This window comes from Carcharhinus amblyrhynchos, chromosome 15 (genome assembly GCF_965287045.1).
Source record: "Carcharhinus amblyrhynchos chromosome 15, sCarAmb.v2.hapA, whole genome shotgun sequence".
Classification (NCBI taxonomy): Eukaryota; Metazoa; Chordata; class Chondrichthyes; order Carcharhiniformes; family Carcharhinidae; genus Carcharhinus; species Carcharhinus amblyrhynchos.
This window is the reverse complement of record NC_137338.1, coordinates 9,092,132-9,358,369: the sequence shown is the minus strand read 5'-3', so window position 1 is coordinate 9,358,369 and position 266,238 is coordinate 9,092,132. Positions and strand designations below refer to the sequence as shown.

Genomic DNA, 266,238 nt, shown 5'->3' with positions numbered 1-266,238 from the left:
AATAATGTGCCCAGTGAGTCCTCGGTCAGCATCTTACTGCGGGACAGATCCTGCTTTATCTTTCACATCTGAGGGAGTCCGTGTGATGTTCGATTGCTTCCTGTCTGACATTTGCTTTATCTGAGCAAGAGAGAAGTAAAAAGTGTAAGCACAGTGATTAGTCAGAGTGCGCCCACCTCTCATTCACCAATTTCATTCACTAAGGGCACAGTGGTTAGCACTGCTATTTCACAGCTCCAGGGTCCTGCGTTCAATTCTTGGCTGGAGTCACTGTCTGTGTGGAGTTTGCATGTTCTCCTCGTGTCTGCGTGGGTTTCCTCCGGGTGCTCCGGGTGCTCCGGTTTCCTCTCACAGTCCAAAGATGTGCGGTTTAGGTTGATTGGCCATGCTAAGAAATTGCCCCTTAGTGTCCAGGGTAGCAGAGGTTAGAGGGATTAGTGGGTATAATATGTAGGGATATGGGGTTAGGGCCTGGGTGGGATTGTGTTCGGTGCAGACTCGATGGGCCAAAGGGCCTCTTTCTGCATTGTAGGGTTCTATGGTTCTAATTTCCAGATTTAAACACTGGCGGCTGACGTTTCGAGATCAAAGTGCTGTCTCGCGCACTCTTCAGCACACATAACCTCGGAGAACTGACTGCCCCGGTGCTGGGAGGCATTTTCCTCTGACTTACTCTCTCCCCCGGTGGCACCCTTACATACACATCAGCAAGTAACTGCTGCTTCACACCGCCCCATTCCCCCCTAACCCTTACATCTGTCTCATAGCAAGAAGCAGCACAGAGAAGGCCAGTCAGACCATCTTGACTGTGCTAGAATAGAACATAGAACATTACAGCGCAGTACAGGCCCTTCGGCCCTCGATGTTGCGCCGACCAGTGGAACCAATCTAATGACCCTCTAAACTAAACTATTCCTATGTTATCCATATGCCTATCCACTGACCATTTGAATGCCCTTAAAGTTGGCGAGTCCACAACTGCTGCAGGCAGGGCATTCCACGCCCTTACTACCCTCTGAGTAAAGAACCTACCTCTGACATCTGTCCTATAATTACCACCCCTTAATTTAAAGATATGTCCCCTTGTGTTAGCCATCACCATCCGAGGTAAAAGGCTCTCACTGTCCACCCTATCCAATCCTCTGATCATTTTGTATGCCTCAATCAGGTCACCTCGTAACCTTCTTCTCTCCAATGAAAATAACCTCAAGTCCCTCAGCCTTTCCTCATTAGACCTTCGCACCATACCAGGCAACATCCTGCTAAACCTCCTCTGCACCCTTTCCAATGCCTCCACATCCTTCTTATAATGCGGCGACCAGAACTGTACGCAATACTCCAAGTGCAGCCGCACCAGAGTTTTGTACAGCTGCAACATGACCTCACAGCTCCGAAATTCAATCCCTCTACCAATAAAAGCTAACACACCGTACGCCTTCTTAACAACCTTATCAACCTGGGTGCCAACTTTCAGGGATCTATGCACATGTACCCCAGATCTCTCTGCTCGTCAACACTACTAAGAGTCCTTCCATTAGCCCTATATTCTGTACTCCTGTCACTCTTACCAAAGTGAATCACCTCACACTTTTCCGTATTAAACTCCATCTGCCACCTCTCGGCCCAGCTCTGCAGCTTATTTATGTCCCTCTGCAAACTGTAACATCCATCCTCACTGTCTACAACTCCTCCAACTTTGGTGTCATCATCAAATTTACTAATCCATCCTTCTACACCCTCATCTAGGTCATTTATAAAAATGACAAACAGCAGTGGCCCCAAAACAGATCCTTGAGGTACACCACTTGTAACTGATCATTCAGAAGATCCTGGGCACCAAGCATTGTCAATGATGTTTAAGGTAGATGGATTTTTGGAATCAAGGGTTAACATAAGCAATAGTAGTTGGGGGGGAGCAATCACACGAACATATGAACCAGCAGCAAGAGTAGACCATTCGCTCCTTCAAGCTTGCTCCGCCATTTAATAAGATCATGGTTGATCTAATGGCTATAACCTCACACAAATCCCTGGTAATCTTTCACCATCTTGTTGATCAAGAATTTATCTAGCACCGCACTGAAAATATTCAAAGACTTTTCTTCCACTGTCTTTTGAGGAAAAGAGTTCCAAAAACTCAACTGTCTGTGAAAAAAAAACTGATTTCCGTATCAAATGGGTGACCCTTTATTTTTAACCTGACCCCGAGGAAACATCCTCTCCTCATCCATTCTGTCATGACCCCTCAGGATCTTTCAATCAAGTCATCCCCTTACTCTTCTAAACTCCAGTGACTACAAGCCTAGCCCCTCCAACCTTTCCTCAGAATACAACCTGCCTATTCTTGTTATTGTTTTATTCATATGTGGGACATGGGTGTCGCTGGCTGGCAGCATTTACTGCCCATCCCTACTTGCCCTTGAGAAGGTGGTGGTGAGCTGCCTTCTTGAATTGCTGCAGTCCCTGGCGTTGACCCACAATGCCAGTAGGGAGGATTTTGACCCAGCGACTGCGAAGGAACGGCGATATATTCCCAAGTCAGGATGGTGAATGACTTGGAGAGGAATTTGCAGATGGTGGTGTTCCCATGTATCTGCTGCCCTTGTCCTTCTAGATGGAAGTGGTGGTGGGTTTGGAAGGTGCTGTCTAAGGATCTTTGGTGAATTGCTGCAGTGCATCTTGTAGATAGTACACACTGCTGCTACTGAGCATCAGTTGTGGAGGGATTGAGTGTTTGCAGATCATCACCAATAAGAGACACTCTAACTACTGCCTCTTAATATTCAGTGGTGTAACCATCACTGAATCCCCCACAGTGAACCATCACTGACTCCCCAAAGCCTATCCACCATCTACAAGGCATAAGTCAGGAGTGTAATGGAATACTCCCCACTTACCTGGATGAATACATCTCCAACAACACTCAAACAGCTTGACAGCATCCAGGACAATCAGCCTGCTTAATTGGCACCACATCTACAAACATCCACTCCCTCCACCACCGATGCTCACCTACAAGATGCAGTAATTTTCCAAAGATCCTTAGACAGCACCTTCCAAACCATGGCCACTTCCAACTAGAAGGACAAGGGCAGCTGATAGATTGGAACAACACCACCTGCAAATTCCCCTACAAGCCACTCACCATCTCAAATCGGAAATATACTGCATTCCTTCGCAGTCGCTCGGTCAAAATCCTGGAAGTCCCTCCCTAATGGCATTGTGGGTCAACCATATCATGTGGACTGCAGCGATTCAAGGAGGCAGCTCACCACCACCTTCTCAAAGGCAACTAGGGGATGGGCAATAAATGCTGGCCAGCCAGCGACGCCCATGCCCGAAGAATGACTAGAAAGAAATGTCCTTAAGTTAGGTTGAAACTCGGGAAGGAGAGTCACTGCAGCAATTAGGGAGGAATCCTGCCTACCATGGGAATGGTAGCCGGCTGGGGTGGGGTGGGGTGGGGGGGTGGGGAGGTGGGGGAAGGGGATGGGGTGGATGCACCATGCGAAGGTCTGTTGACCTCAGGTGGGAGTTTCAGGTTTTGAGTCAAGCGTGACCGGAGATCCTGCCCGAGGATTGTGCACTCTGAAATGAATGTAGTAACAGCCGAGCATTGAAAGGCTGAGAGCCATCGAATGAACCTTCTCCTATCCTCATAATCACATGAGACAATGATAATGGAGCTGTCAGCTAATCAGAGCAATCAATCTCTATCAATTAGTCAGCAAGAGCCTCAGGGCTCTTGTGCTGACGAGGACTCAGGACTCCTAGTGCTGATGAGCTTGGAGAATCAGGAGTCGAAGCTCCTCTGTCCCTCAGGTGTAATACTACACTCGCCAAACTGTGCGTCAGATTATCTTATACTTCATAAGTTGTTTGTCTTCCTTTGGTAAAAATAGGAGCAGGAACTGAAGGCCATACTGTTGCTCCTTGCCCCACACCCCCACCAGATTGAGATAGGCAAACTAAATACAGACTAGCAAATCTTAATGTGCCTGTTTTTGCTCAGCGAAGCCTGTCAGCAGCTAGACTCTGTTCACAATATCTGTGTGTACGTTCATTATTAGTTCCATTTTCACACATTTGAAGCAACAGTTTGGGAGGCTGTAATAGCCCCTCTAATGATGCTCATCACATCCTCCTCCGCCATTACTTAGTGCTTGGCTATCTTCATGATTGGGTGCAGTGAGGGGTGGATGACGGCACCACATAAAGATAAGCCTCGTCCTTCCTGTGTTACCGTGGTTCTGTTGCTAACCCTCTTGTTGTCCCTGAGGCAGAAGGACATTAAGACCCACTTAAGAATTTTGAGCATCTAATTCAGCCTGACACACCCAGTGCAGTGCTGCCGGAGTGCTGCGTGGCCAGAGATGCTGTCTTTTGATGAGCCATTAAACAGAGACCCTGCCGCCCGGTGATGGATCCCACAGACCCTATTCAGAAGAAGAGCGAGAGAAATCTGACTGATGTTTACCCTTCATTCAACCTTTGCTTATTATTACAGGGATGTTTGTGGGATCTTGCTGTGTGCAAATTGGTTGCCAAGTTTCCTGCATTATAACAGTGGCTGCACTTCAGAAGTACTTGATTCACTGCGACAACCTGAGGTTGTGAATGGTGCTATATAAATGAACACTTTCCCCATAACTGGGTGTCACTGGACAGCACTGAACTTTGGGTTGGTCTCCAGGTCGATCGCTGGTCTGTGCTGAGCTGGCTGATCTCATCCAGGGCATCAGAGAAATAGTGCTGCGGTCACCCTCAGTGCCTGGGCTGGGGAAAGGTCAGCCAATTAATCTGCTGTTCCCACTCCGCTTTGTAATCCAGCCGTTCCTGCGGGAAATGAGGATAGGATCAAACTGACCCTGACTGTGAGCATTGTGAAGTTGAATAGCCCGCCCACAATAATAATAACGCGGTCATTCCAAGTACTTTGTAACAGGCGTGTGTGCATAAGATGCACTGCAGCAACTCAGCAAACCTCACCTCCTCCACCTCTACTATCTAGAAGGACCAGGGCAACAAACACCGTTGGGAACACCATTCCTCCATGTCACACACTGACTTGGACCTATATAGAAAAATACATAGAAAATAGAAGCAGGAGTAGGCCATTCGGCCCTTTGAGCCTGTCCTGCCATTCATTTTGATTATGGCTGACAGTCAAAGTCAGTACCCTGATCCCTGTTCCTCCCACATTCCTTGATCCTTTTACCCCCCCCCAAGTACTATATTGAATTGCTTCACTGTGGCTGGGCCCTAAGGTTCATTCACCAACAGCACTAAGGCTGTACCTACACCAGATAGTTTAAGAAGGTGGCTCAGCACCACTTTAAAGTTAAAGTTTATTTATTAGGCTTACATTAACACTGCAATAATGCTACTGTGTGAAAATCCCCCAGTCGCCACACTCCGGCACCTGTTCGGGTACAACTGAGAGGGAATTTACCATGGCCAATGTACCTAATCAGCATGTTTTTTCAGACTGCGGGAGGAAACCGGAGAAACACCACGCAGACACGGGGAGAACATGCAAACTCCATGCAGACAGTGAGCCAAACCGGGTCCCCAGCGCTGTGAGGCAGCAGTACCAACCCCTGTGCCATCGCGCCACCTCCTCAAGGGTGGCCAGGGATAGACAATAAATATCAATTTTCCACTGACACCCCAATGCCAAGACTTAAGGAACAGCTTTCTCATGACAAATCGCCTGATAGATTAGAGGAGGATTGGCAATCTCAGAGCCGCGCCCAGGAAAAGTCAACTCCTTTTGCAAGCACAAGGGAGGATTTTTATTAGATATCATTGAAACATCCCAGCGGCAGTACAGGGAGGGTTCTAAATATAGCTGAGAGACTGAGGCTGCGGGCCAAGGCTTTGGTTTAATATGTTTCAGGCAAGTGACACCCAGCTGTAACCGGAGACAACTTGAAGCAGAACAAGCCTCACCAAATGGACTTCATTCCCTTCTGTCATTCCAGGCCCCCAGGCCCATTATTACTGTCCCTCCCTTCACTCAATCATTAATGGTGCCATTGTCAACATACACACCTCAAAAGCAACTAGGAGAATTAACTGGAGACAGAAGATTACTTTATATTTCTTATCCACTAGATAGTGCATTAGAGAGCACAGACACAGATAGGAACATTCACGGACACAGATAGATACACACACAGACACAGAGATACACACACAGACATAGAAACACACGCAGACACAGATAGAAACACTCACAGACACAGATAGATACACACAGAGACACAGAGAGAAACACACACAGACACAGAAACACACACACAGACACACACGGATACACAGACACAGATAGATACATAGATACACAGACACAGACCACAGATAGACACACACAGAGACACAGAGAGAAACACACACAGACACACAAGGACACAGACACAGATAGATACATAGATACACAGACACAGATACAGATAGACACACAGAGACAAAAAAACACAGATAGATACACAGACACAGATGGATACACAGACACACACGGATGCAGACACAGATGCAGATAGATATACAGAATCACACACAGACATTCAGAAACAGATAGATATACAGCCACAGATGGATACACAAACACAGACACAGATAGATACGCAGACATACAGACATCGATAGATACACTGATACACGGACACAGATAGATACACAAAATCACATACAACACACAGATAGATCTCAGAAGCACACAGACACTGACAGAGGCATCGTTAGATACACACACATGGGCAAAGACATGCAAATACACATAGTTACACAGACACACAAACACAAATAGATACAGAGACACACATGACTTTACATACAGATTGATGCAAATAATCTCATACACACAGATAGAACACATTGGCACATGCAGACACATACAGTTAGACATACACAGAGTGGATCTTTTGCCCCACCAAATAATCATTGTAAAAATCTTCAAATTCTAGAAAGAGCATAGAAAATGCTGGAAGCTCAGTGCTGCAGGCCTGTCAGATTGTGAAACATGCAAAGACCTACAAACATTTCAGGAGGAATCCTTCATCAAATATCCTCATTCCCTCCCGGATCTACATAAGCTGCACCAGCAATAGAATTTCCAGCAGGTACATTTCCAGAGGGATTGCCATTTCTGTCCATTTTGTGAAGTGGTTTAAGTAAAAGTCAATATAGTGTGACTGCCTGGAAAAGCGATTGCAGGGAAGATGTAGAATGCAGTGCTCTCATCAGCGGGTTGTGGCTTGTTACACTACAGCTCCTGGCTATGACAGACACAGCGCTGGCTTTTTGCATCTTGCTTTTCAACACTTCCTCCCACTTGGTGTTGCTAATACTCATCCTGAATGGCTCCAGAATAGCTTTCTTCATGTGTGAGAATAGACAGAGAGTGTCAATATGAGCTGACAGAGAAGCAGGCCATTTAGCCCACTGATTCCATGCTGGCTCTCTGTCACATTCCTCTGCTCTATCGCTGTATCCCTAGCTGAGCTCCATCCATACTCACACATGCAGGCAATCACAGAGCAGCAGTGAGTAGCCGGAACCCTGGCTAGTTTCTAACTTCACCTCCCAGACAATTGCCCTTGAGAAAGTGGTGGTGAGCTGCCTTCTTAAACTGCTGCAGTCCCTGTGGGTGTAGGTACACCCACAGTGCTGTTAGGGAGGTGTAATAGCACGGCACCTTCTTTGGCAAAACATTTCAAATTTTGTTTGGAACAGAAGACTTTTGATAAAGAGAAATCAAGTGCCGGTGTTTGTGGCCTTGGGCTGTCTTGGAATCTCCTGGCTGCTTCAGTTCTTACATGCTTACTGCATGGCTTCAAGATGTTCTGCCCAGGAGAGGACTCCACCCTCTGGGGTAATTCTGAGTGCAGAAGGAGGCCATTTGGCCCATCGAGCTTGCACCGACAACAATCCCACCCAGGTCCTATCTCTGTAACATTACGTATTTATCCTCGTAATCCCCCTGACTGTAAGGGACAATCTAAAATGGCCAATCAACCTAACCCGTACATCTTTGGACTGAGAGAGAAAATTGGAGCACCCAGAGACAGTGACCCGAGGCGAGAATTGAACCCGGGTCCCTGGCACTCAGAGACAGCAGTGCTAACCACTGTGACACCTTGCCGCGCTCACTCCGTCACTTGCTCTCGGCTCCCCATTGGTGCTCAAGCCAGGTGACCCTCTTCAGCTGTGTTGTCTGAAAGAGAAACCACAATCACTACGAGGAAGGAATTCCAGAGTTTGTACCTAGCGACAGAGAAGGAAGGGCAATATATTTCCTAGTTAGGATGGTGAGTGGCTTGGAAGAGAACTCGCCGATGCCGGTGTTCCCATGTGCCTGCTGCCCCTTGTCCTTTTAGATGGACTTACCAGCCATCTCTGAAGTCTTTGAACTGGAGTGGAATTCCAAAGGGCAGTCTAAGAAGGAAGAAGGTGATGACAGAGACCAAGAGTTTGGAAGGGGGCTGTCAAAGGAATCTTGGTGAGTTTCTGAGTGCAACTTGTAGATGGTACATGCTGCTGCCACAGGCATCCTTGGTAGACGGAATGACTTTCTAAGGTGGTGATGGATTGCCAAACACGTGGGCTGTTTTTGTTGGATGGAGTCAAGATTCTTGAGTGTTGTTCTAGCATCCAAACAAGTGGAGAGTGTTCCTGACACTGTGGACGTTTGCCTCGCCCCTCGCACCAAGTTCCATTCATCCTCCATGTCTTGTGCTTGCTGTCCTCGGTCTTGCAAGGCCTGAGCTTTAAAATCACACCCCTTGGTCAGCCTGGTGCTCCCGGTCTCTGGAAACCCCTTTAGCCCTGGAGTACTCCTCCAATATCCCTGATTTTCATCGCATTGCCAGCTGCCTCTGTTTTCAACTCAGGAATTCCTTCCCTAGGCCTCTCCATGACTCAATTCTCTTCCGGCCCCTCCTGGTGTTTTGGGGCTGTATTTTTTGTCTTGTAGTGTCTCAGTGATGCACCTTGGGACGTTGTATGGTCGAAAGGTCAGGTGCCCCAGCTGCTGGGAGGGGCAAACTCACCAAGAACCAGAGAGAAAACCTGAAAAACCCTTGCTCTATTTGGCCAATCTTAATTGCTGTGATCTTGAAGGGATCATTTTAATCTAACTTGCCAAGTTAGACAATAGGTAGTTTTTAAAAACCACCCTCTAGCCACCATTTCCGGGCTGGTTTGGTTTGTTTACTATTCCGCCCGGAAGCTTTGTTTATTAAACCTTATTCTCGGTTTGACCTTCTCTCCCTTCCTGAATGACTATTTACTAAGCTGGCCTGTGACAGACTGTGAGCCGCTCTGTCAGGCTGAAGCTCTGCTGTGCTTGCCTTTTTTTTCCAGTGTAATGAATCCGAGGATGCGAGAGACATGTGTGGAGAGAAAGCTTCCGGTTGAGATCTGATCCTGACATCAGGCTGCCCCCGTCGGCACATCACAGGCATTTGTGGAACTGGGCATGAACCCAGTGCAGTAAGACGCTGTGAGCTAAGGGAATGAGAAAGAGAATCATGCTCTTCTTATGGATAATTTAGAATATTTCATCCACATTTTCCCCTTGGATTTTACCTCATCCACTTTTCATGGGAATAGATCCTTCTCGCTTACAGAGATAACAGTCATGCTCGCTGCTGTGGCAGTATCAGTATTTCAGGCCTCACTCAATCCCCAGCCTGTGCTGAGTGAGTGGATTTGAGCGAGATTATAATATAGGGCAGTGACAAGTATCTTCCTCGCCCCTCGGTACCCCACTCCGGGACTGGGAGAGGGCAAGGAAATGGCCAAGGTCTTGCTTTCTCTCACCGGATCCGGTGACCCAGGGTGAAATGTATCCACACATCGATATCTGATCAGGATGGGGTCCGATTCTAAAGCGATGATTCCTGCAGCCTGGCAGCCACCACTCACCACAACCCATGAGTAAGCAGTCGGGCCAGCGGGCTGGTGAACAAGGCAAGATGCCCCTGTGGAACCATTCCAGCAAGCAGCCAATGCTGCCGGAGAGAGGAGATAAACACAGCCAGGCGGGGGTAAAAACCAGCACGGGGAAGGAGTCAGTACCATCGGGGGAGAGGGGAGCGGGGAGGGAGTCAATACTGTCAGGGGGAGGGGGGAGGAAATGTCGGGGCAGGGGAGAAAACATCAGGGGGAAGGAATGTCAGGGGAAGAGGGAGGGTATGTCAGGGGAAGGGAGAAGGGAATGTCAGAGGGAGGGGGGAGGGAATGTCAGGGGAGAGGGGGGAAGGGAATGTTCGGGAGAGGGGGAAGGGTATTCCAGGGGAAGGAGGGGAGGGTATTCCAGGGGAAGGAGGGGAGGGTATTCCAGGGGAAGGAGGGGAGGGTATTCCAGGGGAAGGAGGGGAGGGTATTCCAGGGGAAGGAGGGGAGGGTATCCCAGGGAGAGGGGCGGAGGGAATGTCAGTGGGACAGAGTCAGTACTGTCGGCGGGGGTGGGAGAAGGAAATATGAAGGGGAGGAGGGAATGTCAGGGAGAGGGTGTCAGTACTGTGTGTGTGTGTGGGGGTGGGGGGGAAAGGAGGGAATGTTAAGGGGAGGTGGGAATGTCGGGGAGAGGGGAGGAGGGGGGAGAGCATTCCGGGGGAGGGGATGTCAGGGGGTGTAGGGGACAGAATGTGTCCAGAAGTGATTATTTGCAGGACTTGCAAGCGGCACAGTTTTGGTAAATGTGTCGTCTCTCCCCTCATCTCCCATATCAAATTACTGAAACTGCGTAGCTCATAACCCATTCTCAAAATTAGACAAGGGGTTTGGGAAAACTGCCACAGACTGGGAATTATTTTTGTGAAACATCAGCTGTCAGCTGTTTCTATCAACGTTCCTTACAAAGCCTAATGTTAATAAGTACGGTTGACAATAAAGAGATGAATAAATAGATTAATTGCAGCATGGCTTCTTATATATACTTCAGTCCATCTAACAATATTGTTACTGTAAGACATTAAATAAACCAGTGTAACTCTGTATGCATTGGATTAAGGGCTGCGGAGGGGGAGGTGCTGGCTATGCATCTAGCACACACAGGGTTAATGTGAGATTATATGGAACCACCCACACACACAGTGGTGTAAGGAGGCACATGACACAGACCCAGGGTCTGTGTGCTGTTGAGCAAAGACTGGTTAAGATCCAAGCATGGAGACTGTCCTTGGCCTGTACATTTTTTTCATTCGCTTGCAGGATGTGGGCATCGTTGGCTAGGCCAGCATTGATTGCCCACCCCTAGTTGTCCTTGAGTACGTGGTGGTGAACTGCCTTCTCGAACCACTGCAGTCCCTGAGATGTTGGTACGCTCACAATGCTGTTGGGGAGGGAATTCCAGGATTTTGACCCAGCAACAGCGAAGGAACAGCGATATATTTCCAAGAACGGCGAGTGATTTGGAGAAGAATTTGCAGGTGATGGTTTTCCCAGGTATCTGCTGCTCTTGCCCCGGATGCGTTTGGAAGGTGCTCCGTAAGGAACCTTGGTGGGTTCCTGCAGTGCATCTTGTAGATGGGACACACTGTCTCCACTCTTCGTTGGGATGGAGGGATTCAATATTTGTGGAAGGCGTAGCAATCAAGCGGGTTGTTTAGTCCAGAATGGTGTTGAACTTCTTGAATATTGTTGGAGCTGCACTCATCCAGGCGAGTGGTGAGTATTCCATGACACTCCTGAGCTGTGCCTTGTAGATTTTTGGGCAGGCATTTCTGGGGGGCGGGTGGGTCCTGGATATTGTCCAGGTCTTGCTGCATTTGGATATGGATTACTTCAGTATCTGAGGAGTCACGAATGGTGCTGAACATTGTGCAATCACCAGTGAACATCTCCACTTCTGACCTTGTGATGGAAGGAGGGTCACTGATGAGCCGGCTGAAGCAGATTGGGCCTAGGACGCTATCCTGAGGGACTCCTGCAGAGATGTCCTGGAACTGAACTGATTGATTTCCAACCATCCTCTTTTGTGCCAGGTGTGACTCCAACCAGCAGTGTGTTTTCCCCCTGATTCCCATTAACTCCAGTCTAGTTAGGGCTCCTTGATGCCACCACATTCTGTCAAATGCTGCCTTGATGTCAAGGGCCGTCGGTCTTACCTCACCTCTGGCACTCAGTGTAACACCTGTAAATAATTCTACTTGTTAATAATGTCTTACAGACACCTACTGAAAACCACAAAGATCACTTCAAAAGACATCATTGTGACACAAACACCTTCCCAACAATGATCAATCGTGATTGGATGGAATGATGCAGTAGACACGGGAGGCTGTGTTGTCTATTCCTGCTCCTATCGCGTAAATGCAATCTTTACCTCATGTTTACAACCGCCCATGTGTTTGGAATAGTTTACCAGAGTCCCCAAGAGATCTCACACCCTCCTTACACTGGACTCTCACTCATTATCTATTCTCCTGACTCTAAATCAGAATCTGATATCTGCACTCCAGGCTGTAATTAAAACTTTTCTTTTTTCGGCACTATTGAGAAAGACATATGAGAACAAGTCAGGGAAAAACACTATCATAAGATAGTGTTTAAATAAATCCTTTGTTCATTACAAGAATGTAAGAACTAGGAGCAGGAGCAGACCATCTGGCCCCTCGAGCCTGCTCCACCATTCAATAAGATCGTGGCTGATCTTTTCATGGACTCAGCTCCACCTACCCACCCACTCGCCAAAACCCTTAATTCTTTTGTCGATCAAAAATCTATCTTTCTTTGCCTTAAAAACATTCAATGAGGTAGCCTCAACTGCTTCAGGGAGGGAATTCCACAGATTCACAACCCTTTGTGTGAAGAAGTTCCTCCTCATCTTAGTCCTAAATCTGCTCCCCCTTATTTAGGGGCCATGCCCCCTAGTTCTAGTTTCACCCGTCAGTGGAAACAACCTTCTCTGCTTCTATCTTATCTATTCCCTTCATAATCTTATATGTTTCTATAAGATTCCCCTCATTCTTCTGAATTCCAATGAGCATAGTCCCAGCCTACTCAGTCTCTCCTCATAAGCCAACCCGCTCAATTCTGGAGTTTTGTCCCTATTTAAAATAATGTAAATATGTATCCTTATTCTTTCAAACACTCCACACCTCAGCCCATCTGCTGCCAACACTCACACCCATCTTTCTGTCACCTTTCAATTATTCAAACTATTCTAATGTCTCCTCTTTACCATCCTCATACACACACACATACATACTCACTCACTCGCCTCCCAAATCTCTGCTGACAGTATCCTAGAATGCAGATACAGGGAGAATATGCAAACTCCATACAGACAGTGTCCCAACCCAGGAATTGAACCAATGTCCCTGGCATTGTGAGGTAGCAGTGCTAACCACTGTGCTGCCCCAAGAATACAGTGAATGTAGGCACTTAGTAGTATTGCTGAAAGGACTTTTTTTGTTTATTAGTGTCACAAGTAGGCTTACATTGACACTGCAATGAAGTTACTGTGAAAATCCCCTAGTTGCCTCACTCCGGTACTTTGTATAGTATTGGTTCCACTGTGTACATTATTCGTTCCTTATCTGAGGAAGGATGTATTAGAAGCAGTCCAGAGAAGGTTTACTAGACTAATACCAGGAATGGGCAGGTTGTCTTGTGAGGAAAGACAGGACAAGTTAGGTTTGCATCGAATAGTGTTTAGATGAGTGAGAGGTAACATCATCAAAAATTTGAGATCCTGAGGGTAGATGTTGAGAGGATGTTTCCTCTTGTGGCAAAATTAAGAACTCGAGGTCACTGTTTAAAAATAAGGGGTCAGCCATTTAAGACAGTGATGTCTGTCGATATAAAACAAATCCTGTTCCACTATTAATTACCCTTCTGCTCGCTGACCTCCATTGCAAGGAGACATGGAGACGTTAAGTGGATGGAGAAAGATCTGATAAATGGAGTATAATGTGGGCAAATGTGAAACTGACCAGTTTGGCAGGAAGAATAAAAATGAAACCTATTGTCTAAATGGTGAGAGTGCAGAACTCTGAGATGCAGAGGGATCTGGGTGTCATAGTGTATGAATCTCAAAAGGCCTACATCTCCCAGTTAAGCAATACCTTGATTTTAAAACTCTCACCCTTGTGTTCTTGCTTCTCCCACACTCGGCAATCTTCTCCAGTCCCATAACCTTCTGAAATTACTGCGCTAATCTAATTCTGACCTCTTGAGCATCACTGATTATAATAGCTCTATTGTCAGTGGCTTTAAAGACTATATCTTCATGGGACGCATCTTGGCCAGAATTCATTGCCCATCCCTAATTGCCCTTGGTGGTGAGCTGCCTTCTTGAACCACAGTGCTGTGAGGGAGGGAATTCCAGGATTTTGACCCAGCATCAGTGAAGGAAGAGCGGTATCTTTCCAAGTCAGGGATAGTGAGGGATTTGAAGGGAAACTTCCAGCTGGTGGTGTTTCCAGGTATCTGCTGCCCCTGTCCGACGTTACACCTCCAATTGCCAACGCTCTAAGCTGTGAAATTTTCTCCCTCATTCCTTTTACCAACACCTTCTTGAAAGCCAGATCTTTGGGCCAAGATTTTGCTCCTCTGTCCGAATATCTCCTTGGCTTTGACATCATTGATAGTGTTCCTGTGAAGAGCCTGGGAACATAAAAGGCGCTATATAAATGTAAATTCCTGTTGTTGTTCTATTGTGTTCCGAGCAGCACGGAGATCAATCATTTTCATTATAACCAGCATGGCAAAGTGCTCTTCGCTTTCCAATTGATTTCTTTAATGTTAACTGCAAGTTTTGACGTCCTGACTACTTGTCCTTTGCAGTAGAAGGGCAGCTCTCGGTGGCTGAATGAAAAATGATTTACATTTTTAAACTAACTTCCACGACATTCCCAAATTCCAGCCAGTGAGGGATTTTTGAAATGCCATCACTGTTGTAAAATAGAAATAGTGCAGCCAGTTTGAGGCCTCACAATAACCTATTTTTAGTAGTGTTGATTTTGGAGTCACCAGCGGCCACCTCCCCGCTCTTGTTCAAATTATTACGGAGAATCTTTCGTATCCGCCCCCATGAAGGTGGATAGGGTCTCAGCCTCACATCTGAGGTGAGAGAAGGAGCACCTCTGATACTCACTCAGTGCTGCATTCCATTGGCAGTCTGTAATTCTGCACACAGAGGGATTTGAACCCACAACATGCTGACTCAGAGAGTGAGAGTGCTACCCACTGAGCCACAGCTTGGGCAAGATGCTGCCCTCACAACAATTATGCTTGGGTGATTCTGCAAGAGGCGCTGAGGCATAACCAACATGTCAACAACGACAGGTTAACAACAACAATAACACGTAAACTTAACGGCCAATGAATTCCTGTCCTCTGCAATCAGAGATGAGAACAAACCGAAGGAAATGGCAAGAGAAAGCAGAATGATAAGACTGAAGGACAGGGTTCTTAAAAAAAAGGTAGTTAATTCAGCCACTGTCATGTAAGTCTATTTATTAGTGTCACAAGTAAGCTTACGTTAACACTGCAATGAAGATACTGTGAAAATCCCCTAGTGTCACACTCCTAGCGCCTGTTTGAGGGAGTATAGTATAGTACAGCATACTATACCATGGCCAATCCACCTAACCAGCAGGTCTTTCAGACTGTGGGAGGAAACCGAAGCACCCGGAGGAAACCCAGGCACACACAGAGAGAATGTGCAAACTCCACACAGACAGTGACCCAAACCGGGAATCAAACAAAGAACAAAGAACAGTACAGCACAGGAAACAGGCCCTTCGGCCCGCCAAGCCTGCGCCGCTCGTTGGTCCAACTAGACCATTTGTTTGTATCCCTCCATTCCCAGGCTGCTCACGTGACTATCCAGGTTAAGTCTTAAATGATGCCGGCGTGTCCGCCTCCACCACCCTACTTGGCAGTGCAAAGTACAGCCAATGAGGAACCCATACCCCTGCTGCCACTGTGCCACCCACCCTGTCTTAATGCAACAGCAACATGTTGGGTTGAAGTAATTATGCTATCTGCTTAATGTCACAAAATGCAGCACAAATTGGGACTTAGATATTTATGGGCGGGTTTTAAACTGCTGAGCACAGAGCTCATTCTGCAGTAGAATCATCTTGTTTGAGATGAAATCTGGAATCTCAGTCACTCCTTGCTCAGGATCACCTGATTAACCAATGTGGAAGCTGGGTCTGGCTGGGGTAACGCTCCCTCACACCACAAGCAGATTTCCCTTTGCAGCTCCTTCCCCATGTTTAATCATCGTGCTCTCTGAAACTGTCCATAAATCAGTAACCTTTCTCTCCCTCCAAGCTGATTCCCTGAATTCTCGAGCAAACCCACGCTCCGTGGATATAAACAACTGGGACTAGACTTGCTGCTGCCCATTTATTGCCTGCCTCACCTAGGGCTTGGCACGCATGTGTGATTGTCCCTTTAAGGGCAACACAGCAGGTTAAGGGTCTGGGGGCCAATTAGGACTCAGAGTGGGGAACTACCCCAGGGGGTTAGCACAGACAACTGTTATTCATTAATAACACTGGTGTTCACTAATGAAGTCTGAAAGTGTCATCTTTACAACATGTTATCCAGAACTGTACTGACACACTGCTGGGCAAAGCAATACATTGAGGGGCAAAGGGGGGACACTGAGTGGGCAAAGGGGGACACTGAGTGGATGAAGGGGGACACTGAGGGGCAAAGGGGGACACTGAGTGGATGAAGGGGTCACTGAGGGGCAAAGGGGGACACTGAGGGCCAAAGGGGGACACTGAGTGGACAAAGGGGGGACACTGAGTGGATGAAGGGGTCACTGAGGGGCAAAGGGGGACACTGAGGGGCAAAGGGAGGACACTGAGGGCCAAAGGGGGACACTGAGTGGACAAAGGGGGGACACTGAGTGGATGAAGGGGTCACTGAGGGGCAAAGGGGGACACTGAGGGGCAAAGGGGGGACACTAAGGGCCAAAGGGGGACACTGAGTGGACAAAGGGGGGACACTGAGTGGATGAAGGGGTCACTGAGGGGCAAAGGGGGACACTGAGGGGCAAAGGGGGGACACTAAGGGCCAAAGGGGGACACTGAGTGGACAAAGGGGGGACACTGAGTGGATGAAGGGGTCACTGAGGGGCAAAGGGGGACACTGAGGGGCAAAGGGGGGACACTAAGGGCCAAAGGGGGACACTGAGTGGACAAAGGGGGGACACTGAGTGGATGAAGGGGTCACTGAGGGGCAAAGGGGGACACTGAGGGGCAAAGGGAGGACACTGAGGGCCAAAGGGGGACACTGAGGGGCAAAGGGGGACACTGAGGGGCAAAGGGGGACACTGAGTGGACGAAGGGGGGACACTGAGGGGCAAAGGGGGGACACTGAGTGGGTGAAGGGGGACACTGAGCCATAAAGTGGTACACTGCACTGACAGAGGGGCAAAGGGGAACAGATCTGGGACGCATTGAATGTCATTCTGCTCTTGCAGAATAAATGGGGAAGGTTGAAAACTAGGACATCTGAACCGGTTTGAGGAAATTGTTCTGAAACCAGGACATTTGGCGATAATCTGGGACTGCCCTTGCAGATCCTCTCCACTTGGATCCGGCAGTTTGCAGTGTCGATAGTAGTCATGATGTGGGTATGCCGGCGTTGGACTGGCGTAAACACAGTAAAAAGTCTGACAACACCACCTGACGAAGGGGCTAACCCCGAAAGCTTGTGAGTCTATTATCAAATAAATCGGTTGGACTAAAACCTGGTGTTGTCAGACTTTTTACTGCCCTTGCATTGCCAGGGTGTCTCACTCCTTGGCCTGCTGCTTTGGTCCAACACCACCTTGTACTGTCAAATCCCTTCAGAGGCTCAGACCGAGAATCAGGGGGGATTGACGCATCTGCAAAATGTGCAAAATGTAAGCAGGGTGTAGAGACATCCTACACACTGGGTTCAATCTCCCAGTGAAAGGAAGGCCCTTTGTTCCCCTGACTCAGAAAATGTAAGATTTGGCACCACCTTGTGGTGGGGTTAGCTGACTGCACTGAACGGCCAGGGTGCAAAACAAAGAAATTCAATAATGTCTGGATAAGAAGGCAGACGCTGAAGGCCCAGTTGACAGCTTTCACCTTGTGGATCCCGTGCGATTTTCCCAAAGCTCTATGTCCTGGGAAACGTCCTTCTCTGACTAGCGCAGCGCCTAAACCAGTTTAACTGGGGGACGAGGGAGAGGGAGGGGGCTGAATTATTTCTGTCCAGTCACATCACGTTGAGTACGACCCACGAGTGGTGTGTGCGCGCGCTCTTATTTCGAGACAAAGAGCTTTTTTTAATGTTTAAATCACCTACTCTGCTCATCTTAGGCAATCCGAGGGTGCTAACATTTTTAAATGGCTGGCTGCACCGGACCTCCTGTGGAGAAATCCGGGCTGCCAAAGATGGATAGTTGCATTTAATTAGCTCTCTTGACAAGATTTACATCGGCTGGAAACATTCAGCGATTACAGCCGGCCAGCCAAGCTTCCAAAGTAGGCAGAGACCAGAGGCCTCTGGAACATGCCTCGGATGTGGAGAGCCGGCCGTTTGCAGTGTCAGTGGTAGCCATGGTGTGGAGATGTGGCCATGATGTGGCTTTTGTTACCAGATAAGCCTGTTGGACTATAACCTGCTGTTTGAGACTTTTTACTGTGTCAACATGCCTCAGAGCCAGGGATACGTGATAGATGTTATCCCAGTTCACCTACCTGTGGGAGGGGAGGAATTCATATTTGCCCCTCCACCACATCATCTAACTCCCTCCAGGTTTACAAGGGGACATTAAATCATAGTGAGGCTCTTCAAGACTGGTGTCAGAAAGAACTTCTTCAGGCAAAGGACAATAGAAGGTAGTTGATCGGTTAGAATCACAGGATACCTAGAGTGCAGAAGGAGGCCATTCAGCCCACCAAACATGCACCAACAACAATCCCACCCAGTCCCTAACCCCATAACCCCTCCTATTTACACTTGCTAATTCCCCTGACACTAAGGGTCAATTTATCATGGCCAATCCACCCAACATACAGATCTTTGGACTGTGGGAGGAAACTGGAGAACCCAGAGGAAACCCACACAGACACGGGGAGAACATGCAAACTCCGCACAGTCAACCAAGGCCAGAATTGAACCTGGGTCTCCGACACCATGAGGCAGCAGTGGTAACCACCATGCTGCCCTAGCACAGATGGTTGGAGCGTGATGCTAAAGAAGCCAAGATAGCTTCTCTGCCTTTTGAGTAAGATCGAGTGTCAGGCCAAGCCCAAGATGGGGTGCAATGCCTTATCTTATCAGCTTGGATATCGTTTGTCTTTCTTATAGTGACCTTGAATTGGATTTTGAATTTGGTTTTTGGGGCATTTAAGGAATGGATTGCCCCATCCACTCCGAGCATTGGCTTTGTAACTTTAAGGATGGAGTAAAAAAAATGCCAAAGGTAGTGACTTTGATCCCTGCACTGGCCAAATGCCATTACCTGTTGGGCGGCATGGTGGCAGTGGTTAGCACTGCTACCGCAGAGCGCCAAGGACCGGATTCAATTCCCAGCTTGGGTCACTGCCTGTGTGGAGCTTGCACATTCTCCCCGTGTCTGCGGAGTTTCCTCCAGGTGCACTGGTTTCCTCTCATTGTCCAAAGATGTATGGGTTAGGTTGATTGGCTATGCTAAATTGACCCTTAGTGTTGGGGGATTATGTGTGGTCATGGGGATAGGGACTGGGCGGGATTGTGGTCAGTGCAGACGAAATCGGCCAAACGGCTTCCTTCTGCACTGTAGGGATTCTATGAATTCAGCAAATCGCACGCCCTCACCCAGTACAAAAATGGTTTTTGAGGGAAAGGGGCAAATATCAAAACTGACATTGATAGATTTTCACTGGGTAACAAACGGTTACAGGACCAAGACAAAGAGATAAGTGCCAGGGATGATTGAAATTGATGGCAGGAAAGGCTCGAGGGGATAAATGGGCTAGTCCTGTCCCTATGTTCTATGTGGATGAGCTAGAACTACCAGTGCCTTCTCCTGCTCTCTGGTTAGCTTGCAATGGAGGGATCATTCATATGCCTCAGCTATTGGAGATTATTTGAGTAAAATTGAGGACATCCAGTCAATACAGACCCCATTTTAGTCCTGCCTTATAACTCAATCTTCAACTCAGTTGGGAATCCTTAATTGGGTTGGGGTGTCACAGAAAGGCTTTCTGCAAAGAAATAAACCTAGAAATGATATTTAATATTTAGTATGAGCAGTAATGTTTATCTTAGTGATATAATGCCAAGTTTAATTGCTATTTTGCAGCAATTGTGATGTAATCACAACTTACATCTATACCAGACCAAATAGGGTGATAGTGAAGGTTTACTATTTTGACAGGAGGCCTTGTGGCTCAGTAAGTAGGGCCTTGTCTCTGAGTCAGAAGTTCCAAGTTCAAGCGCCACTCTCCAGGATTTGTTGACCATAAAAGGAGCATTCATGGTGTGCTCCAAACAGGTTGATAACTAGCCTACTAATCCTTCTGCTGTTGCCAAAGGAGAAGTGTACATGATGATACAAACTACTTTGATGTTCTGCCTGGTTTATGAACTCTTTTTGCTTGAAGGACCCCTATTCAAACAGATTATTAGTAGCAGATTTCCAAATTCTCATCATTTAAATACTCAACTGTTTTAAAAACTATTTTAATCACGTCATCTGTGGCTTAGTTAGTAGCAGCTCTGCCTCTTTGTCAACTTGGACAACAAGATGATGTAGCAAATGTTGAAAACGGATTCCAAACCTATTCACTCTTATCTGTGTTTAGATTACCAAAATAAATAAACACAGTACTCAGTCAACGCGGCAAAATGCACAACAAACTATCACTGTCTTTGCACAAACTCGGTCAGTGATAGAAACATATCAGAAACTTTGTTGCTCAGTCTAGTTTTCCAAATCTCAAATTTCTTTCTTCTGTGTTGTACTATTGTCATTAATTTTGGTTGAATATACCCCTTTGTATAGGTAGATATTTAACCGATTTAGAGAGTCAGTGAGGCTTGCAAATTTTGCAATTCACGATTAGTCTGAGAATTTTTCAGCTGTGGAAGGATTAAAGTTTATTTATTAGTATCGCAAGGCAACTTACAGCAACACTGCAATGAAGTCACTGTGAAATTCCCCAGTCGCCACACTCCGGTGCCTGTTCGGGTACACTGCGGGAGAATGGCAGTGCATCTAACCAGTACGTCTTTCTGACTGTGGGAGGAAACCGGAGCACCTGGAGGAAACCCACGCAGACACAGGGAGATTGTGCAAACTCTGCACAAGACAGTGACCAAAATGGGAATTGAACCCGGGTTCCTGGCACTGCGAGGTAGCAGTGCTATCCACTGTGCCAGCATGGATCATGTGCAGGCAACATTTCCTTATGAAGCTCAAGAACACTTTCTAGGAGGTTGCCAGGAGATAGCCAACTTTTAGGTCAATGGGAAACAGTTTTTCATGTCCTGTACCCTCTGCTAAACAGTTTTATAAACCAGATGCAATTTCGACTTGGGCTTCACAAAATGCACATCTGTCACATCTGCATTGGACTGTGTATAGCTCAGCTACCTGAAGCAAGTGGTGGCAAATGCAACATACAATATTCCATGGTTGCCTCTGGGCTAAACACAGTAAAAAGTCTGAACTCTCCATTCACCTGACGAAGGGACTAACCCGAAAGCTTGTGCGTTTACTATCAAATAAATCGGTTGGACTAAAACCAAGTGTTGTCAGATTTTTTACTGTGTTTACCCCAGTCCAACGCCGGCACATCCACATCATGCCTCTGGGCTTACAGGTCTTACTTTTGCATCAGTGCCTTCCATATTGGTTGTTGTAGCAGCACCATTTGTGCAAACAGCAACAGTATTCTCCATGACAAAACCTAATTTCTGGTAACTTTTCAGTGACAGCCATAGAAATACTGTGGTTAGAAACTCTGCCGAAAGTTAACTCACCGCCTGACTCCCCACAGCCTGTCCACCATCTACACACACAAGTCAGGAGTGTGATGTAATACTCCCCACTTGCCTGGACAGGTGCAGCTCCAACAACATTCAAGAAACTTGACACCATCCAGGACTAAGCAGTCGGCTTGATTGGCACCCATCTACAGCAGTCACTCCACCATCAATGCACATGGGCAGCAGTGTGTACTATCTGCAAGTTGCACCGCAGGAACTCCCCAAGGCTTCTCAGGCAGCATTGTCCAAACCCACAATCACTACCATCTACAAGGGCCAAGTTAGCAGACACGTGGGAACACCAGCACAAGGAAGCTTAGCTCCAAGTCATTCATCATCCTGACTTGCAACGATAACGTGTTTCTTTGTTGGCACTGGACATGGTGGGACAATGTTAGCACTGCTGTGTCACAGCGCCAGGGACCCAGGTTTGATTCCTGGCTTGGGTCACTATCTGTGTGGAGTTTGCACGTTCTTACTGTGTCTGCATGCGTTTCCTCTTATAGTCTGAAAGATGTGCTAGTTAGGTGCATTGGCCCTGCTAAATTCTCCCAGTGTACGTGAACAGGCACCGGGGTGTGACCACTAGTGGATTTTCACAGCAACTTCATTGCAGTGTTAATGCAAACCCACTGGTGACTAATAAATAAAGTTTTAAAATCCTGGAAACCCCTCCCTAACAGCACTGTGGGTGTGTCTACACCTCACAGACTGCAGTGTTTTGAGGCAGCAGCTCACCATCACCTCAAGGGCAATAAATGTTGGCCCAGCCAGAATCACCCATCCTGAAATGAATTTCTAAAAAGTTGACTATTCCATTCTGTAACATCTCACAAAAGAAGGAAAAGCTTCCGAAATGGTTCCCGTCTATAATAGGGCACATTAATTAATTAGTTGTGCTGCACAGTCAATGTCAGGTGTCTCATCGAGCTGAATTGCAAACTGCTGACATTGGTGAAATGTTTCGGGCAATGGTCATTTCACATCTCTCGAAAGTTTGATGCTTCATTAAAAAGTGACTTTCAACGTTTGTGCTGTTTCTTCACTCACCGTCACTTTGCCCACTTAGACGGCAGCTGGAAGAATAATTTCCTCTCCAATTGTAGGAGCTCCAATGCTGTTGCTTGAGAAGAATGCTTTCAGGACCATTCCAGAACAGACATCATATTTGTCATTTGAGTTTTCTGATAATGATATTGTTCACCGTTTCCAATAAATCTCTGGATTATTCTTTGCACTTGGGATGAACTGGGGTGAGGTGTCCTTAGAAACCAATTCTTTAACCATGTGATATTTTTCCTATGTGAAATTAAGTTGTTTTCATCTGAAGTTTGGATCTTCCATGGTGCAGTCAGGGCCTTATTTGTTGATAGGATGTGGGTGTTGCTGGCAAGGCCACCATTTGTTGTCCATCCCTAACTGAATAGCTCACTGGTCACATATTGGCCAGACCAGGTAAAGTTGACAGATTTCCTTCCCTAAAGAGCATTAGTGAACTAGATGGGTTTTAGACCATTAGACATGACAACGGTTGTCATTACACTTCTAACTTGAAATCTTTTTCTTTAACAGAATTCAAATTTCAAAATCTGCTATGGTGGGATTCGAACCCACCAGAGAATCACCCTGGGTCTCTGGATTTGTAGTCCAGTGATAATACCACAGTGCCATTGCCTCTCTTGCCCAAGTCATGTTCTCCAGTCCTGCAGTGGGGGGTTGAACCTACAATCTTCTGACCCAATGAGAGAATATTTACTCAAAGTTCTTTAAAACCAAAATCTGATACCTGCCTTCAAGTGACTGAGAAAACATTCGACTGGTGAGGATAGGGGTAACCTTTCAGAATACCCAATAATAGCATTTATAACTGCATGGACATGAATCACACCTGGAGAATGGAGTATACCTTTTTTATTCAAAATTCACATAAGGGTAAAAATATCTGCAAAAATAACTCAAAAAATTTGATAGAATAAGGTGAAGCAGGTACACTTTTTTTTAATATACCATGAAGTCTGCTGCTAATGCTTGCTCCATTCTGACACCGCTGACGCAGTGCGCACAGATAGTGGGACAGAGAGTCCCTGCCTCGGCCTCCCTCTGAGGCAGCTCATTACGTTTACACTGTACAGTCCCAGAAGCTGAAGGAGGAAGAAGCCACTCGACCCAACCGGGATACCAGAGGACAGGCGCTGTTCAAAGTTGGGGGAGAAGAGCAGCTCACAACACGCCAAGCTTCAGCTCTCAGGCGGGGGTCTTCAACTGTCTTTCTCACTCTGCAGGGAGGCTGCAGCCAGCGTTACTGTGGTCACCGACTGTCCCCCCATACCGTGAATTTGCATCTTGGCCAGTTTCTTCTGCTCGCACTCTGTGACCAAGCGGTTGAGTTCTGCTGCGCTGTAGCCAATCAACGTCTTCAAGTCACACACAAACTTGTAGACGAACCTCTTCCCTTGGACCTTGCATATCATGTCTCCATCATAATAGTATCTGGACAAGAAAGAGGACCAGAAATTAAACAGTGCAGAAAAACTAAACTATCTGCTTAGCCCTTTCTCCCTTTGACCAACTATAAGCTTTACAAACCAAAGCCTGAAATCACCTGTTGGCTATTTCTCCCTTTTATCGCCAGCTTGTTTCTGAACCATAGCCTTTACATGTCATTTCTTGAGCTAGAAGAAACTCAATGCATTACTTCCTGGGCAAAGCAATCACCAAATCGCCACCACTGCCACTATGAACAGATTGTCAAGGGAACACAAAGAGTTCGCAAAGGGATATGGATGGGTTAAATGAGTGGGCAAAAATCTGGTAGATGGAATATAATGTGGGAACACATGAACTTGAAGAATAGAATCCCTACAGTACAGAAGGCGGCCACTCGGTCCAGAGTCTGCACCGACTCTCCAATAGAGCATTTGACCCAGACACTTTCCCCATAACCCCACATATTTACCCCGCTAATCTCCCTATCCTCCACATCAGGGAGAATGTGCAAACTTCACACAGATAGTCAATCAAGGCAGAATGGAACCTGCATCCCTGGAGCTGTGAGGCAGCAGTGCTAATCATTGTGCCACCTGTGAAGAATAGTAAAGTAGTATATTATTTACATGGAGAGAGATTGCAGAATTCTACAGTAAAGAGGGATCTGGGTACTCTGATACATGAAGCATATAAAAGTTAGTATGCAGATACAGCAAGTGATTAGGTCAGGCAAATGGAATGTATATGTTTAATGCAAGGGGGATTGAGTATGAAAGTATAGAAGTGTGCCCACTATTAGGGCCTTTTTGAGACTGCATGCAGGTCTCAAATTTAGGTCTCCTTAGTTCGAGGATATAATTGCACTGGAAGCAGTTTAGAGGAGGTTCATTCAACTGATTCCTGGGATAAAGGGGGTTAGTTTATGAGGAAAGAGTAAGCAGGATGGATCTTTGCCATTAGACTTTTGAAGATTGAGGTGATATTATTGAAAAATTGAACATTCTGAATGGCCTGCTTCTACTTTTTTAGCTTTGAGTTTCGGAATAGTTGGGAGATTAGAACAGGGGTGATAACTGTCTTAAATCAGACCACACAACATTAAGCCCCTAGTCTCTCCTTTATCATCACTCCCCTCTTTAGAGTCATAGAGGTTTACAGCATGGAAACAGGCCCTTTAGCCCAACTTGCCCATGCCACTCTTTTTTTTAACCCCTAAACTAGTCCCAATTGCCTGCATATCTGTCGATACCCATTTTATTGTCTGAACACTTATAAAAAGACAAAATTGTAGTAGTAGGGGTAGTAACCTCTACTACTACCTCTGGCAGCTTGCTCCAAACATTCACCAGTGTTGATTTGTATGTATTCCCAACACCTCTCCTTCACCTACCACAGGGCCAGACCGTAACTTGTTTTTATGGTTTTCTTTCAGTATATTGACCTTTGCTCTTTACCGACAACACGTTCTGCTATCTAATCTTCACGCCAGTGTGGAGTTTGCACGTTCACAGAATCCCTACAGTGCAGAAGGAGGCTATCCAGGCCACTGAGTCTGCAATCCCACCCAGACCCTATCTCCTCTTAGTTACCCTGCTAATCCCTCGAACCTATCACATCCCAGGGAACTAAAGGTTAATTTAACATGTCCAATCAACCCAACCCACACATCCTTGACTGTGGGAGGAAACCGGAGCACCCAGAGGAAACACACGAAAACACAAGGAGAATGTGTAAACTCCACACAGACCAAAATTGGGAATCAAACCCAGGCCCTGGATCTGTGAGGCAGCAATGCTAAACACTATGCCATTGCAGTGCTCTCCCCAAGTTTGCGTGACCTTCCTCTGGGTGGTCCAGTCCCCTCCCACAGCCCAAAGACGCTTTCTCCGTGTACGGAGAATGACTTGGTGGGTGACCCAGTGGCAGTGTCAGCGTTCTAAACCAAAGTTACAGACCTTGGATAAACAAGGGTTTGACTGTTGATTCAGTGAGTCAGATTATGTGTGATAGGAAGACTGTGGTGGCCTGGGAGTGGGCCAATGAGCTGAAAGGCACTGTTCATTGGAACTGCTGGCACTCGGTGTCACAGTCATACCTCTTCTTCCTGAAAACAGAGACTCCAGGCAAGCTCATCGGAGACTTGATGACTTTTCCCCATTCTCTGACCTGAAACGCTATGTCAAATTACAATCCCTTCTCCTCTACTTCCATCTAACCACCCACCCTTGGCTCTCTGTTCATTCCAAAAGAGATCCCTGACCCTCCCACCCTTCATACGTAAAGCATGCTTTTCATGTAGCTAAGTGGGGCAAAAAGCTTGGATATAATCTTAGCTGAAATTTTTGATTTGATTTATTGTCACACGTATTGTGATACAGTGTAAAGTATTGTTTCTTGAGATGAGAGGAGGATTTCTACCAACCCTTTTCCTTTCCATCTAATGTTAACAAATTTGGGGGAAGAAAACGGGAAATGGGATATAGAAAACAGAAAATTTGACAAACTTCCATATATAAGCTTCTGGGTCATTCTAGATTCTCTCTTTGACATTGTGCCAGAAATTCACACAAACTTCCACCATGAAAACTTGCTACATCAGATAGCCATTATCTTCTAAACGTAGGCAATGTTATTTACAGGAATTAGACTTGTGGCCCAGAAGAGGTCACGGCTGCAGGAGGCAGCTGACTGTGCTCTGATCCAATAAGGTGGGATGAAGAATATGTTGCAAGTGTGACAAAATAATGTAAAAACTATTTTCTGTTGGTAGGAAGTATGTATGCTGGAAACGATCTTTTCATCTCAGATTCAATTCCTTACTTGTCCACTGACTCGGAAATCTGCTCGTCTGACAGCAGAAGAGTAACTGCAACCTCTTAAAACCTACTTAATGAATCAAGCTGCATATTTATAAACTAGAACTCACTGGAGCATTAAAGGTTACAATTGAATACCAGATGGAAGAACACGAGACTACATTCAAGCAAAAGCTGAAGGCAGCAAACAGCACAAAGTGCTGCAGAAAAAGGTAATTGTAGAAAATAACATAAATCAGACAGTATAGGACAAAAGGGTCATGCGCAAAACGGCATATTTCACTTAATGCTCTGAGTATAAAAGATTGTCAAGTGGATCAGACAACTGTATAGCATACTGCATTAATTAACAGTTGGAAGCTATAACTGGAGGAGGCAGATGAGCAGAGTGATGTTTGTTATTTGTTTTTTTTATCTGGTGAAGCAGGAGCAAATACCAATGGGCACGGTCAAGATTTAAAAGGCAAAAGAAGGCTCCGAGTTTCAGGAATAAACCAACCAGTGGGGTAAGGAGACGGTAAGCTAGCCTGCACATGAGACAGTGAGCCAGCCTGCCCGCCCATGAGGGAGCGAGCAAGGCAGTGCGCAAGCCAACCAGCCAGCCTGTGAGGGAGCGAGCCCACATGCGAGAGAGTGAGCCAGCCTCCTCCGCCCCTCCCCCCATGAGGGAGCACGCAAGGCCGCATGTGAGGGAATGAGCGAGTGAACGATACCGCGTGTAAGGAAGCTTCTGATGGCAAAGCAACTTCAGCTGTATTCCTGGTCTAGATTGGGGGGTGCTGTTATCAGTTGTTATAAGTGACCTCAACATACTTTCCTGAGGTGGGACCGGGCAGTGGCGGACAGTGGGTGGTGGTGGGTTGGATGAAGAGGAGAAAAATAAAAAGGTCGCAACTTTCCTATTCCAAATCTAATAATCACCGATGTAGTAAAAACAAAGTTTTGGAGAAACTCATCATGTCTGGCAGCATCTGTGGAGATAGAAACAGGTTTTGCCTCCTATGTGACCCCTCTTTGGAAGAGGTCATATTGGACTTGGAACATTTAGTATGTTTCTCTCTTCACAGATGCTGACAAACTTTCTGATTTTATTTCAGATTTCCGGCATCCATAGATGTAAAGTCTGTGTGGACGAGTGTGTGGGTCCACTTGCCTGGATATCAGCCAAGAACAGAATTATGCTAAGCTATAAAACCTCCCATGACCAGATAGCTTGCTGTCATTAACTGTTTAGGGTCAAATGTAAATAATGCTCAAGCAAGGCACCGGATGACAAAGGTGAAACAGCAAATCAGCAGAGAGAAGAAAACGTACATTTAATATATGGCCATCCTTTGGATCGCACTTGTGCTGGCCTAAGTCACACCGTAAGAAGTCTGACAACACCAGGTTTAAGTCCAACCGATTTATTTGATAGTAAACTCACAAGCTTGAGGTTCCCCTCTTCGTCAGGTGAATGGAGAGTTGCTGAGGCCAGAACTCTCCATTCACCTGACGAAGAGGGGAACCTCGAAAGCTTGTGAGTTTACTATCAAATAAATCAGTTGGACTTAAACCTGGTGTTGTCAGGCTTCTTACTGAGTTTACCCCAGTCCAACACCAGCATCTCCACATCATGACTGAGTCACACCGCCAGAAACAATGGCATATCAATCAATAGTATGCTGTGCCATACAGCTGTTAAGCCATCTGAAAACACACAATCCCACTGGGCCAAATGGCCTGTATTAACTAGATTAGAGGTGAAGAATTTACCTGAGTGCCCGGCTCAATTTCTCATAGTTCATGGTGGGCTTGTTTTTACGTTGACCCCACTTCTGGGCTACCAACTCTGGCTGGTTCAGCTTGAACTCCCCTTCGTCCCCAACCCATGAAATGCAGTCTCGTGCATCCTTGTCTGTCAGAAGCTCCAGCAGGAACTGCCAGAGCTGGATCTGCCCATTGTTACCTGAAGGCAAATACAGCAAACAACTCATTATCAAAGACATTTCTGCATTACTATATACAGGATATCAATCATCTTAGCATTTTTGGATGTATATCTAGTAGCTCTTCAAACATGGGCAGCACGATGGTATGGTGGTTAGCCATAGTGACTGTAGGAGTTTGCATGTTCTTGTGTCTGCGTGGGTTTCCTCTGGGTGCTCCTGGCCCCTCCCACAGTCCAAAGATGTGTAGGCTAGGTGGATTGCCCATGCTAAGTTGCCCCCTGGTGTCCCAAGATGTGTAGGTTAGATGATTAGCCATGCTAAGTGTGTGGGGTTATGGGGATAGGGTGGGAAGATGGACGTGGATAATATGTTCTTTTAAAGGAGTTGCTGCTGACTCGAAGAACCAAATAGTCTTTTCTGCACTGTACGGATTCTGTGATTCTATGGACAATTAAGATCCAGAGGGCACTAACAGCCAACTGTGTAATGTGGATTTGAGCTACATGTACTTCAAATTCCCTTCCCCTCTGGATTTTAATCAAGTGGCTTTGTGTGGACATTTCTTCGGTGTTTGCCTGCCAATTGCCAAATTTGTTGATTTTAATTTCATAAATTGCTATAGGAGTTGAACTCGTTATCTCTGGGCTGTTCGCCAGATGGGTATTTACTTCATTCATTTACAGAATGTGGGAGTTATGGGTTAGGCCAGCATTTACTGCCTAACCTAATTAGCCTTCAGAAGGGGGTGCTAAGCTGCAGCCTTGAATTGCTGCAGTCTGTGTGGACTCAGTATTATATATCCAGTGCTGTCAAGGAGCGAATTCCAGAATGATGGCTTCCCCTCGGTGGCTTTAAGTTAATATAGACTGTAAGGAGTGGAGACTTAGTACCAATCCAACGTAGCACTCCATTGGTTACTGCCTGCAAACTTTTATCCCATTTATCCCAACTTACTATTTCTTGTCTGCTAACACGTTCTCCATCATGCTGATATATTACCTCAACTCCAAAGCCCTTATATAGTCTATTAGCCTTTGAGGGGCACAGGGGGCAGCGATTCAGCTCATCATGCTTTTCTGGGCTCTTTATTTTACAGGATACAGAAATGTGTAGCTTGCATTAATATGCCATCTTCAACATAGAAAACATCCAGGAAGAAGAGGGGGAAATTAATGGCATAAAAGGACAGATGCCAAGCCACAACAGAAGAGGTAGGAAAAGTGCACAAAAGTCTATTCAAAAAGATGAACCCCAAAAATATCTTTAAAGATAAAGACAGAAGTGAAGAGGATAAGGAGTTGAGGCATCTGAAGGTTCTGCCATTAATTGGAGAGGGGGAATGCATTCAATGAACAAAAGACCAGAGTTTGAGGATCAGTGGTGACAGTAGAAAATGGGAAGCAGTTGCCTAGAGACTCTGCCATTAAAAGCGTGACAATGAAACAGTGGCGAGAGGAAATGCTACTGTTGGAGGTGCCAAGTTAAGACCGAGACGAAGGAGGATCTCTTTCCTCAGGAGTTTGAGTGCCTTTGGAACTCCTTAGCCACAGAGATCTTTGGGGGTAGAATCTTTGTGCATGTATATTTAAGGCTGAGGGTAGATTCTTGATCATTAAGGGAGTCAAGGATTACTGGGAAAGAACAGAAAAGTAGATGTGAGGAATGTCGGATCAGCCATGATCCTACTGAATGGTGCAGCAAGCTTGAGGGGCCGAATGGCCTACTCCTGTTCCTATTTATAAGAACATAAGAAATAGGAGCAGGAGTAGGCCAACTAGCCCTTCGAGCCTGCCCCATCATTCAATAAGATCATGGCTGACCTGTCGTGGCTCAGTTCCACATTCCCGCCCTCTCCCCATAACCCTTAATCCCCTCTCTTATCAAAAACCCATCAACCCGCGTCTTAAAAATATTTAGCGAGGTAGCCTCCGCCACTTCAACAGGCAGAGAATTCCAGAGATTCACCACCCTTTGAGTGAAGAAGTTCCTCCTCAACTCCGTTCTAAACCGCCCCTTTATCTTGAGGCTGTGCCCCCTAGTCCTACTGTCCTTTCTGAGCGGGAAGAGTCTCTCCACCTCTATCCTATCCATCCCATTCATCATCTTATACGTCTCAATGAGATCTCCCCTCATTCTTCTAAACTCTAACGAGTACAAGCCTAATTTATTCAGCCTCTCCTCATAGCTCAACCCCCTCAACTCTGGCATCAGCCTAGTAAACCTCCTCTGCACTCCCTCCAAGGCCAAAATATCCTTGCGTAAGTACAGCGCCCAAAACTGCACACAGTACTCCAGCTGCGGCCTCACCAATGCCCTATACAGCCGCAGCAAGACCTCCCTACTTTTATATTCAATCCCCCTCGCTATGAAGGCCAGCATCCCATTCGCCTTCCTGACCACCTGCTGCACCTGCAAGCTGGGTTTTTGCGACTCATGCACAAGGACCCCGAGGTCCCTCTGCACCGTCGCCTGCTGCAGTTTTTCTCCACGTAAGTAATAATCCTTCCTACCATTATTGTTATGGAGCACCAGTAGATACAGGCAGGAAAGAAAAGGGAAACTTGTGTAAGTTGAGTCATGAGCTAGCTAAATGGCAGCGAAGCATGCACGAGGGGCTGAACGGATGACTACTGCGACGATTAACATTGTAGTATTCTGATATTGCTCTAGGATCATCACTTTATCACCAAAACCCATTTGCTGCAATAATATCTCCTTACCCGTTCTATTCCCAGGTGAGCTTCTGTCTTCCCCAGAGATCCTTGGAGCACGTGGGACTTTGGCAGACTTGGGTGTTCCAGCGAAGACTTTGATGGTGGTGGGAGTTGATGACTGCACGGTTGCAGGAATTATTTGGACAGCTGAAAAGAAAGCATCACGTTTAAATGAGCTGCAGCAGGCAGATGGTGCACAGAGCCTCACTTCTACTGTTCCTGGCAATGTTCAGCTCACAAAATGAAATCTATAATTTACAGAACAGTGTTTGTACACTACATGGACAATTGATAAAGGTGCTTAAATTACAATAGCTCTTTCCCTTTCAGCAGCGGTCTCTTAAAATCAACAATGTCTGTCACTCTTGTAAAGAATGAAAAAGCATTTCTGTGACCTGGAGCTAAAAATTTACAACCACCTTCCAATCGTTTTTTTCACTAAAGAGCAATCAAAGTCTGACTGACCTCAGGCTTTACTTACTTACATAAAGTAGACTAGGCATTAAAGGCACAAGATACATTAAACACAGGTTCACTAACAGAATACCATATTGTATGGCTATACAGTAAAACACTCCTTTTATAAATTGTACATCACACTCCGAGTATTGCTGCACAGTATTTTTGCCTTTCATTTCAGTTGCTCTGTATCGGTGTTTATTTACGAGTTGCCTCCTTTCCTCCTTCAACTCATCCCAACAACATACCTTTTTAATCCTTTTCGACTCACACACTTTCATCCAGCTTCCACTTAAATGGCACACTTTGCTACCCCACACAACATACAGCATAGAAACAGGCCGTTTAGCCCTGTTGGTCCATGCTGGTGCCTTTTAGCATCTTTCTTCATTTCACTGTTAGTATAAGGTTTTATTTCCTTCCATCTTGTGCTTATCTTGCTTCCCCTTAAATACATCTATATTATTCACCTCAACTGCTCCCCGAGGTATCAAGTTATGCATTCTCACCATGCTCTGTATAAAGAAATGTCTTCTGAATTCCCCAAGTGATTTCTTGGTGGCTATCTTATTCTGATGGGCACTAGTTCTGCTCTTCATCACAAATGTAAATACTCTCCGTAGCTAATGGATTTACTTAACCTTATATGAGAACATTCGTTTAACTTTTTAAACAGCAAAATTTAAGACTAGGCTGCAATTTATCAAAAGAAAAACAGCACTACTCCTCAAGTGTCCATTACTCATTGTAAAAGGTTCACTTGGAAGCATCCCACAAGGGGAGGTTCCTGGCGCTTTGAAACTTGCTGACTGCAACAATATCCAAAAGCAACAACAGCTTGAATCCAGGCCAGACTGATGGATTGAAAGTCTCCTCCCATGAAACTAGTCTCAACTCCTTTTCAGTGGACATAAATAACCATCTCAAGAGATCACTGAGGCACGACATCCTGACCTTTTTCACCTATATAGCACAGCTGCAACTGGGTGCAAATACCTTGCTTGAGCAATAACCCAAGCCTAGATTTCTGGTTTTCATGAGAAAGGGAAAGGACAAATTTAACGTGTTCCTCACAAACACTAGAAATACCGTAATCGTGTGCAACACAGATGAGGCCCTTGTCACCACTTACACAAAGGGCTAAACAATGGTTAGCACTGCTGCCTCACAGCACCATGGACCCGGGTTTGGTTCCAGCCTTGAGTGACTATGTAGAGTTTCTATGTCCCAGTGTCCGGTTTCCTCCCACATTCCAAAGATGTATAGGTTATGTTGATTGGCCATGCTAAATTGACCCTTAATGTCCCAAGATATATAGGTTAGGGGGATTAGCAGGGTAAATAGGTGGGGTTATGGGGATAGGGCCATTGCTGCTTTTATTTCATCTCTCCTTTTGGACATGGACTCAAGCCCCTGGATGTGGAGTTCATGAAGGCTATACACAATAAAGGTAAGAGTCAGTGCAGACTTGATGGGCTGAATGGTCATCTTCTGCACTGTAGGGATTCTATGAAATGCATAATGTATCAAACGTACCCAAAATACTTCACAAGCCTGACTACAACAAAAACACAATACAGACTTAAAAGTGCGAACCAGATATGAACAAATCACCTGCTCATCAATAACATAGCAAATTTAAAAGCCTTATGCAGACAGTCATTTATGCAGCTGATAACAGTTGAAAGGTTGTGAAAATCAATACAGAACCATTGTAAAACATAGCTGTGCACTGGCCAAGTGAGCAGGGGAGGGGGGGCTAAACAGGAGTTACAGCAACAGATACACAATGTATATTCTCATCCTCATATGGAAGGCCGTACTTTGAGTTAAGTACTCACGTTGGTCAATGGTAACGGTTGCTATTTCACCGGTGTGCTCCTGGCTTGCTAACACGTCTGTAAGGCAGAAACAGGTTTCATTCATCCATTCATTCACTTACCAAAGCATTTGAATCCTATTCTCTAGAAACATCTGCCAAAGTATTTCACTATACCCCATATATAGACTTTATGTTATGGATACAAGATTTTATTCAATCAATTTAAGTGTTAGCCTCAATCATAGCTCTGTGCTGACAAGATCCTCAACAAGGATGACTGAGATGCTGGAATTAGGCTCCATAACCCCAATGGGCAGGGTTGGTTTTAGGGGACAGCAGGATGTTGGAGATGAAGAACCTATCAGGGCCACTGCAGAGGGAGATGCACATTTTTTGGGGCACTCGCATCTGTTTGACAGGTTTTTATTCCAATTCAATCAAATCAAGTCCAATTCAGAGTCTCAACAATTTGAGATATTCCCGATCCAAGCTGACAAGACAGGGCTCTCACCTCCTGTCTTGGGCTTGATCTACATGGTCCAAGCTGATTGGAGTAGGTATAGCTCCTCCTCCAAGGCTTGACCGGTGTCCCAAACCTGTGACCTCCATCACCAAGATGGACAAGGGCAGCAGGCATCTTGGAACACCATTGCTTCAAGGACCCTTTAAGTAACAATACCTGACTTGGACAAACATCATTCCTTTTTCATTGTCATTGGCTCAAACTCCTGGAGCTGTCTAATGAGTCATGAGTATGGGAGGAACTTCACCACACTGACTGCAGTGGCTCATCACAACCTTCTCAAGAGCAATTAGGGATGGATATAAATGTTGACCTTGCCAGCCACAACCAATCTGCAAGGGTGAATTCAAAACCTATATATAGCGCATGTATGTCCGACACGACAGCGCAGGGTCGTTGAGCAGAGACTGATAGCCAAGTTCTTCACAAATGAGGGTGGCCTCAACCGGGATCTTGTGTTCATGCCACACTATCTGTAACCCCCATGACTTGCAAAATCTCACTAACTGTCCTGTCTGAAGACAATACACATCTCTTTAACCTATGCTCAACACTCTCTGCACTCACATTGTCTGTATCTTTAAGACTTGATTTGCTGTACCAGTCCAATGCCAGCATCTCCACAGCAGGACTGGGATTAGCAGTGGTGTTAGCCACACACAATGGTCAGTCCTCAAAATGTTGCTAGGGGTTTGGTAGGGAGAACACCAAAATCCAATCATTAAGTGTGTGTGGCTACTGAGCTGGGACAGGCTTTGTTGCAACACCTGGATATATCATGGACTCTCAGGAAACTATAGGTGGTCCGGTTTCCTCCCATAGCCCAAAGATGTGCAGGTTAGGTTGATTGGCCATGCTAAAATTGCCCTTAGTATCCTGATATGTGTAGGTTAGAGGGATTAGTGGGTAAAATATGTAGGGATGTGGGGGTGGAACCTGGGTGGGATTGTGGTCAGTGCAGACTCGATGGGCCAAACGGCCTCTCTCTGTACTGTGGGGTTTCTATGATTTCTATGTCTGTGTGGGTTTCCTCCGGGTGCTCCGATTTCCCCTCAGTCTGAAAGACATGCTGGTTAGGTGTATTGACCCAAACAGGTGCCAGAGTGTGGCGACTAGGGGAATTTCACAGTAACTTCATCACAATGTTTTTAATCGGGAGAAGGCAGGAAGGTAAGGTTGAAGTTAAGATGGGCGGAGCAGGCTTGTGGGGCTGAGTGGCCTACTCCTGCTCTTAATTTGTCTATTTGTATGCAAGAGAGAGGAAAAACCAATCATTGAAAACTAATTGTTCAACGGTGGGCAAGAGAGCAAGGAAAAAATAAACAGGACAAAACTGACAGTGAACAAAATTCTAAGCATAATGGAAACAAACCAGAGACAAAAGTACAGATAAACCATGTTTGTGGCTAAAAGTCATGACGTGGGTACCTGACGAAGGGGCTAACCCGAAAGCTTGCGAGTATATTATCAAATAAATAGGTTGGACTAAAACCTGGTGTTGTCAGACTTTTTACTGTGGCTAAAAGGACAGATTTAGTTAACTTGGGGTTTGTGTCAGTTTTATTATGAGTGACATAATGTCACTCTCTTTCAAAACAAGTTCAATGATCAAAATTCTAATCTTCAGTCATCTGGCAAATGCATTCATTACACTTTAAGATTTATTTGTTACACAGATTTACTCACACTTCCTCAGCAATTCCAAATGGCTCCACAGAATTTCTCCTTTTGGTACTCTCTGCAGGAATTCATCCTGGCTGAGGGCACACAGGTCCTTTCCCAGGATGTTCAGATCCTTCACATCCACATCAACCATGGCAAACTCCTTCATTACCCACACTGCCCAATGCAACACCTGGTCCACTGACCACTGAATTGGATCTAGAGCAAAAAAAGGGAAACAACCAGGTGAAATGCATGCAAAGGATGTAAATTCTCAGACATCCTATTTAAAGGTGGAATTAATTCACACATAACCTCTGCAACTGTCTCATAGCTCAGAGAATAGAAACATCGATTTCAAAAAGCAAAAGCTTTTTTATGAGTGGAAAGTTTTTGATGAAATCAAAAGGAAAGTTTTAGCAGTAACACTAGATATATTCCACATTAAAAGTCAGACTGTCAGAAGTGATCTTTACCTAAAACTGAAGATAGATTCATGAAGGATTTCACTCCACCCCCATGCAAGTGACCTTCTGTCTCCAGCTTCAGAATAAATTCACCACTATGCATGGTCAGTAATCCTTCTGCAATAACACTGAGTGGAATTTAATAGGGTCTCAATCATTGGTGGGAGCTGACAGTTACGCACTCACCAGAAGCTTTGGATCGACAAGGGTCTCCTGGCCAAAAATGAGCAAGGACAAGATGGGCGTTGTGAGGGCAGGGAGGGTGAGAAGAAAAGGCAGGAACACAGCTCTCAACAGGGACCACGCTTTTCAATATTGCGTCCCTCAATCACAGTGTCTTTGACCAAAGTCCCACACCCTTCCTTAAGGACCAGTTTAGGGTCATTATGTGGGCATTAAAGGGCTTAACAAGATGTGGAGACTGCACATGAATCTTCTCATCCTGGGTTCAACTGGGGCAGAGGTAGAAAGGTGACAGCCCCTCTCTCACCTCCTGACTTGCAGCAGGGGAGGGCATTAACTTCTATCTTGTCAGTGTATCCGCACCAAACGAACTGCAGCAGTTCAAGATGGCTTACTACTACCACCGTCTAAAGGACAGTCAGGGATGGGCGCTAAATGCTGGTCTTGCCAGTAGGAATAAAAATAATAAATAAATCTAAGAGCATTTTGAATTTTTTTATGACTTTTTAGCCAACAGATGGAGTACCTGCTGTGACACTGGAAAGCAAGACAGGAAGTCATTTAGCAAGTTTTTATTTATTTATTCATTTTAAGGGATGTGGGCATTGCTGGCTGGGCCAGCATTTATTGCCATTCTTAACTGCCTCGAGTTCAGAGGGCATTTATTGTCAACCACATTGATGCAGATCTGGAGTCATAAGTAGGCCAGAACAGGTAAAGACGGCAGATTTCCTTCCCTAAAGGGCATCTGTGAACCAGATTGTTCTCAATGGTTTTATGGTCATCATTAGGCCTGTGACTGCAATTTTTTATTGAATTCAAATTTCACCATCTGCTGTGGTGGGATTTGAACCCGAGTCCCTACAGCAGTGCCCTCAGTCTTTGGATTACTAGTCCAGTGACAATATAATTAGGCCGCTGCCTCTCCCTAAACTCTGAGTGGGAACATTGTATTCTGGCCTGGACTGTTATCAAGTTGTGTCTTTATTTGAGTCTTAACAATATTTGGATAAAAAATACATGCATGGTCAGAGACTGGAAACAAAACTGGCTAAATTTCCATCATTACAGACCAGACACAGACACTGTTACACTTGGAGAGGTAGGTCATGTTATAGAGGTCTAGGACATGCAACCGATGTTGATGAGTCATTGTGAGAATAAATTACTGAAACCTCCTACACGGCTTTTAGAAAGAGAAGTGGACCAAAACAAGCATTTTCCAAATTGATGGTTTGGCTTGAATCCCCTGCCAAGTGGTTGACTCACTGACACCCAGGGAGCCAATGCCAGCAGTCATTTCATACCACACTCAACTAGCCATTGTGTGCGCGCCTCAGCTCAGAGTGTTAAGAGGCCATTTGACTAGGAGAGGCTGCACAGCAGAGCTTGATCATATCCTCAAATGCAATTTCAGTGGTAGTAGCTTGCTTGTGAGTGAAAGCGAGACCCTTGCACGTTTTCTGGTCTGGATAACGAGAGCAAAGGAAGCATTTCAACCCTGTTTAATGGCTAGCCAGATCAGTTAAAAAAAACTTGAGGGGTGTGCAGAAAAGATTTCGACACTAATGCACTCGGCTGGAGTTCCAGGATATGGATTAATGCCGCATTTCCCACCAGACTGTGAGTTCCTGACCTCAACCAGGATGTCGTGATACAGCTGGAAGTGAAAGGCGGCTAAAACTGGGAGTCAGTTCGATTCATTGTCCGTCAATCACCACTTGGGGCAGTGGCAAGAGAACAGATTTCTAATGAATTCCCTCGGCTAAGGAAACGCCATGAATTTAGCAAGAGGAAGAAACGAGGACAAAGAGAAATATACAAAAAAAATTATAATGGTGATCATTAATGACTAGCTATCAGCTGACATATGAATTGCCTCTTGTAAAATGTTTGTCGTCAGTTAGTAATCAAGATTTTACTACATTAAAGGCAGTATTTATATATAAGTTGTTGCTGCTCTGATATTTTATTCAAAGTTTCTAAATACTGCCAAGAACATGTCAAAGTGAAAAACAGTATCTGTTAGTTGTAAGGTTCTGTTCTAAAGGACAATGGAGGGGTTCAGGCCTGCTTCACAGCATGAAATTACCTCCGAATTATCAGTTTTATTCAGAAAACCCCTGCACATCTGATACTGGAAACAGAACATTGCTAAACTAGTATACTGGAGGAGTTTTCACACCATGGGAACAATGCTCACATTATAAAGGTAAAGGCAGCTCTTTTTTTGTTTATTCTTAGATGCTGGTATTGTGGACTAGGTCACCACATGTTGTCCATCCCTAATTGCCTTCGAGAAGCTGGCAATGGAGAGCTGCCTCATTGAATCACTGCGGTGTAGGAATATTCATAGTACTGTCTGGGAGGGAGTTCAAGGATTTTGACCCAGCGATAGTGAAGGAACGACAATGTAGTTCCAAGTTAGGATGATATGTGGCTTGGAGAGGAACTTACAGGTTCTAGATGCCCCTTGCATCTGCTGTCCTGTCCTTCTAGGTTGCAGATGTGGAAGGTGAGGTTGAAGGAGGCTTGGCAAGTTGCTGCAGTGCCTATTGATGCCACTGTGTCTCGTTAATGAAGGTTTAAAATGGTGAAATGGGTGTTGGTCAAATGGACTATTTTGTCCTGAATGGTGTTAAGCTTCTTGATTGGTATTGGAACCTCACTCATTCAGGCAAGTGAAGAGCATGCCATCACACTCCTGACTTGTGCCTTGTAGATGGTGGACAGGCTTTGGGGAGATGAATTACTTGTCACAGAATTCCCAGTCTCTGTTCTGCTCTTTCAGCCATCGTATTTATATGGCCAGTCCAGTTCAGTTTCTGGGTGTTGACACTGGGGGATTAAGTGACAGTGGTGCCATGGATGTAAATGGGATACAAAACTTACACATCTCAGGAATAACGGAGTAGTTGAGGATGATAGCACTAATGGGAAGCTGTAGAAGTATTGAGGGAGAAATAGGAGGATAGGTTAATAGGGTGAACTGAACTATGGTGGAAGACGACCCATGTGCAACATAATTATTGGATAAATCAAACAGACCGAGAGTCCTGATTCTGTGCTGTACATTCTGATTACATGGAAAGTAAAGTCAGTTCAGTACCATATGGTATTCCAAGATGCTCCTGCTCTTTCCGATAACCCTCGAGGGCTGCAGCCCATCGCGTCACTTGCTCAGATGTCTCATCTGGTATTGCTGTCAGTTGTTTTGATCCATCCAACGTTATCACCTGTGCTTCCTCCACAAGCTGGGCCTCGGCACCCGCCTGATGTGCTGCATCTGGGTCAATTACGACTTCAACCGTTTCAACCGGCTTAACAATCTCTAGGATGTTCAACTTTGGTTCCACTCCTGCTAAAAATAACAATGCTTAAACAAAAGTAATTGCGGAAGACACGCGTCCATCCCCAGTAACAAGGTAGTCAAGCAAACTACAGGACGATATTAATCAATTTGCAGAATGAACATGTAACTGGGGTCAAACTTTAACCCAGAAAAGTCTGTGGTGATGCCGTTTAGCAGGAAGACTAAATAGCTTCTGTGCTCTTTGGAAAATAAGAATCTAAATGGGATAGGGAAGTTATACAAAACATTAGTAAGGCCACACTTGGAATACTGTGTACAGTTCTGGTCACCCTATTATAGAAAGGATATTACAAAACTAGAAAGAGTACAGAAATGATTTACTAGGATGCTGCCGGAACTTGATGGCTTGAGTTATAAGGAAAAGCTGGACAGACTGGGATTTTTCTTCCCTGGAGCACAGGAAGCTTAGGGGCGATCTTATAGAGGTCTATAAAATAATGAGGGGCATAGATCAGCTAGATAGTCAACATCTTTTCCCACAGGTAGGCAGTCTAAAGCTAGGGGGCATAGGTTTATGGTGAGAGGGGACAGATACAGAAGGATACCAAGGGATAATGTTTCCCCACACAGAGGGTAGTGAGTGTCTGGAACAAGCTGCCAGAGGTAGCAGCAGAGGGAGGTACAATTTCGTCTTTTACATAGCATTTAGACAGTTACATGGATAAGTTGGCTATAGAGGGATATGGGCCAAATGCGGGCAATTGGAACAAGCCTGGCGGTTAAAAAAAGGGCGGCATGTACAAGTTGATCCAAAGGGCCTGTTACCATTCTGTAAATCTCTATTTATGAAAGAAATCTGGGAGCATAGAAGGACAAATCATTAAAGATAGTGACATGAGTTAATAAGGCCATAAAATAACAAAGGATCATTTCTGGAGCGATGGATTAGACTTGTAAAGAACCTCAGCTAGAACTCACTTTGAATGGTCTTACAGTTCTAGTTTTTATATTAAACAAATGAAAGAGAAGGACTGGAGAAAGCTCAAGAAAGATTTACAAAGTTGATACCAGTCCTGAGTGGTTTCATATGCATTAGGAAAAGCTGAATAACTGGGGGCTCTTTTCCCATTCAGAAGACAGATGGTATCCCCACATATTTACCCCACTAATCCCTCTAACTGATCACATCTCGGCACACTAAGGGTTAATTTAGCATGTCCAATCAACCTAACCAGCACGTCTTTTGGACTGTGGGAGGAAACCGGAGCACCCAGGGGAAACGCACGCAGACACAGGGAGAAGGTGCAGACTTCGCACAGATAATGACCCAAGTCGGGAATTGAACCCGGGTCCTTGGAGCTGTGAGGCAGCAGTGTTAACCATTGTGCCGCTTTATCCCAGGAAAGCGGCGAGCTCAGTTTCCTATCTAGGCCAAACTAACTGATCTCATCCAGGGCTCCTGTCAGAGAGTTGCTATTGTTTCAATGCTCCTGGGCTAAGCAATGGGAGACTAAACAAATGGTGATTGTAAAACAAATTTATAGCCTACAGGGAAAAGTCTGGAAAGCTGCTTTTACATCTGTTGTTAGTGCCGTCATGTTTTTTTTGGGTCTTACTGGCGACCAGCCTTGGCAAACCCAGCAAGTTTAACTTGGGGCTGTCACCAGCAGTGGCACTAGTGTCCTATTTATATAGGATTATAGGCAAATTAGGATGCAATTCTGATCACGCTCCTTATACAGGTCCAGTAATGCTCCTGACAGCTGGAGGGAGGTGGATGACGAGGAGGTGGAGAGCAAAAAACTAAAAGAAGAAAAAAAAATCTGGGAACATGCCAATAAATTTCTGATTAGGCTTCCTTCAATCAGTCTGGTTAGGTCATGCTTCCTGAATAGGAAAAATATGTCTGTTTTTAGGCCTTGAACACAGCACGTAATGCAAGGTCAAGCTGTTCTAAGATTTAGACCAAACGTACCTTGTCTGGAAATGACTTCCACACTGAGTTGAACAGAGCCATCAGTTTTTACTCCTTGGTCAAATAGACTGCGGTTAGGATCCAGCTATAACAGATGATAGGCAAAGCAAGAAACCTTATTAGATTCAAAGGGCATTCCAAATCCAATTCATTAGATATAATTCTACGTCAGAAAGAAAAGCTGATAGTTATACGAGTAGATGTTGGCAATAGAGGCAGAGAACTACTATCCACAGCGCAAAATCAATTGGAGGAGCTAAGATAGGGTTGTAGGACTAGAGTAGGAAGCAAGCAGGCAGCATAGTAGCACAGTGGCTAGCACTGCAGCTTCACAGCACCAGGGACACGGTTCAATGCCCGGCTTGGGTCACTATCTGTGTGGAGTTTGCACGTTCTCCCCGTGTCTGCATGGGTTTCCTCCAGGTGCTCTGGTTTCCTCCCACAGTTTGAAAGATGTGCTGGTTAAGTGCATTGACCTGAACAGGTGCCAGAGTGTGGCGACTAGGGGAATTTCACAATAACTTCACTGCAGTGTTAATGTAAGCCTTACTTGTGACTAATAAAGAAAGTATCCTTTAAGGTAGAATTTAAGGGAGGTAACAAAAGTCAATCAAAGAATCAAGTTTTGAGGAATTGCTGAAGGAGATTCCAAGAGATACAGGCAGAGTATAGGGATTTTTAAAAATAATATTCTTTCATGGGACGGGAGCATCACTGGCAAGGCCAACATTTTGATGGTCATCCTTAATTGCTTTTTAACTGAGTGGCTTGCTAGGCTACTTCAGGGGGCATTTTAGAGATAACTACATTGCTGTGGATTTGGAATCACATATAGACCACGACCAGATAAAAATGGCGATTTCCATCCCTAAATGACATTCGTGAACCAAAAGGGCTTGACAACAATCGTGATGATGATAGTCACCTTTACTGAGGCTAGCTTTCAATTCCATATTTATTAAATGAATTTACATTCCACCACCTGCCATGATGGGATTTGAATCCCTGTCCCCACAGCATTAGCCTGCATCTCTGGATTACTAATCCAGTGACATTTCTATTAAGCCATCATTCCCCCTATAATGTTATGGCGGAAGTCTCAAGCTCCAATACTGGAGCAGAGGGAAAGCATAGTTCGGGTCATTCCGGAAGTGAAAGGAACTTTTAAAGGGGCTTGATAGGAATGATGATGTTGATGATTCAGGAATAGATGTGCTGGAAGAGAAGGAGTCAGTGGAAGACCGTGAAGATAGGGCGTTTGGAATTTAAAACTTAGTAAGGGACATGCTTTGGCAGCATAGGTGGCAGCACACTGGCACAGTGGTTAGCACTGCTGCTTCGCAGCACCAGGGACCTGGGTTCAATGTGTATGTAGTCTGTGTGGAGTTGCACGTTCTCCCTGTGTTTGCACAGGTTGCCATGGTTTCCTCCCACAATCCAAAGATGTGCGAGTTAGGTGGATTGGCTATGTTAAATTGCGCCTCATATCAGAGGATTAGCAGGGTAAATTGCCCTTTAGTATCAGGAGAACCGGGCCCAGGTGGGATTGTAGTTGGTGCAGACTAGATGGGCCGAACGGCCTCCTCATTCACTGTAGAATTCTATGGTGTGGGGTTACGGGAATAGGGTCTGGGTGGGATTGTGGTTGATGCACACCTGATGGGCCAAATGGCCTCCTTCTGCACTGTAGGGACTCTGATTCTATAACAGGATCTGTGAGCATCAGATTCCCATACTGGTCAAGCCTGTAACATTTCCCACATGACATTCTATTTAAAACTAGATTCCTTTCATTTTCCTTTTGGTTGTCCTAGGTTCTGTGCCAACAGTGGCAAGGGGGGGGGTGGGGTGGCTGTGACTGTCAACATCTATCCAGTTTTAACTTTAAGTTTATTTATTATTGTCACGAGTAGGTTTATATTAACACTCCAGTGAAGTTGACGTGAAAATCCCCTAATTGCCACGCTCAAGACGTATGAAGCACTGGGTAAATAGAATTAAGAAACAGATCTACTGCGATCTATTTGAATGGTGGGGCATGGCCAGTGCACCTAACCAGCACATCTTTCGGACTGTGGGAGGAAACTGGAGCACCTGGAGGAAACCCATGCAGACAAGGGGAGAATGTGCAAACTCTGCTCAGAATATGACCCAAGCCAGGACCTGACGGATAGGTCTCTGGAGCTGTAAGAAACAGTGCTAATCATCGTGCTTCCAAAATCCCTGGAAGCAAAATATCAGGAAAGTACCAAGAATAACTCAATTGGAAGCACTAGCTGAAAAGCACCAAACATACCAAATGCCGCAGGATGAACTAGGAGCCCATCAATATAGGAAATTGGACAGCCATATCCTGCCCACAGTCACAGCATGCAATACTCAAAAAATAATGTTGCACTCTTGAGAAAACTTTAATCAAATCTTCTTATTCTTTACCAGAATATCTTGGAGACAAATCTCGTGTGCTTCTAAAGAACACTGAAGGCGTGGCTCTAAGAGCTTCTTGAGGTTGCCAATGGGCTCATTGATGTCTATGGACTGGCTCACAAACTCTGCTGTGGTGATGGTTGTCTGCTCTGCAATGCTGAAAAGCAAATAAAAATGGAATAAGAAGCTTTTTAAAAAGCTTTTCCTAGTCCGTCATTTGAATTGTTCTCTAAAGAACAACTGAGATTGGACTTTTTTCATTTTACATTGCATGCAATCCACATAATAGATGGAAAACACTCATTTCTGCCCTCACCTGTTTAAAGTAGGCCATTCAGCTGCTTGATTTGTTGTACCATTCAAGCTGATCACAGTAGGTCTGTTTTTTAATTCCATTTACCCGCTGTTGCTACATATCGCTCGAGATCCTTAACTGACAAAAATCTATTGATCGCAGTTTTGTAAATTCCAACTACTGCTCCAATCTGCTCTAACCTCCACCTACCCCTTGACCACGCCCTTCCTCACATTCACAGACTCTGGGGAAAGAGAATTCCAGATTTAAAATTTTCTGTAGTATGAGACAGTGCTTCTTGGTTGCACTTCTGAGCAGTTGAGATGTTACTTTATTATGATCTCTTGTTCTTGACTTTCCCCATGGGTGGGGGTGGGGCAGCAGCAGCATGGGGACGAGCGTGGGCACTTCCTTGCACCTTCCCCCTATTGAATACTTGTACATTTTTAACCTCTAGATGAACCCTCAATCTTCGATATGCAAGGGAACACACATCAAGGTTTCAGATATGGGAACAGGTAAGTGAAGGAATATTGCTTGCACCATAAGAGGAGTCATGACATGAAGATATTGGACTGAATTTAAAAGGACCATCATTAAAAAGGTGTATTTGAATTTATGGTCAGTGTTCACAGTGTAAAATAGTCTCCAACCCGCACACTGAGATAGTATTTGAAATCAAGAGACTAGAAATAAAAACATAAAAACTCCTAACCTGACTGGAGGCACACTTTTGAAATTATAGTAAAGGGCCATTGTTGGAAGCAGAGAAGGAGCTTCATTCTTCACCTAACTGTACCTGCTCTGTCCTTGCTGTTACCCCATTGATAAAAGTACCCCATTTCCCAACAGCAGATGATTCCTCTCCATGCAACGAAAAAGATCATTCATTAAAAAAAACACAAATTAAACAAAATCACTGAGCAAGAAGAACCCATACAACATTCAATCAATTGCACTAATCGATACACTTATTGAGAGTGCAGAGTCTGTAGAAACATTTTCCAGTGTACCTCTCTTCTGTGCAATGCCGTTTCTCCTCGCCATCTATTTCTATTTCTATTTCTGCTGATCTCTTTGTCATGGTTGTGGGCTCTGGAACTCACAATCTGCATTTAAAGTAAAGTAAGACATTTTTTAGTAAAGAACGTTCCACGTAATTGATCTGAAAAATGAAACACATATGACATGGTTGGGAAGCTGCAGAATGAAATGTACTATCTGTCAAAATGATCAACTTACAGCTTCCTTATCACAATATCATTTCAAAGTCTTTCCCCTCCCCAATTCTATTCTCATCTTGAAGATGCTGACTGATGTTCAGTTTAGGCTGAACTCTGTGGTGTCTATTTTTCATGCACGACTATTCACGTACACCTTTCAGATGAGATTGAGGCTTGCTTAAGTGAATGCAAAGGATCCTATTGTGAAGCAGGGCCGGGGGAGGTCACCCCAGTGTCCTGGCCAATATTTATCCCTCAATCAACATCGCAAAAACAGGTCACCTGGCCATCATCACATCGCTGCACATCAAAGCCTTGCTGAGTGCAAATTAGCTGCTGTGTTTCCCATTTTAATCACCGTGACTACACCTTAAAAATACTTCATTGGGTCATCCAGAGGTCATGGAAGGTGCTACATAAATGCAAGCAAGTCTTTCTTTTCGACTTGGAAAAACTATGGTCTTTTTAAGGGTTGTATTATTTAGCACTGGATCACTTTGTGTGTTCGTGCACTGACTTATTCACAGGAGTGGGAGTTATGCGGAGGTGAGAGAAAACAGAAGCTCAAAGATATTTTCAGACAAAGGCAACTGTTTACATTTCCACAAATTTGAACAAAGTATTGCTATAATCAGTGCCCTAAACTTTGGGGGGGGTGGGGGTGGTACTGGTGTGCAGAGAGGTGCTTGAGGCATTTCAAAGTGGTCACATTATTTGCTGTTGTACATATTTTCGGATCTACTTTAAACAAAACATTCTCTTTTACATGCTAAATTGGTGATTAATAAGGCAGTTTACCAAAATGTTAAAATCATCAGCAACTGGTTTGCCACAAAGGGTTTAAATAAAATTGTTACAGGATCTACCAACACCTCACTGTCTAAAAACTCCAGCGCTGAATCACACAGATCAAATAGGTGCATCTAGGTCCATGGCAAGTTGCACAACTTTAACTAGGCCAGCAGTTGAGGACACTTCAGCTGGATTAATTTCTCTGGAATTAGGGAAGGAAAAGTGAATTGTATTAAATTTGCCCCAGTTGCAAAGTAGACATTCTTAACTCTCAAGTGTTAACTTTCTGAAAGTACACACAAATGTGGCCATCTTAAGCCTATTTCAAAACAAGTCAAACTTCAAAGGGTTTGCACACTGCAGAGTGTAAACTGAAAGGTTACTGTAAACTCGGATTTTATCAATTTGGTCTGCTACAACTAAAAAATCTAAATACATTGAGAACACCCCAAACATCCACTGTCAAATCATCATCATTGGAAAAAAATCCATCTTGGAGGTGTTGGCAACTCTAATAAGGTATTACATATTACCTATTTAATTGTCCAAAGGATAATAACATGAGACTGCAGTCAGGGGGCAGATCAGGTAGAGGTAATTAGTGAATGGTTTTTTTTAAAATAGCAATCCAGCAGCCATCACAACTTTTTATCTGATGCCAGCTCAGAATTCAGTTTCATCACTTGATGCGGGTAGGCAAGTGGAAATTTAAGTATTCAAGCACTTGGCTTGTTATTTCAGTACTGTAACTGCTAGGTTATCATAACTTTTAGCTTTACAGGTTTAAAAACATGACCACTCAAGTATGGTGACATGCAAATATTCCCAGCACAAAGAAATGGGGCGAAGAGAAAGGGAGACATAAATATGTGAAAACTTCACATCTCCAATCCTTTGATATGAACAAAAAAGCTGCCTTGCTATTTAATAAAAGAAATAGATACTGAGTATCCATACATCTAACTTCTCCATTAATGACTGCAAAGACCTTTCACTGATTACCAACAACCTGCATCTTCAACACCAATCTCATAATCTTGTTCTGCAAATTGCATAACCATGACTGAAAAAAATCCACCTCATTGCCAGTTTGGTTTCACATCTACAAGTTAATAACTTTTATGCGTCCTCTTACAAATTAGATACCTCCAGGTCTCTAATCAGCAGCAATGTTCAATTCTGGTGCAGAAAACAGTTTTGAATCATTATGCACTTGATTAGGGAAAAAAAAAATCACTCCAGGCTTCTTGATGCCACATTTAGTTTATCCAGTGTTTAGCTTAGTAACGCATCAGAAAGGCACAGGTTTGGTCTCTACACTACAATACTAGCACATTTTGACAGCACAAGCACTATAATTAACCACAACATAGCTGGCTTATTGGAGGAGAGTTGGTCAGGGTGGAGAAAGTAGATAGGATTCTAAATTCCGATTGCTATTTTTTGATCTCAAAGAGAAAGTGCACAGGATCAATACTGCTCAAATGAATAGGACGCAAGGTTAAGCACCTGTACTGATTCCAGGGATGAAAGAGTTGATGTATGAGGAAAGATTATACAGTCCGGGCTTATACTTGCTGGAGTTTAGAAGGATGAGGGGGATCTGAACGAGATATATAAAATTTTAAATGGGATTGATAAAGTAAATATAGACCAATTGTTTCCCCTTATGGGGTAATCTAGAACCAGAGGTCACAGAAATAGGTTGAGGCATGGTAGATTTAAAACTGAGATGAGGACATACTACTTCTCACAGAGAGTGGTGAATGTGTGGGACTCGCTGCCCTATAGCGCAGTGGAGTCTGAACCATCGAATAGTTTCAAGAAGGAGATAGATATATTTCTAATAAAAAAAGGAATAAGGGGATATGGGGAATAGATGGAGAGCTAGATTTGAGACCAGGGAGAAATTAGCCATGATCTGATTAAATGACTGAGCAGGTTCAAAGGGCTGAATTGCGTACTTCTGCTCCTAATTCCTATGTTCTGATATACCTGTGGCCAGCTACCCATAACAGTCCTAATTTCCTTAGAGAAATTTACACCCTCTTTGGCAAACCTCAACAAAGGGTCTCCTAAGAGTGCGTCAGATGAATGAACGGGTTGCACTTCACAGTTTACAATTTCCCTACGGGAGACATCAGCATTTAGCAGCACAAGTTAATCACCATAGCTGGGCACACACAATTCAATTAGGGTAACGGGGAGAACAGGGGCTGCATGATCTCCATGCCCAATCTAATCATTTCATGCACATCTTTTCAATAGTCACAAATTGTGTGGTGGCACAGTGATTAGCACTGCTGCTTCACAGTGCCAGGGGCCCAAGTTCGATTCATGGTTTGGGTCACTGTCTGTGAGGAATCATCACATTTTCCCAGTGTCTGTGTGGGTTTCCTCCCTGAAAGATGTGCTAGTTAGGTGGATTGGCCATGCCAAATTCTCCCTCAGTGTACCTGAACAGGTGCCAGAGTGTGATGACTGGGGGAATTTTCACAGTAACTTCATTGCATTGTTATTGTAAGCCTATTTGTGACATTAATAGAAATAAACTTAAAAAAAAACTGTTTATCTAAATTTGGAGCAACTTTCTTCCATTTACAAGCCAAATTTAGGCATCCTTACACGCATGCTGATTTAAACCCTCAGAAATAACCCCAATCTAGTGGGGACCTGAGGTCACTGCAGCAACCTCAGCTGATAAATGGCATTGATTTTTTTTAAAATTAAAGTCAATTGGTTCCACTGTAATTTTCCCTCTCTAGCTTTGAGGCCATTTGAAGCTAATTCACCTGCATTGCAGAGATAATTTACTTTTGGGAGAAAGAGGGAAAAATAAAGAGCATTCTGTAATGTTCACTTGCAAAGCTTAAAGTCAGCAGACACCAACATTAAGTAAATAGCACATAAAGATTCAACAGGGAATGCAGAATGTGGATGTTGCTATCACACAGGGCAGTTGAGGCGAATAGTAAAGATCCATTTTAGGTCACTGTGCGCTGGATTCTACGTGAATGTAAAATAAGTGAATTATCTAGGCCAATATTCCAACAAAGCAGCAGGAGTACTTTGTTATTGGAGGTGCCATCCTTTGGGCAACATATTAAATTGAGACACTATCTGCCTGAACCGGTGGCTGTTAAAGATGCTTGACCTTATTTGAAGAGCAGGGCGTTCTCAAGTTTCCTGGCCAACAATTGCTCCCTCAAGCATCAACAGATTAACCACTTGCTCAACACTCAGCTGCTTACAGGGCACCAGCCTTCACAACAGTCAGTGTGTTCCTTAAATAATCAATTTCACGATCAGACATTTCAGTCCAAAGCATGCATTATTACAAATGCATGTACTGCAGCACTAGCTTGGGCAGAGGTGTAGCAACTCTGCAGCGTTGTACTTAAAAAGAAATCTGAGCACAAATCATGACAATAAAAAAGCGAGGCAAGGAAAAAGTGCAGGAAAAAAAGTGGGAGATGTCCCAAGCGCAGGGTAGGGCAATTTGTTTTGGAACAAGAAAGGGAGGTTAATGATTCCGGTGAAGACACTTTGATAGAATTTCTGATGGCAAATTTGGACAGTGCCTGGAGACATTATTCTGATCTACATAACCAATGACAAACGACTTGGTGTTAAGACGATGGTATGAGTGATTGAAGTAATGAATTTAAATGTCACACTGGAGACATGCTGCACAATAACAGCTGAAGTGCAAGGTTTCCTCTAATGGATTCGAGCGGTTCACATAAGAACATAAGAACATAAGAAATAGGAGCAGGAGTAGGCCATCTGGCCCTTCGAGCCTGCCCCGCCATTCAATAAGATCATGGCTGATCTGTCGTGGCTCAGTTCCACTTTCCCGCCCTCTCCCCATAACCCTTAATCCCCTCTCTTATCAAAAACCCATCAACCCGCTTCTTAAAAATATTTAGCGAGGCAGCCTCCACCACTTCAACGGGCAGAGAATTCCAGAGATTCACCACCCTTTGAGTGAAGAAGTTCCTCCTCAACTCCGTTCTGAACCGCCCCCCCTTTATCTTGAGGCTGTGCCCCCTAGTCCTACTGTCTTTTTTGAGCGGGAAGAGTCTTTCCACCTCTATCCTATCCATCCCATTCATCATCTTATACGTCTCAATGAGATCTCCCCTCATTCTTCTAAACTCTAACGAGTACAAGCCTAGTTTATTCAGCCTCTCCTCATAGCTCAACCCCCTCAACTCCGGTATCAGCCTAGTAAACCTCCTCTGCACTCCCTCCAAGGCCAAAATATCCTTGCGCAGGTGCGGCGCCCAAAACTGCACACAGTACTCCAGCTGCGGCCTCACCAATGCCCTATACAGCTGCAGCAAGACCTCCCTACTTTTATATTCAATCCCCCTCGCTATGAAGGCCAGCATCCCATTCGCCTTCCTGACCACCTGCTGCACCTGCAGGCTGGGTTTTTGCGACTCATGCACAAGGACCCCGAGGTCCCTCTGCACCGTCGCCTGCTGCAGTTTTTCGCCCCGTAAGTAACAGTCCTTCCTACCATTCTTCCTACCAAAGTGGACCACCTCACACTTGCCAACATTAAATTCCATTTGCCATTTCCTGGCCCATTCGCCCAGCCTATCTAGATCCTTCTGCAGACTCTCCACACCCTCCGCACAATTTGCCTTTCCCCCAATCTTGGTGTCATCAGCAAATTTCGACACCCTACACTCGGTTCCCTCCTCCAGATCATCAGTATAAATGGTAAATAGCTGAGGCCCCAGCACCGACCCCTGGGGCACCCCACTAGTCACCAACCGCCAATCCGAATAGCACCCATTGACCCCCACTCTCTGCCTCCTATTTGACAACCAATCCTCTATCCACGCTAACACCCTACCCCCAACTCCATGTCCTCTGACCTTCTGCAGTAACCTCTTGTGAGGTACCTTATCAAACGCCTTCTGAAAATCCAGAAAGACCACATCCACCGGCTCTCCTCTATCCACCGCCCTAGACACATCCTCATAGAACTCCAGTAAATTTGTCAGACACGACTTCCCTTTAATGAAACCGTGTTGCGTCTGCCCTATCAAGCAATTCCCTTCAAGATGCCTCGCAATTTCCTCCTTAATGACGGATTCTAACATTTTACCTACCACAGACGTTAAACTAACCGGCCTGTAATTCCCCGCCTTTTGCCTGGCACCCTTCTTAAACAACGGCGTAACATTAGCCGTTTTCCAATCCTCCGGCACTTCCCCGGAATCCAGCGACGTCTGGAAAATAACCACCAAGGCATCCACTATCACCTCCGCCATTTCTTTCAGAACCCTCGGATGCATTCCATCCGGTCCTGGGGACTTGTCCACAATCAGCCCCTCCAGTCTGTCGCGCACCACCTCTCTAGTAACAGTAATGTCATTAAGACCCTCCAGTCCTACCACCTTTCCATCGCTAACACCCGGCAAATTATTCACGTCCTCCTCCGTGAAGACAGAAACAAAAAAGTTATTCAAGACCTTAGCCATATCCCCATCCCCTACCACTAGCTCCCCTTTCTCATCCGCTAAGGGACCAACGTTCACCCTAGCCAGCCTCTTCCTTTTTATATATTTATAAAAACTCTTGCTATCCTTTTTTATATTAAGCGCTAGCCCAGCTTCATAGCTTCTTCTACCCTCCTTTATCAACTTTTTTGTCAATCTTTGTTGACATTTAAACCTTTCCCAATCCTCTTCTCGCCCACTGCTCTTAGCTACTCTAAATTCCTCCGCTTTTAATTTAACACTTTCCTTCACCTCCTTCGTTATCCACGGCTTATTACCTCTCTTCCTACTGTCCTTTTTAACCATCGGAATAAATTTCTGCTGAGCACCAAGAAAGATCTCCTTAAAGATCCTCCACTGCTCCTCAGCAGACCTACCTTCCAACGCGCTCCCCCAGTCCACATTCGCCAATTCTTCTCTCATCCTACCATACTCCCCTCTATTCAAACAAAGGACGCGTGTCCGGGAACCCACTTTCTCCTCCTCCATCTGCAACAGAAACTCCACCATACAATGATCACTCTCTCCAAGAGGATCCTTCACCTCAAGGTCCCTAATTCTACCCGCCTCATTACATAGCACCAGATCCAAGATAGCTCGCTCCCTCATCGGCTCCAACACACACTGTTCCAGGAAACTATCCCGGCAGCATTCCAAGAACTCCTCCTCGAGCCCACCTCGTCCAACATGGGTCGACCAATCAATATGCAGATTGAAATCCCCCATAACTACTGCCGTCCCATTCCTGCACGCCGCACTTATTTGCGCGTTAACAGCCCGCCCCACCTCCAGATCATTATTCGGGGGCCTATAGACGACACCCACCAGCGTCTTCCTCCCTTTGCTGTTCCTAATCTCCACCCACAACGATTCCACTTTCTGCTCTTTGGCTCCGATATCATCCCTTGCTACCACCTTGATGCTGTCCTTAATCAGCAGAGCTACGCCACCCCCTCTTTCCTCCTGCCTATCCTTCCTAAACACTTGATAGCCCTGTACATTCATCTCCCAGTCCCTGTCACCTTGCAGCCACGTCTCTGTAATGGCCACCAGATCGTATCCATTTGTGTCGATCTGCGCCACCAGCTCACGTTCCAGTAAAACCTGTAACTGGAAAACTGTAGAAGTAAGGATTCTTTTTAGGTCCTTTGCATTACCCAAGCAAGAAAGTAAAGCACATCCTTTGCTCTTTATATGTTGCGCACACAGACTAAACAGTACAAAGATTACCTGACCCTTTACAACCTAACCCGCGAGACTGCATTCAACCAAATATGCTTTAACACCAAAAAAAAGGGCTCTGTGGGCCAAAGGGCATTGCATGCTCAAGGCTGAAAGGATAAAACAGAGAAGCGGCATCAGGATCTAGTGATTAGGCGATGCCAATATTAAAAGTGAATAAAAGCAGAAAATGCGGAATAAACTCTGAAGAGGAGTCATACAGACTTTAAACTTTAGCCCCTGGGTTTATTCAGCATTTTCTGTTTTTATTTCAGGTTTCCAGCAGTTAAGCATTTTGTTTTTATGGAAGACTGGAACTGGGAAAATGCTTCCAATATTTGGAACTCCCAGTGAAAGAAACAAGTTTAGATTCCTCATTGGAATCATTAAACTCCTTTTCTCGTTCCAAAACTGATTGCCCTACTGTGCGATTTGGATATCTTCCACTTTTTACCTACACTTTTTCCTTGCTTGCCTCGCTTTTTAATTGTCATGATTTGTGCTCAAATTTCTTTTTAAGTACAACGATGCACAGTTGCTACACCTCTGCCCAAGCTAGTGCTGCAGTACATGCATTTATAACGATGCATGCTTTGGACTGAAATGTCTGATTGTGAAATTGATTATTTAAGAAACACACTGACTGTTGTGAAGGCTGGTGCCCTGTAAGCAGCTGTGTGATGAGCAAGTAGTTAATCTGTTGATGCTTGAGGGAGCAATTACTGGCCAGGAAACTGAAGAACTCCCTGCTCTTCAAATAAGGTCAAGGATCTTTAACAGCCACTGGTTCAGGCAGATAGTGTCTCAATTCAATATGTTGCCCAAAGGATGGCACCTCCAATAACAAAGTACTCCTGCTGCTTTGTTGGAATATTGGCCTAGATAATGCACTTGTTTTATATTCACGTAGAATTCACCACATGAATCATGTTTTCAACAGTGAAGATGCAAGGAGGAGATTTTTACAAAGGATGTTGCGTTTATGCCTCAGGTGAACTTCAGAGGACCATTAACCACAACACACTGGTTATGTCAGAAAAATCAGGAGCCAAGATTTGTCCATCAGATGACTGTAATTTTTTTGAACTCAGCACTTTCCTCATTAAATATGCTTTCCTGCACACAAGATCATGAATATAAAATAATATAATTTGTTCAACAGTTTGGAATCTCAGATATGCAACTTTTACATCAGTTATCATTGTATTTTTAATAATAATTTTATATCACTGTATTACTAATATCAGGCTTGACTTGGGCAACAATATGGCAATATCAATGAGCTGCTGCTGTCCCAGGGTGATATCCAAATGCTCCTCCAAAACTTGAGGGGACAGTGTTGGTACAAGTTGACACCGTATCAGGCTATATCTTCAGCCCACTTCTGCGAATACTCCTTTTGGTGCCTGCGCTCAAGTCATCGAGAAAAGATCACCAGAAACATGAAAAAGTAAGAGGAAGTGAGAGAGTCGACCTGTTTAAGCTTGTTGCAAATGTCCTAAAGTCAACATCAAGCGAAAACTCAACAGAAGTCAGAATACCCAAGAAAATATGTATTACAGAACTACTTAACTACAGATAATTCTGTAAAATAAAGGGGCCAAAAGGTTGATCCTGTTTTGCAATTAGTGCAAACTGGAAGAGCTATTGAAGCCAGGACTGCCATCTAGACCCGAGGAGGCGGAATAACAAGAGCAAGTGATTTATTAGCACTTAGCAAAATCGGATTTTAGCTGTAGCATGGGCGTTTTGATGCAATACCACAACACTGGGAAGAAAATCAAGCTACACAAATTAAATGCAGAAATTTATAGGATTTGATACTCTCATAAATCACCTGCTCCAGTAATAAGATGTCTATAATCACATTCATGAAACATAAACAAATTTCACAAATGCCATTATAAAGACAAAGGTTATACAACAGAATTCTGTTTGAGAGACTTACATGTCAAGCTGGGACTTTGATCTGTCCAGTTCGGAAAAGCCTTCGAAAATGGCTCCAGTAATATTTCTGGAAACTAAAGTCATACAAATTTAAGCATCAGATCAACAACTTTCATTCATGCAGTGTTTTTAATGCAATAAAATAATTCCATCATCCAGGGAAGCTTCATAGAATCATAGCATCCCTACAGTGCAGAAGGCCATTCAGCCAATCAAGCCTGCACCAAGAGAATCCCACCGAGGCCCCATCCCACATATTTACCTTAGCTAGTCCCCCTGACACTTAGCGGCAATTTAGCATGGCCAATCAACCTAGCCTGCACATCTCTGGACAGTGGGAGGAAACTGGAGCACCTGGAGGAAACCCACGCAGGCAAAGGGAGAATGTGCAAACTCCACATGAACAGTGACCCAAGGTCGGGATTGAACCCAGGTCCCTGGCACTGTGAGCAGCAATGCTAATCAAACGTGATTAAATTATTTAATTTAAAAATCAACATCCAAATTTAAATAAATTGTAAACTTGTCATACAAGTTGTTATTTTCTTCACTTAAAACATTCTTGAAATCTAACCCACAAAATTTTTTTATGTCACTCGAACCATTTCTTGCTCATATGTTTGCTGCGTGTCTATGACAACTTTTGGTGCATGGCTGCTTCTTTGGTTAATTCATCACAGACGAACTAAATAGCACAGGACAAGCTGTAGAGCCAAAAGTCAGCTTAGTAACCAACTGCATTAGGACATAAACTGCAACTGCAAAGTTTAAAAGTAGATCAGCAAATGAAGACTGGAAACTATTACCTGAAGTACAGGACCGCGGCTACCTGAAAATACTGCATCATGAACAGAACTACACAATATCAAATTTCACAGCCAAGATCATATTCAGACGTGATGCCGGAGGGCTACTGGCAATGGCGCAATGAAAAGCAAATTTTAAAGATCTTTAAACCAGAAAAAGCTTTTCTCCCAGCAGCACTGTCACCCAGTAGACTGCAAGCTCCACCTCGCTTTAAAAGTTAAAAACCACTTCAAAAGAGGGAAATAGCTGCAAGTTGGACACTGGCTGCAAATTGCTTCCACATTGGGTTTAAAACTCCCTGGATAACCACAGATACCACTTCCTTCACAATCAACATGCAGAAATCTAGCCAGCACAGAGTCATTCCTATAATTTATTACTGGGGATGTAGTCTTGCCCAGTCCTTGTTGCTGTGAGGGAGTGGCGCAAGGCTGCTTCAGAGCGCAATTAAAATCATATTGGTGTGAGGCTGGGTGACAAAGTCAAGACTATATAAATACATAGGGGAAGCATTTATAGAACCACAGAAAAGTTGCAGCACAGAAGGAGGTCATTTAGCCCACCTTGTCCATGCCAGCCTGTGGATACCCAAGTGCCCTTTCTAAACCCATCTTCCTGCATCCGGCTATTAGCCCTGTAGATTACAGCACTTGAGGTACTGATCCAAATGAGTTTAGGGTCTCTGTTTTACCAACAACTCAGGCAGGAAATTCCAGATACCCACCATCCTGTGTAAAAAGAAGTTCTTCCTTGTGTCCACTCTACACCTACTGCCTCTTACCTTGAGTCTATGTCCCATGGTTCTAGAATTCTTCACTAGGGAAAAAAAAACACTATCCTGTTCCCTTTATCTTTTCTTCTTTTAATTTTGTACACCTCTATCAAATCACTCCTCAGCCTTCTTTGTTCCAAGGAAAATAACCCCAACCTATCCAATTCCTCCTAATAGCTATATTTTCCTAACTCTGGCAACATTCTTGTAAACCTTCTCTGTGCCTCCACGGCAATTACGCTCTTCCTGAAATATGGTGACCAGAACGGCATGCAATACTTCACCTGAGTTTTATACAATTCAAACATTATATCCTTATTTTTATAATCTATACCTCTGTTCAATGGAGAGAGCATTCCATATGCCTTCTTTACAACTTTGTCTGCTTGAATTGCTGCCTTTAGGGACCTGTGTACTTGTATGCCAAGATCCTGACTTCATCTACCCCACTTGTAAATTCCCATTTATTGTGTATTCCCTATAAGGGTTTGACATCCCTAAATGCATTACCTCACACTTCTCAATGTTAAAATCCATCTGCCACTTCACCAGCCACTCCAACAATCCATCATTATCATTTTGCAGATTATAGCTATTCTCCACACTATCTGCTTCTTGGCTAACTTTTGCGTCATTGCAAATTTTCCAATTGTGCTCCCAAATCATTAATACATGAACACAAACAGTAAGGGTCGCTACACCGAGCTTCGTGGAACATCAGTTGAAACAACTTTCCATTCGCAAGGGTATCCATCGAACCTGACCTTTTGTTTCCTGTTACTAAGCCAACTTTTTAATCAAGTTTACAATATTATCCTGTAAACCATGGGTTTTTACTTTTTTGACCAATCTGCCACACAGCACTTTGTCAAATGCTTTGTTAAAGTCCATCTTCACAACATCCACTGCACTACCTTCATCAAACCTTGTTACTTCCTCAAAAAAATTCGATCCCTTGACTCTGTGTACACTTCCCACTGCTTCGGAAAAGTAGCCAGCATAATTAAGGACCCATTCAACCTGGACATTCTTTCTTCTGCCTTCTTTCGTCAGGAAAAAGATACAAAAGTTTGAGGACATGTACCAACCAACTCAAGAACAGCTTCTTCCCTGCTGCCAACAGACTTTTGAGTGGACCTACCTTGCACGAAGTTGATCTTTCTCTACACCGTAGCTATGCCTGAAACACAACATTCTGTACCTCACCATTCCTTCTCCCCTATGTATTCTATAAATGATATGCTTTGCAAGAAACAATACTTTCCACTGTATCCCAATACATGTGACAATAATAAAATCAAAATCAAGTTTATGAGGCAAGACCTTCCTTTAATGAATCTACGTTGACCATCCCTGACAAGTCCATGTCTTTCTATGTGACAGTTAATACTATATGCTGCTCTGTGGCCATATTCCACCTCTCTTCCTGATCTTACACGCAACCCAGCAGCTGTTTCCAGTCTTTAGTTGCTGGCTTAAATGACAGGATATAGCCAATGTTTTGATTTCAATTTCCAGTATCCACACTGTTTTGCTTTGGTACTACACGGATAGTGACAACTCACAATAACATGCTGTGCTGCAAACATTCAAAACACATCCAGCAAAAACACAGACACAAATCCCTGTGCCACATCGAAATGCAGTGCTACAGTACATTAGCACAAGATGCAACATCCACATCTAAATAACAAATCATTGCAGAACTGCATTTTAATTACTGTGCACAAGAACCCATGTTAACAAATGGAGGTGTTAACCATCTTTATAATCGGGCAAGTTCAAATGATCAAACTAATCCTGGTACAGTCCTGTTTTGACAAACATTTTCTTGTCACAGTTAGTTCTAATTCAATGTAACAGGCTCCCACTACATGGAGACTGGAACATTATTAAAGCACTGACTCAGATTGTGTGACTGCTGCAATTGGTGCCTTTCAGTGACAAAGCCTCCAACTCAAGCGCACCACTCCCACACACAGGAAACATGTTGGGCAAGGTGGTCAAAATGTGCCTCACACATCACAGTGCTACCGCAAAGCATGCTTCTGGCTTCTGTTACAAAGCAGGGACTTTTCTGTCGCTGACTCGCTGTTGTGACTAACTAAAAAGAATGACATCATTTTAAATATAGGGCTTGCTGCTTTATTTAATTTCGCTCTCCAGTGAAGAGAAAAGCAAATGGCTGTACTGAGGCCTCTGCTGGAGCTGTTTTTGAACTGATCATTTTTTCATGCCTTGCTGAATCTTGCAGCATAAGAAAGCTACAAACGCAAAGCCGATTCTCCCCTCTTTAGAGCTTGAGGAAATGGGAAAAAAAGGGACTTTTCACTAAGGAAGGTAATCACTGTCACAAACAGAGGAAACAGTGTAAAATTCGAATAATGTCTAACACCGGAACATTCAAAGCACACCCAAATATCTGGCTGAAATGGGAAAATGGTAGTGTCTTTCAGGACCATGTTTGATTTCAAAGTGTTACACATCCAATGATGTACTTAGAACCATAGTCACATTGTAATGCAAGAAACACAAGTCAGTTTGGGCAGAACTCCCACAAACAACATGAAAACGAACAGATAATCAGCTTTAATAATATTAAGGATAACTAATAGCCAGGACTTTGGGAGAACTCTTTTTTTTCCAAAATAGTGCACCATTTTTTCACATCCACCCAAGGGACAATCTCTGTATTATGCCTCATCTGAAACAATGCATTCTTGAGATTGCTGCACTTCCTCAGTATGGAACGGGGGTGTCAATTTAGATTTGTGTGTTCCATGTCCATGGAGTTGGACTTGAACCCAAAACACACAGAGTCAGATAATAGTGCTACCCACTGAGTCACGGCTGACACTTACGGGGGGATGGGAATTGCTACAGATACCTCATGGCATCATAATCCCTTGGGAGAGGAGTTGGGAGTTCTTGCAGATCCTGTTCTCTCACCCTGGCCAGTTTAGAAAGATGAGGGGGGATGGGGATGGATTTGCGGAAGACTGACAAGAAATTGGTAGTACTCCAGGAGAGAAAGTCACGTCCAAGATACCCTGAATTCTTCCCTCCTCTCCCCTGCAATGTTCAGCCCTATGACTCCAGGTATTGAGGCCTTGATCAAAAAGGAGGCATATGGCATGGAGAGGCAGCTAGGATCAAGTAGATCCCTTGAAGGGTATAGCGGTTGTCAGAGTAGAGTTAGGAGAAGTCAGGAAGGCAAAAAGGTCATGAGATTGCTTTGGCAGATAAGGCAAAGGAGAATTCAAAGAGCTTCTACAAATACATAAAGGGCAAAAGAGCAACTAGGGAGAAAGTAGGGCCTCTAAGGAATCAACAGTCATCTATGTGTGGATCCTCAAGGGATGGGTGGGATTCTAAATGAATACTTCTCATCAGTATTTACTGTTGAGAAAAGCATGGATGCTAGGGAACTTGGGGAAATAAACAGCGATGTCTTGAGAAATGTAACTATTACAGCGGAGGTGGTGCTCGGAGTCTTAAAGTACATCAAGGTAGATAAACCCCCAGAACCTGACAAAATCCATCCCAGGCTGTTGTGGGAGGATAAGGAGGAAATTGTGTGTTCTGTGGAGAGATACTTGAATCATCGACAGGTGAGGTGTCTAAAGATTGGAGGGTAGCAAATGTTGTGCCTTTGTTTAAGAAGGGCTGCAGAGAAAAGTCTGGGAACTATAGACCGGTGAGACTAATGTCTAGCAGATAATTTAGAAGGAATTCTGAGAGACAGAATCTACAGGCATTTAGAGAGGCAAGGGCTGATTAGGGACTGTTAGCATGGCTTTCTGAGTGGAAAATCATATCTCACAAATTTGATTGAGTTTTTGAAGAGGTAACCAAGAAGGTAGAATTCAGCAGTGCAGTTGATGTTGTCAGCATGGGCTTTGACAAGGTACTGCATGGTAGGTTGTAGCATAAAGTTAAATTTCACAGGACCCAGGGTGAGGTAGCCAATTGAATACAAAATTGGCTCAACGACATAAGCCAGAGGGTGGTTGCGGTAGGTTGTTTTTCAAACTGGAAGCCTGTGACAGCAGTGTGCCTCAAGGATTGGTGCTGAGTCCACTGTTATTTGTCATTTATATTAATGATTTGGTTGAGAATTTATGGTGCAGTAAGCCAGTAAGTTTGAAGACGACACTAGGATTGCTGGGGTAGTAGACAGTGAAAAAGGTTATCTAGCATTGCAAAGTGATCTTGATCAATTGGGCTAGTGGGCCGATGAATGGCAGATGGAGTTTAATTTAGATAAATGTGAGGTGTTGTATTTTGATAGATCGAATTGGGGCAGGATCTACTGACTTAACAGTAGGGCTTTGGGGAGAGTTACACAACAAAAAAATCTAGGAGTACAGGTTCATAGCTCCTTGAAAGTAGAGTCACAGGTGGACATGGTGATGAAGAAGGCATGCTTGGTTTCACTGATCAGAACATTGAATATGAGCTGGGATGTCTTGTTAAAGTTATACAGACATTAGTAAGGCCATACTTGGAACATTGTGTACAGTTCTGGTCACCCTATTATAGAAAGAATATTAAACTAGAAAGAGTGCAGAAAAGATTTACTAGAATGCTACTGGGACTTGATAGTTTGAGTTATAAGGAGAGGCTGGATAGAGGTCTATAAAATAATGTGGGGCATAGATAAGGTAGATAGTCAACATCTTTTCCCAAAGTTAGCTGAGTCTAAAACTAGAGGGTATAGGTTTAAGGTGAGAGAGGAGAGATACAAAATAGTCCCAAGGGGCAACTTTTTCCACTCAAGAAGGTGGTGAATGTCTGGAACAGACTGCCAGAGGCAGTGGTAGGGGCGGATATAATTTTGTCTTTTAGAAAGTGTTTAGACAGTTACATGGGTGAGATGGGTATACAGGGATGTGGGCCAAATGCAAACAATTGGTACCAGCATAGCAGTAAAAACTGGGTGGTATGAACACGTTGGGCCAGAGGGCCTGTTTCCTTGCTGTAAACCTCCAAACCTAAATGTCATGTATTCTTAGTACTTCATGAAACATGGACAACTTAAGTTCAATGACTTCCAACTTTGCTTTTGCTGCGTATTCTGGGCATCTCATGGTGAAAAAAAAATCAGAAAAGCAACTGTACTCTCAAAGGCAAATCTCGTAAAGATATTGCTGCTCCTTGAGCAGAGGTAACTTTGCTGGCTTGCATATGTTCGCAGGATGGAAAATGGCCACATAACCAAAGATTTTCTGCATGGAGAGGTAGCCAGAAACATAAGACCAGTAAGGATGCCCAAAGCTCCACTTCCAGGATGCTTGCAAGTATGATGTAAAGGCCCTAAACAGTGACTTGCATACCTAGGAGCTAACAATAGAGAAAAATGTTGACTTCATGCGTGGGCCATTGGCTACAGTGGTATGGCAATAGTGCCAACACCAAGCAATCCATAATAACACCTGATAACCACTTCATATGCAGCATGAGGCAGAACCTGCATCTCTTGGATTGGTCTGTCCAGCCACCAGCAATAGTACACCACATGAAGCTACCCCATCTTCACTGGGTTTTCTACATGTCCATTATCTTCAATAGGTGGATGAGGCACAGAACAGTGCAGCAATACGGCTGCACAAGTTTCAAAGCCCACCTTCTCAGTGATACCATCCAAAGTCCAGTCAACATGACCTTCAAGTGAAGGTAACAAAAATCTGAAGAGCAAACTTTGACTGGGACTCTTCTCATCCAAAGGAGCTGATCTACTGCAATCTAAGCTGAGGGAGGCCAGAGTCCAAGCTTGTAACAGCTTGGAATCACACCAGGTACTGCAGGTACCCACCAAAGCCTCAGGGAAATTCATTCTGGGGTTTTAATAGACTGAACTATGGCACAAATCAACATGAACCAATGTGAATCAACTGTAATGCATTCTGATGCAGTAACAGGTGGTGTCATTTAGTCTGTTCAGTTAGTGAGATCATAACTGAGCTGTACCCCAACTCTATCAAGTTTAGCTCCACGTCACATAAAGTAGTACAGCACACAAGCCCATTCAACCCACTGAGTCTTTGTCAACTGTTCTGAAGCACAATCCAACTGTCCTACGCCCTGGCTCCTTCCTTGTATCCCTGCAAGCTTTCTACCACTGTTTTATCCAATTCCCTTTTGAAGGTAACACTGCATCCATTAAATTCTAAACCCTGATTATGCCTAAAAGTTTTTCACGCTGTCTCTAGCCAATCACCTTACTCCAGATCTCTGGTTATTGAACCTTCAGCCATTAGAATCAATTTCTCTTTACCTACTCTACCTAAATCTATGATGAGTTTGAAACACCTCTACCAAATTTTCTCTTAGCTTTCTCTGCTCCAATGAGAATAGCACCAGCTTCTCCAATCTAACCAACTCAATCCTTCATCCCTCACACCCATTTTGCCCAAACCAAGTTCACTTTCTTCTTTCTCAAAATGGGATACCCATAATTGGATGCAATACTCCAACACTGATAGCAGCATTTTATGTAGGTTTATTACTCTATGCCTCTATTCATTAAAGTCCAGTGTCCCACAAAAAGCATTTCTCCAGCAACCCGATTAACTCATTTCAAAAAGCACATAAACCACATTCAAATCATCCTATACCCTTCAATATGCCATGACTGCCAAGAATTTGTGCAAAAGTGATGTCTCAAATTTCTGTGGATCTTTGCCCCTTTACTACTAGGTAGGTCTGTCACCAGATGGCAATATCAAATTTAATGTTTCAACTGATTTTAAAACAATGTTTTTTTTGGTAACACATTAAACGAGCAAAGTAATTGGAGTACAGAAATAAAGAAGTCTTGCTATGATTGCACAGGGCTTTGGTGACTACACACCTGGAATACTGCGTACAGTTCTCATCTCCGTATTTAAGAAAGAATATACATGTATTGGAGGCAGTACAACAAAGGTTCAATCAATTATTCCCAGGGATGAGACAGTTGTCCTATGTTGGAAGACTGATTAAATTGGGTCCATATTCTCTGAAGTTTGACAAGAATAAGAGGCGATTTCATTGTAACATACAAAATTCTAAAATGACTTGACAGAGTAGACACTAAGGTTTACACATCTGGCTAGGGAACACAGGGCACAGTGACGATTATTTAAGACTTGGATGAGGAGAAGTTACTTCACTCAAAAGGTTGCTAATCTCTGGAATTCTCAAGAGGTTGTGGATGCTCCATCTTTTAATACATTTAAGGCTAGAATTGACAGATTTGTGTTCTCTTGGGAGACTGAAGAACATAAGGAGCAAATGGGAAAGTGAAGTTGAAGCCCAAAAATCAGCCTTAATCATACTGAGTGGTAGAGCAAGCTCACTGAATTCCTGCAGTGCAGATGGAGGCCATTCGGTCCATTGACATGCAACTACAACAATCCTACCCAGGCCCTATCTCCATAACCCCATGGATTTACTGTGACATTATGGGGCAATTTAGCATAGCCAATCAGCCTACCCTGCACAGCCTTGGACTGAGAGAGGAAACTCACACAGACATGGGGAGAACATGAAAACTCCACACAGACACAGATAGTCAGCCAAGGCTGGAATCAAACCTGGGTCCCTGGCACTGTGAGGCAGCAATGGACATCTGTTGTTTGTAGTATATAAAATTGATCTGTAGGAAAATGTGGGTATTCTGATTAGTAAGTTTGCAGATGACATGAAGATTGGTGGAGTTGCTGATAGTGCCAGGGATGGTCAGAGGATACAATAGGATATAGTTAGATGGAGACTTGAGCACAGAAGTGGCAGAGAGAGTTTAATCTGGACAAATGTAAGGTGATGCATTTTAGTAGATCAAATTTAGGTGTAAATTATACTGTAAATGGCAGAACACTTAGGAACATTAGCAGAGAGATTTGGGTGAACAGATCCATAGTTCTCTAAAAGTGGCAAGACAGATGGCCAAGGTGATTAAGAAGCCATACGGCATGCTTGCTTTCATCAGTCAGGGTACTGAGTATAACAGTTAGCAAATTATATTGCAGCTATATAAAACCTTGGTTAGGCTGCATTTAGAGCAGTGTGTGCAGTTCTGGTCACCACACTACCAGAAGGATGTGGAAGCTTTGGAGGGAGAGCAACAAAGGTTCACCAGAATGTTGCCTGGTCGCGAAGGCTTTTGCTATGAGAGGTTGAATAAACTAGGGCTGTTTTCTCTTCAAAGATGGAGATCTGAGAGAAGTCTACAAAATTATGAGATGCATAGATAGTGGTGGATAGTCACAGGCTTTTTGCCAGGGTGGAAGTGTCAATTACAAGGGGCACAGGTTCAAAAATGAGAAGGGGCAAGTTGAAGGGAGATGGCAGGGGCAAGTTTTTCGTGCAGAGAGTGGTGGATGCCTGGAACGCACAGCCAGAAGTGGTGGTGAAAGCAGGCACATTAACAACATTTAAGAGGCATCTGGATGCATGAATAAGGAGGGAATAGAGGGATACAGACCGACTCAGGACAGAAGGTTTTTGTTTGTTTAGTTAGGGCATCATGATTAGTAAGGGCTTGGAGGACTGAAGGGCCTGTTCCTGTGCTATACTGTTCTTTGTTCTTACCACTGTGCCACCATGCTGCCCACGGTCAAATGGGCCATAAGGTCCACTCCTGCTATTTATGCTCTTTCGTCATAATTTCTGCTCACCACATGCATATTCTGCTTTATAAATAAGACCATAAGAAATAGGAATAAGAGTTGGCTGTTTGGCCTGCTCCACCATTCAATAGGATTACAGCTGATCCAACATTCCTCACACCCATTTTCCTGTCCTTTCCCTGTAATGCTTGATTAACTAAATTCCCTAGGTTTAACTTAAATTTGCAAGACACAAGCATTTGGCTTTTTAAAAATTTACTGTTTCATTTGATGTGGATATCGCTGACTGGGCAAACATTTATTGCCCATCCATAATTGCCCTTGAACTGAGTGGCTTGTGAGGCCATTTCAGGGAACAGTTAAAACTCAACCACATTACTGTGGATCTGGAGCCAGGTGTAGGCCAGGCCATGCAAGGATGATAGACTGTTCTCCCTAAAGAATATCTGTGAACCAGATGAGTTATGACAATTGATAATAGTTTCATTAGTTGAATTTAAATTCCAGCAGCTGCTATATTGGGGTTTGAACCCCTGTCCCCAGAGAATTAGCCTTGGCTTCTGGATTACTAGTACAGTGACAGTACTACTTAGTCATAGTCTCTCTGTAAAGTGTGCATGAGTTTAATCTGCTGAAACTATAAAGCACTTACAACAACTGATTCACCACCTAGGTCAGGGCCACTCTGCCAACTGAATTGTAGCTTTTGGTCACGGAAGTATTAACAATGTCAGTAATGCTAACTGAAACCACTTTACCACAGAAAGAAGCGAGGCCAAAACATTGTGTGATTTCAAGATCTTGGGGCTAAAGGGATCAAGAGATTTTTTTGTGGGGGGGCGGGGGGAGAGAGAGGAAGGAATTCAGGATATTGAACATGATCAAAATTAATAACGGAGTAGGCTGGAAGGGCCGGATGGCTTATCCTGCTTCTATTTTCTATATTCCTATGAATTTTATTACTGAGCCAAGTTGCTGGTGGCCTGCAGGCTCCCATGGACTTAACTACCTAAGGCACCAGACTATCAAATCACCCTCAGAGGAGTGACCTAGTTTAGACCATCCATTGACAAACATGTCATCTCAGAGCCAGCTATATCATTCTTAATCCCTGAAGAACATGTGTAGATTTAATCTGCTGTGAGGTACACAGAAACTACTCTCAAGTGGCTTGATTCACACCATCATTCATCATAAGACAACTTATTGATCACTGCATGAACACACACCATACCTAAACTGCCAGCAGTTTCACAGCTGGAGGTGCTAAACGTCAGCAATATCTGCTTGTTGCTTTGCAACAAAGTCATGCAGGCACCAATCCCTGGTTATACAAACAGTTTGCTTATACCTCTCCGCTTGGCAATGCTTTCCCCATAACAATTTTTTGAGTCTCAGAATTTCCTCTATAGTGATGTGCAGCTGTTGACGTCCATTCTACTTTCATACAACAGAGATGCAGATACAAATGCCCTGTCTTGTTCTTAGGAAATTCCCTGGGATCAAGCTTGCCTCCTCCTGTTCAATAGGTTCTGAGATGACTGATAAGTCCAATGTATACGATATGCAGATACTGCCACTCGTGGGTCATGTAGTGCATGGAGAATTGGGTGGGTGAGTTGTTTGGAAGTTTGTGCACTCCTACATGCGAGTTCCTGATGAAATTTCTCGATGTGTTCAGTGCCTTCCTGAATGCGCCTTCTCTATTTTGGTCAGTCACAAACCAGGATCTCCCATTAGAAAGCGGGGAAGTTTGGCCTCTTCAGCAATGCTTTGACGACATCCCAAAAGTCTTTTCTCTCCCCTCGTGGAGTCTCCTGCCACGACTAAGATCTGTAAATCCTGTACCAGGCTGACCTAATCACTGATCACTTTTCAAGTTCTCATGAGGGTTTTGGTAGAAAAATATCACAATAAAGCTAAACCCTTCAGGATTGCAGCCAAATGCCAGTGTTTGACCAAACCCTTGCTACTTGCTCTTTATTTCTGCCACAGGTGTATCTGCCATTCAATCCTAGATTAAATCAGGTAAAGATGGCTTGGATATGTAGGTTCCAAGTTTATGCCTTCCTGGAAGGTGTAATACTTTCAGAGAAATGGTTCTACGGGTGCTGGGGCAACTTCTACATCTCACCAAAGTAACTATACTTATAAAGCCAGAGGTATACAACTCAGAAAAAGGCCGGTCATCCCATCACATCTACGCCAGTGAAAGACAAACCACCTAACTATTCTGATCCTGTGTGTGGCAAGTTGCTCCGTAGTCTATCGCAGTCAAGCCACATCATCGTTGCGCTCAATGTTCACACAGCAAACCTTCAAATAGATAGCAGGAGGAATCCTGGGCAATCTAGCCCTTGGTCTGGAAAGGAGCTAAAGCCAGCTGTGGCTTCGGCTGTTTGGGTTTTGTTACGTGGCTAAGCTACCAAGCTGTTTTCCACTTTTCTGCCAAAGCTGCCGATTAGGTGCCTGTGCTCCAAAGAGAGTACAGCAAGTATCTCCAGTTTAGGCATTTCACACATACACACACCCCCACCCCATCCCTCGCTTCGTGGTTCAGCCAAGCATCTAAAAAATAAAGTTATCTACACAGAGCTTCAGTCTCAGGACGACAAAACCACACAGCTGTGTATCACACGTTGCAATGAGTCCAGGAACCGGGGAGCCTGAAACAAATGAGTTTAAGGGCTCCTGTCCCCCTTGGAGACGGACCCTGAGCCTTGGCGATTCGGGGGGGTGGGGAAACAATCTCCCCATCGGAACAGACACTTAGCCCCAGGCCGGGGGGACAGCCTCCCCGCCCAGACAGACACCGAGCCCCGGGCCCTCTCCCTCTCCCCCTCACTCACTCACCTCTCCCTCTATCCCTCTCTATCCCGGGTTTTTCTCCCTCCACCGGGAATTTTTATTCCTGCTCGCTCTTGCGCCAGCCCGCTCGCGACAACCGGAAGCCCATCCTCCACTTCCGGTGTCAGGGGTCAGCTCCGGGGTCAAGCCCGATCCTTCCGTTAATTGATTATTATTTTTTTTAATTAACGAATTTATTTATTCACAGTCTGTTTCCGGGCGGTCTCAGTCCCCCCGGTAAACCCCGCGGGTTTTGGTGAATTTATTACGTTAACTGACGCTCTGACCTTTCCAGTCTCCGGGAGAACACTTCCGGTTGACGGTCTGTGTGGGTTAAACGCCGGGATTGATTGTGTTTTTGTTTGCAGCGGGACGGTTTCTCCGGGTGTGTTCCAGTCTCGGCGGGTTTATTCCAGTTTCTCCGCTCGATTCCGGTGTTTATCTTTGAGCCGCTCGCGGGTTTTTAAAATCCGGGCCCCGCTGGCTTTCCCATCATCCTTTGCTGCCGTCGCCGAGGACAAGGTGAGAGTCACAGAGAGAGAGAGACCAAACCCCCACCCCCAGAGCCCCGGGACCCCCCAACCCTAATCCCAACCCCGGTAAGGACAAGGTGAGAGTCACAGAGAGAGAGAGACCGAACCCCCACCCCCAGAGCCCCGGGACCCGGGAACCCCCAACCCTAATCCCAACCCCGGTAAGGACAAGGTGAGAGTCACAGAGAGAGAGAGACCAAACCCCCACCCCCAGAGCCCCGGGACCCCCCAACCCTAATCCCAACCCCGGTAAGGACAAGGTGAGAGTCACAGAGAGAGAGAGACCAAACCCCCAACCCCAGAGCCCCGGGACCCCCCAACCCTAATCCCAACCCCGGTAAGGACAAGGTGAGAGTCACAGAGAGAGAGAGAGAGAGACCAAACCCCCACCCCCAGAGCCCCGGGACCCCCCAACCCTAATCCCAACCCCGGTAAGGACAAGGTGAGAGTCACAGAGAGAGAGAGACCAAACCCCCCACCCTCAGAGCCCCGGGACCCCCCAACCCTAATCCCAACCCCGGTAAGGACAAGGTGAGAGTCAGAGAGAGAGAGAGAGAACCAACCCCAGCGACCCGGGAACCCCAACCCCGGTAAGGATAAAACCCAGCCTGCAGGTGTAGCAGGTGGTCAGGAAGGCGAATGGGATGCTGGCCTTCATAGCGAGGGGGATTGAATATAAAAGTAGGGAGGTCTTGCTGCAGCTGTATAGGGCATTGGTGAGGCCGCAGCTGGAGTACTGTGTGCCGTTTTGGTCACCGTATTTGCGCAAAGATATTTTAGCCTTGGAGGGAGTGCGGAGGTGGTTTACTAGGCTGATACCGGGGTTGAGCTATGAGGAGAGGCTGAATAAACTGGGCTTGTACTCGTTAGAGTTTAGAAGAATGAGGGGAGATCTCATTGAGACGTTTAAGATGATGAATGGGATGGATAGGGTAGAGGTGGAGAGACTCTTCCCGCTCAAAAAAGACAGTAGGACTAGGGGGCACAGCCTCAAGATAAAAGGGGGGGCGGTTTAGAACGGAGTTGAGGAGGAACTTCTTCACTCAAAGGGTGGTGAATCTCTGGAATTCTCTGCCCGTTGAAGTGGTGGAGGCTGCCTCGCTAAATATTTTAAGACGTGGGTTGATGGGTTTTTGATAAGAGAGGGGATTAAGGGTTATGGGGAGAGGGCGGGAAAGTGGAACTGAGCAGCGACAGATCAGCCATGATCTTATTGAATGGCGGGGCAGGCTCGAAGGGCTAGATGGCCTACTCCTGCTCCTATTTCTTATGTTCTTATAAGGTGAGAGAGAGAGAGAGACTGAACCCCAACTCTCCAACTGGGACCCCTAACCCTAATCCCGATCCCGGTAAGGACAAGGTGAGAGTCAAAGAGAGAGAGACCAAACCCCAATCCCCAACCCCAAGTCTCGGGACCCCTAACCCCAATCCCGGTAAGGACAAGGTGAGAGTCAGAGAGAGAGAGAACCAACCCCAACCCCAACCCCAACCCCCCAGAGCCCCGGGTCCGTACCCCCAACCCTAACCCCAATCCCGGTAAGGACAAGGTGAGAGTCAGAGAGAGAGACTGAACCCCAATCTCCCAGAGCCCCGGGACCCCCAACCCTAATCCCAATCTCGGTAAGGACAAGGTGAGAGTCAGAGAGAGAGAACCAACCCCAGCCCCCCAGAGAGCTGGGACCCCCAACCCTAATCCCAATCCTGGTAAGGACAAGGTGAGAGTCAGAGAGTACCAACCCCAACCTCCCAGAGACCCGGGACCCCCAACCCTAATCCCAATCCCGGTAAGGACAAGGTGAGTGTCAGAGATAGAGAGCCAACCCCAACCCACCAGAGACCCAGGACCCCCAACCCTAATCCCAATCCCGGTAAGGACAAGGTGAGAGTCAGAGAGAGAGAGACCCCCAACCCCTTCTGCACCCCTAACCCCACACCCTGACCCCAACCCCAATCCCAGTAAGGACGAGGTGAGAGTCAGAGAGAGAGAGATCCACACCCTCAACCCCACACCCAATGCCATACCCTGAACCCCACCCAGAGACCTCGGACCCTTACTCAATCCCAGTAAGGACAAGGTGAGTGTCACAGAGAGAGACCCACACCCAGAGACCTGGGACCATAAACCCAATCCTCCACCCAGAGACCCTAGGCCCCAACCCTAACCCCGGTAAGGACAAAGTGAGAGTCACAGAGAGATTGCCGCCCCACCCAGAGAGAGACAGACCCACATCCAGAGCCCAGGCACCAACCCAACGCCCCCCCCCCCCCACAACCGAGTGAGAGCGCCTCAGGAGAGGAGAGGTGGAGAGAGACAGATATAGAAATTAGAAGTAGGAGTACAGCCCTTTGACCCAGACTCCATCTGGGATTCCTTCCCCCCCCCCACCCCCCCCACCCCCCCCACCGATCCCTTAACCCTTGGGGTTGGGCAAGAGAATGAAACTGAGGTTAAGGGCAGCAGGGCAGGCACTACTTAAGGCCTTTTGGATGAGAGATTTGGAGCTAATACTCATTCTATTATTACACACACCCAGTGGATTTGGGCAGCTGGGGTGGTTAGGGGACATTGGAGTTTAGGAGGGGATTGGTTAGGGGACACTGTGGTTCAGGCAGCGCTTTGGGGAGACTGTAGTTTGAGCAGTGGTTAGGAGTCATTGGGGTTTGGGATGGTAGTTACGCGACAGTGGTTTATGGGGGCACAGAAGAAGGTGGTTGGCGGGGCACATGGGTGTTTGGGGGCAGGCTTTTGTGATTTACTAATGTGATATCATTAAAAGCAACTGTAGCATCTCCACTAATATTTGATTTATTATTGTCACATGTATTAGTATGCAGTGAAAATGTTTGTTCCTTGCATGCTATACAGACAAAGCATACTTACATAGGGAAGGAAAGGAAAGAGTGCAGAATGTCATGTTACAGTCATAGCTAGGGTGTAGAGAAAGATCAACTTAATGTGAGGTAGGTCCAATCACAAGTCTGACAGCAGCAGGGAAGACGTTGTTCATGAGTCGGTTGGTGCGTGTTCTCAGACTTCTGTATCTTTTTCCTGATGGAAGAAGGTGGAAGAGAGAATGTCCAGGATGTGTGAGATCCTTAATTATGCTGGCTGCTTTTCCTAGGCAGTGGGAAATGTAGACAGTGTCAGTGGATGGGAGGCTGCTTTGAGTGATGGACTGGCTTTGTTCATGACTCTTTGTAGTTGCTTGTGGCCTTGAACAATGCAAGAGCCATACCAAGCTGTGATACAACTGGAAAGAATGCTTTCTATAGTGCATCTATAAAAATTAGTGAATATTCAGGTTTTGCTCTTGATGATTTTGCACAAACTGTGACAGGGAGGTGCAAGCACATGGATTATGCTTAGAACCTTCTTTCTTGGTATGGCTGTGTATTTGGACATCCATTAATCAATAGAACTATGCTTGGGTGAGGGTGTGAGTGAGCAATCTTTGCATTCTAAATAAAAGTAGGAAGTTACTGTCAAGTTGGAGTAAAAATACACAGACTAGAGGGCCAAAAAAATAAATGGGTTATGTAAAACATCTTTATCCAGTAGGTGGTGAATATGTAGAACATTCTGTGCATGGGGTTGATACTTGGAGATATCGGTATTCAAACTCGAAAAGGAGAATGAGGACTACAAGATGGCAGTTTTTTTTTTCACTTTTCCCTGGGGGTGTGAGCATTGCTGGCAAAGCCAGTACTTGCTGCCTATCTCTAATTATGAAAATTGTAGTGAACCACTGTCTTGAACTGCTATAGGCTGTGGTGTTCCCACACACTGCTGTGCTTGTCCTTTTCATTGGCAGAGGTTGTGCATTTGGGAGCTGCCATTGAAGGATCCTTGTTGTGATGCTGTGCTGCACCTTGTATATGGTACACACTGCTGCCACATTGTGCCACAGCTTTTTGTGGTCATACTTTAGCAGTTCCCCTCATAAGAACATAAGAAAAGATAGCTTGGAAAGGATAGCAGGACTAGAGGGCACAGCCTCAAGGTAAGGGGGGGCAGTTTAGATCAGAGTTGAGGAGGAACTTCTTCACTCAAAGGGTGGTGAATCTCTGGAATTCTCTGCCCGTTGAAGTGGTGGAAGCTACCTCGCTAAATATATTTAAGTCACGGGTAGATAGGCTTTTGATAGACAAGGGAATTAAGGATTATGGGGAGAAAGCGGGAAAGTAGAACTGATCCACTTCAGATCAGCATGATCTTATTGAATGGTGGGGCAGGCTCGAAGGGCTATTTGGCCTACTCCTGCTCCTATTTCTTATGTTAGCTGAAAGGTCGAAGTGGATCATTCCCTTGGAACTTCTGGCTGAAGATTATAAATTCTTCAGCCCTGTCATTTATATTGATGTGTTGCGCTTACCTGTCATTGAGGGTGGGGATATTTATGGAGCCTCCTCCAGTTGTTTAATTGCCCTCCACTATTCATGATAGAATGTGGCAAGAAGCGTGTAGATTATATCCTTTACGTATTACTCAGTCGCATGCCGTTTGACATTACCAGTAGTCCTGTGTGTGAGGTTGACTCACCTTTTTTCAGATATGCCTGGTGCTTCTCGCCTGCCCTCCTACACTTTTCATTGATCCAAGGTTAATCTCTGCCTTAATGGTAAAATGAGGGATATGCCAGAATAGAAGGTTACAGATTGTGGTTTAATACAATTCTGTTGCTGTTGATGGCCCATAGCATCTCATGGATGCCCAGTTTTGGGCTGTTAGATCTGTTCTGAATCTATCCTATTAGCATAGTGGTAGTGCCAAACAACACAATGGAGAGTAGCCTCCCTTTGAAGACAGGATTTCATCTTCTAAAGGGTCACTCTTGCCAGTACTATCATGGACAGATGTATCTGTGACAGTAGATTGGTGGGGAAGTGATCAGGTAGGTTTTCCCTTTTTTATGGTTTCCTCTTGCCTTCCTATAAAATTCAGCCAGCTCAGTATAATGTGCTACCAGGTTGAATATCAATGTGCGTGTGTGCCCGGACCCAGGTACATTCTATGCCCTTGCCACCCTCAGTGCTTCCTCCTAGTGTTGTTCAACACGGAAGAGTACTAATTCATCAGCTGAGAGAGGATGCTAGGTGGTAATTAGCAGAAGGCTTCCTGTTCCACGACAGGGTAGATGCTGTGAAGATGTTTCTCCTGGCTGTGGAATCTAGAACATGGAGCCACAATCACAGCCGTTTAGGACAAGAGATAAGAAATTTCTTCATTTCAAGGCTTGTGAATCTTTGGAGTTCTGTACCCCAGAGAGTTGTGGATGCTCAGTCAGTGAGCATATCCCAGACTGAAGACAACAAGACTTTTTTGGGTACGAAGGGAATTAAGGAACATGGAGAGAATGCATTTGAGATTGAAGATCTCCCATCATCTTATTGAATGGCAGAGCAGGCTCACGAGGCCAAATTTCTTGTGGAGAATTATACAGAGCAGGGAAGTTGCAGGTTTGAGCTAGCTGATTTTGCTTGGTGTTACAATTGGTTTCCCCTCAATGTGGTAGAAAGGGAAGGAGGTTTGCACATTTTGTTGATGGGTGAGTCTGTCTTTGAGGTTTTATACCCTGTGTTTTCTTTTGCTTTTCAGTGTTAGCTTTGCCCTGTTTGACCAGGCCACCATGATCCTGCAACACTTGTTCCGGTTTTCCACCATCCTGCGATCTTCCTTTTCTGTTGAGCTCCGGCGAAACATCGGGTTCACGGCGGTGGTGTTTAATCAGACCAAGAGCCTTGACCCCGTCCAGAAACTCTTTGTAGATAAAATCCGTGACTACAACAGTAAGAGCCAGTAAGTACCCAGAGTATGGTGCGTTTCATGACATGAAGTACTTTTGAAGAGTAATTCACTGTTGGTATTAGAGAAAATAGAACAGCTAATTTGTGCATAGCACATAGCTGTGTGCTCATGACCAGATAATCTCTTTCTATGTTGTTGCCTGGGGGATGAATACCGGCTAGACTGGAACTCCCCTTTGAAATGGTACAATGGGATCATTTACATCCACCTGGAAGGACCACCTCTGTTAGGGTCTCACTGCTCGACTGGACATAAAGATCCTGTCAAACTGTCTGGAATGTGAATTCACCAGCTTGGACTCAGAGGGGAGAGGGCTACCAGCTGAGCCACAGCTGACACTGCAAGTGCTATTTAAATGCAGGTACTTTATGGGTGCTATGTAGTTTGTCTCAAGATATTGGATAACAGCTTGGAATGAGAATGTTGCTTGTGTTTTCTCCCCCCACTAAGGAGGCCACTTGCATTGCTCCTTCTGGTGCCTTAGACCCAGTTAACTATTTCGACACAGCAGCGATGAATTCAGTCCCTAAGGATGATGCAGTGCATTTAAAGCTTCCCTGTTTGAAAGTCTCCTTGTGGTAATTCAATCAGTGTTGCTGTAGAGTCCAGAGGATCTGCCTGCTTGTTCTTTTGAAACTATAGGCTGAACTTCTCATTTCTCCTCAGCCAGAGGGTAGGGAAGAGAAAAACAACAAAGCATCAGGGAGTTTTTCTTCTTCAGTTGAAACCACAGACCATTAAGACAGCACCAAGCTGAGAAGCAAGTGAAGAAATGAGAAATTTAGGAGTGGTCAGGTAACCTAAAATCTGGTTCTCTAAGAGGAAGAAGACTGCTTTAGATCAGATTCTAGAAGAATGTGGTTTACACTTAATTCAATTCCTGTATTTGATCAGTAAGATCCCATTTTTCACTGTACAATTTGAGAGAGGTAAAGCAATTCCCTGCTGAGAAGTTTTGGGAAATAATTAATTCCAATAGGAAACAGCAGAGTGAGGCACAAGGAGGCATGTGATTAAAATATAAATAATAGATATAAATTGACTTGTATGATAATCAAATTGGGTAAATTGGAGGTCGAGGATAATGTTGAATGCATGACGATAAAGAACCAAAGAAGTGCTGTTTCAGTCTCACGTTTGGTAATGATATTGGCTGGCCGGATTGCTTTGGCTCTGAATTGATTACAGCCATGGGTAAATGAGGGAGTGAAGTTTTTGACATAAATCTTGGCGTTTTCTTTTCTTCCCTATAATAGGAAAGCAGGTGGTCCTGTTGATGTTGGTCCAGAGTACAAGAAGAATATGGATGAGGAGATTGCCAAACTGCAACGGCTCTATGGGGGAGGAGACCTAACCAAATTCCCCGACTTTAAATTTGAGGGTAAGATGTTCTGAAGGATGCAAACTCTTAAGCAAACGAGTCCTTTAAAGATGTGCCTCTGGACTCCCTGGTGGGTTTGAGCCCTTTCGACAATGCTGACTGCCACTGGAGGCTCCCATGTAATGCAAATATTCAGCAGTACTGTATAATGTGAAATTACAATGAGGCTTTGTAAAATATTTAATTCACTAGTTTCACAGTGATATACAGGTTGTGTGCTTTTGGGGTGTTTTGAGGCAGATTCTAATTGGCTTCTGCAGTGTTGAACCGTAAGGAAATGACTTGTCACTTGGCTTAGCTTTTAAATGCAGATAAGAGTAGAAAAACTTCTTTCCACTGCTTTGAGCAACACAGAGTATCAGGGACTGGAAGATCAGGTTCTGTTGAGGGAGTGACTTTTCAACAATCATGACGTGTATTAAAGATAAGAACTTCCATTTCAAATAAAATTTCTTTTTTTTGTTATTCAGAACCAAAATTTGATGAAATCAGCAAGTGATTACGATCTTCAGAAAGCATGGGACTGTCTGTTCTTCATTCATATTTGCTGGGACTGTAGAATTGTAATTTAATAAATTCCATTGAATTAAAGCACCTCTTTTTGATGTGTTGATTGCATACCTGTGGACTGGATGTGTCTGTTCTATATGTGTATCCTACACAAGTGCCTAGATGAGTTAGTTGGTTTGCCCATCTGTCCCTACCCACCCTGCAATCCTACCTCAGACTCTTGTTCAAATGCTAATCTTTGTAGATGTTGTGAAAGCTGTTTGGGTCAGTGTGAGCGTACACTCCTCTTCCGTCCTACAGATTCACTCACTGACGGCAACAGTGGCTGTGAAAGTTGCACCTGTGTGCAAAACTTTAAGAGTTGGGTGATTTATTTTTAAATGGGAAGATGGATCCAATCCATCAACTGGATTAGGATGTACCATAGAGAACATAGAACATTACAGCGCAGAACAGGCCCTTCGGCCCACGATGAGGGATCTGTTTCCCCTTCACAGATTCTCCGCTGCAGAGGTGTATCTGCTCGTGAGGCAATGAATTTAAGGTCCAAATCCATGCTCCTCATTTGTACGAAACTTGTGAATAATATGACACCTTGGTATCTATTAATAAGGCAAAAAGTTTGGAGGTTCAACTCCTATGAAAAGTAAATGAGATAAACATAAATTTATGTAGCATGATTGCTTGCATTTGTCCGTGAGGTGAAGTGTCAATTTCCAGCAGTAATGTGCTTTTTAAAAAAAGCACTTGAATAGAATTTTGCCATCCACTTTATAAAGAACTTGTGCAACTTCTTAAAGTGCATCAAGGTAGATAAATCCCTGGGACCTGATGAAGCATATCCCAGGACATTGTGGGAGGCTAGGGAGGAAATTGCAGGATATTTGAATCATTAATAGTCACAGGTGAGGTGCCTGAAGATTGGAGGGTGGCAAATGTTGTGTCTTGTTTTAAAAAGGGCTGCAGGGAAAAGCCTGGGAATTACAAGATGGTGAGCCTCACATCTGTAGTGGGTAAGTTGTTAGGTATTTTGAGAGACAGGATCTACAGGCATTAAGAGATGCAAGGACTGATGAGGGACAGTCAGCATAGCTTTGAATGGAAAATCATCTCTCACAAATTTGATTGAGTGTTTTGAAGGGGTAACCAAGAAGGTAGATCAGGGCAGTGCAGTTGATGTCTACATGGACTTTAACAAGGCCTTCGACAAGGTACCACATGGTAGGTTGTTGCATGAGGTTAAATCTCACAGGATCCAGGTTGAGGTAGCTAAATAGATACAAAATTGGCTTGATGACAGAAGCCAGAGGGTGGTTGTAGAGGGTTGTTTTTCAAACTGGAGACTTGTGACCAGCAGTGTACCTCAGGAATTGGTGCTGGATCCACTGTTCTATATCGTTTATATTAATGATTTGGATGAGAATATAGGAGGCATGGTTAGTAAGTTTGCAGATGACACCAAGATTGTTGACATAGTGGACAGTGAAGGTTATCTCGAATTGCAAAAGGATCTTAATCAGTTGGGCTAGTGTGCAAGGTGGTGCATTTTGGTAGATTGAACCAGAGCAGGACTTACTCAGTTAATTGTAGGACACTGGGGAGACTTACAGAAAAAAAGGGATTGAGGGATACAGGTTCATAATTCCTTAAGTGGAGTCACAGGTAGACAGGGTGGTGAGGAAGGCATTCAGTATGCTTCGTTCATTGGTCAGAACATTGAATACAGGAGTTGGGATGTCTTGTTAAGTTGTACAAGACATTGGTAAGGCCACACTTGAAATACTGTGTACAGTTCTCATCACCTAATATAGATAGAAAGGATATTATTAAACAAGAAAGAGTGCAGATGAGATTTACCAGGATGTTACTGGGACTTTATGGTTTGAGTTATAAGGAGAGGCTAGATAGACTAGGACTTTTTTCTCTGGAGCATAGAAGGCTGAGGGATGATTTTATAGAGGTCTACAAAATAATGAGGGGCATAGATCAACTAGATCGTCAAAGATAGGGGAGTTCAGAACTAGAGGGCATAGGTTTAAGGTGAAGGGGGAGAGATATAAAAGGGTCCAGAGGGGATTTTTGTCACAGAGGGTGGTGAGTGTCTGGAGCAAGCTGCTAGAGGTAGAAGAGGCAGGTACAATTTTATCTTTTAATAAGCACGTAGACAGTTACATGGATATGGAGAGATATGGGTCAAATGTAGGCAATTGGGACTAGCTTAGGGATTTAAGAAAGGGCAGCATAGACAAGTTGGGCTGAAGAGCCTGTTTCCATGCTGTAAACCTCTTTGACTCTGATTAGATGAAAATGTGTTAGCAAACTGTTGATAGTACATGAAAGCATTCAAAGTTTCAGTAATGCTGCTTTAATGTTCATTTCATTCATTTGCTGAAACTGAGTGAAATGTTGAGTAGGAAAAAATGAAATGTTAGGGCTAACAGCTGTATTGCTTAATATTAAAATACGAATTATGCTTTCATCTGACATTTACAGTTTATGTACACCCAAAATTAAAGGAGGAAGTTGTACAAGAACTTTGTGAATACCTGTGATATGTGTATACCAAAGAAATAATTTACTTTTTGCTGACCTTTTATATTAATTCATGGGTCATGGATCAGCATTTATTGCCCATCCTTGGTTACTGCTGAATTGACTGGCTAGGTCATTTCAGAGGGTATTTAAGTATCCCTTGTAGGCCAGGTCAGGTAAGGATGACAGATTTCCTTCCCTAAAAGGCATTAGGGAACCAGATGGTTATGACAATCAACAATGGTCTTTTAATTCCAGATCTCCTCCACAATTAACCCCAACAATGGTGCTTCACAAGGCTGTGTCCTCAGTCCCTTACAATACTCCTTATACACTTATGATTGTGGCCAAATTCTGCTTTAATTCCATTTTCAAGCTTGCTGAGGACACCACTAGCGGGTTGGATCTCAAACCATGACGAGACAGAGTACAAGAAAGAGAGAATCTTGTGAATTGGTGCAACGACAATAATCTCTCAATATCAGTAGAACGAAGGAGATAGTCATTGACTTCAGGAAGCGTAGCGGAGGATATGCCCCTCTCTACATTAATGAAGCAGAAATGGTTGCAAGTTTCAAGTTTCTGGGTGTCCAGCTCACCAACAACCGGTCTGGTTCCATCGTGCATGCTGAAGTTAAGAAAGAACCACAGAAAAGTACAGCTCAGAAACAGGCCTATTGGCCCTTCCTGTCTGTGCTGAACCTTTTTTTTGCCTAGTCCCACTTGACCTGCACTTGAACCATATCCCTGCACTCCCCTCTCATCCATGAACCCATCCAAGTTTTTCTGAAATGTTAAAAGTGACTCCGCATTTACCACTTTATCTGGCAGCTCATTCCATACTCCCACCGCTTTCTGCATGAAGAAGCGCTGCACCCCGCCCCCCTCAATATCCTTAAACTTTTCTCCTTTCACCCTTAACCCATGCCCTCTGGTTTTTTTCTCCCCTAGCCTCAGTGGATTAGCCAAAGTGCACCAATGCCTCTACTTTCTCAGGAAGCTAAGAAACTTCAGCATATCCACAACAACTCTCACCAATTTTTACAGGTGTACCAAAGAAAATGTTCTTTCTGGATTTAACACAGTTTGATATGGCTCCTGCTTTGACCAAGACCGCATGAAACTACAAAAGTCGTGAACGTAGCTCAGTCCATCATGCAAACCAGCCTCCCGTTCACTGACTCTGTCTACACTTCCTGCTGCCTCGGAAAAGCAGCAGCCAGCATAACCAAGGACCTAGACATTCTCTCTTCCACCTTCTTCCATCAGGAAAAAGATACAAAAGTTTGAGATCACGTACCAACTGACTCAAGAACAGCTTCCTCCCTGCTGCCATCAGACTTTTAAATGGACCTACCATATATTAAGTTAATCTTTCAATACACCCTAGCTATGACCATAACTCTATATTCCGCACCCTCCTTTACTTCTCTCCCACATACTCTGTGAATGGTAGGTTTTGTCTGTATAAGCGTGCAAGAATTAAGACTTTTCACTGTATCCCAATACATGTGACAATAATGAATCAGATGAATTCAAACTTCACCACCTGCCATAGAGAGATTTGAATCCGGTCTCTCTTAAGGTTTTTAATTTATGAGGCCAGTGACAATACCGCGACACCAACACCAACTCCCCACTCAAATAATAATTTTCTGGAGCATAGATTGAAAGTGTGAGTGACTTTTCTCCAAGGGTGCCCTCACTTCAAAGCTAAAACTTTGTTTTAGAAGAACATTGGAAATCGCCAGTAACTGATGGAATAGGTGAACTCCTGAGAAAATGTATCCTTCTGATAAAGACAGACATAAGTTTATATAGCATTTTTGAGGACATCCCAGAGTACTCTGCCAGCCAACGGTGTACCTTTGAAAAGGGCCACTTTGTAATGTACTGAGATACTGTTGCTGTTATTGGAAGCAGTAATGTCTCAGGTAAAGATCCAAATATTGAGTTGGTAATGGGTTGAGTCATCACTTTGTGATTCTTCAGTATGCAAAGTGATTCACTGGGTTGCGTGGTTTACTGGCCTTGTAATTCAGGCAGCTAGGCTAATAATCAAATAATGAAATTGTACTGGGGAGTGGGACTTGGTCAGGAATAAAATAGCTTTACCCTAACAATTGAAAGTTTCACAAACCATTTAATCAGTGTTAGAAAAACATTATACTGTCAATACAGAACCTTAGGTTTGACATTACTCCAGTTATTAACAGATGAAGAGTTAAAATTACAAGACGTTCTGTTAGAAGTTTTGTTTTCCTTTTAAAATTATTATACACAGCAAAGTATTTTGCATCAATTCAAGTTATGTAACACAAAGCAGTTAGGAAACAAAAGCATGTAAAAAGCACGAGTTTCAACTCATTAAAAATAAAACAAAAACAGGAAATGCTGGAAATACATAAGAGCCATTAGCATCTAAAAAGACAGAGGGACAGATCAACACTTCTGACCGGTCCTTTTCTGATAAATCTAGGAGATGAGCAAACACTTGTAGCAACTGTTCAAAAACTTTTCTGTAAATATTGAAATTCCAGGGAAATTCCTACCAATATTGCTCACTGTAATGATTTCCCCCTGCAAATACTGATATATTTATGGGAGCCGTCTAGAAATATTTGTAAACAGTTGGGGCTCTCCCTGAAACTATTGATTACATTCTTGGGCACCCTCATTGCTAATACCGACATACTCTTCAGGATCAATAGTTCAAAAATTCTTGTGGTGCTCTGCAAATACTGATCTAGTCAGGTGTTCCGCTGCACCTTTTCTCCCAATTTCCTGATAATCTATTGTAAAAACAGGAGTAGGGCATTCAGCCCCTTGAGCCTATTCTGCCATTCAATCAGATCAAGGGCAAAAATTTTACAGCTCCCACCAAAAACTGCCCACCTTCCAGCTGGTCACTTTTTAAAACTTAATTTACAGGATGTGGGGTTTGCTGGCTAGGCCAGCATTTATTGCTCATCCCTTGTTGCTCTTTGCAATGTGGTGGTGAGCTGCCTTCTTGAACTGCTGCAGTCCCTGAGGTGCAGGTACATCCACAGTGCTGTTAGGGAGGGAGTTCCAGGATTTTGACTCAGTGACAGTGAAGGAACAGCGCTATATTTCCAAGTCAGGGCAGTGAATGACTTGGAGGGAAACCTCCAAGTGGTGTTCCTAGATATCTGATGCTCTTGTCCCAGATGGTAATGGTCATGGGTTTGGAAGGTGCTGCCTAAGGAAACTTGGTGAGTTCCTGCAGTTCATCTTGTAGATGGTACACATTGTTGCCGTTGTTCATTCATGATGGATGAATTGAACGTTTCTGAAAGGGGTAGCAATCAAGCAGGTTGCTTTTCCCAGGATGGTATTAAGTTTCTTGAGTGTTGTTGGAGCTGCACTCATCCAGGCAAGTGGAGGTTATTCCTTTACACTCCTGACTTGTACCTTCTAGATGGTGGAGAGACTTTGGGGAGTCAGGAGATGTGTTACTTACCGCAGGATTTCTGGCCTTTGACCTACTCTGGTAGTCACGGTTTTTATGTGGATGGTGCAGTTCAGTTTCTGGTCAATGGTAACCTCAGGATGTTGATAGTGGGGGATTCATTCCCTTGTGTTTTCTTCCTAGTGATTGAATACAACTGAATGGCTTGCTAGGCTATTTCAAAGGACATTTAAGAGTCAACTACACTGCCATTGATCTGGAGTCACAGGTAGGCCAGAAGGCAGATTTCCTTCCCTAAAGGACATTAGTGAACCAGATGGGTTTTTACAAAAATTGGCAATGGTTTCTTGGTCATATTAGATTTTTAATTCCAGATATATTGTTGAATTTAAATTCCACCATCTGCTATGGTGGGATTCAAACCCAGGACCCCAGAGGATTATGCTCACTTACTAGTACAGCAACAATACCACTATGCCACTGCCTCCCCTAATTTAAATTTCACGTTACTTCAATGGGACAATGGGACCATAATATGTCATTGAATGAGAGGAGCTGCAAATTTCTGGCCAAAATTCTGCATTACAACTCCATTTACCTGCCCTTTTAAATTGCAATTGAACCAAACATTCGCAGCCTTTTGGTGGCATGAATTCCAGATTTGCACTAACATCTGTGTGGCAAAGTACATTCTAGTTCCATTCCTGGATGGCCTAGCTCTAGCTTCAAGATGGCCCCTTATTCTTTATTGTTCCCCAATAATCCCTTTCTACTCCTCCTGAATAACTTTCCATTTTAAAGACCACCATTAGATCACCCCTCAACCATATAAACTCAAGGGAATGCAAACCAGGTTTATGCAATGTCATCAATTTAAACCCTTTAATCCTCATTGTAGTTCTGGTGAATCCATGCTGTGCCACTTCCCAAGTCCAGTCGATCCCCCTTGAAGTGTGTTATCCAAAACAGAACAAAATACATCTGGGTCTGACCAAAGCCCTGTAAAGCTGCAGCATTATAGCTGAGTTAAAGGCCAACATTCCATTAGCTTTTTCTTTTAAACCTGGGCAGTGGTTTAATGATTTGTTTGCATGGATGCAGAAGTCCATTTGCTCCTCCACAGTCTCTAGAGTTTCCCGGTATGTTAAAAAAAATTGACTCATTTGTCATCCCCAGATTCAAGGTTTAAAATGGATGATCTCGCACTTCCCCACAGTGCCATGGCCTTTCCCATTTAGTGTCTCCATGCAAAGGAAATCAGTGCCATCATTGTACAAAAAATGTTCATTAGTCCTCCGAGACATTAATATCAACAAATATGAGGAAAAACATAGAATCTACAAGTCTTGCGATTGCTGCTTGCAGGCCCTTAGATATCCACTCATGAAACCTGTTTTAGTGTTATATATCTGAGGTGTTTGGAGATCTCTGTTCTTAATGCTGTTGTCTCCTTGTTGCGACTCAGTGGGTAAGATTCTCGTCTACGAGTCAGAATGTTGTAGGTTCAAGTTCCACCGAGGGACAAAATCTAATCTGATATTTCAGCGCTGTACAGAGAGGGTGCTGCACTGTTGGAGGTGCTGTCTTTCAGGTGAGACATTGAGCCACAGCCCCATCAGCTCTCTATGTTAAAGATTTGCATGGAACAGTTCTAACCATCGTCCTGGCTAATATTTAACCCTTAACCAACATCACTAAATCAACACATGCTGACATTATAATGTGTGAGCTTGCTGTGCATAAATTGGCTGTCAAGTTTCCTGCATTACAACAGCGGTTACACTTCAGAAGTATGTTATTGCTTGGAGTGCACTTTGTGATGTTCTGAGGTTGTAAAAGGCGCAATGTAAAGGCAAATCCTTCTTGATTGGTGGACAGTTCCTAAGAACAGCAGGATATCAGTAATTTGAAAAATGTGCAAGTTAATGCAGGGGGAAACTAGTTTTAAATAAATGTCAGCACTGATAGGTCAGAGATGCCTGCGTTTTAAAAACTGGAGTGCAAAGCATCACAACCAACCCCGTTTATACGAGTGAAAAAAATAAGTAGGTGCGAAAGTAAAGAACTTGAATTTATCTTATGCCTTTCATGATCTCAGGATGTCCGAAAGCACTTTATAGGAACAAAGTACTTTCGAAGTGTGGCTACTGTTATAGTGTAAGGAAACACGATAGCCAATTTGTTGTTTGTGGGAGTTTGCTGTGCACAATGTGTTGAATGATCACCTAATCTCTTTTTTTGTGATGTATGCTGCTTAAACGATGGCCAGGACACTGGAAAAATTTCCGGTCCGGATTAGGTTAGGTAACTATTAAAACAGAACTCCTGACTCATTCTAAAATTTCCAGCATTTGCTGTTCTTTTCCTTCTATTAAAAAAACCCCTAATTTAATAGAAATCCCTTTTTGTTTTGTCCCAAGACCCTGTTACATGGAGCTACGTACTTACCTTTGTAAAACTGGGTGGCGGTTTATGTGCATAGACACGAGCCAATACTACCTTCAAGTTTCACGAGTAGTGACGTATTTTGACTCAGACAGTTCAAAGCTATTTTGAATATAAGACATTGGGAGAAATCTTGACTTTATATAATATCATGGAATGGGTGATTGTGATAAGAGTTGGCTAGCAGTCCATTTTACATCTCTCCACATTTTTAAAAATTCACCTGTGGGATATGTGCATTGCTGTCTGGCCAGTATTTATTGCCCATCCCTAGTTGCCCTTGGAGGGCAGTTGAGAGTCAACTGCATTCCTGTGGCTCTAGAGCTATGTGTAGGCCAGACAAGGTAAGGATGGCAGATTTCCTTCCCTGAAGGACATCAGTGAACCAGATGAGTTTTTCCTGACAATTGACAATGGTTTTATGGTCATCAGTAGATTCTTAATTCCAGATATTTCTTATTGAGTTCAAATTTCACCATCTGCCGTGGTGGGATTCAAACCCAGGTCTCCAGAACATTAACTGAGTTTCTGGATTAATAGTCTAGTGACATTACCACTAGGCCATCGCCTCCCCATTAAAGACAACTGTAGAGATGTAAAACAGATTTCTGATTCGCTGTCAACACCTTATATCTACCAAGTGACTTAACCATAGTAAAACAACCCAAGGTGCTTTATAGGAACATTAGACAATAATTGACTGAGCCATAGGAGGCAATATTAAGGCAGGCTACTTACAGAGGAATGGGTGGGATTGTGGTCAGTGCAGACTCAATAGGCCAAATGGCCTCCTTCTGCACTTCAGGGATTCTGTAATCTAAATATTTGAAGGAGCACCTTGAGGGAGGCAGAGTGGTTTAGGGAGAGAATTCCAGAGCTTATGGCCAAGACAGCTACAGATCCTGGTGGGAATATCAGGGATGCAAACGAGGCCAGAATTGGAGGATCAAAGTCAAGCTCTACTCCACTGTCCTAAGCACAAGTCAAATACTCTTTACAGATATGAATAGTGGTTTGGGATTCTTCACAGATATGCTGTCCTTTCCTCTGCTTTCAGATAACAAAAGATTTGGTATGTTTGAAATCCTGCCATAAAAAAGAGAAAAAGAAAATCAGAAAAACAAATGTGTGTCATATTATCTGTAAAGTCCATAATCACATAAGAAAGAAAAGTATTTGGATGAATAAGAGAGGACAAGGAAGCAATCACCTCATGCTGGCTTCTTGTGACCTGAAGATTAGAGACCTGTCCAATTCGTAAACTCCCCTCCCCTCAGGATTTGCTTACTTGCAGCCATTAGAAGGACAGGGTGAGGGCAACATAAAACTCCTCCAAGCAGAGAAAAATGCAAGGTTATTTCCTGCTGATGAGTGAGTGAGTGAGGTGTGGGTAGATTGTACCCCTGTGTTTTACATTCCCCAACCAATCTCTCAGTGTCAATTCTATCAAACCCTTGCAGAATTTTGTAGGTTGCAATCTCATTCTTCTAAATTTCAGAGAATGTAAGCCCAATTTATCTAACCTCTCATTGTAGGACAACTCCCTCATTACATGTATCAATTTAGTGAAACTGCACTGCGCTGCCTCCAATGCAAGTATATCCTTTCTTCAAATGTGGAGACCAAACTGTACACAGGACTCCAGATGTGGTCTCAACAAAATCCTGTACATATAAAACAAAACTTCTTTATTCTTGTACTCCAATCTCCTTGCAGCAAAGACCATCATGTCATTAGCCTTCCTAATTGCTGCACTTGTATGTTAACTTTCAATATTCCTTCTCAAAAGCAGACCTGACATCGACACGTTTCTCACTGTTTAAAAAATATTCTGCTTTTTCATTCTGACGACCAAAGGGAATAGTTTCACACTTCCTGACATTATAATCCGAGTGTCATCTTGTTGCCCATTCACAAAACATGTCCAAATCTCTTTGCAGCCTCTCTGTGTGTTCCCCACAACTTATCTTTCTACCTCACTTGGTATCATCAGAAAACTTAGATGAATTACTCTCTATCTCTTCATCTAAGTTATTAATATAAATTGTAAACAGCCTGAGGCTCCAGTACTGATCCTTGTGGTTATTCACTGCCTGCCAACATGACAAAGCCCCGTTTATGCCCACTCCTGACTCCCAGCTGTTAACCAACCCTCCATCAGTAATGGTACATTGCACTCGATTCTGAGCCCTTATCTTGCCTATTAATCTTTTGTGCTGCACCCTCCGAATGCCTTTTGCAAATCAACAAACCGTCCCATACAAACAGCTGCAGATCACATTATTTCAAACTTACTTCATTAACTGGAGGAGCAGTATTGTGCTTGGTGGTTTTTCCCCTGTGGAAACAAACAACAGGTAAGTACAGCATTATCTAAGTGGGGGTGAAAATGGCAGGTGGATTTTGGGGTAGGAATCAGAAAACTAATCGTGTAGAAGAGTAATAACAACCAAGTGGTCCACTTTGGTAGGAATAATGGTAGGAAGGATTATTACTTACGTGGAGAAAACCTGCAGCAGGCGACGGTGCAGAGGGACCTCGGGGTCCTTGTGCATGAGTCGCAAAAACCCAGCTTGCAGGTGCAGCAGGTGGTCAGGAAGGCGAATGGGATGCTGGCCTTCATAGCGAGGGGGATTGAATATAAAAGTAGGGAGGTCTTGCTGCAGCTGTATAGGGCATTGGTGAGGCTGCAGCTGGAGTACTGTGTGCAGTTTTGGGCGCCGTACTTACACAAGGATATTTTGGCCTTGGAGGGAGTGCAGAGGAGGTTTACTAGGCTGATGCCGGAGTTGAGGGGGTTGAGCTATGAGGAGAGGCTGAATAGATTAGGCTTGTACTCGTTAGCGTTTAGAAGAATGAGGGGAGATCTCATTGAGACGTATAAGATGATGAATGGGATGGATAGGATAGAGGTGGAGAGACTCTTCCCGCTCAGAAAGGATAGGAGGACTAGGGGGCACAGCCTCAAGATAAAGGGGGGGCGGTTTAGAACGGAGTTGAGGAGGAACTTCTTCACTCAAAGGGTGGTGAATCTCTGGAATTCTCTGCCCGTTGAAGTGGTGGAGGCTGCCTCGCTAAATATTTTTAAGACGCGGGTTGATGGGTTTTTGATGAGAGAGGGGATTAAGGGTTATGGGGAGAGGGTGGGAATGTGGAACTGAGCCACGACAGATCAGCCATGATCTTACTGAATGGCGGGGCAGGCTCGAAGGGCTAGATGGCCTACTCCTGCTCCTATTTCTTATGTTCTTATGTTCTTAACCTTACATTTATAAAGAACATAAGAAACAGGAGCAGGAGTAGGCCATCTAGCCCTTCGAGCTGCCCCACCATTCAATAACTTCATGGCTGATCTGAAGTGAATCAGTTCCACTTTCCCGCTTTCTCCCCATAACCCTTAATTCCCTTGTCTATCAGAAACCTATCTACCCGTGACTTAAATATATTCAGCGAGGTAGCCTCCTCCACTTCAACAGCAGCGAATTCCAGAGATTCACCACCCTTTGAGTGAAGAAGTTCCTCCTCAACTCCGGTGTAAACTGTCCCCCCCTTATCTTGAGGCTGTGTCCTCTAGTCCTGCTATCCTTTCTAAGCGGGAAGAATCTCTCTACCTCTACCCTATCCATTCCTTTCATTATCTTATACGTCTCTATAAGATCCCCCCTCATCCTTCTAAACTCCAACGAGTACAGACCCTATCTATTTAGCCTCTCTTCTTAGGCCAACCCCCTCATCTCCGGTATCAGCCTAGTGAACCTCCTCTGCACTCCCTCCAAGGCCAATATATCCTTGTGCAAGTGCGGTGACCAAAACTGCACACAGCACCTTTATAGCACCTTATAGGTGCACCTTATAGCACCTTTCACAGTCTCAGGATGTCCCAGAGCACTGTACAGTCAGTGAAACATTTTTGTAGAGTAGTCACTCTTATAATGTTCGAAATGTGGTAGCCAATTTGCACGCAGCAAGCTCTCACAAAGGTAATGTAACAATGACCACATCACCTGTATTTTAGAGATGTTGGCCAATGGAGGAATGGCCGGGATACCTGGAGAGAGGTCACAGTCGGCCCTTCTTGGAAATGTGGCTTTTTACTTTAACAAACGTGTAAATATTTTGTTTCAGGACAGACATTTCATGAGCAAATAAATGTGCCACATCTGGATGGGATGAGCTTGATGGCCCAGAAGTTCTTTCCCTAACCTTTCTTTTGTGAATCTGGTAAAGAAAGAGCTGTAGATAAAGTGGAGGCAAAGAGAAAGGCAATATCTAAATGCAGTTTCATTCTATCACCTTCTCAGGATGTTTGAAAATAGCTCATATACAATTAATTAGGTGTAACATGACTATACGTGTGGCTTGCAAACTGGGGTACAGGGCAATGTCTCTTTTAACTTCCATTCGCTGTGTGTGGCCCGCTTGTTGCATCGTGCAGTCCTTTTAAGATTGCCCCTTGGCTAAGCATCGTAAAAAGACTGCTGCTGATTGAAACTTACAGAATACCGAAAGGGCTGGATGGAATGGACATGGGGAAGAGGTTTCCAATCAGAGGAGAGACTAGGATCCGAGGGCACAGCCTCAGAGTAAAGGGACGACCCTTTAAAACTGAGATGAGGATGAATTTCTTCAGCCAAAGGGTGGTGAATCTGTGGAATTCATTGCCACAGAAGGCTGTGGAGGCCAGATCATTGAGTGTATTTAAGGCAGAGTTAGCTAAGTTCTTGACTGATGATGGGATCACAGGTAATGGGGAAAAGGTGGGAAAATGAGGTTGAGTTCATTTCATAATTTATCATTACGAAGTGCTTCGAAAGCTTAGTCATGGCACAAATAAATTTCAGCCTCCCAGACTGTCTGAATCCACTACAGTTCACTTATTGCTGCAACAGGTCCACAGCAGACACCATTATCCTGGCCCTGGAACATCTAGATAACAAAGACAGCTATGTCAGACTCCTATTCATAAACTACAGCTCAGCCTTTAACATCATTGTTCCTACGAGATTCATCTCGAAACTCTGTGGGCTAGGGCTCAGCTCCTTCCTCTGTAACTAGATCCTAGACTTCCTAACCCACAGACCACAATCAGTAAAGATAGGCAACATCTCCTCCACAATCTTCCTCAACACTGGTGCCCCACAAGGTTGTGTCCTCAGCCCTTTGTTATACTCCTTATACACCTTTGACTGTTTGGCCAAATTCCCCTCTAACTCGATTTTCAAGTTTGCTGACTCACATCACCATTGTGGGTCAGATCTTAAACAATGACGAGACAGAGTACAAGAAATAGAGAATCTGATGAACTGGTGCGTTGACAATAATCTCTTGCTCAATGTCAACAAAACAAAGGAGATAGTCATCAACTTCAGGAAGCATAGTGGGGAACATGCCCCTGTCTACATCAACTGGGATGAAATAGAAAGGGTTGAGAGCTTTTTAGGTGTCCAGATCACCAACAATCTGTCCTGGTCCCCCCATGCCAACACTATAGTTAAGAAAGCCCACAAATATCTCTACTTTCTCAGGAGACCAAGGAAATTTGGCATGTCAGCAGCGACTCTCACCAACTTCTTCAGATGCATCACAGAAAGCATTCTTTCCGGTTGTATCGCAACTTGGTACGGCTCCTGCTTTGCCCAAGATCGCAAGAAACTACAAAGGATTGTAAACGAAGGCCAGTACATCACTTCAACTAGCCTCACATCTACTGATACTGTATACACTTCCCACTGCTTCGAAAAAGCAGTCAGCATAATCAAGGGCCTCACGTACCCTGGACGTTCTCTCTTCCACCATTTTCCATCAGAAAAAGATACAAAAGTCTGAGGACATGTACCAAACGACTCAAGGACAGCTTCTTCTCTGCTGCCATCAGACTTTTGAATGTACCTATCTCACATTAAGCTGACCTTTCTCTACACCCTAGCTATTACTGTAGCACTACATTCTGCACTCTCTCCTTTCCTTCTCTATGAACAGTATGCTTTGTCTGTATCGCATGCAAAAAAAAACAATACTTTTCACTGTATGCTAATACATGTGACAATAATAAATCAAATACATTTTGACCATGATCGAATGGGGGAGCAACCTTGATGGGCTGAATGGCCTATTTCTGCTCCTATACCTTATAGTCTTTTCCATGGCCTGCTTGTCCATGTGGCACATTTCTGATTGTTGTGCAGTCACATGTGCGTAGTTAGTGGGACCACAATTGCAGGTAATCTCATTATAGCAGCCAGCCATTATAAGTAGATGAAGTTTGTTTTCAGGCGTACTATGGATCAGTGATATGACTTCCCCAAACTTTGTAAAGTGTTCATGTTTTATTTGCTTCTTTGTCCCTTACCTTCCTCTTCACAAGTCACTGGGGCAGAGAAAACTCATTGAGTGGAACGATTTTTTTTGAAAGATCAAAGGTTTTGACAGTGTGAAAGGGGAAAGGCTATTTCCTCTGATTGGGGTGTCTACAACAATGCCATCAATTTAGTACTGTGAGGAGACGGACGAGGAGACCGTTCCTTATGCGTAGGATTGTTGGAGTGTGCAAAGTTTTGTCACAGGGTTGAAGGAGAGAGGGAAGTCTGCCCTTGGAGAGGAAGTTGGATAGAACGAAGCAAAGTTATGGCAACGCAGCAGAACTGTAGGATGAAGTACAGAAAGAAGTCTCGCACAGGTTAAACTCAAAAGGTTTATTTGGTAGCACAAGCTTTCGGAGCGCTACTCCTTCATCACGTGAGTGTGACTCATCTGATGAAGGAGCAGCACTCTGACAGCTCGTGATACCAAATAAACTTGTTGAAATTCAACTTGGTGTTGTGAGACTTCTTACTGTGACCATCCCAGTCCAACACCAGCGTCTCCACATGAAGGATGAACGTTTGAATTGCTCTAGTAAAGAGCTGGCATAGGCATGATGGACAGGGTGGCCACCTTCCATGCTTCCCTAATTTCCTTTGAACTCAGTGGCATGTTCAGTCATTTCAGAAGGCAGTTACACACACAGTTACTTACTTGGATGGCCTTGAATCTGCGAATAGAAAAACAAACTAAAATTAATATTTGACAGACACAAATAACAATATGAGTGGGAAATATATCTGTACTCCAACATGCATTGGAACAGATATAATAAACTAAACAACTGAAATAAATACAAGGAGAAGGAATGCTGTTACATAGGATTACATGGGATATACAGCACAGGCACAGGCCATTCAGCCTAAACAACCCATGCTGTTATGCTCCACCCAAGCCTCCTTCCTGGTTCCCTCATCTAAATCTATCATTGTAGCCCTCTTCTCCCTCACTTGCTTCTCTAGATTCCCACTAAATGCATTTATAGTCTTCATTTCAACCATTCTCTGTGGTATAGAGCTCCACATTCTTACCACTCTTTGGTTAAAGAAGTTTTTTTTCTGAATTCCCAATTGGAGTCCTTGGTGGCCATCTTATATTGATGACCTCTCGTTCTGCTCTCTATATCCAATCCATCAGAACCTTTCATAATTTTAAAGACCTCTATGATGTCACCATTCAGCTAACTTTTCTCAAAAGGCCCATTTTCTAAGGACATATATATATATATATGTGTATGTCCTTTCCTAATATATATACCCGCATGTTTCTGGTGTATTCCTGTCAATCTTTTCTGCACTCTTTGCAATGCCTCTACATTCTTTTTATAATAAAGTTTAAGGTTTATTTCTTGGCCTTAATATAGTCTCTCATAGGACATCACTCACACGTCTTTTCAGTCGATGGAATATTTTTTAGTTTATTTATTAGTGTCACAAGTATGCTCACATTAACACTGCAATGAAGTTACTGTGAAAATCCTCTAGTCGCCACACTCCGGCACTTGTTCAGGTACAATGAGGGATAATTTAGCACGGCCAATGCACCTAACAGCTAGTCTTTCGGTCTGTGGGAGGAAACCAGGGGCACCCAGAGGAAACCCAAGCAGACGTGGGTAGAACGTGCAAACTCCACACAAACAATGACCCAAGCCGGGAATCAAACCCTGGGTCTTGGCGCTGAGGCAGCAGTACTAACCACTGTGCTGCCCAAATGGTGTTCAGAACTGCACACTGTGCTGTAAGTTAGGTTTAATCAAAGTTCCACACTGAGCATAACATCCTGACTTTTCAATTCTATCCCTCCAGAAACCAAATCTTATACTTGTTTGTTTATAAGACCTTGCTAACCTGTGGTGCAACCTTGAGTGGTCACTGCATTTATTCTCGAGATCCCTTTGTCCCTCTACCTCACCAAACTTTCACCTTCTAGGTAATAAGTGACCTCCTTATTCTTCCTACCAGTCTCACATTTATCTGTGTTGAACTTAGTTTTCCAATTATTTATCCATTCTGCACATTTATTAACAGTCTCCTATAATTGTTTGCAGTCCTTCTCAGTACTGACTAACCCCTTCAATTTGGTGTCATCAATAAACTTAGAAATGCAAATTGTGAACATCAGTGGTTCCAGAATTGATCCTGGAGTAACATGGTAAGAAGTCTCACAACACCAGGTTAAAGTCCCACAGGTTTATTTGGAATCACGAGCTTTCAGAGTGCTGCTCCTTCTTTAGATGAATGTGACTCTCCCAATGAAGGAGCAGTGCTCTGAAAGCTCATGCTATCAAATAAACTAGTTGGACTTTAACCTGGTGTTATGAGACTTCTTACTGTGCCCACCCCAGTCCAACACTGGCAGCTCCACATCATAACATCCATATTAACTGCAGGGGTCAGAGAATGGCGATCTGGAGCAGCGACCTGGACCACCCTAGTCCAACGCCGGCATTTCCATATCCTGGAGAAACACAACTATCTTTACTCTCACACTCTACTTTCTGTCTTGAAGCCAGTGTAGCAATCCATTCTGCTATTTGTCCCCTGGCCGTACATTCTCTGACCTTATTCATTAGTTTATCATGGAGTATCCAATACAAGGCCTTTTGAAAATTCAGATGAGTTACATCTGCTATATTACCACTGTCTAGTCTCTACATTACGTCCTCAAAAAAATTCAATTAGGTTGATCAAGGAAGAATTTTCCTTTTGAAATCCATGCCGACTATTCCTTTTTATATTTTTCATTTCTGGAGGGGATGTTGTTTGATGAAAAAAAATGCATGAGAAAAGTCATCACAATATGTAACAAAGCTCATTTAACCAGATTTCTGCATCAAACACTTCCTCTTCTCCCTTCAATGCCTGGTCTCTCAGTGGCAGTGTGCTTCAATGGACTTCATTAGTCTGGTCTCACTGGCCATCCTCCACGCGTGGGAGGTGACATCACCTGGCTATTTGACTGTGGACGTCAGTGCAACCCAACCCATTTGCATCGGCGTTCCACGTCAAGCTGGCAGGATATGAATCATATCCTAACAATCCTCTACAGACCCAGGAAACAAGACAGTACTCACTCCCTAAGTAACCCTTTCTGTGGGCGTAGTACATTCCAAAGCCGCACAGCGACAGCACCGAGGCAATGATTATTACGGTGATGATGATTGCATCGACGTCTAGATCATCTGTGAACAAGTGTGGAGAGTGAGTTCGAATCAAACAGTCTCAAAAATGGGCAATATGAAGAAAAAAGGAAGAACGTGCATTGGTATAACGACTTTCACAACCTCACAATGCCCCAGAGGTACCTGAACAGATGTTTCATCACAACTTTATGAAAACTTTATGAATAGAAGAAAGGTGGCTAACTTCAAGTATAAACTCATTCAAAATGAAAATACACATTTATTAGTGCTTTCCACCTCCAATGCTTTAAAGCTTTGTTTAAAGTTTGTTTTTTAGTGTCACAAGTAGGCTTACATTAACACTGCAATGAAGTTACTGTGAAAATTCCCTCGTCACCACATTCCAGCGCCTGTTCGGGTACACTGAGGGAGAATTTAGCATGGCCAATGCACCTGACCAGCTTGTCTTTTGGATAGTGGGAGGAAACTGGAGCACCCAGAGGAAACCCAGGCAGACACAGTGAGAACGTGCGGACTCCTCATGGACAATGACCCAAGCTGGGAATCGAACACGGGTCCCTGGCACCGTGAGACAACAGTGCGAACTGCTGTGCCACTCCTTTGCACATCGCTTTTGTGGTACAGTCACTGTTGTAATATAGGAAACCAGTCTGCACGCAGTAAGGTTCAACAAATGTAATGTTACCCAGATCATCTGATTGCTTGTTTACACTGATGTTGGTTGAGGGGAAATGATGGCCAGGAAACCAAGGGTAACTCCCCTGCTCTACTTTCAAATAGTGCCCCCACCTGAGGGGGCAGACACAATACCTCATCCAAAAGACAGTTGTTCTGAGAATGCAGCACTCCCTCTGTACTGCACTGAAGTGTCAGCTTAGATTTGTATTTGAGTCTCTGGGGTGGCTTAAACACACAACCTTTAGACTCAAGAACAAGGGCGGTGTCTACTGAGCTGTCACACCGCTGACAGTTACGTACTGAAGTAGTGAAGATGGGACTTGCGACAAACAGATATTTGTAAATTTACAAATGTTTCTGATATGGTGAATGGGGAAAATGTATTTTCTATGATCAGGGAGTTAGTGACATGGAATTATCATTGCTGTTAAAGGAGGAGATGGGGAGAGGAATTAGGAGAATATTCTTTTCCCAGTAGATTGTGGGTGGATGGAGTGCTTTGGCACAGGGTCTGGTTAAGGCAAAGGCCACTGTATCTGTAAGGGAGATAAATGAAGCAGACAGAGGAAGACGCAAGGGCAATAGCAGAGAGCAGGAGAGTGAGTTATTCATAAAGAGCCAACACAGACGCTGAAAGATCTCCTCCTCTGCTGCAAATTTCTTCACTCTCTGGAATTCTCTGCCCGTTGAAGTGGTGGAGGCTACCTCGCTAAATATATTTAAGACGCGGGTAGATAGGTTTTTGATAGGCAAGGGGATTAAGGGTTATGGGGAGAAGGTGGGAAAGTGGAACTGAGCCACGACAGATCAGCCATGATCTTATTGAATGGCGGGGCAGGCTCGAAGGGCCAGATGGCCTACTCCTGCTCCTATTACTTATGTTCTTAAATTTTCTATCGTCGGTTGCTCTTGATGCTTGTTGTTGGGGTGATAGTGGAAGAGTCTAGGGGTTTTAAATACAAGATAGTGGCCAATACATCCAAGAAGAAGAAAAACGTGGTGAGAATGCAGAGCTTGTGGAGTAATAGTGTGGAGGCACTCCAGGGGAATTGGGATAAACACATGAGGGGGAATAAAATCGAAGGACATGTTGATAGGATGAGTTGAAGCTAGGTGGGAAGAGGATTGTTTGGAGGATATAGATGCACAGATCTGTCAAGCCAAATGGCCTGCTTCTGTTCTGTCAATTTTATATAATTTCTGATTTTGATGCTAAAATACTTCGAACGGAGTCAAGCTGATAAGCAAAAGATACAAAAGATCATTGTAGCGTAATTTCAACTCACGAAAAAGAATCTTTTGTTCAACTGGGTTTATGACAAAGAACTACTTTCTTTCTTTAATCCGCGGTACAATATAAAAGGGAAATGAACGATTCAGGTACAAAAGCGACAGCACTCACTGATTTGCATGAATTGAGCAGAACATTTCTTTGGACCACCAGCCTTATTTTTCGCCTCACAATGGTACGATCCACTGTTAGTCTTTCTGACGGGGTTAAATGTCTGTCAAAGTTAAAAGAAAGAATTACACAGAGGATGAAGATAGTCGCTTGGGTATCATCTTCATCTGGTTTCTATTGAATTGCAAGAGGGGGGGGGAGAAGGGAAGAGACTGTTCTAGTGCTGGGTTCCTAGTCTTTGCATAATTTTTAGTAGTTATGATTGGACAGTATTGAGCAGGACTTTAATTTTAAAATTTTCACTCGTGAAAGCAGATCTGTTTTCTTAATGCACAGAACCCTCCCTCCCCACCTCCCACTCAACCATAAGATGCAGGCTAGAGACTGGGCAATAAGTGGATACCCAGGGTGAACTGTATATTATTTAAAGTTGATTTATTAGTCACAAGTAAGGCTTACATTAACGCTGCAATGAAGTTGCTGTGAAAATCCCCTAGTCGCCACAGTCCGTCGCCTGTTTGGGTCAATGCGCCTAACCAGAATGTGGGAGGAAACCCACGCAGAAACAGGGAGAATGTGCAAAATCCACACAGACAGTAGCCCAAGCTGGGTCCTGGCAGTGGAAAGCAGCAGTGTGAACCACTCTGCTACCGTGCTGCCCTGGTGTTTTTCTGGGGTGTTTGTCTGTATTCAGGTAGCAGATATTAACTGGAGATTCAGTTGTGTTCCTATATTTGGGAACAGGTCGACAGTGTAGTTGTGGGGCTGGGGTTTTGTGATGTATAAAGTGCATCTGTATAAATAAAACATTGTATAAAGGCTCCAGTGCACCCTGCACTGCTTACTATCTGAGTTGTAACACTCAATCTCAAGGATGACAGTCACTATCAACCGGGGGAGATGGTGGTGTAGTGGTAATGTCACTGGACTAGAAACCCAGGCTGAAGCTCTGGGGACACTGTTTCAAATCCCATCATGGCTGGTGGAATTTAAATTGTAAGCTAGTCAATTAGTAATGCTGAAACGATCGATTACTGTAAAACTCCATCTGGTTCATTTGAATGAAATCTCCTGATCTGACTGACATGTGACTCCAGAGCCTCAGCAATGTGGCTCACTCTGAACTGCTCTCTCAAGCCACTCACTTCAAGGGCAATTAGGGATGGGTACCAAATGCTGGCCTTGTTAGCGACACCCTCACTCCATGAAGCAAAATTGTAAAAATTGTTCTCGGCCTGTAGGTCACCCTGGCAATGCCCTCCTTCTTTGTGGTATTATTCCACGAAATTGTCTCTTGGACCCAAAAGTAATCGAACAAGCTCCAGGAGATCCCCCTTTGTCTTATATCTGTGACGCCTTTGTCAAATTCTTTCTTGTTCTGACCTATCCCTGACCTCCTCCACCCACCTCTCTGACTATATAAACCATCACGTTTCTACCTCTCTCCAGTTCTGCAGAAGGGTGATATGGGCTTGAAACATTAACTCTGTTTCTCTCTCCACAAATACGGCCAAGACATGCCGGGTTTATCCAGCATTTTCTGCTTTTATTTAAGCTCTCGGAGACAGCAATTTCTCAATGACACCACCCCCACATGACCCACCAATAGGTATGACAGACCCTCAACCAGATAAGTTTCTTAACACTTGTAGGGAAACTGCACTCGCTGATATGCCAGCCATGTGTCTCAGAAGTCAATGCCTATCTCTGGAAAGAAGTATCTTCTATCCTCTAAATTGGTTCTATGCTTGTGTAACTTACAGTCATGTATCTTGATCTCCCTAATCATTTTTTTAGTTTATTTAATAGTGTCACAAGTAGGCTTACATTAACATTGCAATGCAGTTATTTAAAAACCCTCTAGTCGCCACACTCCGCGGCCTGTTCGGGTACTGAGGGAGAATTTAGCATGGACAATGCACCTAACCAGCAATATCTTTTGGACTGGAGCACTCGAAGGAAACTCACACAGACACAAGGAAAACATGCAAATTCCATACAGACAGTGACCCAAGCCGGGAATCGAACCTAGGTCCCTGGTATTGTGAGGCAGCAGCGCTAACCACTGTGCCACCCCTATCTCGCTCAAATAGTTCATCCGCTCAAAGTCTAATCCCTTCGAGTTTTGATTGTGGAAATCATGAAGGGAAAAGCCCCAGATCCCTTGGCATTGCTATTCAGGTGAAGTGCCAACTTGATGGACCTTTCCTCAGGTCTCCACATCACCCACAACGTGTGGAGACCAAAACTAGACACAGTCTACTCATCACACTCTCACTTTTCAATGACAGATCTGGGAGGTCCTTTTCGGCAGAGCAGGAAAACGGCTCTTCTTTTGCTGAACTTGGAAGCTTCTGAAATTCCAGGGGATGTGCCAGGAATGAACAAACCCGTTGTGTGGAAACATTAGCCTGTGACTAAGCCTCTCACACAAATAACAGCAACTTGTGACTCAGCCCGTGTCATCCTCAGACACGCCAACTCTTGTGAATTGATCATGAGAGACACGATTTCTCAGTCAAACCCAGGCTCGCCACGATCCTGACAGAGGAGAACAAAACCTTTTACATTTTTCTGCTATCCGGGACAGAGACCCGGATCAGACTGGAACCTGCTCTTCTCTCTCAGCTCAGACATTACAGAAGCCCTAGAGAGCTGGATTCATTCTTTGGCATAATTTTCAAATGTGTGCATGTTTTGTTTAATCCTCCAGCGTCAAACCTGCTCACTTTTCTTCAGTCAGGTTATGTGCAGGTTAGGTCGATGGGCCCTTAGCGTCCCAAGGTGTGTAAGTTAGATGTGCTAAGTGTGTGGGGTTACAGGGATATTTTGGGGGGGAGGGGGGGAGTCCCCCTCTGACAGCTACTCTGTCAGAAAGTCAGTGCAAATTCGATGGACTGAATGGTCTCTTCTGGACTCTTTGGATTCTATGATGGTTCCTCATTCAACCAATAGAGTCCCAACTCAGTTCTTTCTACTCAATCTGATTTTTAAAAACAAAACAAAGCTCCCTAAAACACTTCTCTTCCACTAGGTCTTTCCTTTCCTAACCTACTCATTATTTTAAAAACTTATCCCTCACTGTTTTTCACTCTCCAACATAAAGCACTTTGAGGTGTATTCCTACACTAGGGCTCTGGTAGAATTACAAATTCTTGTCTATCAGTACTGCTGCCCAGAGAGACAGTGGGGAATGCATCCAGGGCTGTCCCTCAGGGAGAGGATGGACTTCCTGATGTTAAGGGTAGGTCAGGATAGAGCACTTGGAGGAGCAGACTTCAGGGAGGGAGTGCAACCCAATCTGTAAACATAGAAAATAGAAGCACGAGTAGGCCATTCGGTTCTTGAGCCTGCTGCGCCATTTATTTTGATCGGGGCTGATTATCAAATTCAATATCCTGATTCCCCCTTCCTCCCATATCCCCCGATCCCTTTAGCCCCAAGAGTATATCTAATTTCTCCTTGAAATCAGACAATGTTTTGGCCTCAACTACTTTCTGTGATAGTGAATCCCACACATTCACCACCCTCTGGGTGAAGAAATTTCCCCTCACCTCAGTTATAGAGTCATAGAATTTACAGCATGCAAATAGGCCCTTTGGCCTAATTTGTTCATTCCGCCCCTTTTTTTAACCCCTAAACTAGTTCCAATTGCCCATGTTTGGCCCATATCCCTCTATACCCATTTTAGCCATGTAACTGTCTAAATGTTCTTGAAAAGTTAAAATCATATCTGCCTCTATTACTACCTTTGGGAACTTGTTCCAGACATTCATCACCCTCTGTGTGAAAAAATTGAACCTCTGGACCCTTTTGTGTCTCTCCCCTCTCACGTTAAACCTATATCCTCTAGTTCTGGACTCTCCTACCTTTGGGAAAAGATATTGACTATCCAGCTGAAATATGCCCTCTATTTTACAGATCTCTATAAGATCATCGCTAAGCCTCTTACGCTCCAGAGGAAAAGAGTCTCAGTCTATCCAGCCTCTCCTTATAACTCAAACCATCAAGTCCTGGTGGCATCCCACTAAATCTTTTCTGCACTCTTTCTAGTTTAATCATATCCTTTTTATAATAGGGTGACCAGAACTATACATAGTATTCCAAATGTGGCCTTACCAATTTCTTGTACAACTTCAACAAGAAGTCCCAACTCCTGTATTCAATGTTTTGACCGATGAAACCAAGCATGCTGAATGCCTTCTTCACCACTCTGTCCACCTGTGACTCCACCTTCAAGGTGCTATGAACCTGTACCCCTAGATCTCTTTGTTCTACAACTCTCCCCAATGCCCATCATTAACTGAGTAAGTCCTGCCCTGGTTCAATCAACTAAAATGTATTACCTTGCATTTATCTAAATTAAACTCCATCTGCCATTCGTCGGCCCACTGGCCCAATTGACCAAGATCCCGTTTCAATCCTAAATAACCTTTTTTACTATCCACTATGCCACCAATCTTGTGTCCTCTGCAAACTTACTAACAATGCCTACTAAATTCTCACCCAAAACATTAATATAAATGACAAATAACAGTGGACCTAGCACTGATTCTAAAAGGTTTATCCCATAGCCTCAGACGATGATCCCTTGATCTGAACTCCCCCATCATCAGGAACATTCTTTCTGAATCTACCTTGTCTAACCCTGTTAGAATTTTATAAGTATCAATGAGATCTCCTCTCACTCTTTTAAACTCCAGTGAACATAATCCTAACCGACTTAATCTCTCCTCATATGACAGACTTGTCATCCCAGAAATCAATCTGGTAAACCTCTGCTGTACTCCCTCAATAGCAAGGATAGATAAGGACACCAAAACTGCACATAATAATCCAGGTGAGGCCTCACCAACACCCTATACAACTGCATCAAAACATTGCTGCAAAGTGGCCAACATCCCAACCATTGCTGCCTAAGACCCATGCAGAGTGACCGTCCAGATTTCCCCCACCACACTGACCCTGTCTCCCCCTCCTATTTCTCAACTCCTCCCGCTGGCCTCACAACTGAGGTGGGGTGGGAAGCACCCTTCAACTGATCATTAAAGGGCTTCAACAGGGACAAGGGAGGACAGGCTGCCCCAGGCCTCTTATAAAGCTTTGGACAGGTCGGGGTGGGTGAGATGGCACCAAGGAGGCCACATCTTATTTTGCGGAGGGGTCTGAGGCTGGCACCTCTGAGAGTGCAGCATCAGCTCAGTACTGTAGATGCTGCCGCCTCCAGGGCAGAGTGCTCCCTAATACTTTACTTATTCATTCAGGGATGCGAGGGTCACCGGCACGGCCAGCATTTAGTTGTCCGATTGCCCTTGAGGTGGTCAGCTGCCCTCCTGAATTGCTGCGGTGCGCTTGGTTTGATTTTCCTGTAGTTGTTTGACCAAACTGAATGGCTTTCTCAGCCTTTTCAGAGGCAGCCCATATTGCTGTGGGGGTCTGCAGTCACACTGGATAGGGAAGACAAGAAGCTCATCCGTGTAATCGGATGGGTTGTTACAACAATTGATGATATCGTCATGGACACCGTTATTCAGACAAGTTTCCAATTCCAGATCTTTTTTGAATTAATTGATTAAATTTAAATTCCACCAGCTGCTGTTGTGGGATTTAAACCCGTGTCCCCAGAGCAATTTCCTGGCCCAGTGATGTCACCATCTCCTCCCAAAAAATCAGATGTTTTAAACTTTCAACCACATTCAATCAAAGCAAGAACAAGTGAGATAATTATTTTAAGCCTCTCTATCAACCAGTCTCACAACACCAGGTTGAGGCCCAACAGGTTTATTTGGGATCACGAGCTTTCGGAGCGCCGTTCCTTCCTCAGGCGAGTGATGAATCAACTGAGTAAGGAGCAGCGCTCCAAAAGTTCATGGTTCCAAATAAACCTGTTGGACTTTAACCTGGTGATGTGAGACTTCTGACTGTGCCCGCCCCAGTCCAATGCCAGCATCTCCACATCATCTCTATTAACCAGAACAGGGTGCCCAGAACATGACTCAATTCCCCCAAATGGTTCCCTTTACCAGAACTCCAGTCTTTTGGTTCACTGTGTAGGATGTGTTGATGAAGTCCAAATCCTTAGCAGGACGCTCCAGCAGTATTTTGTTGTCTTTGTACCAGGTGTAATCGGACGGAGGCGACCCCTCTGACTCCTTGCAGGTCAACACCACCCTGGACCCCGACATCGCAGAGCTCGGAATTTTACAGGTGGGAACAGCTGGCGGCACTGGTAACAAGAGAGTAGTGATGAAGTGGGCACTGCCACATAAGTCACCAAAAATCTATACATGTGTTTAAAATAGTGCTGTGTGTATCAAGATGCACCGCAGCAACTCGCCAAGGCTCCATCCCAACCTGCGACCTCTCCCAACTAAAAGGAGGTACAGCAGCAGATACATGAGAACACCACCACTTGTGAGTTCCCCATCAAGCCACTCACCACCCTGACTTGGAAATATATCGCTGCTCCATCATTGTCACATAGTCAAAATCCAGGAAGGCTTAATGGGTGTTATCTACACCACAAGGGTGGGAGATGGGGGTTTTGGGGGGGGTCAGTTAACTCAGTTGGCTACTCGGCTAACGTGTAGTTCACCAACATCATGGGCTCAGTTCTCATTCTGGTTGAGGTGGATTTGGGGCCAGCCTTGCTGCTGAGACTGGAAGGCAGCGGCAAATCACCACTGGCACAAAACTGCCAAGGGAACATTTCAGAGTGAAGCTTTAATGATGAACAAGCTAAGGGCCTGTCTCTGGGCAAAACACACAGGAATAGATGAATGCCACGCGGATGGCAGCAGTTTGAGAATGTGACTCACGACAACCTTCTCAACAGCAATTAGGGGACAGACAATAAAATTTGACTGTTCCTGTGATGCCCACGTCCCATAAATGAATAATTGAAAAATAGCACCCTGAATGTTGTAAATACCCCAACGTGATTCAGAGGAACATTATCATCGAAGTACACCACCAAGCTACATCAAAATATACAGGACAGATGACCAAAGATTTGGCCAGAAACCATGGCCTTGTGTCTACTTTCCTGCCGGCAGCCATAACAACTCCCTCTCAGAGCAAAAATCCGTCTTAACTCAGCCTTGAATATATTCAATGGCTCAACCTTCATTGCTCTTTGGAGTCAAGAATTCCAAAGATTTAACAACTCTTTGACAGAAAACATTCCTCCACTATGAATGGAAAGCCTTTATTCCGAACAAACCCTTATTCCAAACATCCTTATGAAGGAGGGAAAGTCCACATCTGGAATACAGTGTGCATTTTTGCTCTCCATATTTAAGAAAGGATACACTTGTATTGGAGGCAGGACAAGATTACGAGGGGCATGGACAGAGTGGATAGTCAGATGCTATTGCCTCGAGTGGAAAAGTCGAGTACTAGGGGACATAGGTTTAAGGCACGTGGGGAAAAGTTTCGAGGAGATGTGCGAGGCAAGTTTTTTTTTTACACAGAGGATGGTGAATGTCTGGAATGCGTTGCCCGGGGAGTTGGTGGGAGCAGGTACAACAGGGGTATTTAAGGGGCAACGAGACGATTACATGATTAAAATGGGAATGGAAGGAATCGGGCTCTGCAAGTGCATATGGTTTTAGTTAAGGCAAGCATCGTAATTGGAGTAGGTTTGGAGGGCCGAGGGGCCTGTTCCTGTGCTCTACTGTTCTTCTTTGCTCTTCTTTCCCTTGTACAGCAAAGGTTGATTGGAATGGTTGCTGGAACGAGGGGCTTGTCCTTTGATGGAGACTGAGTTGAATTATATTCTCTAGAGTTTAGATGAATGAGAGGCGATCTCACTGAAATTTAAAAATTCTGAAGGAACTTGTGAGGGTAGATGCTGAGAGGGGCAGTCTCAGGATTTAGGAGATGGGGAGAAATTACTTCACTCAGTTATGAATCTCTGGAATTCTCCATCCCTGAGGGTTTTGAGTACTCTATCTTTGAACATATTTGAGACTGGGACAGACAGATTTTTGGTCTCTCAGAGAATCGAGGGATACGGGGACAGGAAAATGGAGCTGAAGTCCAGGTTCAGTCGTATCGAATGACGGAGTAGGTTTAAAGGGCAGTCTGGTCCACTCCTACTCCCATTTCTGGAGCTCTTGATAAAACGGTTGAAAATGATTGGACCTCTTCACTGCACCGTTTTCCCAGCACCTCTGAACAACATCTTCAACCACTGAATTATTTTTGAAAGCAGCCACTATCAACAGTATGATCCAAGTGGTCTGATTTCGGTGGGGTTTATTAAGGGAAGAATATTGACCAAGACAGTGAGAGAACCCTCAGCTGTCCTTCCTATAGTGTAATGGAACGATTCAGGTGATCACCTGAATCATGGAATCAGATCACGGTGCAACACTTCACCTGAAGGACAGACTAAAGCTACTACTTCATTTGATATTGTTAAGCTATTAAATCACAATCTAAACTCACTGAGGCTGGTATGAGAGCTTCGTGGTTATGGGGCTGGATGGGTTACCCAGAGCAGGTAAGATTGGGCAGGCAGTGTAGCCTGTGGCTGATCTATCCCACTAAGACTGAAAATGACCACCCTTACCCTCCCCTAAATTGTATTAAAGCCAGAAATAGGTGCAGTGCCATTTCAGCACCAGCAGAGGACAGTGCAGCACCACAGATGAGAACATTGCTGACCACTTGACCACATCACGCTGTCTGGCAGCATTGTAAATCACCCCAGTGATTTTACTGCCAACACTCTCTCTGTAAGGTTCCTTGTAGTGTATCACACACTTTGGCCAAATAATATCTTCCTAATATATGTAAATGTTTTAAACGTATTTTTCACTTGTTTATATTTAGGTTTTTGGAATCACACAGCACAGGAGGAGGCCTTTTGGCCCATCATGTCTTTTTGAGAGAACTATCCCTCCCGTTCTGTGCCCAAATCACTGCAGATGTATTTCTTTTGAAGTTATGTGTCCAATTTCCCTCTGAGAATTTCTATTAATTCTGCCTCCAGATCATAGCAACTTACAGCATTAAAAAAAAGTCTCTGAAATAACTCCTCTGAGGCCAGTGTCTCTTCACCAAACCTAAGGTTTATTTATATGGTCAGCTACACTCAGACAGGTACTTCCTCGTACAGAGTATAAACCCAGAATGCCAGCAGTAATCCACATTATATACACGGGCAGGGCTCCCTGATTGGGCAAGCCGTTACTGCCTTAATCTGGGAGTTTTCTAAGAGGTCCACATTGTGGATGTTGTAAAAATCATTATAATTTCCTCCTGGTCCCTCTGGTTTGTTTGGTGATTTTCTCAAAACTGTCCCCTCTGATTACAAAGACATGGTATGCGAGCTAGATTGTGAGGGGGGCTCACAATGGCACAGTTGTAGGCCTGGGTTCCATTCCCAGCATAGCTTGGGTCACCGTCTGTGCACTTTTCACATTCTCCCCCTGTCTGCCTGGGTTTCCTCTGGGTGCTCCGGTTTCCTCCCCCACTCCAAGGATGTGCTGGTTAGGTGCGTTGGCCATGCTACATGGCACCTTCGTGTCCCAGGATGCATAAGTTAGAGGGAGTGGCGGGGTAAATATGTGGGGTTACGGTGATAGGGCCTGGGTGGGATTGTTGTCGATGAAGACTTGGTGGGCCAAATGGCCTCCTTCTGCACTGTAGGGTTCCTATGATTTGATGATTCTGAGACCGAAGATGGTCTCGGCATGATTGCCGATGGGTTTGTAGAGGAGTGTGAAAGAGGAGATGGACGGACACCTGGAAACTCAACAGCGGGTTCACACTGGGGAGACCATTCACTTGCTCCCAGAGTGGGAAGGGATTTAATCACTCGTTCACCTTGCTTAAGACACCAGTGAATTCACAAGTAGCTGCAGTGATTGGGTTTGCTGTGAATCACATGCAGGATTAAGGCATGTTCACTGGACTCTTATTTCTGCTGCTGTTAATAAACTCCAACCTAGCTATTGAGGTTAATATTTTTGATAAATGCCAAATAAATCACCTTTTTGTTGGGGAAGCTCTCTGATAACCAGGCCACCTGTATGCAGATACTGACTGGAAAATTCTGGATTGCTTGTTTAAAAAACAAAGTAACCTTTGACCTCGCGCGGACCATCACTGCTCACCGAGGACAGAGAGTTTGATATCTATTTCTGCAAAGACCACCTTGTCCTCCTTGGCTGCTACTTCACAGCGATAGGTAGCCATGTCTGCCCGGGTCACCTTGCGCAGACTGATGCTGGAGCCTTTGACCTCTGCCCGACCGATATATTTCTCTTCGAGAGGGATAAGAGACAGAGAAATAAATATTTGAAAAGATTAAAAGGAAATAAAAAGTGCATTCATATATCAGCTTTCACACAGGACATCCTGAAGTAGCTCACAACCAGTGAGTTACATTTGTTGACAAACTGGTGCACAGAAAGCTCCCATATATAGCAAGAAATGAGATCAATTGTCAGCCATGGCTTGGCGTACAATATCGGGTGGCATTATTTTGCAGAAGTGCAGGGGAGATCTCCTTGTGACTTCAAAATAATGCACTGGAATCTTCTACAAAAATCTGAGAGAGTAAATCCCATACTCAATGTCTTGTCCAAAAGACAGAATTAGCTTTCACAGATTCTGCTGTGACCTGTTCATCACCCCTGGTCTCACCAGGCTCCACTGGGCCCCTTCTCGCAATGGCATGGTGGCACAGTGCTGCCTCACAGCGCCAGGAACCTGAGATCAATTCCAGCCTTGGATGATTGTCTGTGTGAAGTTTGCACACTCTCCCCATGTCTGCATGGGTCTCCTCCACGTGCTTCGGTTTCCTCCCACACTCCAAAGATGTGCTGGTTAGGTGGATTGGCCATGCTAAATTGCCCCTTAGTGTCAGAGGGGTTAGCAGGGTAAATGCGTTGGGTTACGGGGATAGGGCGTGGGTGGGATTGTAGTCAGTGCAGGCTTGATGGGCCAAATGGCCTCCTTCTGCGTTGTGGGGATTCTGTGATTCTATGTGGAAGCAATGCTGCCTTTACCCATCATCATCACATTGCCCGTTTAGACTGTCTCCAGGGCCCGGCTGTGAAGAAACACCTGTGTTCCCCACCACTCCAGCCTTACCACACTCTCCGAACTCCGTCTTCAGCCGGTGTGTTGGTTGAACTCCCCCCAAATCCTTTGCAGATTTTCAAAAGGCTTTCTCAGTGCTTTTCAGATACCCGCAACTCTTCCAATAATGACATTACTACTCTCAGATCATAGAACCCCACAATGCAGAAAGAGGCCCTTCGGCCCATCGAGTCTGCAGCGAACACAATCCCACCCAGGCCCTATCCCCCATATCCCTACATATTATACCCACTAATCCCTCTAACCTACGCATCTCAGGACACTAAGGGGCAATTTCTTAGCAGGGCCAATCAACCTAACCCGCACATCTTTGGACTCTTTGTATCTACAGCACCACTCCAGCTAATTTCCACTCTCCCAAACAACCTTTCCCATCACCATTCGTTTCTCTCATCTCCTCCGGCTGAACTGACAGAATCCTCCCTCCAACCATTTCCCCTCTAGCACGATCCCTTCCCCAGCCAAACCTATCAGTCAAATTCTCCAACTCCTTCCTACCCATTGTGGGACATGGGCGTTGTTGGCTGGTCCAGCATTTATTGCCCATCCCTAGTTGCCCTTGGAGGGCAGTTGAGAGTCAACCACATTGCTGTGGCTCTGGAGTCACATATAAGCCAGGCCGGGTTAGGATGGCAGATTTCCTTCCCCAAAAGACACCCTTCCGTTCCAATCCCCAAATACCATCTCTCTAGTCCGATCTCTCCCAATCTGTGCTCATCCCAGCCAATCTTTCCCAACCTGTGTCGTCCCAATTTTGTTCTGCTGGGGTGGGAGGAGGGGGTGAGAGAGAGAGCATTTCACTAGCGATACCAAACGTACCGGTGAGCGAGCCATCGAAGTACACGAAGGAGACGTCATTTCCTACGATTTTCTTCCACTCCAGCCGAGGGTTCCTGTCTCTTTCCACTCGGTAGGTGCAGGAGAGTTGAGCCACTGCAAACAACAAGCTTAAAATAGTGAAAGTGGGGATAAACAAAGAACAGAAAAAAATTACAGCACAGGAACAGGCCCTTTGGCCCTCCAACCCTGCGCCGACCATGTTGCCCTAACCAAACTAAAAACCCTTCTGTCCTTACTCGGTCCGTATCGCTCTATTCCCTCCCTATCCACGTACTCATCCAGATGCCTCTTAAATGCTGCTAATGTGCCTGCTTCCACCATCTCAGCTAGCAGCACATTCCAGGCACCCACCACTCTCTGTGTGAACAATTTCCCCCTCTCATCTCCCTTAAACTTTTCCCCTCTCACCTTGAACCTGTGCCCCCTTGCAATTGACACTTCCATCCTGAGGAAGAAGCCTTTGCCTATCCACCCTGTCGATGCCTCTCATAAATTTGTAGACCTCTAACAGGTCTCCCTTCAGCCTCTGTCTTTCCAGTAAAAACAGTCCAAGTTGATTTACCCTCTCCTCATGGCCAATGCTCTCGAGACCAGGCAACGTCCTGGTGAAGCTTCTTTGCTCTCTCTCCAAAGCTTCCACATCCTTCTGATAGTGTGGTGACCAGAACTGCACACAATACTCCAAATGCGACCTAACCAAGGTTTCCCCACATGATTTCCCAACTCTTGTACTCAATGACCCGGCTGATGAAGGCAAGCATGCCATATGCCTTCTTAATCACCTTGGCCACCAGTGTTGTCACTTTTAGGGAACTGTGGACCTGTATGCCCAGATCCCTCTGTAACAGGCGGCATGGTAGCACTGCTGTCTCACAACGCCAGGGACCCGGGTTTGATTCCTGGCTTGGGTCACTCTCTGTGCAGAGTCTGCACATTCTCCCCGTGTCTGTGTGGGTTTCCTCCAGGCGCTCCGGTTTCCTCCCACACTCCAAAGATATGCGGGTTAGATGGATTGGCCATGCTAAAATGCCCCTTAGTGTCAGGGGGATTAGCAGGGTAAATGTATGGGGTTTTGAGGATAGGAGCTGGGTGGGATTGTGGTTGGTGCAGACTCGATGGGCTGAATGGCCTCCTTCTGCACTGTAGGATTCTATGTTCATGTTTTAACACATTGGCACAAAGGACAGGAGTGAGGTTGGAAGATTTCTCCAGCAATAATTCACGCAATGCGTGAACGTCTCGTTAACAATAGCCCAACTCCTCTGATTGCTGAGTAACTAGGCACATAACATAAGAACATAAGAAATAGGAAGAGTAGGCCAACTTGCCCTTCGAGCCTGCCCCGCCATTCAATAAGATCATGGCTGATCTGTCGTGGCTCAGTTCCACATTCCCTTCCTCTCCCCATAACCCTTAATCCCCTCTCTCATCAAAAACCCATCAACCCGCGTCTTAAAAATATTTAGCAAGGCAGCCTCCACCACTTCAACGGGCAGAGAATTCCAGAGATTCACCACCCTTTGAGTGAAGAAGTTCCTCCTCAACTCTGTTCTAAACCGCCCCCCCCTTTATCTTGAGGCTATGCCCCCTAGTCCTACTATCCTCTCTGAGCGGGAAGAGTCTCTCCACCTCTATCCTATCCATCCCCACCATTTCTTTCAGGACCCTCGGATGCATTCCATCCGGTCCTGGGGACTTGTCCACAATCAGCCCCTCCAGTCTGTCGAGCACTACCTCTCTAGTAACAGTAATGTCATCGAGACCCTCCAGTCCTACCACCTTTCCATCTCTAACATCCGGCAAATTATTCACGTCCTCCTCCGTGAAGACCGAAACAAAAAAGTTATTCAAGACCTCAGCCATATCCCCATCCCCTACCACTAAGTCCCCCTTCTCATCCTCTAAGGGACCAACGTTCACCCTAGCCAGCCTCTTCCTTTTTATATATTTATAAAAACTCTTGCTATCCTTTTTTATATTAAGCGTTAGCCCAGCTTCATAGTTTCTCCTACCCTTCTTTATCAACTTCTTTGTCAATCTTTGTTGACATTTAAACCTCTCCCAATCCTCTTCTCGCCCACTACTCTTAGCTACTTTAAACACCTCCGCTTTTAATTTAACACTTTCCTTCACCTCCTCCGTTATCCACGGCTTATTACCTCTCCTCCTACGGTCCTTTTTGACCATCGGAATAAATTTCCGCTGAGCACCAAGAAAGATCTCCTTAAAGATCCTCCACTGCTCCTCAGCAGACCTACCTTCCAACGCGCTCCCCCAGTCCACATTCGCCAATTCTTCTCTCATCCTACCGTACTCCCCTCTGTTCAAACAAAGGACGCGTGTCTGGGAACCCACTTTCTCCTCCTCCTGCGAGCCCACACACCATGAGGGATGTACAAAGTCCCTCTTCCCAAAATCACTCTGATAAATCTGTGCCATAGCCTCATACAGGCCTTCACGAGGGTGCACGCTGAGGTCTTCATTCTCTTGAATTCAGAAGGTTGAGGAATAATCCGATAGAAACCTTCAGAATATCTACAGGTGGATAAGGATAAACTGTTTCCACTAGTTGAAGGCTCTAGAACCAGGGGCCATAATCTAAAAATTAGGGTCAGTCCGTTCAGGAGAGATGTTGGAAAACATTTCTACACGCACACACACACACACACACACACACACACACACACACAGAGTGTTGGATGTTTGGAACGCTCTTCTCAAATGGCAGTGGATCCTGCTTCAATTGTGAGGTTTAAATCTGAGATGGACATATTTTTATTGAGCAAGAGGTATCAAAGACAGATACATGAAATTAGGCCACAGATCAGCCATGATCTTATTGAATAGCAGAGCGGGATTGAGAGGCTGAATGGCCTACTCCTGTTCCTATAGGTGAAAAACCAACCAACCACAATACAAAGATCACATCAGTAAAATGTTACACGGGAACAGGAGGAGGCTATTCAGCCCCTTGATGCTGTCCTGCATTCAATTAGACCATGGTGGATCTGTGTCTTAATTCTATCTAGCTGCTTTTAACCCATATCCACTCATTACCGGATCCAACAAGGATTTACTGATCTCCGTCCTGAAAACTTCAATTGACTCATTCAAGCCAGTGAATCCCACAGCAGAGAGGGAGTCCATTTGGTCTTTGCTGCCTTTTGAACAATTAATCCTCCCCCTCCGGGCCCTTCATTGGGAACATTTCCAGGGCAATTGTCCCGACGACGCACACTGCTGCTTATTTCAACGGGAGGAAGCCAGTAAGCTTGCTGCCTTCTGCTTTTGGTGTCCAGTTAGGGATTCTAGAGGTGAACGTCTGATTCATCGTGGGTCATTGCTGACTCACCAGTGCAGATGATGCTGAGACCTGGGCAGCAGGAATTCAACGCAGGTGCCATCTTTGCCAGGGGGAAGCGGTTGCCACTGCTCCAATCCCAGTGTATTCAGAGAAATTGATCACCAGGTGATTCTGACACAATGGCAACTCCCTGCTCCCAGAAAATGTTAGCCTCACTAAAGAGCTCAAGTCCAAAGATATGCAGGTTAGATGGATTGCTAAATTGTCTCTTAATTGGATTCCCATTGCTGCTGGGTCACAAATGTGAAGGTGGCTCTTAGTAAAGCACAAGGTGTGATTGGGGGCCAGCCTCAGATTTAAGCGTCGGGGGATTAGTAGATAAGACCTGGGTGGGATGATTGTCAGCGCAGGCTCGATGGGCCAAATGACCTCCTCGTGCACAGTAGGGATTCTGATTCACTGTGTGTGTGTGTGTGTGTGTGTGTGTGTGTGTGTGTGTGTGTGTGTGTGTGTGTGTGTGTGTGTGTGTGTGAGAAATCCTTCAAGTCAATCACATCTCTGACCTCCTGCTGTACCGTCACCTCCCCCGGGTGTAACACAGCCAGTGGGTTGTGCAACGTTTGAAGATTACATTGCTGTATTTCAGTGATAATTGGATGGTTGGATACCTTAATTGGATTCCCATTGCTGCTGAGTCACAAATGTGAAGGTATGATTGGGAGCCAGCCTCAGACCCACACTTTTACAAGGCCACCTTCAGGGAGTTGGGAAAATTCTGGGGCCTCAGGGTCTTCCACTCTGTCAGTCTCTTTTCGCGTTTCGATGTTGAGGAGTATGGTCAAAATCCCATGTCTGAAGTGGGCAAACGCTTCCATCAGAGACTTCAGAGAAAGCTCCACTAGATCTGACCATCCACTACCTGTGCAGATACAGTTATCACAGTGGGTCCTCACACAAGTATAGGTAGGGTGGCACTGGGTGAAGGATGTATTATGAGTGAGCTGGAAGAGCTGGCAGAGGCAGAGGTGAACAGTTTCCCTCAGAGGAGGAAGGACAGACACAACTGGGCTCACCAAGGCAGGGGATCAACCGTGGTTCAATGAAGAATGTGGAAGGGTGTGCCAGGAGTGATACTGGGTACACCTAAAAATGAGGTGTCAGCCTGGTGAAGCTACAACACAGGGCTACTGCAGCAAGCGATATTCAGAACTATGCAATTCCACAACTGGGATTAGATCCAAGCTCTGCAGTCCTGTCCTGTCCTCGTCACGAATGGGGTGGACAATTCAATAAATCACTGGAGGAAGAGGCTCCACAATGATAGGCACGGTGGTTAGCACTGCTGTCTCACTGCGCCAGGGACCTGGGTTCAATTCCCAGCTTGCGTCACTTTCTGTGTGGGTTTCCTCAGGTGCTCTGGTTTCCTTACACAGTCCAAAAGGTGTGTGGGTGGCTTAACCATGCTAAATTGCCCCTTAGAATCAGGGGGACTAGTCAGGGTAAATGGATGGGGTTATGGGGATAGGGCCTGGGTGGGATTGTGGTCGGTGAAGATTCAATGGGCTGAACGGCCTTCTTCTGCACTGCATAATTCTATGATAGAGGAGCCCAGCACAACAGTGCAAAAGATAAGGCTGATGCAGTTACAGCAAATCTTCAGCCAGAAGTGTCAAGTGGATGATCCATCTCAATCTCCTCCAGAGATCCCCAGCATCACAGATGCCAGTCTCCTGCCAGTTTGATTCACTCCATGTGATAAATGTCAGAAGGCACTGCAATTACTGACATTCTGACAATAGTGCTGAAACTTGTTCTCCAGGCTTGCTGGGCCCCTAATCACAATTTTATCAGGGCCTACAGCCCTGATGACGCAAAGACCTTCTGTGTTAAGGAACGTCCTTAATGCCCATTATCTAACTATACAATTGCATCAACAACAGGATGTCTCTGTGATCTGAACTGGATGTACATGTCCTTCAACCTTCCAACCACACACTTTAGTGAAAGGTCAGACATGAGTTAACAACCTGCTTTAATTCTACATCAAGTGAATAACAATAACAAGCACTTTGCATTTATATAGCACCTTTAATGTAGTTAATGGTTTTTAATGTTTTTAATGGTTAAAGAATTAGGTTTCAAGGAGCGTCTCAAAGGAGGAGAGAAAGGTTGAGAGGTGGAGAGGGGTAGGGCGGAGAATTCCACAGCGTGAGGCCTTGGCCATCAGTGGTGCAGTGATTAAAATCGGGGATGCTCGAGGGATCAGAATTATGGCAGTAACGGATACTTTGGAGAATTGTTGGGCTGGCGCAGATTGGAGAGGTAGGGAGGGGTGAGGTGTTGAAGGAATTGGAAACAAAAGGGAACTTTAAAAAAAAAAATCGATGTGTTGCTGGACCGGGGGCGAGTGTGGGCCGGTGAGTACAGGGATGGTGGGCGTTGGAATTTGGACAGCAGACATTTGAGTTCAAGTTCACAGGCAGTGCAACATACAGAGCAAGACCACATAGTGGAAATCAGCACTACTGGTGCCTGGGTATTAATACAAGACGTTAAAAAAGCTCCACCTCTGCGTTGCGGGAAGATATGGTGCTCGACTTAAAACAGATAAATTTCTAACCACTCCCTCATTCTTTTTAAGCTTCTCTTCAGCCTTTTCTGGGATGACTGCCACATAGCTTTTTGTTCTAAAAACCTGGCCGATTGCCTGTGTCCTCATCCCCTATTTGGCTGTGTTTGGTCAGAAACAGATTGGATTCTATCCAACGCACTGGGTGTGAGGTACATTTCATTTCTAAGACAGCACAATGAACGGCCTGTTATTTGCAGTCGATGGGAAAACAACATCAAAGCCAGCTCACTAGCATCTTAACTGCTTGCTGCCTCTCAGCTGTACATCAGAAAAATCACTTGCATAAATACTTTAAAACACTACATTTGTCAGAAACCTCCTCTGTTCACTGCTCCCCACCCCCCCATTGCCTCAGAGGCGGGACTTCTACCCACATCTGGGGAGAAGTCCCACCTGACTGCTGCTGGCCAATCAAGTGGAAGCTGTCTTGTCTCAGCAGCTCCACCAGGAGCGGTGTTCAGAACTAGAACTGCAACCACTGCTCTCAAAGGCGAGGAGCTACAAAGCTGGAAGAGAAAAGTCAGGAGTTTTGCCGTGAGGCCCCAGCGAGAGAGGTGGAGGATGGGTTCAGCAGGTTGATGGGAGAAGACATCTGGAGGAGAGTCGGGGAGGTGGGAAGGATAGATGTGAGCAGCTTGCACCCAATGGAACTACCCTGCACCTCTGCCACCATCCTCAGCTTCAACCCTGGAACAAGGCCACTGGATTTCACCTGGCAGCCACAACATGTGGTCTGATAAAATACCAGAGGCGACTGGAAGAGGTCCTTAATTAGCCATAACGTCCTTAATGGGGCCAAGGTCGGGGCAGGAGCACATCAGCCATGATCAAACGGCAGAGCGGACTCAATGGGCCGAATGGCCAAATTCTGCTCCAATATCTTATGAACTCATAAGACTGCCCAATGGCTCCCATCATCGCTGGTAAAATACCAATGGCATTGGGTGGACAATGGGTATGTACACAACCCACACAACAAAACAAGGCATAACATTCATTAATTGAGAAATAATGGCTGCTAATTCAATTAAGGATCGATGACCTATTGGAATCATGCCGTGTGATATTAATGACAAACACATTGCTTTTCCTTATTGTTTAGCATGCCCACACAGACCAAAGATGTGCAGATTAGGTTGATCGGCTGTGCTAAATTATTCTTTGGTGTCTCAAGATATGTAGGTTAGGGGGATTTGCGGGGTAGATTCCTGGGGTTACAGGGGTAGAGGCTGGGTGGGATTGTGGTCGGTGCAGGCTCGATGGGCTGAATGGCCTCCTTCTGCACTGTAGGGATTCTATGATTCTAAAACGAATAATGAACTCACTCACCCCAAACAAGTCCACATCTCTGCTTCAATAATGTGGATTGCAGGTGGATTTCACATGAATGTCCGTGACAAACATCACACAGCGCATTTTCATCTTTTAAGTTCTTTGCACATTTGAAGTAAATGAAACTGGCAATTCACCTTTCTTTACCGTCACAGCATATAACACCATCAATGTAGTAAAAGAACCCAAGGCAATGTTCTGGAGGCTCTATTAAACAATATGTGACACTGAGCCAAAGAAAGAGACAGTAGGACAGGTGACCAAAGATGGAGGTTTGCAAGAAGGAAAAAGAGATGGAGAGATTAGATTGAGAGAAGTGGTGGCACGGTGGAACAGTGGTTAGCCCTGCTGCCTCACAGCATCAGGGACCTGGGAGCAATTCCCGGTTTGGGTCATTGTCTGTGCGAAGTTTGCACATTCTCCTCAGGTGAGTTTCCTCCGGGTGCTCCAGTTTCCTCCCGCACTCCAACGATATGTGGGTTAGGTGGATTGGCCGTGCTAAATTGCTCCTTAGAATCAGGGGGACTAGATAGGGTAAATGTTTGGGAATATTGGGGATAGGGCCCAATTGGATGGGATTGTGGTTGGTGCAGACTCGATGGGCCGAATGGCCTCCTTCTGCACTGTAGGGATTCTGTGATTTAGGGCAGGATTGTCCTGCCACACACACCCTAGGATCACAAAATCCCGCCTGACATTTCCCGGCCCCGCCCCACGCACTACAATTCCCATGGTGGGCGGGATGGCAAAATTCTGGTCTTAAGATTGGGAATTTCGGGGCTTAGGGCCTCGGCAGCTGGAAGCTGGGGACATGCGAGAGGCAGTGCAAATAAAAGTTAACACTTACTTTCAAATTCCTTCACTTCAACATTACGAATTGAGGATATGATGGTGACTCCGTGGCTTTGATAAACTGAAAGCAGATAAAAAGAAGTGATCCAGTCAAGCTGCATTGAGTATTACAAGCTGTAACCCTAGCTGTATATTAATCCAAAGGAAGACTCATTCCCATTTCCCAGTGAAACCTTTCACTCAGTGGTTTCAACACACGGTTACATCTCCAGGACATTTCAAGAAGACATACAACATTTACATCCTCTACCTGTTTCCCATTCTAAAGAGGCCAGGTCATTCTAGTTTTGTACACAAAATCAACAACTTACATTTATATGGCAGGTTTGATACAGGGAAGAATCCCAAGATGCTTCATAGAAAAGTAATCATGTGAAAAACTGAGCCACATAGGGAGACATTAATATAGGAGGTGCCTGAGCAAAGCACTATATTTTTAAGGAGAAAAGATGAAGAGGTGAGATGAAGAGGTTTGAGGAGGGAATTCCAGAGCTATAGGCCTAGATATCTGAGGACATGGCCATATGGATATCAAATAAATCAGTTGGACTTAAACCTGGTGTTGTCAGACTTCTTACTGTGTTTACCCTAGTTCAACGCCGGCATCTCCACATCATAACATGGCCACAAACAGTGGCATAAAGTTGGTCATTTGGTGCCCAAGCCATTCTTCAGATGCAAGCCTGAATTGTGAGAGTGGGCAGACTAATTCACACCATTGACATCCCAATTGTCTGCCATCCCACCCTCAGCTAATATCCAACACTCACCTGATGAAGGTGCGGCACTCCAAAAGCTCGTGCTAAACCAAATAAACCTGCTGGACTTTAACCTGCTGTTGTGAGACTGCTTACTGTGCTCACCCCAGTCCAACGCTGGCAACTCCACAGCACGATATCCATATTAACTGCAGGGGTCAGAGAGTGGCGATCCGGAGCAGCAGCCCAGCCTTATTCCAGATCCCCTCCCTACCAGGTAATCACGTGAAGATGCCATATTCCAACCACGATCTTGCAATTGTGTCTCTGTCTATATACGCCGTATTTATGAACTCACCTCTCCACTCACCTGATGAAGGAGCAGCGCTCCGAAAACTTGTGATTCCAGATAAACCTGTTGGACTTTAACCTGATGCTGTGAGACTTCTTCCTGCGCATACCAGTTAAACTGCAGGCACCAAAGCCAATTGCAGTGAACCTATCAACAGCTCGTTTTAGCACCCATCTTCACCTCTCTTACTGCTAGCCATGTCTTGCTCCCTTCCCTCTCCTTCTTCTACTGTCATCTCTGTATGGGTCATATTATAAAATTATACACAGCCTTCAAATTACATAAAAGGATGTAGAAGCAGCAGAGAAAGTGCAAAAACGATAGTCAAGGATGATACCAGAACTGTAAGGTTATAATGATCAGAGAAAGCTGGGGATTCTTTCCTCCAGAAAGGCAAAGGCTAAAAGGTGACCCAATGATGGTCTTTAAAGTTAGGAAGGGATTTGAAAGGGAAGACAGTGACACATTAAATTCTTGAAGTGTTAAAGCAAGGCTGGAGGATTTGCCTAGCTGAAGCCAGAAAAAATATTCCCTGTCATAGTGTCATAGTGGGAGATTGTACTGGAAAGGAGAAGAATGGAAGTAAACCCTTGGCTGCTACAAAATACTCTGGATTAATTTCAGAAGATAAAAAAAAAATGGAGTTATGCAAAATTGGACCTTTTGGTTGTCATGAAAAGTAGAAAATGGCAGACTCTTTTTGGTAGCTTAAAGTATAAGTTATGGTTAATAGTTAAGAAGTTTGTCTTTGTAATTGATACAGTAAAAGTTATGTTACCATGCAGTGAAATCTTGATGTGTCATTTTTTTCAGCTTATAACCAGGTGTTCTAATTTCCTTTCTCTTTAACCAGATTTCCCCCACACTGTGGTTGACAGGGCACTCAACTGGGTTCAACCCATTTCCAGCACATTTGCCCTCACTCCTTCTCCTCCCTCACAGAACCATGATAGGATCCTCCTTGTCCTCAATTTTCACCCCACCAGTCTCCAAATTCAAAGGGTAATCCTTTGCCATTTCCACTAACTTTCACATCAACTGCCTACATTTCCTGCTGCCTCAGAAAAGCAGCCAGCGTAATTGAGGATCCCACGCACCCAGGACATTCTCTCTTTCACCGGGAAAAAGAAAAGTCTGAGGTCGCGTACCAACCGACTCAGGAACAGCTTCTTCCCTGATGCTGTCGGACTTTTGAATGTTGATCTTTCTCCACAGCCTAGCTATGGCTGTGTAACACTACATTCTGCACCCTCCCCTTTCCTTCCCTACGAACGGTACGTTTTGTCTGTGTAGTGCACAAGAAACAATACTTATCACTATATATTAATACACGTGACAATAATAAATCAACTCAAATCAAAATGATGCTGCTGTGAAACACTTTTTTCTCTCACCACCTGCCCCCAGGCCCGATCCCCTGTCAATATTCCATAGGGATTTCTCTCTCCCTGATCCATTCCTCCATCACTCCCAGCTCCTTATCCTCTTCCCATCCCAACTCCCTTTGCAGTAACAGAAGGTGTAACACCTGCCTCTTTACCTCCACTCTTCTCACCGTTTAAGATCCCAAACACTCCTTTCAGGTGAACCAACGTTTCGCTTGCACTTCTTTCAACCCGCTTGACTGTATTCACTGCTCCCAATGTGGTCTCCACCACACTGGAGAGACTAAACTCAGGCTGGGTGACCCAGCTTTGAGAAACATTTTCCTTCAGCCCACAAAGATGACCCCAACCTTCCTGCTGCTGCCATTTTAACTCTGCATCTTGCTCTCACGCCCACATGTCCATCCTTGGCCTGCTGCAATGTTCCAGTGAAGCCCAATACAAACTGGGGGAGCAGCATCTCATCTTCCGATTAAGGCATGTTACAGCCCTCTGGACTCAAGACAGAGATCAACAACTTTAGAGGTAACCCACAACAGAGAATATCAGAAAGGCAATCCTACTAGCACTAACCCCATTGCTAATATTTTTGCTTGGGCACAAAGCCTTGAACACTGTGGAAAGCTGACTGGCCAACAAGACCTCATCATGTTTGCTTGGATACTGTGTCGAAACAATTGAGAGTGGTGTCATGACTCAGGATTTGGCTGGTTGTATCTACAGCCTCAGTCATGCGCGATTGAATGAGCACTACGTGAATGCTACTGATTTCCTGGATGCCACAAAGAACAACTTGGATAAAGACCTGGCCAAGAATTAGATGGTTTTCATTTTACCTCATTTTTGTGACCTTTCTCCTCCACCTTGACTCTTTTTTTAAAATCTCAAACTTTTTTTTTAGCCAAAGGCAAACTCTAACTCTCGCCCTCCCCTCCTAGGAGCACAGACCTTTATTATTCCATGAACACATTCTGCTGCCTTACTTTAATGTCAGTATCAGCAACTTCTATAGTTCCTCTCCTGCCATTAACGCTTCCTCTGTCTCATGCCCTACACGTCTTTGTTGCAATCTCGCCTTCCCCACCTATCACTGACCTTCTGTTCCAGCTGCTCCACCCCCTCTTACGCAGCATACAATCCATCACATTTCTCCTTTTTAGCTCTGAAAAGTCATGGAGACTTGGAACGTTAATGCCGTTTTTCTCTCCACAGAGGCTGCCAGACCTGCTGAGATTTTTTCCAGCATATTCTGTTTTTATTTCAGATTTCCAGCATTGGCAGTAATTTGCTTTAATATTATTGTTCCAATTTCTCATGAAGCAGCTATTGGTTGCTTTGGAGATCATAACCACAGTACTAAGGGTGTGTTAGGCTCTAGGAGGTGCTCTCATTTTTTGATTTGATTTGATATGATATATTGTCACATGTATTAGTACGCAGTGAAAGGTATTATTTCTCACGTGCTATACAGATAAAGCATACCATTCATAGAGAAAGAAAGGAAAGATTGGAGAATGTAGTGTTACAGTCATAGCTAGGGTTTAAAGAATGATAAACTGAGGACTAGTTAGGTTCATTCACTGACGGCAGCAGGGAAGGAGCTGCTCTTGAATTGGTTGGTATGTGACCTCAGACTTTTGTATCTTTTTCCTGATGGAAGAAAGCGGGAGAGAGAATTTCTGGGATGAGACATTAAACCAAGGCACATCTGCCCTCTCAGGTGGACATGAGCGATCGCAAGATGCTATTTCAAAGAAGACACAATGGATTTTCCCAATTGTCCTCGACAGTATTGACCCCTCAACCAACATCTTGAAAAGGAAATGGATGATCTGATTATAGTCATGATTACTGTCAGTGGGATCATGCTGCGTGCAAATTGGCTGCCACGTTCCCGACAGTGCAGCATTACTTACCTATCAGGAAGTATTTCATTGATTGTGAAGTATTTCGGTATATCCTGAAGCTGTGAAACATGCAACCTTTATTTTACTTTATTTCTACAGCAGCCCTGGCCATTCTCTGGAGATCGGCCTGGTTCAAGGCTATTGCTGCGAAGCACCACACATTTCAGAAATCATTTTGTTTTCAGGCCCATCACACAAAATGAGGAATCAGGCCCCCAGTAAGTTGTGCAGGCTGTGGACCAATCCAAAACTGAGATTGACAGAATTTTGTTAAGTAAGGATATATCATAGAATCCCTACAGTGCAGAAGGAGGCCATTTGGCCCATCAGGACTGTACCAACCACAATCCCACCCAGGCTCTATTTCCATAATCCCACACATTTACCCCGCCATCCCCCTGACTCTAGGGGCAATTTAGCATGGCCAATCGACCTAACCTGAACATCTTAGCGCTGTGGGAGGAAACCGGAGCATCCGGAGGAAACCCACGCAAACACGGGGAGAATGTGCAAACTCCACACAGACACCCAAGGCCTGAATTGATTCCGGGACCCTGGAACTGAGAGGCAGCTTTGCTAACCACTCTGCCACTGCGCTGTTAATGGGACCAAAGCAAGTGAAAGACACTAATATATCAATCAGCAATAAATAAATGGTTAATCGCCCGCCTACTCCTCCTCCTACATTTCTATTTATCTTTTGGACGTCTTACACATCAGTCTGTAATTTCCTCGGAGCGTTAACCACTCCGCTGCGACTTACCTTCACCCCACAGTCCCTGTCTCGCCAGGCCTTCCTGATACAGGCCGGGTGAGACTGAAACAGCAACGCAGCTCAGAGGTAAGAGCAGCAGGTGTAAGAGGAGCACAGTGAAGGAGGATACGCCCCCTTTTCCAGCCACTAGCTGCCACAAAGCAAGTGAATTTAAAGGGAGCATTGAAAGGGAGAAGGTAAGTGTCAAAGTTAATGGGACGTGATATTGGGAGTTCAGACGTTGGAGGAGGAGGAGGTGTTGTGGGGGGAGGGGGGGGAGTTGGGTATGAGAGTTGTCCTGAGTGGGGCTCGGTCTGGGTCTTGAAAATAGTTACTCTGAACTTAGAAGTGCTTTGTTTCCTGCTAACTCTTTCAGAGTGACTGTGAAGCTGAAGCATCCAAAGTTCATAGAATCCCACGGTACAGAATGAGGCTGACATTTAATTTGCATTGATCCTACAACAGAGCCTCCCAGCCAGGCCCAATCCCTGCCCTAGCATTGTAACGCCATGCACTTAACCCGTTAATCCCCCTAACCTACACATCTTGGGACGCTAGGGGGCAATTTAGCACAGCCAATCCACCTAACCTTCACATCTTTGGAGTGTGGGAGGAAACCGGAGCAGCCGGAGGAAACAGACTCAGAAAGAATGTGCAAACTCCATACAGACAGTGACCCAATGCTGGAATTCAAGCTGGGTCCTTGGCGCTGTGAGGCAGCAGTGCTAACCACTTTGCCACCGTGCCACCTCTGGTGTTAGTGATTTAAAATTGCTTTATTGGATGGTTCCCAGACCAGCACAATTATCGAGGGGAAGTTAACCCTTCTGGACAATTGCCAGGTAAACCCTTACGTAGGAACTCCCAAGAGGGATTCCCCAACTCATCAGTGGGGTACCCTCCAAATGTGATACTGGAGAGCCAGGAGCTTACGGCCCATCATTAACCACAGTCCATTTTCATCCACAGTTGCTGATAGAATTTGATATGCTAAACTCAGACATGACTTAAACAGGATATCACAGTGGCATGATCAGACAGATTCAGAATAGATCAACAAAAGGGAAGTTTGCTTTATAAATCTGCCGGAAGTTTTGGGGGATAACTAGTAGAGTTGATGAGAGGGAGCCAGTGGATGTGGTTCATTTGAGCTTTCACAAGGCCCCACATAAGAGATTACAGTGTAAAATTCAAGAACCATGGGATTGGGGGTATTATATTGAGATGGATAGAAAACTGGTTGGCAGACAGGAAACAAAGAATAGGGATAAATGAGTCTTTTTCCAAGGCAGGCAGTGACTCGAGAGATACTGCAGGAATTGGTGTTGGGACCCCAGCTATTCACAGCGTTATATTAATGATTTAGATGATGGAACCAAACATAATATCTCCAAATTTATAGATGACAGACGCAAAACTGGGTGGGAGGGTGAGCTGTGAGGAGGATGCAGAGATGCTTCAGTGTGATTTGGACAAGTTGATTGAGTGGGTAAATGCATGGCAGATGTGATATAACATGGATAAATGTTAGGTTATCCATTTTGGTAGCAAAGACTGGAAGACAGATTATCTGAATGGCTATAGATTGAGACAGAGTAATATGCAACGAGGTCTAGGTGTACTCATACACCAGCTGCTGAAGGTAAGCACGGAGGTTCAGCAGGCGGTAAAGAAGGCAAATGGTATGTTGGCCTTCATTGCGAGAGGATTTGAGTAAAGGAGCAGGGATGTCTTGCTACGTTTATACAGGGCCTTGGTGAGATTACACTTGGAATAGTGTGTGCAGTTTTGGTTTTCTTATTCAAGGGAGGTTGTTCTTGCTGTAGAGGGAGTGCACCAAAGATTTATCAGACTGATCCCTGGGATGGCGGGATTGACGTAAGAAGAGAGACTAAGTCAGTTAGGATTACAGCTGCTGGAGTTTAGAAGAATGAGAAGCTGTATAATTCTAACTGGACTCGATGCAGGAAGGATGTTTGTCATGATGGGGGAATCCAAAACCAGGGGTCACAATCTGAGGATACAGGGACAGAGAGGAGGAGAAATTTCTTCACCCAGAGAGTGGTGAGCCTGTGGAATTCTCTACCACTGAGCGCAGTTAAGGCCAAAATATTGTATATTTTCAAGGAGTCAGTAATACTCTTGGGGCTAGAGGGATAAAAGGATATTGGGGGAAAGCGAGTTGGATAATCAGCATGATCATAATGAATGGTGGAGCAGGAATGAAAGGTTGAATGGCCAACTGCTGCTTTGATTTTCTATGATCTCTGGAATAAGTTTTAAACCTTGCCCTCTGTGGTAATTGTCACACTTGTAGAACATGCCCAATTTTCACACCATTTACTGAACTCCAGATGTTCTTACACTTGCTGCAGTCACTTGCACAATTCTCAAGGCAAACATCTTGATTGGATTTCATCACATTCTCAAGCTGATCTTAACTAGTCAATATAAAAAGCTTTTTCTTATGTCGCTATTGCTTTTTTTGCTGATCAACTCTGTCCTCCGATTCTCAACTCTTCTCCTAATGGGAATAGTTTCTCCCTATCTATTCTATCCAGGCCCCTAGTGACTTTGAATCCCTCTATCAAATCTCCCTCAACTTCTCCAATTTATTCACATGCAGAAGTTCCTCATCATTTATTTGATTTATAATAGTCACATGCATTAGTAAACGGTGAAATGTATTGTTTCTTGCACACAAAACAGACAAACCATATGGTACATAGAGAAGAAAAGAAGAGGGTGCAGGATGTAGTGTTACAGTTATAGTTAGGGTGTAGAGAAAAATCAACTTAATGCGAGGTAGGTTCATTCAGAAGTCTGATGGCAGCAGGGAAGAAGCTGTTCTTGAGTCAGTTGGTACGTGACCTCAGACTTTTGTATCTTTTTCCCCAGTGGCAGAAAGTGGGAGAGAGAAAGTCCGCGGTGCGTGACGTCCTTGATTATGATGGCTGCTTTTCTGAGACAGCGGAAAGTGTAGACAGAGTCAATGGATGGGAGGCTGATTTGAATGATGGACTGGACTACATTCAGGGATAGCTTCTAGCGGTCTTGGACGGAGCAGGAACCAAGCCAAGCTGTGATACAATCAGCGTTACAGTCATAGCTAGGGTGTAGAGAAAGACCAACTTAAAATGAGGTAGGTTCATTCAAAAGTCTCTTGGCAGCAGGGAAGAACCGCTGAATGGTCACAGGAACCATTCTCACAAATCTTTTCTGCACCCTCTTTGATGCCTTTATGTCCTTATGTGATGCCCGGAAATGGACACAACACCACAGTTGAAGCATTAATGTATCTTCAGCTTCATCTATGCTCCAGCCTCTATCTAAAAAGACAACCTACAGGACTATAATGTTCCTCATGTGGAGAAAGGCACCCTGAAGAGTTCACATTGGAGCAGGAGCAGACTATGCAACCTCTTGAGCTGGCTTCACAGTTCAGTTTAAGTTGTGGCTCATCTGTACCTCATCTCCATTTATCTGCCTTTGATTTAATGAGATGCAATTAGGCAGGTAGTTCCATAAGCTTCCTCTTCAGGTTCACAAAAATGAACTTAGTGTCAGCATCAGTGTTAGCTTCCAAACAAACTCTCATTGTCGTTTTGCTGCAGAGTTTTTGGAGTGGTTTAACGCCAAGTAACGAGGAATTAATGATGTGTGTAATTTAACAAGTGAGGATAGATCTGCATTCTAGTGTTTTGCTTTACTGCTTCTGGGGAGCCAGGAGAAACTTGACAGCAATATTCCGTAGGAGACTAAGGGCTGCATTTCCCTTTTGTATGAAGATGATGCATTCCTCAGTAAAACAACTATCTATGGATCTGAGAATTGCTCCAATCCAAAATGGTTGCTGAAAGGAAGTGACTTATATTCTTCAAGGCTTGTTAAAGACCAATACTGATACTAGAGTTGGTAATAGGGGTGGGGTGGTGAATTGAGGTGGGGGCAGTGTGCAAGGAACTCCAGATAGTTATATAAAATAAATCAATATTTCAGAGCGTAAGTGCAGCACTCAAATACTACAGTTTGGCTTAACTGGTGGCCTTTAAGCAAGGTTGTGGATTCAAGCACCTATCCAAAGACTGAAACAGATCATCTAGGCTGACTGAGGGTGTGCTGCATAGTCAGAGGTGCTTTCTTTCTCTTTGAATCATTCAACTGAGACTTCATTTCCTTTCCGGGATGGACATAAAATATCTAATGGCACTATTTCAAAAGAGCAGGAGAGCTCTCCCCAGTGTTCTGGCTAATATATATCCCTAAACCAATACCACTAAAACAGAATATCTGATTATTATCACATTGCTGTTTGTGGGAACTCATTCTGCACAAATTGATTGCTGCATTTCCGGCATTACAACTCACCAATGTTCCCTAACAGCACTTTCCAAACCATAATGACTACTATTTAGAAAGACAAGAGCAGCAGATACCTGGGAACACCTTAACATGGAAGCTTTTTTCCAAGTCATTCCCCAATCCTGATGTGGAAATATATCGCCATTCCTTCGCTGTCGCTGGGTCAAAATCCTGCAATTCTCTCCCTAGAAGCATTGTGGATGAACTTACATCTCAGGGACTGCAGCAGTTCAAGAAAGCAGATTACCACCACCTTCTGAAGGGCAACTAGGGATGGGCAATAAATGCCAACCTAGCCACCAATGTCCACTTCCCATAAATGAATGATAAAAACAACAGTGACTATGCTGTAAAAACATTTTATTGGCAGTAAAGTGCTTTGAACTAACCAGAGATTGTGAAAGGCGCTATATAAATGTAAGTTCCTTCTCTCCTGTTACAGGGTAGCTTCTGGTTTCATGGCATGATCGAGGTTTGATTGCCTTAGTCCATAGGCAGTAACTTTACCCATTTGCATAATGCACCAGATAGCTGATAAAAGTTGAGTCACCAGTGACTAACAGGGGAAAAATAGAGTATGAGAGAAAACGTCCAAGTAACAATAAAAGTGGGCTGTAAAAGCTTTTCTAAGTATGTGAAAACAAAAGACTATAGAAGGCAAATGCAGGTCCGAAATGGGAGAATTTATATTGGAGGAAACGGCAGAGCAATTAAACAATGGCTTCAGTTCTGTTTTCACGAATGAAAACACAAGTAACTTCTCAGAAATGCTTGGGAAGCAAAGGGTCTAGTGAGAAGGAGGAATTGAAGGAAATTAGCATTACTAAAAACATAGTGCTGGACTGAAAGATAATAAGTTTCCAGGGTACTGAGGGGGGTGGCCATGGAAATAGTGGATGGTCATCATCTTCCAGAACTCTGTAGATTCCGGAACAGCCCTGGCAGATCAGAAAGTGGCAAATGTAATCCCACCATTTAAAAAGGAGGGAGGGAGAAAACAGGGACCAGCTAACCTCACATCAGTAGTAGGGAAAATGCTAGAGTCTATTAAAAAGGATGTGATAACAGGATACAGGAACGGAAGACGTAATCAATTCTGACAAGTACTGTTGAACTTGCAGAAGACACCATTTCTATTTTTTCTGGGCACCCGTTTGACGTTTTCATCTTTAGCTTGTGGAGGGATTTTCAATTTGGTGTTCAATTAACATTTTACAATTGCAACATTCAACACCATTCTTTCCCCAACTCCCCATCGCCCAAGGTTATCAGATACTTAAATGGGGAAAATGTATTCCATACGTAATTGTCACAAAACCATTTCAGAAGAACACTCCAGTAGGTTTAAGCAACGACCACTATTTTCAGCAAAGACATTATATTCCTAACGTTTCCCCAGTTTCATGTGGATCATTGACATCTTAAGTTCTGAAACAAAAAAAAAACGTACTCCCCAATTTTCTAAAATGGAGGTCGGACAGTTGCCAACAAAACAAAGGCAGATGGGATAGGAGGCAAAGTACTGGTCTGGATTCAGGGTTGGCTATTAGGCAGAAAACAGAGAGTAGGAATAAACAGATCATTCTCGCATTGGCAGGCTGTGGCCAGTGGGGTACTGCAAGGATCAGTACTTGTGCCCCAACTATTCATAATAGATCAATGATTTGGATGTGGGGACCAAATGTAATATTTCCAAGTTTGTGGATGATAGAAAGGTGGGAATGTGTGTTGTGAGGAAGATGTAAAGTGGCTACAGGAGGATTGGAGCAGATTTATGAGTGGGCAAGAACATGGCAAATGGAATATAATGTGGAAAAATGTGAAATATTCCACTTTGGTAGAAAGAGTAAATGTGCAGAGTATCCCCTAAATGTAAGAAATCAGAAAGTGTAGATGTACAAATAGACTTGGGTGTCCTTGTCCAGAAGCCACTTAAGGCAAACATTCAGGTGCAGCAAGCTATCAGGAAGGCCAATGATATGTCGGCCTTTATTGCAAGAGGATTTTTACAGGAGTGGCAAAATCCTGTTTTAAGTGTATAGAACCTTGGTTAACCCGCACCTGGAGTACTGTGTACAGTTTTGGTCCTCTTACCTCAGAAAGGATATTATTGCCATAGAGGGAGTGCAACAAAGGGTCACCAGGCTTATTCCAGGGATGGCGTGATGGTCTTTTGAAAACAAAATGTGCAAACTGGGCCTGCATTCCTGAGAGTTTTGAAGAATGAAAGGTGATCTACAGAGTAGATGCTGATAAAAAGGTTCCTTATTGAGAAATCTAGAATGAAGGGGCACTATTAGGACCGAGATGAGGAGAAATTTCTTTATTCAGTGCATTGTGAATCTTTGGAATTCTCTACTCTAGAGGGCTCTGGAAGCTCAGGCATTAAGATAGCTGTTGATATATTTCTGATTAACAATAATGTAAAAGGGTTAATGGGATAGTGTGTGGAAAAGGCATTGAAGTATCCAATCAGCCATGCTTGTACTGAATGTTGGAGCAGGTTCAACAGGCTGAAAGGCCCAGTCCTATGTTCCTATCGTCGTTCTACAGGAGCCAGTAGACCCCTGATACGGATCATTCTCCAGGTCTTAGTTCAGGTGGTGGATGTCAGAGTTGGCTGGTTCACCACATCTGATAATCTTCTTTCTGATTCAAAGGCAAGTGTGCTTTGAGTTCAACTTTTACTCACTTCCGCACAAAACCTAAGCTGCACATGGGGCAGTACTGAGGGGCTACATACAGTGCAGTACTGAGGCAGTGCACATGGGGCAGCACTGTGGAGGTGCGCACTACTGCAAATGCCAACTTTCAGATGAGACATTTCCTACACCCACACTTCAAATAAACTTCAGTGGCTGTAAAGCTCTTTGAGATACTCAGGGTTTGTGAAAGGTGCTTAATAAATGCAAATTCTGATTTTCCTTCTTTATTTTGGGTGAACGTTGATGTGTGTTGGCCTCTTATCTGACTGCACAAAGCAGAGTAAATGAGCCCTGACCCTGTCTTGCCATGCCAGTGTGTTCACTTCCCACAGGACTCACCCTACAATAACCAGCAGACCCATCTGGATCACAAAGGTCCTTTCGGGAAGGAAATCTGCCATCCTTTCCTGGTCTGACCTACACGTGACTCCAGAGCCACAGCAATGCGGTTGACTCTTAACTGCCCTCCATGGGCAACTAGGGATAGGCAATAAATGCTGGCTAGCTGCCGATGCCCATGTCCCACAAGTGAATTAAAAGACAGAACCCTACAGGAAACCTTCCCAGTCCAACTCAGCAGAATTAAACTGTACGGCCATAGCTGGGATCTGCTGCTTAGCTTAAGAATGCAGAATGGATTATTTTTCTGCTAACTTCATTGTTTAATGTTTGATGAGTAGTTTCTTCCTTTAATCAGGTAGTGTTTTATGGTTGAGTAATGAAACAACCACCCCCTCCCCCCCACCCCCAACCCTGATAGCTATGATGCTGACTCCTTCCTCACTCTTGTTCTGGTTCAAAGGCTCTGTGCAAAGGCATATATTGCTATGAATCACTCGGTTAAATCATCAATTTGACTCAAAGCTTTTGTATCATAGGACCATAGGGTGTTACAACATGGTGAAGGCCACATGCGAGTGCCTTCTCTCTGCAAGAACAACTCACCAAGTCCCAGTCTTGGCCTTGCCTCTTGGCTGCAGCCTTAACACTTATTTCCTCCCCCTCAATAACTGTCCAATTCTTTCTCGAATGTCCTGATTGAACCTGTTTCCATCACACACTCGGAGTGCATTCTGCATCCTAACCACTCTTTTTTATTATTAGTGTCTAGAGTAGATCTACGTTAACACTGCAATGAAGTTACTGCGAAAATTCCTTAGTTGCTGCACTCCGGTGTCAGTTCAACTTTAAAACACTCAGGGATATCCTGAAAATACAAGTTCTTTATCAATTCTAAAATACAAATCAATAATCTACATTAGTAAAAATAGATATAACATTAATATAGCTTCTTATGGGCCATCACTCACACATTTTTCAGTCTATGGAACTCTTTTTTAGTTTGTTTATTATTGTCACAAGTAGGCTTATATTAAAACACTGCAATGAAATTATTGTGAAAATCCCTTAATTGTGGCACCTGTTCGGGTACACTGAGGGAGAATTTAGCAAGGCCAATTCATCTAACTAGCATGTCTTTCAGACTGGGGTGGGGGTGGGGGGAGAAGCGGAGCATTTGGAGGAAACCCACACACACACGCGGAGAACGTGCAGACTTCACACAGACAGTGACCCAAGCCAGGATTTAAACCCTGGTGCTGTGTGGCAGCCGTGCTAACCACCATGCCACTCACTGCATGAACTGGCTTTTCCTCATGTTGCCATTGTTTCTTTTGCCCTTCAGCCAACGCCCTCTGATTCTCAATCCGTTGGCAAACAGGAACAATTTCTCCCGATCTGATCAGTCCAGAACTTTCATGATTTTGAACACCTTTTATCAAATCTCCTCTTAATTTTCACTTCTTAAAGGAGGCCAGCCCCAGTTTCTCCAGTCAATCCTGATAACCGAAGTCCCTCATTTGCCGAACCATTGTCAGGCAACATTTCAAGCACCCTCTCTGAGGTCTTCATATCCTCCCTGAAGCGTGGTGCCCAGAATTGGACACGACTCTCAAGTTGCGGCCAAATGAGTAATTCAGAAAAATAACACAGATACACCACATGGGTAGCTGCCAACCTCAAGTTGCGGAACAGCACTACATTTCAATAGAATAATTATCTGTAGCGCAGAACTAGTGCTAAAAAAAGGGATATGCAATCAACGTTTTTTTGTCTTGTACTCATCAGGATAGCTTGCAAGAAATTACCAACAATAAAGGGGAACAATGAGAAGAGAGAGCCAATTGGTTGGCAAGTAGACTGATGATGGAGAATGCGGCATGGAACAATTAACTGCCCACCTTTGTTCAAATTCAAAAGCAGGCAGGTTGACTCTGATTGGTCAAGGCATTGCCCTCACTTCCCATGCAGTATAAACTGTAGTTCCCCTCTACTGTTGTTAATTTCATGCGAGCTGTCCTGATGAGTGCTGGACCAAAAGCTTTTGATAGAATGTCTTTTTTTTCAGCAATAGGAATGAAATTGAGATGTATCGATGCTAGGCTTTACTTATCAACGTACAAGTAGTGAGAGACAGAACGGTACTCTGCTCCATCCAGTCTGTTCCACGCAAGTGTGATTCCCTGTGCATTACAATAGAACTTAGAAACAGGAGTACACCATATGCTCACCCACTGAGGTTTCCAATGAGATCACTGCTGATCTTAAGGCCCAACACTTTCTATATAGACTTACCCCACCTCATCCAAAAGTCATGTGATCTCTGGGGTGAAAAATAAAGGCCAAAGCATTCTGGAAATCTCTCTTCTGTTTTTTCCTTCCTCTCCCAGCAGCTTAACTGGCAAATAAACCACTTGGAGGTAAATCAAGGATAGTTAACTCTCTAAGTGCTATTCAGTGGGAAGTGAGAGTATGTGTGGCTGTTGCATCAGGAAAAGTTCATGCTTAGATCTGATGAGGAAAGATGGATCCAGCATTCCTCCTGACCTCAGGACATCCCAGATCTCTTATAGATCATGAAAAAGTTTTGGAAGTGCATTCACCGTCACAATGTAGGCAACACAGTAGCCAATTTGTGCATAGCAAGCTCCCACAAACAGCAATATTATAGTGATCAGATAATCTTGTTTTTCTGATGTTGCCTGAAGGATAAATATTGGACAGGGCTACCACAGAAAACTTCACTGCTCTGCTTCAAAATGGGATCTGTTAGGTCCACTCGAGAGGACAGAAGGAGCTCTGGTTTATTTATTATATCACAAGTAAACTTACATTAACACTGCGATGAAATTACTGTGAAAATCCCCTAGTCGCCACACTCCGGCAGTGCCTGTTCGGGAGGGAGAACGTAGCACGGCCAAAGCACCTAACCAGCACGTCTTTCGGACTGAGAGAGGAAACCCAGCATCTCGACTACAAGACCGCACTTCTGACAGTTCAGCACTCCCTTAGTTCTGCACTAGATCGCCAGCATGGATTACTGGCTTAAATCTCTGGGTTACAGATGAAACCTTGTAACTCAGAGGCGAAAGTGTTACCAACTGAGCCATGGCTGATGGGCGTTTATACGTTCGAGTCGGGAGAAGGGAAAAAAAAAATCAGGAAAGGTGGAAAGGAAACAACACGTAGAGGAAAGGGACATATAATATATAAAATCCTCCTCTTCCCCCACCCACCAATCAATGGAAAGTAAAATCAAACAAAACACTATAAACCTCCTTATAAAGAACACCTCAATTTAATCTGCTTCTTTGGCTGCCATTCAAATAAATATTCCTGACAGTCAATAACTTATCATGTTGATGGACTCCAGTGTTGTATAACTCTTTGTCTGGCGCACTCTCCCTAACTCGTGCCTTTCCAAATGCAGTGTGGCAAGCTCATTCCATCATTAAAAGCGTTACACTAAGCTGCCGTGAGATCACTGTGTTTGGTCTGCACGGATTCAACATGTCCCACATGTGCAGTGAGGTCTGAGCAAGGCAAGGGAAATACAGTAAGAGTGGTTTAAATAGGATTTGAAAAATCATTTGTTACACTGCAAGATAAGAGACAGGTGGAGTTAGGGGTGGAGAGAGCCTGGTATTTCACAAAAGATCTATTGCAGTTACTGCAGAGTGCCATTTTTAAAGCTTTAAAACACACAGATAGGCTGAAAGAATGCATAGAAAATAATAAAGTTAGCACCATAGCTTTGAAACAATCAGACTTTAAGACAGTGATCAATAAGTTTTTTTTTGTTAAGTTTATCGAGGGGATATGGAATAAAGGTGGATAAGTGGAGTTTAGTCATAGATCCAGCTACATGGCAGAACAGGCTCAAGGAGCTGAATGGGTTACTCCTAATGCTAACTTCTTGTGATGAGGGAAAGAGATCCACTTGGTAACATAAATAAAATCAAAACTAGAAACCAGCTGAAGAGGAAACCTGGTTCCACTTAAACAAATTTGAAGTCAGCCACATCAGCAACTGAGGGACTGCAACAGATCGATTGCTGTGTAGGGACTAGTTTCAGAGCACTGTCCTGTTGTTGTCTTATATATGTTCCTTTTCCTCTTTAAGTATAAAACTATTTTGATGACATTTCATTAGCTCGAGCACCGTCATTGATTGAGAGTTAAACAGAGCTCCTGTAACTGCCCTTCACACTCCTACGGCAGGGCTTTGAAAGCAAGCCTTGGTGTTGTTCTTCAGGCTGTCCCTGGTGGCTCTCTTGTTGATGAGTTCTGTGAGTTGGCTGTGTCACCCTGTTCAGAGGGTGATCCTATTAACTAAACCATCACCTTTGGACAGCGTTTTCTCCACAAAGGGTCTTCCATCCTTGTCTTGGTATTTGTTTGCAACGTCATCACCAAGAATGCTGGAAGTGGCTGGGTTTAATTAACCACTCGACAGTGCTGAGCAGTCACAGGTAGCAGCATCATTACGGATTCAAGTTTCAGCACTGGACTGGTTTTTAAAGATGTACGTTCACTCTTTGGATGTGGAAGTTTGCCGGTGAATGTGACATTTAGCACCCATCCCTAATTGAGTGGCTTCAGAGTACAGTTAGGAATCACCAATGCTGGGGTGGGGCTGGGGTTACTACAGACAAAACAAGGTTAAGACTTCAGGTTTCCTTTCCAAAAGGACATTATTGAACCAATTATGTCTTTACTACAACTTTCCTGGACACTTTTGTGATACCAGGTTTGCTAAACTCTCAAATTGCCTGTTGGGATTATGGACTCATCTTCCTTGGATTACTAGACCAGGTCTGTGGTTGGACAAGTTGCAGCACTTGGGGCTCAACGTTGAGTTTGACAGCTTTAGATTGTGACCTTTCCTCTCCATCTTAAACCCCCTTTTTAAAAATATCCTATACATGTAATGCCTCAATGCAAACCCTGCCTCCACTCTCCCTTCCATACTAAGGCATCTATCTTGCTTTTAAAGTTGCTATATCTTGTTGCAATCTTTCACAGCTACATTTTAATGTCTAACACATTTTCCCTCTTTTCAGTTCTGATGAAGAGCCTAAAAGGCTCTGAACACTAATTTTGCTTTCTCTCTTCACAGCTGCCAACCCTGCTGAGTATTTCCTCTTTCTGTGGTTCAGTAACAAAACCACAATCATATTCCTTCAGAACTCACTCGACTGCAGACATATCAATATAGTTTTCCGTCTTATAATCAGAGGTGGTGGTGGTGTAGTTGTCACTAGACCAGTAATCCAGAGACCCAGGATAATGGTCTGGTGACTGGGGTTCGAATCCTGCCATGGGAGACGGCGTACTTTGAATTCAATAAGTATCTGGAATTAAAAATCTAATGATGGCCATGAAACCATTGTCGATTGTGGTAAAAACCCATCTGGTTCACTAACAAAATCTACTGTCCCTTCATATTGAAGATACCCTCCACTGTGTTGTGTGGCACTACCACCGTGCAAAATGGGATAGATTTCAAACAGATCAGTAGAATTGTACTCAACTACAATCTATATTCCCCCCAGCAAATCCTACCTTCAAGCCATGGGATCAACCTTGGTTCAACCAGGAGCAGCACCATGCATATCTAAAAATGAACTTGTATCAGTATATTAATGGATTACAGAAGTAATCTAGACATTTTCTGACAGCAGAAAGCGAAAAGGCAGGGGTCCATGGTGGCACCATGATTAGCACTACTGCCTCACAGCACCAGGGATCCGGATTCGATTCCCGGCTTGGGTCACCGTCTGTGTGCAATTTGCATGTTCTCCCTGTGTCTGTGTGGGTTTCCTCCGAGTGCTCTGGTTTCCTCCCACAGTCCAGGAGATGTGCTGGTTAGGTGCGCTGGCCATGTTAAATTCTCCCTCAGTGTACCCAAACAGACGCCGGAGTGTGGTGACTAGAGGATTTCCACAGTAACTTCACTGCAGTGTTGATGTAAAACTACTTGTGAAATTAATAAATAAACTAAAACTGAAAAGATGAATGAGTGATGTCCTATAAGAGGCTATACTAAGGCTATATCTATGTAGATTAACGATTTGCATTTCAGAATTGAAAAAGACAAGGAATGTGTATTTTCAGGACCTCAGGATATCCTTAAGTGTTTTAAAGTCATAAAACGTACGAAAGTATAGTCACTGTTGTAAGCTGGAAAGGTGGCGGCCAATTTACACACAGCAAGCTCCAACTAACAGTAACATGATGAACACAGAACATAAAACACTACAGCACAAACAGGCCCATCGGCCCACAAGTTGCGCTGATCATATCCCTACACCTACCAGGCCTATCTATAACCCTCAATCCCATTAAATCCCATGTACTCATCCAGAAGTCTCTTAAAAGACCCCAGTGAGTTCACCTCTACCACCACCAATGGCAGCCGATTCCACTCACTCACCACCCTCTGAGTGAAAAACTTACCCCTGACATCACCTCTGTAATGTGCTCTTGGCATGTTTACATTCAGATCAGTAACTGATGTTATAAGTGCTTTATGTTGTGTTTATTTGGATTTAGGTGGTGAACATCAACTCTAAGGATTCACTTGTACTCCTACAGATTGCCTGGGAACGCTGAGGCACTGTCTCCCATCTCCGGAGAGGCTCTTTATGCAGGAGTTCTCCATTCCTCCATCAGGGATTTGGTGCGGAAGATGTTACATACTGCAGTCCCATGCAATAGACCGATTAGCCGATTCACAGCTTCTTCAGCTCTCTGGAAGAGGCCATGATCCATATTTGCACAGTGTGAGGAGGTTGCAGCCCCTCTTCCATTGTCTAAAATGGCTGACCCTCAATTACTGATTGCACATCAGCCCCACCTTCCTGACCTGTGGCCAACAGATGCAGCAGGGCGGGGAGGCAGCAGGCAGACCAGGGGATCTCCTGGTTGGACTGCTCCTGGGCCCAGCTAAGGCAGCCATCAATAAGTTCAGGCAACAAGTCATTTTTGTTATCCATTCATGTGACGTGGGCGTTGCTGGCTGGCCAGCATTTATTGCCCATCCCTAGTTGCTCGAGGCCAATTGAGAGTCAATCACGTTGCTGTGGCTCTGGAGTCACAGGTAGGCCAGACCAGGTAAGGATGACAGATTTCCTTCCCTAAAGGATACTGGAGAACCAGACAGCCTGTCTCCTTTCTGAGATATGTCCTCACCTGGATGCCTCTGGAGATTGTCCACTAGCATGCCTGAGGCTTTCCATGACCATCGGGGCTGCTGGAGTCTATAACCTCCTCCAAGAATTACATTTTAATTTAAGTTATTAACCTTCCTTTGAAGTTATGGTTTGGTTTGGTTTGGTTTTATTCCAGTTGGTTACAATTCCCCTTTCAAATGTGGCACTTAATTGCTTATGGGTTCTTTAAAAGGGTAAAGTGGAGCAGATTGAAACTATGATTGTTGGTTGGGAGGTGCATGCTTATAATGTATATCTCTGTAAAAAGGCCTTCATAAGTGCCTAAAGATTGCACTCCAATTTCTTCATATTTAAAGAAATGTAATGCCACATTGAATTCTTGGGTTTGTATCTAGAAACAAGACAGTATCAATTATTGTGTAACTTTGAACCCACGTTCAGTACAGGAAGTTCCCTGACCATTTCCAGTGATACTGTGACTAACACACAGGCCACATCTTATCTAGTTTGTTGCCATTTGAAATAAATATAAAAAACACCAGAATGCTGAACTGGTACAAGCCTCACATGGATGGATCAGTGATTCTAAAAGTAGCTTTAAACTGCAGTGTGGAATTCTGAATGTCAGGCAGTAAATGGTACACATCCCGCTCCCCGCAGCACACACAAGGAAAGTTGGCTTTGCTCCCTGCAAGTCAGCCCCACAGCTTTAACATGCTGTGGAGGGACTGAATAGGCTGACAGTGGGATTTCCACCCCTCACTGGGGAGAAAGTCCCACCTTCAATCTGTTGCCCAATCTTATTTGCTGGTAGCTTCAACCGCTCAGCCAGGACTAAGATTTTATTAAATAAAAGCAAATTGCTGCAAATCATCCGCTTTGACAAAGGGTACCTGGATTCAAAACATCAGCTCTTTTCTCTCCTCACAGATGCTGCCGGACCTGCCGAGATTTTCCAGCATTTTCTCCCAAGATCTTATTAGTGGGCACTGTTGGGTTTGCAATCCCAAGAAGAAGGCCCAAAGGATCCCAGAGTGAGGCAACACAGTCTGTGGGTATTTGGGGGAGGGAGTTTGCCCAGCCTTCAGGAAGGAAGCGGGCAGTGGGTTTGAGAGCAGGTGGAGAGGGATGTACTCTCTTTTGGGACATGACCCCGATGTTTTTTTATTAAACAAAAAAATGGCGTGCCCACCCCGGCCTTTCCACCAACTACATTATGGCACGGGCAGTTTATTATCAGAATCAATTGGCTTGTTAACAAGTTCAACCGACCTGAATTACTTTTTTCAATCATGGCAGGCAGGCTGGTGATTTTGGTGTCTGCTCCGTTACGGGGATGAGCTTGAGGGTCAATAGGCCGGGGACTCACCCTATTTTATGTAGTGTTCCACTAACAACGTGCCCAATGAGGGCACCTAAACCTCAGTCCGTTCTCCCAAAGACTCACCCCCATTGACAATCCTTCCATTACCTCATTGCAGTGCCAATGTAAGCTTTACTTGTGACTAATAAATAAACTTTTTTTCTTTCACCAATGCCTTACTAGGTGGATGTCTTTCCCTACATTAATAGAGGGGCGGGGGGGTGCGGTGGGAAGAGAGAAAAAGAACCAAATGCCTTTCTTATGGCTATTTTCACCCCGGTCTAAATATTGGACTTCAGTGCCATACTGCAAAAGAAGCATTACCTTCAGTCAAAACTCTGTTGCCGTGTTCTGCTAGACTGTGGGGAAGTGAAAGGTTTGGAAAGGAGAAGGCAGCTGTCCAGCTTAACGTTCCTCCTTCAGATCCAAAGATGTGCGGGTTAGGTTGACTGGCTTTGCTAAATTGCCCTTTAGTATCCCCGTTTAGAGGGATTAGCAGGGCAAATATGAGGGATTACGGAGATAGGGCCTTGGTGGGATTGTGGTCGGTGCAGACTCAACGGGTTGAATGGCCTCCTTCTGCATTGTGGGGTTTCTATGATTTCTAAGATCTGTGCCCCAGAAACAGCTGACATTGTGTTTGATTTTAGGGTTGCTGCATTCATCTAAATTACACTCAATTAACGCATTTCACAGTATATTAATTGAAGCTCAAAGGGATGACTGATAGACAGAGAGAGAGAGAGAGGGAGATGGCAAGGCTTTATAGAAGCAGAAGGTTTACAGTGAGTAAATTGATCTCAGCTGAACCAGAAGCAGAGTTATGAAAACTGGCAACAGCTCTCTTCAGTGAGTCAGAGAAATAAACAAGAGTCAGGGCTTCTGCTATTGGTCTGCTGGAAGCTCCACATGTCCACCACACGTCTTGGACTGATTTGCAGATTGACTATTTGGTGCAGTACTAGAAAGTTCTGGGTCGTCTCCGAATGGTACAATCCATCAAAGCAATTGTTGAGAGATCTGGGGTTTTCTTTTTGGGTGAAAATGGCAAAACATTTGGCAGCGCTATGAAAAAATGTACCCAACAATGCAGGCTCAAAGTTTGAGTCTCACCCTAAACTGGACTCACCCGCATTATTCTAGTGAGCTGCCTATCAAGCATCCCGTTGCAAATCACTGGTTCGGTACTTCGGAACATCAGCTGGCCTGATTGCTGGGCCCACCTACAGATTGTTCCGGGGGGAGGATAGGTGCCATCTCCTACCAGGGGCAAGCTAATAATTACCCACACTATTGCTGTAGCAACAAGTTGAATGTCGCAGCTGCTGCTGGTTCCACATGAAGGCTGCTTAGTAAGGCGGGCAGAGCACATCACATGCTCCACCTTGATAGTTCTTACCCAATTCAACAATGAAGACCCTAAAGTAGGCAACAGGCCCTTAATTATCATATGAAATAAGAGTAGAGGTAGGCCATTCATCCTTTGAGCCTACTCAAAGGACGAATGGCCATTCAGTAAGATCAAGGCTGAACTGTTTATGTTGAGTTCCACATTCCCATTTACCCCCAATAACCTTTCATTCCCCTGCCTAACATGAATCTATCTAGCTCCTCCTTAAAAATATACAATGACCCCACCTCCATCTCCTTCTGAGGCAGTATTTGAAAGTTGCACCAACTGAGAGAAAAAGAATTCTCATTTCCATCCTAAAACGGCGACCCCTAATTTTAAGACAGTGCCCCCTCATTCTGACCTCACCCACAAGTGGAAATATCCTTACAATGCCCACCTCCTCAATACCTCTCAGGATCTTGTATACTTCATCCTAGTCACGCCTCCCTCTTCTAGGAAACAAGTCCCAGCCTGTGCAACATATCCTCATAAGACAACCCGCTCATTCCTGATACCAATCTCAGAAACCTCCTCAGAACCACCTCCAACAAATTTAGACCCTTCCTTAAATAAGGAGACCAGTACTGCACACAGTATTTGAGATAAAGTCTCACTAATGCCCTGCGTAACCGAAGTTTAATATCCTTATTTTTATGTTCCATTAATATCTTAATAAAGGATAGCAATCCATTAGCCTTTTTGATAATGTACCACACCTGCAAACTAGCTTTTTGTGACTCATATCACGTTTAAGGAATCCTCTGCTTTTTTATTCTTCCTGGCAAAGTGAACTTCACATTTTCCCACATTATACTCCGTCCACCAGATTTTTGCCCACCCATCAATCTATCCAATTCATCTACAAACACCTTTGCAAACACTTAATACTCCCTATCTAAACCTCTCTATCTCCCATAATCTACCTCTTTGACCAAGCTTTTGATTATCTGTCCTTAAATCTCCATTCATTATGTCAAGTGTATTTGATAACACTTCACTATCTTAAAGGCACTACATATAGTGTGCAAGAAACAATACTTTTCACTGTATACTAATAAATCAAATCAAATAAATACAAGCTGATTTTAAAAGTTGCCTAATCCAAATAGGCGGAGCTTGGCCACATTTTTGGCCCCTCTCATTTTTCCATCCGAGGAAGAGACCGGAACAAAGTTGATCCCTCCCCCCCGCCCACCACCACCACCACCACCCCCACCCCCCTCCCCGCCACTCTTCAGGTGAGAGAGGCTGAAAATCTGCAAAGTGAAAAGCAAAAATGGTACAAATTAACCTCCACAACAGCATGTTCTGCTGTCTGGGGAGGGTGACGGGGGAGGCAGCGATGGGAAGTAAAGTGAATTCTCTGCCTTTGGTAGAAATACTTCAAGGAGACTCTGTCAAATATTCACTCAAGTTCAAACTCTCAAACAACTGAAAGGAAACAAAAAAGAATTGAACTCTTGCCATTTTTCCTCAGCAGGCAATTATACAAGTCCTCAAGGCTCTGCTGAGCTTTTTAGCTGTGTGTTCAGAAAGTAAAACTGGCTGGATGGCTGTTAGAGCGTGCAAATGTTCTTGGGTGACTGCTTTCGCTGCAGTAGAGAAATGTGTCAGCCTCTGCTGACCCCTCACTCGCTGTACCCTTTCAAATTCAGCCCAGTTTGAAGAACTGGAGTCCCACCACATGCAGTCACAGGATCTGCTACGGCCTTGCGCCTGCTGTCTCCAAAATGAATTAGAGGCAAGAGTTTTCTTTTAATAAAAGCAGCTGAATACACAAAAACATTACTCCACTGGGATTTCTTGTGGTTGATGAAGCGGCAACATCTTGAATGTAGATAACAACGTTGACATTGGAAAATGTCCCAAAACACTTCACACAAGCATAGTTACTAAAATAAAATGGATAAAAACTAATATTGTCATTTTGAACCAAAGAAAGATATTACAGAGTGGTGATGGGGGCAGCTAGATGCTTGATTTTAAAGAAGTTTTAAAGTTTATTTATTAGTGCCACAAGTAGGCTTACATTAACACTGCAATGAAGTTATCGTGAAAATCTCATAAGATTTTCTAGGAAGGTATTAAAAAGAGGCGTAGACACCTGGGGATGTTGATTGAAACCTTTAAAGGTCCTTTGCAGTGTTAATATGGAGGAACATTTCCTCTTGTGGGACAATGACTTGGGGGGTCACTTTAAAAATAAGGGCTCGCTCATTTAAGACAGAGATGAGGAGAAATATTTGCTCCATGGAACTCTCTTCCTCAAAAGGAAATGGAAGCAAAGGCAGAACTAGATAGATTCTTGATAAGCAAAGGGGTGAAAGGTGATGGGGTGGGCAGGACTGTGGGGTTGAGGTTACAGTCAGATCAGCCATGACTTTAACTGAATGGTGGAGCAAGCTGGAGACCGAGTGGCTTTCTCCTTATTCTGATTTGTATGCTTGCAGAGAGAATTCCAAATAGGGTACAGATGACTAAAGGCATGCACCTCAATGCTGGGGCAGAGGGAGTGAGGGATGGACAGGGTAGAGGTGGAGAGATTCTTCCCGCTCAGAAAGGACAGCAGGACTAGAGGGCACAGCCTCAAGATAAGGAGGGGGGGGCAGTTTAGAACGGAGTTGAGGAGGAACTTCACTCAAAGGGTGGTGAACCTCTGGAATTCTCTGCCCGCTGAAGTGGTGGAGGCGACCTCGCTAAATATATTTAAGTCACGGGTAGATAGGTTTTTGTCAGACAGGGGAATTAAGGGTTATGGGGAGAAAGCAGGAAAGTGAAACTGATCCACTTCAGATCAGCCATGATCTTATTGAATGGCGGGGCAGGCTCGAAGGGCTAGATGGCCTACTCCTACTCCTATTTCTTATGACAGGACGCCAGAGTTGAGAAAACAGAGTTTGCAGGGTGTGGAAGTTTGAAAAATCAGGTAGCTATCAGTTTGTTGATTCTTGGTAGATTAGATGGTGTTAGAAACTGGGGTCTTTAATTAACAGTGTGTTCTGTATTTTGCAGGATTTTCTAAGCAGCTTGATCAGTCTTAGTTCAAGCTTCCAAGACAATATTCCAAAACTGTTAGGCTGGCGCTTGTGCACTCCCTTATCCGTGCAAGTATTTAGAAAGATATGACCCTCAATGGGATGTAAACAGAAAGTTGACCTCACATTGGGTGACGTACAAGAGTGATTACTTGATATCCACTGGTCAGATAGGGAGGGCCTCAGAGCTTGTCTGGAATGATATTCCTCACCCCCTCTGCTGCTAGGAGGCTACCTCTCTTAGTTCCCAATGTGAGTGGGGAAGGGGTCAGCCAAGTGGCTTTTGACAATTGCTCTTATTTGGCTAACATTAATTGGATAATCTGTTTGTGGGTGGGTGGCCCTTCTGCTCCGGCACCAATTTTGGGAAAATGACCAGAGAGCAGGATAGTGCTGGCAAGCTGGAATGCTGGCTAGCATTGTGAATTCATAGAATCCCTACAGTGCAGGAGGAGGCCATTTGGACCACTGAGTCAGCACTGACCACAATCCTACCCAGGCCCTATTCCCATAATCCCACATTTTCACCCTGCTAATCCCCCGTCACTAGGATCAATTTAGCATGGACAATCAACCTCACACGCACATCTTTGGAAAGTGAGTGGAAACTGGAGCACCCGGAGGAATCCCACGCAGACACGGGGAGAATGTGCAAACTTCACACAGACAGTGACAAGAGGCTGGAATTGGACCCGGGTCCCTGGCACTGAGGCAGCAGTGCTAACCACTGTGCCACCGTATTGCCTGGCACTGATACTCCTCCTTCTTGCCCTGATATGGGGAGGTCAAATTTCTGCCCTAAACCATGGGGAGCAGACAGAAGGTACAATGCAAAAAATAGAATTACATAAAAAGAAAATCAGCTTAAGCTTGAAGTATAGCAGAGAAAAAAGGGCAAGAACCACAGACGATGTTTCATTGTAAGTACCCAGAGAAATGAAGCCAGATAATTTACAAGAAGTCAGAATTATCCGATATCACATTGCTCATTCTACCACAGAAGCAGAAGATGCAAAGCTAATACTCATATCCCCCATGTTCCTGGTCTTCAGTGCAGGCAGGGCAGAGACCCTCTTTGTAAGCCAATGCCTGGGCTTGGCCAAAATGGCCATTAATAAGTCCAGGCAATGACCGATTGAGGGGGGTCGCCTGGCCTGACTGTCTGCCACTCTCCTGCCATTATGTTCACGCCCTGGAGTCCACTGGTACATTGGCATAATTGGTTCTTCACGAGTCTCAGGAACAACATTTTGATTTAGATAAGTTTCCTTTAAAAGTTCATGCTTTTTGTTACAGTGCCCCTTTAAGGTGCAGCCACTTTAATTAGTTTATTTCTATATTTTATTGGTTGACGATGTGATTCTCCCGAAGGATCTCTAAGTGGGATTGTTTCCTGCTGGCATTTAGCAGCGCTTCCCAGATGGGATTCTCCCACATGGACTATGCAAATTTATGCATCATGGGAGCTATGCTGTTTAGAGACTGGGGCACCATTTTTAAAGGGCACCCTGATTTTCATGCTGACAGACAGGTCCACTCTCCCCAGCAATGGAAATGGTGAGCTTCACTGGCAAAGGCAGAACCCTCAACCCCTTAGCACGGAGGGGTATCCTCCCTCCACACCTTACAGACATGAGGCTTACCCAAATCACCCCCCCTCAATCCACCAACCAGAGACCTCAGCCCCACTCTCCTGCAAGAGAGATGCCCTTTCAGGACCCTCCTCTCAGGATCTCGAATGCCAATCTTTCTCTGCTCCCCTGGCAATGATGCCCTGACACCTTGTACTCAGGGGGTGGTGGGGGTTGGTTCAAGGAAATGCTGTGCCCATATGCCCCTCTGCTGCTGCCAGGCTTAGTGGGAGGGCTCGGCGCAAGGGATTGACATCGATACTCCCCCAGGATGAGGGTCTCATCAATATACTCGGCCCTGTAGCTCGGGGGAACCCGAACATCACTCCTGGCATGGTGATTTCAGGCATCTATCTCATTAAAGTCCACATTCTGTTCTGAGAACTGTGAAAACTTTGAAGTGGGCTGGTCACATTAATCTCCATCCTGCTTGAAAGGCTTCCAAATCACAGCAGGACTCCACTCCGTAGAAAGGGTTCCCTTTTCTCTCTTTCAGAAGCTGCAGATGTGAGAAGAGTCCTTTTGAGTCTTCTGGCTTCAGAAGAAGTCACTTTCATGGGGCTGGGGGGGCGGTTGGAGGAATTCCCCTCTCCACAGCTGCTCACTCAGCCTCATTTTTTTTAAACACTGCATTTATTCCTAGTGGCTGAGCCTTCTTAGAAAGCACAAATCCCTGAAAATCCTTCAAAGTCATTCCTTTGAAAACCTTTGCTTTCATTCAATTTAACAAGCGCTTGTTTGATGGTCTAATGGTTTTTGCACAGCAGGCAATGTTTATCTTTCCCTCCACGTTTGAATGTATCTGAATTAGTCTCCTGCCCCTGATCCTAACTGTGATGTTTATACAAAGGAGGATCTGAGAGCACTTAGTTGCTTTGAAGTTGCCTACTTCTGGCTTGACAGGCCAGCCTACCTTTGGGCCCTATTGATGGCCTCATTCCAGCCATTATTTAGTCTGATTTTCTTTTTATATAATTCTATTTTTTGCATTGTACTTTCTCTCTGCTCCCAATGATTTAGGGCAGAAATTTGACCTCCCCATATCGGGGCAAGAATGTGGGTGTACCAGTGCCAGGGGCCAGTAGCAGAAGCTTTTTTGTCTGAGGCCCATGCAGAGTGTCTCACCCCACCATCCAACCCTCAACTTGTTCCATTGGCCTCAAAATTGAGGTTGGTTAGGAAGCAGCCCTCGTGCCAATAATTGAGGCTTCAGTCTTGCCTGACCCTTTGAATTTGTGGACATGGTGGGGGTGGAACTGAAGACCACCCAAGGAATTTTACCAGCTCCCCTGTCTGTCAATATACTACTTTAGGACTATACAATTCTGCCCCATGAGTTCAAATGCTACTATCGAATGTTGTGAGATTGAGTTCAGTCAGTCTGGTGGTTCATAGACTAACACGAAGAAATTAGTATGGAAATTGCCAGGTTGCCTCAAAATGCCAAGTGATTCAATAATGATCCTCAGGGAAGGGAATGCCACTCCCCACCCCTTGTCCAGTCTCACCTAGACATAACTCCAGTTGTATGGGATAGGGTTCACTCTTAGTTCTGGGATTGGGAATTATTATCGGAATTCCAACATTGTCCACAACTCAAGAGCAAATTGAAAACCCAAACACAATTTTTGATGACTTAGGCTTATCCGGTTGACATTCTCAATATTCAACCCTGTAAGGGTTTTAACTTCATTATAGATGTTAAATAGAATAATGTTGGTTAATGCAGCTAGCTCTGTGCCTGACTTCATCACAGATGAGTCTGGCAAGTAGGAATTAAATTAAACTTTACTCAGGAGTAATATTGCAATCCCCTCTGTCTGATTTAGTTTGTTTAATGATCGGTACAGTTTGGACAGAGGTGTCTGGAGCGCTGTCATGATAAGCAATTTTAGACGTATTATAAACTCTTAGAGGTGAATGCCACAGCCCATTTCTAAAACCCACTTCCATTGCTTTCGCAAAGCGAGTTGCCTTAACAGGCTATGCTTCGCTCTTCCCCACATGCTGGATCGCACATCACAACCTTGCTGTCAAAAGCTGGAAAGTACATGAGGAAAAAAAAAGAGTAGAGAGAGGAATTGTTAAAAGGGTCACATATTCATCTTTCACTCAGACAGACAGGCAGATAGCTGGGAGCAAGACATCGGAGAACGGTGATTAGCAAGGAATGAGAAAAAGACAGGGCACTGTTCATTTCGGATGTCACTTCTTGTTATTATGCTGCCTGTGGAATTTGGATAAAGGCTTATTTCAAAACAGGAAGAGCTTCATTTTTAAAAGCTAATAAATTGACAGAGGAAGGAATCCCAAGCTGAAGTAAGGAGATGTAGAGTTTTCCGTTTCTGAGAGGATGATCTGGCAGCTACAGATTTGTGTGAGCTGTCCCAATGTCAATTTCTCATCCTTCCCTCTGTTCCTGATGACTTTGGAGCGTGTTGCAAAGATCATAGAGTAGACCACCCCTGAAGCACTATGGACATTATGGTTAATAAATGGTGTTCGATTGACTTTGCTGAACTCACTCTATGACAAGGATGAGAGGCAACACCAGTGGCAGATCAAAAACCACAGGGGAAAGGCTATGCTACTGATTTGCTGCCACAAGGTTACAAGTGGATCCGGGGGAAAAGGAAAGAAAGACCTGAATTTATACAACATTTCCTGTGACCTTGTCAGGATGTCAGAAAAAAATTATCCAAACAGAAAAAGTCACTGTAATGTAGGAAACACAGCAGCAATTTGTGCAGAGGAAGCTCCTTCATACAGCTGTGTGATTACGGCTGTTTTTAGTGTCTTTGGTTGAAAGGTAAATCTAGGCCAAGACAGAAGGAAGAACTTCCCTGCTTTTCTTCACATCCACTATGGGAGGGCAGGTGGTGTCTCAGTTCGACTTCTCAGAGAAATGGGATAGGTGGCGAGATCGAGCGAGTGAGCTGATCTAGCTGTCATGGAGTAAAATTGAAGCACCAGTCTAGACTTTATTCTCAAGCCACCGGGGTGGGACTTGAACCCTCAGCCATCTTTCACAGGGGCGAAAGCGTGAGCCACAGGTAATAGGACCAATGAGGAAGAGGACAGCAATTTCAATCCATCTTCAAGTGGGAGTAAGTCTACAGAACAAATCTGTTGTTCAGAAAATTTGGCAACTGACGCTGGGAGATCACATAATGGTATGTGAAATGGGCATAATCACATCACCCAACCCATTCAGTAGGTTTTAGCACTTTACTGGGGTAAAGTCACCCTCCCTTTATTCTGCATCCATTTTGCTGTAACTGTGCAGGAACAGGAGCGCCATTACATCCTCTGACTGCAACTTCCCTCAGTTTAATGAGGCCAAAGAAACAAACACAAAATAAGTTGTAAATGAAAATGGAAAAGGAGGGTCACTGACTAGCATAAGCTTCATCGTACCGAAGAATTCCAAACTCTCACAGAGCGGAAACCAAAACAAGAGTTTGTTGCACTCTCATCTGTCTTTTTGAGAGACATGTCTCTTCATATTGAGCAGCTGAGCAGAATTCCACAGTCAAGAATGAGTTTCACGTGCTCCACTTGTAGTTCTGTGGTCAAGGATACTCAGTATATCATTGAGTCACATTGGAAGGTTCCAACTCACTGCTCCCTCTCACATCAGCACCAAGTTTACTAACCTTAGTCAATGTGGTAGTGACAACTAGTTTCTGTATTTGTGTGTTAGAGAAGGGGAAAAAAATCAGATAAAGTTCTACAGTACTTGTGACTGCACACGAAGACATCAGAGGGAACAGGATCAGCCTAGGTAACTGTTATATATTTAAAGGGGTTGCAGGTTGCTATAAGAGCTCAGCACATGATATGACAGTGATGTCATTAGGGTGTTGGCAAAGGCTGCTTTTTACTTTCACCTTGTATTCAATGCAGTGCAGAAAACATCTCTTTCGATAAAACCTGCTCTGTGTTAGTTTAAATCTACACATGCAAACCACATTCCTTTTCTTTCTGTTGAATCCCACAACCCCTAACAGGACGTTATGGAGGCAATGTATTTCAACACTGCAACCTCTGCTAACACTTGCTTTCCTGGACTATATATGAAGAACAACAATGATTTACATGCAGTATGAGGACTGTCGGAACCACATCCCAGCATAAATCATTACTGTCAGGAAAAACTCTTAAGAGGATGGAGTGTGATGGGGGGCGGGGGGGGGGGGGGCATGGGGTAAACAATACCTACATTAATACTGCATCTGTTATGACCTCAGGCCATCCCAAAATACTTCAGAGCAATGAAGTCCTTCTATTGCAATTTATAAAAACACTGAAAATGAAAAATAAAGGCCCTATGGCTGATAGTCAAACATCATTAATTTGGGTAATAAGTCAATTTGCTTCCTAATTGGCGTGAGAAGGCAGTGCGTCACATGGATGGATGGGTTGGCCAACAAACGGCTGGAAGATGGTGCCAAGTTAAATGACGAAATCTCCCATGAATATATTAACTTACAGCTGGCAACACTAACTCTCGTAAATCTTGTCTGCACTCTTTCCAAGGCCTTGACAGCCTTTTGAAATGATGATGCACAGAACTGTCTGCAATCCTCCAGTTGGGGCCTAACTTATAATGGTTTACCATAACTTCCTTGATTTTGTATTTTATGCCTTCAGATATAAAGCTAAAGCCTTTGGTATCTCTCTCAATTTGTCCGAACAGTTTCAGTGATTGCATACAACCACTCCCAATGTCTCTCTTTCTCTGCACCCCTTTAAAATTTTATTTATTTTGCCTCTTCTTATTTTCCTTACAAAATGCATCACCCCATAAATACATGATGTTTTTGGCCTTTTTCTTTAAAAAAGTGTGAAAACCACCAGACAGTAAGAAGAACATGGACTGCAGCCAATGCAGGGAGGCAACAGATAAAGTATGTGTTGCTTTCCGTGTACTGGAACTAATGTCATTACTGCTGTACTGACTACTAACGTTGAGAGAGAGAGTCAGGCTAACAGGGATTTAAAAAGAAACAAAAATTCTTCAAAGAACTTTTCAGAAAAATAACACATTCGAAAGGGAAAGGGGAAACATTTACAAAGCTAGAGCAGACGAGTGGAACTAATTGAAGAACTTTATCAAAGAACCAGCATGGACACAATGGGCTGAATAACCTTTGATTCTCTCAGGTCCTGCAGTAAGAGTCCCAATACTGCAACAAATTTAGTCAGTGAGTAGCTGGGCGGTACAGATGAGGAAGATCCCATCTTGGGTCACTGCACTACAAGAATACAGTACAGACAGAGGCTATTCAGCCCATTCTGCCTGTGCTGTACGAACTTTGAAGGTACAGAAAGCTGCAGGACAGAGGGATTTGGGGTTCTTCATACTTAAATCAAATTAGAGGTGGCACTGTGGCCAACAGTGATGCCTCTCAGTGCCAGAGACCTGGGTTTGATTCTGGCCTTGGATAACTGTCTGTATGGGGTCCACGCACTCTCCGGGTGCTCCAATTTCCTCTCACAGTCCAAAGATGTGCAGGTTAGGTTGACTGGCCGTGCTAAATTATCCCTTAGTGTCCCAAGATGTGTGTGTCAGGTGGATTGCTCATGGAGTAGGCTTGTGGCAAGGGTGGATGCCTGAGTGGGGTGCTCTTTTGGAGAGTCAGTGCAGATTCGCTGGGCAGAATGGCCTCTTTCTGCACTGTAACGATAAGTACACTGCACTTTCAACCTTCCCTGTTCCCTCGACGCCACAATTAAGAAAGCCCACCAACGTCTCTATTTTCTCAGGAGGCTAAGGAAATTTGGCAATGTCCACTACAACTGTTCCAAACTTTTACAGATGCACCACAGAAAGCATTCTTTCTGGTTGTAACGGAACACAGTCCGGCTCCTCTTCTGTCCAAGACTGCAAAAAACAAACTACAAAAGGATCGTGAATGAAGCCCAGTCCATCATGTAAACTAGCCTCCCATCCATTGACTCTATCCATACTTCCTGATGCCTCGGAGAAGCAGCCAGCATAATCAAGGACCCCACGCATCCCAGATGTTCTCTCTTCCACCTTCTTCCGTCAGGAAAAAGATACAAAAGTCTGAGGACACCTACCAACTGACTCAAGAACAGTTTTTTCCCTGTTGCCATCAGAATTTTGAATGGACCTACCTTGTATTAAGTTGCTCTTTCTCTACACCCTAGCTAAGACTGTAACTACATTCTGCATCCTCTTTTTTCCTTCTCGATGTACAGTGTGCTTTGTCTGCACAGCGCACAAGAAACAACACTTCTCACCTTACGCTAATACATGTGACACTAATAAATCAAATCAAACCTGTAGAGCTTCAATGGTAAGTAGGATGTTCTATGGTAAATCATGCAGATTCAGCAGATAATTGGGAAGGCAAATGGAATGCCGGCCTTTATTTCAAAAGGAATAAGTTATAAAAATAAGGAAGTCTTGCTAAAGGCACTAGTCAGACCACACCTGGAATACTGTGAACAGTTTTGGTCTCCTTACCTAAAAGGAATGATATACTGGCATTGGAGGCAGTCCAGAAAGGGTTCTCACTGTTTTGATCCTGGGTATGCAGGATTTTCTTATGAGGAGAGGTTGAGCCTGTGCACTTTGCAGTTTAGAAGAATGAGAGGTGACCTTATCGAGACATATCAGATTCTCAGGGGGCTTGAAAGGATAGATGCAGAGAGATTGTTTCCCCTTTGAGAGAGAGTCTAGGACCAGAAAGCATAATCTCAGAGTAAGGGGTCACCCATTGGAGACAGAAATGAGGAAAAGTTTCTTCACTAAGAGGGTATTGAATCTGTGGAATTCTTTACTGCTGTAGAGGATGGGTCACTAAGTTTGTTCAAGGATGAGATTTTTAATCAGTAAGGAAATCAAGGATCATGGGGATAGGGCGGGAAAGTGGAGTTGAGAGTTATCACATCAGATCAGTCATGGTTTAACTGAATAGTGGAGCAGGCTTGATGGGTGAATGGCCTACTTCTGCTCCTATGTCTTATGATTTCCTGATCTTTTCTTGGTGTCCATCACTTACCTCAGAATAATTAGAGCAGCAGAATCACTTGCGCCAATCCTGCCCAGTACAGGGTGATAAACAGGAAGTGAAAGGGAGGCAAACTGACTGTCTTGGACACTCGTTTATCCTCTTTTGGATGCTCATCCACCAGACCCTGCCTTGTTATTAGCAACTGAGGAGAGGAACCATGCCCCGCATCTCAGCTGCCTGAGACCAAGGTTTGTTTTACTTCTATTTCCCTGCCAACCTTTCTGATTTACCCCCTCCACACATCTGTTCCCCACCAGCTTGCTCGTACCGTGTAGAGGTGGTCATCATTCATGGGCCTAGACTGAATGTCTGGAGCCACTCCATACCAAGCATGGAATGAACAAGGTCATTTGATCTATCTAGTGCACATTTATTTATTTATTATTGTCACAAGTAGGTTTACATTAACATTGCAATAATCCCTTAGTCGCCACACTCCGACACCTGTCTGGGTACACTGAAGGAGAATTTAGCATGGCCAATGCACATTTGCAGTGGATACTAAAATTCCACTCAATAAAGTAACCCACTGATATTTAAAAGATACCAGGCTTTTCATTGGGTTCCCAGATAGAACAGTGGCATTCATAAGAGAAGCGAAACATCCTGATCTTGGTCCTAAATTCACCTTTTGCTACTCCAAGTCCATGGATCAGGTAAAGACAAAAGAAGCTTAATTTACACAATGGCATTCGCAATCTCAGAACATCCCAGAGTGCTTTAAAAACTGATTCAGTCTTTTCTGGATGCAGTTAATGCAGAAAACAGGACAGCCAAATTGCAGCCAGCAACTCCCAAAAACAGCAATGTGCTAATGACCAAAACATTCTCTTTTTGTGATGTTGACTGAGGGATAAATAATGGCCAGGACACCATGGATAATTCCCCTCCCCTTTCTTTGAAATAGTGCCCTGACCCTTTTCATATCCTGAGAGAGCAATCACGGCCTTGGTTCAACCCCTCATCTGAAAAGTGGCACTTTTGGCAGTACAGCACTCCCTCAGTGCCACACTGGAGTGCCAGTTTGGATCTCGTGCTCAGATCCCAAATTTAGCTCTTCCTTATAATCTTGTTGACATTTATACGAATGTATCAACTTCAAGAGAGACATATCGGCCCATTTAGCCCATCCCACACACTTGCGTAACACAACATAAACTTTATAACATTCTTTCTCAGATATCCCCTTTTCAAGGTTTAAGAACCCAAGTTGCTCTGGCATGGCCTTGTCATGGAAACCTCTTCTCACCCAATGCACTCACTTAAGGGTCAGTTGTGGGATACTCTTCCTCCCGCCCCCCCACCTCTGATTCAAGAGTACTGAGGTCAATGGCATTGTCCAATCACTGCCTTGGCTTGGATCAGCTGACTCCTTCTTTGCTGGACAATAAAATCTGGGGCATTGCCTGGTCTGTAGTTGCTGCCTTTATAACAAGAGTTGCTTCACGGCATTAGTTAGTTTAAGACATATTCTACGAATCCAGAGTGAATAGGCCAGAGTCGGACAACTGCCAGTTTCATGGAAGGAACACTCTCAGGAGGAAGAAAAACAATGAATTGCATTATTTAATCAGGCGCTGGGCAACACAAGTCATCCCCAGGTTTTAAAACAGAAAATGCTGGAAACACACTAGTCCATCAGCATTTTATGAGACAGATTAGACTGTTTCTGCATTGCCTTTCTAACAGACAACAAACCACTCCTTTTTTGACTATATCTTCACATTTATTTCTCCAGCTTCTGCTTCAGCCCCCGTTTATATCTCTTACTGACTGTTATTACCTCCCATCCTCCAAAAGGGTTCAAGAATCACCTCACCCGCTCCCACCAACCTCTCTCATCGCAAGGGGGGAGATGTTCAGTCTGAACAGAGGCGCATATTTCTGACAAAGGGTTATCTTTTTGACAATCCTCCCAAAATTATGTTTTGACTCCAGGTTTGGGGCAGCACAGTGGTTAGCACTGCTGCCTCACAACGCCAGGGACCCGGGTTCGATGCCCAGCTCGGGTCACTGTCTGTGTGGAGTTTGTACCTTCTCCCCGTGTCTGCGTGGGTTTCCTCCGGGTGCACCGGTTTCCTCCCACAGTGTGATTAGGTGGATCGGCCATGCTAAATTCTCCCTCGGTGTACCCAAACAGGCGCCGCCGGAGTGTGGCGCCTGGGGGATTTTCACAATAACTTCATTGCAGCGTAAATGTAAGCCTACTTGGGACCAATACATCGACCTTACTTTTGCTTTAGATTTCCAAATCTTGGCAAATCTCCACCACCACCTACCGCACACAGCCTACCCACTCCCCCCAGTCACCCCATGCACCCCTCCTTCATAACCTCCCCCCACCACCCCAACAACACCTTCCATGTTTTGACAGCTGCAGAGAGGGAACCTGAGACTTAAAAACAACTGTAAAGCTTTTGAACAAAAGAAGTTTATTGCCTTCCACCAGACACAGCCCCTTAGCTCAAACTAAAGATCTCTCTCACTCTTTCTTCCTCTCTGTCCTCCAGGATATTTTGAGGGGAGGAGGAGGGGGAGGAGGGGGAGGAGGAGGAGGGGGGGGGGCACATTAGAAACATCAAGGATTGATCCCCAGACCCCAGGAGCTGCCAACTGTTAAGGATAAAGGAGGCAGCCCATTTTCCAAGCTTCAAGGTGACTGTATGAACATATTCTAGCCAGAGGAAACCGTTAGAACAATACAGCAGGGGTTTGGGGAGGGGGAGGGAGAGGAGGAGGAGGAGGTGGTGGTGGAAGGAAGCGGCTCTGAATACAAAGTTACAACAAGGAGGACAAGAGTTAAAGGGACGCTGTGGAAATACTTACTCAGTTCCAGCAGGCTGAAGGAATACAGAAAGACTCTCATCATGTTGCAGCCCCTTCAAGACCAAAGTTGCCCCAGAAGTTTTGCTGGGAGTTTATTAGCCTGTTGTTAGCAGTGGGATGAGGAGCTGGGAATGTCTGACCTGTTCTTCTTGCTGCTGCTGCTGCTTCTTAGCCTCTCAAGATCGCTCCAGCCTCCCGGCTATCCAGGCAGCGACGCACGCGGGGTCCTAGCGCCCTGCCTCTCCCAGAGAGCCACTTATCCTGCAATATTAGCTGGACCCTGAACATCAGCCAGCTCCAAGTGTTGGGGCTCCTTCCTCCTCCCCGCCTTACCTACAGCTGCTCCTGCCTGCCTTAACAGAATGGCTACAGTACAGGGAGGAGACCATTAAGAACATAAGAACAGAAGAAATAGGAGCAGGAGTAGGCCATCTAGCCCTTCGAGCCTGCCCCGCCATTCAATAAGATCATGGCTGATCTGTCGTGGCTCAGCTCCACATTCCCGCCCTCTCCCCATAACCCTTAATCCCCTCGCTTATCAAAAACCCATCAACCCGCGTCTTAAATATATTTAGCGAGGCAGCCTCCACCACTTCAACGGGCAGAGAATTCCAGAGATTCACCACCCTTTGAGTGAAGAAGTTCCTCCTCAACTCTGTTCTAAACCGCCCCCCCTTTATCTTGAGGCTGTGCCCCCTAGTCCTACTATCCTTTCTGAGCGGGAAGAGTCTCTCTACCTCTATTCTATCCATCCCATTCATCATCTTATACGTCTCAATGAGATCTCCCCTCATTCTTCTAAACTCTAACGAGTACAAGCCTAATTTATTCAGCCTCTCATAGCTCAACCCCCTCAACTCTGGCATCAGCCTAGTAAACCTCCTCTGCACTCCCTCCAAGGCCAAAATATCCTTGCGTAAGTACGGCGCCCAAAACTGCACACAGTACTCCAGCTGCGGCCTCACCAATGCCCTATACAGCCGCAGCAAGACCTCCCTACTTTTATATTCAATCCCCCTCGCAATGAAGGCCAGCATCCCATTCGCCTTCCTGACCACCTGCTGCACCTGCAAGCTGGGTTTTTGCGACTCATGCACAAGGACCCCGAGGTCCCTCTGCACCGTCGCCTGCTGCAGTTTTTCGCCACGTAAGTAATAATCCTTCCTACCATTATTCCTACCAAAGTGGACCACCTCGCACTTGCCAACATTAAATTCCATTTGCCATTTCCTGGCCCATTCGCCCAGCCTATCTAGATCCTTCTGTAGACTCTCCCCACCCTCCGCACAATTTGCCTTTCCACCAATCTTGGTGTCATCAGCAAATTTCGACACCCTACACTCGGTTCCCTCCTTCAGATCATCTATATAAATGGTAAATAGCTGAGGCCCCAGCACCGACCCCTGGGGCACTCCACTAGTCACCATCTGCCAATCCGAATAGCACCCATTGACCCCCACTCTCTGCCTCCTATTTGACAACCAGTCCTCTATCCACGCTAACACCCTACCCCCAACTCCATGCCCCCTGACCTTGTGCAATAACCTCTTGTGAGGCACCTTGTCAAATGCCTTCTGAAAATCCAGAAAGACCACATCCACCGGCTCTCCTCTATCCACCGCCCTAGACACATCCTCATAGAACTCCAGTAAATTTGTCAGACACGACTTCCCTTTAAGGAAACCGTGCTGCGTCTGCTCTATCAAGCAGTTCCCCTCAAGATGCCTCGCTATTTCCTCCTTGATGACGGATTCTAACATTTTACCTACAACAGACGTTAAACTAACAGGCCTATAATTCCCTGCCTTTTGCCTGGCACCCTTCTTAAACAACGGCGTAACATTAGCCATTTTCCAATCTTCCAGCACTTCCCCGGAATCCAGCGATGTCTGGAAAATAACCACCAAGGCATCCACTATCACCTCCGCCATTTCTTTCAGGACCCTCGGATGCATTCCATCCGGCCCTGGGGACTTGTCCACAATCAGCCCCTCCAGTCTGTCGAGCACCGCCTCTCTAGTAACAGTAATGTCATCGAGACCCTCCAGTCCTACCACCTTTCCATCTCTAACATCCGGCAAATTATTCACGTCCTCCTCCGTGAAGACCGAAACAAAAAAGTTATTCAAGACCTCAGCCATTTCCCCATCCCCTACCACTAAGTCCCCCTTTTCATCCTCTAAGGGACCAACGTTCACCCTAGCCAGCCTCTTCCTTTTTATATATTTATAAAAACTCTTGCTATCCTTTTTTATATTAAGTGCTAGCCCAGCTTCACAGTTTCTCCTACCCTCCTTTATCAACTTCTTTGTCAATCTTTGTTGACATTTAAACCTTTCCCAATCCTCTTCTCGCCCACTACTCTTAGCTACTCTAAACGCCTCCGCTTTTAATTTAACACTTTCCTTCACCTCCTTCGTTATCCACGGCTTATTACCTCTCCTCCTACTATCCTTTTTGACCATCGGAATAAACTTCCGCTGAGCACCAAGAAAGATCTCCTTAAAGATCCTCCACTGCTCCTCAGCAGACCTACCCTCCAACGCACTCTCCCAGTCCACATTCGCCAATTCTTCTCTCATCCTTCCGTACTCCCCTCTGTTCAAACAAAGGACGCGCGTCCGGGAACCCACTTTCTCCTCCTCCATCTGCACCAGAAACTCCACCATACAATGATCACTCTCCCCAAGAGGATCCTTCACCGCAAGGTCCCTAATTCTACCCGCCTCATTACATAGCACCAGATCCAAGATAGCTCGCTCCTTCATCGGGTCCAACACACACTGTTCGAGGAAACTATCCCGGCAGCATTCCAAGAACTCCTCCTCGAGCCCACCACGTCCAACATGGGTCGACCAATCAATATGCAGATTGAAATCCCCCATAACTACGGCCGTCCCATTCCTGCACGCCGCACTTATTTGCGCGTTAACAGCCCGCCCCACCTCCAGATCATTATTCGGGGGCCTATAGACGACACCCACCAGCATCTTCCTCCCTTTGCTGTTCCTAATCTCCACCCACAACGATTCCACGTTCTGCTCCTTGGCTCCAATATCATCCCTTGCTACCACCCTGATGCTATCCTTAATCAGCAGAGCTACGCCCCCCCCTTTTCCCTCCTGCCTATCCTTCCTAAACACTTGATACTCCTGGACATTCAGCTCCCAGTCCCTGTCACCTTGCAGCCACGTCTCTGTAATGGCCACCAGATCATATCCATTGGTGTCGATCTGCACCACCAGCTCATCCACTTTATTCCGAATGCTTCGTGAATTCAGATAAAGCGCCTTCATCCCAGCCTTCACCTGGACCTTATTTGCCAGAATGCCACCAACCATACTCACGCCCCTTACTCCCTCTATTATTGGGACATCCTTGGCCTCCTCCCTTACCTGTACCGTCTCCTTAACTTTAGATCCCATAATGTCACCTACCCTCACACCCTCCCCCCCGCAATTAGTTTAAAGCCCTGCCTACAGTCCTCTTTACACGATTCGCCAGCACTCTGGTCCCAGCATGGTTCAGACCAACCCCATCTCGCCCGAACAAGTCCCACCTACCCCAATACTGATGCCAATGCCCCATAAATTCAAACCCATTCCTCCCACACCAATCCCTGAGCCACCCATTCACTTCCTTAATCCTGTCAACCCTACGCCCGTCTGCACTCGGTTCAGGCAGTAGCCCAGAGATAACCACCTTGTCGGTTCTACTTTTTAATTCCATTCCCAGCTTTTCATACTCCCTCCCCAGATCCTCAGTTTGCATTTTGCTTACGTCGCCGGCACCCACATGTACCACAACGACCGGATTCTCACCCTCCCACTCCAGGTTCCTCTGCAGCCCAGACGCGACATCCCGGACCCGAGCACCAGGCAGACAACACACCCTTCTGTGCACTTTGTCATTGTGACAAAGGACAGTGTCTATACCCTTCACCCCACTATCCCCAATTACAACTATGTTCCTTTTCCCCTTCTCTTTGCCTGTGTCCTGCTGCATCACTGTACTGTGTGCAGTTTGCTCACCCACCTCACCTCCCTCGTCCTTGTCCAGACTGGAAGCCAGAGCCTCAAACCTGTTATGCAGCTTGAGAGGCTGAGGCCTCCTCTCCCCACCCTCCTTCCTCCTCTCCCCACCCTCCTTCCTCCTCTCCCCACCCTCCTTCCTCCTCTTAGCAGCCCCCTCTTGTTCCTAACCTTTAGAGTTAGCCAGTCTAGGGGGGGGGTGGATGTCTCTTGCACCCCATTGACAATGGCACCCTTTCTCCCCCTGATGAGTCTCAGTGTCTGTAGCTCAGAGGCCAGCTCATCTACCTTGAGCTGGAGCTCCTCCAGCAACCTGCACTTACTGCAGACATGGTCACTGGGGAGGACCCTGGGGTCCACCAGTTCCCACATCATACAGAAACCACACATCACATGCCCCTCCGTTATTCACTGTAGTAATGTTGAAAATTTCCACACGAACTCACCTGGCCCTTTTTCTCTCCAGCCCTTTTGATATTAAGCCCTAATTGCTCACTCTACTTCCCACTCACTCCGCTGCCCGCTGTCTACACCAGGCCTCCTTTTAAACCTGGCGCTGATTTAAAGCTGGCTGGCCCATTACTCCCTTCTAACCACTCCCTCAGAATTCTTAAAGCAGTAAATACAATAAAATAAATGCTTTAAACAGTTCTACAGAGAACAAAGTGCTTTAAACTTATTTAAACAGCTTTTTAACAGGTAAAATCTTATCTCTCTCTCTCTGCTCCTTCACTAGTCTGCTCCAGCAAACATTTGGCCCATTATTTAAAGTTCATTTATTAGTGTCGCTAGTTGGTTTACATTAACATTACTGTGAAAATCCCCTAGTCACCACGCCCTGGTGCCTGTTCGGCTACACTGAGGAAGAATTCAGTGTAGCCAATGAACCTAACCAGCATGTCTTTCGGACTGTGGGAGAAAACCCACGCAGACATGTAACCTAGGCTGGGAATCGAACCCGGGTCCTTGGTGGTGTGAGGCAGCCATGCTAACCATTGTGCCGCTCACAGTGCCTTCCCCCTCCAAGAATAACTCACCCAAGACCTTCCCTAGGCCCCTCTTTTTTCCCTGCAATTCCCCCCATAATTTCTTGTCAAATGCCTCAAATGACTCTGCCCCCACCACATGCTCCATTGGTGCATTCTAGATCCTAACCATTTGCTGCGTAAAAAAGTTTTTCCTCATATTGTCAATGTTTCTTGTGCCAATTACCTTCAATCTGTGCCTTCGGTACTCGACCCTTCTGCTAACTGGAATAGTTTCTCCCTAACTAATCTGCCCAGGGCCTTCATGGACTTTGAACACCCCTATCAAATCTCTTAAGCTTTTCTTCTTGAAGGAGAACAGCCCTAGCTTCTCCAATCCATCCACATAACTGAAGTCCCTCATTCCATCAACCATTGTTGTAAATAATTTCTGTGCCCTCACATCCTTCTGAAAGCGTGGTGCCCAAAATTGGACACAATACGGTCAAGGCCTAACGAGACATTTAGAAAAATAAAATTGATGCACCACAGTGGTAGCAGCAAAGCTTGAGGTGCAGAACTGCATCAAACTTGAAAAGAGTAAGAAAGAAATTGAGATGTAATGATGCTAGTCTTTACTTCACTTCAAAATTAGCGCTTGCAATTTCAGTAGTTGTTTGTTGACATAATATGAGTACTGCTTGACTGCTTCCACAACTTACCATTATCACAGTGGGGGACTTTAAATTCATAGTTTGATGAACAGCTCCAAGTATTCTAAAGGGATTGGCTATGAATATACATGGTTTTATAAGAGACTAAATATTTGAAGGGTTTTAATTATATTGAATGGACTTTTATCATTAAAGTGTTTTATCATAAAAATGGGCAATAAATACTGGCCAGCTAGCAGTGGCCCTATCCCACGAATGAATAAGAAAAATAATATATTTAAATCTCCAATAGATACTTAAAACTTTATGTTATTTCGTCTCATCATGGCTCCTGATGTTTGCCCATGGCAGATTCCAGGTGAGCTAGTATGAGGTATGTTGGGGCAAAGAGTATGGGGTACGGTTTGGCATGAGTTGACAGTAAGTTAGCATGGAGGCAATGAGTGTGGCTAGAGGGGCATAGGTTGGCATGAAGGGTATGAGGGACCATGGGCACTGGGGGAATGAGGTGGCATGGTTGGAGCTTGGGGAATTTGTGAGAGGTGGGTGAGGGCCTTACTGTTTTCATTATAACTGGGACAAATCCTTTTAACCAGCCTGCCTTGGCACTTGGCAGCCCTTGTAGCTGCCTCTACATTGTTTTCAGTGACAGTCGGTCTGATTGCAGTTAGCCCCTGCACCCCAGGAATGAAAATTTGAATATGCAGATAAGTTTCTCCTGGGTCAGGTTTGGGAAGCCTTGGGAATGAAAATTGGACCGCATGGATCAAAAACTGGAGGCTTCCTGTGTGTATAGATAGAACTAGTTCAGATTTGCATTTATATAGTGCCTTTCATAGAATCCCTGCAGTGCAGAAGAAGACCATTTGGTCCATTGAGTCTGCACTGACCACAACCCCACCCAGGCCTTATTCCCATAACCCTGTATATTTTCCCTGCTAATCCCTTGACACTACGGTCAATTTAGCATGGCGCATCGACCTAACTCACACATCTTTGGAGTGTGGGAGGAAACTTGGAGCACCTGGAGGAAACCCACACAGACATGGGGAGAATGTGCAAACTCCACACAGACAGTGACCCAATGCTGGAATTGAACCCGGGTGCCTGGTGCTATGGGGCAGCAGTGCTAACTGTTGTGCCACTGTGCCGCCGCTTTCACCTCCCTCGATATCCAAAACCTTTTCACTTATTTTGCAGAAAAAGGGTACTTTTGTATTTATCAATGTTGCAATGTGAGAAACACAATAGTCAAAATTTGTGTACAACACGATCCTACAAACAGCAATGTAATAATGACCAGATAATTGATCATAGAATCATAGAAACCCTACAGTACAGAAAGAGGTCCTTTGGCCCATCAGCTCTGCACTGACCACAATCCCACCCAGGCCCTACCCTCATATCCCTACATATTTTACCCACTAATCCCTCTAACCTACACATCTCAGAACACTAAGGGGCAATTTAAGCATGGCCAATCAACCTAACCTGCACATCTTTGGACTTTAGTAATTTTTTAGTAATGTTGGTTGGGCGACAAACATTGGTCAGGATACTGGGGAGATACTGTGCTTTCATCTTCAGGACTCATTAACATCCACCTCAGAGGGAGAAGAATCCCCAAATCATTACTGGCCACAGCTGTACGAGTCTTTGATTAAGAAGAAGGTGGTCAAGAGAAAGTTGTTGACTACACCTTCCGAATAAAATTTAAAATTCTGCCTTTTGGAAAGGCTTGAAAATTAGCCGGAAGCCACCGGTAAGAATGCCCGGAAGTCTTTTCTTCAGCAACAGGAAAGTACCAGAGAAACACCCTGGCTGTTGTGTTCAGCCAACTTATACTTGGTCACAACATTCTGCTGAAGAATGTCACTTCAGATCCACCAAAAAATGATTAAGTCAGCCACAGAATATTGCTCTGGTAATGTGTTATTTCCTTCCCTGTTAAGCATCTGTTGTTGACTTCAGATTCAAAAGGGAATATGTGGATACTGTATATCTGAAATAAAAACAGAAAGATGCCAGAAATAAACAACAGGCTAGTCAACAACTGGATAGGAAAAGATGTTTTATCCTATTGAATGTTCCCTGAATCATTAAATGCTCTGATTTGATTCCTGTCCATTCAGAATCTTTAAAGATGAATGTAGGTGAGGAGCACCAGTATTGAACACCCACCTTGATCCCACATGTCCGCACTTTCCAGCGGCAACCAAAGCTACTAATTTCTTCTGCCCTAACTTAGTGGGGGAAATGGGGGGGACAGGCACTCAGGCTAACTTTGCCCCTTCCAATAGTTCCCCAACTGTGTAATTTTTGTTTTGATTTATTATTGTCACTTGTATTGGTACACAGTGAAAAGTATTGTTTCTTGTGCGGTATACAGACAAAGCATCCCGTTCATTGAATACATAGTGGGGATGGAAAGGAGAGGGTATGTTGTGTTACTGTCACAACTAGGGTATGGAGAAAGATCAGCTTAGTATAAGGTAGTTCCATTCAAAGTCAGCAGCTCATTCAGCACAGGCCAGGATTAGAAGTTGGGACTATTCATACTCTGTACATATATCAGTTCTCATGTATGAGTCTGTTGGATTTGAACTTCACACCAAGGCCTTTAATGCTTAACTTGTTTGTCTTCCACACTGTTGCCCATGGATAATCTAAATGAAGTCTTAGGGTGAAACAAGGTTATAAGTCAAAGGTTAATTGAATGAAGGTGTGCAGGCATTATTCATTTCCCCATTGTGAAGACATACATTCAGTCCTTAAATTTTAGATTCCAATAGAAATTCTTATGCCCACATTTATAAAGATAACTGCCACAAATGTCAAACCTTCATTTACAAAGGTAACTGTGTGGCTAAATTCCGATCCAGCTGCATTTTCAAGTTTGCTGATAATACCGTCGTAGCGGGTTAGATCTCAAACAATGATGAGTCAGAGTACAGGAAAGGTTTTGATTTTGATTTGATTTATTATCATCACATGTATTAGTATACAATGAAAAGTATTGTTTTCTTATGCGCTATTCAGACAAAGCATACCATTCATAGAGAAGGAAACAAGAGAACGCAGAATGTAGTGTTACAGTAAAGGCTAGGGTTTAGAGAAAGAGATAGAGAGTCTGAAGAAATGGTATGACAACAATATAATCTCTCCCTCAGTGTCAATAAAACAAAGGAGGTAGTCATCGACCTCAGGAAGTATAGTGGAGGACATGCCCCTGTCTACACCAATGGGTATGAAGTGGAAATGGTCATGCGCTTCAGGTTTTTAGGTGTCCAGATCACCAACAACCTGCCCAGGTCTCTCCATGCTAACATTATAGTTAAGAAAGACAACAAACTCCTCTGCTTTCTCAGGAGGCTAAGGAAATTCAGCATGTCCGCTATGACTGTCATCATCTTTTACAGATGTACCATAGAAAGCATCCTTTCTGGATGTATCACATTTTGGTATGGCTCCTGCTCTTATCAAGACCACAAGAAATTACAAAGGGTTGTGAATGTGGTCCTGTCCATCACGCAAACCAGCCTCCCATCCATCGACTCAGTCTACACTTCCCACTGCCTTGGAAAATAAGGCAGCATTATCAAGGGCCTCACACACCCCAGACATACTCCCTTCCACCTTCTTCCAGTGGGAAAAAGATACAAAAGTCTGAGATCATGTTCCAAAAGATTCAAGAACAACTTCTTCCCTGCTGCCATTAGACTTTTGAATGGACTTACCTTATACTAAGTTGATCTTTCTCTACACCATAGCTGTGACTGCAACATTATATTCTCCACCCACTCCTTTCTTTCTCCCCTATGTATTCTATGAACTGTGTATTTTGTCTGTATAGCGTGCAAGAAACATTGTATCCCCAAACATTTGACAATAATAAATCAAATTTAAAAAATCAAAGGTAAATACACCCCAAAATCATTACAATTTTTCATCAGTGATGGTGCTACAGTGTTTTATTACAACATGACAAATTTACATAGACACATGGCCATTATATCTGTAGATAGTGTTCCATGGATCTGCCTAGTAACATCAGGAACAAGAATTTAACAAAGAAAGAACATAAGAACATAAGAACATAAGAAATAGGAGCAGGAGTAGGCCATCTAGCCCTTCGAGCCTGCCCTGCCATTCAATAAGATCATGGCTGATCTGTCGCTGCTCAGTTCCACTTTCCCGCCCTCTCCCCATAACCCTTAATCCTCTCTCTTATCAAAAACCCATCAACCTGCGTCTTAAAAATATTTAGCGAGGCAGCCTCCACCACTTCAACGGGCAGAGAATTCCAGAGATTCACCACCCTTTGAGTGAAGAAGTTCCTCCTCAACTCCGTTCTAAACCGTCCCCCCTTTATCTTGAGGCTGTGCCCTCTAGTCCTACTGTCCTTTCTGAGCGGGAAGAGTCTCTCCACCTCTATCCTATCCATCCCATTCATCATCTTATACGTCTCAATGAGATCTCCCCTCATTCTTCTAAACTCTAACGAGTACAAGCCCAGTTTATTCAGCCTCTCCTCATAGCTCAACCCCCTCAACTCCGGTATCAGCCTAGTAAACCTCCTCTGCACTCTCTCCAAGGCCAAAATATCCTTGTGTAAGTACGGTGCCCAAAACTGCACACAGTACTCCAGCTGCGGCCTCACCAATGCCCTATACAGCTGCAGCAAGACCTCCCTACTTTTATATTCAATCCCCCTCGCTATGAAGGCCAGCATCCCATTAGCCTTCTGGCCTAATGGGAGAGTCAGAGGGAGAGAGTGTCAGAGGGAGAGATGCTATTGTGAGAGGTTTCAATCTGATAAGCAGGAACATATGATATAATCTGCCCAGCAACCGGTAAAAACCTGTCTAGTGACAGCAGTAGCCAACATTCCAAAGGGGATGATGAGATTCCACATTTCCCAGTAATGAGATTAGCAGGCATCCAGACAGAATCAGGTGTATATAGCTCTATTGTCAGGAAACAGCTTCCCTAGATGACTAAGAGATCAAATGAGGTATACAGATATTAATTTTGAGAATCACGGAATGCCACTGAATGTTAAGGAATGACAATTGGTTTTCTCTTGCTGGAGATGGTCATGGCTTGGCACTTGTGTGGCATAAATGTTAGTGTGACTTGTCAACCCAAGCCTGGATATTGTTCAGATCTTGCTGCCTTTAGATATGGACTTCACATCTGAGGAGTTGGAAATGATGCTGAGCATTGTACAATCATCAGTGAATGTCCCGACTTCTGATCTTATGATAGTAAGATAGTCATTGATAAAACAACTGAAAAGGTTGGGCCTAGGACTTTCCCCTGAGGGAACTCCTGCAGTGATATCCTGGACTTGAGATGAACGACCTCCGACATCCACAGATATCTTCCTTTGTGCTAGGTATGACTCTGACCAATGGAACTCTTTCCCCCCAATTCCCGTTGACTCCAGTTTTGCTTGGGCTTCCTGATGCCACACCAGGTCAAATGCAGCCTTGATGTCAAAGACAGTCCTCACCACTGGAGTTCAGCTCATTTGTCCATGTTTGAACCAAGACTGTAATGAGGACAGGAGCTGAGTGACCCTGGTGGAAACCTAATTGAAGTGTTGGTGATCTGTTTCACTTTACTGATGATTGAGAGTAGACTGATAGGACGGCAATTGGCCAGGTTGGATATGTTTTGCTCTTTGTGTACAGGACATACCTTGGCAAGTTTATACATTGCTGGGTAGATACCAGTGCTGTGGCTGAACTTGGACAGCTTGGCTAGGAGAGTGGCACAAATTGGAGCACAAATTGTCAGTACTATTGCCTTAGGCCATGTCTTAATATAATGAAATCTACTGAATTGACTGATATTTGGCATCTGTGATGCATGGGTAACTTTGGGGGAGGCTGGGGTGGATCAGTCTATCTGCTCTTCTGGCTGAAGATTGCTACAGATGCTCAGTGTATATTTTACACTGATGTGCCGGGTTCTCCTAGCATTAAGGATGGGAATGTTTGTGGTCCCTCATCCACTGAGTTTTTAAAAAATTGTCCACCACCATTCACAACTGGATGTGGCAGGATTGCAGAGAGTAGATCTGATCCATTAGTTGTGGACTTGCTTAGCTCTGTCTATCACTTGTTGCTTAAGCTGTTTCACATGCGAGTAGTCCTGTGTTGTAGCTTCACCAGAGCGACACCTTATTTTTAGGTATCCTCTTGGCATGTCTTCCTGCATTCTTCACTGAACCAGTGTCGATCCTGGCTTGGTGGTAAATGGAAGAGTGGGAATATTGCTGGGCCATGAGTTTACAGATTGTGTTTGATGGCCCACAGTGCCTCATAGTTGACCAGTCTTGAGTTGTAATATCTGTTTAAAACATGGTGTAGTGCCACACAACACGATGGAGTGCATCCCCATTGTGAAGATGGGACTTTGTCTCCACAAGGACCGTGCGTTGTTGCTCTGACCGATACTGTCGCATTTGCATCTGCGGCAGGCAGGCAGGATGAAGTCTGAAGTCTGCCTGACAATAAGCCTGAGTGAAACAGAAAATTCTGGAAAATCTTAGCAGGTTTGACAGCACCTGTGGAGAGAGAATAGAACCAACATTCTCTCTCCACAGATGCTGTCGGATCTGCTGACATCTTGCAGCATTTTCTGTTTTTGTTTCAGATCCCAGCATCTGCAGTATGCTGCTTTTATTATAGTCAGCCTGAATGGTTTGACTGTTAGAGATGAAAGGGGATCTGGATGGTTTCACTGGGAAGAAGATGCAAAGTGTTTACACCTGGAGAAAATGGAAGATGCCTGTGTGCTAACAGTGGATAATGAATCTCCAAAGTTCTTGAAAAAAGCCTCGAGAATGTCAGGTTCTAAACAGCTGTGCTTTAAACTGTCCATTTAGTTCCAAGATGAAAAAGATTTGGGCTCTCAAGGACAACATTTCTACCTGGATACAAGACCCATGTGATTCACATTGCTAGGAAAACGGGCTTTGAGAGAGAAAAGTGTTCTAAGATATCCTGAAAACTACAGATGTAGGCAGTCTGTTAAGATTTAAGAAAGAAAACACTAGAAGTCTCTAAAGTACATCATGCAGGAGTGTAAGTGAAAGCTTATGTTTGTATTGCAAAGACTAAATTCACAAAGCGTTAAATAAGGCTATAAGATTTTCCTCATTTTAGCTGGAGAGGGATGTTTCCAGGAAAGTCTCACCATGAAGGGCAGTTCTGGGGATAACAATTTGCCAAGTTTGAACAGGAAAATATTGGAATCAAACACTCAGGAGCTAAGAATTATCTTGGACTGATTCTAGGAGAATTGAATATCTATTTAAAGATTCGTGTAAAGCATACCTGTGGAGTGTATTATTTTGGTTGTGTTAAAGTACTGTTCTGGTGTTTAAATTGTAAGTTGCTTACAAGGTTGCTATTTAATGAATAGTACTTTTAGACTTTTTGTTTAGTAAATGTCTTAAAACATGAAATCTTGCTGTGCCATCTTTTTGGTTATTAACTGGAAGTTTGAATTTCTTGTTTAAAATTATTTTCGGTGGAAACTTTTCCGTCTAGCTAAATTGAGGAAAATCTTACAGTCTCATTTAACTCTTTGTGAATTTAGTCTTTGGAATAAAATGCAAGCTTTCACCTGCACTCCTGCACGATAAACCTCAGAGACTTTAATGTTTAATTGCTTTCTTTCTTGAATCCTAACAGACTGCCTGCGTCTTGGTGGAGATCGCTACAAGTAAAATCTTTAATGAACAAAGGTTGTAAAAGCCAATTCAATGAATAACATGAATTATATTACTGTGAAATTTATACATTTTTGACTTTTCTTAAAAATTTCTTTTGGACATTAGAAATTTTAATTTTTAAAGGACAAGAATTCAGTTGGGAAACTGGAAGACAGTGGCAATGTCACTGGATGGGTAATCCAGAATCCCAGGATAACTCTCTGGGGACACTGATTCAAATCTTAGCATGAAGCTGGTGGAATTTAAATTCAACGAATAATAATCTGGAATTGAAAGCTAGGTTCAGTAATAGTGACCATGCAACTGTCATAAATTTTTCTAATGTCGCATCTCGTTTACTAATGTCCCTTGAAGGAAGGAAATTTGCTATCATAGAATCATACAGTGCAGAAGAGGCCCTTTGGCCCATCGAATCTGCACCATCACATGAGAAATATCTGACCTCCCACCCAATCCCATTTACCAGCCCATGGCCTTGAATGTTATGACATGCCAAGTGCTCATTCAGGTACTTTTAGAAGAATGTGAGGCAACTTGCCTCTCCCAGGCAATGCATTTCAGACTGTCACAACCCTCTGAATAAAAATGTTTTTACTCCATCTCCCCTAAACCTCCTGCCCCTTACCTTGAACATTTGTCTACCAATGACTGGCACTTCAACTAAGCCAGTCTGGCCTGCATGTGACTCCAATTCTGCAGAAATATAGTTGACTCTTAATTACCTTCTGAAATAGTCTAGCATTGCAGATGGGTAACGATACTTATCACTGATGCCTGTCTTCCATTGAGGGTGACTAATGTAAGCCCCCTATTCAAAAAAGGAGGTACAGAGAAAACAGAGAACTAATGACTAGTGAGCCTATCATCATCAGTACTGGGGAAGTTGCTACAGTCAATTATCAAGGATTTCATAACTCAGCAATTGGAAGGCAGTGCTTTAATCAAAGTCAGCAGGAATTTACAGAAGGGAAATCATGCTTGATGAATCTATTGGAACACTTTGAGGATGTAATTAGTAGGGTTGACTGAGGAGAACCAAAGAACCAGTAGATGTGATATATTTAGACTTCCAGGAGACTTTTGACAAATTAAAGCACATGGGATTGAGATAATGTTCTGACATGGAGAGAAAGCTGGTTAGCAGATAGGAAGCAAAGAGTTGGCATAACTGGGTCCTTTTGTGATTGGCAAACAGTGACTAGTGGGTTTCTGCAGGGCTCTGTGCTAGGACCCCAGCCATTCACATTATATGCTAATGATTTGTAAGAGGGAACTGAATGTATTATCTTCAAATTTGCAGACGATACAAAGTTGGATGGGAGGATGAGCTGTGAGAAAGATGTAGAGATGCTTCAGCATGATTTGGACAAGCTGAGTATATGGGCATCTGTATGGCAGATGCAGCATAATGTGGATAACTGTGAGGTTATCCACTTTGATAGCAATAATAGGAAGACAGATTGTTACTGGAATAGGTGTAAAAAGAGATGGATACTCAGCTAAACCTTGGTATTCTTGTGCATCAGTCACTGAAAGTAAGTGCACAGGTACAACAGGCAGTAAAGAAAGCAAATGGTATGTTGGCTTTCATAGCGAGAAGTATAGTGAGTATAGGGATAAGGAGCTTTTGCTCTAATATTGTGAGGCATTGTGAGGCCATGCCTGGAATATGGTGTGTAGTTTTGGTGTCCTTATCTGAGGAAGGATGCCCCTGCTATTGAGGGAGTACAGCACAGGTTTACCAGGCTGATTCCTGAGATGGCAGGTCTGTCATATGAGGAGACACTAAGTTGGTTTGGATTATATTCACTGGAGTTTAGAAGAGTGAGAAGGGATCTTATAGAAACTTATAAAATTCTAATAGGGTTAGACAGGGTAGATTCAGAAAGAATGTTCCCAATGGTGGGGGAGTCCAGAACTAGAGGTCATAGTTTAAGAATAAGGGGTAAACCTTTCAGGACTGAGGTGAGGAGAGTGTGGTGAATATATGGAATTCACTACCATAGAACATAGTTGAGGACAAAATGTTGTCTGATTTCAAGAAGAAATTAGAGATAGCTCTAGGGGCTAAAGGGATCAGGGTTATGGGGGGAAGCAGGGGATCAGGATCTGGAATTCAATAATCAGTCATGATCAAAATGAACGGCGGAGCAGACACGAAGGGGCTGAACTGCTTCTAGTTTCTATGTTTCTTTCAAAAGAATATAAAAAGGACACCGGGGAGAACTCCCATGCTCTTTTTCAAAAGGGTTTTATGGGATGTTTTACATAAACTTGACCAGCATCTTCAACTATGCATCACTCCCTCTGTACTGCCATGGAATAGCAGCCTGGATTTTAGTGCTCAAGATCTGGGACTTGACCATAAAATCTTTTGGTTCAGAGTGTTACCAATTGGCCATAATTGACACTTCACAGTTACATTATGTAAAGATGACCAGGGAAATCTCCTGGTGCCCTGACCAAAACAGGGCTTAGGAGCAGGAGAGGGCCATTCAGCCCTCAAATTGATACACTTAAAAACACTCTGATCCATTCATCACATTGTTGCATAGTGGAACAAGCTGACACACGTTGCTTTAAATAGAACACATTACTAACAAATTTGCCTTCATATCCCAGTCCTTTCGAAACCTAATGCATTGTGTAAAGCACATTGAGACTTCTCATCAACTTCAAAATAGGACAATGATAAATGCAATGCAGGTAGAGGAGTCAGGAAGTTGGCCTTCCTTTGTCAATCATTGGTTAATGATCTAGAATAGAAATTAGGAGAATTTTCTTCATGAAAGGAGGTGTTGGGGATTTGGAACACTACTTTAAAAGGCAGCACAAGTTAATGCTATAAAAGGGAGATGAGCAGGAACCAGACAATGAAGAACTGATTGAGTTCTACATAGAACATAGAACATTACAGCGCAGAACAGGCCCTTCGGCTCACGATGTTGCGCCGACCAATTAAGAGAAAAGCAATGACCCTCTAACCTAAACCAATTCCATCCATAAACCTATCCACGGACCTCTTAAACGCCCCCAAACTAGGCGCATCTACAACTGCAGCAGGCAGGGCATTCCATTCCCCCACCACCCTCTGGGTAAAGAACCTACCTCTGACATCCGTCCTATCCGTCTGGACAGAAAGCAGGACTATCGGTCTGTTTTTCAAAGAGCCAGCATAGGCATCTTGGGCCAAGCGGTCTCTTATTGTGCTGCTACTTTCTATGATTTTATGATACATCTCACTAAAGATGATAAGATTGTGTCATTGGTCCCTGTGTACCAAGCAGTCATATCTTGGCAAAATGTCCCTCAGGTACTATAATGACTGACTGCACTTATTCTCCACACACAGCTGAATACAGATCTTCCTTCCTCCCTCCCAGATGGCTTCCTAGTCAAACAAATCATGTCATTGTAGGAAAACTAACTAAAAATACTTTCAATTTCTTCCTTTTAACTTTTGGCATTGGCCTTCAGATGCCTCATTGATTTACTGTTAAAAAGAAAAAAATGACTTGCATTATTATAACATCTTTCACAACCTCAGCATGTTCCAAAGTTCTTTACAGCCAGTGAAATATCGTTGAACTGTAGTTATTGTTGTAATGCAGGAAACGTAACAGTAACTTGTGCTATACTAGCAATTAAACAAATTTGTTTTCAAAAAGCACAGGAGCAAACCATTCGCCCCAACTATCTATGAAAGTGTTTATTTTCCATTTAAGCCTCTATCCACCTTACTTCATCTCTATATATGTACATATATCCTTTTCTTTCTTTTCCTCTTATGTATTTATATAGCATCCCCCAAATGCACGTATGCTTTTCTCGTCAACTACTCCAATCACCATTATTATAGATTGAAATTCATAGTTAAAGCCTTGCACAAATCCCAGATAACACATATGTAAGGCAAGAAGATAATATCCAGAGTCAGGAATCACAGTCTAAGGATATGCGGTATCCTTCATTTAGGACAGAGATGAGGGGAAATGTCTGTACCCAGAAAGTGGTGAGTGGAATTTGCTACCACAGTAAGTAGTTGAGGCAAGAATATTGTATGTTTTCAAGGAGTTAGGTATAAGCCTTGAGGCAAAGGGGATCAAAGGATATGGGGGAAAGGCAGGATCAAGCTATCAAGTTGGGTAATCAGCCATGATCATGATGAATGGTGGACCAGGCTCGAAGGTCTTCCAGCTCCTATTTTCTATTCTTCTATTTAGAAGAAAGGTGATTAATGGCCCTTGGTTGCCTCCTGCTGCTCATTTGGTGGACTTAAGACTTCCATCTTAACTGTGTTCATATTTTTGCTAAACGTAAATCTTCATGCTGGCAGCTATAAGTGATCATCCCGTACAAAGGGTATATTTGGCTCATCACCTATACCTTATCAAAACTCTTCTAGTTTGTGTACTAGCAACTGAAAATTAGTCTGAAAGCTGCTTGTTCATTGCAAGAACTAATTTGGTTCAGTAATACCCTTCAGAGAGAAGGGACACTTGCCACTCTACTGACAGCCAACACATGGTTCCAGTCTGACATCAAGTGGTTAGCTTTTAATGTCTTCGCAGTGACTTGGGATATGCTGAAATATAGGCGGGTTCTGAGTGGGGGATGCGGATAGGTGAGGGGTTGGGGAGGAGGGTAAATTCGAGGCAGAGTGCTGCATTACTAATTCTGATGTGGAGTTGTATTGGACTGGGATAAACACAGTAAGAAGTCTCACATCACCAGGTTAAAGTCCAACAGGTTTATTTGGTAGCACTAGCTTTTGGAGAACTGTTCCTTCTTCAGATAAGTACGAAATTGCTGATGAAAGAGCAGCACTCCGAAAGCTAGTGGCTTTTGCTACCAAATAAACCTGTTGGACTTTAACTTGGTGTTATGAGATTTCTTACTGTACTGATTCTGGCCACTGCAATGCTGTGCCTGATCAGGTTGAAGAACTGATGGCAAATCTGATTGGCTGATAACTCTCACAGGCTGGACTTTCTTCCAAGGGTGGATGGAAGTCCTACCCATCACCAATCAATGCACAAGGGAGCATTAAATGGCAATGGGAGTTCGAGAGTCGGCAGCTGATGTAGTTATGTGTTGACTCTCAGGGTGGTGAGCACTGATCTCATCCATAGAAAATAGGAACGGGTGTAGGCCATTTGGTCTTTGAGCCTGCTTCACCATTCACTGTGATCATGGCTGATCCTGTACCTCAAAAAATATTCCTGCACTCTCCCCCAAACCCTTTGGTATCCTGAGAGACTAGAAATCTATTTCCTTCTTAAGTACATTTAGTGACTTGGCTTTCATAGCCTTCTGTGGTAGAGAATTCCACAGGTTCACCACCCTCTGAGTGAAGAAGTTCCTCCTCATTTCAGTCCTAAATGGCCTACCCCTTAACCTGAGACTGACTGCATGTTCTACATGTCCTGATCCAGAGAAAACAAGATTCCTGCATCCAGTCTGTCCAGCCCTCCCAGCAATTTATGTGTTTCAATTAGATCCTGAATGTATCACAGTTTGGCACAGTTCCTGCCCTGATGAAGACTGCAAGAAACTACAAAGGGTTGTGAACGTAGCTCAGTCCATCACTCAAACCTGCTTCTCTCCACTGACTCTGTTTACACTTCCTGCTGCCTCAGAAAAGCATGAGTCGCAAAAACCCAGCTTGCAGGTGCAGCAGGTGGTCAGGAAGGCGAATGGGATGCTGGCCTTCATAGCGAGGGGGATTGAATATAAAAGTAGGGAGGTCTTGCTGCAGCTGTATAGGGCATTGGTGAGGCCGCAGCTGGAGTACTGTGTGCAGTTTTGGGCGCCGCACCTGCGCAAGGATATTTTGGCCCTGGAGGGAGTGCAGAGGAGGTTTACTAGGCTGATACCGGAGTTGAGGGGATTGAGCTATGAGGAGAGGCTGAATAAACTAGGCTTGTACTCGTTAGAGTTTAGAAGAATGAGGGGAGATCTCATTGAGACGTATAAGATGATGAATGGGATGGATAGGATAGAGGTGGAGAGACTCTTCCCGCTCAAAAAAGACAGTAGGACTAGGGGGCACAGCCTCAAGATAAAGGGGAGGCGGTTTAGAACGGAGTTGAGGAGGAACTTCTTCACTCAAAGGGTGGTGAATCTCTGGAATTCTCTGCCCGTTGAAGTGGTGGAGGCTGCCTCGCTAAATATTTTTAAGAAGCGGGTTGATGGGTTTTTGATAAGAGAAGGGATTGAGGGTTATGGGGAGAGGGCGGGAAAGTGGAATTGAGCCACGACAGATCAGCCATGATCTTATTGAATGGCGGGGCAGGCTCGAAGGGCTAGATGGCCTACTCCTGCTCCTATTTCTTATGTTCTTATGTTCTTATGTTCTTATAATCAAGGGCCCCATGCACTTTGGACATACACTCTTCCACCTTTTTTCATAGGAAAAAAGATACAAAATTATGAAGTCCTGTACCAACCGACTCAAAACAGCTTCCTCTTTGCTGCTATCAGACTTTTGAATGGACCTATGTTATATTAAGTTGACCTTTCTCTACACCCTAACTATGATGGTAAACTACATTCTGCACCCTTTCCTTTCCTTCTCTATGAATTGTATGCTTTTTTTGTATTGCATGCAAGAAACAATACTTTTCACTGTATACCAATACATGTGACAATAATAAATCAAATCAAATCATTCTTCTAAATTCCAGTGAATGCAGGCCCACTGATCCAATCTCTCCTCATAGGACAATCCTGCCATCCCAGTAAACAGTCTGGTGAACTTTTGCGGCACTCTCTTTATATCTTTGGCAAGTACATTCTTCATTAGGTAAGGAGACTAAAAACTGGACACAATGCTCCAGGTATGGTCTCACCAAGGCCCTCTATAGCTGCAGTAAGACACCATTACTCCTTTACTCAATCCTCTTGCATCAAAGGCCAATGTACCTTTTGCCTTCCTAACTGCTTGCTTTCAGTGACTAAGCAGAATTCACTGAATTCTGAACTGCTTCCAATGCTCAGTTTTGCTACTTTTATTCTAGCAACTTTATATGACTTCTCTCTGGAACTAACACTGTCCTTAATTTATTTTGTAAGCCATGGTTGGTCTGCCATTCTTGTTGTGTTTATGCACTGGAAAGGAATATATAACTTTTGCAATGTATACATTTGTTCCTTAAATATCAAAACAGTCCAGTAAATTAGTTAAATGTGATTTTCCCCTTAACAAACCCATTTGGCTTTCCTTAATTATGGTGGCACAGTGGTTAGTACTGCTATCTCAGTGCCAGGGATCCGGGTTCGATCTGGGTCTTTTGACTAGACCGTAGTTCCTTAGCATTTCTAGGAAGTTATTTGTGTCTTCCTCCGTGGAGACAGAACTAAAGTGGTTGTTTAATTGCTCTGCTATTTCCTTGTTTTCAATATCAAGTTCTCCTATTTCAGACTGCAAGGGGCTAACATTTGTCTTCTCTAATCTTTTCACATACTTAGAGAAGCTTTTACAGTCCACTTTTATGTTACTTGCAAGTTTACACTCATACTCTATTTTTCCCATCTTAATTAATCCCTTTGTCATCCTTTGCTGAATTCTGAACTGTTTCCAATGCTCAGGTTTGCTATTTTTATTCTAGCAACTTTATATGACTTCTCTTTGGAACTAACACTGTCCTTAATTTATTTTGTAAGCCATGGTTGGTCTGCCATTCTTGTTGTGTTTATGCACTGGAAAGGAATATATAACTTTTGCAATGCATACATTTGTTCCTTAAATATCAAAACAGTCCAGTAAATTAGTTAAATGTGATTTTCCCCTTAACAAACCCATGTGGCTTTCCTTAATTATGGTGGCACAGTGGTTAGTACTGCTATCTCACAGTGCCAGGGATCTGGGTTCGATTCTCAGCTTGGGCCACTGTCTGTGTGGAATTTGCATGTTCTCTCTCTGCCTGTGAGGGATTTCTCTGAGTGCTCCGGTTTCCTACCACACTCCAAAGGTGTGTGGGATAGGTGAATTGGCTAGGCTAAATTGTCACTTTGTGTCGGAGGAACAGCTAGGGTAAATGCATGGGGTTATGGGGATAGGACCTGGGTGAGATTGTGGTCCATGTGGACTTGATGGGCCGAGTGGCCTTCTTCTGCACTGTCAGATTCTATGATTCTATAAATTAAACCACATGTGCCCTAGTGACTATTCATTTTGTCCTTAATTATTACTTCCAGAAGCTTCCCCACCACCAATGTTAAACTGACATCACCTGATTGTGGACAGAGGAGCGAGCCAATTTTTCAAGTCAGGATGGCCCTTTGTCTGACTCAAAAAGGTTGTCCAGACTCGAAATGTTGGGTCTATTCTCTCTTCACAGCTGCTGTCAGACCTGCATTTTCCAGCATTTTGTTTTTGTTTCAGATTCCAACATCTGCAGAATTTTAAGGCTACATGATGGCAATGCTGCCTCACAATGCCAGGGACCTGGTTTGATTCCTGGCTTGGGTCAGTGTCTATGTGGAGTTTGTACATTCTCCCCGTATCTACGTGAGTTTTCTCCAGGTGCACCAGTTTCCTCCCACAGTCTGAAAGACATGCTTGTTAGGCGCACTGGCCATGCTAAATTCTCCCTCAGTGTACCCGAATAGGTGCCAGAGTGTGACGACTAGGGGATTTTCACAGTAACTTTATTGCAATGTTAATGTAAGCCTACACTAATAAATAAACTTTATAAACTAATTGTTGGTGGGATTAACTTCAGTGTGGTCTTATCTCAAATTATACACTGAAAAGATGCAGACAGAAAAAAAATTCTTCCAAAGTAAATCTGCCTCCAAACCAAAGCCGCCCTAGATCCTGACTGAGGACCAATTGGCCCCGCCCAGTCCAAGAGGAACATGCACAATGGGCGGTCCCAGTGACGTCGGCCGCGCACCAACGTGGTCGTGACGTTACGCCGCCGTGCATGTCAAGCGACGTGAAGCTGCCGGGTCAGCGGAAAGGCGGGGCTGGGTTTAAACAATCTTTAGGCGCCCTGAGTTCGGCTGGTGACAGAGAGGTTGTTTGGTAGCCACTCTTGTTTCGTTGCGGTGTGGCTGACAAGATTATTTTGGTTTTTTGACCGCGAATCAGTTTGTGTTCCCCCTCCCCCAACTTCAGAACTATGGCTGCTAGTTGTGTTCGCCGGGTTTTGGGTCCGTGTGGGAGTGAGTATCTGACATTTGGTTCCGCCTACTGTTATATCCTTCTGATACGTTAGAATTTCTTAGAAATTTACCACAGGTAGTATAATCTATAATATTCAGTGCGAATTATAGTGTGCAGTACGACGCAGTCAGCGATGTGAAAAAATTATTTCTTATACGACATAACCCACAAAACAATACAATCCACAATCATAGAATTATGTAACACAGGCAGAGGTCATTTGGCCCAATGGGCTTTTTGATGAAAGAGTTGTCCAATTTTAATTCTGTTTTCTGGAATCTCTCATTCCTCTTCCCATTCCGCCCCCCTAAAAAAAACCCTGCAAATTAGTTCCCTTCACGTATTTTGTCTGTACCCTTCACAGTAAGAAGTCTCACAACACTAGGTTAAAGTCCAACAGGTTTATTTGGAATCATGAGCTTTCAGAGTCTTCACTCACTTGATGAAGAAGCAGTGTTCAGAAAGCTTGTGATACCAAATAAAACTGTTGGACTTTCACCTGGTGCTGTGAGACTTCTTACTGTGCCCACCCCAGTCCAATGCTGGCATTTCCACCTTATGTTTACCCTTCATGTACGTGTCCAGTTGCTTCTTGAAAGTTCCTATTAAATCTGTTTCTACCACTCTTTTTTTCAGCTGATGCATTTCAGCTCATTGCAGCATGATGTGAAAATGTTTCCTAGTCTATCAAATTCTTTTGCCAATTATTTAAACCTATGACCTCTGTTACTGGCCTGAGATGTGTTCATGCAAAATGTTCACAATATTTCAGAGGAGCTTGTACAAGAGGTTTAGCATAACTTCCTTGTTTTTCTGTTTAGTGCCCCTATTTGTTAAACTAAGTATTCCACGTGTTTTCTTAATTTCCTTATCAACTTGCCCTATTATCTTTAAAGATGTGTTAACATGAACACCCAGGTCCCTCTTCTTGCAGCTCCCACAAAATTGTGTGGATAAAATTATACCTACCTATGTAAACTTGTCCTCCTACTGTGCCTTTAGTTGCCTGGGCCCTAAGCTCTGGAATCCCCTTACTCAGCCTCTCAATCTCTCCTCTTGTAAGATGCTATTTAGCATACCTCTTTGTTACTTGGCCTAATATATCCACACATCACTTTGTATACACTCCTGTGAAAGGACTTGGGATGATTTGTTCAAAGTTCTACATAAATGTAGAAGATTGTTGTCACGCTGGTTCTCCATGTTTTACCTCCAAAAGTACATCTCTTCAAATTTATCCCTGTTAAGTTAGTTTAACCATTTCACTAATCTTTCGATGCCCTGAAGTTTGTTCCATTTTCCTCGCTATTTATTATATTGACAAATTTTGTATCATCCACAAACTTTGAAATGTATTCCCTATACTGAAATCGCAGTCACTTTTACATAACACAAAAAGTAATTGTCAGGTCCCTGGGAATCCCACTACATTATAATTCTGTTAGAAACCACCTCTCTTTGCCAAATCTCTGCCTCCAGTTCCTTACTCAGTTAAAGATCCAGGTTATCACCCCCTGCTCCATTCATCAACCCCCTCTGTTATTTCATCAAAGAAATTCAGTTAAGTTAGTCAAGCATGATTTGCCTTTCTCAAACCTGACTATTTCTTGTTAATAACACTTTTCTAAAGGAGAGTTAATTTTGTCATTGACTCTGGTGTCCATTAGTTTATCTATTGCTAATGTCAAACTGAGTGGCTAAAGTAACCAGATTAAATCCCCACCTCATTATTGGAAAAAGGGTAAAACATTTGCACCAGTGCCACATCCAAGTAGCATTGGAAGATTGTGGCTGGAACATCTGTGACTTTCATCCCACTGTTCCTTAGCAACCTTCAATGCGTCCTGTTTCGATAGGATGACTTGTGCAGTTTGAATGATACCAGCCTACTTGGGATAAAAATAAAGGAAAAGATGTTATTTAATATCTTTGTTTTCCTCCTACTGTGACATTAACTCATCCTCTTCTTTCGTGAAGAGAGATACAAAGTACTTGTTCAGTATCTCCATTGTGTATTCTTCCCCCGCAAGCAGTTTTGCATTCTTGTTCCTAATCAATTCCTTTGTTCTTATGTTTCCTTTTATGTTGCTTACTGATATTGCTCCTTGCACTCATTCTGTCTGGTTTTCTGCTGTATTCTGGACCTGACATTTGTCATTAACCTGCTTTTTATATTTATTTGAACTTTTGATTCCTTTATTGCCATTACTTCTTCTTGCTAGCGCAGCTGTTGTAGGGTCACTGCAGGCAGATTGTATAATTTTATTATGACAGGTCTACATGGGCACCTTCCAATTAAATGTCAGCTTATGAATTTATATAATGGAGATGGAAAAGTAAGGTCAGAGAGTGGGAGTTAATTGAAGGAGGGCATGCAGGTTAATTTTAAACCATGCATTCTGGGATTTCTTTGCTGAGTTATGGTTAATATTGGGATGATAGAAAGAGAATTCTATGGCCATTGTTGCTGCTGCACTACCAAGCTTGATGTGACAGAATAGACGAACATTTTCCCTGCACTTATTCTATTTTGTTGCATCCTATATCGTTTGATATAACAATGTGGAGAAAGCTTTCTCAGTCATGTCATGGCAATAACAGGTGGCACCTTACACCAAAGGGTTTGATAGATAGGGAGATGGTGAGAAACTCTTCCCGCTGGTTAGCGACCAAAGAGTACAGATGTGAGGCAATTGGCAGAAGCACCAGAGGAGCGATAGAATCTTTTTTAAGCAAAGTGTTGTTATGATCTAGAATGCATTGCCTGAAAGGATGGTAGAAGCAGATGCAAAGATCTAATCCAAAGATGTGTGGGTTAGGTTGATTGGTCATGCAAAATTTGTCCGTGTGTCAGGGGGACTAGCAGAGTAAGTAGGTGGGATTCTGGGAATAGGACCTGAGTGGAATTGTGGTCAGTGCAGATTAGATGGGCCAAATGGCCTCCCCCTGAATTTTTGGGATTCTATAGTAACTTTCAAAAGTAAATTGGAAATGTGCCTGAGGAAGAATTTGTAGGGGAAAGAGGGGGAGAGTGGAACTCATTGGATAACTTTTCAAAGTTCGTGCTGAAGGCTTCTGTGACCAGGTTTTTTTTTGTCTCCTGTCCAGGATTTCTTTCGACATCTGCAGAATCGCACTTGACGAGCACAGAGCGACTTCTGAGACGCAGTGAGCTGTTTGACAAGGAGAAGATTCGACAGCGAGCCTTGGTCCCGCGGATTGAGAAAATTGAAGTTAAACATGTGGGAACGCCTGATACTGGAACAGTCTTCATCATGAACAAGGACCTTTCTACCCCCTACAACTGTGCAATGCGTAAGTAGGTGCTCGAAAAATTAGTAAGTAGTTTAGGCTTTGAGCGGTCCCATCAATGTTACAGAGGAGAAGAAGAAGCAAGGTCATGAAAGAATTTGATTGAAACAATTTTATATTGGAGCGAGGATAAACTAGATTCATTATAGGTTGACCAGGAGAGGTGTGATGGTAGAGCAGGACTTGGTGTGTGTTTGTACAGAGAGTTTTAAATGTGCTGAAGTTTGCAGAGGGTGAAGCCACTCAGGAGAGCATGGGAATAGTCAAGACTGAAGGTGCTAATGGCATAGGTGAGAACCTTACCAGCTGATATTGTGGGTGGGAAACTGTTATAATGGGGATGGATGTGATGCGGCCTTGATGGAGAGGCGGTGGTTTGAAGATTGTTTTCAGCCCCAGTCACAAAGACTTCAATCTTTTATGTCCAGTTGGAGGCAATTATGGCTAATCTCAGACTACTCAGGTATTTTGACAGCAAAAACAGTGAAGGGGACAGTGATGATGGAGAGGCAGGGCTGAATATTGCCATCGTACATCTGCAACCTGGGCCCATATCTAATGAGGTCCAGAGTCCTCATGTATTTGTAGAGGAGTAGGGGCTTAAGTATAGACACTTGAAAGACAGCAGAGGTCACAGTGTGGAGACATGATGAGAAGTTATTGCTGGAAATTCTTGGGGCTTTCGTTTGAGAGGTGAGTGTCGAATTGAGTATGAGCTGTCCCACTGAACTGGACAACGAGGCAGAGATGTTCGAGGAGGATCGATGTTGATTGAAGCAGAGGCAGCAGAGAGATATTGATCTAGTCCAGCAATGCCTCAATTTAAAATCTCACTTCTTAGCGCATCCATCCATCTCTGTAACTTCTGTAAATTTTTTCCAGTTTTACAGGCCATGAAAATTCTGCACTCCTCCAATTCTGGCCTCTTGCACATCCCTGATTTTCATTGCTGCACCATTGTGGTTGTATCTTAAGCTGCCTGGACCATAAACTCAGAATTTGCTCCCTAATCATCTGCCTGTCCAGCCCTCCTGCTCGCTTGCGCTCTACTTTAACCAGCACTTTCAGAATCTCTGTTTGACAAAGCTTTTTGTTAGCTACCCACATATATTTATAAATGGCCCGGTGTCAAAATTTCTGTGCTTTTAGAAATGTGAATTGCTGGATTCTGAAACCTCTTCAACTCTTTCTTATCCCTGTGCACAGATATGAGTGAATGGTGTGTAAAGCGTTCTATACTTGCACTGGTGGATGGAGAAATCTGGGACATGTATAAGCCCCTCAACAAATCCTGCGACATCCAGTTCCTGACTTTCAAGGATGAGAACCCTGACGAGGTTAATAAGGTAAACACTCTACCCTTACGTGGACAGAGGTGGCAAAGTGGGGAGAAGGAATAGAATTTTACAGCTTTATCTTTCTTCTTGACACAGCTTCACAGGCAGGAATTGTACTTGAGATCCTCCTGGCTCAATTCCATACTTGTGGCTGCCTCTGAATTGTGTTGTCACTGGGAAATGTTTTCTTATGCTTTAGTCAGTTGTTTGGGGGAAAGGATGTTGCAACAAAACCAATTTGTCCAACTGTAATTTTTGGATGTGTTTTGGCAGAAAGACTGTGGCGAAGATGCTTGTTTGCCACTCTGCACCCTGCCCCCTCTACGATGAGCCCATCAGCTATAATCTGGTCTCTTGAGAGAGAGAGAAAGGGAACTTAATAAAAGAAGGCAGCAGAATCATTCTGTAAGATATCACATGTTAATTCATCATGACAAATTGTTCTCGCTACAGCCACCATCAGTAACAAACTTGTAACTACAAGTACAGACCAAAATGTCACCTCTGTAGATAAGCCAAGCTGGTAAGAACATTTTATGGTTCCACAATTGAAATGAACAAATATGAAAAATTCATGTACTTGCTATACTTCAAAATGGTTTTCTTATGTCCAGAAACTTGAATTGTCCACTAAACATTCTTCTTGTAGTGTCGCAATTTTAAACAGATACTTCTTACCACATACCCAGTCATATCTTTGGCAACCCTTCTACAGTCAAACAAGTGACTAGTTATGAAGACATCTTTCTATTTGTTCATTGCCCATGTCTTCTTCTCACACTTATAGTTGTTCCTGTGCTGCATGTTTGTGTTTATTTGTCCATGTGCATACGAAGCTCTGAATGCAGCGTCATCTTCCGCCATTCAATCTCATTATGTTACCTTTTCACACAAGGTGCTGAAACTGTAGAATTTCTCCCCTCCTGCAGTTTTATAAAACTTAATCGGGTGCTATCAAATTACTGCTCCCTGATTTACCTGGTAATTTTCTGGCTGTTTTTAACTTCATTCTGCACTTTTGTAGCTGTAACAACAGCAACTTGTAATGATTTAAAGTGGAGAACATGGATCAAAACACTTTTGCAGAAGTGTAATCCAAAATTGGATGCCAAGCTTAGAAGGCAATTTTGGGAGATTGTATGTGTGATTCAAGTTGGTTTTAGGAAGGCAAAGAGATGGTGATGGCAGTGTGGTTTAGAGACAGAACTCCAAAATGTTGGTTTATGTTGGTATTGTTGATCTGATTTCAGATGACAGTGTGTGCTGGAAGGGTTGTGGTGAGAGACTGTTGGACTGGAGGAGGTTAAGGGAAAGGGAGCAGTGAGACTATGAAAGGGTGTTTACATGCACAAGAATTTCAAATGTTGAGGCTTCATTGAGTTGTATAGTGCAACAAAAAAGGCCCTTTAGCCCAACATGTCTGCACTGGATGTCAGACACTTACCCATTCCAATCCGATTTTCCAGCACTTGGTCTGTAGCTTGTATGCTACGGTGTTTCAAGTGTGAGCAAATATAGGTCAGTGAGGACAAGGGAGATGGGCAAGTGACACTTGGTTCAAGACCAAATACAGGATTTTGAGTTTGGGGAAAGCTGAAGTCTTACGAAGGGAGCAGAATTGGATGCTGATATGGAGAGCATTGAAGCAGTTGATGAAGCAGTTGATAAAACAGTGGATGAGGGTTTCATCAACTAATTGAATTAGGGACAAAGTTGGATGATGTGAGTATGAGCTTTTTGTCAAAGTATCTCATCTGCCTTATCTCCTCTTAGCTTTTTCCTTTGGGCAAAGTTTAAAAAAGACTCTTTTCTGTTTTACCTGTGTTATGTCACCAAAATGGTGTTGTCAATATACTTGTGGCATTGGCGGTTATGTGGAGCTGAGTGTAAAAGCAGTCCTTTGCTTACAAAGCTCCAGGAACAATGGTGAGATACTGATCCAGTGAAACTGTCTGTACCCTTTGCTCATTATAGAGCAGCTTTTGCTGAGAATCCAGCAAGCAGTTAGAATGTAGGATCAAAGTGTGATCCCAAATATAGGGCGAATACAGAGAAAAATGAAATGGACAGATTAAAAAGAATCCGAGTGTATTCTTTCATTTATTTTGAAGGCGAATTGGAGATTTTGTATAAGCTGTCCCATCACCTTCCTATTTTTGTGGTGCTTGTGAAGATATGATTTAATGTTTACTCTGCATTTTTTTTTTAACAGGCTTACTGGCGGTCATGTGCTATGATGATGGGGTATATCCTTGAAACAGCATTTAAAGATGAGTACCATGTTGAACTGATCAGAGCACCAGATGTACCAGGTACTGTGTATGTTTTTAAAGGAAACGGAGCTTATCTTATTTTCTTAGTTATGACCTGATTAATCCGACCGTCAGTTTACCATTCTCTTGGCTTCCAGGAAATGGTGAGAATGTAGAAGTTAGCAACCACTTGGAGTACTTGAGGAGAATAGTAATGGCACATTTAAAGGGAAGTGAGATGAACACAAGGGCAAAAGAACTGGGAGGATATGCTAATATGGTTAGACAAAGTAACAGAAAGGGGATTTGTGTAGAACGTTAACATTGTTGTGTTGTGCTAAATGGCCTGTTTCTGTGCTGTACATCTTGTGTGATTCTATGTTCCAAAGATGTGCAGGTTAGGTGGATTGGCTATACTAAGTTGCTCCTTAGTGTCATGGGGATTAGCAGGGTAAATAGTTGGGGTTGCAGCAATAGGGCCTGGGTGGGATTGTCGTCAGTGCAAGCTTGATGGGCCAAATGGCCGCCTCCTGTATTACAGGGATTCTATGTTTGGTCAATGGATAACCTCAGCCTGATGTGACATCGAGATGAAGAGCAGGTGTGGGGATGTTATTATACCTCCTATGTGATTTTGGAATAGACTGATAGGCGGCAATATGTAATTGTGGCATGTTTCTCGTCCTGTTGGGCATTCCCCTGATTGTTACTCAGAACACTACTACAGTGTTCGCTGTCTCCCCAACATGAAAGCGATGGCCCTAAACGGGTAAGGATTCATAGGCTTGAGAAAGGCACTGCCCCTTGTCATCAGTAATGGCGTATTTTCCGTTTTGAGATTATTACGGTGTAAGATTTACTTTCTGTCGTAGTGATTGCTGGAGCTTTCTGTTACGATGTGATACTGGATGAACGGCTAGATGACTGGACGCCCTCAGTGGTAAGTGTGCTGTTATTGCTCACCCCGACTTAGAGCATCCACAATTAATCTATTGTGTGACTTCTCCACTCCCCCAATCTCCCTTTCCTCTACACAGCGCAGACTGTGACTGAATTTCCAATATTTGTGTCCAGACCACAAGAAAGATTGTCCCTGACTGCTGTGGGATTGCTCATGATAAGATGGGGGTGAAATAATCATATTATGACGTATCACTTGCACACCATTATTCTGCTGTGAAGGTACAGCCATGTCTAATTAGTATGCTGTTTTAAGGCCATAAAATGTAATGCAATTAAGCATGATCAGTGTCAGATAATGGCTAATTAGGTCCATAAATAAGCGCAGGTCCAAGCTCAGCTAGAGGTTAATTGCCATTGGTAAGGGAAGTTTGTAGATTTCCAGGTTCTGGTGAACTACTTAAGCTTCTTGATAATCTACTCCAACCCTATAACCCTCTGAGCTAGCTGTGTTCCTCCAATTCTCACCTTTTGCATATCCCAATTTTAATCTTCCAACATTACTGCCTATGCCTTCAGCAGCCTAGGGTCCAAACTCTAGAATTCCCTCCTTGCAGGGTGGCCTGATTAGCAGTGCTGCCTCTCAGCGCCAGGGACCCAGGTTTGATTTCAGCCTTGGGTGACTGTGTTTCTCTTTGTGTCTATGTGGATTTCCTCCCATGGTCCAAAGATATACAGGGTCAGATGGATTGGCCATGCTAAGTTGCCAATTAGTGTCCAAAGATGTGTTGGTTAGGTGGATTTGCCATAGTAAATGGGTGGGGATACAAGGATAGGGCAGACGGGAGGGATTAGGCAGGATGCTCTTTCAGAGAGCTGGTGCAGACTTGTTGGCCGAATGGCCTCTTTCTGCACACAAGGGATTCTATGGTCATCCTCCTCTAAGATGCTCCTTGACCAAACTTTTGGTCATTTGCCCAAATATCACCTTGCTTGGCTTGGTGTCACAATCTTGGTTGCTAAGACATTTGTGAAATTTTGTAGGTGCTTTGCAGGGCTAACGCCTGCTATATAAAAGCAACTACTTGATCTTGTTCAGGACAAATGTAACCATAGCTGGGCTTATTGTAATATGGCACTCATTGTGAAAACGCAGAATCTAAATATATATGCCATTTTAAAACCTGTCACTTGCCATGTGATGTCTCCGTCTGTACTAAGATAGGCCTGTTGGGAGCAGATTGAGTCATGCAATCCAGAAATGAGCTGAAGACGCGTGCAAAATGTGAGCCATTGATCACCTGGGAATAAAATGTTCTTCACAGCTGAGAACAGCCAATTAAGCACAGTCCGGCAGTTGAGGTGGGATCTTCCTGCTTGTTTCCTATGCTTGTAGGGGTAGTTCACTGTGAGATACATTGCAGGTAGATAACTGAAGCAAACCCTAAGTTCTCTATCTCCTTTTACGTTCAGGAACTTGACCATTTTGGAATTGGAGCCATTGTAGATCATGTCCTACATATCAAATATATCTGCGAGGTATAAATGCCACACTTTGTATGTGATACCTGTTCTGTGTTCAAAGTGCTGGCAGGATCCTGGAAAATGTGGATCTTGCGATGAAGTCAGACTAGATGGTGAAATACATCTTTGTTTCCAATGTGCCAGCTCAGCCCTTAGCTGATTGAGGACTTGTGGGAGTCTCTGATTTGTGACTGGCCAAAACTGAGATTATTTATTCGGTAAGGCAGCATACACATTGGGCTGGATTTGAGCAAGACAGGAAATTCCCGCCTGAGGTCAACAGACGTTTCCATTATCTGTCTCTCGCCTGCTCCGATTCCATGGCGGGCGGGACGGTAGAATTCTGGTGACTGAGAAAGTTTGCCATGAGCACGCAAAGGCAAAGTCAAGGTGTTGGAAAGAGGGCAGATGCCTCCAAACTGCCAGACTGTTAAGACACCACCCGCCCCTCGTATGGCAGAGACTGCAGTTTGTGCATTGGTCTTATCAGACATCCCAAACTCAATGAACCTGAGCGGGAGCAAGTTTTTGATCCCGAGGGACTACTTAAGAAGGAGAAAAAGGCATCATACCCGATATATAGTGGAGAATGATAAGAGCATGGAAGTTGCTCTCCCTTATCAGGCGTGATTTTAATAGTGCATCTTGGATTCTTTCCCTTTGTTAACAAAAAAAGCTTCATTTTTCCTGGGTGTCGTTTAATGTTCTGACCACATGGTGTCACCCTCGTCACGTTCCCTCACAAAACTGCCGTAAATCTCCTGACAGCTGTGAGATTGAGAGGCAGCCTCCATCACTGCAATGCTTGAAGTTCATTGCCTGGAGGCAGAGTGAAGGTTCTGCTCACAGTGAGCTGTAAACTTAACGTTAATGCCTTTTATATCAAATGGTGATCTTGGCTAAAGCCACAGTGCGGACCTCTCTGAAATGATAGAAAGCTTTGTTCAGACCAGGAGAAATGTGTAAAGAGTAAAAGATTCAAGGCAGCTGCTTTATCTCAGAGGCTTTACAAGCAGCTTTACCTGGAGTATTTATCTCCTTGTTTTGAGTGGGGCGGCAGGGGGGTGTGTTTGATACTTGGATGGAGTGAAGTTGAATTCTTGTAACTTGTGTGAGGAACAGTTTAAGGAAGATGAATTAAAGGCAAGACGAGAAATTTCTGTTGTTACCTGAAACGTGCTACTTGTAGGGGTGGTAGAAACAAGACTTCATAGAAGTTTTCAAAAAGCAATTGGATATTTATTTGCAGGGAACTAACTTGTAGATTTATGGCGTTTTGGACTGTATTTGACAGTACTTTTAGAGAAGCAACACAGATGCAATAGGTTGAATGGCCGCCTCTTGTGCTGTAAAATTATGTGCTTCTGTACTCTTGAACATTGGAGAGAATGTAAGACTGGACATAAGACACGCTTGCCTAGTCACTAGAAACCTTGGAAATCTTTTCCTCAAAAGACTGTGTATGTTGGCACAATTGGAATTCTCAAGACCGAGACAGGTTTTGGTTTGGTGAGGATATCGAGGTACGTGGCGTTAAGGTGGGCAAAGAAAGTTGAGGTATACATCAGCTGTGATCTAATTGAATAGGTCTGATGGGCTGAATGGCCTACTCCAATCGTGTTCCCATTTTTGATTTCCATTAGGATGGGAAGTGAGTATCTAAGGAAGATGCATTCCAAAATATACACTTCTATTGCTATCACGTTCCTGAAACATCCCAAAGTTCTTCATCCAATTGATTACTTTTGCAGTCCAGCAAACATTGTTGCAAGGGTTGCTCCAATTGCCTTTGCTCAGTCCACTTTGACACAGAGGCCAGTACTTTCCAATTTTGTTATTGAGGATGGAGATGGATGATTTGGGAATCTGAAAAACGGGAGGATTAATTAGTTCAGAATTAATTAATTGTTCAGAATTTTCCCAAACTCAACACTTTTCAGACTTCTTTTATCAATAGCGAAAGTCTAACATGAGTTCTAACAGAAGGCCCAGAAGTTAGCAATCCAGTTTACCATACAGATGCACCATAGAAAGCATTCTTTCTGGTTGTATTGTAGCTTGGTGTGGCTCCTGGTCTGCCCAAGACTGCGAAAAACTACAAAGGGTCATGAACGAAGACAAGTCCAGCCTCATATTCATTAATTCTGTCTACGTTTCCTGCTACCTCAGAAAAGCAGCCAGCATAATTAAGGACCCCATGCACCTCGGACATTTCCTCTTCTATCTTTTTTCCAATGGAAGAAGATGGAAAAGTCTGAGGTCACATACCAACTGACCTAAGAACAGCTTCTTCCCTGCTGCCATCAGACTTTTGAAGGACTTAGTTTGTAATAAGTTGATCTTTTTCTACACCGTAACTATGACTGTAACACTCCTGCTTTATGAATGGTATGCTTTATCTATATAGCCTGCAAGAAACAATACTTTTCACTGTACAGCAATGCATGTGGCAATAAATCAAACCAAATAAAGAATGTTCTCCAAACCCAATTCAACTGCTTGCCTCACCCCGTAAGCATAGAACTCCAGTACCACCTTTAGACTTTTTAAATAAGCCTTTAAATTTAAAAAAACCTTAAGCATGCAAGATTAAAGTTACAGTTAAAACAGTCTTGCAGAAAACACCTTCTCCCTTCTGCCCCAGCACCAAAAACAAGATAAGCTGACTTTTTGGTAACAGTCCTTTGATAGTTTTGTAACTATAATGATCCAGTAATATAACCAAAGTCAAGGAATTGTTGTCTAAAGAAATACTGGATGACTTTGCAAAAGCTTTCACTTTGATATGGAATTCCAAAAAAACAGGTTCAGAAACAAATTATTTTTCAAAAGCCCTTCTGGCTTAACACTGGGTGGCTATCTCCAATTCTAAACTTTCACAGCTTCTCAGCACAAAAGGATTGGTCTTCAGTGCTTTCCCCCACAGCCACCAGAACTCAGTTAAACATCCTTTCTTAAATATTTATCTTCCTCCTTCACCTTGGGTTACGTTGCCCCCGAACACCTCTTAAACTCAGCTTCTCCGAATATAAAAATATTTCATGGTTTTTTTAAAAAAATTTTGCCTCTACCTTTGGGTTAATAAAAAAAAACCTCTGAACTCTCTTTCAAAATTCAACAGCTGAAAAACCAAGTTTCCTCACTTATTTCTCAGTGCAAACTTTAGATCCAACTAATTTACTTGCAACTCAAATTCACCATAACCTCTCATTAAAGGTGTTAGGTTGGTTCATTTGTAACCTTCCTTCTTTTGGCCCTCACTGACAACTTATCTCTAATAACCTTCACCTTGTTTAATTAACCTTAAACATGCAAGTGGCTTTCTTTACTGGCACTAAGTACCAACAAGATCCCAGAAGTATATTTAGAAAAAAACTCTTGTCACACGAAGAGAAAAATGGATACAAAAATAGTCTGCATGAATAGTCTTGTGCTGCAAACATCCCTCATCCTTGTATGTTCTTGTTTCTTGGTTAACATTACATCATGTCTTTGGATGCAGACCTGCTGCCTCCACTTTAGGTGGTTAAGGGTAGGACTTGGTTTGGTGTATAAGCCATGTTCTCAGCCTTGTGTTTCTGTCTTGTGTATTGCAGGAGAACTTGCATTCCCTCACTAAAGAGGGTCACCGGCTTATTCATAGAGATTTACCCTTTGAATCTTTGGAGGTGGCACCCAAGGTTGCAGTGGAAATATTTGCGGAAAACAAGTAAGCATGAAGATATCGGAGTGGTCACTTTTGGACAGCTCCAAATGAAGTGGACAGCTGCTGTGCTGCGTATCAGACAGTTACACAGTGCCGTATGTCTGACTCTTTAATTGACCTCTGTTTCCCCTGACAGCCAACCACCCCTCTATTTTCTTCTTCTCACCCAAAGATACTGAGATACAATTCCATGGGTTCTGACAGTCTTGCAGTCCCTTGCCCCATGACTATTTTTGATATGTGAATTTTGGATAGTGTTCAGTCACACAGTTTATCATTTAAAAAAAAACCAGCTCTCCCAGGGATGCCATCATCCTGCCATCAAATGTTACTGATCGGGAGCCCTGGCTAATGTATTCTTCATGTCCCTGCCATTTTGGGTTTCTAGTAGCACCATTACTATCATTCTACCGTGAATAGCCAGAATGATCTGGGATTATATCTGGCATACTCTGGATGGAGTGTCAGAGAACTTTGATATTTCTGCTTTCATTTGTGAATTGATTTTCTAAATTAATTAATTCCTCTATACACAAGAAGGAAAGTAGAATGATCTATTGGTTGGCCAAAGGCTGCCCTGAACGACTGTTCAGACTTTTGCACCTCTGTGTACTGCAGATGCTTCATTTTTACACTAATTACGCTCCCATGTTTAATGTGGGGAAGCACTTAGCCTGTGATTGGTCTGGTCTAGTAGCTTCACTAGCCTATCTGAATGTGTTAAGGTTGTATTCAGTGTCCCTGACTGACGTCTAGGGTTGACTTGTGCAGCTGCTGTTCCAGAAGCAAGCTGGATCAAACCTCCTTCCTCCAAGAAGGGTATCAGTGGGTCAGTTTTTTTTCTGGGACATGTGCACATTGAGAAATTCCCCTGTTTCATTTGGGGAATGAAAATCTAAAATGGTGGTGCTGCACCCTGGGGTGAGCATTTGGGGAAATACTTGGTATCTCGTTTCAGAGAAGGTGCCATCAGGGCTGTGTGACCACCTACTGTTTTAGGTGGTTGTATAAAGAGGATGATGTAACTATTGATTGGGAAACTGAGGTGATTACTCTGATGTGCATTGCATAAGTATGTTCATGTTTTTGATGGTTTTCATTTGAGTTAATGAATTGTGTGTGCGTGTGTGTGTCTAGATTTGCACTTGACAATTGGTGAGCATATTCAGTAATTGTATCTCTCCGTGCAAGGAGGCAATGAATATGCTGCAACTTAATTCCTGTGTCTTGATGTGGCTTCATGGGTGTGAAAGTGAATATTTGACAAGTTGCAATAAATGTGACAAAATGTACATGCAATGGCAGTTTGTACAGAATGCTAACATACCTGAACCTCTTCACAGACACAAGTTAGCTGTGATTGAAGAGCAGGCATCCCTCCATCCCAATAAACTTGTAAAGTTGTACAGGTGAGAATTGCTTTAACTACTCTGCGATATTGTCTACCTCAGTACAGAACCTGTTGTTTATAAATGTGGAATATATAGGGAATGGGGAGAACAATCTTCTGCATTGTTGACCCTACAAACTCCGTAAAGGTGAGCATGAGGTATCCGTTTGGAGCAAGTCCTCCTGAACTTTGAAGAGCACCTGGTGTAGATTCTGTCCTGCTGAACTTGGATATTGGATTGGGAGAGTGTGTTTAGAACTGTCAGACTCGCATGAAGCACGCATGGTGGGAGCAACTTGAAGTGGTTTGGTTAAGAGGTTGTTTCCCCGACTTGTATGTCTAGAACTAGAGGTCATAACCTCAGGATAAGGGTCAGCAACTTACGAGTGAACTGAGCAGAAATTTCGACACTCAGAAGGTTGTGAATCTTCGGAATTTTCTATCCTGAAGAGTCTGGATGCTCAGTTGTTGAGATTGAAGCTAAAGATCATTAAGAGTTTTAGATGCTCAGGGAATTGAGGAATATGTGGATTGGGTGGGAAAGATCAGCATTGATCCTATGAAATGATGATAGAGGGTGTGGATGTGTAAGCTGGAGGGTGGGCTATGAGTCAAGCAAACTCCTTTTTGTTCCAGATAGTTACTTGAGCATTTTTGTAGCTCTTTTTGTAGTCACCTTAAGTAAGTGAAGAGTATTAGATCACACACCTGATGTGCGTCTTGTGATTCCCTTTCTCTTGCGCTCCTGAGTTATACAGTTTGTCATTCAGGTATCCTACAGTCATTTAACATTTAATTTAGGACATCTAGTAAGTCCCAAGTTAAACTTTTCTGTAGGCTATTATGATAGAGTTGGCCAACTGTTGAATTAAAGTTGATTTATTAGTCACAAATAAGGCGTACATTAACACTACAATGAAGTTACTGTGAAATTCCTCTAGTTGCCACATTCCGGCACCTGTTCGGGTCAATGCACCCTAACCTGCACATCTTTCAGACTGTGGGAGGAAACTGGAGCACCTGGAGGACACCCATGCAGACACGGGGAGAACGTGCAAACTCCACGCACACAGTGATCCAAGCTGGGAGTTGAACCTGGGTCCTTGGTGCTGTGGGGCAGCAGTGCTAACCACTGTGCCACCCCAGGCTTGAAAGGTGTGGTGCAATGTGATCATTAGGATTTCAGTAAGGTGTAATGGTGGGTGTGAAATTTTCATCGCGCTTCCGCATTTTGGATCTGAAAAACCGTCCACTGAACGGTTAAAAATTATGAAACGTGTGCAAGGATTTAAATGAATCCGACTACGTTAAAGTATGCAAGCGATTTGAAGTAACTCAAGTGCCCAACAGTAAAGATCTTTGGCTTGGAGTACACAAAATAAGCCTGGTAATAATACTGGAGAACTAGTTTGAATGGCCTGAATCTCGTCAAATATTCTTTCCTTTTGAGTTTGAATATGAACAGAATGCTCCCTTGCACCAGAATGTGAGTCTCTTGATCTCTGCCTGTCTCTACAGATGCGGGGATTTTGTAGATGTCAGCAATGGACCGCACATTTCCAGGACCAGTGTCTGCTCGCAGTATGAGATTACTGCCTCACATAAGCTGAACACAACCCAGTCTGGACTGGTGCGGAGATTCCAGGGAATCTCTCTGCCCCTTCAGCTGAAGGTAAGCAGACAAGGTGTTTGAATCACTTGAAATGGGAGCACTCTGCCTTATTTAGCCTATATATGATTAGTAATATGACCTGTGTCCTTGTGCAGTGGTTTTGTCTGGTATTCTGTGATAATCGTGTAGGTTAGTGTATCCAGCTTCAGTAACTGGTCTCTGCTGATCAACCCGATTATGGATTAGGATGCTACCAATAACTGAGGAAGGAGGTAAAATCAGTCACAGCTCAACTGTAGAATGGTGAAATGTCAGTGACTGAAACATTCCAGTATTGGCTGACTCGGGAGGTAAGAACTTGGATCAGGCCCTATCTCCATTGGAGAACAATTGGAGAAAGGCCAGTCTCCTGGTCCCCACACGGTCAGGTTATAGAATGGCACTGGTCGAGGGTAAGGAATAGGTGGCCTTGACACCAATGGGTGAAGCTTTGTTGACTGTAAACTGAATTGTTTCATCATCAGTAAGTAACCCTCTGGTTATTACGTTCCATTGTTATTGATAAAGCTGCAGGAATTAGTTCTTTGCTGATTTAATCCTTCATTGCAGACATTACACTGTCTGCTGAACGTGAAAAAATTGCCAACTGATTGCAAACAAAATTAAAAGCCTCAAGTACACAAGAATGGGTGGACTAGGTGGCTTTTTTTTTTAACCCCACAGTACTAATGACTTTGTAACTTTTTCAGAAGGGAATTGGGTCAATACATGAAAGGAAAAAAATTGCAAGTTTCATAGAATACAAGGAGGTTTGGCCCCAGCTGCGGTATTGTGTTCAGCTTTAGGGTCCACATTTTTGGAAGAAGCTGTTGGAGAAAGTGCAGATGAGAATGATGAGGAGCTTGAGTAATAAAGAGTTTTTTTTTATTATTCACTGGATGTGAATGTCACTGGTTGGACCAACATTTATTGCCTTTGAACAGAGCAGCTTGCTAGGCCAAAGGGGCTGTTAAGTGTCAAACATAAGTCAAACCAGGTAAAGAGTGCTGATTTCCTTCTCTGAAGGGCATTAGTGAACTTGATTTTTTTTATACAATAATCGACAATGGGTTCATGGTCATCGTTGAACTTTTAATTCGAGATTTTTATTTACCCATCTAAAGAACAAAGAAAATTATAGCACTGGAACAGGTTCTTTGGCCCTCCAAGCCTGCACCGACTATGCTGCTCGACTGAACTAAAACCCCCGACCCTTCCAGGACCATATCCCTTATTCTCATCCTATTCATGTATTTGTCAAGACACTCTTAAAACTCTCTTCCATTACCTCCCCCAGCATCGAGTTCTAGCCACCCTATGTGTCTTTAAAAAAGTAACTTGCCTCACATGTCTCCGTGAAACCTTGCCCCTCGCACCTTAAACCCGTGCCCCCTAGTAATTGACTCTTCCATCCTGGGGGAAAAATCTTCTGACTATCCACTCTGTCCATGCCCCTCATAATCTTGTAGACTTCTATCAGGTCGCCCCTCAACCTCTATCATTCCGGTGAGAATGAACCAAGTTTCTACAACATCTCCTCATAGCTAATGCCCTCCTTACAAGGCAACATCCTGGTAAATCTTTTCTGTACCCTCTCCAAAGCCTCCACATCTTTCTGGTAGTGTGGTGAGCAGAATTGAACACCATGTTCCAAGTGCTTTACTAGTCCAGTCACAATGCCTCTGCTTACCTCTGGCGGGAGACTGTTACCCTTGGAGTGAGGAAGGCTGAGTGGAGATTTGGTAGAGGTCTTTAAAACTATGAAGGGCTTGGAAGAAGGAGATGGGGAGAAATTATTCCAACTCATGAAAAGGGTTAAGAACAAGAGGGCACAGATTGAAGTAAATGGTTACAGAAGCTAATGACCCTGAGAAATGAGAAATTGGATGAACAGCTTCATTGCATTATTCAAATATAAATCAGTTGAAGTCCAAGTTTAGCGAGCCACAACCAGCCCATGGACTGTGGATTGCACAAACCTTCATCCTGAGAGTATTGAAAGATGCCAAAAGTGAAAATGTTGGAAAGTCTCAACAGGGCTGGCAGCATCTGTGAGGAGAGAAAAGAGCTAATGTCTCAAGTCCAGGTGACCCTTCGTCAAAGCCCTTTGTTATTTATTGAAAGATACCAATCCTTTTTCTTGTTTCTTCTGAGGACCATATGGTTCAGTGTTGCACAATAATGAAGGGTTCAAGTTGCAATTTGATCCTTTTAATTAATCCCACTTCTCCTCTTCAGTTCCTTGTGATGTAACAACCCATTTTTTTATTCCCATTCCCTTTCCATAGACCCTTTACACTGTGTGGGAAAGGCTAAGGCAGAGATCCCAAAAACTGGTGAGTTGAAAAAGTTCAGTTTAACACCTTTAATTGTGTATTTATTTTAACTTTGCACAAGTGATTATTAAATATTGGTTTATTTTAATTTTGTTGTGCTTTGGTGGGGGACAAATGTTGTATTTCACCATTTCCTCCGTTCTGCAGATCACAGAAGACAAAATTCCTACAGAGGCATTGGAAGGAAGAGCATCGTGATCAGATTGCACAAGGAGACGGGACAGGGAACATAAACCAGCTGGCTTTTAAAAATAATTATTGTAATATAAGTAAATGGGCTAATTATGTACACAGTAAAATGTGAAATATCGCCCTCAATGCGTTTGTCATGTTGAAGAGGGATGTGTGCAGCATGTTGTTGTGATCTGGAATGCACTGTGTAAAGGCTAATGGAAACAGATTCTCTGTAAAATTTAAAAAGGAAAATGGATAGATATAAATTTGAAAAAGAGAAGCCTGTTGGACTACAGGGGCAGACTGGAGACAAGGACTAACTGGTCGTATGCATGATGGAGTGGATGGTCAATGTAGGGATTAAGACAAAATCTATCAGGACTGCATTATATTTTCTCAACTTTTATGAAGACACTAATCTTTTAGCTTACATTTCCTCTGGGCTGATAGTTGTTGGGTATCCAGCCCTGAAAAGCCATATGTCTCTGTGTGCTCCAAGGTGGAAAATTTGAACATGAGTATGAACTGACTGCTCATCTTAGATAAAGGTGATGTCGGATTTGGCTATGATGCCTTCCTAAGGCGTAAAAGCATCCTCAAATAGCCCTGTGTTAGTCAGAATCAGAGAGAGAAATCTGCCTGTAAGATGTCAGAGCTTTTTTATTCTCCTAATTGCAACTTTTAGATATTTATAAAAAAATTAATTTTTCACAGGTGCTTTGGCTAAATCAAAATTTTTAAAATAAGTTTTTTTTTTATCCATTAATCCTATGGAAGATGTAATGCTATATATCCTCTGGTCACTAACTGAATGGTTACAGCATTACAAGGATAGTTTTTGCCCGAAGGTTAATTAATGGGGAGATTCGTCAGCTTGGCTCAGTGGGTTTAAGCTCCTCTTCAAAATATGATCTGGGATGACTCCCCAGTGCAACATGCACCACCTTGTTGTCAAGAGGTTGTGAGACATTATGCTGACATCCTATCCACCTGTTTTGTTGATTCAGATAGATCTTAAGATATGATGTGGAGTTGCTGGCATTGGCCTGGGTAGGTAAGAAGTCTCTCAACACCAGGTTAAAGTTCAACAGGTTTATTTGTGTAGCACGAGCTTTCGGAGTGCTGCTCCTTCATAAGGTGAGAACTTACCACTCACCTGATGAAGGAGCAGCACTCCAAAAAGTTCCTTCTCAACTCTGATCTAAACTGCACCCCCCTACTCCTGCTATCCTTTCTAAGCGGGAAGAATCTCTCTACCTCCAGCCTATCCATCCCCTTCATTATCTTATACGTCTCTATAAGATCCTCCCTCATCCTTCTAATCTCCAACGTGTATAGACCTAGTCTATTTAGTCTCTCTTCATAGTCCAACCCCCTCATCTCTGGTATCAACCTAATGAACCTCCTCTGTACTCCATCCAAGGCCAATATATCCTTGCGCAAGTGCGGCAACCAAAACTGCACACCGTACTGCAGCTGTGGCCTCACCAGTACGCTGTACAGTTGCAACAAGACCTCCCCACTTTTATATTCTATCCCCCTCGCTATAAAGGTCAACATTCCTTTCGCCTTCTTGATCACCTGCAGACTGGGTTTTTGCGAGTCGTGCACAAGGATCCCCAGGTCCCTCTGCACCGTAGCATGCTGCAGCTTTTCGCCTTTTAAATAATAATCCCTCCTACTACTATTTCTGCCAAAGTGGATAACAGGAGTGGGTCATTTAAAACCTGTTCCATTATGCTGGTTTGGTGAACTAATTCCACGTGCTCGCTTTTGTTCCGTAGTCCTCAATAACTTTGGTTAACAAAAATCTCAATCCCGTTTATAATTATCAACTGATTTAAATTCAATTACCATTTTTCAGACAAGTGCTCCAAGTTTATACCACCAATTGTGTATAGAAGTGTTTCTTAATTTCACTTGTTTTTAAAGTTATTAGTGTCACAAGTAGATTTACATTAATGCTGCAACCAAGTTGTTGTGACAATCCCCATGTTGCCATACTCAGGCGCCTGTTTGGGTACATTGAGGGAGAATTTAGCATGGCCAGTGCACCTAACCAGCACGTCTTTTGGGCTGTTGAAGGAAACCAGAGCATCTGGGGAGAATGTACAGACTCTGCATAGACAGTGACCCAAGCCAGGAATTGAATCTAGGTCCCTGGTGTTGAGAGGCAGCAGTGCTAACCACTGTGTCACTTGTAAAAGGATGGGCTCTAGATTTTAGACTCTTGCTTCTTTTGTTATAAACTCCCCAACCAGCAGCAATACTTTCTCTGTCCACCATACCTATTTTCCTTAGTATCTTGGAAACCAATCCAATCTAATTTTCAGAGAACAACAGCCCTCAGTTAGCTGGTCTGTTCAAGTAGTTTAATCCTTGGAGTTCAGGAATTATTTTGGTAAATCTGTGTTAATAGCAAAGCAGGGGAATACTAAAATAAATATCATCCATTTTTGGATCTTCGCAACAATCCAAATAAAATAGAATCAGGATCAATAATATATTTCAACAATGACATTTCAAATGATCAAAGGATAGCAAACGTACTGTTTATTTTTTTCTTTTAAATCCTTTTAAAGATGCCTTGATGCAATTTGAAGGAGAACTTCTGCCCTGGGCAACATTCTTCCATCAACTAGTGCTATCACCACCGTATTAAATTTGTTGTTCATCTCATTTCTGACCTTGGAATTTAAGAAACAGGTCTGAATTTGTGTTCATGCTCCACATAAGCCTCCTACAATACTTACCTATTTATCTCCATTGCCACATCCTTGTGTTATTTTTCCCTCTAACCTATTTATTTAGCTTCCACTTAAGTTCATTCTATGTTATTTGTCTCAAGCGTTTTTTGTGGTAGCAAGCCCCACATTCTCATCGTTCTCTGGGTAAAAATGGTTTCCCTGACCTCCTTATGGATTTATTAGTGGTTAGTCTATTGGCACTAGTTTTGGGCTCCCCTGTGAGAGAAAACATTTCTCTTGGGTTTACCCTGTCAAACCCCTTCATAATTTTTAAGTTGCCAGTTCAATTGCCCCTAAACCTTTGCTTTTCGCGAGGAAATAACTTCAGTCTCTTGCTGTGTGAAATAACTGCCATTTTGGTGTCGATGCCAAAAGTCACCCCCACTTCAAAACAATTTATCCATTGTCATTTGGAGCCCTGAGGTGATGTGATAAGGTGCTATATCAATGCCAAGCTCTTTTGTTTGAATTCCCAAGTGAGGGATTGCAGAATATTAACTTCTGCCATGAATGTTGTACAGTATGCTGTCAGACTCCCCGAGGCTAGGTAGAAGTTTTTTTTTTGAGTTGGATAAAGCAAGCGTAGAAATAGAAGTAAGGATTTAGTGTAACCCACACACACTTGCAGTAATTACACAATACATTCTGAGACTAAATGATTTTGAAGGCAGCTTTGATATTGACTGTAACTTTGGTCACAGCTGAAGCCTTTCATTCTAGACTAAAGAATAAATAATATCCACTGTAATTTAAAGTAAGAACTGAATATCTTGCTGTCAATACAGCACAGTGGGAAGGAGAGGGAATCCTCAAACCCACATTTTCCCCTCCAATCCTGAAGGAGTCAGCGTGGTTTTTTTAGGTATTGACCCTTCTCTGGTTCCTCAGTTGGGTGCCTTCTGTCAGGCCTGAAAAATTCTTAATGATTCCCTAATGATTAGCAACCAAGACTTGATTTATTTTGTTGACCTTGATAACCTTTGTATGAAGTCTACCAGGTCTTGACTGTCTGTCTTTAAAACTGCCCAGCTTATTCAAAATTTCTGTCTGTCTCAGTTGCTTCCTCTGCTTGTCCCCTTTACTAGCCATTCGACAGTTGTACAAAGTGTCGCAACCTAGAAAATAAATAGCATGTTTGCTATCCCTCAATCATTTGAAATGTCATTGTTGGAACCTTTTATTAACCCTACTGTTTCTTCGTTTTCTTGGATTGTTGTGCAGACCTAGAAATGAATGATAGTTACTTTAATATTCCCCTGCTTTGCTCATTTCATGTTCTGCTTTTTCCTGAGCAGTGTCTTCCTTTGTCTTTATATGCATGTTCTTCTACCATGCTACCTGTTCCTTATCTTCGTTGTCAAATGCTTTGCGGATCCATGAGATTACAAAAGGCTACATAAATGCAATTTTTTTTAAGGTTTTAAGTTTTTTTTAAGTTTGTTTATTAGTGTCACCAGTAGGTTTACATTAACACTGCAATGAAGTTACTGTGAAAATCCCCTAGTCGCCACACTCCACCTGTTTGGCTATACTGAGAGAGAATTTAGCATAGCCAATGCGCCTAACCACATCTTTTGGATTGTTGGTGGAAACCAGAGCACCCGGAGGAAACCCAAACAGTCGCTGGGAGAATGTATTGACTCCGCACAGAGTGACCCAAATTGGGAATCGGGCCCAGGTGCCAGGCATTGTGACACTCTCTCATTCATTCACCTTGCAGTATAAATATCTCCCATTTTCTATGCCTTTTAGCTTTGACACAGGGTCGTCTGGACTTGATGTCAGCTGTTCTGTCCTTACAAGTGCAGCCAGACCTGCTGAGGCTTTCCAGTGCTTTCTCTTTTGGTTTCAGATTCCAGCATCCGCAGTATTTTGTTTTTATCCAGTGCTAATCACCATGCTGCTCCTGATTATAAACTGTAGGAACGTAGGAGGCCATCGAGCATGCTCCGGCATTCAACATTATTATGGCTGATCATCTGCTTCAGTGCGTTTTTCCAACACTGTCCGTGTATCCTTTTATGTACTGGCCTTTAGAAATCTGTCAATTTCTACTTTATGCATGCTCCATGATTGAGCTTCCAAAGTTCTTGGGTAGGGAATTCCAATGATTCATATCCCTGAGTGAAAGAAAACTCTTCATCTCTGCCCATCCCTTGGGGATGCAAAGCAGGCAGATATTTGGACTGGATGAATGACTATTGGAAAATGTGCTACAGTTTGTTTATTAACCCTACCCAAATATGAATTTTACTCTGAGTCTCAGCACAGTATTTCATGTAAGTTATGTACATATGGTAGAAATTGAGAGTGGTCTGTAGGAATATCTGGTGGTGTGTTCCATAATCTGTGAGTTTGGAAAGACGGTTTTCTGACTGTTGTCTGGGCCATTCAGCCAAGCAGCTGTTGATGTCTCTGAATTGGTTGCTGTTTGACTTCTTGGTTCATTGTATGTGTTGTGGTTAGCTAATGCTACCATGCGTCTCTAAAGGTATCTTGTCCCTTGAAAGCATTGATTATTAGAACATTTTCCATTATGCTCTGAAAGACCTCCAGTATTTCTCAATCCCCATAGTTCACTTGAGGAAGAATAATCAGGTTCCATTAGAGAGGAGATAATAAGCTGAGCCCAAGGCTGTCCTCTAACACTCCATGTTATACAGAGTCACGTGGAGCTGGTTTTACTGAATAGTGATTAAGTGTAGGACCATTGCTAATTTGAGTTCTGTGTCATGTCTCCTCCACCCCCTCCCAACAAGCCAAAAATGCTGACCTAAGTACCAACAATAGTGCTCTAAATACAATTGTGAGCAGGAAGTTTGCAGATTTATTGGTAATCTGTAGTGTCTTGATTGTTCCCTTAGCTGAGATATTTCAGGATTTGATCTGAAAAGAACTTGCCACTTTCTTTCACTCTTATTTGTGCACTATTCCTTCCATTGAGTCATTGGGCAGCTGATTTATTTGTGAAGACACTGCCAATGGTTGTCATGTATATCAGAATAAGTGCAGCAATTATCTGGTTCTCTTGGGCCTATTTCTGAAATTTCCACACAGTATAGGGAACACTGGACAACAAACTGAATTCCATGTGTTCAGTATGGGGGTCAAGTGTTGACTAATAATCACTTCTCTATCCTATCTTATACAGCATTGCAGTTGATGCTGCTGTCAATTTCTGATCCTGCTGTTGGGTCCCAGGGCTGGATTTGGGCTGGGCTCCTACAGAAGTGTTGGCAGTGTGCCAACTGACAGTGGAGGATTCAGAACCTTGACTACCTACTCAAGATGGCTATGCAAATTCAAAATGTCAAAAACTTCAGCTACTCCCACGCACATCTGTTGACTTTTGTTTGATGCGTGAAATAATGTGCGTAATAATCTGCATGACACTAAGAGGCAATTTGCTCATCTTAGAGAAAATGTCAGCATTGAAACTTCCATTTGGAGTCTTCTGAATGCGCATCTCCAGTGGTGCATGTGCACAATCGTTGAAAGGTTAATGATTGAATTTCTCCGTTCTTGTCTTCTTTGCGACCCTCAAACAAGAATAAGTTAAAATCACGGTGATGAAGTATTTGAGAGCATAATGTCTCATCTAAATGCTGGATGAGTTAGGAATGATATGTCAATGGCCTACTGATGACTCTAAAGCAAGTATGTTCCATCCATTTTAATATGATTAAGCAGTGGGAATCAAGGGAGAAAGTCCCTGTGTTGTTGAATGAGAGTGAAAGCTTACTAGATGAGGATGCAATGGCTTGATATTAAGTTTGGGTTTGAAACCATGTAGATTGAAGGGATGAAAGGAGTCTGGAGGCTGAGATGACTTTTCAGTGCAGCAAAGGTACAGGTGATAAAGTGTGAGAGGAATTGTGCTTTTGTATAAACATTGACAGGAAGTTCAGAGACACAATCAGTGAAGATTCTGAATGAATTGATTCTAAAGGGGTTTGGTAGGGTATGTGCAGAGTGGTTTTCCCGAGCTGGAGAATCGAGCACGTGGGGACACAGTCTAACAGTAAGGGGCTGATCAGTTCCGAGATAAAGAGAAATTTCTTCACTCATCGGGATTGCAATATTTTGGAATTCTCTCCACTAGAGTATTGTGGATCATACATTATTGAATATTTAAGGCTAACCTGGATAGATTTTTGGCCTGTCAAGAGAATCACCAGCGTGGATGGGTAAATGGAGCAGAGGCAAAAGATTAGTCATGATTGTATTGAATGGTGGAGCAGGCTTGAGGTGCCATATGATCTACACCTGCTCCAATTTCTGATGTTAAGGTCTTATAAAGGTTTGCTATGATGATGAAGAAAGGTAGTGTAGAAGAGAGAAGGTTCATCTATCAAGTCAGTAGATTATTGTACCTCATTTGTCCTTTGAACAGTCTGCCAAAACAGACCTTTGGCACTGAATGATGGATGGGCAGAGCTAAGTGAAGCTGGGAGTTGTGTAATTGTAGAATCAGAATGGAACAGAAGAATACTTTGTTCAGAGACTGATTTGATTTGATTTGATTTGATTTGATTCAATATTGTCATATGTATTAACATAGTGAAAAGTATTGTTTCTTGCACGCTATAGAAGGCTTACCATTCATGGAGAAGGAAATGAGAGTGCAGAATATAGTGTTACGGTCATAGCTAGGGTGTAGAGAAAGATCAGTTTTTATTGCAAGGTAAGTCTATTTCAAAAGTCTGACCACAGCAGAGAAGAAGCTGTTCTTGAGTAGGTGGGTATGTGACCTCAGACTCTTGTATCTTTTTCCTGATCGAAGAAGGTAGAAGAGAGAATGTCCAGGGTATGTGGGAGTCTTTAATTTTGCTGGCTGCTTTGCTAAGGCAGTGGGAAGTATAGACAGAGTCAGTGGATGGGAGGCTGGTTTGAGTGGTGCATTGGGCTACATTCATGATCTTTTGCAGTTCCTTTTGGTCTTGGGCAGAACAGGAGCCATACCAAGCTGTGATATAACCAGAAAGAATGTTTTCTATGGTGCATCTGTAAATGTTGGTGAGAGTCATAGCGGACATGCCAAATTTCCTTAGCCTTCTGAGAAAGTTGTTAGTGGGCTATTTTTAACTATAGTGTCAGCATGGGGGGACCAGGACAGGTGGTTGGTGATCTGGACACTGAAAAACTTGAAGCTGTTGACCCTTTCTACATCATCCCTGTTGATGCAGATAGGGGCATGTTCTCCTAATGACTAACCATGTTTTTGAATTATTCCCAAATCTTCCAGCATCTTGCAACAATTAATAATCAATTTCTTAGCCCAAATGATACAAAGTTGATAAGTGATCCATTAGATTGATATCATATTATCCTCTAAGGCCAGTTATCAAATCTGAGATATATCTGGTCCAAACATCAGCACTAGGGTGAATTTCATGTTTCATTGTTGTCACAAGGCTGTTGACTGTACGATGCTAGAAGGAGAAGTAATTATAATCTTAGAACATAATAAATAAGAGAAATACTTTAGAATGTTTTATTGATATCTCCTTTTAAGTTGCAGCATATTTTCTCAAACCTTCCATTTGCTGAAGCTGAGGAGAAACCATTCAAAATTGGAATATTAGTGCAATAAATTACAACAATGATTAAGGACATTTTTTGCTTTACTTAGATTAAAACAAAGTGGTGGTAGTACACAGCACCTCTTGCATTTCAGATACTAACCAGCCTACTTGCACTGTCTGTCGGAGTGCCAGCATTGAGAGCTTTCTTGATGACATGTTTCAGCTGTGTAGATAAAAGTCAAACTGTACCTCAAGAAAAATATATTGGTTCTGGAGGTTTGAAACACCAGTTTGCACTGGGGCCAAAAGAGTTAATTATGAGGACACATTGCACAGACAAGGCCTGTGTTCCCTAGAGTGTAGGTAGCTCTGATGTCATTACCTAGAGGAGTCATCAACATTCCACCTGAAAACTGGTTAGAGAGTGAGATACACTTGGCAAGGGGGTGATCTGCCTCTTCCTCGTTGATTGCTTGATGGTCACCCGTTCCTTTGCTTGCGCATTAAAGAGCCCTAGGGTGACCACCTCTTGAAATTGCTAAATTCTATTGAGGGCAGATAGAGATGTGTGTCAACCCGAGGAGAATGCAAGGTCAGTGTTAGTTAAACCCAACTTCTTAGCTTGGCCCTGCTTCCCAATTCATCCCTATTGACCAGGACTTAGGGAGTGGGAGAGGGTGATAGAGAGGGGGCCCAGTCTGTGTCTCTCTAGCACTGCTCCTTAAAGCAAAAGAGGTTTTGATAGTTCGATCTGCTGCTTGGCCCTTTTTAATGTCATTTTTATGAAATGCTCCTTTTAGAAATGATCAAATTATTGTTTAGATGTGATTTTTTTTTTGACATTCACATTTAATGTTGTGTCAAACCTTATTTTTCTGGAATTTGTTCATCAGTCCTATCTACTCTCTTCAGACCCCTCATTATTTTGAGGACCTCTATCAAATCATCTTTAAAGACACCAATCCCCAGCTTCTCCCACATCCCAGAATCATTCTGGTGAATCTGTTATGCACACTGTTCAAAACCTTGACATTGTTGCCAAAGTGTGTTGCTAGAGTTGAACAAAATACTCCAATTGAGGCCAAGCCAGTATTCTAACAAGTTCCTCAATTCCTTATTTTTGTTTCAATGCATCTGTTTATAAAATAAAAACAGGAAATGCCCAAAAAGTTCAGCATGTCAGGCAGCATCTGTGAAGAGAGACACAGTTGTCATTGCAGGTCACTGACCTTTTCATCAGAACAGTCCTGGTGAAGCCAAGTCAATCAGGTTGGTGTATCTCACCTGGGACAGGTACTTCCCATTACAGTGGACGGCTCGTAAGATATAGTGTGTCAGAAATGAGGAGCAACGAGAATAACTGTCAGCATCCTTTCAACTGAGCCATTTGGGATGATGCTTAATGAATCGTCATGTTTCCAGAACTTGTAAAGTTAGTCAGCTGTGCAGTTAATTTTGCAAGAACACGATTTCTCATTAATGCTACCACTGAGTGCATCGCTGTCAGAGGTGGATACCTTTGGTATGTTTGCCTAGAGTTTGTACAATACCTTTTTACATTCAATAGTCATTGCAGAGCATTTTGTTGATGTGTTAAGAATAACTCTTCTGCTGCACTGCCCCACACACTTTCTTGCCTTCCTGTCCTTCAATCATAGAATCCCTACAGTGCAGAAGGATGAGCCATTAGGTTCATCAAGTCTGCATTGACCACAATCCCACGCATTTACCTTAGCTAGTCCCTCTGCCACTTAGGGGCAATTTAGCATAGCCAATCCACTTAACCTACACATCTTTGGACTTCTTCCAGGGCTAAAAGACTTAAGTTATGAAGGCAGGTTGCATTCTGTCTGCCCAGTCCATATTCATATGAGTACAGAAGATTAAGAGACAATCTGAGGTGGTTAACATGGTTAAAGGAGTTGAGAGGGATGATAGAAATTCTTTACTCTGGAATCCACAGGAATAACAAGATAACAACAACAATTTATATTTAATGTAAATAAGAGCAAGTGGATATGACTTTAAAATTAGTAGGGATGAAAAGTTACAGCTATAAATGGGGAATTTTCAAAGCTGAGAGGGTTTGGGGTGATTAATAGAAGTCTACAAGATTATATATGGTTACGGGACATGAGTAAGATAAATTGATTTGAAGTTTAGCGAAACAGTAATGTGAGGAAAAAGGTTTTATCTATTCACAGAAATATTTATTGTGGTTTGACACAGAAGTGTGGGATATATTGAATTGCCTGGGGGAGAAGTGTTGGTAGTCCAGAACAAGAAGACATAAAGGACATAAGTCTAAATTTGGAGCGCAGCTGTTCTGGGGTGATGCCTAGAAGAATGTCACACAAAGAGCAGCGAAACTTTGGAATTCTCTCTCCAAAAACCTATTAAAACTGGGGGAAAAAGTTCAAGATTGTTTGTTTGATTTTAGTTAGGAAAGAATAATAAATAATCGCAAGGAGGAGGTGGAATGTTGATGGAGCTTTAAAGATCAACCATGACCTCATTGTTTTAAAGTTTATTTTTTAATGTCACAACTAGACTTACATTAACACTGCACTGAAGTTACTATGAAAATCCTCTAGTTGCCACACTGTGGCGCCTGTTGAGGGAGAATTTAGCATAGCCAATGCACCTAACCAGCACGTCTTTCAGACTGTGGGAGAAAACACGGAGACACAGGGTGAACGTGTAGACTCTGCACAGACAGTGACCCAAGCCAGGAAGTGAACCTGGGTCCCTGGTGCTGTGAGGCAGCAGTGCTAACTACTGTGCCACCGTGCTGCCCTGTGATTGAATGAAGGAATGGGGTCAAGGGGCTAAATGGACTTTACCTGTTCCTGTAAGATGTTAAACTGAGCTCCGCCTCCTGAAATAGATATAAAAGATGCTGTGCCACAATTTGAAAAGAAACATTGGATCTTCTCCCAGTTCCTGGTCAATGTCATCCAGAGTAGATGATCATTTGTCGTGAATCCTACTTGTAGGACCTTGGTTGCTGTTTGCTTACATAACAACAGTTTGTTTTTATTACAGAGGTATCATAGCTGTGTTTCAATGACACTGTTTCCTCTCAGCTCTGATGAATGGTCATCCAGACTTGAAACCTTGGCTCAATTCTCTCTGCACGGATGCTGTCAGACCTGCTGAGATTTTCCAACATTTTCTGTTTTTGTCTCAGATTCCAGCATCCATGGCATTTTGCTTTTGTGGCCAAACGGGCCATCTAAAATGGTGATGTGTAAAGCACTCTGGGACAAATGGGCAAGAACCAAAACGACAGGCTGTAGCCTAAAAGACAGAGATAAACAGGCTGCAAACCAGATGAGTGAATACACAGAATATGGGGTCATCTCCAGGACAAAAAAGACTTTCTTGTCAAACTGGGTTATTTACCAGACATAAGGGTGCCGTAACCCCTTATGTGGAAGGGAGGTCTGTACATGCCTTCAGCATATGCAGACATTGCTGTTGGGGACACACCCAGAGATTGGTGTGGCAGCACCTGATTGGACTTTATCGATCAGGGTGCTCAAACCCTGATTGATTGGTAATGGCCAAAAGGGACGCGAAACCCAACAGGGTATAAAGGGTGCTGCACAACTAAGAATCTCTCTCTCTCTGACCTCACGGATGAGCCACAATACTGGTGACCATCGCCAGCAATAGCCAGCACAAGGAGAGCCACCACACCCGAGAAGGAAGGAAGACCAGAGCCAGAGTGCCAGTCCAGACTAAAGAGGACAACCAAGACCAACGCATGGATAAAGGCCAATATATGCTTGGGTACTTGCCAGTCACGCAAAGTTAAGTCAAGGTCTTGTATTGGACTTGAACTCCAGTATTTTCTGTAAGATAACTTATTGTTGGTTGGATGGGTGATTATTGATTGTGTGTCTTAAATAAATATTGGTTGTACCAACAAGACATCCACTTCTGGTTATTTGCCCACCATACAAGGATTAAAACAGACTGTGTGGCAGACAGAACACTTAACAAACCTTTGTGTTACTTACCATCTTAGCCACATTTTAACTCTGTATTTCTAGAGGAAGTGTGCTTGGGTGAGTAGGTGAGTGGGAGGAAACGGGATGATGAAGAGGGAGAGGAATGTTGGTGCGGGGCATGGAATACTTCCCTATTTTATGTGCCCAATCATCCCTATGTCTAACGTTTACAGCACAGAAGGAGATTTTGGCCCATTGTGTCCACGAAGACCTGACTGCATAAATTCCATTTTCCAGCGCTTGGCCCATATCCCTGGAGTGCAAGTGAATATTTAAATATTTCTTAAATGTGACAAGAGTTTTGAATCAACTGTCGTTTCAGGCCGTGAGGCTCCCTCCACCCTCTGCGTGAAATAGTTTCTCCTCAACTCCCCTCTTAGACCTTTTACCTCCTGACCTTAAATCTCTATTTCTGGTTATTGACCCTTCTGCTAATGGAAGCAGTGCCTTCCTCTCTACACCACCTGTGCCCCTTATAATCTGCTCTGGAACTGACAATTTAGTATCAGGTCAGGTTAGTTTGTATCGTGCTTCCTAACCCACAAGAAGCTGGCTTAAAGCTACCCCAACTCATTTTGCATTCATCGCAAATTGGAAAAGAAGATCTTTGTCAGTATTCAGTCCATAGTTGCTAAGGTTCAATGGCAGTCTCACAATCATATTACACCATTCGGTTCCTTGGCCCCTATTAACATGAATGAAATGTCACAGACTTTTAATTAATTTCCTTCACATTTCAATTAAATGATAAACCCAGTGAGATGTGGATAATTTTGATGTCTTCATCCATAATGCCTTTTGAGAAAGAAATGCATTAATGCTTTGGGTGATGAGCTCAGAGAGGGTTCCTATTACTTGTCTGGTTGATGGAGATTGCAAGTAGTGGACAATTAACCATTCAAAATGGACCAAATTGTGCAGCCGGTCTGAATTTGCATTTTTCAGAGTAAATTGGAATAGGATTGATCAGGACTACCTATATGCAAAAGCTTCTTTGGGATCTGCTGTGTGACTTTGTAAGATTCTAATCACAAGAGTGTGAGCAAGCGAGAGAAACACTCTATTTCTGCTGTGCATAGTAAGGTCTCTTGATTTTATTTTTGTGTTCCTGCTTTTGTACTTGTAATAGAATTAAACTGCTGCGTCGCTTCAGGGTTTGAAATTTACAGGGTACTGCAAGGCCTGGATAGAGTGGACGTGGAGAGGATATTTCCACTAGTAGGAAAAACTAGAACCAGAAGGCACAACCTCAGGCTATAAGGACAATCCTTTGAAACACAGATGAGGAGGAATTTCTTTAACTAGAGAGTGGTGAATTTCTGGTGAAGTGGTGAAGGCTGTGGAAGTCAGGTCATTAAGTGTCTTTTAGAGATAGACATTCTTATTTGATAAGGCGACCAGGGCTTATGGGGAAAAGGCAGGAGAACTGGGATGAGAAAAAAAATCAGCCATGATTGAATGGTGGAGCAGACTCGATGGGCTGAGTGGCCTAATTCTGCTCCTATGTATTAATGAAATCTGAAAATTAACCAGAATATACACATATTCTGGAAATCAGAAACAAGAAGTGATCTTCTGCTGTCACATTATAAAGAAATAAAGACTTAGGTTTCTGTCAAGCTTTTCACAATTGCACGACATTTTAAAAGTGTTTTTCATTCAGTCAAGTAATTCTGAAATTTAGTTACTGTTTTAATGTAAGAAATACGACAGCTAATTTGCACACAATAAGCTCCCACAAAGACAATACAATATATTTTTCTTAATAATGTTTGATGGGGAATAAATATTGGCCCGAGCATTGGGGAGAAGTCTCCTGCTCTTTAAAATAGTGCCGTAGGATCACATCACTTGAGTGGGCAGACAGTATTTGGGGTTAATGTCTTATCTGAAAGATGGTATTGCCGACAGTGTAATGCTCCGTGTAGCGGCAGCTTAGACTTTTGATCTCAGGTCTCTGGAGTGTAACCTGAACCCACAACCCTCTGCCTTCAAGGTAATAGTGTTACACGAACATAGCCAATTACATTGAAGCCATCTCTTTCCGAGCCTCAAGCCTCAGAAAATTCAATCAGAATAAACCAGCAAATCAGAAACGTAAGCGCAGATATTTGCCTAGCTTTCAGGCTGAGATCGGTCGACCTTGGGAAGCCACAACTGATGTTCCATAAATGGCAGGTTGGGTAGTGTGGCCCCTTTAAGGGGTGGGTGTTCATGGGTCATGGGATCCTTCTGGAGCCTATCACATGGAAGCATGAAAACTGTTGCCACTGGGTGTTCAGGAGTGGACCCTGGTAGGAGGAAATCTTGAGTGAGAGCTTGGTCAGTGGAACTAGACCTGTACCTGCATTGATCATAGAATCCCTACATTACAGAAGGAGGCCACCCAGCCCACCAAGTCTGCACCGACCACAATCCCACCCAGGCCCCACCCCCATATATTTTACCTACTATTCCCTCCAACCTACACTTCTCAGGACACTAAGGGGCAATTTTAGCATGGCCAATCAACCTAACCCACACATCTTTGGACTGTGGGAGGAAACCGGAGTACCCGGAGGAAAGCCACGCAGAACAAGGAGAATGTAGAAACTCCACACTGACAGTGACCCGAGCCGGGAATCGAACCCAGGTCCGTGGAGCTGTGAAGCAGCAGTGCTAACCACTGTGCTACCGTGCTACTATTTTTCAAATTCATTCATGAGACATGGTCGTGGCTGGCTGGCCAGCATTTATTGCAGATCCCTAGTTGACCTTGAGAAGCTGGTGGTCCACATATTGTGGGTTGACTCACAATGCTGTTCAGGAGGGAATTCCAGGGTTTTGACCCAGCGACTGTGAAGGAACGGCCGATATATTTCCAAGTCAGGATGGTGAATGGCTTGGAGGGGAACTTGTATATTGTTTACCTTTCCTTCAATCAGTCACTGTTGTGATTCAAGTCTTCCTCATCATAATACCTCACTCTATGCACTGAGGGCAAGATTAAGTTGGCCTACAGTCGCTAACATACAAACAGCTGGAGGGGAAAGGGTGAGTCCCTGAAAGAAAAATGTGCAAGGGATGTAGGAAGTTGTACCAAGCATGGTTGGGTAGCAGTGCCACTGTTTGGGAAAATTAATCCATATAACCCGGAGGCTGGGGACCAGTATGTCAAAAGACTTTGGTATTTTTTCGCAATGAAATAACATCTGAAGAAAATCAGGAAGTTATTTTACTTGCCGTTTGCGGGCAAATATAATCTTGTGAGAAGCCTTACATCTCCAGAGGCACTTGATATGAAATCCTTTGACCAGCTAGTCACCCGAGGGATCACCATAATCCCTGACCCTCCATTATTCAGAGGTATAAATTCCACTCAGCTGTTAGAGATACAGGGGAGGCAGTTTCTACTTTTGTGGCCAAATACTGAGAGTTAGGTCCATCCTCAAGTGACATGAGACATGATCATTTCATAAGTGGGATTAACAGTTTGAACACTCAAAAGAAGCTGCTTGTAAAACTAAAATTTCCCTGGAAAAATTGGCTCAAGCGCCTGAGTGTGCTGGACAAAACGCTTGGAATACCAGTATTGAGGGCCCAGTGATCCCAAGAGAAGAAAGAGTAATTGCCAGCCTCAAGGGTTGATGACTGCTATTGTTTTGCTCCAAGACAGTTGCAAATTTGTTTCAAATGGACGAAAGGAGAGGGAGAAATTAGCATGGCCAATCCATCTAACCTGCGCATCTTTGGATTCTGGGAGGAAAGAGGACTTTGAATAGTGTGGAGGAGCAGAGGGATCTAGGTGTATGTGTACATAGATCCCTGAAAGTTGGGAATCAAGTAGATAAGGTTGTTAAGAAGGCATACGGTGTCTTGGCGTTTATTGGTAGGGGGATTGAATTTAGGAGTCGCAGCGTCATGTTGCAACTGTACACAACTCTGGTGCGGCCGCACTTGGAGTATTGTGTGCAGTTCTGGTCCCCACATTACAGGAAGGATGTGGAGGCTTTGGAGAGGGTGCAGAGGAGGTTTACCAGGATGTTGCCTGGTATGGAGGGGAGGTCCTATGAGGAGAGACAGAGGGATTTGGGGTTGTTTTCGCTAGAAAGAAGGCGGCTAAGAGGGGACCTTATTGAAACATATAAGATGATTAGAGGCTTAGATAGGGTGGATAGTGATAGCCTTTTTCCTCGGATGGAGAAAGCTAGCATGAGGGGGCATGGCTTTAAATTAAGGGGGGGTAGTTATCGGACGGATGTCAGGGGTAGGTTCTTTACCCAGAGGGTGGTGAGGGATTGGAATGCCCTGCCTGCTGCAGTTGTGGATGCGCCTAGTTTGGGGACGTTTAAGAGATCCGTGGATAGGTTTATGGACGAAAAGGGATTGGTTTAGATTAGTGGGTCATTGTTTTTTAAAACTGGTCGGCGCAACATCGTGGGCCGAAGGGCCTGTTCTGCGCTGTAATGTTCTATGTTCTATGTTCTATGGAACCGAAGCACCTGGAGGAAACCCATACGGACATGGAGAGAACGTGCAAACTTTACACATAGCCAGCCAAGCCTGGAATTGAGCCCGGGTCCCTGGTGCTGTGAGGCAGCAATGCTAATCACTGTGCCACCGTGCCACAGTGCTGTGGGTCTGCATCATGTGAGATTCAGCAAAACCTCGGCAAAGTTAGCAACCTTTATGGACGAGGTGCTGAAGTTATTGGGCATGACGTCAATACTGGTGTCTTGCTAGCACCAGTCTGTTCAGCATCCCCTGATGGTGGTGAAAGGACAGAAGCCCAACCTTTTGGAATGAGACTAGTCAAAGCAAATGATGTTGAACTGGCTGGAAATATTCAGCACCACAGATGGAATTTTTCAAGGGCTCTTGTGTACATGTTTTCAGAGAGCTGGAGTGCATACAGGGAGTAAAGGCCACAATTTACATGAACTTTGGGTCAACGACAACATTCCCTCATACTCTCTTCCGCCTTCCGTTGGGAAAAAGATACAAAAGTCTGAGGTCATGTACCAACCAACTCAAGAACAGCTTCTTCCCTGCGGCTATCAGACATTTGCATGGACCTACCTTGCAATAAGTTAATCTTTCTCTACACCATAGCTATGACTGTAACATTACATTCTGCATTCCTTCTCTATGAACGGTAGCTTTGTCTGTGTAGCGTGCACGAAATGACACTTTTCAAAGTATACTAACACATGTGACAATAAATCAAATCAAAAGTTTTAGAGACCGACCTGTCCCTTATGCCCTACATCAAAAAGTTAAGGTGGACTTGAAGATATTGGAAGACCGAGGGATTATTAAAGCCAATAGTGCTAAAACCAGGCTGAACAGTGAGGATTTGCAGCAATCAAGCTGACCGTAAACAAAGCTGCTTAAATAGACATCTTATCCCCAGGATAAACTGGCAGGAGGCCTTAAGTACATTAAATTGGATTAATTCTTGTGTAACAACAGCTTGAGCTGGAAGAAGACTTGAGGAAGTGTGTCACCATTATACGCATAAAGGCTTATTCCATTATATGAGACAATCTTTCGACATTTCATCTGCTTGCGCTATCTTTCTTGGAAAGAATCCTGCAAGAGGCCACTAGAGTGGTCGTGAATCTGGACAAGGTCATCAGAACAGCACGGAGTCAATTTAGAGAAGCCCTCAAAAGATTCAAAGGAGCTGTTTGCCTGAAAAGAGAAAAATGTATTTTTCAGGCAGATGAGGTCAGATACTTAGAATTCTGAGTCAATGCAAAATTATTTCACCTAACAGAAGAAAAAGTAAAGGCAGTAAAAGAGGTCCCTCCACTGAAGAATGTAACAGAGTTGAAGTCCTTAGGGATGATCAACTATTATGTCTGTTTTTTTCCCCAACTTGTCCACCATTTTGGCACCATCTTCTAAAAAACATCAATGTTGGTAATGGGAAGATGCCCAGAGGAAAGCCTTTGAACAAATAAAACAGGCTCTGCGATCATCTACCTTACTTGTTCATTTTAACCCAGGCAAACAGACCATAGTGATGTGTGATACATCGTGTTATGGCATAGGGGCCGTACTTGCCCATGCGATGGAACATGGCATGGAGCGACCTGTCACTTTTGCTTTCAGGACCTTGTCTGATGCCGAATGGAGGTACTCGCAGATAGAGCCTTGCAGTTATACTCGCTGTTAAAAGTTTCATCAGTATGTGTGCAGCTGCCACTTCAGATTGTAAGTTGTTGCTAGGGCTATTCCCTGAAGACAAACCAGACCTGCCAATTGCATTGGTTGGGCCTTACTGTTAGTTGTGTGCAGCTACACGTTTCAGCACAGTTCAGGGACACAGATCTCCGTTGCTGATGCTTTAACTTGGCTCCTACCTCTCTTTGCCTCCTGTTCTACAGGAGATAGTCCTTCCTCTGAATTTTTTTGACGCTCTGCCCATTTCGTCGGCCCACATCAAGATGTGGACCCAGAGGGAATCCAGTCCTTTCAAAAGTTAAGAGAATGATTTCAACCGGCTGGCAATTTGATAAATCAGAGCACATCCAGCTCTATTTGCAGTGCAGGGATGAAAACCAACTGTGAAGAAGGGGTGCTTTTGTGGCAGAGACAAGTGTAAGTACCACCCCTGGGCGCTAGCTACTTCTCCAGGAGTTGCAAAGTGTTGGCCAGGAGCTACATTTAGTGGCCAGAAATTGACAAGGAGATAAAGGATGTGGCCAACTCTTTCCAACATTGTCAAAGGCTTTTGGCAATGTCTCACATAGCAGACTACTATGTAAAGTTAAAGCACATGGAATTGCAGGTTATGTCTTGTAGTGGATAGAAAGCTGAGTTGGCAGATAGGAAGCAAAGATTTGGCATAAATGGGTCATTTTCTGATTGGCAGTCAATAATTAGTGTTGTTCCACAGGGATCTGTGCGAGGACCTCAATTGTTCACATTATATATTAATGATTTGGAAGAGGGAACTGAATGTATTATCTCCAAATTTGCAGATGATACAAAGTTGGGTGGGAGGGTGATGTGTGAGGAAGATGCAGAGATGCTTTCGTGTGATTTGGACAGGCTGAATTTGTGGGCATCTGCATGGCAGATGTTGTGTAATGTGAATAAATGTGAGGTTATCCACTTTGGTCTTAATAATAGGAAGACAGATTATTACTTGAATAGGTGTAAATTGTAGATATTGTACAGACAGTAGGGTATGGCCTTTTATATCTCCCAGATATTAATAGAAATTTTTTGACTACGGGATCTGGGTAAAATGCCCATTGAGTGTTATATTGACAATAAATCCCTTTGGGAAAATGTGCACTCCACAAAAAGTGTAAATAAGAAAAGTTAAGGATTGACATAGCCAGCTTAAAGCAGATGTTGGATAAAGGGGAAATACCAAAAATTAAATGGGTCGATAGCAGCTATCAGTTATCTGACTGTTTTACTAAGGGGCCAGTTCAAACAAACTTTTGGACATTATTAAGGAAGGGTGTTTCTTTCTGTGAAAATATTCTTTTTTCTTTTCAAGAAATGTATTTAAAAAGAGAGAGAAAGGAGAAACAGTTTTTTTGTGTTTTCTGTGGAAAACCAATATTCATCAAAATATTTTTTTTCCCTCCAAGGAAGGGGCCACTGTTGGGAATGGGTTAACAGACCTTGCAATTAAGTCCTAATATGCTGTCAATTATTCAATAGAAGTCACTGATATATAAAGGGTTCTCAGGTGGCTCTATTCTGTTGGTGGAGAATTGTGTGCAGATCAAAGAAATAAAGGTATCTTATGAAGAAAGAGAACTGAGAGGCTCAAAACAGGCAGGTCTGTCATGTGAGGAGAAAGTAAGGATTAGGATTATATTCACTGGAGTTCAGAAGAGTGAGAGGGGATCGCATAGAAATTTATAGAATTCTAACAGGGTTAGACAGGGTAGAATCAGAAGAAATGTTCCCAATGGCAGTGGACTTCTGAACTAGGGGTCATAGTTTGAGGTTAAGGGTTAGAACTGAAGTGAGGAGAAATTTCTTCACCCAGAGGGTAGTGAATGTGTAGCATTCACTCCCATAGAAAGTAGTTGAGGCCAAAACATCTCTGATTTCAAAAAAAAATTGGACATGGCTCTTGGGGCTAAATGGATCAAGGGATATGGGGGGAAGGGGAGATCAGGATATTGAGTTCGATGATCAGCTTGGATCAAAATGAATGGTGGAGCAGGCTCAAAGGGCTGAATGGCCTCCTTCTATTTCTAGTTTCTATGTGTCTAAATGCAGTGGACCCTTTTTCCTGCAGTAAACTTACATTCCTGGGGGTGGCCCAGCCACCCTTGGACAAGGCTCCACATTGAATTTTCTCGCCTTTCGTGGAGCTAATGTTTTTGGTGCTGGTGGATGCCCACTCGAAGTGGCTTGATGTGCAAATCATGTGCTCCACAAGCTCGTCAGCCACTGTAGACAAGCCATGGCACATTGTCACAATTTGTGGCGTTCCAGAAGGAATCGTGGCCAAAAATGGCACCGCTTTATAGCTGAAAGCTTTCAGCACTTTGTCAGAACAAGCAGCATCTGACATATACGCGTGTCTTCTTTACCACCCCACTTCCAATGGTTTGGCAGAAATGGCAGTACAGACATTCAAAGTATCAATGGGGAAACAGTCTACCAGACCACTGCCACTCTGGCCAACTTCCTACTCCTATAATACCACCCACCCATGCTATGACAGGGGTTACACCAATTTGAATTACTGATGGGTCAACAATGCCTGAGAACCCACCTTGATCTCATTTTCCCAAATTTGACAGGGATGGTGGAGGATAAGCGGGCCATTAGCACTGGGCACCAGCAATGCATTGGTAACTGGTTCGTTTTGTACCTATGTTTAAGGAAATAGATTTTTTTTAAAAGAACAAATCCTATCCCCTGAGGAAGAGAATTGACTATCAATTGACTCAAATAAACACTATTTTGCTGCACGCTTTACAAATTAAAGCTGACACAAAGGACTATTATGATTCAGTTTTTTGACCCGAACAACTTGGTTTTTGCCTGGAACTACGGTGGGGCCATTTTGGCTTCCTGGTAAGATGATTCGAAAGACTGGCCCAATGTCTTTATTGGCCCTCAGGGCTGCAAAGCACATCAATCACATCAGAAGGCAGGAAGCTGCAGCCCCTGCTGCCAGTCATCACATACTCTCCTTTCGCACTCTGCAGTAATGAATCACACAATGTCCCCGTGCAAAATCCCCATTGATTTGTTCACAAGACCCTTAAAGGAGCTGACTACTACACTATTATTTAAAAAAAAAGCTATCACAGGGCACCCGGATAATCAAGCAGAGCCAATGCGGTTTTGTGAAATGAAAGTCATGTTTAACCAACATACTGGAGTTTTTTGAAAAGTGCTGTGGATAAAGGGGAACTGGTGAGTGTACTTTTCCTAGATTTCCAGAAGGATGAAGTACTTCATCAAATACTGTCGTGGAAAATAAAATTTCATGGTAGGGAGTTAATATATTGGCATGGATAGAAGATTGGCTGGTTAGCAGGAAAGAGAGTTGCATAAATGATTCTTTTTCAAGTTGGCAAGATGTAATGAGTGCCAGGGATCAGTATTGGAACCTCAAACTGTGTATATGAATGACTTGGATGAAGGGTATGGTTGCCAAATTTACTGGTGATACAAAAATAGGTAAGAAAAATCATGAAGTGGACATAAAGAGGCTACAAAAATATGTCAATAGCTTAAATGAGTGGACAAAGATCTGGAAAATGGAGTATATGTAGGAAAATTTGAAATGATCCATGATGGTAGGAAGACTAAATAAATACATATTATCTGAATGGTGAGGGAATACAGAGCTCTGCGATGCAGAAGGATTTGGGTGTCTTAGTGCATGAATTGCCAAAGACTGGTGTGCTGATATAGCTGATAATTAAGAAAGTTAATAAAATGTTATCATTTATTGCAAGGGCAATTGAATACAAAAGTAGGAAAATTATGTTTCAGTTATTGTGATTTGATTTGATTTATTATTGTCACATGTATGAGCATACAGTAAAAAGTATTGTTTCTTGTGCACTTTACAGACAAAGCACACCTTTCATAGAGAAGGAAATGAGAGAATGCAGAATGTAGCGTTACAGTCGTAGCTAGAGTGCAGAGAAAGATCAACTCAATGCGAGGTAGGTCCATTCAAAAGTCTGACGGTGGCAGAGAAGAAGCTGTTCTGGTCAGATTTTTGTATCTTTTTCCTGACGGAAGAAGGTGGAAGAGAGAATGTCCAGGGTGTGTGGGATCTTTAATTATGCTGGTTGCTTTGCCGAGGCAGGAGGAAGTGTAGAGAGAGTCAATGGATGGGAGGCTGGTTTGCATGATGGATTGAGCTTCATTCATTACCTTTTGTAGTTTGTTGTGGTCTTGGGCAGTGCAGGAGCTGTGATACAACCAGAAAGAATACTTTCTATGGTGCATGTGTAAAAGCTGGTGAGAGTCGTAATGGATATGCCAAATTTCTTTTGTCTTCTGAGAAAGTAAATGTGTTGGTGGACTTTCTTAGCTACAGTGTCGGCATGGGAGGTCCAGGACAGGTTGTTGGTGATCTGGACACCTAAAAACCTGAAACCCTCAACCCTCAACCCTTTCTATTTTGTCTCCGTTGATATAGAGAGGGGCATGTTCTCCTCTACGTTTCCTGAAGTTGATGACAATCTCCTTTGTTTCGTTGACATTGAGGGAGGGATTATTGTCATCGCACCAGTTCACCAGATTCTCTATCTCCCTCCTGTATTCTGCCTTGTCATTGTTTGAGATTCGACCCACTATGGCGGTGTCATCAGCAAACATGAAAAACGAGTTGGAGGGGAACTTGGCCACAGAGTCAGAGACATATAAGGAGTTTGGTAAGGGGCTGAGGACACAGCTTTGTGGGACACTGATGTCATGGATAATCGTGTTGAGGAGGTGTTGTTACTTATCCTTACTGATTGTGGTCTGTGAGTTAGGAAGTTCAGGATCCAGTCACAGATGGAGGAGCCGAACCCCAGGCCACCGAGTTTGGAGATGAGTTTTGTAGGAACTCATTTATACAAGACATGAATGAGGCCACGTTTGGAGTACTGTGTATAGAATTGGCCACCTTATTTAAGGAAAAATGTAAATGCTTTGGAACCAGTTCTGAGAAGGTTTCTCAGTCTAATCCTGGTATGGGTGGGTAGTCTCATGCAGAAAGGTTGGAAGGGTTAGGCTTCAATCCACTGGAGGTTAAAAGAGTAAGAGGCAACTCTATTGAAATATATAATTGAATACAAAAAATACCCTTTAAAGGTCATGTGAACCAATCAATAGGGATTGTGCGCAGGGACAGCGTGTGATTTATTATCACAGAGTATGAAAGGACAGTACGTAATGACTTATTGCGGGGGCTGCAGCTTCCTGCCTCCTGATGTGATCAATGTGCGTTACAATCACGAGGGGTCTCGGCAGGGTGGATGTTGAGAGGATGTTTCCTCTTGTGGGAGAATCTAGAACAGTTTAGAAATAAGGGGTCACCCATTTAAAACAGCAATGAGGTAAAAGAAAATTCTCTCTGAGGACTGAGAGTCTTTGGAACTCACTTCCTGAAAAGGCTGGTGGAAGCAGAGCCTTTGAATGTTTGTAAGGCCGGAGCGGACGGATTCTTGGTTTGCAAAGGCGCGATAGATCAGTGGGGGGTAGGTGTGATGGAGATTTGAGGTACTATCAGATCAGCCATGATCTTATTAAATGGCTGAGGCAGGCTCGAAGGGCCAAATAGGCTAATCCTACTCCTTAGTTGTATGTTCTTATGAGTTGCCTCAGACTGACTAGCTTTAAAGGGGAACTAGATGGATATTGCTGAGAAAAGCAATTAGACTTGTAGAGATGATAATGACAATCTTACTTTCATGGACGGGAGAGCAATGAGCTCAGGGGATGTGGGCAGCGCTGGCATCTACTGCCCATCTCTGACTTCCATTTCAGAGGGCATCTGAGAGTCAACCGCATTGCTGTGGATCTGGAGTTACAGGCAGGCCAGACTGGGTAAGAATGGCAAATTTCCTTCCCTAGAGAATGTTGGTGAACTAGGTGGGTTTTCTGTAATTGTTAATGGTCTCATGGCCATCGTTAGATTTCGAACTCCAGATTTTTCTTTTTGTTGAATTCAAATTTCACCATTTGCCACGGTGGGTTTCGAACCCGGGTCCCTGGATTTTGTCCTAGGTCTCTGGATTACTAGTCCAGTGACATACCACCATGCTTGTGCATCATGTTACTTAAACTAGGAACTCAACAGGCATGGTTGGATTTTTGATAGGCATGTTTATTAAGATTCATGGAACCCAGGTAGGTAAATGGTTAAAATACAAATTAACAATCATGGGAACAGGATTAAGAAGCTGAATGATGTCCTCACCTTACTTGATCCGATAATCATACATAGATTCCAGTTGGATTGAGCTGGACAGGGCAAATTGTCTTTTTGTCCTCTGTGTTCTGTTGCGCCTATTGAAGTTTTGTACATGAAATGTCACAGATGCAGTGAAAATGCTGGTTTCTCAATGGATCTCAGTGACACTATACTACTTTTCTTGTCAACAAATGATTTGCCAGCCACACACACACATTTTGACTCTCACTTGCTGCTTTGAAGTGTCCTTCCATCAACAGGTCTCAGACAGGAAGTCTCCATCCATCATAACCACAAGATATCAAATGTATTAAGGCTGGGGGTGGGGGTGAGCTAAGATGGACTTGTATTCAGCATTGTTGAATGGCAGACAAGAAGGTGGCATTAGCTGCTCCTTTTTGGGATTTTTCTTTAAAGTTTGAAGTTAAAGTTTATTTATTATTGTCACAAGTAGGCTTACATTAACACTGCAATGAAGTTACTATGCAGATTCCCTACTTGCCACACACCAGCGCCTGTTTGTGTACACTGAGGGAGAATTTAGCACGGCCAATGCATCGAACCAGCACGTCTTTCACACTGTGGGAGAAACCCCACACAGACATGGGGAGAATGTGCAGATTCTGCACAGACATTGGCCCTAGCTGCTAACCACTCTGCCACTGTGCTGCCCTTTGTTACTCTAAATTTGAAAGTGGGGGAGGTGGTGTCAGAGAAGAGGAAATACTTTTCATTTTTATTTCATGACCAAAAGGCATCAGAGTCTGGTCTCACTTAGAAAGTTTACAGCATGCTTTATTCTTTCTGTGTGGAGAATGCAGTGTTACTTCAACATGATGTGGACATCTGCATGACAAATGCTACATATTGTGGATAAATGTGAGGTTAAACACTTTGGTATCCATAATAAGATGACAAATTATTACTTGAATGGGTGCGAATTGAGAGACGTGGATACTCAATGAGACCACAGAGTCCTCACGCGTCAATCGCTGAAAGTAAGTGTGTACGTACAGCAGGCAGTGAAGAAGGCAAATGCTATGTTGGCCTTCATAGCAAAAGTATTTGAGTATAGGGATAGGGATGTTTTGCTGCAATTGTATAGGATGTTGGTGAGGCCAAGTCTGGAATATTTTGTGCAGTTTTGGTGTCCTTATCTGAAGAAGGATTTCCTTGCAATAGAGGGAGTACTGCGAAGACTTACCAGATTCCTGGGATGGCAAGTCTATCATATGAGGAGAGATTAAGTCAATTAAAATTATATTCAGTGGAGTTTAGAGAATGAGGGGGGATCTCATAGGAACTTATAAAATTCTAACAGGGTTAGACAGGGTAGATTCAGAAAGAATGTTCCTGATGGTAGGGGAGTCCAGAACTTGGGGTCATAGTTTGACGATAGGGGGTAAATCTTTTAGAACTGAGGTGAGGAAGTATTTTTTCACCTAGAGGGTGGTAAACGTGTGGATTTCACTACACAGAATGCAGCTGAGGCCAAAACATTGTCTAATTTCAAGAAGAAATTGGATATAGCTCTTCGGGCAGAAAGGATCAGGGGATATGGAGGAAGGGGGGATGAGGAGATTGAGTTCAATAATCAAAATGAATGGTGGAGCAGGCTGAAAGGCCTGGATGACCTCCTCCTGCTTCTATTTTTTATGTTGCTTCCTGAGGTCGGTTAACCTTAAATGCACCTTAAATTTTCCCGTGACATCACACAAGATGGAAGTCCGAAAGCATCTGCATTACGAGTGGGCGTTCATCTCATCTTCTGTGCACAGGTGCCAATGAGTCTTGTATTCTCAATACAGCCCTCCTCGTCGTGCCTGCACGTTTCCTGTGTGGTGGCTGAGTGCTGTTCCCAGAAACTCTGATTCATTGCTTTCCACCCAGTCCTCCCACTGATCTCCGTGCGACTTCCCCCTCCTCCACCAAGGCACATCTGTCGACTGCAGTCACACCACAGAGCTAATGCTAATATGTAGGAGCTAGTCAAAACTCAAAACCCCTATCACAATTAGCATTAAGTCCGTAAAGACCTTAGTAGGGAAAATTAGCTGTCCCCACTCACTCCTTAAAAGTGCGATGCCTGCAGAAAAAGAGAAAGAGGTGTGCTATGGGTTATGAATTCAGTGCTGACAATTTGATTGTTGATGCATGACTCTTGTTATATTCTGGTCTATAACTCACCATCAGCCACTCAACCTCTCAGTTTGGAATATAAGTCCAATAGGATGAAGGAGGGGGTTGGAACGTGAAGCAAGCTCCAACTTCCTATCGTTATATAAGGGAGAATGCTGCTAGAAAGCATCTGGAGGTTGAGTGATTACAGGACGGGGTTCAACTGTCGTATCACCCAGCCGAGTCTCTCACTGGGGTTGGTTTCAGATCTGGGCTTCCCCCAGATCTCTAGTGCTTATGCCCACAGTGTCTTAACCTTGTGTTTGCGAACTATTTGAGTACGGACGGCATCCTGAGGATGTACAGTTCTGCCCTGCCCCGATCATCATACATTTGCACCAACTGTCAGCAGGAACCAGGACTGATTTTCTCCCCTGGCTCCCTGAGTTACTCCCTTTACCCACCATTGATACCTTTGACCTACAAGATTGGGGTCACTTTTGCGGCGTAGAAACAGTTTTTTAGGTGGGAGAAAAGCGTTGGTCCATAGGAATTGCCAGGCGAGACTCAAACAAGCATCTAACTAGTTCACTTTCTACCATCCTGGCAGTCTCCTGGTACAATAACAAAGGAGTTGTTGATAACCATAGCTATCAATCTCCGCCAATGAATCTACAACATACCCATATACGAAGTGAGGAAATCACCGATGATGATGAACTTTGGAAACCTAGGTCTAAATTTCAGGGGATGTTGGCATCACTGCACGGGCCAGCGTTATTACCCATTCCTAATTGCCCTTCAACTGAGTGGTTTGCTAGGCTATTTCAGAGACATTTAAGTGTCAACCGCGTTGCTGTGGATCTGGTGTGGCGTATAGGCCAGACCAGGTAAGGGTAGTTGATTTCCTTCCCTAAAGGGCTTTGGTGAACCAGATGGGGTTTTAATGACAATCAACAATGGATTTCATGGCCATCATTCAACTTTTAATTCCAGACTTTTATGGAATTTAAAATTCACCATCTGCCTTAATGGGATTTGAACCCAGGTCCCCAGAGAATTACCCTGGGGCTCTGGATTACTAGCCCAGCAAATTTACTTGTTCCAAAGTTGTTACACTTACCATACATAATGTCACAAGTTACTCATACATTGCATCTCAACAAGTTTAATGAAAGAAATGTATCTAATAAAGACCTAGTCCATCTATTTGCAACATTCTTTAGTGTATTTCTATGAACCATGAATCCCATTTCTGGGCTCAAACTAGGAATTATTTAGTTCCGTCTTGCAAGTTGTTAAAGTTTCTAGTTCCTCTCATAGTGTTGACAATCTGTTCAGTATACTTACAACCCTTTTTCGTAAAAGCTAAGTTTCTCCTCCAGCTCTTGCACTTTGAAAGTATTGTTCACGCAGGGACCCACAGACAACAAATACTGCAATGTTGAACGACTGAAACAAGCACTCCTGTTTCAGCGTGAGGCTGGGACTGCCACTGATGAAAGTTAGAAGCCCTACTTTTTATAAAGAGAGGGAGTGACTGCTGTAATGGAAGGGATTTTTACCATTGGGCATCTACCATGGAGTTCCCCATGAGCTGTCTGTGTGCTGATTCATAGTATTGTTCGAGGAAAACACTCTGTGTGCCTCTCCCTCTCCCTTGCTGACACATGTTTTGATATGTTCTGGTTTGAAATAACACAACTGATCTAATATAGATATTCAGGTTGGAGAGGGCAAACTGAGTGAGAGAGAAAGCAAGAAAGGGAGAGGAAGTTTCCAACTTTAGTGCTCCTTACAAGGCATCGTTGTATCGACAACTTCTGTGATATCATTGCGGGAGCAGGAGGCGCATGGAAGGAACCAAAAAGGGAAATCACCGCGATTTGTGTGTGCGGTCAGGTTTTTTTCTCGTTTCGAAAATGAGAAATAGATCAAAAAGATTCTTGATGTTTGAGTCACTGTTAAAGTAAAAATATCTAACCTGAAAGATAGGGGCGGAGGAAAAAATTTTGACAAAAATGCTGGTTTTTAATGCCGAATTTAGTAGTTTGAACTTTTCCCGGAGGCGGCTAAACTGAGGGGGGGAAACAAGTATCCGGACTGAAATTTTTTTTTCTGAATGACTCAATGATAAACTACATTTGTAGGAGCGTCTGTTACGAGGCAGGTGTTAGCTGCTATTTACGAATCGCTGTTTTAATAAACAGACTGCAGTATTGTGCTCGGTACCTTATCAGCTCAACCTGGCAGGTGGCATCTCATGGTGGGGCATGGTTTCACTGGCAGTGGTAGGTACCACTGTCATGCCAACTGTCCCACTCCCAACCTCCACCAACTGTAAGAAGTCTCACCACACCAGGTTTAATTCCAACAGGTTTATTTGGAACCACGAACTTTCGGAGCCCTTCATCAGCTGAGTGTGGAGCAGTGCGCCGAAAGATCGTGATTCCAAATAAACCTGTTGGATTTTAACCTGGTGTTGTGTGACCTCTTACTGTGCTTACCCAGGTCCAACACCGACATCTGCAGATCATGTAACCAACTGGATTATCCAACTACCCAGGAAACTTGCTTCCTCAGTTCAATACACCTGCGTCCCCTCCCAGTTCCTTGGTACAAGTGCAGATCAATTGCTATGCCCGAAAGACTGTCATTATTTATTTTGATTGGATTTGATTTGATTTATTATTGTCACATGTATTGGTATACAGTGAAAAACATTGTTTCTTGTGCGCTATACAGACAAAGCATACCGTACATAGAGAAGGAAAGGAGAGAATGCAGAATGTAGTGTTACAGTCATAGCTAGGGCGTTGCGAATAGAGCACTGTTAGAAACGGTGACACAGTGGTTAGCACTGCAGCCTCACAGTGCCAGGCCCTGGGTTCGGTTCCCAGCTTGGGTCAATGTCTGTGCAGAGTTTGTACATTCTCCCCGTGTCTGAGAGGGTTTCCTCCGGGTGCTCTGGTTTCGTCCCACAGTCCAAAGACGTGCTGGTTAGGTGCATTGACCATGCTAAATTGTTCCTTAGTGGAGTGGAACAGGCGCTGGAGTGTGGTAACCAGGGGATTTTTACAGTAACTTCATTGTTGTGTTAATGTAAGCTGACTTGTGACAGTAATAAATAAATTTTAAAAGAATTAGAATAGAGTTTTAGAAACATACAACAAGAACATCACAGAACCCTACAGTGCAGAAAGAGGCCATTCGGCCCATCGAGTCTGCACTGACCTCAATCCCACCCAGGCCCTACCCCCATATCCCTACATATTTTACCCGCTACTCCCTCTAATCTATGCACCTCAGGACTCTAAGGGGCAATTTTAGCAAGGCCAATCAAACTAACCCGCACATCTTTGGACTGTGGAAGGAAACCTGAGCACCTGGAGGAAACCCACGCAGACATGAGGAGAATGTGCAAACTCCACACAGACAGTGACCCGAGCCGGGAATCGAACCCAGGTCCCTGGAGCTGTGAAGCAGCAGTACTAACCACTGTGCCACCGTGCCACCCCAAAGACATTAAAGAAGATGTAATTAGAGGGTCTGCTGGGCACAGCTTGCAAGAAGTTATCTCGCTCCGGCACCATCTCCAATTTCTTCTTTTGGAAAGGCCAGGTCAGTCAATTATAGCATTGGCTTTGAATCCTTCCTAAGCCTGCAAGACCCAGCACGTGGCTGCTTAAACACTTCAGCTGAAATAGTGAACAAAAGAAATCTTCCTGCCTTACTTACGCTGCTGTCAACAAACGCTAACCAGAGGACGTCCCCCCCCCCAGGGCACCGAGAAAAACAATAGCAACTCAGCCAATGGTCACCTCATTGAATACACTCGATCAGACCTGGGACACACTTCAATTGCTTATCCAGAGCTGTCTTCAGATTCTCCAGCTAAGCCAAAACATTTTACAGCTACTGAGCTGCTTCTGTCACTGTTGGAATATAGGAAACACTGCAGTTAAATTGTGCATGGCAAGCTGCCACAAATAGCAATGTGATACTGACCAGTTTTCAGTGATGTATGTTCATAGAATCAGTACAGTGTAGTAGGAGGTCATTTGGCCCATTGAGTCTATACGACTCTTCAGAAGAAAATCCCCTTCCCTGTCCCTGTAAACGCACACATTTATCTTGTTAATTCCCCCCAATCCACACATCTTTGGACACACAGAGGCGATTTAGCATGGCCAATCCACCTAACCTGCTCAGTTTTGGACTGTGGGAAGAATCCGGAGGAAACCCATGCAGACACAGGGAGAACGTGCGAACTCCACACAGACAGTCGCCCGAGGCCGGAATCAAACCCGGGTCCCTGATGCTGTGAGGCAGTGGTGCTAACCACAGTGCCACCCCCTTTTTGAAGGATCCTTTATGAAGGATAAATATTGACTGAGAGCTGCCCAGCTCTTTGAAACTGCAACAAGAGATTTAACTGACACCGGGCTTCAGATTAACATCTCCAAGGAGAAGGCAGCAGAGTGGCACAGTGCTTAGCACTGCTGCCTCATGGTGTCAGGGACCTGGGTTCGATTATAGCTTGAGTCACTGGAATCTGCAAGTTCTCCCCTGCATGGGTTTCCTCCGAGTGCTCCAGTTTCGTCCCACAGTCTGGTTAGGTGCATTGGCCTTGCTAAATTTTCCCTTAATATACCTGAATAGGTGCCGGAGTATGGCGACTGGAGGATTTTCTCAGTAAATTTATTGCACTGTTAAGCCTGCTTGTGACAATAACGAATAAACTTTAACAAACAGCTCTAAGAGTGCAGCATTCCCTTTGGAATTTTAATTCATACTCGGGACTCGGGCACACAACCTCCTGCTTCAAAGGCATGTGTAAAGTAAAGTAAAGTTTATTTATTAGTCACAAGTAGGCATACATTAACCCTGCAATGAAGTTCCTGTGAAAATCCCCTAGTCGCCACACTCCGGCACCCATTCGGCTTTGCTGAGGGAGAATTTAGTATGGTCAATGCATCTAACCAGCATGTCTTTCAAGCCGTAAGAGGAAATCGGTGTGTTAACCATGGAGCCACAGCTGACACTAATGGCTGTGTATCACAGCGTAATTACTCACAGAGCTTGCTCGGAAGTCTTTGCTATAGTATTATTGTTGTCACTATCTTCTTTAATGGGGGGGTCAGAAGCGTTTAGACCTTATCTGTTTTCTATTCTGGTACAGCAGGAAGTAGAGACTGAGCTCATTGACGATTTTCGAGAAGGAAAACACTGAACAGAAAATGACCATCTGAAACCCAGGCTGCACCTGCCTTCGCATTACCGTGCTTAAAGTGATAATGAGTGCACACCAAGATGAGTAGTATATTGCTTCTTACTAAAGTGAAGTTTGTGTGTGCAGGAAAAACAAAAAGTGTGGTTTCCCTGAATGAGAAGTGGGTAATTCTACAAATAGGAAGTTATTATATATAGAACCAGAATTATTCTATTTTTAATTTTTAAATAAGCATTTTTCTAAAAACATGTTTTCTTCAAAATCCTCCCTTTGAGAGGTCCATCATTAAGTACTTGGATTCTTGTGTGAATGCTCCCTTGGGTTAATGAGCAGGACACCTCTCCCCATCTCCAGCACTCCCACTTTCCTCAGCCTCTGTCAGATAGCTGTGAAAAATAGCCAACTATGTAAGCTGTTGGGCGCCTGTTCTATGAATCGTAATTATTTGTTATGGAGTGTTAGTCGGTTGCTCCAGAACTGATCCTTTTCTTCTTGGACTCCAGTTCTTCATCCTTCCAGCTGGAGAGAGGCACAGAGCAGACAGCAGCCCTCCTCTGTCTCAGTTGGATGGATCTGACAGATTGTGAAATCCAGTGCCCTTCCTATCAGTTGATGTTTTGCCTGTGCGCAATGTTATCTGGACGGGTAGCACAACTGAGGTAGCCAGGAGTCTAGGCAGATCCAACGCCCATGGAGCAGGACAACGAGTCGAGGCCAAAGGAGCAGATGAAGATCCAGTGAGCGTGACAAAGTATCAAGGTCCAAAGAGCTAGATACTGTCAAGGTGGAAAAGAATAAGAAAAGGGGAATAATATAAAATCAAGAGGTGATGGATAGTGATTACTAAGGGATGAATTTCTATGGGGTTTTCATGCCATTTCACTAAACCTTTGATTGGAGAGCACCACAACCACTGTGTAAAGTCAATCGATATCAGGAACTCTAAAATTCCTGTGTTGGGAAGGAAAGGTTGAGATAACTTCCAAAGTACTGGAGACTGTGAGCAAGAATGCGCTATAGTAGAGGATGAATTGTCATGAGGCTGCTGGGAGGAACACTTGTATGAAAGATGTCTACAACGCCAGGGTCCTGAGTTCAATTCCCAGCTTGGGCCACTGTCTCTGTGGAGTTTGCATGTTCTCCCTGTGTCTGGGTGGCTTTCCTCTGGGTACTCCAGTTTCCTCCCACAATCCAAAGATGTGCAGGTTAGGCGGATTGGCCGTGCTAAGTTGTCCTTTGGTGTCCAGGGATGTGCAGATTTGCTAGGTTAATCATGGTAAATTGTGGGGATAGGGAAGGGAAGTGGGCCTAGGTAGACTGTCCTTTTAAAGGTCAGTGCTGACTTGATGGGCCAGATGGCTTTCTTCTGCACTGTAGGGACTCTATGGGATTTCATGATGTTTGTACCTACAGCTTGAGAGCAAAAAAAGCAAGGCAGGCATGGCCATAGCAGGATTGGACTTGAAAAGAAAGGATTTGTCTCATTTTGAGGAAAATAAGAAGCGCTTGTTCATGGTGGGAACTCCCACTGCTTATCCATCCCTTAATTTGTATCACAGGGTGTATATGAAGAGAGAGTGAGAGCTGCGGGGGAAAGATTTTGAAGTGTTACAACTCTACTTGCTACCACTAAAACCAATGAAACCACTTTGAAATGTCAGCAAATACCCCTGACCATGTACAGAAAGATGGTTTAAACTATAATTTAACTGGACCATAAATGTCCGAAATCACAAATGTAAGTAAGGGAAAACATTGTTTTTAACCCTCTGAGGATTGAACTGGGTTTAAACACTTTGGGACAGGCCTTTCCTTTTGGTCTAGGCCTGACTACTTCAAACTGGGCCTATCGGCACGAACGGGCTTGAATCCACATACTTTGTTCAAACTATGCCACATTTTTAATTTGGACCTATCCATTTCAAAACTCCATGGTTTCCGCCTCCACTATTCTAATGGGAAATTTGTTTCACATACTGGTCACTGTGAAGATCCTAATTTTTATGTTGAAAGTCTATTCTCCAGCTGAAACCTGCGTTCCTGGTATTATTATATTTCTTTCATTTAAAGTAATGATCCAAGTTCATTTTCCTCACCTCTTAATCCCTCTATATGAATAAGTCTCAGATTTTTTTCCTTGCCCAGCTCAACAATTCAGGATTTTCCAGGCATTTCTGATTTCTCACATTCATGAGTTTGGGAGTCAGATTGCAACAAAACCTCACTTAAGGTGATGTTGCCTCACTGATTGGCCTGCTCTAGGATAACTGTAAAAGATGTTAGTCCTGTGCTTGCATGTGCCATTACATGAACTTCAAAAAGATGAGGTGTTCCAGCAAGCTGATACCATGTGGGCTGTTACATTTTCAATCTCAACCCCTTCAGTAATGTTCAACCGCAGCAGAAGGTTGCTTGTGACTCAACCTTCAAAAGTGAGACATGCGCACAGGAATGGGGAACATAAGTGTAGCTTCCCATTCGAGCCTGCTTTGTCAATCATCTGGCACAGGGCTGATCATCTAACTCAACTTCACTTTCCCACCCTATCACCAAATTCCTTAACTAAAGACCTGTCGGCCTCTGCCTTGAATATACTCAATGACTGAGGATCCACGATCCTCTGTGGTAGATAATTCCAAAGGGTCACACCCCTCTGACTGAAGAAATTCCTCCTCATCTTAGCCCCAAATGGATAATCTCCCAACCTTGACACTAAGCCACCTAGTTCTGGACTCATCAAATAGGGGAACCAACCTCTTAGCATCTACCCCGCTGACATCGAGCATGAGACGGTACCGGGAATTCTTTCTCCTTGTTGCTTGAACCGACTTTTCTTCCAGCTGTCTCATTTCCCCATGATGCCACCTTTTATGCACTGTTTTATTAATTCCTCCCTATGCAGGATGTTAGGACTTGGAGAATCACTTTCCCTTTTCAACCTACATCATTATCTGGAGAGCCCTCTTATTCACTATTGTTCAGATTTAGTCATAGTCATACAGCTTACAGCATGGAGACAGGCCCTCGGGCCCAACTTGTCCATCCTGCCTTTTTTTTTAAAAAAAACCCTAAGCTAATCCCAATTGCCCTTTTTGGCCCATATCCCTCTATACCCATCGTACCCATGTAACTATCTAAATGCTTTTTAAAAGATAAAATTGTACCCACCTCTACTACTACCTCTGGTAGCTTGTTCCAGACACTCACCACCCTCTGTGAAAAAATTGCCCCTCTGGACACTTTTGTATATCTTCCCTCTCACCTTAAACCTATGCCCTCTAGTTTTAGACTCCCCTATCTTTGGCAAAAAATATTGATTATCTACTTTGTCTATGCCCTTATTATTTTATAGACCTCTATAAGGTCACCCCTCAGCTTCCTACACTCCAGAGAAAAAGTCCCAGTGTATCCAGCTTCTCCTTATAACTCAATCCATCAAGTCCCGGTAGCATCCTAGTAAATCTTTTCTGCACTCTTTCTGGTTTAATAATATACTTTTTATAATAGGATGACCAGAATTACATACAGTATTCCAAGTGTGGCCTTACCAATGTCATGTACAACTTCAACAAGACGTCCCAACTTCTGTATTCAATATTCTGACCAATGAAACCAAGCATGCCGAATGCCTTCTTCACCACTCTATCCACCTGTGACTCCACTTTCAAGGAGCTATGAACATGTATGCCTAGATCTCTTTGTCCTGTAATTGTCCCCAATGCCCTACCATTAACTAGATTGGTTCAATCTACCAAAATGCATTTGTCTAAATTAAACTCCATCTGCCATTCTTCAGCCCACTGGCCCACTTGATCAAGATCCCTTTACAATTGGAGATAACTTTCTTCACTGTCCACTATGCCATCAATCTTGGTGTCATCTGCAAACTTACGAACCATGCCTCCTATATTCTTATCCAAATCATTTATATAAATGACAAATAATAGTGGACCCAGCACTGATCCCTGAGGCATACCACTGGTCACAGGCCTATAGTTTGAAAAACAACTCTCTACAACTACCCTCTGGCTTCTGTCATTTTGTATCCATTTGGATACCTCACTCTGAATCCCGTGAGATTTAACTTTATGCAACAACCTACCATGCGGTAACCTGTCAAAGGCCTTGCTAAAGTTCATGTAGACAACATCAACTGCACTGCCCTCATCTACCTTCTTGATTATCCCTTCAAAAAACTCAAATTTGTGAGACGTGATTTTCCACTCACAAAGCCATGCTGACTGTCCCTAATCAGTCCTTGCATCTCTAAATGTCTATAGGCTCTGTCTCTCAAAATACCTTCCAACAATTTACCCACCACAGATGTGAGGCTCACTGGCCTGTATGTAGTTCCCAGGCTTTTCCCTACAGCCCTTTTTAAACAAAGGCACAACATTTGCCATTCTCCAATCTTCAGGCATCTCACCTGCGACTATCGATGATTCAAATATCTCGGCTAGGGGACCAGCAGTTTCCTCCCTAGCCTCCCACAACGTCGTGGGGTATACTTCACCATGTCCTGGGGGTGTATCTACCCTGACTTTAAGACTTCCAGCCCTCCTCCTCTGTAATATGTACACTCCTCAAGACATCACTATTTATTTCCCCAAGTTCCCTAACATCCATGCTTTTCTCAACAATAAATACTGATAAGAAATATTCATTTAGGATCTCACCCATCTCTTGTGGATCCGTACATAGATGACCTTGTTGACCCTTAAGAGGCCCTACTCTCTCCCTTGTTACTCTTTTGTCTTTTATGTATTTGTAAAAGCTCTTTTGGATTCTCCTTTCCCTTATTTGCCAAAATATTTTTTTCTCCCTTTTTTGCCCTCCTGATTTCTTTCTTAACTGTACTCTTACACCCCCCTATACATTTACACTCTTGCAAGTCAAGATCTACCCTCTGCCCAGCCTGAGTTACATCAACTTAAACAGACTGATTGAGAGTAACTAAATCTTGGCTGTTGCCTTTTTTTCAGTAAAGAGAAGGTGATTTAAGGTCTTTAAGATTGTGAAAGGGTTTGATAGGGTAGACTAAAAGAAAACATTCCCATGTGTGGACAGGACCAGAACTAGGGGCTGTGAATCTTAACCAACCACTAATAATTCCAAAGTAGCAACAACTTCATCTCTCAAAGAGTAGCTAGCACATCGAGTCAGTGGGGCGGATAGTTCTAGATGCATTTAAGAGGAAGCTAGATAAACATATGAGAGAGAAATGAATAGAAGGAAATGCTTTAAGAGTTCAATAAAGAGTGAGGGGAGGCTTATGTAGAACATTAGCAATGGAGTTGAGTTGCTGATCGGCCTGATCCTGTGCTGTAGCCAAATTGTAATACCTAGTAAAAGTTAAATAAGCATATTTTTGAAAATGAGTCCCTAAGAAATAGGCCATTTGGTCCATCCTCTTGCAATTGCAATATGCACTGTCGTGAAAAAGTGGCCTTAATTTACATTATTGCTCTGTCAAACTGTTCCTACATCGTTTTGTTGGTGAGTCTTTCAAACTAATGTGCAATTTGTCAGGAAGCATCACAGTAACCACACGATTTCCTCCTGCAGCACGTAAGTGTTAATAAAATATCTTAAGCAGAGAAATAAAAAGCCACAGTTGCTGGGTGTCTGCTAAGCTTCCATTGCGTCAGTGCACTCCCCCCATCCCCGGTCCCCCAACTCTGCTCTCACAACCCACCGCAAACATGCTGCTTCCTGTGTGGACCCCTGACTGTTTGTCAACCTGTTTGTTCCTTTCAATTGTCAGTGACAGCCTGAAATAACTTAAGATGCAGTTTAAAATAGGTCGGAGAAACTGCGTTCACATCACAAACTTTCTGCTCAGAAGAGTTCCCAGAACACGCAAGCAGATTCTTTTGGCACTACCCCTGGAGATGACTCCCTGCTGGATTTCCACCAGACACCCCTCCCTCCCTCTCTCTCCCTCCACCCATCACCCCCTGTGATGCAAAACTTACCTGTACTGGTCAGCCTTCTCGCATTTGTGCCCCGCCAGTCTCTCGGCCTGGTTTTGAACGATGGGACGGAATTTTGCCTTGGAGCACGGCATCACTGCAATCTGGCGACTGTGGTGAGATTGTCCCCACGCGAGCTCTGCCAGCTCCAGTCAAAGGGGAGAGCGAGGGACGGCAGCCAACCAGCAAAGCTTCTCCCAGATGACTGGCCGCGCTTTATACAGTGCTGCAGCGATGAGTCATTCGTGAAGACAGAGGATTCTGAGAAGCACCAGGAGAGTGGGCTTTATCGAGAAACAGAGTGCACCTGAATGCGTGAATTCCATTGTGTTTTTCCAATTTTGTTTTGTTTGGTCTCGTAACAGCATTAACACAAATTACAATGCTGCCAGGCTGGCCTTTTTTTTTAAAGGGCAGCTTTAAAAGTTTGCGGGGTAATAAATTCCATTCTCTTTGCAAAGAGGTTACTGGCTCTTGTTCACCGAGAATGGGCTGAATCTGTGGGCCAATAGAAAATTGTCATAGCTCTTTATTAGACAAGGGCATTAAAGTGCTACTGAATCAGCCCGGGTATATAAGGCTATGATACAGGTCAATCATGGTTTAACAGGATGATGGAACAGAGCAGAAGGGCTGAGTGACCTACTGGAGAAGCCTTCCCAAGGGAGTTAACAGCAATGTAATATAAGTGACTTTACATCAGCAATTTTTAACCTAAATTCACTCCTTCCGATTTGTGTGAAAATAAGAGGTATGTCACCGTGAAACCTTTTCATTTTCTCTTCCATGGAGGAAGAAAAATTCTGGGCTCGATTCCTGGGATGGCAGGTCTGTCATATAAGGACAGACTAAATTAGGATTGTACTCATCGGAGTTTAGAAGATTGAGAGGGGATCGCATAGAAACTTACAAAATTCTAACAGGAATAGATAGGGTAGATTCAGAAAGAATGCTCCCGATGGTGGGGGAGTCCAGAATTGAGGGTCATAATTTGAGGATATGGGATGAACCTTTTAGGACTGAGGTGAGGAGAAATTTCTTCACCCAGAGGGTGGTGAATGTGTGGAATTCGCAGCCACAGAATGTAGCTGAGACCAAAACGTTGTCTGACTTCAAGAAGAAATTAGATATAGCTCTTGGGGCTAAAGGGATCAAGGGATTTGGGAGGGAAGGGGAGTCAGGATATTGAATTTGACGATCAATCATGATCAAAATGAACGGTGGAGTAGATTCGAAGGGCCCAGTGGCCTAGCCTTGCTTCTAGTTTATATGCTTAAATTTATATGATTATCCGACTTTAGTCTCTTGCAGGCCAGGAGTCAGCATTACAAATAATGCTGTAATTATTATTATTACAGCAATAATAATTATAATAATAAAAGCACTACAGGATTGAGTAAGGCTAAGTGTGGCCTAGAGTGGAATGGGGCGGGTGGTTGGTCAAAAATATGACGTCCCTTTTTGGTTATGGTTCTGTGTGAAAGCTGATGGGGGGGGGAGGGGGGCGTCAGGTGCAGGCAGCATCCACTTGGCTGTGAGGTGCTGTGCAGTCGAATAGTCCTCCGACGCTCATGGCCTCAGGTTCCAGACAAGTGTTCGACATGGCCCTGGAAACGAAGCCAGGGATATCTCAGGGAGATTGGTAAAACTCAAAGGAGTTTGGAAGTGAGGAAAGTTTGAGCCTGTGATTGTTGAATTGTCTCCTTACTGACATTTAAAAAGAAATCATTCACATTCCTTGAATGTTCCTGGCAAGGACAGAATCTATTACCCTTCCCTGATTGCCCTTGAGAAGGGGGTGGTGAGCTGCCTATTTGATTTTATTGACTTATGAGGTTATTTCAGAAATTAAGAATCAATCAACTTGCTGTGAAGTCACATATAAGCCAGATCAAGTAAGGACAGTCGATTTCCTTCTCTCAAGGGCAAACCAGACCACTCTCATAACAATCTTGCTTTTATAATTCCACATTTAGTTAATAGAATTTTTAGTTTCCCAAATGCTATGGAGCAATTTGATTCTACATCTTCTGACTCTTAGTCTAGGCTGTGGATTACAAAATCCAGCAACATAACCACTGCACTATCATACTGTACAATTCTATAAACCTTGGTGGAAACCTAGTTAGGATAACAACATCTTACTTTTACTTTGGCTGGTTTCACCCTACACCTTCAGCAAAACAATAAACTGTCACTTTAACTTCTTGCCTTTTTCTATAATCTTCACAATTCTCTGTTCACCCTTTCCCTCATTTTCTTTTCAGAGAGCTGGGTATTGGCCCTGGTGACTTCAGCAGAACATCCAGGTTGATATTCCAATGTGTAATGAGAGAGTGTTGCTTCCTCAGTAAACTGAGCCCCTGTTGGCCCTCTCAGATACATACAAAGGATGCTATGCATTACGAAGAGCAAGAGATTTCTCCCCGCCATCCTAGATAGAGCGGCACAGTGATTAGCACTGCTGCCTCACAGTTCCAAGGACCTGGGTTCAATTCTCGTCTGGGGTCACTATCTGTGCGGAGTCTGCACGTTCCCCCTGCGTCTGCGTGGGTTTCCTCTGGGTGCTCTGGTTTCCTCCCACAGTCCGAAAGATGTGCTGGTTAGGTGCATTGGCCATGATAAATTCTTCCTCAGTGTACCTAAACAGGTGCTGGAGTGCAGCAACTAGGGGGTTTTCACAGTAACTTCATTGCAGTGTTAACATAAGCCTACTTGTGACACTAATAAATGAACTTTAAAACTTTAACCTCAGATAAGCGAACAGACAGACAGATAGCCAAGCAGACGGACAGACAGATGAATAGATGGACAGTCAGACAGACCGAGAGAGATAGATAGTGAGATAGATAATTTAAAAATGCCAAGTCATGATATGAAACAACTAGAACAAGTAATCATAATCATAACATAGTTATAGCCAATCATTAAATTAAAAATAAAATATAAAATAATAAAAGGATTCTGCAATAACAAACATTTCAATATACAAATCATCATAACACATTACAAAATGTAGGTCTCCTTAATTTACAGATCGAAAGTTAAACAATTTGTGGACAATTTGCCAACCATTGATAATCTTCCCATCTTACCTTAGTGACTACTCTTTAGGTGTGAACACATTCAGGTGACTGCTTGAAGGCTATTTGACTGCAAGAGGGCTTCACCCCAACATTTTTTCATTTGTATTTTCCAACAGAGAGGAGCAGAGGGAACACTGTAAAGTTCTATGACCATCATCTCCAACTTCTCCTCTAAGTCATGCAGTACCCTGACTTGGAAATACACAGCCATCCTTTCATTGTCGCTGGGTGGCATGCTGAAATGCTTTACCTAATGCCATTAAGGAAGTACCTTCACTATAGCTGCAGAGGTTTAAGAAGAAGATGCACCAGCTTTTTCTCAAGAGCAACTAATCAATGGGCAATAAAGGCTGACCTTGCCAACAGAACTACACCCTGAGAACAAATGATTAATAGTCGATTGGTAGTATAGAACATGAGCATTGCTGAAAAAGGACACGTTGTTGAAGTATTTTGTATCACACTCATCAGGATTAGCAATGTCAGGAGAAACAGCAACGTTATGCAACATGTGAAAGAAAATATTAGGACTGGGAATTAAAAGTTGGGTTAAAAATGTGGGTAATAAGGAGCAACTTAAAGGAAGAGAGAAAAGAAAGACTGGAAGGTTTAGGGATGGAATTCCAGAATCTAATACCTTAATAGCTGAAGCCAAGATCACCAATAATTGTGCAAAGGAAATTGTGGTGCATTATTGAACATATATTATTGATGCATAATTGATGCATTCTCGTATAAAATACATTGTAAAATACAATTATCCATTGATAGTAATAGTACCGTTCATGATTTGATGGTGCTGAGTGTCACCAAAAATAACTCTTATTAGGAATTCCACTATGATGTGTAGTATGTTATATGGCAAATGCTATAATAGCATCTAAATGTATAATGATCAGCACAGTGAGATTCTGATAGCAAATCGCATTACAAATGAATAGGCTTAGTCATGACATTTAGCATCATTTTAGTGACTCACACTAACTGTAATATATGATATTACATTTACTTACTGTAATATAACACATGATATTTTGCTATTAAAGAGCTTTGAATCGGTATAATTGTTGGGAAAGCTTTGTGTTGTCTGATGGGCAAAGAATGTGGGGACCAATAATCACAGCATCATTGTCATCCATTTCAGACATAGGCAGGAAAAGAATTGAAGGCTTAGAGACAGATTTTTCAGGAGCTAGGGAGGAAGGTAAAGGTCAGGGCCTCAAAGGTAATTACTACCTCTAGATTACTCCCAGTGTCATGTGCCAATGAGTATAGAAGCAGTGAGATAAGTCAAGTTAATATAAGAGAAATGGAACAGGAAGGGGAAGGTTTCAAAATCCTGAGACACTAGGGTGGACAGATCACAACTGAACAGGGCTGGGACCGCTGATCTCACGGTGAGGCTGATTCATATTGCTGGAGGAAGGTTTAGGGTGCTAGATACAAAGTGCACAGAGGAATGTAGGGGGGCGGATAAGTAGTATTAGAATAAAGAGTAGTTCTGAGTTAGAAGCATAGAAAGCCCTAGGCAGACAAAGAAGATTTTTGAATGCATGAGTTTAAATACATAGAACATGGTAAGGCTGATGAATTCCTGGCACAGAAGGCAAATGGCTTATGATCAAGTGTAACAATGTCAACATGACTGAAACAGTGGGAGGAATGCAAACGTGTTGTCTATGGCTACAATGCATTCAGAAAAGATTGTATAAAGGGTAATGATCAGGAGCACCTGATATTGATTTATTTTTGTACTCATTTGTGGGACATGGGCATCAATAGCTGGCCAGCATTTATTGCCCATCCCCAGTTGTCCTTGGTGGTGGTGTTCCCAGGTATCTGCTGCCCTTGTCTTTCTAGATGGATGTGGTCGTGGATTTGGAGGGTGCTGCCTGAGGATTTTTGGTGAATTTCTGCAGTGCATCTTGGAGATATCGCAGGTGTAAGTATTGATGTAACAATGAGGCAACGTTACACAACTTGGAATCTGTGATCTGATGGGAAGCAAAAGTTCAGCATTGTAGTGATGAACGTAGATCTGTAAATAAACAAGAATAGTGGTATCCTTCGGGTAACTGGCAAACCTAAAGAAACCTCATGTAGTCCCTGAGTTTAAGAAGGAAGAGATAGACAAGGGAAGAAAATAGAAAAGATGGTTGGTAGTAGTGACCGATGTGCTGTTACAGCACCAAAAAGATGTAGAGCGCTTGAGGATGGAATCTATTTGATTAGAATTAGGAAATAATAGCAAAGTTATTGCATTGCTGGTTGTATGTTCTAGACTGCCAAATAATGGGAAGGAGATAGAGAAGCAATTTTATGGGTAAGTGGGAGAAAGATGAAGGAAGTTAAGTGGTGATGATGTGATGCTTCAGTTATCTCAATAAAGGCCGGGAAAATTACAGTGTCATGGGACAGGCAGGGGAAAAGTGTACAAGAGAACTTCCTTGATCAGTGTTTAGTCACCCAAGGACTTTAGCTTTGGATGTCCTCCCTTCACCGCACACACACACACCCCCCCCCCCCCCGTGTCCAAACAATCTCCACTTGGAAGGGCTCCCATCGTACTACTTTTGACCTGTACTATTTTGCACAGAACCCTGTTCTTTTCTTCTCTGAATTTTACACCTGAATTTCCTGTCTCCTTTTCAATAATGACTCTAACCCTGATGGTATTTTGATTCCTTTACTCCAAATGCCATCCACTGAAAATGCCCCGCTTTATTCCCTAGAACTGGATCTGGCACAGCTTCCTTCCTTGTTGATCTGGCAATACAATGATCAGGAAATTTCACTAATTGCTCCTCAACTTTGCCAGTTTATATCAGAATAATTGAAATTCCCCATTATAGTTCTTGCATTTTTCTGTAATTTGTTGAGATATTGGGTTCTCTAACTCCTTCACGTAATTTGAAGGTCTATATTGTTCACTCTGCACTTAATATTCCTATGTTTTATGGTTGTTTTCTGGGAATCTAGGGAATAAGGTGGGAAAGTGGCAATGTGGATAAGATCAGTCATGATCTCACTGAATGGCAGAGCAGTCCTGATGGGCAGAATGGCCTATCTCTGCTCCTATGTCTTATGATCTTATGGCTTTATTCTTCCCTAACTGTATCCAGATGAGATTCTTTCTTTGATCCCTCAATGAAACCATTTCCCAGAGCTATTATAGTTTATTTGATCAATACCCTTCTCTTTCTATCCTTTTCTATCTTTCCTGAACACCTTTGCAATTGGGAACATCAAGTTTCCAATCCTCAAAATCTTTGAGCCAGCTCTCTGTTATTTCTGCTATTTCATCGTCTCAGGTGATGACAGAACATGGAAACACCAGCACCTGCAAATTCCCCTCTAACATACAGTGATAAGTATTGTTTCTTCAGCGGTCTACAGACAAAACATATCGTTCATTGAGAAGGAAACGAGAGAGTGCAGAATGTAATTTTACAGTCATAGCTAGGGTGTAGAGAAAAATCAACCTAATGTGATGTGGGTCCATTCAAAAGTCTGACAGCAGCAGGGAAGAAGTTGTTCTTGAGTCGATTGGTACGTGACCTCAGACCTTTGTATCTTTTTCCTGAAGGAAGAAGGTAGAAAAGAGAATGTCCGGGGTGCGCGGGGTCCTTAATTATGCTGGCTGCTTTGCCGAGGCAGCGGGAAGTGTAGACAGAGTCAATGGATGGGAGACTGGTTTGCATGCTGGATTGGGCTACATTCACGACCTTTCGTTGTTCCTTGTGATCTTGGGCAGAGCAGGAGACATACCAAGCTGTGATACAACCAGAAATAATGCTTTCTATGGTGCATCTGTAAAAGTTGGTGAGAGTCATAGCTGACATGCCAAATTTCCTCAGTCTTCTGAGAAGGTAGAGGCGTTGATGGGTATTCTGACATCATCCTGACTTGGGAATATATTATCGTTCCTTCGCTGTTACTGGGTCAAAATCCTGGAACTCCCTCTCTAACAGCATTGTGGATGTACCTACACCACAGGGACTGCAGCAGCCCAAGAAGAACATAAGAAATAGGAGCAGGAGTAGGCCATCTAGCCCTTCGAGCCTGCCCCGCCATTCAATAAGATCATGGCTGTTCTGAAGTGGATCAGTTCCACTTTCTTGCTTTCTCCCCATAACTCTTAATTCCCTTGTCTGTCAAAAACCTATCTACCCGTGACTTAAATATATTCAGCGAGGTAGCCTCCACCACTTCAACGGGCAGAGAATTCCAGAGATTCACCACCCTTTGAGTGAAGAAGTTCCTCCTCAACTCCGTTCTAAACCACCCCCCCTTATTTTGAGGCTGTGCCCTCTAGTCCTGCTGTCCTTTCTAAGCAGGAAGAATCTTTCTACCTCTACCCTATCTAGCCCCTTCGTTATCTCGTAAGTCTCTATAAGATCCCCCCTTCAGACTCGTAAACTCTAATGAGTACAGACCCTGTCTATTCAATCTCTCTTCATAGGCTAACCCCCTCATCTCCGGTATCAGCCTGGTGAACCTTCTCTGCACTCCCTCCAAGGCCAATATATCCTTTCAGAAATGCAGTGACCAAAACTGCGCACAGTACTCCAGCTGCAGTCTCACCACTACCCTGTACAGTTGCAGCAAGACCTCCCTGCATTTATATTCTATCCCCCTTGCTATAAAGGCCAGCATCCCATTCACTTTCTTGATCACCTGCTGCACCTGCAGACTGGGTTTTTGCGATTTGTGCACAAGGACCCCCAGGTCCCTCTGCACCGTAGCATGCTGCAGCTTTTCACCTTTTAAATAATAATCCCTCCTACTACTATTTCTACCAAAGTGGATAACCTCACACTTGCTAACATTATACTCCATCTGCCAGGTCCTCGCCCACTCGCTCAGCTATCCAGATCTCTCTGCAGACTTTCCGCGCCTTCCACTCATCTTTGTGTCAACAGCAAATTTCGACACCCTACACTCAGCCCCCACCTCCAGATCATCTATATAAATAGTAAATAGTTGAGGCCCCAGCACCAATCCCTGCGGCACTCCACTAGTCACCAACCGCCAACCAGAATAGCACCCATTGATTCCATCACCTTTTCAAGGGCAACTAGGGAAGAGAATAAATCCTGGCCCAGCCAACAAAGTCCACACCCTGTGACAAATAACTCAAAAACTCCATCTCGGTTGGGAATATTTTAGTTTTAGTTTTCTTGAAACTGACATTAAATTCGAGTGGGGTTGGCCATGAGTGGACATTCTTCCTGTCACCTTCCTCATAAATAGGGGCACAATGCAGGGATATGGGGAGCATTCCTGGCTGCTCCTGAGTTTTTCCTGTGTTTATACCTGTGAAAGTCCTCAGCAGAAGTCATGCCAGCAGTGACTTGATAATAAACTAGTCTGCAGGTTCTCCCCGTGTCTGCGTGAGTTTCCTCCGGGTGCTCCGGTTTCCTCCCACAGACTGAAAGACGTGCTGGTTGGGTGCATTGACCATACTAAATTCTCCCTCAGTGTAACCGAACAGGCGCCGGAGAGTGGCAGCTAGGGGATTTTCACAGTAACTTCATTGCGGTGTTAATGTAGGCCTACTTGTGACATGAGTAAATAAACTTTAAACCCATTTTGACCATGGTGGCAAGATGCAGAAGGGCAGAGCGGGTTGGCAGAGGGCAGGGGGAAAATTCTGATGAGCCCTTGCAGGGGCTGGAGGCATCACTTGGACTGGGGTGGGGGGAGTGGAGGGCGGGGGGAGGTGAGGTTGCCCTCAGGATCTTGGGGCCGGTGAGGACGCGTTTGATGATTCATCGCTTACGCTGCCCAGAGTGTGGCCCTGACAATTTTCAGGCCTGTGCTTGCAAATAAAATCATGGTTTAACTCCTCACATAATTCACAATCACATTAAAATGTGGAATAATGCTTTAAGTCAGTGATCCGACTATTTCCATTTCGTATAGCCAGCACCTTTACTGAGGAAAATGGCTGATGAATCAATGTTCATTTAGGCAGGGAAATAATTCCTCTTCACCTTAACTTTCCCATGCTCCATAAAGAATTCAAGCCTTGTACTAATGACCGTGCACCTAGCAATCCATTGAATTTATTGGAACTTCTTGTCTCTTTAATCTGTTGAAGAGCAAGGCAAGGTGTTTTCCTCTGGGACTGGTGTTCATGCACTGAGATTCCGAGCTGAGGCAGCTTTTATATCAAATACGATGTGAGCACAAATGGGTGTGAGGCAGTCGCCTGAAGGTGGGCAGAGTGGGTGGATTTGACATCTGGCACAAGTCAGGACCTAATAGCTGCCTTGGGGCACACAGTCGCCCTTTGAACTCGTACAAAAAAGGACATTTTATGTCATTGTGAAAGTGGCATTGTAACCATGCTCTAATCATAATTCTCATCTGTATGGTAATAATTTGTACTGATTACAATTTTCTGCTTTTTTTTATTGACCCCGGTATCACCTCGACAAGGGCCATTGACCCCGGTATCACCTCGACAAGGGTCATTGACCCCGGTATCACCTCGACAAGGGCCATTGACCCCGGTATCACCTCGACAAGGGCCATTGACCCCGGTATCACCTCGACAAGGGCCATTGACCCCGGTATCACCTCGACAAGGGTCATTGACCCCGGTATCACCTCGACAAGGGCCATTGACCCCGGTATCACCTCGACAAAGGGTCATTGACCCCGGTATCACCTCGACAAGGGCCATTGACCCCGGTATCACCTCGACAAGGGCCATTGACCCCGGTATCACCTCGACAAGGGCCATTGACCCCGGTATCACCTCGACAAGGGCCATTGACCCCGGTATCACCTCGACAAGGGCCATTGACCCCGGTATCACCTCGACAAGGGCCATTGACCCCGGTATCACCTCGACAAGGGCCATTGACCCCGGTATCACCTCGACAAGGGCCATTGACCCCGGTATCACCTCGACAAGGGTCTTTGACCCCGGTATCACCTCGACAAGGGTCTTTGACCCCGGTAACACTTCAACAAGGGTCATTGACCCCGGTATCACCTCGACAAAGGTTAAAGCAAAGAACTCACTTGACCTCATGCCATACCAAGGGGAATTAATGGACTTCCAAACATCGATCTTCTCTTCTTGCCCCATACCGTCTTCCAAGAGTCATCCCGTTGGTGTGCTACCCATTTTTGTTGCATAACCGGCAATTTATTCATAAAGGAAGCCATCTTTCCCGATGGTCCCAATGCTTTACACTATTAGGGCAAAGGGATGAGGTAGAAAAGGGCAACGTGTAGGTGGGGAAGTTTCAGTGATATCATTGAAAGCTTTCCTCTAAACAAAACTAGCATGACTCATTGAGTTGAAATAAATCTTTTTTTAATTTAAAAAAATTACATTGGGTTTCAGTTTTACGTGCTTATCATCATGTTTTTTTTTGATGCATTCAGAATTTTCCTCAAAACAATACAGGAAAGAACCATTTGTTAAAGAAATAAATCTCCTGAAGATGCTAAGTTTAGCACACAGGGTAATGTTTAAAAAAAAGGACTCGCATTCCTATGGTACCTTCACTTTTTTGTTTCCATTGAATTGTTTTATAGAGATTGACAAACAAGGTGGCTGCATGATTGTGGAATGTTTTTTGAGACGGCGCATATCAAACATTTTGCACAGAGCAATATCCCAAAACCTGACATCAGCAAATAAATTGCTGGATGCTTGTTGAGCAGAAAATATTGTCCAAGGCATCAGGAGGATTTGTCTCTTATATTTCAATAATGGCAAGGCATTTTTAATGCGTAGAAGAATAAGGGGTGATCAAATTGACGTATAAAAGATGTTAAAAAGTATGGAAAAAATAGACATGGAGCAGATGTTTCCTCTTGTGAGGCACTCTAGGATGAGAGGTCGTACTCTTAGGATAAGGGGGAGCAAATCTAAGCAGAGTTGAGGAAAACTACTTTGCCCAAAGGGTTGTGAATCTGTGGAATTTGCTACCCCAAAGTGTGGTGGATTCTGGGACAGTGAATAAATTTAAGGAGGAGTTAGACAGATTTTTAATTGGTAATGGGTTGAAGGGTTATGGGGAGAAGGCAGGAAAATGGGAATGAGGAGCACATCAGCCATGATCGAATGGCAGATTGCAAAGTTGCAATCTGTTAAGATCAGTAGATCCGTGCTGGTGTTTCTGCTCCACGCGATCCTCCTAAAAACTATCTTTGTCTAACCCCATCGTGTGCTTCTATTCTGGCACGGTGGCACAGTGGTTAGCACTGCTGCCTCACAGTGCCAGGACCTGGGTTTAATTCTGTCTTGGGTCACTGCCTGTGTGGAATTTGCGTGGCTTTCCTCTGGGTGCTCTGGTTTCCCCCCACAGTCCAAAGATGTGCAGGTTAGGCTGATTGGCCATGCTTAATTGCCCCATAGTGTCAGGAGGACAAGCTGAGTAAATACATTGGGTTATGGGGATAGAGCCTGGGTGGGATTGTGGCCAGTGCAGACTCAAGTGGGCTGAATGGCCTCCTTCTGCACGGTGGGGTTCTATGATTATATGATTTCTCCCACTGTCCCCCCCATGACCTTATTGGCTTCTCCTGAAAATAGAAAGAAGTTTGCTCTTGAATGTTCGAGATTGGCCTGGTGCTTCATGTCGTTAGTGTGTGCTTAAACTGGACCAGATGCTGGGCAAGACGACAGCTCAGTGACTATCGCTGATTGCTGTGCAGACACATGGATTTGGGTCGGTGTCCGCGGGAGTTTGCGCATTCTCCCCGTGCTTGCGTGGGTTTTCTCCGAGCGCTCTGGTTTCCTCCCATACCCCAAAGATGTGCTGTTAGGCTGACTGGAAGTAATAAATTATCCCTAAATTAGTTTCCCTCAATGTGGATGGCCATAAAACAATAGATAAGGGTCATGGGTGGAGGGGGGGACTGGTAATGTTAAAATGGTGGCGCGGGCTCGTTGGGCCGAAGGGCCTGTTTCCCGGGCTGTTTTTGTTCTTTTTTTTAAAAAATTTGGAAAACTGGTGAAACTTGTCCAGACTGGTTGTGTCTATCTTAAAATAGACTCCAGTATTACTGAGTGTCAGTATTTTTAAAAATTCATTTGTGGGGCATGGGTGTCGCTGGGTGGCCAGCAATTATTGCCCATCCCTAGTTGCGCTGGAGGGCAGTTAAGAGTCAACCATCTTGCTGTGGGTCTAGAGTCACATGTAGGCCAGACCCAGTAAGGACGGCAAATTTCCTTCCCTGAAGGACATTAGTGAACCAGATGGTTTTTTTTTTCTTTTACGATTGACAATCATCGGTAGATTTTTAATTCCAGATACTTTCTAATTGAATTCAAATTCCACCATCTGCTGCAGCGGGTTTCAAACCTGGGTCCCCAGAAGATTAGCTGAGTTTCTGGATTAATAGTCTAGTGACAATACCACAATGCCCACTTACTGATCTCACTGGGATTTGAAAATTTTGAACTGGTTTTTCCTTCTAGCAAGTTCCACATTCCAACCACTCTCTGGGTAAAGAAGTTTCCCCTGTGTTTCCTGTTTCATTTATTAGTAACTATTATATACATGTGGCCTCTGCTTCTGATCTCACCCGCAAGTGGAAGCATTTTCTCACGCACAACCTATTAAGGCTTTGCATAATGTTAAAGATGGCTCTTAGGTCATTCCTTACACTTCTCTTTTCTAGAGAAAAGAATCCTAGCCTGTTCAGTACTTTCTGCCAGGCATAATTAAGGTTGAGTCATGGTTTAATGACTTCTTCCAAAGGTAATCCCCTTGCCAATGCAGCATTCCCTCAGTTCAGTTTTGAGATCATCTTTAATGATGTGCTGAAACTGGAGGGGAGAGTTCACTGTATATTCACTTCGCCTTCAGTGCTAAATGATGCACGTGGAGCAAATTTTACACCATCAATTCTATTGAAAGGAGGAAGGAAGAAAGAACTTGCATTTAGATAGTGCCTTTCACAGCGAGTGGCGTGATGGCACAGTGGTTAGCACTGCTGCCTTGCAGTGCCCCAGGTTCAATTTCTGGTTTGAGTCACTGTCTGTGCAGAGTTTGCACGCCCTCCCCGTGTCAGCGTGGGTTTCCTCTGGGTGCTTTGGTTTCCTCCAAGAAGTGTTGGTTAGGTGCGTTGGCCACGCTAAATTCTCCCTCAATGTACCCGGACAGGCGCCGGAGTGTGGCGACTCGGGGATTTCCATAGCAACTTCATTCCAGTATTAATGTAAGCCTACTTGTGACGCTAACAAATAAAATTCAGCCTCAGAACGTCCCAAAATGCTTCACAGCCAGTGAACTACTTTTAAGGTGGAACGAAAACATAAAAGTGCTAAACAGGAACAGAATTCTCCGGCTGTTTGTGCTCCGCTGCTGTTGCAAGAGAGGATGGAGAATCTGGTGCTCAGCCAAATCTCCGTTCACTGCAGCAGGACGGGGGAATCCCGCTGGCGTGAATGGCTGGAAAATCCCACCTCTGCAGCATCTGTGGAAAGAGAAACAGAGTTGATGGGTGGGAGTCTCCGTCTGCCCGCGCTCCAAGACAGGAAATACCCTCCCAAGCTCAACGGACCTTTGAATGGTCTGTGGCATTTTCTCTCTCGCCCGCAACAATCCCCGCGGTGGGCAGGATGTGAGAATTTCAGCCATTGTTTCAGGTTAATGATCTTTTCATTTAGTGGTGTAGTGGGTGGTGATATTCTCATTGGACTATTTATTCCAGGGTAAAGCTTGAACTCATTAAAAATCTGGAACTAAAAAGTCTAATGATGACCATGAAACTATCGCTATATAAAAAAAAACCAGCTAGTTGAGGATGGGCAACAAATGCTGGCCTAGCCAGCGACACTCACGTCCCAGGAAAGAAAGAATTCAACATCAGTGTGTCCAACTGTGTTTTTCTCTCTCTCCACAGATGCAAAGTTGTTTCCAGCATCTCCTGTTTTTATTTCAGATTTCCAGCAACGCAACATTCTGCTTTCTGGTGTTGCAATGAAGGAAACGGCCCATGCGCTCATTCAACAGTGCATTTTGTAAGGACAAAGGGTGTACGTTAGTTAGGTAAGGAGGTCAGATGCGCCTCATGTAGTGGTGCAGGCCCGATGGGCTGAAGGGCCTCTTCTGCACTGTACGATTCTCGTTACCTGCCCTTCTAATTACTGAATCTGCTCGAGTTAAAAAAAAAATAGCATTAACTTATCTCTGAAGTCCTTTCAATGCTAAATTATTTGAGAAGTTACACAATGAGATCGTCAGACACTTGAACTGCAATTTAGATCACAGCAATTATTTAATCATTGAACCATTGTCGCATCAAGGATATAGTTGTCAATGGTGGGGCGGTTGGAAGGGGGAGTGGCAGGGAGATGGTTGCATAATGTCACTGAACTAGTAATCTAGAAGCCAAGACTAATGTTCTGGGAGCATTGATTCTAATCCCATCACGGCAGCAATGAACTAAATCTGGAATTGGAAGTTATCTCAGTAATGGTGACTATCTAACTATCATTAATTGTTATAAAATCCCATCTGGTTTACTTATGTCCTTTAGAGAAGGAAATCTGCCATCTGGTCTGGCTGATGTGTGACTCACAGCAATGTGATTGACTCTGAAATGGCCTACTCAGTTTGAAGCATAAATATGTCACCTCCTATTGTACCACAAAGGGATATATGGAAGCTCAAATGGTTACAACTCATTATTGAGGTGTCATTAGGTTGCAAGTTCCTCCACTTTTTCACATCCACAGAATTTGCTCATGGTGCTTTGCTTTGACAAGTAAGACCCAATTACAGTTCAGAAGTCACGAAGGTCTAGATTTAAGTAAACATTTATTCATTCAGGGGATATGTGTTTCACTGGCTGGGGCACATTTGTTGTCAATCCCCAATTTCCCTTGAACTGAGTGCTCGGCCACTTCAGAGGACATTTGAGAGTCAACCACATTGCTGTGGGTCTGGAGTCAGACTTTGGCCAGGAATAGCACCAGACATACCTGAAGTTAGGTGCCGACTTGGCGAAGCTACTTGCACGCCTAGTAGCTTACACAGAAAGTGATAGACAGAGCTAGATGATTCCATAACCAATGGATCAGATCTAAGCTCTGCAGTTCTGCCACATCCAGTTGTGAATGGTGGACAATTAGACAACTAATGGCTATGTTTCCTAACAATATAGCAGAGACTATTGGAATTAAAGTGGGACTTTATTAGATGATTATGCTCTAAACTGTTTCTACTAATTAAGGTGAAAGAGAATGTCCTGAATAAAGGAATGATGATCATACCAAATACCATAGGCAAGATCATGTGATCTTCAACAAAAACTATTGAAATCAAGTAACAGTTTTCACACCTTGACACATAAAAGGGACGGTTGTTTCTCTGGACACAGAGGTTCGTGGACACAAAAGGTGGGAGAGAGAGAGGCAGAGATAAACATCTGCTGCTATGAAGAGCAGAGGAAAATATTAGTTTGTGTTAGCAACTGGGCAGGACAATGATGAGATATGGTTTTCTATTTGAGGAGATGGGTCTTGCAGAGATTTAAGTGAAAAGTATTGCTGGAATGGGCCTTTCTACTGGAAGTCAGTTTGGGATTACACATAAAAGGATGAGTGGAATGATTTTCAAGGACACTAGAAGACTCGCCTTGGCATGAGAGACAAAGGAGCACGCTGAAAAGGTCAGGGGAGCTTGGAACTAAAAAGGTTGCGTATCTGCTGGAAAAGTGCGTAAAGTGAAAAAATGCTTTGGTTGCGCTAATTAGCTAATGGGGAAGTACTGTTTCTTTAGTTTGGTGTATTAGGTATAAGCAATGCTTAGTCTTCATTGGTTTGTTGCAGTAAAAATCTTAAAACATGAAATTTTGCCCTTTGGTCATTTCTATTGGCAACTGAGGAATTCATGTTTTTTGTTTGAAGTTACTGAGCTCATTGGGGATTGCAATATTTTGCTTCCATGGTACTTTTTTGACTTTTGGTTATCTAATACAGAACTGTCTTTCATCCTATTTTCCTTTCATCAAGTGGCTAGGTCTTAAGCCTTACTGAGAGTCACAACCTCCTTTTTCTTAGGCAGTGTCTAAGTGCCTTTCATCCACTCTGATTCAAAGGGTTCTGCAATGGTTGATGGGTCCAATGCACTATCTGTAGACTTTGTGATATACAAAAGTGATCAATTCAGTTTAACAGCAAAGATAAAAGAATGAAAAGTAACGTTGGTTACTTAACCAGTTTGTGGTATTTTATTAGGTAAGTGTAGCTTGCTTGCAGTCCAGGATGGAAGAGAGGGAAAATCTCCCAAATGCCTCTGAGATGTCATCATATAATCATGTGACATACTACATAGAGATATATATTGTAAACCAATATAACACTTTACCACATGGGAGATGGGCAGATGCTGCTTGAAGAGTTGGGTAGATGAGGTATTTGGAGGTTTGTATGCTTTCTCCAATGCCTCAACTTGTCCTCTGAGTAATCCCAACAAAGTCTTTTGATGTGTTTTATGCTTTCCTGAATGAACCTTGCCTCCCACAGTAACCTGGGAATAGGTCCCATCTGTCCATGGGCGCTTGTCTACCTGAATGCAATTTAGGATACTCAATCTTCCTCCTTTGATGTATTGACATTCTCTAGAGTGTTCACACTCCTATCCCTTACCTCAGCATCCGTCATGTCCTTCTCCTTGGTGAATATCAATACAAAGTACTCATTAAAGGATCGCACCCATTTACTGTAGCTCTGCATAACTTCCCTCCATTGTCCTTGAGTGGGCCTACTCTTTCTCTTGCTACCCTCTTGCTCCTAATCAAAGATAGTCCTTGACCCTGTTTGTTAAAGACATTTCATGGACCCTTTTAGCCTTCCTAATTCAATGTTTAAATTCATTCCTACTTTCACAATATTCCTCAAGGGCTTTGTCAGTTTTTAGATGCCTGGACCTATCTATCACATGCATCCTTTTTCCTTATGACTAAGCTTACATTTTCCCTTGTCACCCATGGTTCCTGAATCCTGCCATTTCTAGCCTTCACTTTTGTGGGGACATGCCTGTTCTGCACTTAATCAACTGATCTTTAAAAGCCTCCCACATGCTAGATGTGGATTTGCCCTCAAATAACTGATCCCAATCCACATTCCCCGGCTCCTGTCTAATTTGGATACAAGTGGCCCTCACCCAATTAAGTACCTTCATCTAAAGGCCACTCTTGTCCTTATCCATCTCCGTGACTACTTGAAAAGTTATGGAATTATGGTTACTCAGCCCAAAATGCTCCTCCAATGAAATGTTCATCGCCTGGCCTGGCCCATTCCCCAATACCAAATCTAGTGTGGGCCCCTTCTTGGTTGGATTGTCAACAGGATGACAGTGAGGGAGGGAGTGTTGGGGAGGGGGGAGGTGAATGAGAAAGCAAACTAACAGGAATTTTTAAAAATTGATTTGTGGGACATGGGTGTGACTGGCTGGCCAGCATTTATTGCCCATCCTAGTCGGGTGGCACAGTGGTTAGCACTGGTGCCTCACAGCACCAGGGACGCAGGTTCGATTCTCAGCTGGGGTCACTGTCTGTGCAGAGCCTGTATGTTCTTCCCTTGTCTGCATGAATTTCCTCCGGGTGCTCCAGTTTCCTCCCACAGTCCAAAAGATGCTCTGGTTAAGTGTGTTGGCCATGCTAAATTTTCCATCAGTGAACCCGAAGAGGTGCTGGATTGTGGCAACTTGGGGATTTTCAAGTATTAATTGCAGTGTTAGTGTAAGCCTACTTGTGACAGTAATGAATAAACTTAGTTGCCTTTGGAGGGCAGTTGTGAGTCAACCACATTGCAGTGACTCTGGAGACACATGCAGGTCAGACCAGGTGAGGATGGCAGATTTCCTTCCCTAAAGGGACATTAGTGAACCAGGCGAGTTTTTCCGACAATCGACAATGGTCAGTAGTAGATTCTAAATTTCAGATTTTGTTTTTATTGAATTCAAATTTCACCACCTGCTATGTGGGATTCGAACCCTGGTCCAGAACTGGATTTCTAATCCAGTGACAATATCACTATGCCACTGCCTCTCCAATGCAATGGGTCCCTCCAGGAGGCTACTGGGTGGAGACCTCCTAATAGCTGGTGGCCATGTGGCAGGGGAGGGTGGGGGGTGGTGTGGGATAGGGGGTCCTCTTGCTGGCAGTCTGGGAAAATGATCCTCAGTTGGGCCGTTAACGGTGCAAATTGCTTGCTCACCCTCGGCCAGTGGGGGAACAAGCCGCTGCCATTCCAGATGTTGGTAGAACGGCCCAGCAGTGGGGTGCCACCCTGACACTGCCCTTTGCTGGGGAAGTGGAACTGATCCACTTCAGATCAGCCATGATCTTATTGAATGGCGGGGCAGGCTCGAGGGGCTAGATGGCCTACTCCTGCTCCTATTTCTTATGTTCTTATGTTAAGCCCCCTTATGCCAGTAAAAGTTTCACGCCGGTGTCTTGTTGAGATGTACAGAGTTAATGATTTAGTGGCTGGGAAATATTTGCTTTCTTTGCATGCGATGGCAAACATTTACGTTAAAATGTAGGATGTGAAAGTGACAAATATTCAGATTTATGGGTGTGGGAATATCCCTAATTCTACGGTTTTACACACATTAATTCCCCCTCTCTGGATCTCCACATTTGATACTTGTTTCGTGTCTGGTGTGTCAAACACTGCTGCGCTTTTGGAAATACCCCAAAAAACACTGTTATTTCATTCACTCAAATGCAACCGCAAAGCTGCGAGGCCATGATTAATTATATAACTTTCACTTCTGCTTTGCACTGATATCGGCACAAAGTACTTAAACCGAAAGTGAAATATAGGAAAGCGGGTGGAAACCATTCATCCCATCGGGCTTGTTCCGTTACTTCAGAGCTGGGATCGTTGAAAAGAAAAGTCTAGCCTGGAAATGTGGAAGACATTTCTATGGAATGCAATGTGAGATACTATGTTTATAAGATGAGGTGTTAATCGCTGCCCTGCTTCATGCAAAATCTAGGCTGAGACATCAATGTGTCATTGAGGGAGTGCTGCATTGTCAGGAGTACCGTATTTCAGATGAGACATGAAGCCACAGTACCCTGTGCCCTTTTGGGGTAAACGTGAAAGGTCTCATGAAAATATTTCAAATGGCAGGTGGGGGTGTAATCCCTCGAGTCTTGGCTAACAGTCTCTGCGGTTATCGCGCGATGAGAGACCAACTGAATCAGGCCCATATACTCTGGAGTTTAGAAGAATGAATCGCATTGAAACGTACAAGATTCTGAGGTGGGTCTATCAAATCGTAGAATCATACAGTGCAGGAGAGGCCCTTCAGCCCATCGAGTCTGCACTGACATGTGAGTTTGATAGTGTGGACGCTGAGAGAGTGTTCTCACTGGTTGGGGAATCAATAGCACTGGGGTTGGTGGGGGCAGTCTCAGGGTAAAGAATCATAGAAACCCTACAGTACAGAAAGAGGCCATTCGGCCTATCGAGTCTGCACTGACCACAATCCCACCCAGGCCTACCCCCATATCACTACTTATTTACCCACTAATCTCTCTAACCTACGCATCTCAGGACAGTAAGGGGAAATTTTAGCATGGACAATCAACCTAACCCGCACATCTTTGGACTGTGGGAAGAAACCGGAGTACCCGGAGGAAACCCATGCAGACATGAGGAAATTGTGCAAACTCCACACAGACAGTGACCCGAGCCGGGAATTGAACCCAGGTCTCTGAAAGGTGTGAAGCAATAGTGCTAACCACTGTGCTACCATGCCGCCCATGCTGATGGGCTGGTCATTTAGGACTGAGATGAGGAGAAATGATTTCACTCAAAGAAAGGACTGTGAATCTTTGGAATTCTCTACTCCAGGGGGCTGTTAGTGCTCCATCTTTGACTATATTTAAGGCTGCGGTAGACAGATGTTTGGTCTCAAGGAATCAAGGGATATGGGGAGTGAGCAGGGAGGTGGAGTTGAAGCCCAAGATCAGTCACAAGAACATAACAACATAAGAAATAGGAGCAGGAGTCGGCCATCTGGCCCTTTGAGCCTGCCCCGCCATTCAATAAGATCATGGCTGATCTGTCGTGGCTCAGTTCCACATTCCCGCCCTCTCCCCATAACCCTTAATCCCCTCTCTTATCAAAAACCCATCAACCCACGTCTTAAAAATATTGAGCGAGGTAGCCTCCACCACTTCAACGGGCAGAGAATTCCAGAGATTCACCACCCTTTGAGTGAAGAAGTTCCTCCTCAACTCCGATTTAAACTGCCCCCCCCCCCCCGCCCCCTATCTTGAGGCTGTGCCCCCTAGTCCTACTGTCCTTTCTGAGCAGGAAGAGTCTCTCTACCTCTACCCTATCCATCCCTTTCATTATCTTATATGTCTCTATAAGATCCCCTCTCATCCTTCTAAACTCCAACGAGTACAGACCCAGTCTATTTAGTCTCTCTTCATAGTCCAACCCCCTCATCTCCGGTATCAGCCTAGTGAACCTCCTCTGCACTCCCTACAAGGCCAAAATATCCTTGCGCAAGTGCAGTGACCAAAACTGCACACAGTACTCCAGCTGCGGCCTCACCAGTGCCCTGTACAGTTGCAGCAAGACCTCCCTGCTTTTATATTCTATCCCCCTCGCTATGAAGGCCAACATTCCATTCACCTTCTTGATCGCCTGCTCTACCTGCAGACTGGGTTTTTGCGACTCATGCACAAGGACCCCCAGGTCCCTCTGCACTGTAGCATGCTACAGCTTTTCACCCTTTAAATAGTAATCCCTCCTACTATTATTTCTGCCAAAGTGGATAACCTCACACTTGCTAACATTGTACTCCATCTGCCAGGTCCTTGCCCACTCGCTCAGCCTATCCAGATCCCTCTGCAGACTTTCCACACCCTCCGCGCAATTTGCTTTTCCACTCATCTTTGTGTCATCAGCAAATTTCGACACCCTACACTCAGCCCCCTCCTCCAGATCATCTATATAAATGGTAAACAGCTGAGGCCCCAGCACCGATCCCTGCGGCACTCTACTAGTCACCAACCACCAATCAGAATAGCACCCATTAATACCAACTCTCTGCCTCCTATTAGACAGCCAATCCTCTATCCACGCTAACACCTTGCCCCCAACTCCGTGCACCCTAACCTTCTGAAGCAATCTTTTGTGAGGCACCTTATCAAACGCCTTTTGAAAATCTAAAAACACTTCATCCACCGGTTCCCCTCTGTCTACCGCACTAGTCACATCCTCATAGAATTCCAATAAATTTGTTAAACACGACTTCCCCTTAACGAATCTGTGCTGCGTTTGCTCTATCAAACCATTCCTTTCTAGGTGCCTCTCTATATTTCTTCTTCGATGGTGGATTCAAGCATTTTTCCAACTACCAAATTGGTATTCGCCCACAGGTTTCTGCAGTGCGATTCAGACTCGCTGATATTTTTGCAGGTTGAGTGTGTACGGGAGTGCCTGAGAACAGCTTTAAAAGTCGGATCTGAAACACTCCCAGTTTCAAGCCCGCCCAGCACTGAGAATCAAAGGGTCCGATTTTAGCATCGCGTTGTGCCTGTTTTCAGTTGTGAAAACTTGCTAAAGTCAGGCACGGGGCGAGTAGTGCCATCTGCACCAACCTTCGTGTCGATTTTCTCTTTACCAAGGCCTGAAAATGGCCACCATCGGGATGGCGGCTAAAACAGGCACGACAGCCATTTAAATGTATTTGCATGCATTTAAATTGACTTAACGGGCTGCACACCCAACTTTCCCAGCACTTCCCCGTTTCCCACTGCATTCGCCCATCCAGAATCGGAGCCAAACAAAAATGCTTCACAAAAGTGCGAATTGGGCACTCCATTCGTCACATCCTGCCAACTCCAAAATGGAGTTGGGCGGCATGGTGGCACAACGGTTGGCACTGCTGCCTCACAGCGCCAGGGACCTGCGTTTAATTCGGGCCTCGGGTCACTGCCACGATGGTATTGAAGGGTGGAACACACTCGACAACCCATATGGTACATTCCTGCTGCCATTTCTTGTCTTCAATATTAATCATTCAACCAGCATCGCTACAATTGCTTAACTGGTCACTGTCTGGCTGTAGGAACGAGGGCTGAGATTTTCCAGTCCCTCTGTGGTAGGACCCGTCGTGGGGGATGCAGCGAGCCAGCTAAAAGTCCCTTGACCTTCTGTGGGACTAGAAGATCCCAGCAGTGGACAGGGTTGGAATGCAATGGCCTAGCTGTGCTTCCCTATTCTTCAACATCAACTACACATTTCAAGTGTAATTTAGTGTGAAGGTACAGAAGGTTGCTGTTGCAAATGGAATACCCAGTGTAGTGCAGTGTATAGGGATCAGAATTTTTTTTGGTTGTTCTACCTGAGGCACCCTCCTATTGCAGACATAACACACAAGGCCCAATTTTACCATCAACTTATGCCCATTTTCAGACACAAAAGCTCAGTAAAATCAGGTGTGATGCGAGTAGTGCATTTGCATGCATTTAAATTGACTTAATGGGCTGTGTGCCCAAACTTATTGGTACTGCCCCCTTTACCACTACGTTCGCCCATCCAGAATTGGTGCGAAACAGACACGCTCCACAAAAGTCCGATTTGGGCGCTCCAGTTAGCGAGGGGGTGAGTACTGAGCATCCGACCCGCTCTCTGCTTGAGATCGGTGGGGCAGGAGGGGAAGGGTGGGTCTGACGCCATCCTGCCTGATATCAGTAGAGGGGGGAAGGGGGAGACCGGCCCACGATCGATCTGGGTGGCAGAAGGGGTGGGGGGGGGGGGGCGCGATAAGAAGGTTAATATTGTTATGGAGGTGCGGCAATATCTGTGGAGGCCAGGAAGAGGTATTATCCTGCCTGGGAATGATGTGGCAAGGGAGTTGCATTCTATAATCTTTTTTTTTCTGCGCATGTGCAGTTGGAGGCACTGATCGCAGCTGCAGAGTTCCACGCATGTTAACTCCTGCCCACAGGTTTCTGCAGTGCGATTCAGACTCGCTGATATTTTTGCAGGTTGAGTGTGTACGGGAGTGCCTGAGAACAGCTTTAAAAGTCGGATCTGAAACACTCCCAGTTTCAAGCCCGCCTAACACTGAGAATCAAAGGGTCCGATTTTACCATCGCGTTGTGCCTGTTTTCAGTTGTGAAAACTTGCTAAAGTCAGGCACGGGGCGAGTAGTGCCATCTGCACCAACCTTCGTGTCGATTTCCTCTTTACCAAGGCCTGAAAATGGCCACCATCGGGATGGCGGCTGAAACAGGCACAACAGCAATTTAAATGTATTTGCATGCATTTAAATTGACTTAACGGGCTGCACACCCAACTTTCCCAGCACTTCCCTGTTTCCCACTGCATTCGCCCATCCAGAATCGGCGCCAAACAAAAATGCTTCACAAAAGTGCGAATTGGGCACATCCTGCCAACTCCAAAATGGAGTTGGGCGGCATGGTGGCACAACGGTTGGCACTGCTGCCTCACAGCGCCAGGGACCTGCGTTTAATTCAGGCCTCGGGTCACTGTCTGTGTGGAGTTTGCACATTCTCCCTGCGTCTGCGTAGGTTTCCTTCAATGTGCTCCGGTTTCTCCCGCAGTCCAAAGATGTGCGGGTTAGGTTGATTGGCAATGCTAAATTGACCCTAGTGTCTGGGTCAATTTGCAGGGTAAATATGTGGGGTTATGGCAATAGGGACTGGGTGGGATTGTGGTCAATGGGCTGAATGGCGTACTTCTGCAGCGTAGGGATTCTATGATGCAGCAGGTGATCTGGAAGGCGAATGGGATGCTGGCCTTTATAGTGAGGGGGATTGAATATAAAAGGAGGGAGGTCTTGCTGCAGCTGTACAGGGCACTGGTGAGGCCGCAGCTGGAGTACTGTGTGCAGTTTTGGTCGCCGCACTTGCGCAAGGATATATTGGCTTTGAAGGGAGTGCAGAGGAGGTTCACTAGGCTGATACCGGAGATGAGGGGGTTGGACTATGAAGAGAGACTAAATAGACTGGGTCTGTACTCGTTGGAGTTTAGAAGGATGAGGAGGGATCTTATAGAGACATATAAGATAATGAAAGGGATCGGTAGGGTAGAGGTAGAGAGATTCTTCCTGCTCAGAAAGGACAGTAGGACTAGAGGACACAGCCTCAAGATAAGGGGGGTGCAGTTTAGAACAGAGTTGAGGAGGAACTTCTTCACTCAAAGGGTGGTGAGTTTCTGGAATTCTCTGCCTGCTGAAGTGGTGGAGGCTACCTCGCTAAATATATTTAAGTCATGGGTAGATAGGTTTCTGACAGACAGGGGAATTAAGGGTTATGGGGAGAAAATGGGAAAGTGGAACTGATCCACTTCAGATCAGCCATGATCTTATTGAATGGTGGGGCAGGCTCGAAGGGCTAGATGGCCTACTCCTGCTCCTATTTCTTGTGTTCTTATTTCTTATGTTCTTATGAGGCGTTTATCCCCACTCTCTGCTTCCTGTTAGCTAGCCAGTTCTCTATCCATGCTAACATGTTGCCCTTTAAACCATGAGCTGTCATTCTGTGTAGTAACCTTTTTGTATGTGACAGCAGCAAACAAAGATGGATCAGGTTCAGTTATAATATCTCCCACAGTTCAACTGTGTTGACAGACATCTCCGAACTCCAGAAATGAAAAGGCCACTTTGTGAGGTGCCAGATGATCCCCAACATCTGCATAATTGCACATTGACGTGAGTCACAAGACCCATAGAAATTGACATATGAGAAAGACCAAAGCACGTTGAACTCATTACCCAGCATGCTGCTGATGGTTTGATACACAAATGACAGAGGCACTGACTAACAGCTTTTCTGGGAAACCCCAGTTTTGGAGAGTTTTGCAAATCATCTAAGAGTCACTTGTTTAACCCCACCGTGCTTCATTTACCACATGCCAAATTAATTACCCTTTTCTCTTAAAATGCTATTTTCTGAAGGAAAATGGAATTTATGTTTGAATGAATTAGCACTAACAGCTTTCACCACCTTCTCAGGAAACCTATTTTGTCGCACGAATGTTTGCACATTGGAATATTGGACTGGGATTTACCAGTCCCTCTGAAGAGTTTGGGGATGGGGAGAGTGTGGGGGGGGGGTGGGGCTTGTAAAATAGCGTTGGGAGGCATTGGAAGGAGAACCTGATGCCTACCTGCCGCTATTGGATGTGCTTTGGGAAAAACTTGTGCCAATTAAACCGATGACTGGGCCATTTCCCATCTCCGTCAGCATTTTGTCAGTGTCGGGACAGACCCCCTACCTGCGCCTGACCCCGATACATTAAACAACTAACTCACCTATCCTTTGAGGGCCCCAAACCTGGAGGCATTCTCCTCTTCTCTCTACAGCCGCAGTCGCCTCTACCGATGGCGCTGCTGAATTGCTTGCCCTTCGATTGGGGCCGACTACAGCTCCGAGAGGGAGGCTGTCACCCTCAGCTGGGAAATGCTGCCCGTCCTGTCCGCAAGGGTGTGGGATCCGCTTTTGGCTCTCTCGGCGGGGCCCACTCTGCAGTTGACAATATTCCAAGGATTGGCCAGGATTTTCTGGTCCTGGCACAGGCAGAGATTGTCCTGGGTCGGACGGGTGCATTCCAGAGAGCCATTGACTTTTAACAGCCGTGTCAGTGTTGGGCTGGAAATCCCCAGCCGCTGTGTCGGTGGGCTAGTTTTGAACTTTCCTCTCCATCGGATGACAGTCTGAACTGCAGTGGTACATGGTAGCTTACTGCCACCTTCACAAGGGCAGTTCAAGATGGGCAGAGATGTTCAAAGCCCTGGAATAAATATTTATAAAATGCTGTGTCCTTTTGTTCTATTTCTCTTCACATGGTGAAGTAGACTGCCCTGTTTTACATGATATGGTCAATTATTAATGTATATGGGAGATGATTGCCAGGGCGTTAATCCCTTGCCAGGTCACACACTCACATCAAAAGGGGTGTGTGTGTGTGTTGGAAAACTAGTGTCTCACAACACAACAACTCTCACTTAAGATTCCAGGGGTGTTCTTGTACACAGCAGTGCCCCATACCCAGCTATCCTGACTCGACAGTCATTCAAAACTAAGTGAGAAGTCCACCGTCTTTTATTGGTATAGTGTAATGATGTCACCTCTTCTAAGTGCATGAAGATTGGCAACTGTGGTTGAGACAGAAGATCGGAGCAAGTTAGTAGGATAATGGCTCGGAAGGAGAGACTAGCTTGGTATCTGGCACAGCTGGTGTACTGTCAAGATGGCATGGTGGCACAGTGGTTAGCACTGCTGCCTCCCAGCGCCAGGGACCCAGGTTCGATTCCTGTCTTGGGTCACTGTCTGGGTGGAGTTTGCATGTTCTCCCCATGTCTGCATGGGTTTCCTCCGGGTGCTCCGGTTTCCTCCTACAGTCCAAAGATTTGTAAGCTAGGTGGATTGGCCATGCTAAAACATCCATTAGTGTCAGGGGGACTAGCTAGGGTAAATGCAGGGGGGTGTTGTGGGGATCGGGCCTGGGTGGGATTGGGGTTGGTACAGACTCAGTGGACTGAATGGCCTCCTTCGGCACCGTAGAATTCTATAATTCTATGAAGGCGTTTAGTTAGGCATGTGGCTAGTCACCTGTGGAAAGTCTGAGATCCCATGCAGTCAAGGCTCAATAGCTATCCATGGAAAATTATTGATACAGCATGACAGCTTTCTTTTCAGGTAAAATAATTAAGCTAAAGCAAACAAATAAGGAATATGGCAAGGAGGGTGGTGCAAAAAAGGGGGGAACTGCCCAAAACAAAAAACAAAGCGTATAGGAATCTTACAGCGTTAAACCAAAATGTGATTAAAGAGGTTGGTAATACACCCCACTCCCTGTGGAGACCGACAGGCACAGAAGGCCCCAACAGTGCCCGTGGACACTGCATGGTCCCTCTCCAGGGACACCTATAGCTGTGGTTAGAGGGGCAGAGAGCAGGGTTGGATGACCCCCTTGGTTGTGCCTGCTGTTTATGGCAAGTTTGGCCAGACCCAGAGCAGGTTCATGAAGAGGTCCCCCCAACCCCACTCTGCACCGGCTGCCCGTAGATCAGGAGCATGAGACTGAAGTGCAAACAAAGTATTAATAAAAGGTTTTTCAAATAACTGAATAGGGACTGCGGTCTAAAGGATGTAACGTAGCCGTGGACCACAGGCTCTGCAACGTCGCAGGAAGAGCTTGTTTCTTGGGAGCCCGTGCAGTTTATGTTTGTATGGGACTACTACATTCTCCCTGGAGGGATGAAGATTGAGAGGCGACCTAATAGAGGTTTATAAGATGTTGAGAGGTATAGATAGGGTGGATTGTCGGAGGCTATTTCCCAGGGCTGAAATGGTCACTACGAGAGGACACAGGTTTAAGGTGCTGGGGAGTAGGTACAGAGGTAAGTTTTTCACTCAGAGGGTGGTGAGTGAGTGGAATCGGCTGCCGTCGGTGGTGGTAGAGACGAACTCGTTGGGGTTTTTTAAGAGACTTCTGGATGAGTACAATGGGATTTAATGGGATTGAGGGTTATAGATAGGCCGGGTAGGTAGGGATATGATCGGTGCAACCTGTGGGCTGAAGGGCCTGTTTGTGCTGTAGTGTTCTATGTTCTATGTAGTAGCCTTCACCCCAGGTAACATACCATGATGACAGATCTCCATGTATGAGTAGGTACAAGCAGGGCAGTACTGTTATGTTATCAAATGAATGTCAGAAAGGTCAGAGGGAACAGTGAATATTCGACCCTTTATCCACAGTCCATAGAGTGATCCTGCTGCCTCCCTCACTCCATGTGTGACCCATGTTCCATCCGAAGCAAGTTCTCACCCCAAGGTAAGAAGACAGACGAAGAATTCAATGGGAAAATCACTCGAGGTGGGGAGAGGGAGGACACTCTCATGTCGCCCACTAACAGTCATTCAGAAAGCAAAATATGAGACACAGATCCTGGGAGTGAAAAGAGTGAAACTGTCTCAGATCTAAACTGGCAATTCCATAATAACATGCGACTGTGAGGTGAGAATTATCATGGGCAGGGTCAAAGTTAGATCACAAGACACATCCGATGAAGAAGACCTTTGGGATGGTTTCATCTCATTCTTTCAGAGTAGGAATCTAGCAGTTTTCATTTTGTCAAATGACAAATTCACAGTCTCTGTGCCTGAAATAGTAACATTTTGCAGGACTGGGAAATAAGGGAATGACCACCTGGATAGTTCTTTCTATGGGTAAGTGCAGGTAAAAATGGCCTCTTTTTCATGTTGCATGAATCCATGAAGACCAAGAGATCCGAACAGAGATGGAAGAGCTTTGGGTTTCCAACATTGATTCTGTATTTGAAGTGTTGTATGCACCCTGCCCGAAATATTCACCCACACTTTTTTCAGATGCCCGCAGACCTGTTATCTGTCTCCTGTGGTTTTAGAATCATAGAATTTTACATCACAGAGGGAAGCCATTCGGCCCATCAAGTCTGCACTGGCTCCCGAAAGAGCTTTTCAGCTAGTCCCATTCTCCAGCCCTATTTCTGTAGCTCTCCAAATTCAAGACTTTCCAATATGTATCCAGTTGTCTTTTGAAACGCTCTCTGGAATTCGCCTCCACCACACTCCCCAGCAGCGCACTCCAAATCCCAACAATCCTGTGAGTAAAGAGTTTACTCCTCATCTCACTCCTAGCTTGCTTGCTGACCATCTTGAAATTGTGACCTCTAAATCATTGATGTACCAACTAGAAAAAACAGAATGTCCTTCTTTACTCTGTCAAAATTGTTCATCATTTTGAACACCTCAATAAGGTCTCCTTTTCATCTTCTCTGCTCCAAAGAGAATATGCCTGATTTCTATAATCTTTCTTTGTATCTAAAATTCCTCATTCCTGGTATCATTCTAGCAAACCCCCTTTGGACTTTCTCTGGGACTTTAACAACATTCCTTAAATAAGGTGCCCAGAACTGAACACAATACTCCAAATGAGGTCTGACCAATGATCTGTAGAGGTGTAGATTCTCTCCCTTGCTTTTATACTCCATGCCTCCACTTATAAACCCAAGGACCTTATAAATCTTCTTAACAATTGTTTCAACTTGCCTGGCCAACTTCAGAGAATTATGTGCTTGAACCCCAAGCTCCCTCTGTTCCTGTACTCCCCTCAAAGTTGTACCATTAAACCTGGATTGTCTCCCCATGTTTCTTCCACCAAAATGCATCAATGCACATTTCATTGCATTGCAATTCATTTGACTAATCTGACAACGTCTCTCTGAAGTCGCTCAGCATCATCCTCACAGTTCAATATTCTCCCTAGTTTAGTATCATCTGCAAATTTAGAGATTTTGCCCTCAACACCCATCTCTAAATTGTTTATATAAATCAGAAAAAGCAAGAGCCCCAACATTGATCCCTGGGGAACACCATTTTCAACACGTCTCCAGTCTGAAGAATGACCATCTATATCTACCTTCTATTTCCTATCACTTAGCTAACTTCTAAACATGGCTGCCAAGGACCCATCAATTCTAAACATTTCTAATTTGCTAACTAACCTGCCATTTGGCACCATGTCAAATGTTTTCTGAAAATCCAAATATACAACTTCCACGGCACTACCCTCTTCTACTGCCTGTGTCAGCTTATTAAAGAACTCTATTAAATTTGTCATATGTGACCTGCCCTTGACAAAGCTATTTTCGCTGTCTAGTATTGAATTATTTTTCTCTCGGTGTGTCTTTATCTTCTCCTGTGTTATGGCCTCCATCAGTTTTCCCACTATCGATGTCAAGATGGCAGATCTGTAATTTCCTGAGTTATCCTTTCTGAAACAACATTTGCAATCCTCCAGTCTCCCTGTCTTCAGAGAGGCCGGGAAAATTTTTGTCAATGGGTCCACAATTTGCTCCCTTACCTCCCTCAGCAATCTAGGATGCATCCCATCTGGGCCTGGCGACTTTTTTTAGTTGGAGTGCTGCCAGTCTTTTTAGCCCCTCTTTTATCTACCACTATACTACTCAGCTGTTCAACATCTACACGTTCAGTTGGGTTATTGTCACCATCTTCTAATTTGGTAAAGACAGAAGCAAAGTACTCATTTAGTACCTTTGCTTCAGTGAGCAGTTTACCCTGGCTTGACCCTGATAAGCCGCACTCTATCCTTCACTAATCTTTTAACATTAATATGTTTGAAGAACATTTTACGATTTGTTTTAGTGCAGCCTGCCATCCTTTCTGCATGTTTCCTCTTAGCTTTCCTTATTCCAGCCTTAGCCTCTCTCCTGTGTTTCAGACAACCTTTCTGATTTCTATTGCCACTGTTATTCCGCCATGCATCACTTGGGGAGGTGATGGCCTTGTGATATTATCACTGTTATTAATCCAGAAACTCAGCTAATGTTCTGGGATCACAAGTTCGAATCCTGCTGCTATAGATGGTAGGATTTGCATTCCATAACAACATTTCTGGAATTAAGAATCTACTGACAACCGTGAAACCATTGTCGATTGTCAGAAAAAACCCATCTTGTTCACTAATGTCCTTTAGGAAAGGAAATCCACCATCTTTACCTGGTTTGGCCTACATGCGACTCCAGAGTCACAAAACTGTCGTTGACTCTCAACTGCCCTCCAAGGACAACTAAAGCTGGGCAATAAATGCTGGCCAACCAGTAATGCCCATGTCCCATGATTTAATAAAAAAAGGCCTCTTTTTCTCTTTGTTATTTTTGCATCAATATCCAAAGTCACCCAGGGTACTTTGCATTTATTTCTCATGGGTCTGTTCCTAGCTTGCACCCTAGTCATCTTTCGTTTAGAAAGTCTCCCTTTTTTCATCCGCTGTTTTATCCACCAAAATGTGTTTCCAATCAACCTGCCCCAGTTCAATTTTTAGATCTCTAAAATCTACCCTCTTCTACTCTGGAAACTTAATCCATAATGGGTTTTTATCCTTTTCCAACTTAATATTGAAACTTATTATATTATGATCGCTATTTCCCAACTACTCCCCCACTCTGCTGTTCCCCACCTGGCCTACCTCATTTCCTAGGACCAGATTCAGCACAGCTTCCTCCTGTTGGTGCTTGAAATATACTGTTCCAGAAAGTTCTCCTGCATGTACTTACCTTACAGTAAGTGAAATCTCCAACTATCACAACCCTACTTGTCTTGCAAGTTTCTATAATCTGCCTACAAATGCTGTCTTCTACTTTCTCCCCACTGTTTGGAAATCTATAATAAAGTACCAAACAAGGTCACTGCTCCCTTCTTGTTTCTCACCTCAAACCAGATAGATTCTAATTCAGGAACTGCACCTCATTCAAGGATTTCTTATCTTTTATCTTTTAATAGTTAGAGAACATAGAATATAGAACTTGAACATAGATTTATTTTTGAAAAAGGTGAGTAAAGTCTCTCCTGAGATAATAATCTAAAGGTAGCTAAATTTAAGAAGCTAATAAGTATGGGATATAGGCAAAGGTTGACAGATATAAAGAGGCTACAGCTATGTGACTTTCTATTTTATCTTCAGTAACAGAAATGACTTGCAAGAATGTATCAAAACGATTCTTAATTAGACAGAAAAGTTTGCCATCCCAAACTGTTAAAATTTGAAAATGTGCAACGAAATGATTAAGAAAAAAATATGTTCTGTGTGGGAACAAGAATAGGCCACAAATCCCCTTGGACCTGTTCCATCATTGAGTGAGATCATGGCTGATTTGCAAGTTAACTTCATGCACCTATCTTTGCATCACATCCCTTAGCATGACTGGTTGACAAGAATCTATCAGTTTATAGAGCCATGGAGTTTTACAGCACAGAAAATGGCCCTTCGGCCCATCATGTCTGCACCTATCTATTCTAATCCCAGTTTCCAGCATTTGGTCCACAGCCTTGTACGTTATGGTATTTCAGCTGCTCATTAAAATGCTTCTTAAACGTTGTGAGGATTTCCACCTCTATCACTCTTTCAGGCAGAGTTCCCACCACATTCTAAACCTCCTTCCCCTTATCTTAAATCTATGCCTTACGGTTATTGCCCTCCCAGCAATGTGATTCCTCCCTTTTTGCTTTTAAGTTCCACCCATATGGCCTCGATTGAGGAACCTGACAAGATGTCATCCCTCGTCACGACAATAATGACTCCTTGATAAATATTGCGACACCACCTCTTTTACACCCCTCTCCCCTCTCTCAGCTGAAGATTCTCATCTGTTCATCATTGCATTGCTGTTTGTGGGATCTTGCTGTGTACTTCTTTTACGTTGCAAGAATTGCAAGCTTTTCAAAGCATTTCATTGGCTAAAATGTTCTTTGTGATATCCTGAGGTCATGAGGAAGTCTTTCTCCTTTTCATTTGGGCTGGTAGGATGTTGTCTTTTCACCTCAGGAACCCAGGACCTTTCGATTTGATGTGATTTATTATTGTCACATGTATTATCCTACAGTGAAAAGTATTATTTCTTGCACGCTATACAGACAAAGCATATCATAGAGAAGGAAACAAGAGAGTGCAGAATGTAGTATTCCAGTCATAACTAGGATGTAGAGAAAGATCAACTTCATGCAAGGTTGATCCATTCAAAAGTCTGACAGCAGCAGGGAAGAAGCTGTTCTTAAATCGGTTGTACGTGACCTCAGGCTTTTTCTGATGGCAGAAGGTAGAAGAGAGAATGTCCGGGGTGCTTGGGATCTTTAATTATGCTGGCTGCTTTTCCAAAGTAGTGGGGAGTGTGGACAGAGTCAATGGATGGGAGGTTGGTTTGCATGATAGGTAACATTTACTATCTTTTGTAGTTTCTTGCAGTCTTAGGTAAAGCAGGAGCCATACCAAGTTGTGATATAACCAGAAAGAATGCTTTCTGTGAAGCATATGTAAAAATTGGCGAGAGTCGTGACAGATACGCCAAATTTCTTTAGTCTCCTGAGAAAGTA

The 266,238-nt window shown here is 44.0% G+C and overlaps 4 protein-coding genes across 7 annotated transcripts; 2 read left to right on the top strand and 2 right to left on the bottom strand.

Annotated features, from left to right (window-relative positions):
* Nucleotides 1–23,883: 23,883 nt before the first annotated feature.
* gabpa (GA binding protein transcription factor subunit alpha) lies at nt 23,884–68,919 on the bottom strand. 2 transcript variants are annotated; one of them, XM_080203393.1, is made up of 11 exons: nt 68,805–68,919; nt 55,762–55,834; nt 46,075–46,170; nt 44,776–44,923; nt 42,340–42,424; nt 40,161–40,409; nt 36,426–36,620; nt 34,236–34,292; nt 31,942–32,082; nt 29,046–29,238; nt 23,884–24,477 (listed from the first exon to the last, which is right to left on the bottom strand). In XM_080203393.1, the coding sequence occupies exons 3-11, from the start codon at nt 46,143–46,145 to the stop codon at nt 24,246–24,248; spliced, it is 1,371 nt and encodes a 456-aa protein (XP_080059519.1). In that variant the 5' UTR covers nt 46,146–46,170; nt 55,762–55,834; nt 68,805–68,919; the 3' UTR covers nt 23,884–24,245. The 2 variants fall into 2 exon arrangements, with proteins under 2 accessions (XP_080059519.1, XP_080059520.1); XM_080203394.1 differs by lacking the exon at nt 68,805–68,919 and adding an exon at nt 56,567–56,590.
* Nucleotides 68,920–69,131: 212 nt separating this feature from the next.
* atp5pf (ATP synthase peripheral stalk subunit F6) lies at nt 69,132–77,112 on the top strand. Of its 2 annotated transcripts, none has more exons than XM_080203391.1 (4): nt 69,132–69,320; nt 74,928–75,128; nt 76,394–76,518; nt 76,989–77,112. In XM_080203391.1, the coding sequence occupies exons 2-4, from the start codon at nt 74,959–74,961 to the stop codon at nt 77,015–77,017; spliced, it is 324 nt and encodes a 107-aa protein (XP_080059517.1). In that variant the 5' UTR covers nt 69,132–69,320; nt 74,928–74,958; the 3' UTR covers nt 77,018–77,112. The 2 variants fall into 2 exon arrangements, with proteins under 2 accessions (XP_080059517.1, XP_080059518.1); XM_080203392.1 differs by lacking the exon at nt 69,132–69,320 and adding an exon at nt 69,835–69,862.
* Nucleotides 77,113–81,683: 4,571 nt separating this feature from the next.
* On the bottom strand, nt 81,684–154,221 carry jam2a (junctional adhesion molecule 2a). The gene is made up of 10 exons (XM_080203390.1): nt 154,064–154,221; nt 117,088–117,153; nt 108,952–109,065; nt 107,142–107,291; nt 103,041–103,243; nt 97,018–97,120; nt 94,869–94,976; nt 92,450–92,465; nt 87,731–87,773; nt 81,684–86,521 (listed from the first exon to the last, which is right to left on the bottom strand). Exons 1-10 carry the CDS (start codon nt 154,104–154,106, stop codon nt 86,489–86,491), a joined length of 879 nt encoding a protein of 292 aa, XP_080059516.1. The 5' UTR covers nt 154,107–154,221; the 3' UTR covers nt 81,684–86,488.
* A 22,179-nt stretch (nt 154,222–176,400) lies between these two features.
* mrpl39 (mitochondrial ribosomal protein L39) lies at nt 176,401–203,587 on the top strand. 2 transcript variants are annotated; one of them, XM_080203388.1, is made up of 10 exons: nt 176,401–176,651; nt 179,761–179,967; nt 181,171–181,310; nt 183,514–183,613; nt 184,426–184,493; nt 189,574–189,686; nt 191,027–191,092; nt 192,592–192,745; nt 195,013–195,060; nt 195,208–203,587. In XM_080203388.1, the coding sequence occupies exons 1-10, from the start codon at nt 176,609–176,611 to the stop codon at nt 195,256–195,258; spliced, it is 990 nt and encodes a 329-aa protein (XP_080059514.1). In that variant the 5' UTR covers nt 176,401–176,608; the 3' UTR covers nt 195,259–203,587. The 2 variants fall into 2 exon arrangements, with proteins under 2 accessions (XP_080059514.1, XP_080059515.1); XM_080203389.1 differs by having other exon boundaries at nt 195,013–195,064.
* The last annotated feature ends 62,651 nt before the right edge of the window (nt 203,588–266,238 follow it).

Excerpts from the sequence above, each read along its gene's own strand:
- mrpl39 (XM_080203389.1), top strand. The coding sequence starts at position 176,609 with ATGGCTGCTAGTTGTGTTCGCCGGGTTTTGGGTCCGTGTGGGA. Across the intron at positions 183,614-184,425 it reads CAGAGCACCAGATGTACCAG|TGATTGCTGGAGCTTTCTGT; the intron begins GTACTGTGTATG and ends TTTCTGTCGTAG. Across the intron at positions 184,494-189,573 it reads ATGACTGGACGCCCTCAGTG|GAGAACTTGCATTCCCTCAC; the intron begins GTAAGTGTGCTG and ends TGTGTATTGCAG.
- atp5pf (XM_080203391.1), top strand. The coding sequence starts at position 74,959 with ATGATCCTGCAACACTTGTTCCGGTTTTCCACCATCCTGCGATCTTCC. Across the intron at positions 75,129-76,393 it reads GACTACAACAGTAAGAGCCA|GAAAGCAGGTGGTCCTGTTG; the intron begins GTAAGTACCCAG and ends TCCCTATAATAG. Across the intron at positions 76,519-76,988 it reads CCCCGACTTTAAATTTGAGG|AACCAAAATTTGATGAAATC; the intron begins GTAAGATGTTCT and ends TTTGTTATTCAG.
- jam2a (XM_080203390.1), bottom strand. The coding sequence starts at position 154,106 with ATGATGAGAGTCTTTCTGTATTCCTTCAGCCTGCTGGAACTGA. Across the intron at positions 109,066-117,087 it reads TGAAGTGAAGGAATTTGAAA|TGGCTCAACTCTCCTGCACC; the intron begins GTAAGTGTTAAC and ends TGTTGTTTGCAG. Across the intron at positions 94,977-97,017 it reads TGCTCAATTCATGCAAATCA|ATGATCTAGACGTCGATGCA; the intron begins GTGAGTGCTGTC and ends ACTTGTTCACAG.
- gabpa (XM_080203393.1), bottom strand. The coding sequence starts at position 46,145 with ATGACAAAGAGATCAGCAGAAATAGAAATAGAAATAGATGGCGAGGAG. Across the intron at positions 44,924-46,074 it reads CGGCATTGCACAGAAGAGAG|CATTGCAGAGCAGACAACCA; the intron begins GTACACTGGAAA and ends TTTGCTTTTCAG. Across the intron at positions 42,425-44,775 it reads TTTGTCTCCAAGATATTCTG|CTGGATCCTAACCGCAGTCT; the intron begins GTAAAGAATAAG and ends CATCTGTTATAG.